General features: G+C 44.8%; 12 protein-coding genes and 1 pseudogene across 27 annotated transcripts; 9 read left to right on the forward strand and 4 right to left on the reverse strand.

Annotated features, from left to right (window-relative positions):
* Positions 1–1,361: 1,361 nt before the first annotated feature.
* Positions 1,362–9,357, forward strand: Pgam1 (phosphoglycerate mutase 1). Its single transcript, XM_046450367.2, has 4 exons — positions 1,362–1,602; positions 6,492–6,766; positions 7,298–7,478; positions 8,280–9,357. The coding sequence occupies exons 1-4, from the start codon at positions 1,464–1,466 to the stop codon at positions 8,447–8,449; spliced, it is 765 nt and encodes a 254-aa protein (XP_046306323.1). The 5' UTR covers positions 1,362–1,463; the 3' UTR covers positions 8,450–9,357.
* A 2,840-nt stretch (positions 9,358–12,197) lies between these two features.
* Positions 12,198–18,996, reverse strand: Exosc1 (exosome component 1). Of its 2 annotated transcripts, XM_046450469.1 has the most exons (8): positions 18,905–18,996; positions 18,682–18,797; positions 16,731–16,805; positions 15,300–15,388; positions 14,612–14,645; positions 14,051–14,101; positions 13,835–13,919; positions 12,198–12,617 (listed from the first exon to the last, which is right to left on the reverse strand). In XM_046450469.1, the coding sequence occupies exons 1-8, from the start codon at positions 18,981–18,983 to the stop codon at positions 12,511–12,513; spliced, it is 636 nt and encodes a 211-aa protein (XP_046306425.1). In that variant the 5' UTR covers positions 18,984–18,996; the 3' UTR covers positions 12,198–12,510. The 2 variants fall into 2 exon arrangements, with proteins under 2 accessions (XP_046306425.1, XP_046306426.1); XM_046450470.1 differs by lacking the exons at positions 16,731–16,805; positions 18,682–18,797; positions 18,905–18,996 and having other exon boundaries at positions 14,605–14,645; positions 15,300–15,345.
* LOC124096619 (U6atac minor spliceosomal RNA) lies at positions 17,555–17,662 on the forward strand (annotated as a pseudogene).
* Positions 18,997–19,084: 88 nt separating the features above from the next.
* On the forward strand, positions 19,085–42,299 carry Zdhhc16 (zinc finger DHHC-type palmitoyltransferase 16). Of its 4 annotated transcripts, none has more exons than XM_046449961.2 (12): positions 19,085–19,326; positions 22,758–23,005; positions 23,184–23,378; positions 23,519–23,607; positions 23,999–24,027; positions 24,718–24,851; positions 24,990–25,037; positions 25,846–25,931; positions 26,043–26,138; positions 26,807–26,930; positions 27,141–27,211; positions 39,108–42,299. In XM_046449961.2, the coding sequence occupies exons 2-12, from the start codon at positions 22,763–22,765 to the stop codon at positions 39,145–39,147; spliced, it is 1,155 nt and encodes a 384-aa protein (XP_046305917.1). In that variant the 5' UTR covers positions 19,085–19,326; positions 22,758–22,762; the 3' UTR covers positions 39,148–42,299. The 4 variants fall into 4 exon arrangements, with proteins under 4 accessions (XP_046305917.1, XP_046305912.1, XP_046305918.1 ...); XM_046449956.2 differs by lacking the exon at positions 39,108–42,299 and adding an exon at positions 27,855–28,444 and having other exon boundaries at positions 19,086–19,326; XM_046449962.2 differs by lacking the exons at positions 26,043–26,138; positions 39,108–42,299 and adding an exon at positions 27,855–28,444 and having other exon boundaries at positions 19,088–19,326.
* Mms19 (MMS19 homolog, cytosolic iron-sulfur assembly component) lies at positions 28,674–57,220 on the reverse strand. 4 transcript variants are annotated; one of them, XM_046449953.2, is made up of 31 exons: positions 57,069–57,220; positions 46,960–47,008; positions 44,657–44,757; positions 43,756–43,841; positions 43,320–43,394; positions 42,838–42,907; positions 42,294–42,422; positions 42,142–42,203; positions 39,155–39,241; positions 38,680–38,754; positions 38,213–38,290; positions 37,512–37,650; positions 37,109–37,263; positions 36,760–36,838; positions 36,334–36,459; positions 36,056–36,137; positions 35,608–35,705; positions 35,351–35,500; positions 33,807–33,962; positions 32,942–33,041; positions 32,449–32,551; positions 32,230–32,298; positions 31,901–32,027; positions 31,012–31,112; positions 30,826–30,882; positions 30,491–30,677; positions 30,098–30,180; positions 29,812–29,976; positions 29,675–29,734; positions 29,158–29,258; positions 28,674–29,078 (listed from the first exon to the last, which is right to left on the reverse strand). In XM_046449953.2, exons 1-31 carry the CDS (start codon positions 57,178–57,180, stop codon positions 29,051–29,053), a joined length of 3,090 nt encoding a protein of 1,029 aa, XP_046305909.1. In that variant the 5' UTR covers positions 57,181–57,220; the 3' UTR covers positions 28,674–29,050. The 4 variants fall into 4 exon arrangements, with proteins under 4 accessions (XP_046305909.1, XP_046305908.1, XP_058437165.1 ...); XM_046449952.2 differs by having other exon boundaries at positions 35,608–35,708; XM_058581182.1 differs by lacking the exons at positions 42,142–42,203; positions 42,838–42,907; positions 43,320–43,394; ... (2 more) ...; positions 46,960–47,008; positions 57,069–57,220 and having other exon boundaries at positions 35,608–35,708; positions 42,294–42,412.
* A 474-nt stretch (positions 57,221–57,694) lies between these two features.
* On the forward strand, positions 57,695–111,216 carry Ubtd1 (ubiquitin domain containing 1). Its single transcript, XM_046449965.2, has 3 exons — positions 57,695–58,102; positions 108,618–108,845; positions 110,094–111,216. The coding sequence occupies exons 1-3, from the start codon at positions 58,033–58,035 to the stop codon at positions 110,477–110,479; spliced, it is 684 nt and encodes a 227-aa protein (XP_046305921.1). The 5' UTR covers positions 57,695–58,032; the 3' UTR covers positions 110,480–111,216.
* A 129-nt stretch (positions 111,217–111,345) lies between these two features.
* On the forward strand, positions 111,346–122,863 carry Ankrd2 (ankyrin repeat domain 2). The gene is made up of 9 exons (XM_046449964.2): positions 111,346–112,687; positions 117,162–117,263; positions 117,600–117,758; positions 117,853–117,960; positions 119,971–120,069; positions 120,415–120,513; positions 121,396–121,494; positions 121,690–121,788; positions 122,565–122,863. The coding sequence occupies exons 1-9, from the start codon at positions 112,532–112,534 to the stop codon at positions 122,709–122,711; spliced, it is 1,068 nt and encodes a 355-aa protein (XP_046305920.1). The 5' UTR covers positions 111,346–112,531; the 3' UTR covers positions 122,712–122,863.
* A 458-nt stretch (positions 122,864–123,321) lies between these two features.
* On the forward strand, positions 123,322–148,082 carry Hoga1 (4-hydroxy-2-oxoglutarate aldolase 1). Of its 2 annotated transcripts, none has more exons than XM_058581184.1 (7): positions 123,322–123,802; positions 135,188–135,316; positions 135,488–135,615; positions 136,010–136,144; positions 136,411–136,507; positions 138,304–138,437; positions 143,710–144,707. In XM_058581184.1, the coding sequence occupies exons 1-7, from the start codon at positions 123,586–123,588 to the stop codon at positions 143,722–143,724; spliced, it is 855 nt and encodes a 284-aa protein (XP_058437167.1). In that variant the 5' UTR covers positions 123,322–123,585; the 3' UTR covers positions 143,725–144,707. The 2 variants fall into 2 exon arrangements, with proteins under 2 accessions (XP_058437167.1, XP_046305922.1); XM_046449966.2 differs by lacking the exon at positions 143,710–144,707 and adding an exon at positions 147,050–148,082 and having other exon boundaries at positions 123,325–123,802.
* On the forward strand, positions 127,172–128,532 carry CUNH10orf62 (chromosome unknown C10orf62 homolog). The gene is made up of 2 exons (XM_046450143.1): positions 127,172–127,183; positions 127,358–128,532. The coding sequence occupies exons 1-2, from the start codon at positions 127,172–127,174 to the stop codon at positions 128,411–128,413; spliced, it is 1,068 nt and encodes a 355-aa protein (XP_046306099.1). The 3' UTR covers positions 128,414–128,532.
* A 1,545-nt stretch (positions 148,083–149,627) lies between the features above and the next one.
* Morn4 (MORN repeat containing 4) lies at positions 149,628–159,690 on the reverse strand. Of its 7 annotated transcripts, none has more exons than XM_058581187.1 (6): positions 159,267–159,690; positions 156,863–156,933; positions 153,569–153,615; positions 151,939–152,053; positions 151,431–151,540; positions 149,628–150,995 (listed from the first exon to the last, which is right to left on the reverse strand). In XM_058581187.1, exons 3-6 carry the CDS (start codon positions 153,582–153,584, stop codon positions 150,847–150,849), a joined length of 390 nt encoding a protein of 129 aa, XP_058437170.1. In that variant the 5' UTR covers positions 153,585–153,615; positions 156,863–156,933; positions 159,267–159,690; the 3' UTR covers positions 149,628–150,846. The 7 variants fall into 7 exon arrangements, with proteins under 7 accessions (XP_058437170.1, XP_046305924.1, XP_058437168.1 ...); XM_046449968.1 differs by having other exon boundaries at positions 153,518–153,615; XM_058581185.1 differs by having other exon boundaries at positions 152,648–153,615.
* Positions 159,691–165,794: 6,104 nt separating this feature from the next.
* Pi4k2a (phosphatidylinositol 4-kinase type 2 alpha) lies at positions 165,795–193,617 on the forward strand. Its single transcript, XM_046449733.2, has 9 exons — positions 165,795–166,297; positions 173,935–174,135; positions 179,129–179,260; positions 179,648–179,801; positions 185,542–185,603; positions 187,464–187,563; positions 188,127–188,260; positions 188,732–188,791; positions 191,222–193,617. Exons 1-9 carry the CDS (start codon positions 165,863–165,865, stop codon positions 191,381–191,383), a joined length of 1,440 nt encoding a protein of 479 aa, XP_046305689.1. The 5' UTR covers positions 165,795–165,862; the 3' UTR covers positions 191,384–193,617.
* A 1,022-nt stretch (positions 193,618–194,639) lies between these two features.
* Positions 194,640–202,496, reverse strand: Avpi1 (arginine vasopressin induced 1). Of its 2 annotated transcripts, none has more exons than XM_046449735.2 (3): positions 202,214–202,496; positions 195,816–196,112; positions 194,640–195,248 (listed from the first exon to the last, which is right to left on the reverse strand). In XM_046449735.2, the coding sequence occupies exons 2-3, from the start codon at positions 196,100–196,102 to the stop codon at positions 195,086–195,088; spliced, it is 450 nt and encodes a 149-aa protein (XP_046305691.1). In that variant the 5' UTR covers positions 196,103–196,112; positions 202,214–202,496; the 3' UTR covers positions 194,640–195,085. The 2 variants fall into 2 exon arrangements, with proteins under 2 accessions (XP_046305691.1, XP_046305692.1); XM_046449736.2 differs by having other exon boundaries at positions 194,640–195,245; positions 202,214–202,461.
* A 22,070-nt stretch (positions 202,497–224,566) lies between these two features.
* Positions 224,567–229,093, forward strand: Marveld1 (MARVEL domain containing 1). The gene is made up of 2 exons (XM_046449734.2): positions 224,567–226,734; positions 228,167–229,093. The coding sequence occupies exon 1, from the start codon at positions 224,731–224,733 to the stop codon at positions 225,250–225,252; it is 522 nt and encodes a 173-aa protein (XP_046305690.1). The 5' UTR covers positions 224,567–224,730; the 3' UTR covers positions 225,253–226,734; positions 228,167–229,093.
* Positions 229,094–240,307: the final 11,214 nt, after the last annotated feature.

A 240,307-nucleotide genomic window follows, 5' to 3' on the forward strand; every position in this document is an offset into this window, starting at 1 on the left:
GGGATGCTTTACCACTGAGTTATATCTCCGCATCCTCAGGGCCCCCTTTGTCTCTTATTTTTTGGTACTGGGGATTCAACCCAGTGGTGCTTTACCCCTGAGCTACAGCCCCAGTCCTTTTTATTTTGAATGTCTCGCTGAGTTGCTTAGGACCTTGCTGAGATGCTTAGGGCCTTGCTGAGTTGCTGAGGCTGGCTTTGAACCTGCAATCCTTTTACCTCAGCCTGCAGAATTGCTGGAATTATACCACCTTCCCTGGCTAAAAACTCTTCTAGCTCTCCTGTCAAAATACAGCAAGCAGCACAGATGTGGGTCTTCTTTGACCTCTGTTTGTGTTGAAGGGCAGGAATTCGACTCATTCTCACTGCTTGGCACATGTTTAGTGTTCATTAAAGTGGCCAGATTGAAATAAACCAGGAGGAAGGGATGCGCGCAGGAGAAGGCGGCCCAAACAGGCAGATATTTTAAATTACTGATTGGGGCAAAAATGGGCCCTGGCAGTGACCAGAATCCACCAATTTCCAGAATGTATGAAGGGGCCTAGCGTTTGCTTCATGATTGTAGGGGGAAACATCAACAAGAAGCTGTGGACAAAGATCGGAGCAGGGTTATGGAATCAGCAGAGTCAGGGTCCTCATCTGTAAAGTAAGTAAAAAGACCAGTATCCTACTGACGTGAAACAGCAACAACTTTCTTTTTCTTCTTTCGTGGTACTGGGGATTGAACACAGAACTTTCCACAAGCTAGGTTAGCACTCTACTACTGAGCTACATCCCGTTTTTTTAATTCAATTTTGAGAGAGTCTCGTTAAGTTTCCCAAACTGGTCTTGCCCAAGTAGCTGGGATTACAGGTATGTGCCACCACGCCTGGCGCGACTACCACCGTATGCTGAGCACTTCTAGGCAGAATCGATTCAGGTACCAGGTAAGAACCACAATGTCCACTTTTCAGCCCAGGCTGAGACAGGTTTTGCGACCTATCGGTGATTCAAAGTACATAAGATGGATGAATGAAGACTCGAACGCAGTTGTGAATCAAACTGTGTACAGATGGAACAAAAACTTGGGATTACCTAGCGGTTCAAAGGATAGGGGCTCACGAAGGACCACATCAAGAGCACCGCCCAACCCTAGCACCAGGCAGCGTGCAAGCCTAAGGCCCCGCCGCCCTTCGTGCTTACGTGCGCTCCGTGACCGCCGCCGCGGACGCGAGGCCGGCGATGGGGAGCGCATGCGCTCTTGTGTTCCGGAGCGCGCCCCCCCCTAAACTGGCTGCAACTGCGGCATAGAACGCATGCGTACACCTGGCGGGCGGAGGGCGTTCCCGAGAAAGAGGAAAGATTTAGTAGAGAAAGCGCGCGGGAATCGGGCGTGGGTTGCGAGCGCGCAGGCGCGGCCGGGGGCCGGGCTGACTCCGGAATCTCTGCAAGCTCTAGTTGGCGCCGCATCCTTACCTCGCCGCCATGGCTGCCTACAAGCTGGTGCTGATTCGGCACGGTGAGAGCGCCTGGAACCTAGAGAATCGCTTCAGCGGCTGGTACGACGCCGACCTGAGCCCGGCGGGCCACGAGGAGGCGAAGCGCGGCGGGCAGGCTCTGCGAGGTACCGAGCGGGCTTGGTCGTGGGGGGCGGTGTGAAAGGGTCAGGCGCCCGGCCTTGGAGGCACCCCTAGTGCGAGCCCCGGAACAGGGCCGATAGCTTGCGCAGCCTCTTTCCAGCAGTTTAATTTGCAGCTGGGGAAGCGGACACAGCGTGGGGGACTTGCCCAAGGTCACCCAGTGGAGTGTGAGGGGCCGTGCTGGGAGGAGGACGCGTGGCTGGTTGCTTCGCAGCCCATTGCGCAGTTGGGGACATCGCCTAGATGCAATTTCTCCCCTTTTAGCCTGAGAATTTGCACTTCAGGGGTGGCTTTCCTGGAGATGGGGCCGCCTGCGGTCGGTAGGCCATTGTAGGGTTCTCCCAGGGCGTGGGGCTCATGGAAAGTGCCTGGTGCCTTCCAATGGCTGGCCTTTTTAAGGAACTGCTGCAGATGGTAGCGAAGCGGCAGGCCACTAGCAGGCTCTTACCTGCAGTACCCGGAGTGAGACTCGCTACGGGTGCCTAACCTGTTTCAAGACACCGAGAAATCCGCGTGCTTGGGGACTGCTTTGCAGTTAAGTAACCTGCCACAAATACTGAATCCAAAACGCATCCAATTGCAACCGAGTGAGTGAATGAAGGATTTGAGTTGATAGTTTCTAAAATGGCTCCATAAAAATCCCTTCCTTCCTATCCCTCCTTGTCCCCCTTTTATAGATGGGAAAAGTGAGGATTGGAAAGGTGATTTGTTCAAGGTCGTATCTGCTTATTAGTCCAAGATCCTTGCCCCATTTCTGGGTGGAGTAACAGGTAGGTGTGAGGAACTGGCCGGCTATTGGCCAAGGACAAAGGCCTAGAAAAGTGGAAGTGGCCCAGAAAATGCTTGCCTATTCTGGCTTGACCCATCTCCGTGATTTTGGAATTCTAATAAGGAATCCCTTTATTGAAGTGCTTTCACTCATGACTAAGGCAGATCCTGCCCTGGTCCCCTCTAATCTCTGGACAAAACTGGTATATGAAAGGGTTATATGCATGGTTGATGTGGTGCTGATATTTGACCCCAAGTTGCCCTCTCTAGCTTCTTGACCTCCATTGTACATCCTTTTGAAAGGGACAAAGCTTTGGAAGTCTGAGAAATGTAATCCTGTTGGGAGGGCAGATATGAATGCTCTGGGATGGCCTGTTTTAACCTTGGCATCTAGGAGAGGCCCTAAAGGAAAAGTACTAGTAAAGGAGGCCATTTTCTTTGGTTCTCTGGCAGGAAGAACTGTGTAGTTCTGTGGTGTTTTGCTGATGCTTAGCCCAGGACAAAGTCCTTTAAGACCATCAAATGGTTAAACTTGTAATATCTGTAAAATAACAAACCCAATTTCAGTCTTCTTTCTTTCATGGTACTGGGGATTGAACCCATGGATACTCTCCTGAGCTTCACGCACACCCAGCTGTTATTTTTTATTTTATTTAAAATTTTTTCTTTGAGACAGGATCTCACTGGTTTGTCCAGGCCAGACTTGAACTCCTGATCCTCCTGCCTCAGTCCCCCTGGGACTGGAATTGCAGTTGTGCCATCATGCCCAGCCCCATTTCAGTTTTAAAATACTGTTAGTATTAAATTTCAGAAAAATCAGATAAAAATTTTTAATGTGTTGTATGCATTACAAATAATTACATTTTAGAATAAGACCAAAAGCAAAAACTGATTATCATTATGAATAATCTAGTAATATAAAATATCTTAAATACATATATTAAATTCCTTTGTGCTTCAGTTAATAGTAGGAGAAAATGGAGATAGCTAGAGATGGTGGTTAAGAGTTGGTTAAGAGTTGGTTTCAGCAGGAATCTAGTGAGAACTGTTTCCCCATGCCACGTTAAGGTAGAGAAAGGGAGAGGTATCCTGGGGAGAATGGAGTCCACACTACACCATCCACCCTATCCCTGGTTGTACTCTGATTTAATGGGCAAGCCAAAGGAAAAGGCTTTATGCTTCTGATCCTTTAGCATTCTCTTTAAAGAGTCCTAACGGGAAGCACTTTTCTCCTCAGGGACTATTCATGTATCCAAAGTGAGATAGATACTCCACTGCAAGTGGAAATAATTGCAATTAAACAGCCTGTAGCTTTTCATCATGGGAGCTGAGGTTTGCACTATAGGTATTCACTTCCTACTGACTCAGCCTTTGTTGGGAGTCATTCTTCCCCTTTAGGTTAGGGAGGAGGTGGCTAAGTAGGTGACAGTAGCCAAGTCTCCTCAGCCTGGTCCTGAGGATCAATGAAGATATCTGTGGTCTTTTCTCTTGGTGATGGTGATGGTGGGTTTCCTGATGGTTCATCTTTCCATTCCCTATTGGCTCTCTTTTTATGGGCTGGGGGGTACGGGAGATTGAACTCTGGGGGCACTCAACTACTGAGCCACATCCCCAGCCCTATTTTGTATTTTATTTAAAGACAGGTCTCACTGAATTGCTTAGTTTCTCACTTTTGCTGAGGCTGGCTTTGAACCCGCGTGCCTCCCGAGCCTCTGGGCTTACAGGCCTGTGTCATGGTGCCCATCTGTGCTAATATTTGAAGAGGACCTTGTAATGTTGTGGAGAACAAGAATGTTTTCCTGATTCCCAAAAGGAAAAAGTTGTCTCCTCATTCAGGTGGGAGGGAAAATCATTTGATGAAACAAGACTGATTCATTGTAACTTATTGGCTGGGCCAACATAACTCTTAATTACAACCTGACATACAATAACTAACATGTATGGAGAAATGAGTGATTAATTTATAAAGGAATCAGATAGCTGGGTGCCACTGGTACTATATGACTACTGTAATCCCAGCTATTCAGGAGGCTGAGGCAGAGGAGCCTAGTCTGGGCAATTTAGTGAGATCCTGTCTCAAAAACGGCTGAGGATGGGGCTGGGGATGTGGCTCAAGTGGTAGCGCGCTTGCCTGGCATGTGCGCGGTGCTGGGTTCGATCCTTAGCACCACGTAAAAATAAAAAAAAGATTTTGTGTCCACCGAAAACTTTTATATATATATATATAGAATGGTTTCTGCTAATTTTGGGAGAAGACTTAGAGAATAGGTTAGCACTTTTTACTATGGTAAAAAGGAGTGATGGATTAAGGACTTCCACACTTTTCCTGATTCCCAAAAGGAAAAGGTGGTTAAGTAGGTGACAATAGCCAAGTCTGGTCAGCCTTGTCCTGAGGATACAATTTCATGCAACAAACGGAAGTTTTATTTAGCATTTGCTGTGTTCTGATTTTGGGGATTTTAAAATCCCATTTTTCCAAAACTAGAGGTCTAATAAGTATCAGAAATGATATTTCAAACTAATACAAACACCAGCATCCTTAGGAGTTAGGAAAATGGAGACAGCTACAGATAGATGGTGGTTAAGAGTTGGGTTTGGGGGCTGGGAATGTGGCTCAGTGGTAGAGTGCTTGCCTGGCATGCATGAGGCCCTGGGTTCAGTTCCAGCACAGAAAAGAGTTGGGGTTGGGTTCAGAATCCCCTAAGCCTAGGTTTGTTTTTATTTGCAGGGGGTGGTGGTGGTGGTTGTGTAATAAGGGATTGGACCCAGAGGACTTTACCACTACATCCCCAGCCCTTTTTTTTTTTTTAATATTTATTTTTTAGTTATAGTTGGACACAATACCTTTATTTTATTTATTTTTATGTGGTGTTGAGGATCAAACCCAGTGCTTCACACATCCTAGGCTAGCACTCTACCACTGCGCTACAACCCCAGCCCCTTTTAGTTTTTGTTTTGAGACAGGTCTCATTAAGTTGTTTCAGGCCTCACTAAGTTGCTGAGGTTGGCCTCGAACTTGAGGCCTCTCAAGTCACTAGGATTACAGACATGCGCCACCGAGCCCAGCCTGCAGCCTAGGTTTTATTTGTCCACATAATGGCTGTAATCTTGGATAATTTGCTTATCTCTTCACATCTGTTTCCCTCATCTGGTAAAATGGATTGTAAGGATTGTAACCTCATAGGATTGTTATGAAGACTAAGTAAAACATAGTGCCATACCAATGGTAAGCCCTCTGGAAATGTAAGCTGTTACTATTTAGGAAGAGATTCTAAGTTGGGTGGTTTTGTTTTTGTTTTTTTTTTGTGTTTTTTTTTTTTTTTTTTGGTACCAGGGATTGAACCCAGAGGTCCTTAACCACCAAGCCACATTCCAGTCCTTTCTGTTTTTTGAGATAGGGTCTCACTAAGTTGCTTAGTGCCTTGCTAAGTTGCTGAGGCTGGCTTTGAATTTGTGATCCTCCTGCCTCAGCCTCCTGAGCAGCTGGGATTACGTTATGCATCCCTGTGCCTGGTAGAAATAAATTCTTAAAATGTGTTTACACATGGGCTAAGGATATAGCTCGGTTGCAGGCCCTGGGTTCAATCCCCAGCACACCCCACTCTCCCCAAGTGTTTAAACACTATTTTGGAAATTAGCATACAAGCACATGCCTCAGGTTAACTTGTCAGTACATTAGGCCTTAGGGTAGATGCATTACTAGGGATCTACTAGGAGATATATACATAAGTCAACAAATTTTGTTGGCGCATGCCTGTGATCCCAGTAGCTTGGGAAGCTGAGGCAGGAGGATCACGGTTTATCCTCAGCAACTCAGCAAGGGCCTAAGAAACTCAGTGAAAACCTGTCTCTAAATAAAATACAAAATAGGGCTTGGGATGTAACTCGGTAGTTAAGTGCCCCGGATTTAGTCCTTGGTACCAAAAAACAAACAAATTTTGTTTTCTCAAAGACATGATATCGCATTTACTATGGAAATATACAAAATAAAATATTTGCCAAATAATTTTAACTCGGATACCTGTATAAGAGATTTATGTGTTAAAAAAAATTATGGTTCAGAGTGAACTTGGTTAACTTAGCACTTGGAACTTCTAATTTCCAGATGCTGGCTATGAATTTGACATCTGCTTCACCTCAGTACAGAAAAGAGCAATCCGAACCCTCTGGACAGTGCTGGATGCCATTGACCAGATGTGGCTGCCAGTGGTGAGGACTTGGCGCCTCAATGAACGGCACTATGGGGGTCTGACTGGCCTCAATAAAGCAGAAACTGCTGCCAAGCATGGCGAGGCCCAGGTAAAGATATGGAGGCGCTCCTATGATGTCCCACCGCCTCCAATGGAGCCTGATCACCCCTTCTACAGCAATATCAGTAAGGTATGGGCAAACCTGTTTGATCACTTCACCTAGAACCAGAGGTTAGAATCGGCCTCGTTATCGTTATTATTTTTAAATTTTTATTAGTAGCTTCCTGGTCCCATTGAGCTTATAATTTATGATAAAATAGTTAATGGAGTCTTTCCTCTACCAATGAATGACTGCTGGTTACAATATGAATTTAGTATTTATTTCAGAATTTTTATCTCCATATTTGTACCTCTACTATCATTTTATAAAACCCATTCTTAAGCTTCCTAAATCAATTACAAGTTAAAATGAACTAGGAAAAATCTTATTGCATAACTTTTCTAAGTTATATTTCTTTTGTATTGAGTAGTGGGGGAGGGAATGGCAGGATAATGATCCTTTTTCCTAAGCTGGCAGCTATGTGCTGAACCTTGGTGAGAGAACTTCATCCATCCCTTAACTCCTTAGAAGATGAGGAATGGCAGAATTATTATACATTCAGAAAGCCATTTATTGAATGCTACTGGTAATAATTGGTAAACAAGTTTTGTTGTTGTATAGGATCGTAGGTATGCAGACCTTACTGAAGATCAGCTGCCTTCCTGTGAGAGTCTGAAGGACACCATTGCCAGAGCTCTGCCCTTCTGGAATGAAGAAATAGTCCCCCAGATAAAGGAGGGGAAACGGGTTCTGATTGCTGCCCATGGCAACAGCCTTAGGGGCATTGTCAAGCATCTGGAGGGTATGTGCATTTTTTAGATGGGCCCTCAGGGATGGATAAAGCAGAACTTCCCGAATTAGGGACATAATTTAGTATAGAGGAGACCCTTGGGAAAGGGCCAACATACTGATAGTCTTAGACAATTTACGTTGACTTATAGTGGTATAAGTTAATATAAGACACTTATCCGTTTCTCAAAATTTGTTTGCAGAGCAGTAGCAGCTGAACTCCTGACAACTTGTTATACATGCAGAACCTCAGGTCCTATTCTAGACCTGGTTCAGAAAAATATTTATGATAGTTTGAGATGCCCATCTCTAGACGAGGATGTAAACTATTGATAAAATGTTCTTCAGTTTCAGCCTGGCTCAATTTCACATATAAATCTCCATCTTACATTGTTTAGCTTCTGAGGATCTAGAAGCCCAGAGTGCCAAATTTTCACAGAAGGATGGACTATATAGGATGTTTGGGATGTGGATAGTCATGCTTCACTGTAGGTTTAGATCTTACTAGGTAGGGATATATCTGCAGTATGCACCTTTCTGTAGTTTGTTGGTAGCCCACCCCAGAATCTTGTGTACATTCTCACACTTTTTTCCTTGCTTTTCAGTTTAGTGGCTTGAGAAATTAGTCCTAGAGGCCACTCCTTATGGAGTCAATCTACTATTATAAATATCTAATTACTATTACAAAGATCAGATTAATCAATTAATCATTAATTCCTACCAAAGTCTTTTCTCACCTGGGGGATGAAGAGTAAACCTAGAGGGGTGATGTGGATTCACACCTTGTGTGGCTGATCAGGATGGCTCTTTTCAGGTCTCTCTGAAGAGGCCATCATGGAGCTGAATCTGCCAACTGGTATTCCCATTGTCTACGAATTGGACAAGAACTTGAAGCCCATCAAGCCCATGCAGTTCCTGGGGGATGAAGAGACCGTTCGTAAAGCGATGGAAGCCGTGGCTGCACAGGGCAAGGCAAAGAAATAAAGGCAAGATCGCAGACCACTGTACCAAGGAAGACCCTGCCCATCCATTCCTTTGCACCTCTCTCCTGCATCACCATACTGACCACATCTGTGGGCATCTAAAGTTGTAGCTGCAGATGGGGACCAGTAGCTCCCACTTTAATTTTAGCATTTTGTCTCCTGCACCCACTCCCTTTGTAGATTGTAATCAGAATAGAAACTCTGGGGCACAGGTTCTCAATCTAAGCCCAGGGAAGGCTCCTCATATCCGGAAGAGTTGAGGTTGTAGTTGTTGGTTTTTTTCTTGAGAAGGGTAGGGAGGAATTGTGCCAAGGCATGACCAATGAGAAGAAGCCAGAGAGCCTGTTTGTGTTTCTAAGAGCCAGTTCTGTACTCTTCTGTATTCAGGTCACTGGGAAGATGGGTAGCAGGGGGCTCTAGTCATTCCAGTGGAATACAAAAGTAACCTGCATGGTGATTTAAGAAAGACAACTCCCTGACCCCAGAGGAGCTGGCTCCAGAATGTTGGGATCAACCCTAACTTTTGTTACATTTACTTTCACTAAAGAAAAAGTATATATATAAATAAATACTAAAAAAAAAAAAACCTTCTGGGTTTTTTCTAGTGGTGGTTAGTCCCACATGTGGTCACCAGAAACTAAGGCATTCCTCACACCAATATGGGATAAGCTCCTTGGCCTATAAGGTGCAGGAGTGTATCTTGCTATGTATCTTAGAGAATCTCTCCTCTGCCTTGTTTTGTGGCAGTGAAATGCCTCTTGATCATGTCCAAGCGTGTCTTTTACTGTGTCTGATTTCTGAGTCTTGTTCCAGTTGCTTGGCCCTGCCACAAAGGCCCAGTACTTATTTAGCATAACTGTAATAAAATCTTTTTTCCAGATCAGTATAATAAAGGAGTGATGTGCAATATTTTCCTGTGTGATGTTATACCTCTTTTCTGAGGGATCTTAGCATCCAGCAAAGCTTTGTATGATTAGGAGTTTTAGAACAATCATTACATGCTAATAGTATTTGAGTTTCTAGAAGTCTCCAGACCCTACACTAATAAGTCATGACTAAACCTGCCTTATGACAAGAAAATAATGGAACACCTTTAACAGCTACAAGATAGTGCTTCTCATTTTGAACACATAAGAATCCCTTGTGGAACTTAAAAACACCTGGTCTTGTTATCACTCAATGGTCCCTTCCTAACACTGGGCACAGCTGCTCAGTTGACTATGAGAATACCTGCAAAATTTTTATTGAATACTTGTTATGTGTAAAGTACTAGGTCCTGGGGATTCAGATAAAAAAGAATAATGTCCTAAAAGGAGCTCATCTACTATGAGGCACATAGCTTTGTACAATATTATATGCTTACAGCTGAGAAAATTAACTTGTTTTGTATTAGATCAGGGAATTCTATTAACTAGTTGATCCAAATGCTCTTTGGAAACAGTGACACATAAACAAAAAAATTGGCACCAGTTGGCCTCCACTTCTACACCCTACAAAATTATATCATGAAAATATTTGCTACTCTTGTGAAATCTATATACTATAGCTAGAAATTGAGATGTGGGAAATAATTATAGAGGGGTACAGTTTACTCAGAGTGCAAACAAACTTTGTTCATTTGCAGTTATCTTTAGTACTGACAGGAAAGACAAATATATCCTGATTTTAAATAAAGCATTAGATGGTAGCCCAGGTTAGGCTACACTGTTTGGGTAAAGAAAAATGGCCATCTAGGGAGGTTATAGCTTAGTTGGTGGAGTGCTTACCTTGAATGGATAAGACCTTGGGTTCAATCCCTAGTGCCCCCCCCCCCCCCCAAAGGCCATCTAATCACTACCTTATTCTGTGTGGTTTTTTTTTTTTTGGTTGGAAGGTTGTATTTCATTGTATTGCTCAGGCTAGGCTCAAATTTATGATCCTCCCACCTCTGCCTCCTGAATAGCTTTGTGTGTGTGTATACACACACACACATACACAAACACACAGATATATACATATATGTGTGTGTGTGTGTGTGTGTATATATATATATATTTGGTGCCAGGGATGAACTTGGGGGCACTCAACAACTGAGCCACATCCCAAGCCCTTTTTTGTATTTTATTTAGAGACAGGGTCTCACTGAGTTGCTTAGCACCTTGCTTTTTGCTGAGGCTGGCTCTGAACTCATGATCCTCCTGCCTCAACCTCCTGAGCTGCTGGAATCACAGGTGTGCACACCATTGCACCTGGCTTGTGCATATTCTTAGACCCAGCATTCTACTTCCAGGAATCAGTAGTGCATGGGCATGCACAAGTATAAATGTTACACAAGTTTTCTTCTTTTTTTTTTTTAATAGTAGACAACGAATTTTTTTTACAAAAAAAAAAAAAAATTTTTTTTTGTGGTGCTGAGGATTGAACCCAGAGCCTCATACATGCCAGGTAAGCACTACCACTGAGCAACAACCCCAGTTCCTACAAGTTTTCTTTGTAGCACTGTCTGTAATACACTGAAGTTGAAGTATTTATTAACAAACAATCTACAAAGTGTAGGCCTGGTACTTAGTACTTGATAGAAGGCAATTGGATATGTATAATAAAAATGATGTATAATAATACTATTAGCAGGTACTGAACACTTCTATGTGTTTCTTCCTCAGTAATCCTATGAGACACTACTACTCAGATGAGAAAACAGATAAAAACGACTTGCTTAATATCAATGTCAACATGCTGGTGTTTATTTTTGTTCTGGTGCTAGAATTGGAACCCAGGGCCTTGCACATGCTAGGGAAGTAGATCAGTAGTAGAGTGTGTGCTTGGCATACACAAAAGCCTGGGCTCCATCCCCACCACTGCCCAAAATAACAAAATCAGCCAAGCAAACAAGAAAACTGCATGTGGACCTACAGTTACCTCAAGAAATTTTTCTTTAATTTTTTTTATTTGTAGGTGAACACAATATTTTATTCATTTATTTTTTTTTAATGTGCTGATGATTGAACCCAGTGCCTCCAACATGCTAGCCAAGCACTCTTCCACTGAGCCACAACCCCAGCCTCCCGCCAACAAAATTGTCAATAAAACCAAAAAAACTCCCTAATCTGTTGAAGATTAGTAACTAGAGGGCATAAAGTTAGGTGGGCTGTCTCCAAAGCTCACCCTCCATCACTGTCAGCACACACTGGAGTCATGGGCTTTTGAGCAACATCTCCAAGAAGAACCATCTCATGTTCATCTTTCCTTCCAATGTCCTCTGCAGCCTCTTCATGCTTAACTTATCTCTCTCCCTCATCTTCAAACTAATGCCATCATTTCTGCTTCTACACTTTGCTAGGGCTTCTCTCTGCCTAGAGAACTTCATATACCAAGCTCTTTAATTCCTTTTGATCTCATGTCACACAAATCCTTCCCTGGCTACCTTGCATGATAATGCTTTGTCCTTCTTTTTAAGCAACAAACATTTTCTGGAATACCCACTGTATAAGTATGTTTACCAAACTACTCACATGCTACCTGATCACTACATACATTCTATAATGTACCTAACTGAGAGGTGTATAAAGTGCTTGACCCAGTGTTAGGCACCTAGAAAGCAGAAGCATATAAAACGACACAAAAAATACAAGAGATCAACAATCAGGCTTTTGTCTAGAGCAAGCAAGCAGTTGACACGTCAGTTAATGGGTGCTGAGGCAAACAAACCCCTAATCTAATAACTGAAACTGTTTAGATACCTTCACCTGTTTAGATACCTTCACAACAGAAACCATAAAATCTTTTTAATAAAAATGTTTTCTTTGTCACAGCAAAAAATATATACTTAAAAGGCCTATCAGGTTATCTCCAAAGTTACAGTTTGTTGATATCCCCCAAAGAGAAGCTTTATCCTCAAGAATCCAATTTACTAAAAGGTTCACAAAAATAATGTTCCACCTATATAAATTACTGGCAGATTTTTGTAGAGGTGGTCACTGGCTGACCCCAAGTATCTGAATAAAGACCATGGCATCTTGAAGTTATTTTCATCACATACTCTTAGAAATAGCTTACCCCCTCCATGGGGTAAAATGTAGCATCTTAGGTCTGCAAAAATTCAGGCTGAACTCTAGCCACTTTCCGGAATTCTTTAGTGTGGGTCTTAGGACACTGCATCTCACACCAACTGATGGGAACCATCTGGACACCTAGAGGGGAAAAAGCCAGTGTTAGAGCTGGGACCCCAGATATTTTCCTGAGATACCTCTTTTGTTTGAGAATGAAATGTTAGGCTTGGCATTTACTTGCCAAGTATGTGCCGAGTACTTGCCCAGTATGTGCAAGAGCCTGGGTTCATACCCAGCACTAGGATATGGGTGGGTTATCAGTGGTTACCTAGGGAACCATACCTCTTACAGAAGAAAAAACTTTGTTCCACTGACTTACAAAGTTAATTTCCTATTTGCTTAGATTTAGGCATATCATTCTTTTTTTTTCTTTTTGCAGGGGATGAGGCACTGGGGATTGAACTCAGGATGCTTAACCACTGAGCCACATCCCCAGCCCTTTTTTGTATTTTATTTAGAGACAGGGCTTCACCAAGTTGCTTAGGGCTTTGCTAAGTTGCTGAGGCTGGCCCTGAACTTGAGATCCTCCTGCCTCAGCCTCCCAAGATGCTGGGATTACAGGCATGCACCACAACACCTGGCTGGGAGTATCATTCTTGCAAGTACCTCACACTAAGCACTAACTGATTATGCCATTGGAACTCCAACTTAGGAAACTTAGGAAGAATCATTTTAATCTCAGTAGTAAGCACAGTCCTGTGTTAAGGATGGGACATGTTTCTCACTGCAAATAACTTAAGAGTATATTTACTAAAATGGCTATAATATCACTATATATATATTTAAATCCTGGGGATCAGACCCAGGGCCTTGTACATTGTAAGTAATAGCTCTACCACTGAGCTGTACCCCCAGCCCTAGGTGATATAATCTATGGGACCACCATAGTATATATTGTCCACTGTTGACCAAAATGTCATTTTGCATCACATGATGGTATCTACACCCATATTGCTTCTAAGATAATGAAAAAACAAGGAAAATGCTGGGAATGGTGGCCCATGCCTGTAATTCCAGAGGCTTGGGAGGCTGAGACAGGAGGATCTCAAGTTCAAAGCCAGCCTCAGCAATGGTGAGGTGCTAGGCCACTCAGTGAGACCCTGTCTCTAAAAAAAAAAAAAAAAAAAAATACAAAATAGGGCTGGGAATGTGATTCAGTGGCTGAGTGCCCTTGGGTTCAATCCCTGGTACCAAAAACAAAAACAAACCAACCAAGGAAAATCAGAAAAAACAATGGATTAATCCCAAACCACAGCTCCCAGGGTAGTGTAAGGATATGGAAACATGGATCAATTCACCTGATTCACTGTGGGCCACCACCACTCCCAGCTCATTTTCGGCAGTGGTCAGCAAGTAGTTGGACTGTGCATCACCTAAAGAGATCTAGTCACATAATACTGGTGAAGGAAAATGAGGAGTTAGTTTTAAGTCTTTGCCCTAGAGTCACTTTAATTGTTCCTCTATTTTCATTTCTTCTTTTGACAAAAGACATGTCAACTGGAAATAAAGGATACCACTTTGGCCAAAACAATGTCACCTGGGCGGAAACTCTTATAAATTTCAACCTGTAAAGAAAGAATAGGAATGTTATGTGAAAGGTCTAGATCAGGTTTACCTGAAATTTCATCCTTCTGGTAGAGCTAGTTTACTTTCTAATTCCAGAATGTAGAAGTCATCAGCACTTGTCGGTCAATTCCTTTCATTGCTCCTATAGCATCATAATATGAATGGAAGAATTTGAATTCAATAACATGACCAGGACTCTGACTTAAACAAAAAGCACTATAGTTGGCTCTGAAAGGGCCCAAAATAAGTCTGAGGGAAGAGCAATGAATAAATAACCAACTTTAAATGCAAAGAATAAATTAGACATGCTGATATCAATTGAAGGAATAAAACTCTTAAAGTAGTGGAAAAGGATAGCAAGATAGATTTCACACATCATAGCACAGAATATATTAAACTTCCATGAACTTCATATTCCTCTGACTTAGAAATTCATTGGAATAATAATTAAAAAAAAAAATCAAGTTCCCTAAAGCCATGGGGGGAAAAAACCCAAACCAACCAACAACCTTGTCTTTTTCAGTTGCTCGGACATCTTCCTTTCTATAAAAAAAGAATTGACAGAAAGATTAATTGTAAGAATTGTCTGTGGGGACCCAGCTGCCACCCACAGACATGGGGTAGAAGGTAGCCTTAGCCCACATGGAGAGGACAAAACATTTTCCCATTCTTGGACCACAGAGAAGGTCAATACTGATACCTCTGGCTTGGGAAAAGCAGATCAGATTCAGCAGGAAGGTAAAGGAACTCTGCTGTCTCAGGAGAACTTAAAACTGTCCTAGACCATATTAAATCCTGATGGTGGAAAGATCCTCACAAGTTACATTATCTGGTTTGCAAGAATTTTTTATCCTTTCTGAAAAAACATCCACAAGAGAACAATCCTATTATTTCACCCACAGTCTTAAAACTTTTGGGTTTAATCTATACTAAATTCAAGGAAAAAAAAGGTGCTTTCTAAAATGCTTTTGTTTTGTTTGGTCTGAATCATCCTGATACTCCTAATCTTTAGCTTCACACATTTTTTTTGGCTATAATTTAAAACCCTCTCTTATTAATATTTTCCTCATAGAATATTTCTTTTGGGGGGTACTATTGGCACAAAGAAAAGAAAAATGAGTAGGAACTGTAATTGTTCCTAAATATTCTAATTTTATTCCAGGTACTGGGGCATGTGAAGACAAGGGTACCTCTTACCTGATAGTTCCTCGAAAGGAGTTCTTAAGTGGTGTGGACCCCACATATAGGATGTGCACTTTGGCAAAGCGTGAATTGATGCTAGAGACCTGTGCAATAGAACAAGGATCAGCATCAGAGGATTAGCAGATATCACTTCAAGGACATAGCAATAAATTAATAATTACCAGGATTTTAGTACAAGCAACCTTACTAAGTAGAATTTAAAATAAGTTAACTCCTATTTATCACTACCTAAGTGACATCTGTGTAATAAGAGCCACAAAGGCCATATGATAGGGTTACTCAGAAATCAAGTGAGATAATAGGGTGCAGATTTTAAAAGTCCACAAGTCTAATTTAAAACAGCGCATAGAAGCAAATCTAGACCTTTAACAGATCTTATAAGAGGCTTATACAGTGAATAGAATTTAAATCTATGTTTTATCTGCTGCCTAATAATTGCCTCTGTAGTTATTTTCAGAGTAACACATATACTTTCTTCTGGAATAATTTATAGAGAAACCAAAAGCTACAAGAGAACTTGGCAGAGGGTGGGGACGGGTAGAGGTAACTTATGTGTTACAGTTACAGATTAGTACATTAATCAGTACCTTCTCTCAAAAACCCTAAAAGTCAAGGCTGGGATTGTGGCTCAGTGGTAGAGTGCTTGCCTAGCATGAGTGTGGCCCTGGGTTTGATCCTTAGCACCACAAATAAACAAGTAAAAATGAAGGTCCATCAACAACTAAAGAAAATCCCTAAAGGTCTTCAAACAGGAATGCTACAGAAGAGTCTTTTGATTCTGTGCAGACAAAGTCTTGGTTTCACGTTTTAAAAACAGATCTCATTATCACCTGTTGGTATGCCTCACTTCTCAGACAGAGATAGAAACTACATGCTCAGAAACCAGCTCAGTGAAGGAACTATGGATGCCTGAATTTGGCTGCCTTGATCAATATCCTAGAATTTCTAGTCCAGTAGTATAGTCTAGTCAAACTTTCTGTGATGATAAAAATGTCATGTGCTGACCCATAAGGCACAAGTGACTGCTGGGCTTGATTTCACTGCTTGAAATGTGGCCAGTGAGATTGAGAAAGTGAATTTTTTGGGGGGAGAGGTACCGGGGATTAAACTCAGGGGCACTAGGTCCCTGAGCCACATCCCCAGCCCTATTTTTGTATTTTATTCAAAGACAGGGTCTCAGTTGCTAAGTGCCTCGCTTTTATAGAGGCTGCCTTTGAACTTGCGATTCTCCTGTCTCAGCCTCCCAAGCCACTGGGATTACGGGTGTGCCTCACCGTGCCCGGCTTGACAAAGTGAATTTTTAACACTTGTTAATTTCAATAGCCACAAGTGGCTAGTGGTTACCATACTGAAAATGCAGTTCTAGAATTATTCTGAGTTCGGTATTGGATGGGTATCCTAAGCAGTAGGTTAGGACCAACTTACCTTACAGGTTACAATAGTTCCCACATCTGGAAGTAATTGGGACTCTGTTTCTCTCATCACAGACACCACAGGAAGCTACAGAGAGAACAATAAAGGTATTTGTGGTTTATAACAGAAAAATACCTTGGAATTTATAAACATTCCAGATGAGTTCTAATAAATTTTATAAAATTCTCTTGGAATTTCCTGGTATACAACCCTATTGCCTGTAATCATGCATAATTTGACTCATTGTCATAACAAGTGTTATAATAATGCCTCTGTTTCTTTTAATTATTAATTGCATAGCACAGAATTTCCAAATAAATGTTATATGACAGCCATACTGTTTTCTTATATTTTATATAATTATGTCTAGAGTTTTCTCTTTAAGCATGATATTGGCTATTGGTGTAAAACATATTTTCAGCTTCATCTTTTATCAATCTCTCCCCTGACCACTATACTAAGACTCTCTAAACCTCTTTTAATTTTCCCAACTTACAAACTGCTTCTCACTTCAGTAGAATCTCTGTTTAACCTGTTCTTTCAGCTAGAACTACATTTTCTTCACCCACTCAACTCTAATTTAATCCTCTAATCCTTTAGGTGATTCAACTTAAATGTCCCATTCACTGACCAAGAGTAGGTTCTCTGGTTACATGTTCTCATGGTGCTGTACAATATTCTTTCAAAGCAATTATCACAATTGTTAATGAGACACTCATTTGAACATTTATTTGTTTGAATTGCGTCTGGGCCCTCCACAGAAAAAACTAAGTGTATCTGGCTTATTACTACATCTTCAGAGGTTAGCACTATGACTAACACATGAAAATGCTTGAGTGTTGTATGAAAGGAGAGGTTAGCCCTCTCCTTGACAAAAATGAAAGAGGCCCTCAGGCCTGACAACACGCATAGAGTCTACTTCCAGCATCTAACCATTGTTTTTTAGCAGCATAATTCACAATAGCCAAATTATGGCATATATACACAATGAAGTTTATTCAGCCATAAACTGAATAAAATTATAGAGAAGAATAAAATTATGTCCTTTGAAGGAATATGGATGAAACTTGAGTACATTATGCTAACAGAAATAAGCCAAAGTTAGAAGAAGGGCCATATGTTTTCTCTCATAAGGGGGTAATGGTGGCTGGGCTCAGTGGTTCACACCTGTAATCCCAGTGACTTGGGAGACTGAGGCAGGAGGACCTCAAGCTCAAAGTTAGCCTGAGCGACTTAGTGAGACCCTGTCTCAAAATAAAAAAGGGCTGGGAATGTGGCTCAGGGGTTAAGTGTCCCTGGGTTCAATTCCTGGTGCCAAAAAACCAAAACAAAACAAAAAACAAACAAACACCACCCCCCCTACACACAAAAACCCGAGTGCTGAAATGCTCAGGGGAAGGAATAGTTTGTTGTAAATTTTTAACAAAACAAGCCCCTACAAACCCTTTCCTCAACCAGTGAGTCTAGGGGGTTTCTTTGAGAAAATGACACTAGAGAGGCTTTTGAAAGATGTAAGAAATACACAAGCTAAGGAGAAGAGGAGTGTGTTCCCGAAAAATGGCAGGTATACAAAATTTCTGTGGCAGTAAGGCGCTTAGCGTGTTAGCGATAATGAAATAAGCCAGTAAGACTAGATTGCAGTGAGTGAGGACGAAATAGTGGGGGTATAAGGAGGAAAAGTAGGCGACATTCTGATGGGGGATTCAGCTCACTGCTGGGCTGGGCTACTCTCAGTTTGCATCTGTCCTCGCTCCAGCCTCGTCCCAGAGTGTCGGCAGCCCAACGAGGCGAGATAAACCAAACTGGTAAGTGCACAGCAGTGGCCATCACAGACGGCAAACCCCGAGAGGCTGAATCGTTTTACTGGTGAGGCACCAAAGACGCGTCCGCGGCGCCGGTGTCTAAAAATCAGAACTCAAAGGCAGCCTAAGAGAGACAGGAAAAGGGAAGCCGCCTCCTTTACCGCGCCGTTCTCGCTGCTCTTCGTCAGGCAGCCCGCAAGCGAAGAAAAGATGTAGCCGTGCCGGGTATAGGTGCCGCTGCCAGGGCTGCCCTCCTCCAAATTGCACAGACGTTCGCCTGCAGAAAAAACGCTGCATCAGCCTTGGGCTCCCAGAAGCAGGAAGCAGTTCAGGATTCCTGACTTTGTCACTATCCATGGCTCTGTACGGGCAGCCCTCACTTACCAGGGATGCAATATCTCACGGGTGGCGCCATGACTGCCACTGTCGTAAAGCCCGGATGTAAACGGAGCCGATTCCTCATTGGTCACACACCGGCGCAGTTCCGCAGTAAGATATGCGCCAATTGGTGCACTTTGACACGTGATCAGCGGGGGCTATGTCTCCGGGGTAAACTCCATTTCCCAGGTTGCTCCGGGAAAAAATCGGAGGTGGAACTTCGAGGTTTCAGGGCACGCGCTTGCGCTCATGGTTGAGGATGGGCTGGCGGCGGGTCCCGGTCCGCTTACTGGCGCTGTGGGTGACGGGCAATGGTGGGTCGGATTGAACCTGGCCTGGCCCGGGCACCGAGCTGGAGCGGGGGGTGGTGAGCGGCCGCAGAGGCTGCGGTGTTTAATTTGGCTGATTGAGGAGTCGGCAGGGTGCAGGTAAGGAGAAGTCGCGGCCCTTGCTCCCCATCCTTGTCCATTTTTCTAGGGTCGGGCCCTGTCCCAGGGCCTTGATGTGAGTCCAGGTTCCTGCTCACTGCGCGCCCCGCCCTGCAGGGCCGTGTCCTCCTCTGGCAGAGCGTACCCTCGGGGCTTCTGTGAGGCGCAAAGCCGGAAGGAGGTCCGCCAGCCCTACTTGCCCATTTCACAGGTTTGGAAACTCAGATCCAGGGACAGGGTTTGACTTGTTCAAAGGCTCAAACATAATTCGAGGTAGAGCCCAAGCCGGAACCAAAGTTTTTTGGCCATCTGTCCGTTGCAGTTTGACATCACTGCCCTTTTTGAGACACAGAACATTTTCCTGGGTTTTGTAACTGCAGCTTTCAGTCCTGCATTGGATCCTCCAGTTGTGAGGGCCCCTTCTTAAGTGCATGCATTACTTCTTTTTTTTTAAAGCTGGCAACCCAGAAGGGATGTCTGCATATGAATGAAATACTGCGCTTTACTGAAGTCTGACATCTCTTACTTGAGATTGTAAACAACTTGAGAGCAGCATCTTAGTCTAGATGAAATTTGCGACGACGCTGATCTATTTTGTCTAAATTATGGCTGTTCTGGAATCTGTACCTCCTTATCCCCCCCCCCCCTTTTTTTTTTTTTTTTTTTTGCCAATCGGTTTTTCCCTAGGGAAACAGATGGTGATTTAGAGCTCAGGGATGAGGGGAGTGTTGTGGCCTGCAGTCTCTAATCTGGTGGCAGATGGCCACCATGGCCTGTGGGTACTACTGAGGAATGGGACTAGTCAGAGTTTATCTTGGTATGAGAGTAGAAATGTGCTTTTCTATTTCCTTCCCTGTTCACTCTGAGCTCACAGCCCCCCATCCCAACACATTTTTTTGTTTGCTCTTCAATTTCCTGAAATGAAACCTGTTTCATTGTGGCCCATGGATAACATCTTTTCCCTGGCATTCCCATGCCTCCCGTGTCTCAGTAGCTAAAAGTGAGAGGAAGGGCCTGGGTTCATATTTTGATCAACCAAATTTTACTTGTGTTTCTTCATCTGCAAGCTTTCTGTTCACTTGTTTGGGTTGACTTCTTGTTAGACTTGTTTTCTAAAATGTCTTTTAGCTCTTTTTCATGCTGTGATTCTAATTACGGTTTCTATTTTCTTTATTTTACTTTCTCTCTTCTTTATTAATCAGGAAGAATGTTAGCAGCAGGCACTTTATTTAGTGTTATCACATTTCAGGAATGACCTTGCTGATGTTTGTAGAACAGATAGATATCTGACCAGGCTTTCCACTTCTGCAACCCTCCAGGTCATTAATTTAACAACTATTTGAGTATTTTCATGAACCAGGTATTGTGCTAAGTACTTTATAAACTTTTCATTTATACTTTACCAAATATATGTGTGTACACACACACACACAGACTCGTATATTTATAAAGGGTTAGAGCTAGAAGGGATCTTACCATTTAATCTTACCTCCTCATTGAATGAGAACACAATGTTATTAAATTCCAGCAGGGATCAATGATTTGCCTAAGGTCACAGAACTACTTAGGGGCAGAATTGAACCCTAAGTAGTTACGTTTGGGAAGATGAGAGTTGCTAAATCTAGTCTTTGGGGTAGACATTTCATGTACAGCTCAGGAATTCAGGAAGTGGTTGAGAAGAATCTGAAAAGTAGAGAATCTAAGAAGGATAATTTTTATTTTTTTAGACTACTAGTGGTGGCTTTGAGGTAGAATATGATTCCTATTGATTACCTATGAGGAATGTATCTGATAGGTATGCCGTTGTTACAGAAAGTATTTTAGCAACTAGGAAATTCTCCATTATCTGTAGCAAGGGAGAATACAGTGGTGTGGACAGTCTAAAAGTCACCTAGATTTGTTGTGGGGCAGTTGTCCTGTTCTACTCTTACATTTAATTTTGGCTGTCTACTGTTTTGAAAATTCATGCTTTAGCCAAATCATGGTTCCAAACAATAGGCATCCAAATCTGAGCTTACTGGTTTTCCTCTTTTCTACACTTCCTTTTAATTTTCTTATCTTCCTAGGAGGTGATGGGAATGGCCAGTTTCTTTATCCTGGTGCATCGGGTAGGTCCTCCTAAATTGTCTTTCTCTCCTTTTGTAGGCCTTGTCTGCTGGGTTTCTTTTCTCTGTAAGGCTTACATGGCATGTAGGAGGAGGTAATTATTTTTTCTTTGAAAGATCTTCTGTGGGGATGAGCCAGAGTGCAAAGAGAATACATTGCTCTAGTTACTGAATTGAAACCATCCCCATAGCACAGCAGCCTCCTCCAGTTTCTGCTGGGTTTTGAGCTGCCTGTTAAATAAGTCAGTGGAGTTGTTAAGGACAAAGCGGCCCTTCCTGGCTGCTCTAGGGGAAAATCAGATAATTTCCTTTCTGGTAAAAGAGTTAATCTGCAGAATTGAGACTGTCATGGAAAAAGTCTGGTAGAGCATCTGTGTCCTGGTCATTGCCTGGGCAGTGAGCTCCTATGCTGTGGATGAGGTGGAGAGTGCCAAGGGATGGAGGCTCTTGCACAGCTGGGAAAGTTGGTTGGGAAGCTTGGGGCCAAGGGCAGCAGCTGCAGAGAAGGTCCTTTTGTGTCTTACTAGTGCATCAGGGAAGACTTGTCACTGAGAGGGCAGGCCCTGAGGTTTTCATGAGCCACCAGCATGGAGATCCCTCCCACAGCTGTGTCTCCAGCCTTGGTTCTGTTGCTCTGAATACCTGAAGTTGTTCTGGCTGCTGTACCCTTGGGGTAGGGCTGGGAGTGGAATTGGAGACAAAGCATCTTATGTCATTTGAGGGTTGGCTGTCTTGACAGGAGACAGTAATCTCATGCTACCAGGTTGAGTCTCCTGGCCTGGAACATCAGCCTAGAGGGAGTAGGAAAAAGTATCTTTTACCAAGACAGCACCAAGGCAAATCTATGTGTAGGATTCATATGCTATACCCTTGGTGGTCAGGGCAGGCAGGAGGCCCTGGGAAACTTCTGCCACAGTGGTCTTGCCAAGATGTACTGGGCAGCTTTGTTCATGTGGGCCATGCTTCTTTCAATGGTTTCTACACAGATAGCTCCAAAGACTCCTTTGTGATGCCACCTTTCTCTCCCTTACTCTAATACCATGACCCCTTTAGTTTAAGTGGATTTGCTGTGCACCCCTGTGGCATAATATAAATACAATTTATGCAGGTTCAGAACCTCCAGTCCCTCTTTCTGGTTAGGACATGAGCACTGGACATTCCATAGAAAAATGAAGTTCCATTCGTATTCCTCACAGCTGGTGACTGGCCTAGCTGGGTCTTAGTTTTAGGTGTTTGCCCTCTGAGCTGGTGCTCAGGGCCTTCCCAATGGTTGGGGAGGGAGGGATAGGACTCACACTGGATCCTTACAATGGTATTCTCTCCTAGGAGCGATGAGGGGTCAGCGGAGCCTGCTGCTGGGCCCAGCCCGCCTCTGTCTGCGCCTGCTTCTGCTCCTGGGTTACAGGCGCCGCTGCCCACCTCTGCTCCGGGGCCTGGTACAGCGCTGGCGCTATGGCAAGGTCTGCCTGCGCTCCTTGCTCTATAACTCCTTTGGGGGTGGTGATACTGCTGTCGATGCTGCCTTTGAGCCTGTCTACTGGCTGGTGGACAACGTGATCCGCTGGTTTGGGGTGGTAAGTGATGCCTAAGAGCAGGAAAATGAATGTTTTGGGGGGAGCAGAGAGACGTGTCTCTCACTGATAGACCTGCATTAGGTTCTGGAGGCCAGCCCTCTATCCCTAGAGAAATTCCTGAGTCTCCTCTGGGTATAGCGTTCTTACTGTGTCTACCTGACCTCACTGGTGTTGGCAGGTGTTCGTGGTGCTGGTGATAGTGCTGACGGGCTCCATCGTGGCCATCGCCTACTTGTGTGTCCTGCCTCTCATCCTTCAAACCTACTCGGTGCCACGACTCTGCTGGCATTTCTTCTACAGTCACTGGAATCTGATTCTCATCGTTTTCCATTACTACCAGGCCATCACCACTCCACCTGGGTACCCACCCCAGGTGGGTTCCGCTGGGGGGAGGGGAGGTAGGGGCAGAGTTGCAGCTATCTGAGCCAGTCTCAGGAGTGGGAGAATGTCATGGAATATTTTGAGGCATAGAAATGGTGCTGCCATAGTGGTCATGATGCTCTTTCTTCACAGGGCAGGAATGACATTGCCACAGTCTCCATCTGTAAGAAGTGTATTTATCCCAAACCTGCCCGAACACACCACTGCAGCATCTGCAATAGGTTGGTCTTGGCTTTGTTCTTTATGAACCCCAGAAGTGACTCTCTTGCTGTGGCCCTAGGGCAAAACCTGACTTAAGAGTTTGCTAAGACATGTATCAAGTATCCATCTCGTCCCAGGCAACATTCTCTTATTTCCTGAAACATAGTCCTCAGGATGGTTCTGAGTTAGGCATTATTACTACTTGTGGAAACTGAGACTCAAGAGAGGATTACTTTGTCCAGTATCACATAGCCAATAAGTTATAGAGCTGGGTTTGAAGCAAAGCCTGGCTGTCTTCAAAGTCTGTGCCCTCTCCACCTCAGCAGGATGCTGGCCCTTGTAGGAAAGGATTGGTACTGACATCTCAAGAACCATGGCCACCTAAACAGAGCCTGTGTCCCTCCCTCACAGGTGTGTGCTGAAGATGGACCATCACTGCCGTATCCTTTTGCTTTCTTCTGCCTGAGACTGACTTCTTTAGTTCCAGAGCACTATACAGGGTTAATGGCCACATGCCTAAGACTTCACTGTGCAGAGAACACTGGGCTCATGAGAAGTTAGTAGAAAAGACATTGTGGGGGTTGATCATCTCTTGCGGGGCACAGGAGGCTCATAGGCTCTCTGGGATGGATTCTCTGGGTGCAAGGAATCTTTTTTTTTCTTTTTTTTTGGTGGTGCTGGGGATTGAACCCAGGGCCTTGTGCATGGGAGGCAAGCACTTTTGCCAATTGAGCTATATCCCCAGCCTGAGCCAGGGATCTTTCAACAGGTTTCTTTTGTAGGCTGTTATGCTAATAGCTGTTGGGTGGAAAGTGATGCCAGGGCTTCGCTGGCTGTCCCCTGGGGGTACCAAATAGAATCATGGGTCCCCCTGTGTTGTCCCATACAGATGTCCAGTTAACCCTAGTGAGGTTAAAGTATTGGCAGATTCATTTTCATGATTCTGTGGGGGTACTTGAGTGCTCTGAAAAGCTTATGAGACTTTGACCTGAACCTTAGGAAATAATCCCATATTTTCTTGCCTTTGGAAAATAATTCTTGCTTGGTTGATGCTCTTTAACCAAGTATGAACCAGAGGCCTGGACACCACTGAAATTGTTTGATCTTGTCCTTAATCATCCCCTCACCAGCCTGGCTAAATAACTGTGTGGGCCACTATAACCATCGGTACTTCTTCTCTTTCTGCTTTTTCATGACTCTGGGCTGTGTCTACTGCAGCTATGGAAGTTGGGACCTTTTCCGGGAGGCTTATGCTGCCATTGAGGTGAGCCTACGGTTAGGAGCAGGGTGACTCAATGGTGCAGTGTTTCAGGGTGTGAGCCTGTCCCTAAGGAATGGGACTGGTAGCACCCCCACCCCAGGGCCTTAAGAGTATAACCAGCACTGTTTTCCATCCCCTTAGAAAATGAAACAGCTCGACAAGAACAAACTGCAGGCGGTTGCCAACCAGGTGGGCTGTCCCCACCCCACTGCCTCCTGCTGCTCAGGCCAGGAACATAGAGCTGCTCAGACAGCTGGGCCTGCTACTTTAGTTGTAGGGGCTTGTTGAGCCTCAGTAGGCTGAATCAGGGATGTTTAGGGAGGCTGCAGTAGGTGGACTAAGTGGCTTGGGGCAAGCTGGAAGTGTCTGGGATGTGACAATTTTTGACTATCCCATCATCATATTTGGGCTGAGCCTGGACTCTGTCTTGGTGATGGCCTGAGCAGCAAGGAGCCTGTGTTAGTCTGTGTAATGGGGTTCCAGGGGACAGACATCAAGCTGGTCCATCTGCATCTGGGTAATCCCCACTCTGCCTCTTAGAACTCCTTATTCTGAGCACATCCTGGGCTTATATGCTGTACCTCTGCTGCCCTTCTCAGTTCTTAATGATTTTTTCCTCTGCAATTAGTGAATGCCGGTTATGGGTCTGGTCTCCTTTCTTGGGGATACAGCCACATAAAGGAGTTATGGCTGTGGAATGGAGTGGCTTCCCCTGGAGCCCCATTCATGTTGTCAACCTAAAGGCCCAGGGTCAGCTCTCCTCCTGTGCTTTTCCATCTTGTCCAGACCTGCCCTGCCCAGTGTTTGTCCATGTGTTGGTGCCACCAGGTTTGGTCCACTCCTTTGCCTGCTGTCCTGACTCCTGTGTAGCTTTAGTCTCCATTTTTTCTGCCTGGGTTTGGAATACTTCCTGCATATAGGTGCTGGGGGCTTTGGTGGCAGTTGATAGAGACCAACTGAGCAAAAGGAGCCAGGCTTTGCTTTTTTCTTTTTCTAGACTTATCACCAGACCCCACCACCCACCTTCTCCTTTCGGGAAAGGATAACTCACAAGAGCCTTGTCTACCTCTGGTTCCTGTGCAGGTATTTAACTCAGTTTTGATAGTTTTAAGGGTAGGGCAGCTTTAGAAAAACCTTTTTTAAGTGCCCAAATGCAGGCAGGAACCCATCCTGAATGACCTGCCTCTGTTCTAGTCTAATTGAGGTTGGCAGAGTCAGCACTTTTCTTCAGCATTTTGGGGCAGGGAACACTCAGGACATGAGCACTGCTGTTTACCAAGCACTAAGGATGTAAGCATGCTTGTTATTTATTATGTGCCAAGGTAAGTTAAACTTATTTATTCCTGGTAGTAACTATCTAAAGGGTAGGTGACTGCATTTTATAGATTTATAGAATGAAGTGATGTGTTCCTTGATACATGGCTAGGAGTGCTACAGCTGGAATGCAAATTTCATGTCACCCTTATCTTATCCCCCAGTGTTTTTGCTACTCTTCACTGTCTCCCAAGCATGAGTTTTTAGGAAATATAGAATGTTCTCTCAATAGACTTATTTCTCCCCCTTCCTTTCCACATGACTTATTTTCATCCTACACTGACACATTTTTTAATTTTATTTTTAGGTATTAGGGATGGAATCTGGGGCCTCACAAATGCTACAGAGGTGCTCCAATGAGCTACATCCCCAGCCCTTTTAAAATTTTACTTTGAGACAGGGTCTCACTAAATAGCCTAGGCTGACCTTGAACATCAATGTGATACCCCTTCCTCAGCCTCCTCCTGAGTAGATGGGAGCCTGATGTTCTTTATAGATATGGTGAAAGTACAAGTTAATCTAGGAAGTATGCCAGGAGATAAGAAAAATGAGGCAGAGAGGTTGCTAACTAATCATTGTGTAGCTCAGCTTCAGACCTACATCCAATGGCCCTAATTTCTACCAATCTTTGTCTATTTTCTTAGTTCTGTGGCACTTGCCCTGGGTGCCCTAACCATATGGCATGCTGTTCTCATCAGCCGGGGTGAGACTAGCATCGAAAGGCACATCAACAAGAAGGAAAGACGTCGACTACAGGCGAAGGGCAGAGTGAGTGGGGTTGAGGGCTTGGGTGGGCAGGTAGGTAACTGAACCTGTATCCTGGAAGCAGAGGACATGGTCAGGGACAACTCTGTAACTATAACATAATGCCAGAACTTGCTTACCTGGGCTTCAATTTAGCCAAAATTGTCTCCAAAATGAGAAGGGGATTATAAAGAAGAGGTCTGTAGAAATGTTTTTTCTTTTCCTTGGCTCTAGGTATTTAGGAATCCTTACAACTATGGCTGTCTGGACAACTGGAAGGTATTCCTGGGTGTGGACACAGGAAGGTAAAGTAAGAGACCAGTGATGAGAAAGATGGCCTCTACCTGGGAATACTTAGAATGTGGATAGTGCCACTGAAGGATTTTAATTGGATTTCATTTTCATGAGTTTAAATAGCCACATGTCCCTGTCTTTGCAGTTCTAAACTGTAGGAGTAAAGAACATTGCTTTCATTTAAGACAGAGGGGCTTGGGGCTCAAACCACGGCTTAAGGAGCAGATCAGGTTTAAGATGACTACACTAGAATACTGAAAAAGGTAGTATGTAGTAGTTGCCAATCACTTTTCATTTGTAGGCAGTGTTTTGGAGTCCTGAGGCAATAAACAAAGCTAGCTCTCTGAGCCGTAGAGACAAGGGGAAGTCATTCTTCAAACTGAATTACTGAGGCAATAAACAACCAGTCACATTGTCAGTTCTTTCCTTCCTCCCTTTCTCATCTTTATTATACTCCTGCCTAACACTGTGCTTGCAGAGGCCCCTTAGAATAGCTCAAAACCTCAAAAGGCCTTCAAGGGCCCAGAAGACAGATCAAATGGACAGTATTAGGACTCTTATTACCTTTGTGCTTGATGTATGCTTGCTGTAAAATAAATAGAAAGGACACCAGGAACTTTTGGAACTCAGAAACATTTCTGTCTTCTCTTGTAGGCACTGGCTTACCCGTGTGCTGTTACCTTCTAGTCACTTGCCCCATGGGAATGGAATGAGCTGGGACCCCCCTCCCTGGGTGACTGTTCACTCAGCCTCTGTGATGGCGGTGTGAGCTGGGTTGTGCCAGCCACACTTGAGTATTTGTTCTGCTGCCTACACTGTCTCAAGGGCCTCCAAGGGCAGCTTTCCTTGGAACCCTTCATCAAAAGGAGCCAGTGGGCCTGCCTTAAGGTACTATGCAGGAACAACTGAAGGACCAGCCTGGCCAGGGCAGAAGCAAGACACAATGTGGAGAAATCCTAGGACTAAAATCCCTTTACTCAGGCAAATAAATTCTAGCCCCAGCCTAGGGGTCAGGCAGCTAGCTACCTTGTCCGGTGCTGATCTGATATTCTCCATGTCACAGCACTGGGGCTGGCCATCACCTCTCCCACTTGTTGTTTGGGGAAACACCTGAAGGGTACATCTGGGATCCTAACTTCTTAATGGGGCAAAGACAACAGGCCTGCTGCCCAGGTCAGAGTCACTGCCACTTCTCACATGCTAATGAAGGGAACAAAAATAAAGGTGTTTGATTTGTAAAAGTATACGGGTTTTTAACTCTTTGCCTAGTTCTAGGGCAGGGAAGGGTGGGAGAAGTCAGGGTCAGGGCCTAGTGAGTAGATATTCTGCTCACACCTTCATTGCCCTTACTTGGAGGGGTTGGATGCCCTGCAGAATTCTTGACTAACCCTTAAACATCACTGTGCCACCTCTGGCTATGTGCTACTGAGGCATATGTGGGGTGAGGGGGACTAGCTCTGATAGTTAGCACCATTACCAAAAGAAACCTTTATTCTCCAGCAGGTACACACGTGTTCACTATCATCCACTATCCCTGGTCTTCAGGGTCACAGTCATCTGCACTCACCCCTCAGCAGCATAGCTCCCATTTCCTGACATGAGATACAACAGAAGGGCCCCACAACCCAAGATCTTCCTTCAAAAACAAGTAGACTTGCTCTGTTAATTCACGAATCCTTTAGAAATTAGGATTCTGTTTTTTCTTGTATAGCCATGCAGCAGAGGCCCAGCGCTTGTGCTGTGTCTGTGGGAAAGGCGGGCAGAGGCTAGTATTCTTGCCTTGGGCAAGATGGCTTGAGTTAGTAATTCCAGGTTAGATTGTCAGAAGAGTCTAGGCCAGAAATAAGGGCTCAGCTGCCAGGGCTCCCCAGCAGAAACCTGTAAGCATAAAGAAAATCGGCAGCATCAGCAGTAAGGCTCGTTTTGGTCCCATCTCTCCCCATGACCTAGAACTCACCACTCTCCCCTGGCTGACACAGCTTCCTTTCGCACTAGTCTCTTCTTATCATCCAGGGGTTTGGCCAATGCCCGGATCACCTGTGGTTTATATGGTAGCAGCTGTGGAGTCAGAGGAGATAATCTTAGCCAAGGTCAAACTTAGCAACCAGAAGAGCTGCTTCTCTGGCTTTGTAGAACTAATATTCAAAAAGAGCAGAATATATCCTATCCGTTTTTAATGGGAGAGATTGAACCAAGGGCCTCACATGTGCTAAGCACATATAATATATCCTACTCTTTTTTAGTGATTCTAGAGGATGCCAAGTGGCAGGATGGCCATTCTATTTATTGGGTGGTCAGTATTTTTTAGAATCATTCTGGCCCCAAGGGAAAAAAAATCTGTGCTTATCTGTACCTTGTAGTTCATATCTTAACCACACAGCAGGGTGGCTAATCTCACTTGATAAAGGCAAAGAGGTACTTCCCTGGTTCTTGAAAGAGGTTCCCAGGCCAGGGAGGACAACAGAGGTACTCACCACAGGAGTGGGCAGGTGAGTGAGAGCATGCATACACTGCAGTGCAGCGATCCGGACAGCCTGGAACACAATCATACAGAGATGAGGGAGACCTGAGGAGAGATGAAGTACCACAGAGGTGCTAGGGCTCAACGCACCATGGAAGGGCTGGAACTGAGGTTCAGAAACTTGGTGACCAGGGTTTCAACATGAAGACTCATGACTTGGGGTGCTTCCAGTAGAAGAGGCTGAAGGCAGCTGAGGGTAGACAGCTGGACCACAGAGTCGGGGCATGATAGGGCCTCCAACAGCAAGGAAAGAAGCTAAGAGGCAACAGAAAAAGAGGGGTGACCACATTGTGATGATCTTTGTTCTCCCCTTTCTGGCCCAGGCTATGGGAGAAAAGCTTTGTCTCTTGCTTAGAGGCTGATTATAGAAACTTACTGTGGGCAGCTCTGGCAAAAGCACAGGCTTGGGCAATCTGTTGAGTACATGGGACAGACCCTTCAGGTAGTTTGGCTTCACATCTGTAAAAAAAAAATGGAGAAGCTTGGGGAGAAACAGGCTTAGACAGTCATTCAAGAACTCAACTCCAATCTCTGAGAAGGCTGGAATTTCAGCATACAAAAGGAGAAGGAAAACAAAGCAACTCAAGCTCAGAATAAGCAAGATATACCGATTAAAGGAAAAAGTGGGGCAAGAATCGGGAAGTTTAGTTTTCTGGGTATAGAACATAGCACAACTCTAAAGAAGCGCTTGGGTCATAAATTATTTTAGACTGTTCCCAAGTGAAACAGAGGTCTATATATCTGGGGGCCTGCCTTTCAGATTTCTTACCTTGAGGAGCAGTGTGGAAGCCTTGGACCAAAGCAGGCACATTATCTGTGAAGAAACGTTGACGGAACATGATCCGCACATCAGCGTGGCCGGCTCGAGTCAGCACATCAGTACAGTCAGACATGAGCAGAGAAAAGCCATCAGCTGCTGCTGGGCCTAGTTCTGGGTCACTCAGGAGGCCCATAAGCTAGAGAAAAGAGAATCTCTGAGGTACATCAGGGATGAAGAACCTTAAATGCCAAGGAGGAGGATGGAAGTGGTTTCCAGGAGCAACAGGGTAAGAGGGTTCCTATTTAAGTCTGAGTTCTCCTGTGTCCCAGAAAGGAAGGACTTACCTGGGCAGTAAGGCAGGAACTGAGAGGATGGTATCTGAGTACTAGGGCCTTTGTTACCTGTAATATGAGAGACGAAGTCAAACCCCAGAACCTGGAGGTAGCTGCTTATGGCTCAGGGTCATCAGGGACATTTTATTTAACCAAATAACTGCCTGTGTCCAGCCAGAATTGATTCCACCTCCTTACCCAGAGCAGCAGTGTGAAGGCCTGACTGCGTGAAGGCTTGGAGCCCAGGCCATTTTCCACTGTGTCCACAGCCAGCTGGAGGAATTCATCGAGCTGCTGCCCTAAAAAGGAAGCAGGACATGCTGATGCAATGGCAGCATTTTTTCCTTTAATGATGAGAACGTAAGTCATTTAAGTGCAGAATACCCAAGAAACCGTATCAATATCATTTCATCTGGAGAAAAAATAAGACACTAGCATGAGAGCCTGGTATAGTCCACTCAACACAGGGATGCTGGCATTGGAGGAGAAGGTTGTCAACTCCCAATAAAGCTTCTCTGTTGAGTGCCACTGTAGAACCCTGTAACGCTTTGTCTAGTTTCTCCTCTAGAGTCTTGTCCCAAGATCTGGTGACAGTGTTTGAGCAGGGGCAGCCCTGTTATGTTACTAATAAGCTCTTTTTTTTTTTTTTTTTTTGAGGTACTGAGTATTAAACCCAGAGGTGCTTTACTATGGAGCCTACACCCCCCAGCCCTTTATTTTGAGACAGGATCTTACTAAGTTTCCCTGACTGGCCTCGAACCTGAGATCCTGTCTCAGGCTTCGGAGAAGTGCCACCACACGCAGCTAGCAAGGTCTTCCTCTTTTTTTTTTTTTTTGGTATTGGGTATTCAACTCAGGGGTGCTTAATCACTGAGTTACATCCCTGGCTCTTTTAATTTTGTATGTTGAGGCAGGGTCTCACTGAGTTGCTTAGCCCCTTGCTAAATTTCTGAGGCTGGCTTTGAACTTATGATCTTCCTGCTTCATTCTCCCGAACTGCTGGGATTACAGGTGTGTGACACTGCACTTGGCAGCAAGCCCCCTTTTTAAAGGTTTGAGGAGGCTCCCAACCCAGACTCACTAATACCTGCAGGATGTTTGTTGAGGAGTCCTGCAAAACACTTGGCAGCAGCAGTGGAGGAGAAGGGGCAGCCATGGCAGCAGCTCAGCTCCAAAAGCTCCCGCATGAGTTGGTTCAGCTGAGGGATTTCCACCTACAGAAAACCTGGCTATGTAACGGACCCAGAAAACACTTGAACTCCAAAAGATACCTAGTAAGAAGTGCCAGCAGGGATTGGCAGAAGGATAGATGAGAACTAAATTCTTTAGTGGGGGAAGTAAAAAATCAGCTTGGCCTGGCAAATTTCAGCCCAGGTCACCCCAAGATCCAACTCCCCAAATGTTGTACTAACTTACATTTCGTGGCAGGGAGCAGACGAAGGCCATCAGCAGTGCAATCAGCCGTCTCTGCCCTGAGGAGCCATCCTATAAGGGAAAAAAAAGCTGTTTCAGGCCTGTCCTGCCAGCAATAGGCTTGTCTGCTCCTATACCCACCCTAGATCAGCCCTGCAAGAAGAAGTTTGAAGGATACAAATCCCAAGATTCTCCCTCATCTGATCCATCAGACTCTTTTACCTGGAATGGCTGGAATCTGCTTGGGAAGCTGTTTTCAGGCAGAAAGGAGGTGTTGCCATCCAAGAAGAGGGGCACAATGCGGGTGACACTCTGGGCAGCTAATCTGGGGGGCAGAGAACAGGTGTTATCAAGGGACTAGGATTCTAAACAGCCCTTCCCTCCACAGCAGTGCCTTTCCAACAGGGGTTCTCATTAGGATCACTGAGCCAATGGTGCAGGCTAGGATCATTATGTATTTGACAAATATTAATTTGGCACATATTATATGCTTGGAAACATTCCCTTTGAGACTGCTGTGATAGAGCAGTGAGCGAAACAGACCAAATCTCTACTCTATTATAGCTTAAACTCTAGTAAGGAACTCAATGTATAGTTTTAAAAATGTTCTACAGGTGATTTTGCAACTAAGAATACTGCCTATGGCTTGCCCACCCCTATAGTCCATGGTGTTAAAAACCCCTTCTTTAGCTTTATCAGCAAAACTTATACTCACTCAGGGCTCAGGTGGGTGGTGGCAGTGCCAATGACAGACACCATGGCGGCCAAGACTTCTTCTTCCAACAGCACTTTTCTTAGAACTGAGGGCTCCTTCTCTGCAAAAACACCAAAACATATACATAGAATCAAAAGGCCTTGACTGGTTCAGAAATCCAAAATGATTAATTCCTGTCCTTGTCACAATGAGCTTGACTCAAGCCACAAAGCAGCAGTTCTCAATCTGTCCTCTAGTACTGTGGCCTTGAGAATCAGCAAGGCACCAGAAACAGATGGAGCTCTTGGGAGCACTGTGCCTAGTCCTTAGGCACAATGGGAAAGAGGATGTTAATATGAACATTCTTAATATTAGACCTAGAAATGCTGGTCTTTTAAAAAATTTTAAAACAACCTGAATTTATTTTTATAGGTCCTTATATATACCAGCTATCATACACTGAACACTAGTTGTGCAACTGGGCATCACACATTATCTTCCTTAATCCTTAACAACTACCATGTGATATAGATATTACTATCCCCATAGAATCAATTAAAAGGAAATAAGGTACACATTTTTTTTTGAGGTGCTAGGAACTGAACCTAGGGTTTCACAAATGCTAGGCAAATGCTCTAATGATGAGCTATATCTCCAGCCTGGTATGCATCCTTTCGTACACTACTAAATCTAGTGGATCCTGGTTTCTGCCATTGATCATGTTTAGCACCCTTTCCTCTGAAGTAAAATCTCACTTGGACAAAAGATTCAAAGTAAACCCGATGGAACAAAATGCAGTATCATTAATACTCAGTGGGTGGCAGTGCTGTCCAACAATAGTGGAAGGCAGAATTCTGACAGGATGAGGAGAGGTGGAGAAAATTACCTGGCATGGAAGCCTGCACACTCAGGGCAAGCAGGCAAGGTACAGCGGTTTCATGGAAATACCAGCAGCTCTCGGGGTCCTGCTGGCATTTTTCTGCCACCTGCTGGAGACTCTGGCAGATAGCAATGACTTCAGTGGATCCTGCAACCACATTCCCTGGTGGGGAGAAAGTCAGTGTTGTCTAAGGTTTTCTGAAAAGCACATTAGGTATTTCTGATACAGCAGATAAAATAGCAGTCAAAGACAATGTTTAGAAGAAAGTGTCTTATTTAAGAGCCCAGTTATTAGCTTTTTTCTCTATTCTGACTTTAAAGGTGAGACCTGCTCTGTGCCAAATCTGCAGCAGAAGTATTCACTTACTCTCTTCCCTTTGTTTTTATAATAATTCTAGAAGTATCACTTCCTCCACTTTACAGAGGTGGATATGGAGCCTCAATGAAATTATCAGTGTTTTTTCCAGGGTCACAGGAAGTACAGAGTCAGGAATCAGACCCAGGCCACAGTGTGAGTCTACTGTTCTTGTCTCTACCTAAAAGCTGTTGAATCCACCCACAAGGGCTGGACAGTCCAAAGCAGAGAACTGATTAGTCAGGACTCAGGGTGACAGTGAATAGATTCCTATTAGCAACAGCTATGATTACTTTGGCCATGAGAGTACCTGAGTTACCTGGAGATTCAGCTCAAAAGCAGATTCTCATCAGTTAGGGCTGAAACTACATTTTTAGTGAGTTCCTAGATGACACCCAGGCTGCTGGTTGACCATATTGAGCACCATGCACTTGAAAATCACTTGATAACTCTTTACAGTTGCTATTTTACAAGTCAGATACTGATTCAATTGTAGTAAGGTACCTGTAATTTTTTTTTTTTTTTTTAAAGTTCACCACATCCAGAGAAAGACAAATACTGTGTTTTTTTGTTTTTATTTATTTTTTCTTAAGTTGTAGATGGACACATTTATTTTTTATGTGGTGCTGAGGGTCAAATCCAGTGCCTCACACATGCTAGGTCTGCACTCTACTACTGAACTACAACTGCAGTCCCTAAATACTGTTTTGAATAGTGGTTACCAGAGAGTGGGAAAGGTATGGGGGTGGGGAATGAAGAGGTGATAGTTAATGAGTACAGGGAGTGCTGCTGGATAGGAGAAATAACTTCTAATGTTCAACAGTACAGTCGGGTAACTATGGCTGATAATGATTAATTGGAAAAAAAATTTTTCAGTGCTATGGATCAAACCCAGGGTACCTCACTTAGTTGAATATTTCAAAATAGCAAATAGTGAGGATTTTGAATGTTCTCAATGCAAAGAAATGATAAATGTGAGGTGACAGACCCTCCAATCAGTCTCATCTGATCATTACATAGTATATACACAGATTTAAATATCATACAATTACAATATATCAATTTTTTAAAAGAAGTTTACCATGTCACTCGCAGTACAACTACAATTAGAACCACTGCCTGAGAGGTGTCGACTTCAAACCCTGGCTGCAGGTCCCCATTTCATCCAGTTCCTGGTGATTATTCCTGGTACCTACCTTTGTTCACCTGCCAGAGATGCTGCAGCAGCAAAGGCAGCGTCTCCTTGACAATGCTGGGATGTGTTGAAACAGCTGACAAAGCTTGCAGACAGCGCAAATGCTGGGAACATTTGGTGGGCTCATCCCCTCTAGCCAAATCTGACTCGCCTGAAAGCAACCCAGGAGACAAAGTTTTACTGTGTGATGGTAGCAAGCATGAAGGCCCCCAAAGCCTTGCTCTGAAGGGCTGGTCACAAAAGATTAGCCATACCTACCTCTGTGCAGCTCCTCAGCAAGCTTGGGTATCAGGTGACTGCTAAAGGCCACAGGGTAGAGTGCAGCCAGGGCTCCTGATGCTTCCAGTGCTGCCAACCTACTGGGGCCAGAGCAGATAAGTATTAGCTGAGTCTTGGCCTACTGTTCTCTCACCAAGGCCTGCCAACAAGCAGATCTAGGAATGTGGGCTCCCAAGGCCACCTTGCTAAAGAGCAGGACTCAAATACCTACACCACTGAGTTGGACAGGGCTTCTTAATGCCCAAGGAAAAAGAGAGAGCAGTCCCACATCTCTCCAACCGGTTAGCATCCAGAGCCAAACACAGAGCCCACCTTCCCTAAGGAGAGACAAGGGTCAGAAGCACAGAGCCCTGGTCCTTGCTGCATCTGTTGCTGCCGTACAGAGGCAGGGAACAGTGTGCTCTACCTCACTGCTTTAGATTCTTACCAACTTTGGGAATCCTCCTCCAGGAAGCTCAGTCTGTACAGGTGACCCACCACCAGCTCCAAGTCCCCAGAAGATAGGAGACCTGTGGTTAGAAGGGAACATGAGTCTCACCTTTCTTCCCCTGCAGCCACTACAACCCTTCCAAAAATCCTATTGGAAATCCCAAATCAACTAGTGTTGCAGGGAGAACAGGGAATGAAAACTGTTCTTCATTTAAGATAGAAAATCACCAGGAGGGGGGCCATACACATATCTTCTCTCTTTTCCCTATGATGTACCTGGCTGGGCACCCAAGACTGTGAGTGTACGGATGCCAACAAGTTGAAGCTGAATGCTGGGGTCTGTTAAGGCCATGAATACCAGTGAGCAAAGCTGGTCCTTGAAGCCACTCAGAGGCCTTTCATCTAGGGAGAGACAGAGGCCAGGTTAGAAGGAAACCCTAATTCCATATCACTGACTCGGCACTATGTACTCATACTCTGAAAAGACAACTCAGAACAGATTTTAAGGGCTTAATCTATTAGGCATCCAGGAATGCACTGGAAAGATAAATAGGTCTCATCCATTCAGTGTTCTCTTGTGCTACAGCCTTAGAACAGGACTGCTATTCTAGACTGTCTCTGTATAGCAATCTGCCCTGCTATCCTTTATAGGCTGCAGATTTCATCAGCCCTCAAGATACCTCAACTGGAAGGTGACCTCACCTTTGTCCTCATAGCTCCATTTCTGCTGCAGCTTCAAGAAACCCAGGATCATTTCAAGGATTGTCCGTCGCTGGTTGCTCTGCAATGTATTAAAGAGTACTAGAGTCAAAAAATATTTTAAAGGATTTCAATCCTGCTACTCTGGAAAAAGGGGAAATTATCCTTTTATGTAAGACTTAAGTCAGTGAAGAGTGAATAAGGGAATGAACAGCAGCTAATGGGAGCAAAACCCCAGATCCCTCTGGGCCTAAGCTAATGTTTTGGTGTCTCTCTCTCTCAGAGTCTCTGAGAAAGGGATCTTGGCATGTTGGTCCAATCATCTCCCTCCCGCAAGACTGTACCCCCTTACCTGACTGTGCTTGTGGAACTGATCCAACAGTAGAGGCAGCACGCTGCTGGTGATGTGGTCACAGGCCCGAGCAGACGCACCTGCGGCTGCCTGCAACAGCTTGGCACTAGGCCACACCAGTTTCATATCTGGTTCACACAGATGGTGCCTGCAGTCTAGAGAGGCAGCAATCACAGACCTGGGGAGTAGGCCAAATGTTGCCTCCTGCCCCTAAAGTCCATGGAGGTTGGAAAGTGAGACCTAGAACAGTTTGCTAGCAGTTACCAAACTGTCTTTAATTCAAATTAGGGCTGCAGCCCCAAATCACTGAACATTGGGGGATGCACATGAAGGGTCATTGGCCCTTGAGAAATGTCATCTCTATTATGCTCACTCCCCTTTCTGGCTGTCATGGTCTCATTACCCTGTAGAATGTTGCTAAGGAAGGAGTCGAGGAGGTCCTCAGCATCAGCCCTCAGCACAGAGCAAGACAAACACGTCGTCAGGGAGAGGAGGGCTGCCAGGCCCTCTGTCTCCACCCGCTCACTTGCTGTCTGGAACACCTGTCAGGGAGGGATCCCATGGCTACTGAGGTGAGCCTGCACCAGATGAGACCCCACCCATCCCCTGTATATTTCTTTGGGGGCAGAGTATTGAGAACTTTAAGGGCACAGCAATGGAAATGGAACACTTCAATGGTGTCTTCATTGATTATCCTCACCAATTCCTTAGTCCCAATAGGATTATTACGCATACTTTTTAAGAAACAGAATGCCAATTCTGTGTAGTGGCTATGGGGATCCACCATCTAAAGTCTCTTTCTTTCCCTCACTATTCAGTATGATATCCACCCCACAACCCATACTCTTTGACATTAGAGGACAGGAAGTGGACATAGTGAAAAGGTGATCATGTGCCCTCAGCATGCAACTGGCTCATGCATAGGAATTCTCTCCCTTGTTACTCAACTAGACTAGAGACTAGACCTTGCTTGCCTGCTGAGTAACCAGGACTAGTACCCTGATCCTGGGGACAATAGGAAAAGAAGACAGTGGGGATTATTTCCCTTCATGCCCGACAGCTGGAATTAATAATAGTGAATTTAGCTAAATAAGTAGCACTCACCTCTCTACGGATAGAAGCCCAAAGGCTGGGGAGGAAGTCCTTCAGTTCTTTCTGTCCATATACAGCACAGCAAGCATTCTACCAAGGAAATAGCAGGCATCAGCTACCTACACATTCAGATGTCCTGAGATACAGGCACCTTGGCACAATGGCACATAAACGAGTCTAGTCCCCAGCAGAATGTTGTAATAGTCCTACCCAGGACCCAGAAAAAGAGGAGCTCAACCTGACTTATGAAAAAGAAGCATAAAGAGGAAGCCCTGGTGAGATTTTCCTTACCACTCAATTACTACAGGACAAGACAATATGTATCTGAGGGCTTTAAGTGATCACATAGGCCCAAATCCTGTGTATACAACTTTTGAGGCCTATGAACTGTTCTCTGGTTGTCCAAGAATCTCTTTATCTTTTAGTACCCCTATTTGGTCTAAAGGGAGCTGGATCCTGTAAGGAGAAAAGTCACTCACCAGAGTCTGCAGAGAATCCAGCTTGGCACTCAGAATTTCAGAATCCACCTTCTCAATCAGCAGGGGGAGTAGGAACTGTAGGAGAGAACTTAAAGCTGAAATAGGTAGTGTCTCAAGTTCAACTATGTCCTTACTGCCACCAGTCTCAAGGGACATCAAGGAGCTATACTCAAGTTAGGAGTAATGATTGTAAGCTAACCTTCCTGCTAAGCAGGCCATACTCCCAGTTACCTGAAAAATGGGCAAGTTGGCAGAGCTGGAGGATTTCAAAAAAGAGCACCATCTAGAGATGGAATTACTATTCTAAGGGATGAGATGGTTAAGTTTTTTATATTGAAAGTCTGAAGATACTTGCCATACAAGACATCTGCAGGATGCCATACCCTAAAATCTTTCTTTTTCTCCATGTTTCACTATTCTTTCTTCAGACTTCTTTTGGCAGACACTATGTACCCAAATCCTGGCTAAGACCTACCTCTGCAAATCGTGGTGTAGAAGCCAGCACAGCTCGAAGACTGAGGATGAGATCTTCTCTTTGGATACCATGGGGATCATTAGGTGGCTGGAAAGGAGAAAGGCCATGAGTTTGTATAATTTTTCAGACCACCTTTGGACACAAAGGCTTGAATCTGGCAAACCTACACAACAGGTGATGTGGTCACAGGTCTAGTCTAGCAGAATAAGAATATATGAGGCCTCAGCAAGAAAATATGCTTGCTCTTATGTGTTCCTTGGAGTTTTTTGTCTTTTAGGCATTTATTTTTGATCTGGTCACACATTTTCTATCTGATCTATCATTTTACCACTCATAGATAAGCACCCATAGCTTTCTGGGAATTGGTTTCTTCTCTGCACCTATATTAATATTATAATGTGTTAGTACACACTGGTTCTCTATAAATAAATGTGATTGCTAGCCAAGGATGGTGGCACATGCCTTTAATCTCAGCTATCTGGGAGGCTGAGGCAGGAGGATTCCAAGTTTGAGGCTGGCCTGGGCACCTTAGTGAGATTCTACCTCAAAATTTAAAAAAAGGGGCTGGACAAGCCAAGGAATACCAAGGACTGACTATATCACCAGTTGCTGGGGGAGAGGCAAGGAAGGATTCTTCCCGCAGGTGCCAACACCTTGATTTTGGTCATCTGGCCTCTAGAACTGTGAGAGTGTAAGTTTCCATTATTTAAACTTAAAAGGTGGGTGGGGGCTGGGAATATAGCTCAGTGGTAGGACACTTGCCTAGCTGAGGCCCTGGGTTTTATCCACAGTACTGGGAAAAAAAAGAAACAGAACAAAAAAATGTGACTGCTCTATATATACAGTCTATAATCTATTTCCTCTGTTAATATATTAATAAGAACATTTAAAATGGTATTATTCTTACATAACATGTTTTAGTGGTAGATACTATTTCATTGTGTGGTTCAGACACAGTTTATATAAATAACAATCATTTGACAGACATTTCTGTTTCTTCACCCATATAAAAACTTGTAACTCTGACAACATAAGCATATATAGTTTCTGTGTCAAGATGGCAGATCTGAAAACACTGAATCAGATTTTCATTTCTCCTTTGAAAACTACACAAAAAATACAATAAAAGGGATCTTCTTTTTTTGAGGACCTAAGGCTAAAAGTTGCAGATAACAAGGGAAAAGCCATCAGCAATAAAATTTTAGAAGCTGAAAAGCAAATAGATATGAAGAAAATGACTTAACAGACATAAGACAACAGAATCCCAGGTAGACTCTGGGCAAGCTAAATCACTACCCATACATACACTGCACAGTCCTCGAAAGGCTTTGGGACTGCAGTTCCAGGAACCTCTGGAGTTGGGAGTGGGGCTAGAGAAGCAGCCTGACTTTCTAGACTGACTTCTAGCTCCTCATTAAAGGTAGCAGAATCTGAGGTTTAATTTTCTGGAACAGGGGTCTTAAATCTTAGAGCTGCAGGTATAGTGGTGAGCCTCAGTGCTGCACCAAGAGATGGGGGTCTAAGTGATAGGTACTGAGTGCTGGTATTCTCAGCTCCCTCTGCTTGTCATCAGACCTATCCTGATAGGCAGACCTAAGGTCTTTTTTGAGAAGTACTGGACTAGCCCAAGAAAAATAATATTTGTGGAGTTCTTCAACTTTCCAGTAAGCCATTCTATGATGAAGCTCACACTTAATAAGTACACTTATAACCCTCACTTAGAAACATGTAAAAACTCCCAAGAACTTGCCTCCAGAATAAAATGAAAAAAAGGACTAGGGATGTAGTTCAGTGGTAGAGCACTTGCTTAGCATATGCTAGGCCCACTATCAGGGGAATTAAAAAAAAAAAAAAAACAAAAAACAACCTGGTAGCCAAAGCAGGATCTTTCAAGATTTCAAAGGCATAAAGTTGTTCTGAGGTAGAAAGGTCACTGATTATGGAAGATATGAAAATAATTTCAGGGCAGAAGTGATCCCAAGAAACAATGCCAAATGAAATAAGTTGGTAATTCCCTATAGCAAAAATGGCTGCAGCACTTCAATTATTTTTATTTTTTATGGCACTGGGGATTTAACCCAGGAGTGCTCTACCACTGAGCTACACCCCCAGCCTTGTTTATTTTTTTGGGGGGTGTCGGAGGACAGGGTCTTGCCAAGACTGGCCTCATACTCATTATCCTCCTGTCTTGGCCTCCCACCAAGTCACTGGGATTATATGTGCAGTGCAGCACAGCATTGAGCCTGGTTGACTGTGCACTCTGAAGGCAATGACAATCAATACTCAAATGTTGCTTGCTGTGCTGCAATAGAACTCTTCATTTCTCACATAGTACTAATGTTTGTAGTACACATACCCACGCATGCCTACACAGTAATTAGATCCTGTGTATTTTGAAGTAAAAAAGAAATCAAATGCAAAGTGGGAGGAAGGCCTGAGAGGGTCACAACAAATATCTCCTATACATACTGTGCTTGATTGTTCCTTTTTTGTTCTGCCAATTTGTTGTTATCTCCTGAGATGCCCTTTCCAATTCCAGAATCATATCCCATGCATTCCTTAGAAACAAACTGAAATCCTATCTTATCTATGAGGTCAGTACCTGCCTACTTGAGCTCACACTGAATTCTGTCTTCTCAGAAAACTATAGTATCACTCATTTTGGTACCTAATCTCATATTGTTACTTAAATGTTTCAGCTTTCAAGGGCATGGACTATGTTTCACAATCCTGTACCCCTCAGCACCAAGTATATTGTCAAGGAACTTAAGGAGTACCCTCAAATACTTGCTGATCTGAATTCTTCCTTAAATGTCAAATGCTTCTCCATTTCCCAGTGAATTAAAATGTAAATTAATGAGGATTTCTAAACATAAATCCAGGAAATGTCTGTTTTGTTCACATGTGTCCTCTGTGCCTAGAACAGTGCCTGTACATAGCAGGTACTCAACAAAATATTTAAATGAATAAACAAAGGTGCTTCTTACAGGAGTAAAATCAATAGGGAAATAACAGGATGTGACTTCAAATAACTCCTCCACAAAGGGTCCTGTGACAACAGAGAAAGAATGAGGTTGAATTATCAGTTTCATTCACCCAAGAAGCCCGAATCAGCTAATTCATGGCCACTAAGACATACCCAGGCTATAGTCCCTGGAGATGAGATCATGGACAATGCGGAATGCTACCAGAAGATTACGAGGATCCTTTTCCCCATCCATCACCTGGATGAAGCCAAATGTGAAGTCAGCTCCTAGGCCTTTTAGCTCTGGGAAGGAGAGAACAAGGTCACTACTGTCCCATGGGATAGAAAGTTCAGACTTTCTCCTAGGAGGCCTGTGTTCTCCTTCTGTTATCACTTGCTCCTCTCTCAGAACAGACCGTTATTGTCTTCCTATCTCAAGACAAAGTACTCAATAAAGGGATGAATACAAAAACACACACACACACACACACACAATTAAAAAATATATATATATATATATATATATGTATAATTTTAGGATAAAAATGTAAAAAACTTTATATATTGCAGAAGGGGAGAATGGACCCCCACTCACTCTTCATCATTCTGAGTACTGGCTCTTATCTATATAACCCCCAGGCTAAAATGCATCCTACTAACGGGAAAAAAAAGTAGTGTGTGCTCACTTTCAGATTTTCTAGTGAGTCCAGCCTCTTACCTTCTTCCCGAGTTCGCATGAAATTGGTGATGATACTGTAGACTGTATGTCGGTCTACCTGGAGCAGGGACTTGAGGGTAGGGGAGAAAGGAAATCAAAAAAGAGGCTAAAATATACCTCAGCTGATACAACTACTTCCTATTTTATAATCTCTAAATGGATAACTCTTTATACCAGCATAAGATCAACCTAAGAGGAACTGTAGAGAAAGGGTATGGCTACTGACCAGCATGGCAGTGATGTCAAAGCCCAAGCCTGTCTTTCTTTATGCCTTACTTTCTTTAGGCTAAGAGGACATAGGTCAGACGTAATGGCATGCATCCCTCCCTCTCCTTATCTAATAAGAAAGTATACCAATATAAATATGGTCATAAGACATGAAAGAATTTAGAATTTAGAAAGCAATATGTTTTGCCATCTCATTCTAGTTACATCAAGGGGTAGGGGATGAGAAGAATACCACTGTGACAGTTATTACTCACCTGTACATGTACTTCCTGGAAGATGGCTTTAAGCACAGACACAGCCAGCCCTGGGGGCAGGGCCACACATAGGCTCTGGGGAGAGAAGGGAAGATATGTGAACACTGATGGAATTAGAATATACTTTCCAAGACACAACCTAAAAGAGGCCTAGTTAGCTCTGGTGGGAATCAGAACACCCTGGTTTAGGAGGAAACACTAACAGGAACTTTCTACATCTAGCTGGTAGCTCTCTTCCGATTCAGCTGAATTCCAGTCCCCCAAAGGTTACTTTTACTCTTTGGAGTAGAAACATAAGTAGGGCTGGCTAACACTAATCTAGTCCCACATTTGGGTCTCTGTCCTTTTAGCACATAAAGCCTTACCCTCAAAGAGCAAGGAAAGAACTGGACAGGGCTCCCGTGAATACAGATAGGTAATGAAAAGGAGAACTCACAAGTGCCCTCAAACCCTGCAGGACAGATGGGATCACAAGATGATGGTCCTTCAGCCGGTTCTCATAGAACAGGATCAGGTGTACCACTGCACAAACCAGATTCAGCCATTAGTTCATGCAGGCGTAAGGGAGGCCCACCAGTTTTGCTCCTTCCCTCAGTCTCTAAGGCTGTCCCAGTCTGGGTTTCACTACAAAATATTTTCTTTCACCCTGAGATATATCCATGCCTTCCCACAACTGGGAAGAAAAGGGTGAAAGAAAATATTATCTATTCTCACATAGATCCACAGTGAAATCCACTCTCAGTTCCAGAACTGCCTCTCTACAGAATTGGGGTCTGCAGATTTTCTTCTTTCTTCCAGTGCTGGGGACTGAATCCAGGGCCTCACATGTTCCACCACTGAATTATACCCCATGTCCCTAAAAGTTGTTGTGTTCTTATTTTTTTGATGCTGGGGATGAAACCCAGGGGCTGCAAACTTTTCTTCTTAAAGGGCCAGGTAGTATTATAGGCTTATAGGACATGGCATCTATTGCTATTATTCAAATCTACCACTGTAACCTAAAAACAGTGTAGATAATAGGTAAATAAATGGTTGTGGCTGTGTTCTGACAAAATTTACTTTTCTTCTCCAGCTAAGATACAGTACTGGAAACATTACTTTGTCCATTTTATAGACTGGGGAAGATACAGTGAAAAAATTATCTAAAGCTATAGTTGAAACCCATGGGTCTCATGGCTCAGCTTTTACCATCTCAACCACACATACCAGTGAGGAATGAAGACCCTGAATTAGTAGTTTATAGATATGTTACACTCTCCCTCCTATAAAGTTAATTTGAACATGGGATGCCTTGGTTCAGCAATCTGGGAAGATATTCCTACTAGTGATGCCAGTACCTTCCTTTTCCAGGAGCAAGGAGTAACACTGGAGTAGCACCTGTGACAAAAGTTGGATCCCTCGTGCCCGAGTTCGGGGTTCTGGACTCTCTAGAGAGGACCTGGAAGAAAATGGGATAGAGACAGTCTATTATTAACCTGTTCAAACCTTTGAAGTAATAAACACTCTACAATTGGTCACACTCAGCCTCTGGACATAGAAGCGTAAAAGAGTAAAAACATTCTAGAAAGGTGCTCAGTTAAGAACTGAAGCCTGAAGAACTGATCCCCAGATGGATCTGGCATTATTAGAGGCACATGTGACACCACAGCCAACAGAAGTTACTGTTTCCAGGCACTCCCATCTTGACACCTAATAAGAATTGTGCTTATTCTCTTCTTCCCAGTAATATGACTGTGACATTGATACTCCTGAAACAGAACTTAGCAGCTACCCACAAGACTTGAGAGATAACTGGCAGCTGCAGCTTCTAGCAAAACAGGAGAAAAGGTATATTTTTATAAATTACTGCTAAGGAAAAAATGCTGAGAACCACTACACCATACCAAAGTCCTAGGTGAAAACAACTCACACAAAAAAACCCCAACACAAAATCCCCAAACCTTATCACTGAAAGGTTACAAAGATGGCCAGAATAAAGGTTTTAACTATGTAAAACTACTGATATGGGAGAAGCCGCCCTGAAGCAACAAGGTGATTTACCTTCAAAATAGCTCTACAGAGATTACAAATAAACATACTAGACACAAAACAAGCAGGAAATAAATTCTTGGTAAGGAGCAAGTGACAATAGTTACAGTAAACCTCAAGGATAAAGGCATATAATAAGGAGTAATGGAGCAAAAATAAGATCCCTTCTGACAGGATCTGTAGGATAGGAACTTATAGGAAAACTTCTCAGGAAGTAGAAAATTATGCACTCCCAGCGCTTATAAATGAACCAAGGCACACAAATACTCATAGCATCGTTATGCAGAATATCCAAAAACTGAAAACCCAGATACCCATCAACTTAACCTATACAATGGAGTATTATTCATCAAGCCAAGAAATGTATACTGCTACATAATATCTAACATGGATGAACCTTGAAAATATGCTTTGTGGAAGAAGTCAGCCACTAAGGTCACATATTATATAATTCCATGTGAAAATTAAATTTCTAAAATAGGCATATTCCTAGAGATTGCAAGGGCTGAGAAGAAGGAGGAAGAAGTAATGAATGCTAATGAGCATAAGTTTCTTTTTGGAGTAATGAAGATGCCCTAAAATCTGCATAAATCAATGAATATATTAAAAGCCATGGGATAGACACTTCAAAATGGAGAATTATGCTGGATGTGGTGGTGCATGCCAGCAATCCCAGCAACTCACAAAGCTGAGGCAGGAGGATCACAGTTGGAGGCCAACCTCAGCAATTTAGCAAGACAAAAAGTGAAAAAGGCTGGGAATGTAGTTTAATGGTTTAGATTAAACCATCCCTGGGTTTAATCCCCAATAACAAAACAATAACAATAACAAAAGGTGAATTTTATATGTGAATTATATTACAATAAAACTAATATTTAACAAAAATGAACCAAGGCCACAAGAATGTATATCAAAAGTTATACAGAAATGATGTGTTATGTGGGAGAAATGCTGAATAGGTGATTTAGGTTTTTAAATTTCCCTCATTTTCTAGTTTTCCCTCTTGCTTCAGAAGACATGCTGGCTGTGACAGTTAACAACCCTTGCTAATAAAGCTAATCAATTTAAATGGTCCCCCAATTATAGAATATGAAGAAGGCAGGCATTAGACTATAAACAAATTATTTTCTAGGGAGGATGGAACCCCAGATTTTAAAAACACTGCTTTTAGCTGTTTCCCTAAGCCTTTTCCCTCAGTGGTGATCTGGTGTGAGGTCTGCCTCCTGGCCACTTTCTAGACACAGTCCACAGCTTGTCTGCTTCAGGTCCAGGTCATCTAGATCCTATAGAGGCTGGGTGAGCCTAAAGAAATACAAAAGGTATTCTTGCTCTAATTAAACAACAGTGGATGGCCTTCAACCAACCACCAGGCCCAACTTGTGGAGCTGTGTACCTACAAGTTGTGTGCTTCCTAACACTACCTTAAGCTTTAGTCAGACATGGTATCTTTTCAGAACAATTCAAAGATGTAAGCTTAGTCTGAAATACTGATAGAAAGGGGTTTTTGGATATGGAGGAAATTCGGGCTCCAGGAAAGCAGCAATGCATAAAAATAATTTTCTCAGAGTTCATAGGCAGGGCTAGAAGAGCATTCTAGAACAAAGACTCTTACCCAAGGGCTTCCACCACTTGTAACACTGTGTAGCTGCCAGATTTCACATCTAGAGGAAACAAAGAAATTATGAAAAAACAAAAATAAAACCCCTATTACAGGGTTCCATCGCTCTAAATACCAGTGCTTCCTGCCTACCCTAGGTGTGATACCATGGGGCCCACTGCACTTGCCAAGAACCCCTTCCTAGATAAGAAGTGTTACAGTAACACTTCAGATATGCAGCTTTCAGTATAAAAACTAAAGAGAAAGTAAATCATTTGGAAATTATTTATAATAAACCCAAGAGAAATAAAAAATAATTTGTTAAGATAGCTGGGTACAAAGTTAGTATTATGAAATTAAAAACCATCCCATATTTATATAAGAGACTGTAGACATAGTAGGGGGAAATCCTATTTGTATATGTGTGTGTGTGTGTGTGTGTGTGTGTGTGTGTGTGAGAGAGAGAGAGAGAGAGAGAATAAATGAACACATACCTATTTATAAACTTAGAAAAAAAAATCTGGGAATATATACAAAGGAAATGAAATCTACATCTGAAGAGATGTTTGCACTCCCAAGTTCACTGAAGCATTATTCATAATAGCCAAGATTTGAAACAACACCGAAGCAGCTCTATACACACTAATAATGGAACATCTAAAAGCAGAATAATAGCTGGGCAAGGTGGTGCACATTTGAAATTCCAGTTACTCAGAAGGCTGAGGCAGGAGGATCACAAGTTCCAGGCAAACTGGACAACTTAGTGAGAAATAAAAATAAGAAGGGCTGGGGATGTAGCTCAGTCAGTGGCAGAGCTCTTGATTAGCACGTACAAAGCCCTGGGTTGGATCCCCACTACTGCGAAATAAATACATGAATGCAGCACGGGGTAAAAAATAGTGCATAGAATATGTACAGATCATTGTTTTGAGAGGGAGAGGGGATGTTCTCATTTACATTTATTTACATGTCTGAAAGACATAGCAGGAAAGAATAATATTATCTCAGAAAGACAATGAATAGCCAGGGATTGAGAAGTAGACTTTTGTTTTGTTTTTTAAATTTGGTACTGGGGATTAAACCCAGAGGTGCTTTACTGCTAAGCAACATGCCCAGTCTTTTCTACTTTTTGAGATAGAATCTTGCAAAGTTGCTGAGGGTGGCCTCAAACTTGTGACCCTCCCACCTCAGCCTCCTAAATTGCTGGGATTACAGGTGGGTACCATTGTACTCAGCAACAGCAGTAGACTTTTCACTGAAACATTTTATTTTGGAATAATTTTAGATTTATAGAAAAGTTGCTATATAACCCTTACCCAATTTCCCCTAATGTTAAAATCTTATATGCTACATTTCTCAAACCATATACATTTGTTAAAATTAAGAGACTGCCCGGTATGACAGCACATGCCTGTAGTCCCAGAGGGGTTAAGGCAGGAAGATAACAAGTTCAAGGCTAGCCTCAATGGCACAGTGCAGCTCCAAGCAACTTGTGCGACCCTGTCCCAAAATAAAGAGAGCTAGGGACATAGCTCAGTGATAAAATGCCCCTGGACTAAATCCCCAGGACCAGAAAGACAAAAACCTAAGAGATTAGTACTGGCACACACATGCCTTTAACTAAACTCCAGGCTTTATTCAAATTTCACCAGATTTTCCTACTAATGCCATTTTTCCAGTGAAGGATACTACATTGCCATTAGCCATCCTGAGTCCCTACTGCCTTCTACTCTGTGAAATTTTCTTACCTTTCCTCGTTTTTCATGACCTTAATAGTTTAAAAGAAGTACTTTATAGAAGAATGTCCCTCAACCTGGATTTGTTTGATGCTTTCCTCATGTCTAAACTGGGATTTTCAAGAATTTCAAAGAGATGAAGTACTCTTTTCTTCAGGTCACATCAAGGGTACAAGTTACCCACATGGATTCTCTACCACTGGTGAGGCTTTGATCACTCAGTCAAGGTACAACCACCAGGTCTCTGTACTATGTAGCTATTATTTTCCTTCCTGATACTCTTTTCTTTACAAGAGAGTCTTTAAGTCTAGCCCCACTCAAGGACGACAGAAAGAATAAGCTCCTGGAGAGAGGAGTATCTACCTGTATTATTTTAAATTCTTCTAAAAAAAATTCAGGCCAGGTGCGGTGACACATACCTGTAATCCTAGCAATTTGGGAGGCTGAGGCAGGAGGATCTCAAGTTCAAAGCCAGCCTCAGCAAATTAGTGAGACTCTGTCTCAAAATAAAATATAAAAAGGACTGAGGATATGGCTCAGTGGATTCAATTGCAAGTACCAAAATAACATAAAATGTAAAAAGAATTCAGCTATTTATTATATCAGTATAGATTCACATAGACTTTTATATTTTGGGTAACAATTCAATAAATACAATCCAATTTATTAATGCCCAATAAATAAAAAGGTTACTTATATTGTAGCTCAAGTTGTTCCATATTTGGCCATTGAACTTAAGGTTGGCTCCTGTGTTCCTTTGATAGGCCCCCCTCCCTTTTTAAGAAATTTCTTGAGCACTTTTTTTTTTTACTTTCTAGCCCTACAAAATAGTACAGGTTCATCTTGTAATTTCCCTGCTCTACCCCAGAATCAGCCTTTTCTTCAAGAAGCCCTGTTTGTTGTTTTGAAAATGGCATTTAGAAACCAAGATCTGAGCACGGATGTGCTCATTGTTATTAAGATGACACTATTTCTAAGCCCGCTGAGCACAGAAAGCTGGGAAATACATGTATGCATCCTAACCTACATTACACAATTTTTTTATCACTATTTCTCTATGTGTGCATATATATTAAGCTAATCTGAAGATCATATTAAAGTCTCCAACTCTAATCCAGGACTATCGGTTTCATCCTAGCCTTCCCCCTTTGCTTACTTATAATTTCTTTCTCTGACAGTGAGAAAGCTGATTCCCATTATCTATTGTTTACAATTTGTTCATTCCTGGTATAGGCCATAAATTATATTTAGAATTATCAATCAAACACAGTAGTTTATATACAATTTTGATCTTGGTGTTAAAAAATAAAATAAAATACTGTTTTCCAAAGTCACCTAGGTCAGCTCTTTTTCCCTGCCCTCTTCAGATGAGGGTATGTTATACACTAGTTACACTCTGCATTCCATCTTGGAGGGACACTTCTTGCTGTATTGCGCTTTGGCACTTTTTCAGTGTTGCACCAGGTAAATATATTACTTAACAATTTTAGCGGTACAAAAGTAACAGGAAGACTTAACAGAAGCTTTTTAGTTTACAATTTCAAGGGAGAAACAAAGAGCAAAAGGTTATTTTCATAAGGGTTTGATTAACAGAGTAACAAAGAGGAGTTCTAGCTAATGATGGTATGGTAGATATGCAGGGAATTACTTTCAGGAACCTGTTCTGGGTTCCTAACTCACCTACTTCTAAATGCAGGACCTTAGCTAGTTACCTCTTACTAACAAGGGAAAAAGTAGGGGTGGGGGAGGCTTGAGAACAAACTCCTAAGCTTCCAATTCTCCTTAAGTCTCTGGCCTCAGGGTAACAGCTGTGAGCTGAGCTTGACAGAGGCTTACTCTGGCACTAAAGTAAGGAGAAGTCCAACCAGACTGAGGAAAGGAGAGCTCTAGTTAGGATTCACAGCTCGTGACTGGCACCAATGTAGACATCAGGCACTCTTAGCCCTGCTTGTGCCAGGATGTGGAAGGCCCAGCTGCTGCCCTAGCTCCTGAGAAAGAGCCAAGGGAAAAAATGAGCAGGCTGTAGGGTTGGGGGAAGGGGCAGGAGTCAGACTCATAGGACAAACCAACCAAGGAATTGATGGTTGAGTTCCATGTCTGATTCCTTAAGTGTAATACTTTCATGAAGAGAAATACCTGTCTTGGTTGAACCATAAAAGAGTACTCTATCTCAGGCACGGTAGCACACACCTGTCATCCCAGTGGTTTAGGAGGCCAAGGTAGGAGGATAGCAAGTTCAAATCCAGCCTCAACTTAGCGAGGCCCTAAGCAACTCAGTGCAATCTTGTCTCTAAATAAATTACAAAAAGGGGCTGGGATGTGGCTCAGTGGTTAGCAACCCTGGGTTCAATCCCCATTACCAAAAAAAAAAAAAAAAAAAAACACTAAAATAATAATAATATTTCTATCAGCAAAGAAAGTTTCATTATGCCCCTAAAGTCAACTCCCACTCAAATTTTCTGATTAAAAATAACTTCTTCAGCATTCAGCATACATCAGTGTGAAACCTTATTGTTACAAAGAAACATTCACTTGCACATGATTCCTTGCATCCCAATACTTGAGTGAACTCTCCTGGTGGAGCCTTTTAGTCTTCAAAACTTTCATAAGGATCCCATCTTGAATTATGCAGTACATTTAAAAAGGGGAGGAGTATAACAGTACACAATTAGGAAAAAATAATAAGGCGATAGCACAGTAGAAAGATTAAGGAAAATGGGAAATAAGCTGGCAAAAAACTAGAATTGGTATTTTGGGGATATTTTCACAGAGGAGACTAAATTAAACATCTATTTCAGTTCACCTCAGAAATGTCTTTCATATATGAAACCTTCTTTTCATCTCTATAACCAGACTATATAGTGAATAGTGACTGTTGTCCAAAAGCCTTCTACTTTTTGGTGTTGATGAGAATGTTACCGAATTTTTAGATTATGGAACACTGTGAATATTAAAAACAAACAAAAAAACAACTGAATTGTTCATTTAAAATTGCTGAAGTGCAACTGGGCATAGTGGTGCACACCTATAAAGCGACTCTGGAGGCTGAGGGAGGAGCATCACAAGTTCAAGACCAGCCTCAGCAACTTAGCAAGGCTCTAAGCAACTCTGTAAGATCCTATCTCAAAATAAAAAATAAAACGGGCTGGGGATGTGGCTCAGTGGTTAAGTGCCCCTGGGTGACACCAAAAAAAGATATAAATACAGCAGAGAATAAAGTGTGGTGGCACATGTCTATAATCCCAGATACCTGAGAGAGTAGAACTGAGGTTATCCTGGGCAACTCAGTGAGACCCTGTTTCAAAATGAAAAAAACCAAAATCAAAAAACCAAAAAAACAACAAGGTTGGGGATGTAGCTCAGTAGTAAAGTGCCCCTAGGTTCAATTCCCAGTACCAGAGAAAAAAAGAAAAGAAATATATCAGGGAGTTTTGTGGAGGTTTTTTGTTGGTTTTGGTACTGGGGATTGAACCCAAAGGCGCGTTACCACTGAGCCACATCCCCAGCCCTTTTTAAATTTTGAGACAGGGTGTGGCTAATTTACAATCCTTTCTCTGCCACTAAGTTGCTGGTGTGTGACACCATGCCCAATGACAGGGAGCTTTTAAGAAGCCCACAGTTTGGTGGGGCAGAGTGACATTAAAATAATCAATGCTGGGTAAGGTGACACATGCCTATAATCCTAGAGACTCCAGAAGGTGAGGCAGGAGGATCTCAAGTTCAAGGTCAGGCTTGGTAATTTAGGGAGATCCTGTCTCAAAATAAAAAGGGAAGGAAGAGAGCAGGAGTAGAGACAGGAAAGGGGAAGGAGAGGTACTGGGGTTCTGAATTAGAACAAGATATATTTCATGCTTGCATGATTATGTCAAAATGAATTCTACTGTCATGTATAACTAAAATGAACCAATAAAAAATTAAATGAAAGGGGTGGGGAGGCCTGGGGTTGTAGCTCAGTGGTGGAGCACTTGCCTCGAATGAGTGAGGCCTTAGGTTCAATCCTCAGTACCACATAAAAATAAATAAATAAAGATATTGTGTCCATCTACAACTAAAAAAATTTTTTTAAAAAGTATGGGGCGGGGGAGGTGGGGATGTATCTCAGGTCAGTGGTAAAAGGCCCCTGGGATCAATCTCTAGTAACACAAAACGAACAAAACACATCAATCACAGCCTAACTATTTCAGTGTCACCATAGTGATAGAAACAGATACTGGGTTTAAAAAAAAAAAAAAAAAAGTAATATTCCTGGGTTTACAAAGATTACTAACTTTAAGTGATTAATTCTTTTACCACTATAAGTACTCCCACATGAAAATAACCTAAATACCTGGGAATACTATTAATTATACACGGGACTTCTGGGATGAAAGAAGCTAATAAAGAGTTAATTTTCCTAAGGGTAGACTCCCTGGTATTATGGGGAAAAAAAAAATAAAAGTTCTTTTCCTTTTCTAGGCAGGCCTAAGTTTTCCCTATATGTTCAAGATTTATTCTTCACAGATGGACTTACTAGCACTTCCTAGCTCCCTACTCTCTTCAGCAGGGAACTGATTCATGTGGGACACAGAGGATTCCTCAAAGGAGTATTTATGAGGTCATTGACCTAGAAGGCACAATCGGATCTCTGTCTGATGGAGTTATAGTCTCTTGAGAATCTGTAGTGGCAGCCCAAGGCAGTGCGGGTAGGTCTGGGGTGATGTAGGAGGACTGATATGAGCCAGAGAGAGAAAAATCTCTCAGGACTAGGTTCCAATCAGGTTCTCAAATGCCCTTTCTGCTGCTGATGCACAGACATTTCTCCAAACTATGTACTATTTTTTAAAAATATTCTTTTTAGTTGTAGATGGACACAATACCTTTATTTATTTATTTTTACATGGTGCTGGGGATCGAACCTAGTGCTTCACATGTGCTAGGCAAGCACTCCACCATTGAGCTACAATCCCAGCCCCTGTTCTATTATTCTTTACTCATTTTTTTCATTTCATGAATAGTGGTCTCCCCTAGCAACTACAAATGTGAGAAAACAATATAATGAAGATTGAAACAAAGGAAAATCCAAATAACTTGAAATGAAAAAAATTATATTCACCACCTGCAAATTCAACATGTCCAAAAATCATACTCTCCCAAATCAGCTCCTTTTCCAACCTCCTCTTTTGGACAAAATACTTCCTCTTTTTTCATACTCAGGCTTAAAACTTTGGGAACACTCTGGGCCCTTTCTTTTAAGCCTCATAACTGGTTTGACCTCAAATTTCAGATTCTTCCTTCAACATCTCTCACTCCATTCACATAGGCAGTTTTTTTCTCCCAGTACTGGGAACTGAACCCAGATTCTCATGCAAGCCTGGCAAGCACTCTATCACTGACATCTCCAGCCCTTTCTAACTTTGTTCTGAGACAGGGTCTTGCACTAAATTTCCCAGGCTGGCCTCAAACTTGTGATCTGCCTCCCAAGTAGCTGTGATTACAGGCATGTACCACCACACATGGCTACATAAAGCAATTTTTATTGTTTATATACTTATATTAGTTCTAGGAGATACTGGTGGTAGAGAAGGGTATTATTTGGAGATGTACACAGACACAGCTACTAAACAACTCTCCTAATAAGTAGATGAGTGGTTGAGAAAAAAGTATTATAAAGATTTGGAAGTGTGAGATGTCTGGGGGGTGGCCACTCAAATCTAGACTTTGACTCCAACATCTAACTTGGATCAGTAGTAGTGGAGGGAAATGGGAATGATAGCACTCAGAGGATAAGGTGGATGCTGGGAACTAAAGGTCCAAGAAAGCAATGGTGAAAATGAAGGTTTACTTCAAGTGGTGGCAGCTTCTGAACACCTTCAGGAGAGGTCCTAACTCTTGGGCTTCCAGGTCATTTCCCTTCCATTGTTTGCTCCTTCTTTATAGCTGACACCTACTTTCACCAGAAACTTCCCTAGGGGCAAAACAAATTTGATGGAATCTGCATTTGTGATCACTGAGTGGAAGTTCCTTCTGCATTTATAATTTGTTGGAGGCTGCTGCCACAAATGGCTGAACAGGAAGCTGGCTGGTCCCTTTAGCACTAACAGAGATTGACATAGGCTGGAGGATCAGAAAGCAAAAACTGTCAACCTTCCACAACCCTAACTATGGTTGTGAGCTAAGATGGAGAATTCTAACTTAATCCTTTCCAAATTTGCTTTCATTTTATGGCTCTGCTTGCTTAAGGATCTACAATGATTCTATTACCTACAATAGTCTATTCAAATCCTTTGCCCTAGAAGCCAAGGTTATACATAATCCAACCCCATCAAACCTTTTCAATTTCATCAATCACTACTTTTCTATAACAACCTTCTTTTTTTTAGAGGGCTAAATTACAAAATGTCTACTATTACAGAGAGAGACAGATGAGCCAAGTTAAAGTAGGAAACATTTTAGGCCATTTTTTAAGGCATAAATAAAATTATGTTACAAAAATATTTTTAAGAACTTAGCTGTCAGCTGGGCATGGTGGTGCACACCTGTAATCTCAGCAGCTCAGGAGGCTGAGGCAGGAGGATTGCAAATTCAAAGCCTTTCTCAGCAACTTAGCGAGGCCCTAAGTGACTCAGCGAGATCCTGTCTCAAAATAAAATATAAAAAAGGGCTGGAAATATGGCTTAGTGGTTAAGCACCTCTGGGTTCAATCCCAGGTACAAAAAAAAAAAAATACTGAGCTCTCTTTTCAAAGTGTTCTGAATCAAAAAATTATTGTTTTCAGAATGTATAAATTTGAAAGAAAAGTTACAGATAACAACAATAATGTTCTTTTTGTGTGTGTGTGTGGTGCTGAGGATTGAACCCAGGGCCTTGTGCATGTGAGGCAGGACTCTACCAACTGAGCTATATCCCCAGCCCAACAATAATGTTCTTTATCTTGGTAGTGGATGAGATTGTTTTAGCTACAAACAGTGAATATATAATTTGAATATGTAGTTCATTGGATATAAACATTATACCAAAATAAACTGTAAACAAATCCTAGTCAATGATATGCCAAAATAGGAGACAAGCATACTGATACACACAATTTAAATGAATGGATAGGTATGTGATAAAACAAATTACAGAAAAATGTTAATGGTAGGATCTAGGTGGTGATGAGGTGTTTTTTATAAAATTCTTCAGACTTTGCTGAATGTTAGAAAATTTTCATAATAAAACATTGGAAAAATGACACTGACAACACACTGTACATATTAATTGTAAGCCCTGATAACACACTATACTTTCTAAAGTTGTAATATGATAAGCTTAGTGGCAGCACCAGGCATTTGTCCACTGATGCTTCCAAAGCAACCTGCACAAACCTCTTAGAGCATGGTTGTCTCTTCAACCACATTATGTTCTTGGTGGTCACAGATCTAATCTCATTTGCTTTATGCCATATTTGGAGACTAATATGTGTTCAATAATAGTGAAATGACTTGAATGAAAATTAATATTGCAAAGTATCAGTGTTATGTTCCTAGCAGATTCATTTCTCACCCTAAAAGTTAATCTGTTCAATTTGCAAGAGAAACATATCCTTTACTTTTTCCCAAGCATGCAAAACCTCCCAAAATAAATACTTTTTAAAACCTTATCTGTACTCATTTTGTATGCTATTAAACTTGAATGTGAAGGCCTAACATTCGATAATGTTTTAGGTTTGCCCCCCCCCCCTTAAAAGAGCTAAGTCAGAATTCCAAAGTGGCCTGGAATTTGTTTTGTTCAAATTTTAGAGTGTTAAAACTAAGAGATTCCTCAAAACTGGTCAAAAGTAGAAAACTGGAGATCTGGGAAGAAAATGACACAAAAAAGTAGTGAAACAAATTAATTGAGAACTCTTAAGGCACGGAATAAAGCCTTATCTTCAATTCCCCGGAGACTGGCTCCTCTTCTCCTCCTCCCTCGGATTACAGCCAGTCAGAGAGGGGCCACTGGCCACTCCCAGGATGCCTCGCGAAAGGAGCGGATGCCTCTTAACATCCATCTCCCCACGTCAACATCACACAGCACCGTCTCGTGGCGTGAGCACCTGGTTCCGACCTGGAGGAGTTCGAGTCCCAACTCCCCCTCCTACCTGGTCGGTAGCCCTGCGCAAGTCTCCTTCCCTCGCTGGGCCTGTTTCCTTACTTGTGAAATGTAATGATTCTCTATCACTGACTACAGGGCGATGAGGAATGTAAAGGCGCTCTAAGATGCAACTAACTCTACTTGTTATGGCTTTCAAGCTCGCGATGCTCACCAAGTAGCCCAAGACCAATCTCTCAAAGTCACCTCTGTCCCTCACTCCCTTCCCGCCCCGCGCTGGTGCTGAGGCCGCTCCCTCTAGTCGGCCATGTGGAAGCCACGCGGCGCTGCCAGCCGTACCTGCAGCCACCTGGTCAGCGGGGCCCTCCTGCTGACCCATGACGAAGTCTTGCACGAGGCCCCACAGGGCGCCCGTAGGCGCCGCCGCCTCCAGAGCGGCGGCGGCAGCCATGACGCGTACCCGAGACGGTGGGTGGGGAAGTAGGAGGTGGTAAAAGAGAGACCTTTCGCGCACGCGCCTTCTGAGCCAATTGCTGGGCGAAGGCCGAGGGGGCGGGGCGCTCTCTGGATCACGTGCCTGCCGGCTCCGGTCCAGGCAGTTCCAGGGAGGGACGGGACTGCCCCTCCTCGAGGGGCGGGGCCTGAGGTCGGGGCGGTGGCGCGGAGAGGGGAGGAGCCTGCTGGGCACGCAGCCGGGGGCCATTGAGGGCGAATAATTCCCTGCCGGACTCCCCGGGAGACCGGCGGAGGGGCGGGTACCTGGCTGGGTGGGGCCGGGGGGCGGTGCGCACTCTGGGGGAAGCCAATGAGAAAATCAGGCCCGGCCCGAGGGGCGGTGCCGTCAGTCACATGCGCACCTGGGGCGAGTGGCGGCGGCGGCGCGGGCACCGCCAGCCGGCGGAAGAGAGCTGGGCCGGGCTGGGGCGGGGTTAGGCAGGTGAGTGACAGGCTCTGGGGGGCCGGCCCCAGCTGGGATCCCCGAGCGAACCCTGAGTAGCTGCGGCGGTGCCCGCCCCCTCTCCGCCCCTCCAGCGGGGCTGGTCTCTGGCCGGGCACCGTCGCGGGCCCCCCTGGCCCGGCCACCTGGGACTGTGCTGAGAGTCGGCCACCTCCCTCTCTCCCCTGGCCCGCAAAGTTTGTGGCGAAGCCGGCGCCGGGCAGAGCGCGCCCGGGGGGAGATCCGGGAGCGCCCGATGCCGAGCGGCAGGAGCCGTTGACCCCGGACTCCGCCGTCCGGGGCAGGAACGCGGAGCAGTCGGCCAGCCGCCGCCTCCGGTGCATGGGGACTGGCTGAGGAGCCAGCATGGGCAACTGCGTGGGGAGACAGCGCCGTGAGAGGCCGGCCGCCCCAGGACACCCCCGCAAACGAGCAGGTAACGCTGGGAAAGTGAACAGGGCCACGACTCCCCGCCAGTTGTCCCCCTCCTGGCCGGAGCCCTGGGGTTCCCGAGCGACCTCCCGCGGCGCCTGGGCTTCCTCGATGTCTCTCGAAGGCGGACGGGACCCCCCTCCTCTGGGCGGGGTGACCAGGGGAGCCGAGTTGGGGCAACTGCAAGTTCTGACCCGGCTGCGAGACCAACTCGCTCCAACTGGGAAGCTCCTGGTGGGGGCGGGGGCAGGGGCAGGGGCAGGAAATGTTTGCAGACCGCAGTGGGGCCACGGAGGGAGGGGGCCAGGATGAGGACACCGCTGGCCTGGCAGCCCGGGCCGGGGTCGGACGCCGGCCCGTCGGGGCGCGGCGCGGGCAGCCAGGCGGCCCCAGAACTCTGAGCGAGCGAGACGAAAGAACAGTCGCTCCTTGCAAAGACTGTGTCATTATCGGGCTGCAGATCGTGTCTGCCGGAATCCGACTTGCAAAAGCAGCTCAGGACTCTGGGAAGGAAATCTTTATTTTTCCCCGCAGGGCTTTTTAGAGCCTCCTGGCCGTCTGGGAGTCTAAGAGAGCTGGGGTGCGTAGTGAGAGTCACCCTCAGGTTTGTTGGGATCCTTCCCAGCACTAGGAGTGGGATCTGCTCGCTGGTGATCCGAGAGGCCTGGGCAGCGCTGTCTTACTTTCTTGGTACAACCTTCCTATCCTGGCGCTTCACCCCGGGAAGAGGTCTGGCAGTCGTTTGAGTCTTGTAGTCACTTCCTTTTCTGAAGGTGTTGCAAGGACCCTTCTGAGAATGATAAAATAGACTTTAGAGCTCAAAGGAGCCTTTGAAACTTGTCTAGATTTCTGGTAGATTTAATCCCCCCTGTGTAAGTGTCCATATTCAGAGAGGTTGAGTAACTTCCAAAGTCACACAGCTGGTTAGTAGTGCAGCTGGGCTAGAACCCCATCTTCTCTTCCACCTGATTGCCACATACCCTTTTGTGTAAGAGAAGCTACAGCCACAGTTGTTAATGAAGTGGAAACTCTAGTTGGAGTTTCCTGTCTACTTCTCCACCAAAGATGTGTTGCTTGGATTGCGGAAACTGGAAAAAAGAATGGGGGAGACCTGGGGGAAGCAGTGAAGGATGTCTGTGTGGTGGACAGGATGACTTGTGCAGGAAGAAACGTGTTTTCATAGGAAGAATGGGGTAAAACTGAACATTAAAATCTTGTCTGAGGGCAACCCTGGCCATTCTTCTGACTGAGGAAAGTTGATTTTCCACCCAAAGGCTTCCTTTTCATTCATTCATTCATCAACTTTTTTTTTATAAGCTCAGTCCTTGATTTTATAGCATGTTTTCACTGTTGACAACCCTCTTCCACTGAAAGTCTCCCCCACTTCTTTTCTTGGCATTAGACTGTCTTGATTTTCCTTTTTGATCACTCTAACCCACTACCCACTTTCCTATCCCTCTACCCATCTAGGGTTGGAACATCTATGGTTCAATTTGACATTCTGTTTTTTCTCATTACACTCCCTCCCTGAGAAATCTTCTTCAATCCCACACTTTGACCATTGGGAAGATCCCTACATCTCTATCTTCAACTGAAACCCCAGACCCACATATCCAGCACCCACTGGACACCGTGATATAGATAGAATTAAGATTTAGCACCTCTAAAACAAAGCTGTGCATCTCCCCTAAACTACCTTCCCTTTACTCTTCTGTTCTTAAGTTGCCTGACTTTGTTCTTTGAAGAACTCTCTCTGGTGAGTCTGTGCTTCCTTGTCCTCTGCTTCCCATTCAGTTGGTCTCTGGGGCCTGCTGATTCTTCCTTCAGACATGCCTCTTCCCAAATGACTTATGCCCTTGTCATCTCAAGTCCACCTCTTCTGCCAGTTTGGAGTGAGTTCCCCACCAAGGGCAAGTTCGCCTTCAGTCATTCATCAAATACCTGCACACAGTGTCCTCTCAGGAGGCGTTTGTTAAATCAACATGTTTTAAACCCTGTAGTTTCAATATTCAAAACATTTTTGCACCTTCTCAATCCTACAAGCTCTTTCAAGGCTGTTCAAATGTGGCCTAGTCCTTGTAAGACTTATTTCTTTATCTTCTCATGAGCCACCAGTGTTTGCTCATCCATTTCCCCTTCTTATTGAGACCTTTTTTTCCTTCAAGGTCCACCTCAAATCCCATGTCCTTCTTGATTGCCCCACTTGACAACCTCCCCCACCCGCCCCTAGCAGAAGTGATTGTTTCTTCAGAGAACTCCTGCAGACACATTACCTATGCCACTTACTTGATAATTATCTACTCCATATTATTAGTCATTTCTTTGATGTTCACAGTCTTGTATCAGCAACCACATTACAAGCCTGAAGACCTGGGTTCTCTCTTTTCTTTGTGTATTTGTCTCTGTCTCTCACTCATATGACCATGCATACACACACTCGGCACATAGCACACAGAGACCTGTACAGAGGAAGCACTCAATATTTGTTGACTTTAGAAAGCTAACCGAACTTCACCTTGCCACCTGAATTCTTTATGTAAACATTTTACTGAAGTATATACCTGCATTTTTTTTTTTGCCTGCTAGTGAATTCGTTATTTTAATTCCATGGGTCCTGCTATGAATAGCGTTATTCATAAAGTCCAAAGCTCAGGGGAACTCTGTAGGATCACAGATTTGGTACAAGGGAAGAATCCTTCTTAACTTCACAGCATGCATCTAGCATTCCTTTAACATCTGCAGCTTACCCTTTGACAAGGATATAGTTTCATGTTGTAAGGCTAATGTATAGGGCTGGAGGTGTTGCTCAGTGGTAGAGCACTTGCCTAACACGTGTGAAGCCCTCCATTCAATTTCCAGCGCTGTAAAAAAGAAAGGAAAAAAAAGCTAGGTGTGTGGTGGTGCATACTTGTAATCCCAGCAACTGTGAGGCTGAGGCAGGAGAATTGCAAGTTTGAGGCCAGCCTCAGCAACTTAGTGAGACCTTCTCTCAAAAAATAAAAAGGGGGACTGGGATTGTGGCTTAGTGGCAGAGCACTGGCCTCGCACATGTGAGGCACTGGGTTCAATCCTCAACACCACATAAAAATGATACAAAAAATAAAGGTATTAAAAAATAAATGAATAATGGGGCTGGGATTGTGGCTCAGTGGTGGAGCACTCGCCTAGCACATGCACAGCCCTGGGTTCGATCCTCAGCACCACATAAAAATAAATACATAAAATAAAGGTATTATGTCCAACTACAACTAAAACGATATTTAAAAAAATAAATACAAATAAAAATAAAAAAGGGCTGGGAATGTAGCTAGTGGAAAAGTGCCCCTGGGTTCAAGCCCTGACCAAAAAAAAAAAAAAGAAGAAGAAGAAGAAGAAGAAGAAGAAAAAGAAAAAGACTAATGCCCGAAACTAACTCCCCAGCTCCCACTGTAACCCTCGCCTTTTCTTTGTCACTCCTATACTGGGAAAAAATCCTCAGCAGAGAGCTAGAACCTGAATTCTAGTCCTGGTTCTTTGTTCAGTGATCCTGGGCAAGTCGCCCAGCCTCTCTGGGCCACACTTCCAATATCTCAGGCAGGGAATTAAACAAGGTCATTAGAGCAGTTTTATCATTTTCATAAAGGTGACTGTTCAAAACTGGAGTAATTGAGGTGAAATATATTGCCTTATAATGCCACCTTTTGTCCTTAGTTCTATCTTCTCAGTTACATGACAGGTGAATCCCTGCCATTAGTCAGGAATTCTTGCATTGGATAAAAGGTTCTCTCATCTCATCAAGTTTTGGATTGTTGCCATTTATTATTTATTTCTCTTGCTTCTCTGAATGTATCCCCAGTAGGCGTAGGTTCTTCTCCAGGTGCTGGGTGTGCTTGCATGCTTCTGTGAATACTTGAGGATCTGGAGGGGCGCTTGCCAGCCTATACATCTACCCCAAGTAGATCAATATTTCTACCTGTGACCTGGGTGGAGCAGCCCATCCCCCAGCCACTGTCAGAAGAAATACAGGTAGTAGAACAGGCAAGTCTCTTGCCTAGCTCCACCCTTTGAGAATGTGGCAGGGCTGAAACCCAAATATCTGACTCTGTGATGTGCCAGGCGTATCCATTTACGTTCTGGAATCTCAAGCTCTGGGTGTACAGGCCCAGGGCCCTGTTTGGGGCTGGTTGTGCTTGGGAGGGAGTCTGCTTCTTTTGTGGGCAGTGTGGCTATTCTTAAAAGTGTAATTGGGCAACTTCTCCATTTTCTCAATAAATAATTAGTGAGTGCCCTGTACCTTGCTGACTGTAAACAGATTTGGTCGTTGGCCACAGGGAGCTTACAGTCTTGTGGGGACAGACAGTAAACATACAGACAAATTACACATGATCATCTATGTGAATCTTGTAGGATTATACATACGGTTACATATTATATATGCTGGAGATGCTCAAGTTTATAATCTTACCATCCTCTCCAACTCTCCAGCCTTATAGATTTGCTGTCTACTCAACAAATCTGATATCCACAAGGTCTCTCAGTTTTATGTGTCCAAGCCAGAATGAATCTTGCTTCTACCCCTGTTCCTCCTTTCATTGTTCCTATCTCCGAAGGTTGAATTCCTTATTCTAGTTGCCCAGTCCCTTAAACTCTGGAGTCATCGCTGACCTCTCCCTTTCTCTCAAATCCCACATCCATTTAATCGATGTCTGTTGGTGTTGCCTTTAGTGTATCCTGCACCTGACTCTCTGTCTCCACCACTTTCACCCTAAGTTGGCCTCTTCACTGACCTTCCTACTTCCTCCCTTGTCTCCTGACAGACAATTTCCATCACAGCAGCCACAGTGATGCTGTAAACTCTTAAGTCAGATTTTGTTACTCCTTTGCTCATCCCTTCCTGTGACTCCGGATCTCGTTCAAAGTCTTTGTACTGGCTTGGAAGTCACAATATGAGTTTTGCCCATATTCTTTTCTGGAGCATCTCTTACTCTTCATCCCCTTGTTCAACCCCCAAGTGCCTGAATGGGTCCCTCTCTCTCCTCAGCCCAGTGTCGGCTTCCCTTCCAGGAAGCTTTTTCACCTTTCTCTGTAGTTCATATCATCATCTGACCCTGGCTGCCTCCCCTTATTCCCTGTGATCAGAGATTTAATCTTTTGGACCAAGAGCCTGACATATAGTTGGTGCCTAATAAGTATTTTGTGGATCAAACCTTGTTGGTGAGATGCATAGAAGAGCAAAGGTGGGCATACATGATTGATCTCCTGGCTTAGGAGTTCAGCCAGCCCTCCTGTGTTAGGGCAGCTGTGCTAGTGAAGGGACCTTAACTGCAACTTCAGAGTGGTGTTCTTTCCCTGAAGTGGCATCTTTCTACCCCCAGGTGCAGATGAGGTCCCCAGTACCTGAGGTATGGTTCCCTGGGGCTTGGGAATGAACATCTTGCTGGAAGATCCTGGGGCTGAGGCTAGAAGCTAGAGAGCTTAGAGTGAAGGCCTCTTACGAGGATCCCACTCAGGCAGTGACACATTCTTGTCATTTCACATGTGTGTCTGTGTAACAGTGGGCCCCCTCTCTCAGGTACATGTGGTGTTTGTAGTCCATAACTGGCAGGGTAGGAGTGGGTTGGTCTAATAGAATGTGAGGAAGGAAGTTGAGTGATATGGATCCCAGCCTCTCTGCCCATCAATTTGCTGGAGAATTTTTAGAATCATAGAATTTTAGAATCATAGCTGAAAAGGACCTAAAGATTTCTATAACCTCTTTTTTCTTATTCAGCTATTAAAAAGAGAACAAAGATATATCTGCTCCCTGCCTAGTTCACAGAAATATGGTGCAACCTGTATAAAAACGCTATGGGCTGCTTTAAGTCTTGATTGTGCTGAGGTCAAGACATTGTAAGAAGTGGTCAAGGTCAAGTATGTTTAAAAGGGAGGGGGAGTCTATTTTCTTCTTCACCACTTTCTTTTTTTTTTTGTACTGGAGATTGAACCCAGGGGTGTACTTAACTGAGTCACATCCCCAACCCTTTTTTAAAAATCTTTTGAGATAGGGTCTCACTAAGTTGTTTAAGGCCTAAGTTGCCGAGGCTGTCTTTAAACTTGTAATGCTCCTGCCTCATCCTCTGAGCCACTGGAATTACAGGTGTGCTCCATTGCGCCCAGCCTTCGCCACTTTCTTGAGTGGTCATCTTGGGCAGGTTTCATGCTTAATTGATCCTCTAAAAAATAGTATTTCCAGTTTACTTCATCCAGATAATATGAGGATCAAATAAGCTAACACTAATTGTAAATACTTTCATAGTCTATGGTCTGCTTGAGTGTGAAGTCTCAACCCTGAGTTGCATCTGGTAAAAAATGAGACTTTGGCTCTCTGGGCCTTTCTAGTTGTTTGTGTGGCTTTGGCCAAGCCTCTTGATCTCTTTGAATCTCAGTTTCCCTATTTGTACAATTGGGTGGCTCTCCTTCCTCACCTCTCAAAGACATGGTAAGAATCAAGTGAGACCCTGGATGATAAGAGACTTTGTGAACTTAGGAAGTTTCTATTCAAAGCTATAGGATATTTACATACAAGTATGTTTTTTTTTCTGACCATATTATTGAAGCTTGCTGTTTGTTTTAAAGAGCAAAACCATAAAATGTTTATTTAAAAAATTATTTTTTTGGATGAGAATTTTTCTAAAATGATTGATATGTTTCTGAGCCAAATATACTCAACAAAAACAACCTCCTCTTTGCCACTTGGGTCATTGAGTTCACACTTGAGTGGACCAAGCATCTACTTAGGGGTAAGGGGGACCACAAAAGGTCTTTCTCTCAAAAGTTTTTAGCTCATAAAGAAGAGAGTGGGGGTGGGGAGTGAACTGGTGATGTGCACAAGGAAATTACTGGGGGCAAGCCCATTTCGGAGGGACCCATGCAGCAACATTGGGGTATGTGTGTTTTGCAAGGGCTTTTAATTCTCTTTCAGGCTTTTCCTGCCTGGTTACTGGGCTTATAATAGTGTGAGTGAGGATTGAGCTTCTGAGACTAGGGCCAAGGACCTGAAACTAAATGGCTTCCGGCTACTGAACTTTTGGGGTTCTTGTTCCACCTATACTCCTTGCTCTCTTCTTCCTGGAAGTCAGTGGTTGCTCTTTGGATTTTTTTTCTTTCTGATATATATATATATATATACATAAAATAAAATTTACTTTTAACCATTTAAAGTGTGCGTGTTTACAGCATAAGTGTATTCACCACAGTCTGCAGAACTTTTTCATTTTCCCCAACTGAAACTCTGTACCCATTACATAGCAATTCCCCATTTCTCCCTTCCCAAGCCACTAGCAACTGATAGTCTGCTTTATTTCTCTATGGATTGAACTATTCTGGAAAATTCATATGAGCGAAATCATACAAAATTTGTAATCACTTAACATGTCTTCAGTATGTTGTCATACATATTGTAGCACATATCAGAATGTCCTTAAAAAAAAAAAAAGTGACTGCCGGATGTGGTGGTGCACACCTATAATCCCTGTGACTCGGGAGGCTGAGGCAGGAGGATTGCAAGTTCAAAGCCAGCCTCAACAACTTACCGAGGCCCTAAGCAATTCAGAAAGACCCTGTCTCTTAAAAAATACAAAAAAGGCCTAGGGATGTGGCTCTGTGATTAAGCACCCCTGGGTTTAATCTCTGGCACCCAAAACAAAAACAAAAAACCTAATAATCCATTGTGTGTATATACCACATTTGTTTATCCACTCATCACTCAGAGGACATTTGGGTTGCTTTCACCTTTTGGCTATTGTGAATAATGCTGCTAATGAACTTGGGTATACAAATAACTGTTTAGTCCCTGCTTTAAATTCTGGGTGTATATACCCAGATATGATGTTGCTGGATCAATGGTAATTCTGCTTGTAATTTTTTGAGTAGCTAGTATACTGTTTTCCTTAATGGCTGTTCCAGTTTATATTCCCACCAACAGCGTACAAGGGTTTCAATTTCTCCACATCCTCATCAGTGCTTGCTGTTTTCTGTTGCTTTTTGTTTTTGTCTGTTTTATCTTTTCTTTCTTTTTGAGATAGGATGTCACTAAGTTGCTGAGGCCAGCCTTGAACTTGTGATCCTCCTGCCTCAGCCTCCCTCCATGAGGAGGGAGACTGAGCTCGTTATGTGTATCCACACCTCTCATTATCCTCAGCTCCTCAACTTCTCTCCCTGGAGCCCCTTCGTTACAATGTCAGAGTGTTGTTATCAGGGACCTAGGCAGAATGATTCCTTGCTGGTTCCTGTTTCCTTTGGGAGCCTGGTTCCAGGACCTGAGGGTGAGTGAGCCCAAGCCCAGGCAGACCATGAACCAGTAAGCAGCCTGGATCACCTGCGGGCTTGTTGTTTTGAGGGCTTCAAGAGATGCAGTTAGCAGCAGCTCACCTTTGCAGTATGTACCACATGCCCGGAGCATCAGGTACAGGATCCAGGTTAATCCTCACAACCACCTGCAGGGATGCTATTATCACCTTTTTACAGGCAAAGAAACCAAGCCTCAAAAAAGCAACTGCTGTTGCCTATGGCCACATAGCTTGTAGACAGCAGTGCCCAAGCTTTTGGCCACTAAAGTTTGTCCTCAGAATGGGGAGATGAGAACTAACTCTCTTATTGTTAATGTTTTTTCAATGAGAGTTTATTGTTGAGCACCTTCAGACACCTTGCTAGGCCTGTTCTCAAGCATCATGTCTTTGAGTCTGCCCAGTTTACCCATGGGAACAGTTCTCCCTGTTTTACATTTGGGAAAGTCAAGTGGTTGTTGGTGGTCACTGTGCTGAGAAGAGATGGCCTGAACCCAGCCTGAGGACTTTGACTGGAATTCCTGTGCCACAGCTCATTGCCTTATGCTGCGAGCCCTGCCCACCCATGAAAAGTGCCCCCAGAGGTCAGCTGTGAAGTCTGCAAAACTCCAAGGACTGTAGCCACCTCTCCCTCTTGTTGCTGTCCTCTCCTATTCTGATGTCCTGCCCCCCAGATCATGACCTCTATAGGTAGAAGCCCTAGGAGTTCATCATCTTGATTCAAAGTGCTTGGCACATAGTAGGTGCTTTGTAAATATGCCTTGACTATTTGAGGGCTGAGTGTGCTGGAGGCAATAAAATTCCAGCCAAGACTGTGTTCCTAAAGAGAAACACCAGTAGAATGCAAATACTGTTTTTTCCTCCTCCTTCTCCTGGAGCAAACCTCCACTTTCCAACTCCCAGATGCCAGGGACTAGAAGAAAGGAGTGCCCACGCTCTGCAGACTTTGAATTAATCCCCAATTCCCCAGGGAAAAGAGGCAGGGGAAAGTCACAGTTAGCAAAATGCTTGTAGAATCAGGTGTCACTCTTTGTAATTAGTAAGAGGAACGATCCATTGCTTTGCTCAGCATTTCGTAGTTTTCAAAGTGCTTTCTCAAGTATTATTTATCATTCGATCCCCACAGCCATCTTGGTAGGCAGGGCAGGAATCACTTTTCCTCTTTTACAAATGAACATAGTGGGACTTGATAAGGATGTTAAACTATCAAGATTATTTATTAATAAATGGCAAAAGCCATAGGGAGGCAGTGGCTTCACCACAGTAAGAAAGCCTCAGGGCAGAGCCTCAGTTTCTGCATCTGTAAAATAGGACAAGAGTCCACCATTGACAGTAACCAAGGATAATGTGATGATAAGGGTGAAGGGATCTTGGTGCCTACACATAGTAGATGCTTAGCAAATGGTGGTGGAGGGTTGTTAATGAAGATAACCAAGGTAGAGATCCTGGTTCTTCTGATGGCTTATATTCTATAGATTTTTGTTCAGCCTTAATGTTGGGAGGATCAGAGTTCTGTCTCTGGTACTCCAACCTAGGAAATCTGATTCTGGTCACAAATGGTAACAAATGCAGGGCATGTGTTAGCTTCCTTTGATTTGCAAAATCTGAGGCCTTTCAAAGAGGACATTTTTATTTAATATTTATTTTTTAGTTGTAGTTAGATACAATATCTTTATTTAATTTATTTTTATGTGGTGCTGAGGATCGAACCCAGGGCCTTGCACATGCTAGGCCAGTGCTCTACCACTGAGTCACAATCCCAGCCCTCAAAGAGGACATTTATAAGATAGTCTTGGTTTCTTTTTTATTTTCTGTGAATTCTTTTTTTTTTTTTTTTGGTGCTGAGAATTGAACCCAGGGGCGCTTTTCCACTGAGCTACATCCCCAGTCCTTTTTATTTTTATTTTGAGACTGGGACTTCCTAAATTGCTGAGGCTGGCTTTGGACTGCCTCAGCCTTCTGAGTTGTTGGGATTACAGTGTGTGCCATTGTGTCTGGCCTATAAAATACTTCCCTTAAAAATTTTTTTTTTTTGGCCATAGGTAATTATAACAATTATGGTAAGTATTTTATTCATTTATATTCTCTTATCCCAGTCCTTTCAACTCATTAACTATATAATCTTGGGCAAGTTGTTTGTAAATATTTTGGGCCTTAGTTTCCTCATCTGTAAAATGGAGATAACGCCAAAGGGTTGTCATGATGATTTGAGTTACCTATGTAGAGAACCGTGATTGAGACATGTTAAATGCGTAATAAAGGATCTGAGGTTGTAGCTTCAGTGGTAAGGCACTTGCCTAGTGTGTGTGAGGCACCGGGTTCGATCCTCAGCACCACATAAGAGTAAATAAAGGCATTGTGTCCATCTACAACTAAAAATATTTCTAAAATATGCATAATAAATGTTAGTTATTGTTTTTTGCTGTTGGCACTGCGTTTAGGCCAGCTGTCTTCACCCTTCCGGCCACCAGCTGATATTCATAGCCGACCGAGTTCATAGGCAAGGCCTAAGTTGCAGCATATGCCTGTAATCCCCGAGGCCAGAGCTACTTAGTGAGACTGTGTTTCAGAATAAAAACCAAACGGGATGGGGATGTAGAGGTTCAATCCCCAGTACAAAAAAAAACCAAAAAACCCTAAAACTTCCTCCCTGTGCACTGGATTATCTACCATTCTTATCATTTTGTTCATTTAGGAATGCAACTGGGAAATTGGGAAGCAAGTTGTAAGACATGATATTATTATAGAGATAACCTTGAATCTAGCTTCATTTTAAAAAATGTGAATCATTCACAAAAACTAGAGAACTTATTTGTAACAAATCACTCATAACACACCCTGCAACTCTTGATGCTGACTTCAGCAACAACCAATGGCCACTTTTCTAGGTTATCTCTGCACATTTTCAAATATTTCTCATCCAGTGGATCAAGGCTGGCGAGTGCCCTCAGTTTGCTGAGGCCTGTCTTCAGCTTGGCAGAAAATCTCCGAGTATGCTAGGACTTTCTTCCTAGAACTTTATGCACTTCTGTGAAACACATGGTCAATTACATAGGTAACTCAAATCATCATGATAACCCTCTGAACTTGGAGGAGCTAGTGATACACATCCATGTGACGGCCACTTTTCCACACTTGATGAGCAGCCTCCGCACCGAGGTTCAAGTCCTGTTGGTTTTCATTTATTTTGCGCTACCGTCAATTGAGCACCAGCTGTGGTGGTGGGCACTGTTAGGCACTTCTACACACTCATCTCATCCTGATAGTTGCTGAGCAGGTTTTTTTCTCAGTTTAGGAGAGAGGCTGGGTGACATTTCCTACTGTATGGAGGTGGGTCACACAGTGAGAAATGAATTTTGGTTTCTAGACCACTGTTTTTGATTCTCAGCCTTCCATGCCATTCCAACCTCACTCAATCTTAACAAAGGGCTCACTGGTCCCTAAACAGGTATAGCTGGTTTACTGACATCATTGCCACCCATGACTCGAGGTACTCTACTTTTGCCAGTTCTTGCACTAAACATTCTGAACATGCCAGAAAGTGCACTTGTGACAACCTTCATGGGTCTGTCCTTCTTGCTACCTCCCCAAATCCCACCCAGTGTCTGAAAAACAGACCACATGTCTCCTATATGGAACTGGCTCAGAGAGGTCAAGCCACTTATCAGTGCAGATATATTCAGAGGTGGTATTGGTGACTAGTCTGTGTGCCTTAATATTTCATCCTGCCTCATTCCTGCATTTGTATGTGCACACATTATACATGTATGCTGCACCATGCATGATGACTTATGGTCTACCTGGGAGAGGAAGCAAATATGGGATATTATGTATAATATATGGGATGTTACATATAACATTGATTTTTTTGTGTGTGTAATTTAGCAAAAGTGCTCTATTCCCCTAAAATAGACTGTGATGTGGCACAAGTGTTTCTTTTCCCAAGCTCTCCCAGCAACTCCAGGAATGGTCATCACCAAGGGCAGTACCGTTTATTAGTCACCCGCCATGTGCGGAGGAAGCACTCAGCTAGGTATCTTCAGTTTTCACTGGGCTTTGCAAGGTGGACATAATTACCTACACGCTAATAAAAGCCTAGTTACCACCATTTTACAGATGAGGAAGCTGAGGTTTAGAGAAGTTCAGACTCCTGAAAGTGGAAGTGTTGCTGTTCTGACAGGATTCTGACATTTGTGTCCTTTGCCTAAAGTGGGAGCACAGGGCAGGGCTGTTTCTCTCCTTCAGCAGCTCGCTGTGTGATAGACTGAATAATACTGGAACTCTGTGATTTGTTTTGCCAAACCCATTTCCACTCCCAGCTCCTCCAGGCAGATCATAACACACAGTGCCAAGGGGCCAGGAGAGCCTAGGGCGTGATTCCCAGGGGAGCCCACAGCACTTTTACAGAGTGTTTATGCCCCAGGCTGACTCCTCTGTTTGCTCCCCGCCTTCTCTCCTCTGTACTCTGTGCCAGTTCTGCACACCTCAGAACTCACCCAGGTCTAGCTCCATGTGCGATTGTTGTGGCCTAGTCCAGGCCTGGCTGTGAGGAAATAGGAGGCCTAATTTGGCTAGAAACTTATCACTGTTATGGTTTTTCACAAGGTCCAGATGACTCTTTTTTTTTAGAAATCCCTACATTTATAGGCTCTCTATATTTTTGGGCTCTCTCTCTAGGGACAGAATGGGGTAGTCTTTGGGGTCAGTAGGCAGAAGGAAGGCTATATTTACTGGGGAATCCTTGTAATCTGCAGCTAGCCCCTCCTGTTTGAAACTGAGCCTCTCTGTCCTGCTTGCCATTTGTCCCATGGAAGATGCAAGGCCTAGATTGCTGGCCCATCACTGACCATCAGATTCTTTTCCTGAAGCCCTGGGCAGGGACACTCAGCTTCTGTTGTTGATAATACCATTTCCTGGGCATTCATCTGCTGGAGCCATGGCCCAGAGGCAGTGTCCAAGGAGAGGCTTCAGCCTCAGGGCCTTGTTTTGCCTGTGTCTGCCCGTATCCCATGCTAGTTTGGGTATGAATGGATGGGAACCCTTGTTGTGGGGTAGATCTGGGCCTCAGTTTTAGAGGTGAAATTATTCATTTTCAAAACTGAAGTTGGGCTGGGTTCTATGGCATATATCTGTAATCCCTGTGACTCAGGAGGCTGAGGCAGGAGAATGGCAAGTTCAAAACCAGCCTCAGTAAATAAGTAAGTCCCTAAGCAACTTAGCGAGACACTGTCTCAAAATAAATTTAAAAAACAATGCTGGGGATGTGGTTCAGTAGGTTAAGTGCCCCTGGGTTCAATCACCAGTACCAAAAAAAAAAAAAAAAAAAAAAACCCAACAACCGAAGTTGGCAGGCATATTCAAAATTCATTCTTACCTTTTGCGGGAAGGGAATTGGTATTACTGGGTAATTCAGTAGGAAGAACTTGGGGACTGGCTCAGAGAGGTCAAGCCACTGATCAGTGCAGATGCATTCAGAGGTAGTATTGGTGACTAGTCTGTGTGCCTTAATATTTCATCCTGCCTCATTCCTGAAATTGTTTGTGAACACATTATACATGTTTGTTGCACCATGCATGATGACTTATGGTATACCTGGGAGAGGAAGCATAACCAAAGATGTGATACCATTTTAAACAAGACAATCTGGGGCTGGGGATATAGCTCAGTTGATAGAGTGCTTGCCTTGCATGCACATTGTCCAGGGTTCAATCCCTAGCATCACAAAAAAAAACCCAAAAAACAAAAAAACAAGACAATATGTAGACAAGTGCTATATCATGCAACATAGACAGGTTGAGACAAAGGCATTGTGTAGATACTTCAGATAGAGTTAAGATGGGAGAAGTTCCTGTGGACTCAATATTTAGAGGTGGGCCTCTGACCAGGTATGGAGCATGCTTATAATCCCAGATACTTGGAAGGCTGAGACAGGAGGATCACAAGTTCTAGGCCAGCCTGGGCAATTTAGTGGGACCCTGTCTCAAAATAAAAATTTATTAAAAATGCCTGGGGATATAGCTCAGGGGTAGACCACCCCTATATTAAATTCCCAATACCCCCACCCCCCAAAAAAGTAAGACCTCTGTGGATGGTGGTCTCCAAGTTGTTCCTTGAGGCTGGGGTAGGGTTGCGATAGAGTAGGTATTAGGGGTAAGTGGGCACAGTTTGTAGGAGGATTGGCGATTTTGAGTAAGGGGTGCAGGTTGGAGAGAAGCAAGCAGTATGATTTTCTTTATTGTAAAACTAATGCATGTGTGTTTACGTGAAAAATGTGAACAATACAAGAAGGCCCAAAGAAGAAAGTCCTTGTACACCACCCAGAGTTTCCAGTCTCATTTGATGTTTATTCTTCCAGCTTTTCTTTTAGGTAATAGGATCAAATCAATTGAGTAATCAAGATTATGGAAGTTCTTGCATAGTAAATGGGGACATTTGGGTAAATGGGAGCCCCTGTTGGTTCTTGTGCAAGGGGTGCAGATGAACGAAATGGTTTAGGAAGAGGCATCTGACATCCATCTAATGAGTGGGCAGCATTAGAGCCTGTTATGCCGCAGTGGTTTCACTCCCCAAACTTGGAATTTGTTTCATTATCCACCACATGGAGAATGCCAGATTGACCCTTCCTTATGTTGCACAGGGGTCAAAGGCAAGAATTTCTCCAGAAATGTCTCAAAAGCTTGCTGACTACCCATCACCTGAAGTCCTCCCCCTCCTGCAGACTCATCTTTCCAATTTACCCCCCACTTACTTTAGCAGTTCTCTTTCTCTGGAGTTGGGGACACAGAGCCAGTTTTGCCACACCACAAACCTTTCTGCTGCATGAGGTCATTTCAGGGGAGAAACTATATATAGCGAAGGACTAGCATCAGGACAGCTCTACATTGTTCAAGCGGTTTAGCATCGCCCTTCCGCTGATGCCAGCGGGGTCACCTCAGAATGAGCACCGCTCCAATGGGGGTGTGGTAGGGGCAGTGAGCAACCCCGGGGGAAGTCCTTTATGTCCTCTCTGTGTAATACTTTGGGTCTCTGGCTTCTCATTTGAATGATGAAGGAGTTGATTTGGAACAGGATTCTGTACAGTTTTTTCAACTACTGGAACACTTGCAGAACACAAGGCAGTGTGATAGGTACAATCAATGGACATGTCACTGGTTAAAGCCTGGGGAAATGCGTCCCCAGGGGGTTCCTCTTAGGTCTTGGGGTCCTTTGAAAACCAATAGGCAAGACAACTTTCTTGAGGTTTCTTCTAGCCTTAGGATTCTGAGGCTGGCCTTCTTGTATGGTCTCTGGCATAATCTGCCAGATTCCTAGCTTTGTGACTTAGAGACTGTGATGGTCATCCTGAGTAAACTAGACTTGTGGCAGTGGGCATAAATCTCAGGGCAGAATTGTTTGTAGTAGAACAGCCAGGGGATGGCACAGAGCTTGCAGATTCAGTTCGGCTTGCTGGCCTGTACTTGAAGGGCTGTTATTTCTGGCCTGCTCCTTTTAGTGCTGGTGTGCCCCAAAGAAGAGATGAAAATGAGGATATAATGCATTTTAGGCAAGGAAAGCACATTTAATTTGAGTTGCCTGGGGCTGAATTACACACTTTATGTAGAGAGTATTTGTAGAGCACAATGGTGCCTTTGGCAGAAATAGGAAAGCCAGGTTCTGGGGCCAGTTTTCCTTCATTCAGCAAGTGTTGGTGGAGCGCCTGCTTTGTATTCCTGGAGAAACGTGAGAGGGAGATCTCAGCTGTGTTAGGACCCCCTGATCGCAAGTAATAGAAACCAACTGAATCTTGCTTAAGCAAAAAGGACCCCACAAGTTGGATTGCTGCCTTGGAAAACCTTGCTAGACCCCCTGCTTCCATCATTCAGCTTTCTTCTATGGCTTCCCTCTTTTTTTCTACAGTTTGGCTTCCCTGTTTGTCCTTGGCCAGCGTGTCCCAGGTGTTCCTGCACAGTTCCAACCACACTTGGACAGACTAAGGCCTCACAGTCCAAAGTCTATATTCCCACCGGAGAGGGTCTGCTGGGGTCAGGTCTTCATCCTTAGTGTGCTCAACTCCCACCCAGGGGATACGGTCACACAAGACAAAACAGGTCTGATAAGGAGCCTCTCCAAGCACTGTGCAGATTGGGGGTAGCTCATGAAAAGGAGAACTTTGACCTGGTCAGACAGTCCTAGAGCTTTGTGCTCCTGCCAGCCTCAATGAGGAGCTCTGGTCCCTGGGAGAGAAACGGGTGTGTGTGGAACATGTGATAGCCACACAAGAAGATTTTGAAAGAAGTACTCTAGGCAGAGCTTAGTTGCTGTCTAAGACAGGTTTCCTTCAGTTTGGGTTGTTGGAAGAAAGGGACTGTGCTCCCTGAGCCTAATGTCGAGTGTTCTACACAAGAAGCAAGAGCCTGGCTCAGGGAAGGACTATGGGTAGCAGGTGAGGCAGCCAACCCCCTGGGAGCTGGGACTAGAAGGCAGTCTGGGACAGGAGTGGAGGTGACTCTCTCTGGAGCCATGTGGCCTCTCTGCTTTTGTGCGAGCACCTGCTTTTGGCTTCCCTCTCCCCAGCCCCAGACTTCTTTTACTCACTGGCTTATTTCACAGATGAGCATACCAGTGCCAGGGTCCTGGCAGCCTGTGGATTGGCTTCTCCCCCCGCGGGACCACCTTGGTACAGGCAGCTAGCAGGGACTGGATTGCATTGAAAGTGAGGTTGCCCCTTCAGGGCCTAGTGTGGGGCAGGTATTAAGAAACACGCCTCCTCCTTGTCTCTGGTCTGGTTGCTGCAGACACTGGAGAATGGAGCATTGAAGGAGATGGGACAGAGGAGAGCCCCCTCTAGCCTGAACAAAGGTGCAGGGAGGGCCTGACAGTAAGTACTTTGGGGAGGGAGCAGGGAAAGGTACAGCCTGAAGGGCAGCTTTTTTTTTTTTTTTTGTAAAGAGGGGGGGGAGGGGGGGAGAGAGGGGGGGAGGGAGAGAATTTTTAATATTTATTTTTTACATCTTCATTTGTATGTGGTGCTGAGGATCGAACCCGGTCCGCATGCATGCCAGGCGAGCACGCTACCGCTTGAGCCACATCCCCAGCCCCTGAAGGGGCAGCTTGACTGCCAGGCTGAGGAACAGGGGTGAGGGAGAGCCACTGGGAACCTGTGGACAGGGGCATGTAAGGGACCTGGAAGAGCACTTCTAGATTCATAGGACACAAAGGATGACCAGGGAAGGGGGAGGGCAGAATGAAAAATGGAGGCCAACTAGGAGGCCTGGTGCTCCAGGCAGAGGGGCAAGGGTTGGGAGTGGAAGTGCAAGGTAGATGGAAGCCCCCTTGAGGAAGTTCACAGGATTGGATTACAGGTTGGCTGAAGCAGAGTACAGACCAGAGAAATGAGAGGCAGTGGGTAGGGGCATGGGCTGAGACAACTGGGACTTTGGGAGGGGAAGAAATTACTCCTTCTAAGGAGCAGTAGGGTGTTGGAAATCTTGTGGTTGCCGTTTTAGGTTGGGAAGAAGCGTCTTCAGAGCTGAAAGGGAGGCCCTGGGGTAAAGGGTGAGAGTGCTTGAGAATGGGTCTCAGACCCACCAGCTCTGCATCTTAGGAACTATGACCCCAGCCAAGTCACTCCAGCTTCCTCTTCAAAATGGGAACAATATCTGCCCAGTCCCTTCAGAGTTGTGGGGAATGTCAAAGATTATATATGTGACAATACTTTGTGCATAGGAAGTCACACAGATACAGGAAGTCTTGTTACCATGGCCTTATGTGTGATGACCCTGAGTGGTGACCTTCTGAACCTGGGCTGTGACATGATGCCATCTCTATTAGAGCTTCCCCATACTCCTGGGCAGATGGATCACCACTGGGTATTACCTGGGGATAATGTGGAGACTTGCACCTGTCTAGAACTTGAGTCTGGGGGCATCTGAGTGATCAATTACATCTAGGATTTCTTAACTCCAGGTGACTTCTAAGATTCTCCTGATAGCTGCTGTGTGTATATAGTGACCAGGGGCAGGACTAAGGCACGAAGGAGAGGCTATGCTTGTCATCTAAGAAAAAAAGAGCTGGGAAAGGGCCTGAGTATGGGGAAGCTTAACCTCTGATGTTCCAGTGTGGCCCCTTGATGGTAAGGGCCACTCTGGGACGATTATCCCCCTCACCCCAGTTGGCCTCCATGGCCTGTTCCCCACAGAGAAAACCAGAGTGCTCTTGTTTTATTTCCAAGATACCAGAAAAAGGGAAAATGATGAAACCTGTATCCAGTTTTGCCACCAACCTAAGGGAAAGGACCCAGATGGGGAAAGAGGTAATGCGGTGACTGGAATATTGACTAAATTTGGGGGCCTACTGAGTCTGGGGAGATGGAAGAGGCTTGAATGGAGCACCCAAGGTCAAGCAGAGGAGAAGTTGTAGCCTTCCTTCCCCTGCATCCTGACCTTTCCATGTCGGGAGGCCTTGTCCTTTCTCCCCAGCTGCTCTCCCTGAAGATGGGGCACAGTTTTCCTCTGCTGCCTGCATCCTGCTCTTCCTGAATGTGCCCACTGGCCTGTGCTTCCTTCTGGCTCACCTGGAGCTTGCTTTCTCCAGGAAGGCCTTCCTGTGACCCAGGCTGACTTTAGTGTATATGTCTTTCTCCACCTGCATCCCCTTTGGCTATTTCAGTCCATTTTTCCCAGAGAGCCTCTGTAGGAGTTGCCTTCTCTCTCCCACCCCAGGCCGGACTTTGTATTCTGCCAGCTCGCTCCCTAGCTCGGCCCCTGAGAGTATTGCTTTCCCTAAAACACAGCAGCTGTGCATCTCCCTGGCCTGCCCAGCTGTTCTTGTCCTTGGCCACAGAGTTCATCACTTGTGACAATAAATACGAAATGAGGAGGAGAAGGTTGCCAGGTGCCTCTGGACTGCCCTACCAGCTGCCTAAATTCCTACAGGGGAAGAGTCATAATAGTAGACATAATAAAACTAACACTTAAAAAATATTTTGCATAGTCACATTATTTCCAGACACTGTGCTAAACATACGTGTATTGTCTCATTTTATCATACTAACCCAACGAAGTACACTATATACATATCCTCTCACAGTAGAGGGAAACTGGGGCTAAGAGAAGTTATGTAATTTGGCCTACATCATCAATAAGTGGAACTAGACTAGAGCCTATAACCTGACTCCCATGGCCGTTCTAGCATGGCCATTTACTAGCCTCCTACTGAGGGAGGAGAGTGGTCAGAGGAATAGGGATCTCCAAAGTCCTCTTAGACCTCAAGTTCTCCCAGGTTCCTATTGCAAATAGTCATTAACTCAGATAGGAAACTTTGCCATGTCATTCTCAGAGATGTGCTTTGTTGGCTCTTTTTTATACCCCAAGCAATAGAGAGAACTTTTGGATAGTAGGAGTTAGAATATTTCTCTTATTGTGGATTCCCCCACCTGCGTCCCATTATAATTAGGGAAAATGTCTTCCTGAGTCCTTAAAAACTTTGAAGCTGGGTGTGGTGGTGCACACCTGTATTCCCAGCTAGGAGGCTGAGGTAGATGCATCATAAGTTTGAAGCAAGCCTGGGCAACTTAACAAGATGTTTTTCAAAATAAGATTAAAAAAGGGCTGGGAGTGTAATTCAGTAGGTCAGTGCCTGTCTAGCATGTGTGATGCCCTGGTTCCATCCCCAGAATTGCAGGAAAATAAAAACTTCATTTGCATTATCCTTACACAGGGACTTCTGAAGGAGGAATAGCAGACGAACCCCTTAGCTTTCCTCTGTGATATACCCACTTAGATCAGAGTGCCATCTTATTCTGAGTGTACTTGAAATGCTCCCAAGGTGGCCTGTGCCACACATTCTATACTCACTGGGACATTTCTAATGTTGGTGGTAAATTCTTTTTGTCTGATATTATCTATGAGTAGTGACGGTCATGGGGGGTAGGAATGAATTCAATCTCTGGAGACTGGGGCATATGTGATGTTTGAAAAGCATTCAATATTTTAGGTTTGGAAGAATACAGTGTTTTTAAAATGGAAACTATTGAAAAGTAGAGTTTGACAAAATCTTGCTGATATACAATAATTCTCTAGCGGGGCATGGCACAGTTTTAGGTAGGGGCATGTGTGAGAGCTTTGACACAGCATCTCCCAGCAAGAGACTGTATGTGTCATGTGGTTCTATCTCTTATGGCCCTGTAGGGGTTTACTGGAGGTCTCTGGGGATGGTGCTCACCATGTGGATCATGTTAAAAGGTCCAGAGGCTTGGGCAGATGGAGTAAACTCTGGTTTGCTAACTGGGACCAGAGTCCTCTATAAAGGGAATCTTTGTTCTTTAGTGGCTAAGAGCAAAAGTTTGAATATAAGACTAAGGTAGAGTTTAGATCCAAGGTCTACTACTTTGTGTTTGTATCCTTTAACCTCTTGATGCCTCGGTTCCTTCTCCTGGTACCCACCTCGTAGCGCAGCTGTGGAGATTAAGCGGAATGTGCACACTGCCCGGTGCCCCGATGGTGCTCAGTCAGCAACAGTGAAAGCTATCCTTACCCATCCTGCCTGCCTTGTCTCAATTGGATCACACCCTCTTGGGCTTTGGGTGACTGACCCAGTGGCCTTGCCACTCTCTTCCTGCTGTATGCCCAGAGCAAGCCATTAGTCCTTGATAGTTTGGCTAATCTGAAGCGTATACAGATGCTTTTCAGTTCATGATAGGATCATGTCCTGATAAACCCACCATAAACTGAAAATAACAAATCAAAATGCATTTAATATACCTAATTACCAAATATCATAGCTTAGCTTAGCCTACCTTAAGCATGCTCAGTGCACTCAACCTACAGTTGGGCACAATCATCTTAACACAAAGTGTATTTGATAACCAAGTATTGACTAACCCATGTAATTTATTAAATATTTTATTGAAAGTGAACAACAGCATGGCTGAATAGGTATGCCTTTGCACATCATTAAGCTAAAAAATAGCTAAGTGGAACCATCCTGAGTCAGGGATGGTCGTACCTCCAGAAAGCTCAGAGGTGCACTGAATAGCCACAGATCAGACCTTGATGTGCAGTCGAAGAAAGTAGATAGGGCTCTTTCCTCTGGAATCTACAAAATAATGGGGGAACAGATTATATTCAACCAGCCAAAATAAAAGGCATGCCACAAAACAAGGAATAGTGTTTGGGGAGAGAATTATGAGGTTGGAAAAGTGAATTATTTTGAGTGAAGGGTCAGGAAGACTTCCTTGAAAAAGAGACAATTAAACTGACTCCCAAAGGCTGAAACTGAGGTAGCATGTTTATCTCATGTCTCACCCCAGGTGAAGGCCACCAGATGCAGCCAATGCCTTCCATTACAAAAAGATGTCTCTTCAGGGCAGAGGCAGGCCTGTGAGGAGAGAACGTGGGCTGGCCCTGGTCCTGCCTCTTGTGTACTGGCACAACCCAAGGGAGTGCTGGGCATGGAACTGCATGAGGGAAGGCCCTTGGACAGCAGAACTTGATGCCTTCCAAATAGGGAAAGAAGCCACTGGAAGAAGCAAGTGGCTACCTCAGTTTTGCCCTCCTGGTGAGGAGGTATTTTCAGCTAGAAAGGAGAAGGAGGCTGTCTCCAGAGCACTAGACAGAACGAGTATCTGGAGTTTGGCTCCCACGGGGCTATAGCTGGTGACTGTCTGCTCTGACCTTCTAACCACAGCAGATGTAAGGACCATGAGGAGAGGAGGGGAGGTGCTAAGAGTTCTGCGGTGGAAGCTGGGCTGGAGTCTGAGGCCCAGGGCCTGCCAGCTCTGCTCACGAGCATACTTTGGGCTGAGCTCTGTGCTAATCTTGTCATTTAATCTGGGATATTATGGACTATTTTACTGTTTTTTTTTTTTTCCTCACCTGAGACACAACCTTTCACCCACAGGCAGGGATAATGGACTTAAAAGTAAATGAGGATTGTTAAGGGCAGACTGCAGGTTGAATGGCCTCCCTCCACAGGGTGGGGAGCAGGGCCTGAGTGAGGAAGTGCCTTCTTTTTTTGTTTTGCTTTGTTTTTTCTCTGTACTTCGGATTGAGCCCAGGGGTGTTCTATCACCGAATCAGATCCCCAACCCTTTTTATTTTTTCTTTTGAAACAGATTTTCTTACTAAATTGTCCAGGCTGGCCTGTAATCTGCCTGCCTCAGCCTCCTGAATTGCTGGGACTACGGGTGTGTGCCACTGCACCCGCCCATAGGAAGTGGCATTTGAGTTCAATTCTAGGTGTTTGGATACACGTGACCATTGATTTATGGAGTAACCTAAACCCTAAGCTGATGGAGGAAGGGATCCTGTCGTGTTCAACAGTGAGTCTGAAGGACTTAGCCTGACATCTGACTCATTATACTCAGGTCAAAATGGAGATGAAATAGGCCCCTCTAGCACCTTACCAGGAGAATCGAGTGCATGTTAACTCGGGTTTTTTGTTCTTCTCAAGATCTGCCATTGTGCTCCAGCTGCCTAGTCTAGTGAATGTTGGGGAACTTGAAATCATGTCATAAGGAACTGGAACTGCTTAGCAAAAACAAAAACAAAAAAACAAACATATAGGGAGATCAGGAAGGCTGTCTTACCCGACATAGTGAGCCAGAGTTACACACGAAATGTCACTAATCCTCACAGGAGTCCACAAGGAAGACACTGTCTTCTCTACTTAATAAGAGGCTTGATGAAATGATCCGCTCAGGATCAGGTACCTGGGATTTGAATGGGTTCCTCCAACTCAGTAGCCTGCAGTTGGTGAGTGATCTGAACCCTTACACAGTGTTTGCTGCCTGGAAGTTTGTGATGCGATTTCATAGATAGAGCAGGTGCTCATAAGTAGAAGTTCCAGGAAGCTAGTTTTTTTTGTTTCTCATAAGAGATAAAAGAGAGCAGTCTGAAATTGGAATGAACTGCCTCTGAGAATCCAGCCTCCAGGGGAGGTCAGGGTCAGCTCACCGGGGATCCTTGCATCAGCTGCAGCAGGTACTTGTAGGGCCTCCTAGGATCTCTCCAGCTCCAGCAGGATCTAGTTCTGCAAAAGTTAGGCCTGGTAGAGCCTCGCTTTTTTCTTTTCCCTTCCCTTCCCTCCCATTCTCGGAACTTGAACCCAGGGTCTTGCACATGGTGGGCAACCACTATACTACTGAACTGCAACCTCTTCCCTTTTTATTTTTAGACAGAATCTCAGTTGCCCAGGCTAGTCTTGAACTTGCAGCCCTCTACTTCAGCCTCCTGAGTAGCTGAGATTACTGATGCGTGCTACCACATCTGGTGGTAGAGGCAATAAAGGCTTCTTCTGAATTGAGCTGGCAGGGCCACCCTCTGCCAGGCAAAAGCAACAGTCTCTAGACTTCTCAGGGCAGCCCATGCTGGATGTCTGTGTTCTAGTTCCCTGTTTTCTCTGTAGACCCAAGTATAGGCTTTGATCCAGGTTTCCACCAACAGGAGTTAGGTGTCATCTCTTTTGAAATGGGTTATGTAATCACCTGGCCAGGTCTCTAGCTAGCCCTGAGGCTGGCTGTAAGTTGGGCCTTAGGATCAATGCACAACTATTCTATGTTACTGTTGCCAACCAGCTGGTCTTGGGTTTCTTGGGACTACAGATGTTGGCATCATTGGATTCATTGTCTTTTGACTTATTTGTTTTGTTTGAGATAGGGTCTCATTATGTTGCCCAGGCTGGCTTTGAACTTGTAATCCTTCTGTCTCAGCCTCCTGAGTAGCTGGGATCATAGGTATGTGCCACCACACCTGCTGGCTTTTGAATTTTTTTATTTTCCTTGCCCATGTGGTTGGCTTTGTGATGCAGAGGGGTACGGCATGGTTCCAGAGACCCTGCCACAATATCAAGCAAGTTTTTATTAGTGGTGGCCTCTCTGAACCTCAGAGACTAGAGGAGCAAGTCTGGCAATTATTGGAATTGAGCCCTGAAAGACTCAGGTGAGCTTGCCTCTTCAAGTGTGCTAGCAATTAGGAAGTTCTTCCTTGCTTCAGTCTGGCCTTTGCAGTATGTGTTATGGCCTGCCTCATTGTCCCAGGCCATGCCCTGTGACAGCAGTTCCTGTGAACTTGCATGAGCCTAGGTGCCTTCTTTGTATTTCCCACCTGCTAGTTCGGCACAAGCAGGTCTGTATCCTTTGATGACGTTTTCCTGTTACTGTTCCTGAGATTCAAGTCAGGGTGAGCATTGGTGCCTTGTCTTACAGCACGATGGAGGTCAAAGAGAGGGTGTGTGACTTGCCTAGGTTATCCTAAATTTGTGGCCAGACCAGAAACAGTTCTGGGTATGCATGATCTTGTCTTTCAACTGCCCAGACACATTCTGTCTGCTGCCTGACCTCCAGCATGTATTATGGACAAGATTCTGAGAGCTCTTTCCAAATGGCAAGGCCAAAGCTTGTAGCCTCTTTCCTCTTCAGAATGTACCTGGCTGGAATGTGAGGGTAGGGATGTACAATGGGAGTCATATGGTGCATCACAGCTCACAGGAAGGATCTGGAGGGGCCAGATGTAATGAGTTAGTGCCTCAGAGGATGGCCAGAGCTGCAAAGCCTGGGCTACCCTGCTGAATCCCTCCTCCGTCTTCCTCCCATAGAGGCCTTTCACCTCTGTGTTCCCTTTCTTGTGTGCTTCTCTCCTTATCTGGTGAGGCATCCTTGAGCTAGTCTGCCTCCTGGCTGCCTTAACTTCTTCTCTCCTGCCCTCATGCAGACCCCCAGATCTTGAGATTTAGCCGCCTTTACATTGTATTTCTATATAGTGTCTTCTTCAGGCCCTCCCTGCAGCTGATGACTAATTTGGAGCATCCCCTTTATACCTGGGAGCTTTACCATCAGAACCTCAGACAGTGGCTCTGGATGCCAGCCTTTGCCAGCCTCCCAGACACTTCATTGTCTTTTGCAGGAGATGACATCTTACTCTACAGGAATGTTTTACAGACAGTGCCTTAACCCTGAAAGACAGGTCCAGTGGTAGGAATTTCATAGATTGGGGCAGGACAATGAGGAAATCATTTGTGAGCAATGGAGGGCCATTAATATTTGTGGAGAACCTTCCATACACTAGGCACATACTGTGTTTTCTTCTACGCCCTGGGAAGTAACATCATCTCTACTTTACAGATGAAGAACTAAAGCTTGCTTAGGATCCCAGGGTCAGTTAATAGGTAGGGCTAGAGTGTGAAGCCTGTTCCACTTCCCTGGTCTGTGCTGCCTCTCCATAAGGCCTGTCTTCACAGTTTTCCTCACAGGTACTTAGCCCAGCACCAGATCTAAACCTAAAGTGATGGTTATAGGAGGTGGGTGAGAGCTGTCATGCAGATGGTCAGGTACCTGGGACTGAGAGGGCAGTGGCTGTCCTCAGTTTTTGTGCTTCTGGTGAAGCATGACTTGGTAGAGTTGAGAGTATGGTGGTGCTGGGCACAGCAGACCCAGAATTTTCTCCTATGGTAGAGGAAGACGCAGCCCCCTGGGTCCTTGTAGTGAGGCTACGTCTCCTCTCCTACCCAGAGAGCTCCTGCCTCACTTTCCTTATAGTTCCCTTCTTTTTTTTTTTTAAGAGAGAGAGAGAGAGAATTTTTTAATATTTATTTTTTAGTTTTCGGTGGACAGAACATGTTTATTTTATTTTTATGTGGTGCTGAGGATCAAACCCAGTGCCCCGCGCATGCCAGGCCAGCGCGCTACCGCTTGAGCTGCATCCCCAGCCCTAGAGTTCCCTTCTTTATCAGGAGCCAGCGGATGAGTGTGAGGAAGCCCATGAAGTGGAGCTAGAATAAGTGTGTGCTTTTTCTTTGTATCCTTAGCCCCTTGTACTAATCAGCTCTCCATTACCATGACAAAATACCTGAGATAATCAACTTAAAAGGAAGAAAGATTTATCTTGGCTCATAGTTTCAGAGGTTTCACTCCATGGGTCCTACGGCAGTCTAGTATGTCATGTTAAGAGCCCCTGAAAGAGGAGGCCTGTTCACCTCATGGCAGCCAGGAAGCAAAGAAAGGGAGAGACAGGAAGGGCTGGGGTCCCAATATACCCTTCAAGGGTGTACCACCCCATGACCTAACTTCATCCAAGTAGGCCCCACCCTTTAAATGTTCCACTATCTTCCAAAATGCCACAAGCTGGGGAACAGGCCTTTAACACATATCCAAACTATAGCAGATCCAAACTATAGCACTCTCTTGCCAGTAGATTTGGGCTTTTTAAACCTCTCATGGACTCAGGTGCTGCCTTTCCCAGCCCTGTCCTTATACACCTCCTTCATCTCACCTTCTCTCTCTCTAGTGGTTTTTTTTTTTTTTAATCTTTATTTATTTATTTATATGTGGTACTGAGGATCGAACCCAGAGCCTCGCATGTGCTAGGTGAGCACTCTACCGCTGAGCCCCAGCCCCAGCCCCTTCTCTCTAGATGGACATATACCTTTATTTTATTTGTTTATTTCTTTATGTGGTACTGAGGATCAAACCCAGTGCCTCACACATACTAGGCAAGCACTCTACCACTGAGCCACCACCCCTGCCCTCACCTCCTCTCGTGACTCTTCTAAACCTTACTGGATTTACTAGGAACTTGGACTCACCGTTCCTCTCACTAGGCAATAAGAAATGTTCTTGAGGGCTGGGGATGTGGCTCAAGCAGTAGCGCTCTTGCCTGGCATGCGTGTGGCCCGGGTTCGATCCTCAGCACCACATACAAAAAAAACCAAAGATGTTGTGTCTGCCGAAAACTAAAAAATAAATATTAAAAAAATCTCTCTCTCTCTCTCTCTCTCTCTCTCTCTCTCTTTAAAAAAAAAAAAAAAGAAATGTTCTTGAGAATGTTGGTGGCTTCGGTCTCCTTGCTGCTTGGCGCCCACCCTGTGAAGGTGAGCGCATTCATTAGTGTAAAGCTCCACTGTGTCTCAGGGGCCCAAGGATACAGTGGCTTAGGGAAGCTTCTTTTCCTGTCTCATGTAATGGATCTGATGTCTTTGACATGCACAGACAGGGGAGGGGCAGCTTGGCCGCTTGTGGCCACACCAGGATCCAGTTCCCTTGGAGAGGTACTGCTCCATTGTGGAATTGTTGCCTGTGTGGTTAATCTGAGTTACCACCGTGTCTGGGGTCCAGCCAGCAGAAGAGAGGGCAGGGGGTGGAGAAGGAATGCCCACTGTCCTTAAGCCCAGGTCCACCATGGCACCAGTCCCTTCAGCTTACATTCCCGTGACAACAGTGCAGTCACATAGCTACCCTGGCTGCTTGGAAGTTTGGGAACACAGTCTCTACAGGCCACAATGTGCTCAAGACAAAGGGAAGGATTTGGATAGACATTTAACAGTCCTATTACAAAAGATGGAGAGAGTTTTCACTTGCCTGTGCTGAGAGGAGAATGTGTCCTTGTCAGTAATGTGCCTGCTGTGTCTTTGACAACTTACATACATGCCCTCCCCACTTGGTGAACATCTGTGTGCCAGAATCTGTGCTACACAAACTTGGTGAACCAGAGGCTGTCGGGCAATTTCTGAATTTCAGCAACTCTTCAGTGTAGTCTGGAGAGGGCATGTGTGGAAACCCACAGTCTGCCGATGCCAAAATAGAAGTTCTCTCTTGGCACACACTAGGCACTGCAGATACAGAGCTAAAGGACCACCCATGGACTTGATGTGCCCTCAGTCCCAAGGACTGTGGAGGAGAGGGCTGACAGCAGGTCTGGCTTGGAAGCTCAGGAGGGCTTCATAGAGGAGGTAATATGAGCTGGGCATAGAGGCCTTCAGTGCCAACAGGTGGAGGAGGGGTCTTCAGGAGGGAGAATCAACATCAGAGGTGTGGAAACTTGGGAGTCCATGAGGGTTGGCGGCTGTGGTGTGGTCTGAGTGTGGTGGAAGGGAGTGAGAGCGGAACATGCACCAGATGTCCACATGGCTCAGTCCCTGCTCCACTCTGGCTTTTGCACCTGTCTACTTGATAGAGGCCTTCCCTAATCATGCTTTCCAAAATTGTGTCCCCTCTCGTGGCTCCATTTTCTGCTTTATTTTTAGTATAACACATATGGATACCTGAAACACGCTGTGTGCATGATGATTCTTCTAGAATGTGAACTGCATGAGAACAAGGACTTTGTTTTGTTGTGCAGATAGTAGGTTCTCAAGTAATTGTTGAAAAAATGAATGCATGAACAGTGGGAATGTGCACTGAAGATTATATTTTGGGGAACATGATTTCCATGTCAAGGAGTTCTGCCTAGACAGTGGTGACCCCTGGAAGATTTTTGAGCGGGGAGTGACAACGTTGTTAACCAGGTTCCTGGCAGCAGCAAGGAAGATGGGACGAAGCAGGAGAGTGCCCCTTTCCAGATCCTAGTCCGTCTCTAGAGCCACAGCCCCTCAGCCCGGGGTGCTGTTGCTGCAGTCTGGAGACCTGCTCCTGGGCACAGTAGTTTTGTTTTTGTTTTTTTAATATTTCCTAGTTGTCAATGTACCTTTATTTTATTTATTTATATGTGGTGCTGAGAATCGAACCCAGTGCCTCACTCATGCTAGGCTCTACCACTGAGCCACAACCCCAGCCCCAGTAGTTTTGTTTGGAACATGTAAAGGAGCTTGTCTTTGAGGTGTATGTGAGCTGACCTCTCTCTTTCTTGTTTGGAGCCTAAGATAGTCTAACAGGCAGTTAGACCCTTCCACTGCTGGTGGAAGTGGGAATTGGTCGTCTTTCTGGAAAGCAGTTTGGCAAAGGCATTGGGAACCTTAAAATAGCCCCCACTCTTTGACCTAGAAGTTCCACAAGGAGGACCTCATCATAGGGAATCAAGCCGAAGTGTGGGCAAAGCTTTATGTATGAAGACTTTCATTCCTGTGTAAAAAATTGAAAACAATCTAATGTGTGACTGAAGTGCCTCTCAATTCTGTCCCCTCATCTCCCTTGTTATCAAAACTCCACTTGCCACATTATAAGCCTTCAGCAAAACCCAAGTCTAGGCCATTATGTTCACCCCTCTGCTATGGCAGCAGCCTCCTAACTGGTCTTCCTGCTTGCAATCCAGACCCCTAAAATACTCGTCCTCATGAGTTTAGAGTGAGCTGTCACAATGCATGCCTTTCTCTGCTTCACCTCCTCAGAGGTTCTCCCATCTCTTGAGGGCAATGTCCAACCATATCGCTGGCCTAATGGACCTCCCTGCCCCACCACAGCTTCCTCTTGGGCTTCATTTCTGACCTCCTCCTGCCTGGTATGATCCATGCTAGCAGCCCTGGTGGCTGCTCCCCAGACCCTGCTTCCTCAGAGCTCAGAATGAGCCCGTGCTGTTTCTGCCACCGTGAGATCCCCGTGCCCTTTGCCTGGCTAACTCATCTGTTGGGAGTCAGAGCAGACTTCAGGACCTGCCACTTGCCACTCACTGAGTAAGACTCCACTCCTGTGTTCCCATGATTACTGTATGTAGTTGTACCTCAGTTATTTCTGGGGTACTGCCTCCAGGATCCCCTCACCACCAAGATCTGCTAATGCTCAAGTCCCTTGTAGAGATTATACTACGTATTTTAGGGAATAACCCCAAGAAGAGTCTGCATATCTAGTACAGATGCAATTTTTCTTTCTTTCTTTTTTTTATGGAGGGTGGTGATGCTGAGGATTGAACCCAGGGCCTGTGCATGCTAGGAAAGTGCTCTACCAACTGAGCTATATCCCCAGCCCCTCAGATGCAATTAAAAAAAAAAAATTTCAATCTGTGGTTGCTTGAATCTGTGGGTGCAGCACATCACTCTCCCTGCTCTTGGACATCAGATTCTAGCTATCTCTTTATATGCCTGTCTTCCTTATTAACTCTAACCTTAAGAGCCTATCTTCTTGACTTCCTATCCCTGCTCCCTGGCATGAGGCCTAGTACATAGTAGAAACTCAATACATGTTTTTGAATGAATGAATGAATAATGATATAAGCTTTTGGTTATGAAGAAGTACTTCCTATATAGCATGTAGCACATTATAAATGTTCAATAAATATTTATTAGATGATTCTTTGTTAAATAAAGATTCCAAGCCAGGTGCAGTGGCACCCCAGGAGGCTGAAATGGGAGAATCACAAGTTCAAGGGCAACGTGGGCAACTTAGCTAAAGTCTTAAAATAAAAAAAAGGGGGGGGGGCTGGGATGTAGCTCTGTAGTAGAGCATCCTTGGGTTCAATCCCTAGTACTGTGGGGGAAGAAGAATTTTTTTGAAGTGTTTTATTTATTCTGGATGAATTTCTTTTATTTGCAGAGTCAGTATTTAGGGTAAAACCCTGGCATTTGTGTGGAGCGGTGCAGGTGAATCTGACCAGCAGCATGTGGTTGAGAATCAGTGGGCCAGCAGCTGGCATCAGATTAAAATGAAAGCAGGAGTGAGAACATCACAATGGTAGAAGTGTCAGTTGTACATACCATATGATCCCAGGAATATGAATGTGAATTGAGAAGAACAGAAAAGAAAATACCTTATTGTGTTCTTGCTGGTTATTTTTAGGTGATAGGGTATAGAAGACTTACGGTTTTGTTTTTTTCTTTTTAGGTTTCTATTATATGATGTCTCTCCATTGGCATATGTTATCTTTTCAATAATAGAAAACATAAGAAAGTTGGCAAGGAAAGGGCTCCCGATTGTGCTTGGCATTGCCAGGTCATGGGGTCTGGCCCTTGGCTTCAGCCTTCAGACCACTCCTTGGCCTGATTCTGGGCGTTGGATCTGACTTTGCTGCTGGAGAAAGTGCCTAGTGACTCTGGAAACTGATAACAGTTCCTAGGCCCTGGGCAGGCTGCCTTGTAGTTTTCGGGTCTCCAGGGAGGGAGAAACATGAAGCCTGTGACAGAACTTTGTGTGGTGAGGTTTTAAGATTCCGCCCTTGCATGGTGGTCTCCAGATGGGTTCCAAAATGGAGAAACTGGCCCAGGATATGAAGAGGATAGGACTGTGGACTTGGAGACCAAGGCAGCAGGAAGACTCAGTTAGCAGGACATTGTGACACTGGAGGACGTATAGTTGGACAACCTGATGGGCAGCTTCAGGCAGAAGAGACAGCCCAGTGGGATACTGAGGGTTTGAAAAGTGAGACAGTGAGGTGGGAACTGACCTGATGGGGGAAAGCAGCCAGCCAGAGGAAGCCCCTGAAAGAAGGTGCGCTGGGTCTGCTGTCACTTGGCTGTGGAGTAGCCAGGCAGCAGGGGCCATCTGTCCACAGGGATGTCCTGGCTTGTTTGTCGTTTAATGCCATCTTCCTCCAGAGCCTTTTCCACATCTTTCCCCCTAATATAGTCCCTCCTTCACAGCCCTGTTGGTCTTTGTTCATGACTCTGTGGCCTTCACTTTCTGATTTTCTGTTCCTGTTTCTGGGTGTGTCTTGGGTTCTCCCAAAGACAGAATGTAGCCTTGTGCGCCTTTATGGTCCACACAGGCCTGTGTAGTGCCTGGCCCATGGTCAGGGACCAGGAAGGGAGGAATGCTTTGTATCCACTTTCCCAGCTGGAAAGGTCAAGGCCCACTGCTTGCACAGAGAGGGCTGTGCCTTTCTGGCCTTCTGGCTGGCTCCTGCCTGGTGCTTCCCCAGGTCACCAGGGCAACGAGATGCTCACTTGCAAGTAAATAGCATCCTGGGCAGGTCTGCCAGCCTCAGCAGTTCTTGACCTCCAGCTGAGCTGAAACTGAAAGGATGCCTTTTTCACCAGCTGGGAGCTGCACCCCTGTGCTCTCCCTGTCCCTTTGCTAGCTGTGCTGAAAACAGATACCGCCTGTTGCCTGGGTGTGCCGCCTCCTCCTCAGCCCACTGCCAGAGTGTGTCTGGCATCTATGGCAAGGTGGAAGTTTGGGGCAAAACAGGTGGTCTCCTGCTCACACACAACTGCCAGCTGCCACCTTCTGCAGAGCTCTTCCTCCTGGGGCATTGCATTCCCTCGGGTTTGCCACTGCAGGAGGTGGTCTTTCTCCCAATCCCGGGGGCCCAGGGCAGTGTGACCGAGGAGGCTGCTGTGGGGCTGGTGGAGCACTCCCCACAGAATGAGGCTTGACCTGTCTGCCCTGCCCCTTTGCAACTCCACCCCCTCCCCAAGTCTGACTCAGCTCTTACTTGACACAGATCTTAAGCCCTCGTCAAACTGGTTGCAGGAATGGCAGGTGATATGGGCCACAGCCCAGCTGCCCTAGGCTGGCCAAACCCTGCAGCCTGCCACTCTGGGAAACATTGCAGGCTGGGCCAGCTGTGACTTTCCTGGCCACTTAGCTGTCTTCCTTCCCAAGACAGTGGCCTAAGGATGGCTCCACTAGAAGATCAGACCTGCCTTTTCGAGGTCCTCTCTGGTATCCCTTACTTGGTCTCACCCTGTCTTTTCCCTAGCCGAGTCCTACTCTTCTAGCTCATTTTGTTTTATTGAATTGGGATCTCACTGTGTTGCCCAGGGCTGTCTCAAACTCCTGGGCTCATGTGGCCCTCCCAGCTCAGCCTCCCTAGTAGCTAAAACTACATTCTTGTGCCTCCATGCCTGACTTCCTTACAGCTTATCTGAGGTAAAATGCACACATAGTGGCTTAAATAGGAGCTTTATTTGATCCAAAATAGCTAGAAACAGTCTTTTCTTTAGAGGTATCTTGTGGGTAGAAGGCATCCGAAGTCCTAGCAGAGCTGTCTCAGCCTTGTCATGACAAGGATCTTCTGTCACCTTTCCCTGTAAGTCTCAAGGTTTTCTACCAAACCACATTTAAACAAACGCTTGAGGCAAACACACATGCATGCTAGGGGCCTATCACCTCTTCCCTTGGTGGGAAGATTGGTGTGTGCATTTGTCCAGATTTTTTTCCATGTAGGTGCCAGGCCTCTCTTTGCAAACTTAGGCTGGTTTGGAGCTGCCAGTTTTCTAGGGAGGCACACATCCTCCAAGGGTCTGACTCCTAAGGGTTACCCTGGCCCTGATCTCTGCCCTTCATAAAAATGGTATCAAATCAGTCCTCTTTGCCCACCTCACTGCCACATTGCTCCCAGTTAATGTCTAAACCCTTGGTGGCCTTTCTCCCCGTCCACTCCCTTGAGCCCACAATGCCCTTTCCTTGGAAGAGGAGGACTCATGTGGACAGTGGGGACATGTCTTCTGCATGTGAGAGACTGCAGGCCTTTGGGCTTTTCTGCCTATTGTTTCTTCCCCTGGCCATGTCTCTTAGTTCCTGTGCTGCTGCTCCATCTCCTGGCCTTGAAACACTGAGAGACAGAGACATTCAGGTTGACCTAAACATCTTTTCTGGACTGGCATCCTGTCAGCGCAGCATCGGGACTAGTGTCTCTAGTTTCCATATGTTGGTCCAAAGTTTTAATTGACATATGTCTTAGCATTTCTATTGTTAAGAAATTAATGTTTCGTCTAAACATAGTTGGAGAGAACTTACTTCGTGACCTGGGGGGGAATTAATGAAAGATCTTTGTCATGACAAGGTTGGGAATTCCCCTTTATCCTCCACCTCTTCCCCCATCCCTATGGTGGAACAGTGGGTTAGGACTGGAGCCAGTCAGCCAGGGCACAAAGACTAGAAGACAGGGTGATCCTGCAGGTGCCAACACTGTGGACGCGTGTTCAGATATTTTTGGAGTCCTGGTTTATCAACAGAGAGTAAGGACCACTGTTCAGTAGGAGGCTCATTCATGAGTGGGATCAGGACCTTGTGGGATGTGGATCCACTCATTGTACCCTGTCCTGTCCTGCTGGCTGCACTTGCTGTCCTAGCCTCGCTGCAGGCCTTGGCTGCTCCTGTACCTGCCATCTGAAACATCTTCGCAAGGCCAAGCTCACCAGGTCATGCTTCCTCTAAGAAGTCCTGCCAGAGAAGCCCTTCTCTCCTTTTCTTGCCCACAGCCTTCCAGGCCTCCTTTATGCCACTCTCTGCTTGTCTTGTGGTGCAGTCATTCATGTGTTCCTCCACTCATCCATTTATTCAACAGTATGGAGGACCCACTCTGTCAGGGGCCAGGGCAACTGTGAAGGAGAGACCAGGGCTCTGCCTTGAGGGGCTGATGTTCCAGCTGGCCAGTGGGGGAGTTGGGCAGCAAAGTGAGTTCACAGTGGCCGAGTTAGGAGAATGGCCAAGGTGGGGAGCAGGGAGCCCCCTAGAGTCAGGTCATCAGTCAAAGCCTAAGAAAACTAACTTACTTACTTACTCACTTCCTTCCTTCCTTCCTGTATTTATTATTTTTACAATTTTGGGGATTAAAACCAGGGGTGCTCTACCACTGACCTATACCCCTGACTCTTTTTGTTCTGAGACTGGGTCTTGCTAAGTTCCCAAGATGGCCTTGAACTTGCAATCTACCTGCCCCAGCCTCCAGAGTTTCTGGGATTACAGGCGTGCATCACCCACCACCACCTGCCCAGGAGGAGACACTCTTTAAACCTTAGACATTCTTAAACTAATTAAGTTTCTTGGGCCCTTGAGGGCCTGGCATGATCACCACCCCGGTGGGTGTTTAGGAATCATGTGTTGAAATCAATCTGGGCCATGAACCTTTTGTCTGGGCCTGGCACCCTGGCAGCCAATAATCATCACCCTCTCCCACCTTTGTTCTTTCTGGCCCACCTTCAGCTGTCATTTGACCATGAAGAATTGGGTTACCTTGGGCGTGGGGTGGCAGGGTCTTGTGAACTTGTGTGGTCCAGTAGGGAGCTGCCAGGCAAAGCCCATCAGCACAGGGGTGGGATAGCCACAGATCCAGGGCCGACAACCTGCAGATAGCCTGAGGCTCTGCCTGGAACTGGTCCTTTTCATTGGATCCATCTGCAGGGGTGCATTCCCTCACCCCTCACCATTATTATCTCAGGGAAACTGAGGCCCAGAGTTTACAGGCTGCCTCTTCCTCTAGCATCAGCAGAGGCCAAAGTAGGGCAGGTTACTGTGTGTGTGCAGAGGGTGAGGTGGGGAATCTGAAAATGAAAGGTTGAGGGCGAAGCTTGCTCTCCTTGGAGCCCTCAGCAGCCAGCAAGATCCTCTCTCCAGAGTCTTTGTCACATGGGGTCAGAGCTGGAGGCCTCAGAGATGATCTAGTCCAGCTCCTTCCCAACCCTTTGGCAGCTGCTTAAACTGAGGAGGGTGGGCCAGAGCCCATGCTAGCATACTTGCTACATGCTCCCCCCCACCACATGCCTGTTTGCCTGCTTGTTTTAGTTGTTTGTTTTGTTTTAATTTTTAATTTATATACTTATTTTTTTAGACCCTTGCATGTTTACATTTTTAATTTGTTCTTTTTAGTTATACATGACAGTAGAATGTATTTTATATATCCTTGTATGTTCTTTAAAATGTGCCACAGAGTAGCACATTCCAAGTATTTCCCAAAATATTCAAATATTTTGCAAATAGTGAGCATGAACATAATGTATTTCAAAACCAAAAAGGGTAGCCATGCATCATCTGTGTGATTCAGCCTTGGCCCAGACAATGAGATGAGCTGGTCTGGTCAGGGATTCATGCTCATCTGGGCATCCACCATGCCTCGCCCTGGTAGATAAGCAGTGAACGTTTTATAAATGACTGAGTGATCCAAGCAGTTTCTACTTTAACAGTTCCCCGGGGTCTAGGAGAGTCTCTCTCCTTGTGTCTTGCAGCATTTCTTTCTTTTCATAGAACATGAGGCCTGTGTGTATGTGTACATGCGCATCTTTGCACATGTGGTTTGTCTGTGGTTTGGGCAGAGGCTAGAGGGTTTGGAGGACCAAGTTCTTGCCTTATCTGCCTTATGCTCTCAGGAGCAACTCATGGGCTTTCCACCGAGTGGATTTGAGTTGAGTCTTAAAGCTAAAAGCGTCCCTGGGAACTGTGGTAGAGAGAGGGCGTCCACATGAAGGGCCCCAGAAGACCTGCTCCAGGCCAGGCCCTGCCAGGGAGTGCTCCTGCTGTCCTGGCCTGAGGTGTTCCAGTTTGGACAGAGCCGAGTTGGGTACTGCCCAGGCCAGGGCTGGCTGACAGCATGAGTAGTTCTTTCTTTTTTTTTTTTTTTTATATTTTTATTTTTTTGTTCTCGGCGGACACAGCATCTTTGTTTGTATGTGGTGCTGAGGATCGAACCCGGGCCGCACGCATGCCAGACCAGCACGCTACTGCTTGAGCCACATCCCCAGCCCCTGAGTAGTTCTTTCTGAGAGGACCAGGGTAGACGGTGCCAAGTAAGAGCCGAGGCTCACATCTCAGGGGTGGGCATGTATGTGAAACCCCCACCCCAAAACAGCTCTGCTTCACCTGTCTCAGGTAACAGGCTTCTCTGAAATCCCTTCATGCCTTTCTTTGGGGTATGGGGGAAGAGTTTTGTGTATAAAAAATTTTGGAGGCTGGTTGTTAAACTCAGACCTGGCCTCACCTACCCACTCCCTCAGGCCTTGCTGTGGGGAGAGGCGAGGAAGGCCCAGCCCGAATGGAGGGATGTGGAGAACCTCTCCTTTCAGCTTCCTAGCCAGAGGGAGGCGAGGGTTGTGCCAAGGGGAGGCCTGGGGCCCTGCCTCTCTGTGCTCCCCCTGCAGGCGCCAGAGCCCGCTCCTGGAGGCTGCACAACCACTCTTTGCTCCCTACCTTCCAGATCCACCTCCTCAGCTGGTGCCAAAATAAATAGCTCAAAATGCCTGAGCAGCCCCTGAGGCCCTTCTACAACCACCCCCAGGGGCCAGGGCACAGCTAGAGCCTCAGGCTATTTCCACCCCCCTCCTGATGGGCTGATACCTCCCATCTGGAACCTTCTCCAGGAAAGGGGAGGGGCATGGCACCATCAGGGTTGGAGCCTCTGCCTCTCCTCCAGCGGTCTGGATCCTTTTATCCTCCTGCAGAGGGGGTGGGGGAGGCTCTGTTCATTTGAGTCCTTGTGTTTTCACAAATTGTTTTTTATTTTTCTACTATACAGTTCACAGGAACTTCAAATAACTCAGCTAGGCTGTACACAATAGACTCAGTAGTAACGCTTGTGGATGCAAGTGAAGTTAGTCAGAAGAGGTTCATTCATTGATTCCTGTTAGAAATGACTCCTGAGCCTCTGCTAGACCAGTACCCATACGCTGAGCGCTTAATACCTGCCAGGCCTCTGGCATCCAGGAGAGGCAGGATCTATTCAGATCAGAGCCAGCCTGCCACCTAGCTGTGTGACCTTTGGATTAAGTGATTTAATACATATAAAGTGCTTCAAAGAGTGCTTGGCATATGGAAAACACTTACTAAATGTTAGCCATTATTGTTAAAAAGTCGTGATTATTACATAGTTCTCATTAATCCCCTAAAGTAGTTACTATTAGTATCCCCATTTTCCAGATGAGGAAACAGATTCTCAGAGGTTAAATAACAAGCCCAAGTCATGCAAATAAATGGCAGATTCGGGGTTCTCTTCCAGCTCTGGAATCCGAGGCTCTGGCAGCCTGGGTATACTGCTTATCTGCTCTGGTGAGGATATTTCTGGAAACACCAAGTGCATTAGAGCTGAGCTGGTCTGGGTAGACCAGCAGGACTGGGCAATAGTGTCCAGCTAGCCTTCCCTTCTGGACCAGAGGCAGAGCTGGTTCTGTGCCTGTCAGCTTTGTAGGGGAAGGGTCACCAGGGATTCTTACCATCCTGCAGAGTTGGCAAGCAAGGCAGAGATAGTTGTAGGCTGGAAGTGAGAGGATCTGAAACCACTGGCTGGATTACTGGGGTTCCAAAACTTCAGTCCTCATTTATAAAATGGAAATATTAATTCTTGCCACACAAGGTCGTTGTAAATTAAATGAAATATGTTTAAAAAAAAAAAACTTTTGCTAGATACAATGGTGCATGCCTATAATCCCAGTGGTTTGGGAGGCTGAGGCAGGAGGATCTCAAGTTCAAAGCCAACCTCATCAACTTAGGAAGGCCCTAAATAACTTAGTGAGACCTTGTTTCAAAAAAAAAAAATATTAAAAAAAAAAAAAAAACAGCTAGGGGCTTGGGTTGTAGCTCTGTGATAGAGCACTTGCCTAACACATATGAAGCACCACATATAAATAAATAAACCAATAAAATAAAGGCCCATCAACAACAACAACAAAACAACAACAAAAAACAGCTGGGGTTGTGGCTTAGTGGTTAAGAGTCTCTGGGTTCAATCCCTGGTACCCCCCCCAAAAAAAAAATTAAGTGGTACTAGAGATGGAACCTAGAACCTTGAACTTACTAGGCAAGCATTCTACCACTGAGCTACACCCCCATTCTTAAAGACTATAATCCTAAAACATAGAACTAGTGACAATATCTATTTTCTGTGCTCCTCCTTTGTGTTCCACACAGTACTGATTACACACAGTATCCTGCTTCATCCTCACAACTATCCTTCCATGTGGATATTATTGCTCCATTTTATGGTCATGGAAACTGAGGTCCAAATATTTAGTTGCCCCAGTGAGGGTAGCACTGAGAAGTAGTCCCAGGTCCTCTCTGATTCTAGAGCCACCTCTCCATGTTACAACGCCTCTCAGTTTTTCTCCCCACCCATCCCTACCCATTACCAGTGAGTTGCTGAACCAGCCTTGGAGGATATGACCATTAGAGGGCCAAGTTGATTGAGGTACCCTTTCCAGGCCTGCAGCTGTGGTGTCAGGATGCATCCTTTAGAAGCTTCCCTAGATGGAGTTGGGCTCTATGGTCTGTGATCCTGGTTGTGAGACCCTGGTGGGCTCTGCTTCCCACCAGTCTGGCGAGGGAGTTACCGGCCTCTGAGTCACAGCAGCAATGATGAGTCAGGTTTTTCCCTTCTTCGTGCCCAGAGCAGCTGGGGAGGGGGTGGGGGTTCTTAGGAAATAGATGGCCCTCCCTCTGCTCTCCCACTCATTCCCCTTGCCTCAGGAGCCACTCATTCTCTGTCCAGAGGGCCGTGGCTTGGCCCTGGAGGAAGAGTCCTTTGTGTCCCCACAGAAGAATGTGTTTGGGTGCTGGCCACACTGGACAAGAGAGATCAGGCCTCAGGCTGCTCAGTCAGAGGTGGGAAGAGTGAAAAGGCAGGCCTTGTTAGTAAGGAGAATGACAAGGCCGGGCTCAGGCTGACTCCCCAGCCCAGGCACTGGGCCTTGGGGCTTGGCTTGCCTTCTCCTTTCTGCTAAGACAGGACTCTGCTCTGGGCAGTGTATCTGGGTTTCCCCAAGCAGAGGGTGCCCTGAGCCCCAATCCTATTCTTGCCATTTGACCAGCCTGGCTGTCCAGATGGTCAGCCTGAGGCAGGCATGGGGTTCTCCTTGAGCAGCCCCCTGCCAGGCCCTCTCAGAGACCTAATTAAACACAATCAAAGCAGCCAACCCGGCTGGCAGCCTAGTTCCAGATCAGTGCCTCTCAGCCCTGGCCATCTAATAGAACCACCCCTGGAGAGATTTTAAAACTCTCTGATGCTCAGGCCAGACTCCAGAGCAATTAAGTCAATCCCTGGGGGTGGGCACCTGGCCACCATGTTTTTGATACAGGACACTGTGATGCCTCTCAAGAGTCTGCCCACCAGGAACTGACAGTCAAGTTGCAATGTCAGCACTCACAGGAGGCTGCATGCAGCCCAGGGCTGATATGGGGGTTTCAGGCCTGCATCCTGCAGAGTGGGGTCTGGCCCATATAGTGCTGGGGCCGGAGACCAGGAGGGTGCAGGCCTGCCAGGGCTGGTGAGTCATGGCTGTAGAGGAGGAAGGGGAGGCATGAGTCAGGCACAGCTGCCTGCGCGGCCTGAGCCTGGCTCTGGAGCACAAATGTGCTCAGGCAAGGAATTCTCTGTCAATCCACAAAGAAATGTCTGGGTCCTGAACTGTGCCACGTGAAGCCAGTGATGATCCTTGAAAAGACGGGCTCCAAGCCCCGCACAGTGGCATATGCCTGCAATCCCACATACTCAAGAGGCTGAGGTAGGAAGAGTGTAATTTCTAGACCAGCTTGGGCAACTTGGTGAGAACCTGCCTCAAAATAAAAAATGAAAAGGACTAAAGGGTAGAGAGTACTCCTGGGTTCTTTCCCCAGTACCACAAAAATAGATAGCTAGATAGATAATAGGACGGGGGATCTACCTCAGTGGTAGGGCCCTTGCTAGCATTTATGAGACCTTTGATTCAATCCCCACCACCACAAAAAGAAAAAAAAAGATGGCACTCCAGATGTCAAGAATGGCATGTGTCTGTGTGTGCACTCTGCACTGCTCACAAAAACCCAGGGGCATTTTTGCATCTCTGTAAGGTGGATGGAAGACTGGCATTTGCATTTGGCAGATGTGCTTGGAAGATCATACAGCCTCAAGTTGGCCCCACTGCGGACACAGACCTGAAAGATGGTAACTTAGAACCCATTGCTGGAGGACATACTAAATGAATGACAGTGCTTGAGACAATTTGCAGCCCCAACCAAGGGAAATTTTATAGGGTCCTTTTCTACCTCCAGCCCCAGTCAGCTCTGAGCAATTTGCTGTTATGTTGCTGAGGGGCTGGGAGGGGGATTCAGGAGCCTGGGGGCTGTGAATAGACCTCACCCAGGCTCTTAGGGCCTCTCAACTAATCTAACTACTCTAAGCAGCCCAGGAAATGGGTCCTGGGCTTTTCTTCGTTGGGAAGTATTGTGACTAGTCATGGTGTGTTCAGATATTCCATTTCTTCACAATTAAGTCTTAGTAAGTTGGATATTTCTAGGAATTTATCAGTTTCAGCATCTCATGCAAGAAGTTGAAGACTTGGGAGAAGCAGTAGGAGGAAGTGGGAACGGATGTTCAGCATGAAGAACAGCAAAGCATCAGGTGGCCCATTGAAGGGGCGAGACTGTTATTCCAGAGAATCGAGCCCACAGACCTCAGGTCAAGACAATAACATTGATAATAATGACAGCAGCAACTACAGTGACAGTGATAAGTGCCTCCTCTTAGCTAGAATGGTGCTCTTCTGTGAACCTATCTTCAGATTTCTGAAACAAGAGCCTGCCATGTGTTGTGCTAAGGAGACCTCACCTGGGGTATTAGGTTAGTTGATTTATTATGTATAATCTTCTTGATTAGATTAGTGTATGTGCATTTACTCGAGTGTATATATTTTTGATACTTTCAACCCTCCTAAGATGTGGGGCTTTGATCACTCCCTACCTTCCAGAAGAGACTAGGAAGCCAACACATTTGCCCAAGGTCACTTAGCTAATTAAATGAAGGATGGAACGGTGTTCAAACCCAGGACCATCTGACTCCCAAACTTTAGTCAGTTCCCAGCCCATGATGGTTGACTCCCACTTTTCAACTTCACAGTGGTACAGGAGTAACCCACAGCCATCCTGTTTTTCACTTTCTGTACTCAATAAATTACATGAGATATTTAACACTTTATCGTAAAATAGGTTTGGTTTTGGATGCCTTTGCTGAGCTATAGGCTAATGTAAGTGTTATGAGCAGGTTTAAAGTAGGTGCTGTGATTTGGGTGTGATATGTCTGCCAAACTCATACTGCATCTTGGCCCCAGCATAACAGTGTTGAGAGGTGGTAGGGCCTTTAAGAGGTACTTGGGGTCATGGGATCTGCCTCCATTAATGAGTTAATGTGTTTCTTATGGGAGTTTGGCCCTGTTCCTCTCTTTGCATGTGCCTACTTGTTCTTCCCCTCTTGAGCTTTTCTGCTATTTGTACAGCATGAAAGGTCAAGTAGATGCCAGAACCATAAGCCAAAAAAAACCTTTTTTTCTATAAATTACCTAGTCTTGGATATTCTGTTATAGCAACAGAAATGGACTAAGATAGTAGGCTCAGCTGAACTATCTTGTTTGATAGGTGTGTTAAGTGCATTCTTGACTTACAATATTTTCAACCTCAGTAGGTATCAGGACAAAACCTCTTGTAGTCAAGGAGCCTCTGTGCCCTCAGATTCTAGGTATTATCTCTGTTCTAGGCCTTCCATGTAGCTCAGTGGGAAGATAACTGTAATTGCTATTTGTTTTTTAACCATCAGATTCATCCAGCAATGGAATAAGCTTCCTTATGACATACTGAGCTCCCCAGATGGAGACTCACCACCAGCCAGGAGTGTTGTGTAGGGTAAGAGGTTGGTCTTCTTCACCAAGCTGCAAACCAACCGTGCTGAATTGGGGTCTTGTGTTTCTTTAAGTGCTGAATTGTGGGTCTGTTTCTTCAAGCCTGTGGTAGACCTAGGCACACGGACTTGTGCAGTGTTCTGGGAGGGCCCCATTCTTGGATTCCCTTCCTTTCTGGGGGCACTGGAATGCTAGAGCAGACCTGTGACTGCTCCCCACTGACTCCTGCTGCGTGTTGTGGCTGCTGCTTTTCCTGTGGTCATCTCTGTGTGTCCAGGCCCTGACAATTTCATTTTCTAGTTAAAAATCAGCTTCCCCTCCCCATACACATACACACACGCCTGGGAAACAGCTGTGGGACCTGGGAAAGTCACATCACCTCTGAGCCTTGGTATTCTCCTGTGTAAAATGAAGCAACTAGGCCAGTGACTTGGTCGCTTCCAGCTTGGGGATCCTGCCCTACCCTGAAGGTCATGCCTTGGTGGAGTGGCACATAGGAGAGAAGTGCTTGTAGCAGTCAACATCAAGTGGAATGGAATCCTGGGCATCACGTTTGGCCCGTGGGCTTCTGGCTACCAACCCAGTGAGCACCAGGCCCTCTGACAGCAGGGAGTCAGGGCTGCCTGTGGGCTGTGGACAGCACAGTGGCAGAGGACCCATGCCTCTCACCCCTGAAATCCCAAAGGAGCTGGCCACAGGAGACCTTTCTAGCAACCCCAGGAGTTCCTGTTTTATTTATTAGCCACCATCCTCCCTCTTCTGCCTCAGGAAAAGTGCTGACCCTGTGCTATGCAGGGAAGCAACATCCATCAAACCTGCTCGTTGTCCCTGTTAAGCAGCCTTAGCTAACCCCAGAATTCTCCAGCACTGCGCGGTGCAGACGAAAAGTTCAGGACAGCAGAGGTTTTCAAACTCACAGCAACTTCATGGGGGAAAAAAAAGATGATACCCTTTAGTTGCATCATGGTAATAAGCAGTGTTGACTTGATTGTTAGTGACATAGTGGCTGCCATATTTTAAGCACTGGGCAGAGTGCTGTCACTTAGTCCTTGCAGTGGCCACAAGGTGGCGGGGGGGGGGGTCAAGCCTTTCTGCAGATGGAAACACTGAGGCTTAAGTTGGGAGGTCATTCACCCACATTCTTGCAGATAGATGGTCAATACCCAGAGAGAAGCCCCACTGTCCTCCTCTGCAGCCCCTGTGTGAGATAGCAGAGGCTGTGGTGTCCTTTACTGAGTGATCCATAGTCTCAGTTGCCAAAAAGCATGCGTGGTCAGTTTCCCTCTAGAACTGCTCACACTGGCCTATTCATGTTCCAGTCAGGACCCTGGTTGCACTTGGGGACAAGCACATCAGTACAAAATGAAGATGGGAATGCATTCACCATAAGAAAAGAACAGCTATAATTAAAAAAATGATGTAAAACAAAGAAATTTGGTAATTTCCCAAACTCTCCCTGTTTCACTCTACCTGTGAGTTTTCTCTCCATGCCAACCCAGAGAAGGGGCTGTTGGTGGGGTGGCAGGTGGATCCCTAAGGATGCAGGGCTTCTGTTTGTAGTAGAGCTTAGGTCAGTTTCGCTCAGGAATGGGCTGGGGTGTGGTCCAAGAGTGCCCAGTCCTGGGGTGACCCGCTGTCCCCTGCCTGGCTTTCCAGGGACCCTGAGGGAGGCACAGGACAGAGAGCAGATATAGGCCTGCCCTCCCCAGCATGCCCAGGTTCTGTGCTGGGTGAATGCTCATGTTGTGAGCCGCGTGGAGCAAGCGGCCCTGTCCCTGTGCTCCTGTGTGCCCCCTTGTCTCTCCTGTGGCCGGCCATGCCTCCCCACAGGTCCGTTTCTCTTGGCTGTGCCTCGGCTCCTTGGCCGCAGAGGTTCCAGCCCTCCCTGGGCTCATTCTGGCACCTGCCCTTCATCCCCCACACTGTACCCCTCAGTGCCGGACTCTGACCCCCTCTGTCTGGCTCCTTTCTCCTTCTTCCCTCTCTTCCTGTTTAGTGAGGGTTCTTCACAAAACAGAGTCTGCTGCTCCTCATTTGCAGGGTTTTCTTCCCGGCAGCTCCTCCTCTTTCCCTAAACTGTCTGCTCACTTCATTCGCTCCTCCTGAGGCGTGCCAGACGCCAGCCTGCCCCTGGGACCTGTAAGATGAACTGGAGGTGGTCCCAGCCTTGGGCCGATGAACAAGATCATGGCAGAGGAACAGATGCCCTGGGCCTGGCGCCTTCCTGGAGTCAAGAACAGGGCTCCCAGAGGATGGGGAGCACTCTGCCATAGTCCTCCAGCCCTGCCCAGGACCTTTGGGGCCCAGTGTGCCCCTGGAGGGTTTGCAGTTTAGGAAGTCTGGCCTGTCACTTAGCAACGGGCTCTACCCTTCTCCCTCCCTAAGCCCTGGAGTTGGGGCCCCAGGGGATGAATGGGAAGGCAAGGCCTACAGGCCCCAAAGAGGCTCCACCTGAGCAGAGCTGTACCAGCCCTTTCCCTTCCAAGGGTAGACAGGCTCAAGGGTCATCCCCGGCTAAGTCTGACTATAAATACTGCTCTTCCTGAAGGGATTACCTGGGCTTGTTTCCCTGCCTTCTGTGGCTGTGCTGATCCTTCTAGGGCCTGCTGTTCTTTCTGACTTCTTATCCCTTCTGCAGGTGGGTACTGGCAGGCCACCTGCATTCCAGCTGTGACTGCTGGGGTGGGCAGGAGGAGGGTGGAAAGATTTGATTCTGCATCTGATTGAAGGACCCCTCAAGCCCAGGGGTCAGGGAGGCTCCGACTCCTGCCTTCTTCCTGGAGCTTCATCCCTCACATCAGCAGAACAAGCCAAGACTTGTCCATAATTGGTACTTCTGAGAAGGACACTGTTGGCCCCATCCCTGAAACAAGGGCCTAGGAACAAGCTTGGTAACCCAGTGTGGAAATAGCCGGGGGATTGCCACAGGTATAAATAGGCCTGTCTCCTGGCTTGGGTGTACTGTCTTGGGAAATCTCTCCTCCCTTTGGCAGGTCTCAGGCATAGTGTCCCATCCCAGGGGCTCAGTTATGTCAGTCCCAGAAGCCACAGGAAGGATCTCTTGGGTTCTGAGATCAAGAAGTGCAGGAGCCTCCTGTGGACCTCTCCTCGCCCTTCCATGCTGCCCCCTGGCCTCTCCTGTCATTCCTGCACTGTTCCCCACCCTGCTCCCTGTGCGTCTGTCAGTTCCACTCTCAGCTCACCAGATGCTGCAGAGGAGAGGCACCACCCAGCAAGCTTCAAGCCACCAGCTGTCTTTCCTGTGTCTGAGAAAATCCCCCTGCTGTACACTCTGGAATTAAGCAACGTGTCAGACGTTGAGAGTGCACACACTCAGACGCACGCCAGCTCCAGGCAGGTGGGAAAGGCCCTTCAGTGTTCTCCCCCGCTCCCCTCCCAGTGCCCTCCCTTAGGGTGGGATCACCAGAGACCATTCATTATGGAGGCCAAGCCACAGCATCCACCATCATTATCCTCCTCCAACCCAGACGTGGTGCCCTTTGCGCTCTCCCCTTCTCTCCCCAGATCTCCTCCTGGCAGCAGCTTTGGAGACCTTGTGTTGAGCTGATTTATATTACAGTGAGCTCGAACACGCTATCTCCACTTCTGTCCTGCTGTGTTTACAAATAGATTCTTAAAACAGAATCAAGTTCACACCCCAGCCCAGCCCCTAGTGCTCTGATTCGGGCATCTGACCTTGGCCCTGTGAATCTACCTTTTCTTTCCCTCTCTTTTGGTGCCGGGAATGGAACCCAGGGTCTCGCACATTCTGAGCACATACTCTACTACTGAACTGTATCCCCGGCTCCCCAAACTGCCTTTTTAACCGGAACCCTGGGAGATTCTAATGCAGGAGGTGTGGAGCCTTTCTGCCTCTGGATGCAGACACACATTGTCTGCCCAGTCACGGATATCTTCTGCTGTTGCTGCCTACCATAGTCACAGAAGCCCATGATTTTTGTGAGTGTTTTGCCCCACCGCCTCCCCATGCAGTTGAAAGCCTTGACTAGCATGAACTTTTATTTACTTATTTTTTGAAAGCTCTTTTGTGAGCTTCATTAAGATTAGGGACCATTTCTGTTACTCTGTCTTTGAGTGAAGCTTATCTAGAACAGGTGGAATCCTAAGCAGAAGCCACTGGATACTTCTGCTGCTGACTCCAGCAGAACCTGCCCTGGCCCTAGACAAAGCTGCCCCGAGCTGCCAAGGAAGCTTCAGGCTTCTTGCTCCACCACCTCAGCCCCACTCTCTTTCCACTTTATTGTGTTTGTTCCTCAGAACCCCACGTACATCTTTCCTTACAAACGACTTTCGTTGTATTATTCTGTTAATAACACAAGAAGTTCTCATTGTAGAAAACTTGGAAAATATAAACCAAAAAAAAGTCACTGGTAATTGCCAATCAGATATAACTACTGTTAATATTTTGATTGTGAATTTCTCTTGTCTTTTTAAATATGTATATAATTATGCATACTTTTTATTGGTTTGTTGTTGTAATTTTAGGTGGGGGTCTTGCCCTGTCTCCCAGTCCAGCACCACCATGCCCCACTCATCATGCATACTTTTTTAGAAGCAAAAACTGAAACACAGAGCACCTATTATTCTGGAGTGTTTTCTCGCTATGTTATGAACATTCCCCATGTTACTCCACATCCTTCCTCACTATCACAAAATGGCTGCCACTGATCCTTTGTACAGATGCAGATTTTATTTCACCTTTTTTTCCTGATGCTGTGTCTAGCTCTCCCTGCTAAAAATCTTTATAAATCCTCACCATACACACTTCTTGTGATTATTTTCTTAGAATAAATTCTTAGAAACAAAATAGTTGAGCCAAAGGTATTATTCCAAATGCCCTTCATAAGGCTTTGTACCAGTTTGTGCAGCATATGAGTTCACATCCTTTCCACTGCCAATTTTTTTTGACTCAACTAACTATAAAATACCCTTTTGTTATAAGTATTTGAAATTAAAATGTCATCATCCATTTACTTAGAGGGAAAGCTTCTTTTTCCGTTTTCATCTGAGTCTCTGCCTAAGATTGTATGCACCAGTATTTGAGCTTGGACATTAGGGCATGTCTCCTGTGTATGCTTAACTTTGTGCCCGGAGAACTCAGTGTTAAGATATTTTTTCTGCTGCATTTGACTTACTGATGCAGGGGGCCAACACTGGCCCAGAGGTGCTTTGGCTGCCCTCTGGTGGCACAGAAGTGCAAAGACGCTGAGATGGAGCTGGTTGGGTTCCTGCTGTTTTCCTGCATAAAACCCTGCCTGACCCCCTGCCCACCACCATCACCCCATTCTAATACCTTCCACTCCAAGTGCCCTGTGTGTGGGGTGAGGCGTTTCTACACCCTTGTGACCTGGGTCACTGCAGATGCAGTTAATACTTAGGCTCGCTTGCAGTGTCCACCCATGGGTGAGAAGTGCATAAATGACAGTTTGGAAAACTAGCTTCTCTCTGGGTAAAGGGGAGGTGATCCTGAAAGCTGCTTCAAGAATAATTCAAGAGGTGACAACTTTGAAAGGGCCACCATGAGACTGTTTATTTTAAAGATAAATCCTTTGGTTTGAGAGAAAGAGATGCGTGTCCAGCTAGAGCTCAGTGTTCTTCAGTTTACAGTCGAGCTATTTCAGAGTCAGGAACAGAGCTAAAAGGTGGACATTTTAAAATGCCCCAGCTGTATGCAGTGGTGCATGCCTGTAATCCCAGAGATTGGGAAGCTAAAGCAGGAGGATCACAACTAGCCTTGGAAATTTAGCAAAACACTGTCTCAAAATAAAAAAGGGTGGGGATGTAGCTCAGTGGTAAAGTACCCCTGGATACAATCCCTGCTACCAAAAAATTTTTTAGATAAAATAAATTAATTAAAATGTCCCAAGCCTGTCTTTTTCTAGGAAGTTTCTTTTCTTCTTTGATACTGGGAATTGAACGCAGGGGCTCATCACCATTAAGCTACTTCTCTAGCCCTTATTAATTTTTTTTTAAATTTTGAGACAGGGCCTCGCTAAATTGCAGAGGCTGGCCTCAACCTTATGATCCTTGTGCTTCAGCGTTCTGAATCACTGGGATTACAAGTGTGCATCTCCAAGCCCTACTCTCAGGAATTCTTTATGATCTCCTAGCCTTAATCCATGTGTTTAAGGCTCTCATTTCTTAAACTCAGTATTTTGTAATCTGTCTGATAAATTCTAGTCTGAGGTCTTCGTTGTCTGATTTTCTATCTGCTGACTCACACTGTTCCCTTGCATATGATGTTTTTGTTTGCTTTTTAACTATGCCCTTATTATTATTTTTCCTTGAAACTTTATTTTGGGAATTTTTTGAGGCCTGGTTTGAAGTTGGTTTCCTCTAAAGAGGATTTGCTTTCCTTCTTCCAACCCCCAGAACACTTTAAATTGAATGTTTGGCTACAGAGTTTTCTGCCCACATAGGTAGCTGTGAATTTAGATGGCAAACCACAGGATTTAGTCAGACCTGAGGTGGAATCCTCTCTGTCACTCTTCACTTTGAGAGCTCAGGCAAGTCATTTAATCTCTTTCATCTTCTGTATCATCTGTGAAGCAGCAACAATGATACCCACCTCCTAAGGCTATGCAAGGGTGAAATGGGAGAGTGAATACAAATGAAGAGCTTACATGGGGTGCTTGCCCACAGTTGGTAGCCAGTGAATGCTGTCCTCTTTCACTGAGTAACCCCCTTCTGCCCCAGCCAGTGGGAGCAGCCTGAAGGCAGCCCCAGCTTTAGTGAGTGTTGCCACCTGGCTCGTGTTGTCACTCTGCCTTTAGCTTTGAGATGTCTGAGCCTCCAGACACCTTTGAGGATCCAGGGCTATCTTGGAGGTCACTTGGAGCTGGGTAACAAGAAAATTGACATTTGACAGAAATGTTTTCTTCTTCAGATGCTGTAGAAATTGGTTGGTTGGTTATGATTTAAAAAAAAATGTCTTGGGCTAGTTTGAGGCTGTAGCTCACTAGTGGGGCATTTTGCCTAGCATGTGTGGGGTCCTGGGTCCTGGGTTCCAGCCCCAGGCCCATAGGGGTGGGGACCATTGTAACTATCTGTATGGCAGCAAGTTAGTAACAAGACATTCAAACTGCTTATAATTTTTAATCATGTGGAAGTTGGCAGTAATATAAATATGAGATGAAAAGAAAGTTGTATATTAACACAAAAATGTCTTAAGTTCTTTCTGGAACAAGGGATAAAAAGAAATGTAATAATACAAACTCAACTATATTGAGAAAAATGGGGAAAGGGTAGCTGGAAGGAATGTGTAGGTGTCAGCAGTCATTACTTCTAAACGGTGGAATTCTGAGTAATTTTCCCCTCGGTTGTCTGAGGCTGGGTTTTGGAGTTAAAGTCTTGCATTAAGTCAGAACTTATGTGTCCTTAGACAAATGACAAACCCTCTGAGTCTTAGTTTCCCAATCTATTGGGTTGTTGCGAAGGTCAAATGAATAAAGAGGACTGGGGCTGCAGCTCTGTGGTAGGATGCTGGCCTGGTGTGTGCGAGGCCCTGGGTCCAGCCTCCAGTGCTGCAAAAAAGAGAACAAGTCCAAAGTGCCCAGCCTGTGATCTGGCACGTGTCAGTTCTATAAATGGTGGCTGTTACTATTTTTACACATCTACATTCTTTCCACATTTCTTTTATGCTGAACATATGTTACTTCATACTCAAAGAAAGAGTAAAATTAAAACTTCAATGACAAGCAAAGGTGTGCAGAAAGTCCCCAGCTTAGATTTTTTATTTTTACTTCCTGAGACTGCAAAAATGTTACACATTCAGTAGAACCCACAACTTGAATTTTGAATTTTTAGCTTTTCCCTGGCCAGCAACGCTCCATGCTGGGCAGTGGCAGCGCCCACTGGGCCACATGACCACAAAGGGAAACAACCGACATTCCGCAGTGTGTGGCTAAGCTGTGATGTTCAGGAAGTTGGGTGAACAGATGCACTTTTGACTTCAGATATTTTCAACTATCCATACATAACCTCATTGTAAGTTGAGGAGCATCTGCAAATACTTTGCTGACAAACTTATCTTATATCCCTAAGTTGGGTTTCCAGACTCCTCCCTGCTATTGAGGAGGGGCCCAGAGACCTAAATACTAAGGAGCCAGTGCTGTGGGGTGTTAGGCAGATCAGGGCCTGGCCTCAAGTGGTGAGGGGCTAGTGAGAAGGTGAATTGTAACCCAGGTGGCTTTAGAGATGCTGAGCCTGTCCCTGTGCCCTGTCTAGGACGCAATGAGCCCCTGAAGAAGGAACGGCTCAAATGGAAGAGCGACTACCCCATGACCGATGGGCAGCTTCGGAGCAAACGGGATGAATTCTGGGACACGGCACCTGCCTTTGAGGGCCGCAAGGAGATCTGGGATGCCCTCAAGGCTGCTGCCTATGCTGCCGAGGCCAATGACCACGAGCTGGCTCAGGCCATCTTGGATGGAGCCAGTATCACTTTGCCTCATGGTGAGCTGAGCCGGTGCGGGGGGCAGGGCCGGGGGGGGGGTGGTCATCCACCACAGAGATTAGTGGTGGAGGACAGCTAGTGATCAGCCACATCAGAAGTTTCTATCCAAGCTGGTGGAGGCAGGGAGGTGTGTGGGTGGGGGGAGCAGCTATTCACTTGTTCAATTGAGCCACCCCTCAGAGCATGAATCAGGAAGGTGGGGACACAAAGAAACAAAAGACAGAGGTCCCTGCTTGACTACTGAGAGGACACAAAGACACCAGCAAACCTGAAAGCTGAACACTTGCTCAGGGTGCTTTGGGATCCTAGAACATCTGAAGCACCAATCTTCTGTTGGGTTTTATGTGCCAGACATTGAGCTAGAAGCTTCTACTGCATGGTCTCATTTAAGTTCACATCAGGCTCATGGGCTATGCAAAGTAGAGAGTCACAGACCCAGGTCTTAACTTGACTGTATCCTAGCTGTGTGACCTTGAACAAGCCACTTCTTATATTAGAACCAGAGGACTTTGCAAGTGTTAAGGTACACAACTGTTAGGATTCAGCAAGGTGCATATAATGTCCGTTATACAGTCCCAGCATCAAGGTCGTGCCTGCGACTCAGTGAATACACTTCCAGCTGCACTGTCTTGCACCCGGCATCCAGCACCTTGTGCTCAGCAGTTGTTGGGTGAACAAATGAAAAATTAAACGATGTGCTGGGGCTGATGAGCCAGCACCTGGTGGAGCCAGGATACCAGCCCAGGTCTTCCTAGCTCCAGCCCTGTGCTCCTCTGGTCATAAGGCTGTCCCAGAAAAACCTTTCTGTGGGGACTGTGGGGCAGCCATGGTGGCTGGATTAATCTGCTTAGATTGCTATTACAAAGTTCCACAGACTGGGTGCCTTCAAAAACAGAAATCTGTTTCTTACAGTTCTGGAAGCTGGAAATCCAAGATGAGGGTGACGACTGATTTAGTTTTTGGTGAGGGTTCTCTTCTTATTTTGCAGATGGCCAGCTTCTTGCTGTGTCTTCACATGCTGGGAAGAGAGAAGGGGAGAGAGCTCTCTGGCATCTCATAAGGATAGTAATCCTATGGATTAGGCCTCACCTTTATGACTGATTTAACCCTGATTGTTTTCATAGAAGTCTCATCTCCAGAAAGTTACACTGGAGTGTTAGGGCTTTAACATTAATTTTCAGGAACTCAAGCATTCAGTGCATGACAACATCCCCAGGTGAACACTGACCACCCTGTGTTTCCCACAGGCACCCTCTGTGAATGCTACGACGAGCTGGGCAATCGTTACCAGCTGCCCATCTACTGCCTGTCACCACCCGTGAACCTGCTGCTGGAGCACACTGAGGAGGAGAGTCTGGAGCCCCCCGAGCCTGTCCCCAGTGTGCGCCGTGAGTTCCCACTGAAGGTGCGCCTCTCCACGGGCAAGGACGTGAGGCTCAGCGCCAGCCTGCCTGACACAGTGGGGCAGCTCAAGAGGCAGCTGCACACCCAGGAAGGCATCGAACCATCCTGGCAGCGGTGGTTCTTCTCTGGAAAGCTGCTCACAGACCGCACACGGCTCCAGGAAACAAAGATCCAGAAAGATTTTGTCATCCAGGTCATCATCAACCAGCCCCCACCACCCCAGGACTGATGGGCCTGTGGACTCCTGGGAAGAGAGGCCATGGAGGGCCTCTGCAGGGCTGAGCAGCTGGCCTGGAGCACGAGGCCCCCCCACCCTGCTGCTGCCTTCAAGTGCTGTTGTTTTCTTTAAGGGCATCTCCCCGCTCTATGGCTCTGGGTGAGCCGTGAAGGGACCCAGCCTCCCAGGGGCACTGTGGGCCACCAGTGCCCAGCACCCAGGGAACAATGCTGCCACACACAGGCCTTGCCAACCTTGTCAGAGAAAAGGTGACTGGGGCCCTCCACCCTGCATCTCTCCTGAAGCAGGTTGGAGCCACAGGGGCCAGCCTGGAGGCCCTGAGGCCCAGATCTGTCATCCGGTGCTGCACTGTGCTCACTCTGGTTTTCTGCTCAGGGTCGGGAAGCAGCTGCTGTCTCCCTCCTCCGCTCCCACCCTGACTTTGCCCTGGGCACAGTGCCAGTCCCCTTGGGAGGAGGGAACCACCAGTGAGTCCCAGGGCTTGGGGAGCCTGAGGCAGGCGGGCCTCTGCCTCTCCCTGCCTCCAGCACAATTGGCAGAGATGAGGCAGGGGGCTGGATGGTTGGGCTTTGTGGCAGGGGTCTGCACGGGGCCATTTCCTGGCTGTAACTCAAGTGGTGGTGGGTCTGCAGCCTGGTCATGGCCTCCTCAGCAGGTCCTCATGTACAGACATATGTGCATATTTATCAATAAAGCCTTTGGCTCCTCCTCTTTTGCCTGGCATTCAACTTTGAGTTCTGTGGATCCTGCTTCTGTGGGAACAGGTGGGCATGGCCTCCGCGGCTGTCCAGGCACAGCAGAGCACACAGACCAGAGCTGCTATCTTCTGGGCCCTAATTTCAGTTCCTCTTGTATTCTTGGAGATCTTAACCTCCGAACCCACGTGGCTTTTCTCTAAGGTGGAGGTGACTCTGCCTGCAGTTGCTATGAGGGTTAAGTGGAAGAGCCAATGTGACAGTGCCTTGACAGTGAAGCAACACCTAGGAAGGTGGCATTAGTTGCTGCTGGTCTGCCCCTCCTGTAGGAGTGGGTTGGCTCTAGGCTCTGGTCCCGCAGGCCAGGCCCTCATGATCAAGGTGTGTGTGGAAGTCCAGCCAATGCTGCCCGAGTGGGTGTCAAAGCAGGATTTCTGACAAATTTAGATGATGAGCATATGTCAGGGTTTAGTGAACCAGAGAGAAAAGGGAACCATTTCCTTGTGTGTCAGGATGACCCAGGGCTCGTCCCACAAGTTCCAGTGAGGAACCGGGTGAGTGCAGGTCTGCTTTCTCTCCAGCTGGGAGTATTCTTTGTTCTCAGTGAGCATGGCTGGCCCCTGGTCAAGGTAGCCCCGCATTGTCTGGTGCTCCTTGTCAGCTGGCTTTGGCACTGCACTCTGGCTTCCCAAGATCCTTGTCTTGAAACAACCCTGTAATTCCTGCAGAGGTCCCTGAGGGAGGCAGATGGATAAGATCTCTCTGTGACTAATGGACATGGTCCCATGCAGTGATGCTTCGCTAGGGGGTGCTGTGGGGCCCCAGAGAGGCTGAGCCCCAGGAGCCGTGATCAGAGGGAGGTGGCCGACTGCCCTGACTCCCTCTGCTGTCCTGGTACCCCAGGCTAGACAAGGCAGTCTGGAGTCTACCTCTCCCCACGGCTGGCAGGACCTGTTCACAGGTATTCCTGGGGGCACGGGCCTGTCATGGGTACCCCTGTTTGGTTTTCAGGCCCCACACTGGCACTAGTTGGGCAGGGTTTCTAAGCATCCAGCAGGTGGCACTGCCATCCAGCCAGAGGAAGCAGCCAGCAGGTGCTTTGTGTAACCCATTTGCCTGGCTGGGACCCGAGCTTTTAGGCAGCCTGAACAGGCTCCTCCCTGCTCCCCTACCCTTGAGGCACTGTGCCCTGGGCTCTAGTATGCCAGTAGTTGGGGGCAGGGCTACTTTGCTCCCTGTCCTGGCTTCCCCTGCTCCCTGGGGCTGCCTGAGGTGAAGGTGACAGGTGGGGGAGGCAGGTGAAGAATTGGGCCAGTGAGCTCATGACAAAGGCACCCAGAGCTCTCTGATGAGCTCTCTGGCCTATATAGCCCCCAGTGCCTTCTGCCTGCAGAGGGAGGCAGTTATGGACGGCACCATGGAGGGCCCACTGGAGAGCTCCGAGGCGGTGCAGAAGGCCACAGCACTCATCGAGCAGCGGCTGGCACAGGAGGAGGAGAGTGAGGTGGGAACAGGGGCGTGGAGGCCTGACAGAGTGTGGGGACATCCATCTCTTTTGTCATGAGAAGGAAGAGCCTGGCCGTTGTACTGTGGTGGTGGGATGGGTGACAAGTATCCCCAAGAGCCCTGCTAGGCGCATTCCTGGCAGAGAGGGTTGCTGGTGATGAGAGACTGAGGCTTCAGTCTCCAAAACAGAGTAGTGGTCCATGGGAGCCAAGACAAGCTTCCCAAGACCCTTTCCACCCAACTGGGTTTCAGGAGACCAGCCAGGCTGTACAGGGCAAACAGTGGGCACTGCCTGGGAACTTCAGGATTTGTGGCCCTGAGAACCCCCCGCTGCTTCTGGGAGGCTGGGAAGGAGCAACTTCCTGAAGTTGGGTCATTACAGGGGAATAAAGACTGGGACTGTGCCTCAGCATAGTGGTGCCTGCCTGTAATCCCAGCTATCCAGGAGGCTGAGGCAGGAGGATAGAATGTTCAAGGCCAGCCTGGGTGACATAATGAGATCCTGCCTCAAATAAAAAGGACTGAGGATGTAGCTGCAGTAGAGTGCTTACCTAGCATGCACAATGCCCTGGTTTCAATTCCCAGTACCCCCCCCCCAACACACATATAAATGGTACCAAGCGATGAAGGGATGCTGGGAAAGGAAGCATTGATTTCCCCAGTACTGCAGCCACATGTGGGGAGTCCTTGGTGGCACAATTGCATTTCCTCTAGGATAAGGAAGAGGGCAGGAGTGCAGTCTTGTCATACTCTAAATCATTTATTTATTTGTTTATTTTTGATACTGAGGATTAAACCCAGGGATGCTTTACCACTGAGCTGAGGTGTATCTCCAGCCCTTTTTATTTTATTTGAGACACAGTCTCACCACGATGCCTGGGTTGGCCTTGAATTTATGATTCTCCTGTCTCAGCCTTCCAAGTCAATGGGATTACAGGTTTGTGCACCATCCCCAGTTTGTCTAAATTTTATTTAAACTAACACTTGGCCTAGTGTCTGCTCTGCCAAGAGTCCAATGCTGAGAGGAATGGAAGGACCAATAAAGCCCAGACCCTACCTTCTTTTCACCAACTCTGCATTCATTTCAGCCAATATTTCTCAGTTTCATAGTCAAGTAGAAATGGTTAAATGGAGATATGGATCAGTAGTGAAGAAGCACAAAGGGTGGGTGGGTCATTCCATCTGGAGGCCTTCAAGGACTACTCTGTGGGATGGATGATATTAGAGTTGGACCTTCAAGAGTGGTAAGTGGAGATCAGAACTGGGGAGAATATTCTAGGCCAAGGAAATGACAGCACCTAAAGTATCCATAAGAGAAAGTGTAACTAATAAGAAAGTCTGATAGGAGGGGCTAAGGCCAGAAAGGGAGACAGAGGACAAATCAGAGAAAGCCATTATTCTGTGGGCAATGGGAAGCCACTAAGTGTTGTTGAGTAGAGAGTGGTACCTTCTGACCTATTTTAGTAAGGAAGCTCTGATGGCCCTGAGAAGGACTTGTAGGATGGAGAAAGGCTAGTTCTAACAGGAATGGAAAGAGGGAGATAGCTGGGTATCATGGCATATGCCTGTAACCCAGCCACCTAGGAGGCTGAGGCAGGAGGATTGTAAATCTGAGACCTTCAACAACTTAGTGAGGATCCTATCTCAAAAGAAAAAAAAAAAAAAAAGAAAAGGAAAGGAAAGTAAAAGAAAAATACTAAGGATGTAGCTCAGTGGTAAAGTACCCCTGGATGCAATCCCCAACACACCCTCCCCCTCAGGAGGAGATAATAGATCAGTTCAGAGGAACACACCATTCACAAAAGGAAGTGTGGCTGAATGAGAAGTAAGAAAAAGTAAAAGGATCAGAACTCAAGGGAAGAGGGGCATCCCTGGATCTCCAGGAATCCAACTTCTCATTCCCCTAAGGGCGTGTGCACATGGCTGGTCAGTGCCAGGGAGGGGAGTCATGCTGCTGTGTCACTTCTGGAGTGCTGCCACTGGACACAGGAATCTTCAGTAAGGGGACACAGAGCAGTACTCTTCCATTCATTCATCTAACAAATATAGCTGCAGGGCTATCAGGACACCTGGTGCCCTCAGAGCCAACATCCCCATCCAGTGCCCACTCTTGCCAGGCACTTAGAGACATTCTTTCATTTAATATGAATAATCATCTGTGAGGTAAGATGGGAGCACCTATTTCACAGCCCACAAGGCTGAACCTGAACTGAGGGGCTATGAATAAGACGTGGGTGGCATTAGAGTCCATATTTGTTCCCAGCAGGCCCCAGCTCAGCAGGGTTTTCACAGAGAGCCTCTGGCTAGCCCATGCCCCCTTCCAATGGTGTGAGGAGGTCTCAGGAGCTGCTGGATCTCTCTTGTGGGAGCTTTCTGGGCCAGGTCATCACTGAGGACTTAGGGATGGGCAGAGATGCTGAGCCCGCCTCCCGTTTCCATTCACTCATTCCTTTGTTCATTCACCATAAATTCTTTGAGCACCTACAATGTGTTAGGCCTGTCACAGGTGCTGGGGACACTAAGCCCGCCCTCTGGATGCTCCTTGGGGAGCCCAGCCAGAGTCCCACATGCAGCAGTAGCTGCAGTCCCAAGTCATCTCTTATCCCTGGAAGAAGATGCAGTGTTTCAAGTGAGGCCAGCACTTGGGAGACCCCAAGCCATGTAAGCCCGACAAGAAAGAGAGAAGGCAGTAGTTGACAGATCCTTCAAAATGGAGACCTGGGGAACTGGGGATGGGGATGAAGCTCAATGGTAAAGCACTTGCCTGGTCTACATGAAGCCCTGGGTTTAGTTCAAATAGGAGACCTAGAAAATAAGCCCTCCAATCCATCTTGGAAGAGGCCTACTCTGGGACTCAGTGAGAAATGAGAAATGCAGCTGGGCACCATGAAGGTACCAGTCCCCTCAGCTGCCCTCCAGCCTCTCAGCACCCTCCAACCTGGGCAGAGGTTTCTGGGCTGGCATCTACACAATACATGGGCATGGGGGCTCCAGGCATGGGGTGCCAGCACTTCACAAAGAGTAAAGAAGAAGTCTTGAAAAACAGAGTTACAAATGGAGAGAAGATCTGGAAGGGAGATGAACCATTATTACAGTGAGAATACAGTGGCTGCTCAGGATCCACCTCAGCCTGAAAGCTGAGAAGCTGCTCCCATCCCTTAGTTTCCCTGAGAGCAATAGTTTCCAAGCTTTTGGGGGGAAAGTCAATGTCTAATATAACTGCCAACTTTTTATATTGTCAAGAAGTCTACTTAAAAATAATGTAAAATAGCAGTTGGGAACAGTGGTGCATGCCTATAATTGCAGCTACTAAGGAGGCTGAGGCAAAGGATCACAAGTTCGAAGCCAGTTTGGGCAACTTAGAGGGACCCTGTCTCAAAAATACAAAATTTAAAAGGACCAGAAATGAATTTTAGTGGTAGAGCATTCAGCTAGCATACATGAGGTCCTGGGTTTGCTCCCCAGCACTGAAAAAAAAAAAAGAATTTAAAAACTACCATTTCAGATCACAATTTTCTCATCAATATGATTTTTTTTTTTGGGGGGGGGGGGACTGAAGATTGAACTCAAGGGTGCTTTGATACTGATTTACTTTCCTGTCCTTTTTTTTAGAGGCAGGATCTCACTAAGTTGCTGACGTTTGTCTCAAATTTTTGATTGTCCTGCTTCAGACTCCTAAGTCACTGAGATTACATATGTTCACCTCCATGCCCCACTCAATGTGATTTTGTGGCGGGGGGCGGGTGCTGAGGACTGAACTCAGGGCCTTGTGCATGCAAGGCAAGCACTCTACCAACTAAGCCATATCCCCAGCCCTCAATGTGAATTTTTAATGCCAAAATTTTTAAAAAAGTGAATGCATTTAGAACTTCTGAATCCCCGGCTTCTGCTTATGTGGATTAGATCAATCACATTTGCAAAATATTTGGGGGAAAAGATTGTATCTGCACTGAACATGCACAGATTTTTTCCTGTCATTGTTTCCTAAACAATAAAGTGTAACAACTGTTTATATAGCATTTATACTGCATTGGGTATTGTAAACAATCTGGAAATTATTTAAAGTATACTGGAGAATGTGTGGAGATTATATGCAAATATTATGCCTTTTTATACAAGGGGCCTGAGCATCTGCAGATTTTGGTATTGCAATGAGCCATAGAACTAATCCCCTGTGGATATCAAGAGACATCTACATATTTAACTTCATAAAAACTCACTGCAGGGGCCTTCAGTCTTGTTTGGGAAGCAGGTGTTTGAGCCAGGGGTTGGGATTGAGCCTGAGATGAGGAATTGTGGGACGAGCCCCCTTCTGGGTACTTCTCTAGGAGCCTTGTTCTTGCCTGGGTTCTGAGGTCACACGGGAGTCATTGTTAGTGTGACCTTGGGGTGGTTGGGGGAGTGGATACCGGCTCCCCCAAACCTCCCCCTTGCCTCGAGGTCCTGGAGAAGGTACTCTCTTGACTCACCAGAAACTGCGGGGAGCCGCCCAGGGGAAGCTGCCCATGGACATGCTGGTGCTAGAGGACGAGAAGCACCTCGGTGCCCAGAATCTGGCTTTGCAAAAGGTTAAGGTAAGTGTGGGAGACCCCAACATCTGCGCTCAGCCACGCATGTATGGCCAGCGTTCCTTCTCTCCTCCTGCTGTCCCTGGACCAGCAGCTCAGAGCTCCTGAAAGCACGTGAGCAATGCAGACATTCGGCCCCGCTAGACCTGACTAATCAGACTCCCCTTCCCTGCCTTCCCCGCATCTTTGCCATCTTGTCCTGGAAAGAGAATTGGACTTGGTTCCTTCTCTCTAGAAGGTCTCCCTACACACGCCACCCCCATCTCCAGTTTAGCTCACGGGACCTCAACCCCCGCCCCGCCTCTAAACTCCAGTGTGGGTTGATGGGTCATCAAAACTCAGGGCCAAGAGCGCGTGCGTAAGACATCCCTGGACCTGCGGCGGGAGATCATCGATGTGGGCGGGATCCAGAACCTCATCGAGCTGCGGAAAAAACGCAAGCAGAAGAAGCGGGAAGCCTTGGCTGCAGCCCACGAGCCGCCTCCAGAGCCAGAGGAGATCGTAAGGGTTCTGAGGAGGCCATCTCTGGGCAGGGGAAAGCCGGGAGGCCCGGATCACATGGATCACCCTCCATGACCGGACTCTCACCCTGCAGACCGGCCCCGTGGATAAGGAGACATTCCTGAAAGCTGCAGTGGAGGGGAAAATGAAGGTCATTGAGAAGTTCCTTGCAGATGGGGGTTCAGCTGACACCTGCGATGAGGTGAAGTCTCCTCCCCTGCACCTGCACCTGCACCTGCACCTGCCTAGCTCTCCCTGCCCAGACCCTGGTTCAGCCCATTTGTGGGCCTGTTTGAGAACAGCCATGGGCGTTTTGGGGGTGGGTTAAGGAGTGCCCAGAATAGGATGTTCTCTTCCTCACCCAAGAATTTACCTAAATCCTTGTTAGATCTTTCCCCAACTATGAACCACCTGCAGAGTAACTTATGCCACGAATTTCTCTAGGGAAGGTGGAGGAATGGCATCAAATAAAAATAGCTCAGAAGAAGGAGATATGGGGGTAAATCCCATGTCTGCCACTCCCTAGCTTTGAGATCTGTGGCTGGTCGCTTCCACCTCTCCAGGCCTCCGCCTCCTCTGCTGAAATTTGGCCTACTTGTGTCACATATTATGATCAAATGAAATATTTGCACCTCCATAAGTATTAATTGAATTAATGAAAAAACTATAAAGCCCATACTAAGATATGGCATTTTTGTTTCTTATGGTATAATCTCATGCTGCCTTTTAAAAATTATGTTTTGCATGTGTGATACTGTGGATCGAACCCAAGGCCTGGTGCATGCTAGGCAGGTGCTCTACCAACGAGCCATGTCCCCAGCCCCTATTTGCATTATTTTATTGGGTTAAAATATAACATGAAATATGCCATTTTAACGTCTAACTTCAGTGACATTAATTACACTTAAAAAGCTGTGCAAACATCACCAACATCTCTTTGTATTTCTACAGTACTGAAGGTTGAACCCAGGGGCACTTTACCAGCCAGCTATATCTCTAGTTCTTTTTCATTAAGTTAAATTAATGAATTAATTTGTGGTGTGGGAATTGAACCTAGGGACACTCTACTACTGAGCTACACTCCCAGTCTTTTTTTTTTTTCTTTTAATTTTTAAATTTTGAGACAAGAGTCTCACTAAATTGTCTCAAACTGAAAATTTTTCTGCCTCAGCCTCCCAAGTCTCTGGGACTAGAGTCATGCACCACCCTGCTTGGTCCCACCTCTTTTAAAATTGTATTTTGAGACCAAGTGTCCCTAAATTGCCCAGGCTGGCCTCAAATTTATAATCCTCCTGCTCCAGCTTTCCAAGCAGCTGGGATTACAGGCAGGTGCCACTGCACCCGCCTCACCACCATCTATTTTAAAAATGTTTCCATCACCCATCATGCTTATTTTTGTTTTCCTTGAAGCTGCCTCTTTATACTTCATAAGGGTCCCCTTATTCTCATATACTGGGACTAAGCATTAATGGTCACCTACCTTTGTTCTGCATTACTGTAGATTTTAACATGTATTTTCTGTTCTTTAGCCTCCAGGGTTTATCCGTTTTGTCTGTTCAAGCACCTCCTATCTACTAGGTGTTGAAATACAAAAAAAGAAAAAAGACAAGGGTTGAGAGTGGTGGGAGAGTGCCCAGAACTGGATCTTAGCATATGGAAAGTCATGCATGGCCCAGTGTTTCAAAGTCCAAAGAGGAAAGTGGCTGCACAGGAGGGAGGAAGTCCTTTCCTTCCCTGAATTGTAACCGGGGCAACCTACCCTCCGACACTATGCTCGGCACTTTTGGGAAATGGAGTCCAGTGAGACTCCATCTACCCTCCAATGCTCAAGGTCAAGGGTCAGCTGAGCCTAGAGGCAACTCTGCCTAGAGGTTCAAAGGAAATAATGGCACATGAGCCATATTTTGAAGGAGTAGAGGATTTTCATCAGGGAAAGTGAGGGTAAAACAGACATTCCCAGCAGAGGGACTGGCCCCTGCAAAGGTATGGGATATGCTGGGGCCAGCGAGAAGGTCAATCTCCAAGGGTGAGAAGGGCAGGGGCTCTAAGGCTGATCTGGAAAGGAGCTACAAAACACGGGGGTGGGGGGAGAAGGGGACTCAGCATAGGGGGTCAGAATTGAGTTGCAGCAGAGCCTAGGCCTCAGTCTGGGTGGGAGATGGACTCAGACCTGGGGCCAGAGGCCAAGGCCTCACAGCCTCTCTGGGGACAGTTCCGTCGGACAGCACTGCACAGAGCTTCCCTGGAGGGCCACATGGAGATACTAGAGAAGCTTCTGGAAAGTGGGGCCACCGTGGACTTCCAGGACCGGGTGAGTGAGAGGGCGGGTATTGGGGGGTGGGGGAGGCAAGAGCTGGTCCTATACCAATAGACCTCCTCTCCCTGACAATGGAACCCAAGCTGGGACACAATAGCGGGGCTCAGGGGCCAGGTGCCACCTCTAGTAGGTTGTATGGCATTGGGCGAGTCCCATCTCCTTCCTAACTGGCTTGGACTAGATCGGCCCTAAGGGCTCTTCTGTTCCACTGCCCACAGTGTCTCTGCCCACTCTCTGTACCTTTCCCCAGATGTCCCTCCACTTTCTTTGCTGGGGTTCTTTCTCCCAGGACATTTCTTCCCTGCAGCTCTACAATTAAGCCCCATCCTCCCCATCTAGCTGGACTGCACAGCCATGCATTGGGCCTGCCGCGGAGGCCACTTGGAAGTGGTGAAACTTCTGCAAAGCCGAGGAGCAGACACCAATGTGCGGGATAAGGTACGGCAGCAGTGCTCGGGTGCAATAGATGCTGGGGTGACTGCAGGGAAGAGGGCAGGGGGCAAAGGGCAGGTGGCAGAAAAGTAGTGAACTTGTCTAGTTTCTAGGGTGGCCTCAGAGCAGTTGCCCCTTGAGGGACCACATCTAGGGATGGAGACCAAAGAGTAGAGAAGAAGGGAGTACAGGAGACTTGGGATTTGTTATCCCATGCCATCCTTCATCACTCTTCTATTTGTTTATCCATCCATCCATCCGTTTATTCGTCTCTTCGTTTATTTGTTAATCTACCCTCCTTCCATTCATTTGTCTCTTCACTGGTAACTGGAACAAGTAACTGGATCTCTGAGCCTCTCTTCTTCATCTGTAAAATGTCTTGCAGGGTTCTTGTGTAGATTAGGTGGGCAAATATATGTTGAATTATTTATTCAACATACAGCTAATGCTTTGTAAGTTTCTGCCATGCCCACCACACAATCATCCCCCAACAAGTGGCATCTTTATAAGTATTTGAAGAAGAGTGGGCTGAGGACAGACTCAGCAGTACAGTGCTTGTCTAGCGTGTTCAAGGCCCTGGCTTGAATCCCCAGTACTGCAAAATAATAATAAATAAATAAAAAAAATAAGAGTGGAGGAGTGAATGGTTGCCCACAGCTCAGCGAGAGGAGAATCAGAGACCGTTTTTAGAGGAGGTGGCACGTAAGGCTTTAGAGTTGGACTATTGGATAGGATGGTGGGAAACTATTTCATTCGCTGCCCTTTCAGGGTTCAGGCCTTGGCACTAGGACATGGGGGAGGGTTCAAGCTAGAATCAGTATAGCCGTCAACCCCTGGACATCACAGTCCAGGCCCCTCAGCCAGCACGTCCTGCTTCCTCCCATGCAGCTGCTGAGCACTCCCTTGCACGTGGCGGTCCGCACGGGGCACGTGGAGATTGTGGAACATTTCCTATCCCTGGGCTTGGATATCAATGCCAGAGACAGAGTGAGTGCTGGCCTCCCGCTGGCTTGGCCCCACCATGGCTATGTGGGCAGCTCATGCACTCCCCCAAGCGAGTGGCCCTCGGGAACCCTCCAGACTGTGGCTCCTGAGTAGGGTCTCCAGCCCACCTTCTGTCACCCTGCTCCCCATCTCCTGCCCCCCCCCCAAGGGTCATGCTAAGTGCTACACCATTTCTAGGAAGGGGACAGTGCCCTACATGATGCTGTGAGGCTCAACCGCTACAAAATCATCAAACTGCTGATCCTGCATGGAGCTGATATGATGTGCAAGAACCTGGTAAGTTCCTTCCTTCCCTGAGTCAGTGATTGGGCTGAGCACCTGCACAGTGGAGGGTCTGTTGGGACCCTGGGGCAGTCCCAGCCTAGGGATACAGATCGTTGGTTCTGGTCATTGGTACAGAACCTGAAGATGTCCTTTTCAGAATGCCGTTCCAACTACCACTTTCTCCTCTCTGTGTGGCAGAATCTAGAGGACAAGAGAAACAGTAAAAAGACTTCCCAAAGGTCCCCAGTAGTCCACAGGACATTCTCACATGCAGGCCCCAGGAGGACCCAGGTCACAGAGGAGAGAGCTGAAAGGAACTTAAGCATTTGCTTGGCCCCTCCATTCCTAGCACACTGTGCTGGTTTCTGGTGGTCCTTGAGTTTAATGAGGGTGGATGAAGATCCAAGAGTTTGGACTTTGACCCTCAGAAATGGGGCCCAGAACAATCAAATATAGAGGGGCATAGGAGGGTCCCTTTGATACAGGGAAGACTAAGAGGTTATAAGAAGGAAGATATGGAGAAGGTATGGATGTTTCTCAACCTCAGTACTATTGACATTTGGGGCTGGGTAATTTGTTGTGGGGGGACTATCCTAGGCATCGAAGGAGTTTAAGCAGTGTCCCTGGCTCTGCCCACTAGATTCCAGAAGTCCCCACTCTCCCAGTTGTGACCACTGAAATGTCTTCACTGTGTCCAGTGGCCCCAGTTGAGAACCACTGATGTAGCTGAGGACACCTTTTTGGTAGACTTCTGAACCGTGAACAGATCTCCTTGTGGTTCCCCCCAGGCAGGAAAGACCCCCACGGACCTGGTGCAGTTATGGCAGGCAGATACCCGGCACGCCCTGGAACACCTGGACCCTGGCTCAGAGCAGAACGGACTAGAGGGGCCTGGGAGTGGGCGCCAGACTCCCCAGCCTGTGCCAGCCCAATAAATGCCTGCCACAGCCCAGCCAGGCACCTGGCTCCTCTCATGTGCAGCCAGATGGTCACAGAATGGCCCCAAGAGCTAACTGAGGACCCAGCCACCTCCTGCATAATCCGGGAGCACTCATGAACGATTACAATAAAAAAGTTCATTTTGCTATTTGTGATGTTTGTTTCCATTTGTGTTCAAAATATTGAGGAATGAAGACTGGGAGAAAGATGGGTTTGGGGATTAGGAGAATTGAAAGCCTTCCTACTGTGGATTCTCCATGCTTCTATCCTGTCACCATGTTTTTCTGCCTCTTCCCAAATCCCTGGGAGTCAGGCTTGGCCCATGCACAGGTCAGCTCTTTGATATGCTCATCCTGGCCCCTTCCTGGTAACTTCTGTCCTGTGGAGCTATGTATAGCCAGCACAGGCCTGACACAAGGCCTCCTTGGCAGGAGGAGCCTGGCAGGGGAGTGAGGTGGCTTGTTACCGGAAGCTTCTCACTTGGTGTGTGGCACCTCCCTCCCGCAGGGCAGGGCCTGGCCAGCTCAGCCAATCAGCTCCACTAGCCTCGAAACTGCCTGGAAACTGGCAGTGCTCCCGGCTTCAGGGCTGGGAATTATGGAGGAGGATGGGCTAGAGCCGGACTTTAGTGGGACCCAGGGCAGCAGAGGTGCACTGTGACATTTCTCCAGCTGCTCCCCAGCAGAGATAAAAGGCTCTCTGAAACCTGAGGGTATTGCCCTTTACCCTAGGGCAAGACCCTCAGACTGTCCACAAGGCAGGAGAGGCCACAAATTTTTAACTAGACCCATTAATCATTAATAGCAGGTAGAAAGGAGTCTAAACTCAGCCTTGTTCAGGGCCATAGAACAGCTGGGCCCCAGGCCTCCTATGGAGATGCTGGGCCCCCGGGTCTGGGCCTCTGTGAAACAGGGGCTGAGCAGGGGCCTGTCCAGGAATGTGAAGGGCTGGGCCTCAGGGGATGGGAGGAAGGTGGACATTGCAGGCATCTATCCCCCTGTGACGACCCCCTTCACTGCCACCGCAGAGGTGGACTATGAGAAACTGGAGGAGAACCTGTACAAAATGGGCACCATCCCCTTCCGAGGTAAGCAGGCCTGTCCACTGTGGGGGTGGGGAGCCAGAGACCAGGGGTGTAGACGGATTCTGAACCTCGCCTGCCTCTGTACAGAGGCACTGAAAAGGACAGAAGTTCCTTGGTAGCTCCCAGGGCTCTTGTGGGGATTACACTGGATGACAGGTGTGAACGTCCTTGTCAACCGGGCCCCATGTGCTGATGTAAGGAAGATCATGTGGCAGCCCAGCGGGGGGGCGGGGGGGGCATCTCCTTCTCCTCAAAGCCTGTTTGCACATTCTCTTCTGGGCAAAGCCTCCCTTGGCAAGAGTTAGTGCTCGCTGTGCTATTTCCTCTGACTCATCTCCCCTTTTACATTGGTCTCCTCTTCTCTGAGATCAAGGATCAGATCATATTTATGACATTCAACATGCCACACAGCTACACTGCAATAAGTGGAAGTAGAACAAAATAGCAAAACCTGGCTGTCCTGCCCGGCTGCCCATCCATCACCCAGGGCAATCCCTGGACAGTACTCTCAGTAGCACTGTGTCATACATGGGAAGCTGGGGCTCAGAGACGTGGTCACTGCCCAAGATCACTCAGCTGATATAGCTGGGCTGGGATTTGAATTGTCTCTAACTGCATGGCCCATGCTCCATTTCTTTCTACTCACCCCATCACCCCTTCTAAGTCACTAGACCAGACTTTCTCAACAAATGGCATCTGGTGGGCACCAGCTTTGGGAATGGTGTGGCACCAGCCAGGCATAACTGCACATCCCTAGAATGCCCACAACTAGGGAGCCTGAGGCAGGAGGATCACAAGTTCAAGGCCTGCTGGGCCACTTAGTGAGACCCTGTCTCAAAAAATAAAAAGGGGGACTGGGGTTGTGGCTCAGTGGTAGAGCGCTTGCCTAGCATGTGTGAGGCACTGAATTCGAATCTCATCACCACATATAAACAAATAAATAAATAAATGTCCATCAACAACTAAAAAAAATATTAAAAAATAAAAAGGGCTGGGGATGTAGCTCAGTTGTAGAGCACCCTTGGGTTTAATCCCCAGTACGAGAAGAAAAGGAGTACAGGGTAACAGTTAAGACCAAGGACTCTGGTTTCCAATCACAGCTTTGCCATTGACTTACTATGGGATAATCTCTCTAAATCTTTGTTTCTGCATCTGATACAGGTGAGTGATAATACACATATCATGGCATGGTTGGGAGAAAAATCTGAGAGAATACAAGTAAAAGCATGTTGTAAACTGTAGGGTGCTAGACATGAGAATGTATTGATTTCTATGATGATGATTATTAAAATAGCAGTGTAATTGGCAAAGTTGCTTTGTGACAGTGTCCAGTGGCCCAACTGAGACTCCATTCATTGCTAAGGGCAGAGTTGATGTGACCCTTCCCCAGGGGACAACAAGTGCTTTGTGGATGCCCACATTAAGCAGGGATACCAACTCTAGGTAAATATATGCTGGGGCTTGTTCACAGAGAACTGCAAGTTGGGCTGTGTCTGATTCCCTTGAAGCAAAGCAGGAAGTTCCTCAGCCTCTAACAGATGACTGTGCTTCGGCTTCAAGGTTCAAGGCTGGGAGGGTGAATTTTACATCTGGTGTCTGCCTGCCACCCAGAGAACCCACAGACTATGAGAACCCTCCAGCTCTCCTCTGGACCCTCCCTTCCATTGACCCACCCATTCTCAGCAGGAATGGGTGCCCTGGCTTCAGTGAATATGGCATACAGGCTTCTGCTCCTGTTGGATGCCCCTCAGCCCCTTTCCAGGGAGACAGAGCCTGAGGGAGAGGGAGTCTGGAGGTAGAAGCCCTGGGAGGGACTCATGCTCTGGCCATTATAGAGACTTGAGAACTCACTTAATTTTTCTAGTCCAGTTTCCTCATTTTAGAACAGGGAGCTGAGCCTTCAGGTTCTTGGTCACAGGTTTCAACATATTCTTCTACCATGGAGCACTGGAACAGGGAACACAAAGCTGAAGTGTCTTGTCACTGCTCCCAGGACAAGACCATGTAAGCCCTAAAGTCAGTTTCCCTTGCCCTGTTCTGGAATAGACTTTGCAGTTCAATATTCAGGGGCAGAAGAGGCAGCCATCATGTGTCACACTGTAAGGCGTCTCCAACAAAGCCCTCTAAAGAGAATATGGGAGGAGCTGGGGCTATGGCTCAGGGGCTGAGCACTTGCCAAGCAAGTGTGAGGCACTGGGTTTGACCCTTAGCACCACATAAAAATAAGTAAATGAAGGTATTGTGTTCATCTACAATTTAAAAAAAAAAGATTTAAAAAGAAAGAGAGAGAAGGTGGGAACCTGTCCTGGATGTGTCATGAACATTAGTTAGAGATTCTTCTGGAAGGTCCTATTGGAAACTATGTAGCTCTTTTTTTTTTTTTTTTTAGCATTGCTAATTTGTACTGAAAATATGAATACAGAGTTTTCTTTTGAAATAAATGTTATAACCAGAGACTGGAGGGAGGGGTTGTTCAGAAGAGCCATTTGACCCTGAATTCACAGTAAACAACTTTGAAGGTGGACTTTGAATTGTTGTTTCCAAATAAAGTTAGTGAACAACCACAGAGCCACTCTAGCAAAACCGGGGAAATGATGTTCCGTATAAAACTTTAAGATTGTATCTTATTCCCTCCATATGTAGAGTGGAGCATGGTTTCTTGTGAAAGATAAAATATTTTTTATATATATCAAGACCATTACTCCCCGTTAAAGAAAATAGTTTGTTTAAAATGTCACAACTTTTACAAGCCCATTTTGGCATTTCTTCATTTTATAAATGTGCTAGATGCCTTTGGGTGGGGCATAGAATGTGGCCCAGTCCTGTTTCTACCGTGACAAGCCATGGGAATTATTCAGGATTGTGCAGGCAATTATGGAAAAGGCATCCCACCACCCATAATGGCCCCAAGAATCTGGGACCCAATGAAGTCTCTTCTCTGCTCTGCCTTCTCAGTCCACTGCTTGTCTCCCCCCAATTGTGACCTCATGTTATTCCAGAATGAGCCCCTTCCTGGGCCCTTTTCCGTCTGGACTCTGCCACTAGTGGGGATGGAGCTGCAAGCAGGAATGGAATGTGCTGAGCTGGCAGCAGAGATGAGCCCTGCATAGAGGTAGACACCAGCCTTGGTGGGCCAAAAATGAATGCCAGCCTAGCCAAGGGGTTCTTTCTACCATGGCCAGTCTGTCCGAGCAACCTCTGCCCTCTGGGGGCCAACAGCTGGGGAGGGAGAGAAACCAAAGATTGAAAGATAAGAACTGGTAGCTAGCAGAATGGGTTACATTGGAGAAGTTGCCCTTCCACTGACGTTGAGGACAGATGCCTGGACAGGAGAAAGGACCCAGGCCTTAAACAATGCCTACCAGGCTAGACATGAGGGATGTGGTAACCTCCCCCCACCCCACCCCCAGCTGCCTTCCTCACAATGGGGTTTATTGCTGAGGTGGCAGGAGGCATCCTAGGGAGGGTGCAGCAGGGCCTGCCTGCCAGACGCCCGTGGGGAGCCTGCTCTTTCAAGCATGAGCCATACCACCTGGGCTCCCGCACTGTTTCTCTTAGCTCAGCAGTGCTCTTAGCTCTGCTGCTGGGAGTAGGGTCCTGGAGACCTTCTTGGAGTTCATCCAGCAACCATCATGCAAGGTGGTGCTGGGAACTATCCTCTTGCTTGGAGGCGGAGGCCTTATTCTGTGGACTCAGAGAAAAAGGAGAAGGAAGACATCCACTCAGTCTCCACGAAATGAATCACCAGAATGCCGCAAAGCGAATGACAACTGGATCAAATCTCATTTTAGCCGCCTTTCTGACGAGAAGCTGGTCTCCACCAAATGTGTCGGTGTCAACAACAATGCCTCCCAATGCTTTGGGAGTGGGAGTGGAGAGGACAACACCACTATTCGCATGGAGACTATTACCACCAAGCAAGGAGAGGAGGGCACAGCTATGCACAGGGAGTCCTTCACCAGCAAGCAGAAGATGTGTGGGCCTTCAGTGATCAAAGAGACCCTCAAAGAATCTGGAAAATCCTCATCCACAGATGAGGCCATATGGGCTGCCGTGGTTGCTTGTACCAAGGAGATTGATACGAAGGGGCAGCGCCTGGCTAACTCTATGCTGCAGCGAGCCACAGCTTACCAGCACTCAGGCCACTTGGAGGCCAAGGATGTCACCCCAGAGGAACTGAAGGCCCTCGAGGAAGTGGAGATTAAGCTGAAAGTGAATTTCCTCGCCCAGAGGGAAGACACCATCGCTGGTGCCAACCACCCACACACTTTCCGTGGCCACAGTCACCATGGCCACCAGGGTCGTCCTGGCCACAAAAGCCAACATGGTCATCTAGTTTACCCGAGCCACCAGGGTCATCTGGGCCACCCAAGCCATCAAGGTCTTCCAGGTCACCCAAGCCACCAGAACCATCCAGTCCTCTCAAGTCACCAAGGTCTTCTGGGTCACCCAAGCCACCAGAGCCATTCAGTTCACGCAAGCCAGCAGAACCATTCATGTCACTCAAGCCAGCAGAGCCATTCAGGGCACCTAAGCCAGCAGAACCATTCAGGTCACCCAAGCCACCAGAGCCATAGTGTGCCCAGTCGCAGCCACCAAAACTGTGACTCTTGAAGGCACCTAACCATGTACCCCTTCCCCCAGCAGGGCTGGCCCACATACACAGGCCTGTTTTCCCTCCTTTTGGGAATCCTCTGGGCCCAGGGTGAGATGCTGCTGCCAAATCCCTTCTTCCTCAGGCCCCCGACAGAGATCATGAGTGGAATCTGCAAAAGAGGATGGCCTCTGATGGAGGAAGAGCTGGCAGAAGGCAAAGCACGACAGACCCTGAGGTCCCTGAAGACCCACCGAGAGAAGACCGAGGAGGCAGATCCCAGGAGCAGCCAAGAGCCCCACACGATGCCAAATGCCTGGAACTGAGCCAATAAAGCCTTGTATACCCTCACTCTGAGTCCAGGGGCTCTGTGGCTGCCTGAGGTCTGGGCAGGGACGGAGGGAGAGGGCACCTTCTCCAGCAATCCTGCAATGTGTGACCTGGCCTGGGGCCTCTTCACTAGGTCTGATTTGAGACTCCATTAGCAGCCTCCCCACTTTGGGGGGATAAGATACCTTCAGGGGCCTCAAACCCATCAGCCTGCTGCTGCCAGGGAAGGAGGAAACAGCCAGGTATTGGGGGAGAGGGGATGAAGAATGGGCTTTCAGAGGAGTGTGCGCCAGCCAGGTGGGACTTACTCTAGGCTCTTGGGGCTATCTCAAGTCTGGAGAATCCACACTGCTGCCCTCTCTCCCTGCCCCATCTGTTTCCGGGTGCCCATAGGGATCCGTGTTAGAACTTCCCCACGACCTGTAGTCCACAGTCACTGAGCTGTTATAACAGTCTCATGTCCCCGCTGCTGGGGCTGGGGCTGGCTACTGCTGTTGTTACCAGTATGACTACTGCTCTAGCAGCCTCCTATTTTTTTTTTTTTTAATATATGTCTTGCCCTGGGTTAAGTGTCAGGTCACAGCTCCATGAGGAAGGTATTAGGTTATTTTCATTTTACAAAGAAGGCATCTGAAATTCAGAGACATAACTTGCCTGAGATGACGTGTAAGACATGTTGCTGGATTTAGATCCCAGCTTTTCCTGAGACTCCAGCCCATCGAGTCCCTTAATCCCTGCCCACGTTGCTTCGCAGTGCTCTTCCCATCAACCAACAAGATTGTGCCTCTCATGCTTATTCCTGACCTCTTTGGCACATGTCCTGACAGTTCCTCTGCCCACCTGAAAGCCTGGGACTCTTTCTGCTTCCTCTTCCTGGGGTGAATTCTCCCACCCACAACCAGGCAGTGGAAGGGAAGGCAACCACCTCCCCAGAGGATCTTGAGAGGAGTCAACTACAAGGCACTCACTCCATACAGCTCTGACATAGAATTTCTTACCATTTGGATCTATTATGGATTTACCAGGGATTCCCAGTCTGTGGGCCTCATCCTTCAGGGGCCCAGAATTACTGCAAAGGATGGATAAATCCACAAATACCCTAAATGTTGTCAACTGATTTTATACAGCACAGTTGAGGCTATTTGAATTTTTCTTTTAATATTTATTTTTTAGTTTTCGGCGGACACAACATCTTTGTTTGTATGCGGTGCTGAGGATCGAACCCGGGCCGCACGCATGCCAGGCGAGCGCGCTACCTCTTGAGCCACGTCCCCAGCCCTATTTGAATTTTTGTTGAACACTACTAATAAGTGACAATATACATTTTAGTTGATATATTTAAAATATTTCATGAGAAAAATTTTAGTTGGAAAAAATGAGGTCAGTCACACTGGCAAATGTTAGAGGCTGCTACATAAACAAAAGGCAACAGAGTGATGAGGTTTGACATCTCAAAGTGATTATTAAAATGCATTCACACAGCTGAGCACAGAGATGCACACCTGTAATCCCAACAACTCAGGAGGCTGAGGAAGGAGGATCACAAATTCAAGGTCAAACACAACAATTTAGTGGGGTCCTCAGCAACTGTCTCAAAAAAGGGGGATGCTGGGGGTGTAGCTCAGTGGTAAAGCACTCTGAGTTCAATCCTCAGTATGAAATAAAATGCACACACAGAAATGGGGGCACCATGGCTCATTCCTGTAATCCCAGTGATTTGGGAGGCTGAGACAGGAAGATCCCAATTTTAAGGATCTTACTAAGAACCTGTCTCAAAAAAAAAAAAATCTTAATGATGGAGCACCCCTGTATACAATTCCCAGTCCCAGGAAAAAAAAATGCATACATGGATTGGTGAAATATCAAATCCCTTATTAAAAACTACTTATGGGCTGGGGTTGTAGCTCAGTGGTACAGTGCTTGCCTTGCATGCATGAGGCCCTATGTTCAATCCTCAGCACCACATAAAAAAATAAATAAAAATAAAGATTGTGTTCATCTACAACTAAAAAAATATTTTTTAAAAGTTTATTATATGAAATTTCAGATTAAGATTTTGGAATCTTAACTTTAAAAAAAAGCTTCAAAATGGCAAAATTAAAAGTCATCAGCTAAAGATGGTACGCCCACAATAATTGCCTGGTTCTGGTTCTTGTTCCCTAGGTGGGTGATGTTATTGGTAGAGGCTGAGTGAGGAATGCTAAGAAATTCCCCATAATATTTTGCAACTCTTCTGTAGATCTAAAAACAGTTCAGACAATTTGAGGACATGTCAAAAAAGTTTTGTTATAGTTGTGTTACAAAGAAAACATCCTCTAGGCACCAATGAATACACACTCATGGTGGGGACAGTCTTACTAGAAAAGAGACAATCAGACCACTCTAAGATACAAAGAGCAGTTGACAGTCACCAGACTCTGGCCTCAGTCAGTTGGGAGGGTGGCTGGTTTCCTAGATTAAAGCTAAATTCCACCAAAGTTCATTGGGAAATTGCTTAAGCATTTTATCAAGAATGATGTTTCGTACCTGAGAGAGGTTATGAATCATGCAATAAAGTTTTGCCCCAGGCTAGGTCTGGAACAATTTTTTTTTTTTTACACACAAATTATCAATACACCTCCTCGACAAGGCACTGTGCTGCTGTCATGGAGGAGACCAGAATGAGTGGGGCAATGTCCTTGACCTTGATGAATCCAGACAAACCAAGGGCTAGGCAAGAGCAAAATGCTGTGGAGCATAGAGCGGAGGGGAGGGAGCAAAGGCTCGGTGGCTCTGCAGCACTTGAGAGGCTTTCACTGGGGACCATGCAGAAGGGAAGGGCGTGAGCAAATGGGCAGGGGCAGGGGAGTGGCAGTGCACTGGGAACCCTTGACCGGTGTGTTTGGGCTTTTTGCAGTGCGGAGCTGGAACCCAAGGCCTGCATGAAGGCCAGCACAGCACCAATGAGCCCTGTTGGTTCTGGAGATTGAACCCAGGGGTGCTTTACTACTAGGGTACATTCCCAGTCCTTTTTGTCTTTAGAGTCAGGGTCTCACTAAATTGCCAAGGCTGACCTCAAACTTGTGATCCTCCTGCCATAAGCCTCCCTAGTCACTGGAATTACAAGCATGTGCCACTACCTCTGGCTACTAAAAGTCAATTTTGATGTAAGGGGGGGGGAGCATTAAGATATAGGCAAAGAGCAGGGGAAGAAGCCCCAGAGAAGTGACTATGAAATTTAGAGCCAGGGAGGACTTTGGAGACCATCTGGTCTAAGTTCTCATTTTATAGGAGAGACCAGATTGAGCAATTTTGCCTAGTCCTGCATGTAGGGGTAGGATGGGGCACTGAAGGGTTCTGAGGAGCTCTGCACACAGGTGTAAGCAACAGGGAAGTATGGGGCACAGCTAGTGGAGGTGCAGAGGAGAGTGGTCAAGTTGGAGGGGTCCCAGGGAGACTTCCTGGAGGAGGAAGATGTTGAACCTAGAGGGCTTAACAGTGCCCGGGGGTACTCCTTATGTGAGAAAGATTGTGATTCCCTTTTGGCCACAATAAATTACCATGCTGCTTGTGTGTTCCCAGCTTCAACACCCAGTGCCCTTCTCAGACCACCCTAGCTCTCCAGAGCAGCCAGCATTATCATGGGAGCGGGGAGGGGGGGAGTAGCTTCCAAACTGAGAGGGGCTCACCTTATAGATGATGGAAGTGGGGAGTTAAAGGAACCTTTAACTCTTCCCTTCAGCACCAGCCACCTCCTATCCCCTGATTCCATATGAATGTCAGCTAACACTAATGGAGCAAGTTCTATTCTAAGTACTTTACAAATAGCATCTTATTCCATCAAAATGACTCTCTGAGAAAAGAACTAACATTATCCCCATTTTTCAGTCCAGAAAACTGAGGTTTGGTTGAGTCATTTTCTGCAAATCTCATAGCTGTGAGTGGGCCACACTGAGAATTAGTCCAAGTTTCTCTGACTTCAGAGCCTACACCCCTGACCACTCTACTGTGCTGCCTCCCAGCTTCTCTGTCACCCACTTTCCTCATCCCTGATCCGTGGGGATGCTGGCCTTTTCCTGTCTGGCCCCTCTCTACCAGGCACACCAGGCCTGCTGTCGACATCCAGCCAGGAGGATGGGGGAGTCACCTGTTTACGGATTTCAAAGTGTTTTCTGATATATTTTCCTGTCTGAGCCTCTCAAACAGCCCGATAAGTTAGAATTGAAATGAGTTGTCATTTCATAGAAAAGGAAATAGAGGTGCCTAATACTGGCTTGCTAAACAGATCCCTTCCACTGAACCACACTGTCAAGGGTTCCTGGGATTCAGGTCTGGTTGAGATGCTCCCTTCCAGAGACAGGAGAGAACCGTGAGCAACTGGCCTGCTACTGTTTCCTGGGGTGCCAGACCCCACTGTCCTGCATTGAAGCCATGTCCACAGGGGGCCCAGGGGCCTTTGGTGCTGATCACTAGATGAAAGCGTGACTTGGAAGTGACTGTGGCTAGAGCATAGACCATAGCACAAGCCTGCTCTAGCCCAGGGTGACAGATGGCTTTGGCATTCCTATAAGGGAAGTGGTAAGAGCTTGATCTCTTGATCCTTAGTCAAGGGTACTGGTCCTATCATAGCCAGATCGGAGCCCACATCCAGGGCCAGCAGATTTTGCACAGGGGTCCAACCCACAGGGACAGTACCGGGCCTTATGTAGCAAGATTCAAGGAGGCTCTTCTCTTTGGCTTCCAGCAGAACACAAAGCAATGAGTCCTCAGGAGACGATTCAACAGAAGCTAAAAGCTATTTGCCTCGAAATGTTCCTTGCGACCCTACCAAGGCAAAGACTCTAAATAAAATTAAAAAGCTCACTTTCGAGTGAGAGCTGTTCTGCCAACCCACGCAATAGAGTCTAATAGTGTAGTGAACAGCACGAAACAAGTTTTGTGGTACAAGTTGAGTCTACATCACACTGTGTCCCCTTAAGGATGACTCACAGGAACAATTTCTCTTGGTCTCAGTGCCAGGAAACTCTGTGTTTCTCCAGAGCAGCTGCTTTTATGTTTTGGGTTCTACATATCTGTTAGCTGACCATGTTTCCCTTTTAGCTTTGACTGTCGGGAAGCTCCATCTCACATTTATGGCTCATCTCTCACAAATGTATGGCAGGGATTTTGGATGTCAGTGCTGGTCTCAGCTTTCTTTTCATTCTTCCAATTTTCATTCTATTTATTAATAATCCTATTGGATCATGTGCTGTGTTTGTAACTACCTGAGTGGGTTTTTTTTTTTTTTTGAAATGGAATAGAGTGGAGGAGAAATAAAGGAGGAAAAGAAAAGTTACATGGGAAAACTTGAGAGGAAATAATTCTACTACTATCCCTTTCCAGTTTAGCTGAAGAGCATCAATTTAGCTGGTCTCTTATAGAAATATAATGTTGACACCTTACACCTATACCTGGTGCATATTAGAAATCTTCGGATAATTGGTTGATAAGACAGGAAAATGCAAATGAAATATCGTAAAACAATGAGATATCACTTTTCAGCCCCCAAGTTGGCCAAAATCAGTCTGACCATACCAAGAGTTGCCATGGATGAACACTTGCGGGGACAGCTCCTGAGGCTGCTGGGGTGTCCCTGATGAACCCAGGAGTGGGAAGACTCTTTTTGTCAGTCACTGTTGACCCAGGCCTCAACAAAAGAATGAAAAACAAACTGTGGTCTGCCCATACAAGTGAACCCTCTACAGCAATTAAAATGGATGAATCACAGCCATGGGTGGTGCTGTGGACAAAGCTCAAAACATAATGTCCAATGAAAGCAGCACAAGGTCATATAAGCTTTGTTCTATTTCTACATTGTTTAAATTGCAAAAACCATATTATTGCCAGGTGTGGTGACTCACACCTGTAATCCCAGTGGCATGGGAGGCTGAGGCAGGAGGATCTAGAGTTCAAAGCCAGCCTCAGCAAAAGTTCAAAGCCAGCCTCAGCTAAGCAACTCAGTGAAACCCTGTCTCTAAATAAATACAAAATAGGACTGGGGATGTGGCTCAGTGGTCATGTGCCCCCGAGTTCAACCCTGGTACCTCCCCCCCAAAAAAAACCAAAATACCATATTATCTTGTTCTTGGGTCCATATGTATGCTGCCAGTATATAAAGGTATGAATGAGGACAATAAACACCTGAGTTGGGACAGAGAGACAAGGAAGAGGAACGGGATCATGAGAGAGTTGCTGTGGGTGCTGGATACATGGGTGTAGCCTCTATTACTGACTATTCTCTAAAACTTTTCACTAAAACAAAGAAAACTGATGGGAATGGGAATGCACCTGATGAACGTCCTGCCGGTGTCAGGACAAGGACCAGAAGCAAAGGTGTGAAGAGCTATGGTGTTGGGGAGGTAGAGCCTGCTAGTGTTGAACACGTGTCCTGATGGTTCTAAGAGGTCAGGAAGGCATCAGTCACTGTGATGGGGCCTCTGTTGCAGGCTTTGTGGTCCAGGGCTCCACCGGCGAGTTCCCCTTCCTGACCAGCAGAGAGCGCCTGGAGGTGGTGAGCCGCGTGCGCCAGGTCATACCCAAGGACAAGCTCCTGCTAGCGGGCTCCGGCTGCGAGTGTGAGGCCAGAATACCCTGGGCCCCCCCGGGTGGCTGGGCTGTGGGGTTCAGGCTCCTTGGCTCTGGGGTCAGTTTCTGTCTTCTTGTTCTGCCTCTTCTGGGCCATACCGAGGCCCCCTTTGCTTGGCCCAGCGTGTTGACCCAGGCCTTCTTCCTCCTCCCTCCTGCAGCCACTCAAGCCACAGTGGAGATGACTGTCAGCATGGCGCAGGTCGGGGCAGATGCTGCTATGGTGGTGACTCCTTGCTACTTCCGTGGCCGCATGAACAGCGCTGCCCTCATTCACCACTACACCAAGGTGGGCACCAGTGAGAGGCTTGAGACCAAAAGGAGGCTGGCTGAGGCAGAGGCTCCTCTTCATGTGAATGGCAACTATGGGACATGGGTGGAATGCCACCATGTTCAAGTTGTGTGACACTGGGTGACTAGCTAACCACTCTCTGTCATTATTTCCTCCTCTCTGAAATGGGAGGAATAATGACATCTACCTCGTGGGTTGTTGAGGATGGAGACAGATCGTTGCTGTCATTGCTGCTTACAATTGGGGCTTGCAGCACAGGTGGCTTAGTGTTAAGGGGTAGTCCTGTCCAGGTAGCCATGCAGTTACCCCTGCCAGGACCTGTGCAGGAAAAACTCCAATTCCAAGGGCCTGGGCTGGCTGCCCTCTCCCCGTTTTTCTCTGTACCCCTCAGGTTGCTGACCTCTCTCCAATCCCTGTGGTGCTGTACAGTGTCCCAGCCAACACAGGGCTGGACCTGCCTGTGGATGCAGTGGTCAAGCTTTCCCAGCACCCGAATATTGTGGGCATGAAGGACAGTGGTGGTGATGTGAGTGGCAACGGTTCCTCGGCTGGGCACCCTCCTTTTTGTCTGGACCCTGGCATATCAGCCACCACCTTCAGGGAAGCTCTGAGATCTGTGTTATTCCTGGGCTCCTGTTAGGCTTCTCTGTTGCATGTGCTTTCTGGGGCATTGTCTGTACTCAAAGGCATCTCTCTGAGAACTGAACTGTCATTCTGCAACATCTGCCCAGCTCATCTAGGTGGGAGGTTGAGGTCCTGGGCTCAGCTCTCACACCAGGTTTGCTATTGCAGGTGACCAGGATTGGGCTGATCGTTCACAAGACCAGCAAGCAGGATTTCCAGGTGTTGGCCGGATCGGCGGGCTTCCTGATGGCCAGCTATGCCTTGGGTAGGCCACCCGCTGCTCTAAACTGTCATGGGTGACCAAGATACTCAAGCAGGAAAACTGGGAGTGCCCAGACTGGGTGGTTTGTCAGAAACTTGGCCACCCTGCTTGCTTGTTTGAACCTGAATGCTTGAGAGTGACTTTGTTGGGTGGAGGGGGCGGCTATGTGCAATCCCTGGCCCGCAGTTTGTACAAAGTCCCCATGCTTAGATGACAACTTTAGCTCCTTTAATCTCATCTTGCAAATAATTCTATGAAGGCAGAGATCTTGAGGCTTCCCCTCTAGGACAGAAGTCCACTTTACTCCCTGCTTAATCCCAGGCCAGAGTGAACTGTCAGACCTGCAGGGTTGGGCCAGGGATCTTCAGCTGCTTGAGCAGATTCTTTTTTTTTTTTTTTTTTTGTATAGGGATTGAACTCAGAGGCACTGGACCACTGAGCCTCATCCCCAGCCCTATTTCTGTATTTTATTTAGAGACAGGGTCTCGCTGAGTTGCTTGGTGTCTTGCCATTGCTGAGGCTGGCTTTGATCCTCATGGTTCAGCCTCCCAAACCGCTGGGATTGCAGGCATGTGCCACTGTGCCTGGCTGCCTGAGCAGATTCTGTCCCAATCAAGGATCCTAGGGATGTCACTTAGATAAACTACTCTTGTCTGTTTTGGATCAAAGTTCTTTGGTTCAAGTGGGGCCTCGACCACGAAAGGAAGGGGGTACGATGGCAGCATCTTTTCCCTTCAGCAAAAGGCCCATGAATTCAGCTTTGAGCAACTTTTCCAGTACTGCAAGGGGCAACACTGGGTCCTATTCCCTCTGATCTCTGCAGACTTTGGCTTGCTGTCTAGGTCCTGGCACATCCCCCATCTGCAGAGCAGGGGAAGAAGAGGGAACCCACTTCCTCCTCCTTCCTGAGAGTGGGGTGAATGGGAAAGAGCACAAGCTCTGGAGGTGGGGTTATCTGAGCTAAAATCTCAACTCTGCCATTTACACATCAACAAAGGGAAAGGCACTCAACCTCTCTGGGCATGAGTTTCTACTCTATAAAGTAAAAGGAAATGAAAGCATCCCCCCTTCCATCGGCTAGAATGCCTGGTACATAGTAGGTATTCTATAAATGGCAGCTGTATTAACTCATTCCAAATTGTAGAACTCTTTCCTTTTGAGGGCACTGTGCTTAGTGTCATCTCTAACTAGACTCAGAATCATGCTCAGAGGCTTGCAGATGTGGCAGAGCTTTTGGGGATCATAGCCAACCCATTTTCCTTGCTTAGATAAGAACAGAGGATAAGAGAGATTCTGTGACTTGTCCAAGATCATGCAGCCGGCGGGAGGAAATATGTGGTCTCCTAACCCTGTGCCCAGAGGTCTTTCCACTCCTCCACCCCATCTTACACCGTCCCAGTTTGAATTTACTGGGGGAAGAAGATTTCAGAAGAGCACCAGTGCCCAACCACTCGAGTCCTCCCAGGCCTGGTGAATCAGGGGCCGTTGGAGGAATTCTGGAGGTGTCATCCGGCCAGGGTGACCTGGCTCTGGGAGATGATAGCTGGATGCAAGGGAGAAACTGTCCTGAGCTAGTCCTTGCTCCTCAGACAGCTGAGCAGCTCTTGGCCTGCAGGCTTCCATTTTGAATATGCAGGCAGCTTTTCTCTCTGGAAATGTGTACTCTGCACTCGCAGAACATGCCTTTGACGAGGCCAACAGGAGCACAGAAATCTAGATCCTATGTCCCCTGAATGAAGAGGTTGGGATTCTCTGTGGGAAGTGGCTGTGGCTGATGTTCTTTATCTTGCTCTGGGCAGGAGCTGTGGGGGGCGTGTGTGCACTGGCCAATGTCCTGGGGGCCCAGGTGTGCCAGCTGGAGCGACTCTGCCTCACAGGACAGTGGGAAGCTGCCCAGAAGCTGCAGCACCGTCTCATTGAACCCAACGCTGCGGTGAGCTCTCCTAGCCAGGGGCAGCAGGGGAGGGGCTCTGTATTCTCATCGAAGAGGGAGCCCAGGCTAGCATTCCCTCCACCCCTGCCCCATCCCTGCCCTTTCAGAAAGACTTTTTATTTAGAAAGTGTGGGAACTCCTTGTGCCTCCCCAGAAAATCTTGGCTGCAGACAAAGTTGAGCCCTGTTGCTTATGTATGCATTAGAATTCCTCTGGAGGCTTAAACAAAAGTCCTAATTCCTTGAATATGAATTAAAACAAGTGTCCTGTGTATTACAACTCAAGCAATCCTGGGACCATACTAAGAGATACACTGCCTTAGAGAGTGGTCCATGAGTCTTTAGGTCAGCTTTTCAGGGACCAGATCTTAAAAATCTGAATGATTAGGAGTAGAAAAGGAGAAATTGGAAGGCTGATGATGTTCAGAACCCTGATTTCCCAGGAGAGTTCTGTCTTCAATAATCTATTCTGCAATCAGACTGTGTGCCCCAATTCTGTGTTGGGTGAGACAAGGAGAAGAATGTAAGATGGACTGATTGTCAAGATCAAAGCCATTTTGAAGTCTGAGGCAAACAGAAAAGTGTGTGCCTCTCTATATATGCTTTTATATATATTTTAAATTAAACTTTTAATCTTGAGACAATACAGTTTTAAGAAATAATATAGAACGATCCAACTTTCCCCCAATGGTAACATCTTACAAATCTATAGAATAATTTTACGATATTGGATAGGATATACTATATTTGAAGTTGATACATTCAACTTCAAGTTGATACCATCACCACAAGGATCTCTCTTGTTACCCTCTTACAACCACGCCTACTCAGCCCCGCTCCCACTCCTTCCTTAACTCCTGGTGACTCAAATAATGTTCACCATTTTTATAATTTTGTCAGTTCTGGAATATACTATTTGGTAGTATTCAAGACTATACTATATGGAAACATAGTATATAACTTTGGGGGATTGACTTTTTTCACTCAGCATTATTTCTTGGGAGATTCACCCAGGTTGTTGCCTATATCAATAGTAATTCTGAGTAGTATTTTATGGTATGTCTGTAACTCAGCCTGTCCATTCACCCTTTGAAGGGGGGTTGATCTGTTTCCAATCTTTGGCTATTAAAAACTGCCATGAGAGCTGGTCACAGTGGTACATACTTGTAATCCTAGCTACTCTGGAGATTGAAGGAAGAGGGCCAAGATTTTGAGGTCAGCTGGGTGTGGTGGTGCATGCCTGTAATCCCAACAGTTTGGGAGGCTGAGGCAGGAGGATCACAAGTTCAAAGCCAGCCTCAGCAATTTAGAGAGGCCCTAAACAACTTAGTGCAATCCTGTCTCAAAATAAAAAATAAAAAGGGCTGGGGATGTAGCTCAGTGGTTAAGTACCCCTGGGTTCAATCCCCAATATCCGTCTCCCCGCCCCCCCAAAAAAGATTCTGAGGCCAACAAGGGCATCATAGTGAGGCCTTGTCTCAAATGAACGAACAAACAAACAAAAACTGCCATGAACATTTGTGTACAGGTTTTTGTGTGACCGTAAATTTTTATTTTTTTCTGGGATAAACACAAAGCAGTGCAACTAATGGGCCATAGATGATGGTTGCATGTTTAGTTTTTTAAGAAACGGCCAAACTGTTTTCCAGAGTGGCTATATCCTTTTACATTTGCCCTCTTGTGAAGGTCTGTGTGATCCAGAGTCTCTGCATCCTCACCAGCATTTGGTATTATGGCCGTTTTTAATTTTAGTTGTTCTGATAGGGGTGTAGTAACATCTTATGGTCTAAATTTGCACTTGCCTGGTAGCTAATGACATGAAACATCTTTTCATGTATTTATATCATAACCTCTTCACTCAAATACTTTTTCCCCCTCTCTGGTGATACTGAGGTTTGAATCCAGGGTCTTACACAGGTAAGCAAGCACTGTACCGCTGAGCTGCACCTCCAGCCATTTTTATTTTATTTTGAGACAGGGTCTTGCTAAGTTGTCCAAGCTGGCCTCAAACTTTTAAATTCCTGCCTCAGCTTCTGGAGTCCTTGGGATGATGTGCCTCCCTTTGCCTGTTTTCTAATTGGATTGTTTGGGCTTTTCACTGTTGAGTTTTGAAAGTTCCTTGTATCTTTTAGATACTAGTCCTTTGTTGGAGATGTGATTTGTAAACATTTTTTTCCCCAGTCTGTAGCTTGTCTTTTCATTCTCCTTATAGTATTTTTTTTTTGCCAAGCAAAAGTTTTAGATTTATCAATGCTGTCTTTTATGAATCATGCTTTTGTTGTCAAATCTAAGAATTCTTTGCTTTGAACTAGAATGTGAAGATTTTTCTCCTACCATTTTTCCTAAAAGTTTTATGGTTTTACGTTTTCAAGTTTATGACCCATTTTGAGTTCATTTTTGTTTAAAATGTGAGTCTTGGGTCAAATTTCCTTTCCTTTCCTTTTCTTTTTTGGCCTATGGATATCTACTTGCTCCCCACCATTTGTTGGAAAAGCTGTCTTTCCTCCATTGAATTGAATTGCTTTTGCACCTTTGTGGAAAATCAATGGGGCATATTTGTATGGGTCTATTTCTGGGCTCTTTATTCTTTCCATTGATCTATGGGTCTATCCCTCCACAATACCACTCAGACTTGATTGTTGTAGCCACACAAGTCTTAAAATAAATCTTATAATAGACTAATGCCTCCCACTTTGTCTCTCCCCCACAAAATTGTTTTAGCTAGTCTAATTCCTTTGTCTTTCCATATAAATGGAATTTTGTCTATATCTACAAAAAAATCTCGTTGAGATTTTGATAGCAATTGTGTTCAACCTGAATAACACAGTCTAGGGATGATTGACACCTTCACTATATCATCTTCTAATCCCTGAGCACAGTGTGTGGCTCTATTTATTCAGATCTTCTTTGATTTATTTCTTCAGTATTTTATAGTTTTCAGAAAAAAAGTCCTGTGCATATTTTGAGAAATGTATACTTAAGTAGTTCATATTTTTGAGTGATCAAAAATGTATTTTATTTTTAATTTTTGATTTGCTTTGATACTAGGGATTGAACACCGGGGTACTTCCCTACTGAGCTACATCCCTAGCCCTTTTTATTTTTTATGTTGAGACAGGGTCTCTGTTGCTTAAAATCTAAATTGCTGAGGCTGGCCTTGAATTTGCAATCTTCCTGCCTCATCCTCCCAATTTGCTGGGATTACAGGTGTATGCTATTGTGCCCAGCTAAAATGGAATTGTACTTTTAATTTCACTATCCAAGTGGTCAATGCTAGCATTTAGAAATATAATTTTTGCAATTCTATCTTATGTCCTGTGAATTTGCTGAACTCCTAGTTCTAGGAGATTTTGCTTTATAGATTTCTTGGGATTTCCTACATAGACACTCAGATCATTTACAAACAAGGATGGTTAGTGACTTCCCTTCCATTCTGTATGCCTTGTATTTCTTTTCTTGCCTTATTGCATTGACCTGGACTTCCTGCAGAATGGGGACTGAATGGTGAGAGCAGACATTCTTTTCTTGTTCCTGATCTTAAGGGAAAGAAAACATTCAGTCTTTCACCATTAAGTTAAATGTCAACTCTAGGGATTTTTAAAAATTATTTTTTTTCAGCTTTTTATCAAGTTGAGGAAGCTCCCCTGTATTATAAGTTTTCTAACACTTTTATAAAATCATGGATGGGTGTTAAATTTTGTCAAATGATTTTCTGCACTGATTGACACGATCATGTGACTGCTTCTTCTTTAGCTTGTTAACATGGTGGATTATATAAAGTAATTTTCAAACGTTTGGCACAGATTTGCTTCCTTGGAACACACCTCACTTAGTCATGGTGTTTAATTCTTTTGATACATTATTGAATTTCACTTTCTAATATTTTGTTAAGGATTTTTGTGTCCGTATTCATGAGGAATATTGGTCGTTGGTCTGCAATTTCCTTTTTCATTTTTTTGTTTAGCCTTAGTCTGGTTTTGGTATCAGAGTAATAATAGTTTGCTAAAATGAACTGGGAAGTGTTCTCCCTTCTCTGTTTTCTGAAAGAGGCTGTATAGAATTGGCATTAAATACTCTGTAGTTTGTAGAATTCTCTAGTTGAAACCATGGGGACTTATGGAATTCTTCTTTAGGAGTTAAAAAAATTATACCTCTTTGGTTGGGGATGTAGCTCAGTTGGGCACTAGGCTTCTACATGTTCAATCTAGCTGGAAGGGTGAAGAGTCTCTTCTGCCCTCACATGGCCTCTGCGGACATCACCTGTGTGTCTGGTGGGTGAGGGGAAGGGGTGGGAGAGGGGAAGCACTGGATGGCCTGCTTATGGTGGCAGTGGTCAAAGTCCTGACTCTCCTCCACTAGACCTCCTTGACACCATCCACCTGGGAGTGATATCGGACTGGAAGTTCAGGCTTTGCTGGCCTGGTTGGGGTGGGGCCACAATATACTCTGCAATGTTTGGCTAGAATAGAGGGTAGTAGTTTCTTGCAAGTTTTCCATTTTGCTGGACGGCCCCTTTCCTGGTCTTTTGGCTGGAGACAGTTGGCTTTTGTTGGGACTTCTGTTGTCCATGTCCATTGGCATTTCATGGTTGCTGCCTTCAGTTCCAAGCGTGGGCCCGCAAACTCACCACTATGCTCTGCCTGGGGCTTGGGGTCCCTGGTTGGTCTTCCTTCTCTCAACCCTTCAGAGTCTCATGTGTGTTTTTATATAATATCCAGAGTTTTTAGTTGTACTTATCAAAATAATAGGGACAAGTACATTTACTTCATCTTCCAGGAACTGGAAATTCTTTTTTTTCCTAAAAAGGGGTTCCCTCTGGCCACCAGAACATTAAAGTATTTGAAAAAATATATTGCAAAGTGGGTATATAAAAACTCACAGCATTATTTTAGGTTTAATTATTTTATATATACCAAAACACAATTTATTATAATTTTACTTTCCTGGTTTATTAAAAGAAAACTCACTAAAACTTCCCCCCATCTACTTCTATGGGGGGGCATTAAAAAATACACAAAAAAACATGTACATAGGGGTACACATGTTTACTTTTCTCTCATGTTAAAATAGGTAGGGCTCTATTTGAGTTTGTATTGAAACTTTTCATGATAGATTTTGTTTTGCATTAATTTTTTTTCCCCTATTACTGGGGATTGAACCCATGGATGCTTTACCACTAAGTCACATCCACATCCCTTTTTATTTTTTCTTTTGAGAAAGGATCCTGATGAGTTGCAGACTTCTTCTTCTTCTTTTTATTTTTATGGTACCAGTGTTACCGCTGTTGACCGGTGACGAGTCCTTGCTTCCCCAATGTTGAAGAATAACACCAGAGAGCACGCCGAGGCAAGGTCAGAGTAGAAATTAGAAGTTTATTAAAGGACAGCAGAAAAGACTTCTCCCGGAGGAAGAAGGGGACCCAAGAGGTGGAATCCAGTTGGCGGGCAAATGTGTTTCCCTTTTTATAGGTTTGGTGATGGAATGTAGGTTGGAAGGCCCGAGGGGTGGGACACAGGTGGGCCAAAAAGTAATCTGGTCAGGAAGGACTTCTGAGTCAGCACCTTTTTGCTGGGGGCTGTTCATTAACGTTTCTTTGAGGTGGACTTTGGCCTAGGGCCTTTTGGGACTTCATTAACATTCCATGAGTTGTCCTGTGTTTTCCCGAGTCATTCTCCGCACGGCCTCCATTTTAGATTTCACTCGATATTAGACCCGATTTACCTAACTACACTGACTACCTAATTTTAAATCTGGCTTCACCAGGAATTGAACTCAGGGGTACTCAACCACTGAGCCACATCCCCAGTCCATTTTTGCATTTTATTTAGAGACAGGGTCTCACTGAGTTGCTTAGTGCCTCACTTTTGCTGAAGCTGGCTTTGAACTCATGCCTCAGCCTCCCGAGAGCTGCTGGGATTACAGGCATGTGCCACTGTGCCTGGTGGAGGCCTCAAACTTGAGATCCTCCTGCCTCAGTCTTTTGAATCACTGGCATTACTGGTGTGCAATACTGCTCCTGGCTTGATTATGATGTTTTAAAAAAATATTGTGTTGGGCCAGGCATGGAGATGCACACCTGTAATCCCAGTGTCTCCTGAGGCTGAGGTGGGGTGATGGCAAGTTCAAGTCCAGCCTCAACAACTTAGTGAGACTGTGACTCAAAAAAAGAAAAAAGAGTTGGGATGTGGCTCAGTAGCAAAGTGCTTCTGGGTTCAATCCCCAGTGCCAGGAAAAATAAATTGTGTAGTGTGTAATGGAGCACATTTCTAGCATGTTCAAGGTCCTGGGTTTGAGGATTTGATCTCCAGTGCCACCACCAAAAAAAAAAAAAAAAAAAAAATTAGATCACAATTTCTTAATCTTGATTATTGAGTTTTGTGTTTTATTTATTTAAATTTTTTTCTGCTTTTCCTTAAGTTTTGCATGGAAGGCACACAGTAGTCCTAGGCTGTGTGTTACAGGCACTCTTCAATGGTGCTTTGTTTGGTAAAATGGAGAGCAGGTTCCAGACCTTCCTCAGCTTGTATCCTTACCTCAAAAGGGCAGATTAACTCAGCTTTAGAGAAAGGACGCCTGGGGAGGAAAGCATGAGTCTTCCTGTATAGGAAGCTCCCTGGGATCAGCCATTCTAAAACCACAGAAATGAGTGCCTTTCAGCTAAGCCCATGGGGCACAGGCTGCCCTGAACATAATGGACACTCCACTGGGGTGGGGCCTCAGCTTTTCCCATTCCCATCTGTGAAAGAGAAGGTTCCAGAACCTGCATCCCCTAGAACAGAAAAAGGAGGTGATGCTTCCTGGGACTCTGGGGACTGATCTAATATTAGTGGTGATTTTCTCATCTGGTCCTTGTGACATCTCTATGGGTAGGTGTAGTTATCAACTTGTTTTACAGACAAGCAGCTCGGGTTCCCCCTTGGGAAGATAGGAGGTCCAGCTGCCAACCCAACTCTCTGCATGCAGTCCACTTACCCCATCTTGCTTCATCCTCATGCTGTGTGCTCTCCTGTGCCAGCTCTGGGCACACACTCAGGAATGCCTGGAACACCTTGCCACTGCCTGGGCTGTAGGCTCAGACACCCCAAGAGCAGCCTGATGTCACTCTATTGCCCTGCCCTGATCGAATGCAATGTTCTTCCTCTACCTCCCCACCCCCAGCCCTCCTCCTGCCCATGGCTATATTTAGGACTTTCTGTGGTCTTTAGCACCAAAACAGCTGGCTCTTTTCTGGGCCTGAAGAGGGTATGCCAGCATTCCAGAAAAACATGGTAGAAACAGAATTTTTCCTAGGTACCACTTAGTTTCATCTCTTCCCCTAGTTTTTTATTTTTTTTTCCCCCAATTAGAGAAGTTTTGGGTAAAAGACCAGATTATTAGAACATCATGGGTGGGACTAGGCCTTGTGGGAGAGTGACTTTCTACCCATCCCAAGAAAAAGCCTGGCCTTGCTAAAGCCTACTGGCCTCTAGTGGTGAATAGTTACTTCTACCCCCAAACAACCTCACTATTCTTACCCTTCATAAAGCCCATACTTCTAAGGTTTTGCCTTCCCTCCAAATAAAAGCTATTTCTTCCTTCCATCCTTCTTTCCTCCCTTCTTATACTATGGATCGAACCCAGGGCCACAATACCACTAGTCACACACTCATACTCAGCTCCTTTAATTTTTATTTTATTATTTTATTTTATTAGGAGTTGAAACCAGGGGCACTTTACTACTGAGCTACATCCCCAGCCCTATTTACAACATTTTTTTTTTGAGACCAGGTCTCACTAAGTTTCTTAGGACCTAAATAATTTGCTGAGGTTGACCTTGAACTTGTTATTCTCCTGCCTCAGCCTCCTGTCTTGCTGGGATTTCAGGCATGCGCCCTTGCACCCGGCCTCATCTAACACTTTTGATCATATGAAGTAACATGTTTCTATATCAAAAGCAAAGAAACTTGATGCTTCATTTATTCTGTAAAATGTCATGCATCATTTTAAATTAGGACAAAAGCGTTAGGTCCTCTACTATAACAGATAAGCCTTTAGAGATCATGTTGTCTAGCCCCTTCATTTTTTGGACAAGAGAATTTGCTCAGATAAGAAAATAACATAGAGTTTTACAACAAAACTTCTTTGAACAATAATGGATTGTTTTTCCTATGAAAGCTCCTGAGGAGCTATGGGTGGGTGGGGACCCTGATGCCAGGGGGTAAGGGTCTTGCCTGAAGTTTCCTCCTAATTCCCAGGCCTGATGTGACTGGATCAGGCTCTGGGAACTGGGATGCAGACTGGTGATGCACTAGTGAAGTCTTTACTGCCTTCTCCCATCCCAGCTTAAGGGCTAGATGCTACTCTCCTTCATGTTGGGATGGATTTTTTTCTCCTAAAATCAAAAGAGGCATTTTCCTTGCTCAATCCAAGGTTTTTGCACTTTTCCATTATAGACCTGCTTTCTGGCCTCTAAATCTGGATTCCCAATCTACTCTGGGTGCCACACATTTGGTAGTTTCTTTACAGGGGGAGGAGAGTGGGAACCCCAACTGTCTGAAAGTGACAGGTCTCTGGGTACTGGGTAGGTGTGTGCATGGCGTTCCACAGTCTCGACTAACAGACCCTGCTTCTCAGGTGACCCGGCGCTTTGGAATCCCAGGGCTGAAGAAAACCATGGACTGGTTTGGATACTATGGAGGACCCTGTCGCGCCCCCTTGCAGGAGCTGAGCCCTGCGGAGGAGGAGGCTCTGCGCCTGGATTTCAGCAGCAATGGCTGGCTCTAAGGGCAAGCAGAGTACGCTGAGGCCTGCGTCATCTCAGTCTCCTGCCTGGTCCCATAGCCTTAAGAGGAGCAGCAAGCATCAGGGGGGAGAGGCTCCTCTTCCACTTTCTCCTCCAGGTGGCTTGTACTAGGCATCTCCATGCAATCTCCTTTTCTCAGAGTCTGTGACTCTCACATTCATAGATGCTGAGTCTCTAGAGACTTTCAGACTAGGAAGGAGCAGTCTTGATCTTTTTTCTGTGGATGCTTTCCTCTGTCCTAAGTCTCGTAAACTAGGAAGCCCATGGAAAGGGCAGGGGGGCAACTGGACAGTATGGACAACTGCTTAAATTGGAGCCTAGGAACCTGAGTCTAGCACAATATGGCTGGAAGTCAGGGCTATGCCTAAGCACCCGAGTTCTGATTCCTTCCAGAGGAAGTACCAGGTTAGAAAACCTGAACAGGAAGGTGTTGCAGGTCTTTGAAAGGCTCCCAAGCTGCATTCTAGCCACAAAGCCCTTTCCTAAATCTATTTTCATTCATTTCATATTCTTGTCTCTAGCTTTGATTTCCATCACTGAGTGCCCAGTGGCTTGTCAGATTGGTAAACAGTGACACCTGGTGGACAAACAGAGGTCTGCGTTCATTCTAGAAAACTATTCTGACCAGCCCAGTTCTGAAACACTAGGGAGAGGGACTTGGCCTGAGACAGGGCTATCCTCTTGTCTATAGGCATCATACTTTTTTCAGGGGGTGGGGGCAGTACCACCGGGGACTAAACCCAGGGCAAGTGTGCTACCACTGAGCTCCATTCCCATCCCTAACACCATACTTTTATTATTAAAAATAATCACTTTGTTACTATAATAATAAAGTTTAACAAATAAAACCAATGTGGCTATGTACTAGGTTTCCTGGTCAGATGTCAAGAACCTTCCTGGAGGAACTCGAGTCCTTAACTGTCTGCCTTTCACAATACTGAGCAAAGAGCCATTAGATCTGTGGTGGCCTAGGAACTCTTCATGATTTCAAATGGGAGACTATAAGAGTTGAAAGAGTGCAAGTAAAATATTTAGAAACACCAAAATCATAGAGGGTGCTTTCTTCAAAATGTTTAACGCTTTTCAGTGGTTATATATGGAAAACCAAGTACTTTTAAAAAATTACTGATAATGACCTTCAACTAAACTGGCCATCTGATGTCATTCAAGCTTGAGGCTTTGGCTGCTGGGTTTCTCACAGGCATCTTCTAGAGGAGCTGGGCTCAGAGAATCGGGTTTAGGGTTGAGGGTTGAGGGAAAAATGTGAGGGCTAGGGAGGAAGGCTGGTGGATGGGACCTCTATTGCTTCAATATGCCTGCGTTTAAGTGCCCAGTCCTTACTGCTCCTAGTGTCCATGGGAACTTGTGGAAGCCACCTACCTTCCCTGAGCATCTGTAATACAGGATAATAATCATACCTTCCTCCCAAGACTGAGTAACAGCAGGTATGTAAAGGGGTAACATTGTCATGTTCCCGGTGACTTAAACACTCAGGGGTCACTCCAGGGGACCTGGGCTGCACCAAATAACCACACAAGAGATAGAAATACCTTTTTCTTTGAGGGTGCTGTGACGACTCCTCTGACCTTAGGGGTCTGCAGAAAGAGAGAAAGCTGACCCCTTTTATTGAGGAGAAGCCATTCAAATGAGGCAAGGGGTCAGTTTCAAGGGGCTGAGTCTAGCTTCATGATGTCTGCTGTCAGCAGGTTGACTGACACCTAGTAGGCCTCACCCAAGGGCAGAGTAAGAGAGGGGACACACAAAGGGTGTTTCCATGGAACATTCTATCCCGAACAGGGCAAGGGGTAATATCACAAAGGAACAGGTGAGCGTAGCTCAATCCCTGGGGATGTAGGAAGTTACGCCCATGCATGAAGACACATTGCATTAAGATTGGGGCTACTGTCTTCAGTTACTTAAGCAACCAGATCATGGGGTGACCAACACTGATCAGGAGGAGAAGCAAACGCTGGTCACATGCTATGTTGGCCTCCCACATAACATGGTGGGGGAAGTTCTGTCGCTCTAGTGTTGCAGAAACAGGGAAACCCAGGTATGAGGAGATATGACTAAAGTCAACCAGCAGGTCTGGCTATAATGATCTCAGGCCTTGCACACTATGATGTTCAGGGTGAGGGGAGGCCTATAGAAAGGGAGCTGGAATCAGAAAGACCGTGATAGAATTCCACCCAGCTCTACTTATCCATTCACCACTCTGGGCAACTTAATCTTGTCTGATTAAAAAAAAAAAAAAGTTCATACATTCTACTCTGCAGACATTCTGAGAATTAGGTGATGTTTTATATAGTACAGCTGTCAGTTCCAAGCCCCACACTGATTTAACTTTTATAAAGAACAAATGTGTTGGTATTCATGAGGATTCAGGGCAAGAAAGTCATAGAAACAAAGTATAGGCAGATCTGGTGATTTGTTTATTTCTATGAACACTTGATTCTACAATACAGTTCACAGAATAAATAGAGGCACACGGTTATAATTTCCACCATAGTCTGCTGTTGAGGGAGATTCGGTGTGAGGATGGGAGCTGGGGGTATGTCTGGGTCCTGTGGTAACTGGAGGCCTCATGATGAACTGTATAGGGATTCCACCTTCCAAAATCTGACCAAGGCCTGAAGATCAAGGCTCTTGGTGGGAGAGTTATAGCAAGTCAAATGCGAGGAACAGCCAATGCTTTTAGTTCACCACAGTCCCAGGGTGGGTGTGAGTCTACCTACACCCAGGGGTGTAGGTGAGTCTGATCTACCACCTACAGGGAAAGAACTGTGTCGATGCAGGCCTTCCCCAGCACTTAGTCCACTCCCCAGGAAGGCCTTGAGGCTGGATATGTCTGCCCCTTGACCTGGAGTGAGTAATGAATACAACTTATGAGGTTACTATTACATCAGTTTCTTTCTTGACTATGCCACAAAGGAATTCTCTCTGATAGACTCTAAGAACGGAGAGACACAAATGGAGATTGGATTATATGCCCTAACTCAGGTAAGGAACATGACTTGTAAAGTCAAGAAAGAAGAAAACAACACTCTTACCAGATCCTTCACAGGGGAAATAAGCAGACACAAAGACTAGTCTGATCAGACAAAGTTGGAGCCTGGAGTCAGGATTCAAACTGCACTGAATGAGGGGCTCATGTACAGAGAAGTTCTGGCCCGACTTTCACAGGGTCACTGTACTGTCTATCTTGTACCTCATTTTGCCAGGGCAGCACACAGCATTGGCCCTATGGGGGCTAGGGTCATGTGCCCCAAACATAGGCAGAATGAGGACATTCTGAATCACTTGGCAGTAAATGGAGTGAAGGCCGCAGCCACTCTGTACTGGGTAACCCCAGGTCTCAGGAACAGGAAATGTCGACAAGTAAGAAAACACAGCTCCTGTCTTCAGCAAATAAGCATCAAGAAAAGACAGAACTGCTAACCACTGAGGGGTCTTTGGGCCAAAATCCTTAGCACTTTCTGTGATCAAATTGCTGATTGGCAGGTGATGGGGCACATCACAGGCTTCGGCTCCGTGGTCATCCTCATCTCATCTGAAATCTGGTTCATTCTGTTCATCTCAGGTGGTCATGGGCTTTACTGACACTATTCCAGCTGTGCCCACTGCCTCATCAAGCAGTGAGATTTCTGGCGGACTTGGAGGCACTCTGGGCCCGCTGAACTACCGCAGAACACTTCTCCCTCCGCAGCAGCTTATTGTTCTCAAATAGACCTTCGTTGCGGGGTATTCCATGAGAACCATCAGGGAAAGTCAGCAGGCCTTTGAGGGCAGAGAAAATATGACAGTAACATTAACGTTGCAGAGCTCAGCTTTTGTGTAGAGGCTATAGAAGTAAAAAACTCAGCTGGGTACCATGGCTAAGGCAGGAGGATCACAAGTTTGAGACCAGCCTCAGAAACGTAGTGAGGCCCTAAGCAACTCAGTAAGACCGTGCCTCAAAATAAAAAAATGAAAGGAGATAGGGGCGTAACTCAATGATTAAGTGCTCCTGGGTTCAATCCCCAATACCAAAAACAAAACAAAACTCCCAGCTCTACTCAGGCATGCTCCATTGGTGAGTTTGACAGATATCATTAGGATCATTAAGGCATGATCACTATTGATTGCTGGACATCCACAGAAGAATTAAAACTAAACAGCCTAAACCTACATTAGGCTGGCCTACGTTACCCAACCTACCGGGATGCAACTTACCAAAACCATCTACTCTACCATTTTTAAATTCCCCCTCAAAGGTCATGTTGTCATGCCGAATGAAGACTCCGACGCCATTAAACTTGCCCTGGGCAAACTCCCCCTCATACCTGCAGAAACACCAAGAGGTTAGCCTTTCATGGGCAAGTTAGATGTCCAGGTTAACTGAGTCAAGCAGCTGCAGGTATGTATTAGTTAAAAGTGCCATGGAGCCAAGTCCAGTGTGGTGGTGCATGACTGTAAATCCCAGCTACTTGGGAAGCTGGGGCAGGAGGATTCAAAGGCTCAATCTCAGGAAAAGAACTTAAATGAATGGAGCAGGGGTGGAAGGTCACTCACCTCCCTGATATTTCAAATTTCAAATCTATTTAAAAAGTAACCAATAAAAGAACTGCCCACTCCTGGTCTGTTTTCTAGAGTGCCTGGGACAAATTCAAGGTTGATCAGATTCACTAATATCCCATTTTTATATCAGAGTCTCCCTTGTTTAAAGCTGAGAAATACTCACCTTGAACCATCTGAAAAGGTCAGTACCCCAAAGCCATTAAAGAGCCCATTCTCAAAATGACCCAGATAGGTCCCACCATCTGCAAACAGCAGTTGACCAAAACCATGCCTGCGGCCTGAACAAAAAGGGTACAGGTTAGAATGGGGCAACTTCAGGCTCCCTTCTCACTTGCCTAGCATCCCATACATTTCATGACCCTATTCACAAAAGAGAGAAAAAAAATGGTGGCATTAGCAGGGCAGAGTCTGACACCAGAAAAACCTGGAACCTCCCATCTTAAGTCTCAACCATCAGATTTGGAGCACATCTCTCTAAGTATGAATAAGAGAGCTCTTAAAATAATAGTAGCCAACATTCATAGCCAGCCACTCTTCTAAGCACTTAGTATTTATGATCTTATTTAATCCTGTGGTAACCTTATGAGGTAGATACAGTACTATTATTATTCCCATTGAATAGATGGGGAAATGGAGGCAAGGAGAAGCTAAGTAACTTACTCTAGATGCCAGAGCTGGAAGTTTATAGCAAGAATGCAAATGCAGCAGACAGCCTGACTTGCAGCCCTCTGTTGACCTTAGCTATACTGCCTCTCAGAGAAAAAAATAAAAGCACCCTTTAGCATTGTGAAGCTATGGAATAAACTTAACAGCCTGACTGGCAGCACTGGCTTAGCTCTGTTACATCAATAGGGCTGTGCCCACTCACTAACCTGACCAGAAAACCTGGGCAAGATGCTGGGAAGCAGTCATGCTGTTCAGACAGTGCAAGGGCGTTCTTTCGGTGGGTAGAGACCACCCAGCAGAGCCTCAGCAAGTCTCTCCTCTAAAAGGCTGTATTAAAGGGGACAGCAAGTGTTGGGGGAGGGGAGAAAAGACTTGGGACAGAAGGAGGCAAGGTCACAAAATGCACAATTCCTCATGGCTCAAGGGTATATCACCTGCTGCACTGGAGATCCAGTCTCCTCCAGGCAGTTCCTGGCTGACTAGGACTGGACACATGAGTCTTTAAATGGCCAGATTGTGTTTCCAAACCGAACATCATTAAACCACTTCCTGCCTGGTCTCAGGCTCTGAAGAGTTTTTCTATTCCTATGAATAGATACTTCCAAATGTAACGAGCTGTCTGTCACAGGAAATTCAAGGGAATGAATGTCATTTGGTCTTAAGTGTCTGCCCTAATTTCCAGATCTTCTTTAACTTTTTAAGGTTCACTGTAATCAAGACACTGCAACAAATTCTGTACTCAATTTACTGGCTTTTAAAGAATTCATTTTGTTCTTCTGGTTACATTATCATTTATTTAAGAAAATCTCAATCCTACTAAAGCATGAAAGGATATTATAACACTGCAAATCTAGAATTTTGGAAAGATTCAACTTATTTGTGCAGGTTAGATTAACAACAGCATTCTCTAATTCCTTTATTTAATCCTAAAATAGAACAAAGGAAAGGCACTGTGTGAAATTAAGCCCTGGAGTAAGAAATGAGGATCCATAAAATTGGCTCTCTATCCTGATGTATTTTCCTTCAGCTGAATGAAGTGTTTGTTCATCACTGGATCCCCTCAGGGTCCTTCTCACCCTCCTTCCACTCTCCACGATATTCCTCCCCACTGGAGTAGGTGAAAGAACCTTTTGTCAGGGTCATGGTGACAGCTTACAGAAGAAAAAGATGAAGTCTGTAGAAAATAAACAGAAAAGAGTCAGTGTCACGGGATGGCTGGAGGAATGGACAGCAAAGTCATTTCACAGATGTACTTTAAAGGCTACCAGACTGGTAAGTATATGTCACCTTGGGTACATTGAACAAAAACACCCTCCTTTTCAACCACCATCATCACCACCACCATGATCACCACCACCATCATTACCACCACCACCATCATTACCACTACCATCACTATCATCACCACCACCACCACCATCACCATCATCACCACCACCACCATTACCACCACCACAACCACCACCATCACCACCAGCACCACCATAACCACCACCATCACCACCACCACCACCACCATAACCACCATCACCACCACCCCCACCATCATCCTCACCACCATCACCACAACCACCATTACCACCACCCCCACCATCATCCCCACCACCATCACCACCACCACAACCACCACATCTGCCCATGCACTTCTTTTTCCCACTTAAGAGTTTTCTCTATTATCTATGATCTGGGATGGAAATGAAGGCTTAATCTACAAATTGTTACTCAACACCCACTACGTGCTGAGTTGATGTATACAATATAGTCTCTTCCCTCAGTGAGGTGATAATCTAGTAGATAAGACTAGCAATTAAACCACTGAATTATACCAGAGAAAATGTAATAGAGTGACAAGTTGGATACCAGAGATTAACAAAGAGGCATGGTCAGAATTTAAAATGAGCAGCAAAGAAAACTAAGAAATGAAAGCAGAAAGAGCAACGTACACATGGGATATCCAATGGGAAAATAAGAAGCCTGGTCTGATTCAGTTGAGAGCTTATTTAGGGAGTAATGGGTACACTCAGCCAAAAATCTTAAATCTAAAAAGACCTTGTAGACTTAGTCCAAACTCTCTCATTTTACAGATGGAGAAATAGAAACTCAGAGTGGTTAAAAAATGTGTTAGTGGCTAAGTGTGGTGGCGTATGCGTGTAATACCAGTAGCTTGGGAGGCTGAAGCAGGAGGACTGCGAGTTCAAAGCCAGCCTCAGCAACTAGTGAGGCCCTAAGCAACTCAGCAAAACCCTGTCTCTAGAGAAAATATTTTAAAAAGGCTAGAGATATGGCTCAGTGCTTAAGCATCCCTGGGTTCAATCTCTGGTACCAAAAAAAAAAAGTTTATTAGTGGTCAAGATGGGATTAGCACACAAGCCTCCCCTGACTATGGCCAGTCCTCCTTATCCTGTACTATGGCCTCTAATTTTAGGTCAGGTTAGCTCATGGAGATCTCTGAAAGCTAGGCAGAGTTTATAGCAACTAAGAGAGGGAAGTGGGAGTTTTGAGTGACAGCGGGGCTGAAGGGCATTGTGAACAGGGATGGTAACAATGAAAGCAAGACCAGGACAGCTGCCCTGCTGAGCTGAGCCCCAAACTCACAGAAATCACACTGACAAATAAGACTTGTTGTTTCAAGCCAGTGTATTTTAGGGTGGGTGTTATCACCCAGCAAAAGCCAACTGATACATCCAAGTATGAATGGGTGGTCCAGGGGGATACAGTGCAGTGGGAGCAGAAGAAATGCTACGACAAAATGCATCATGGAAAAAAACCACCATTGGATCAGGCTAGATGGTAAAAGAATGCTCTATTCAGGATATTCTATAAGAAGATATTCAAAATATCATTGACTGTAAACAGAGACAAATAGAATTATTTGAAATTCTATTTTAAATTACTGAATTATTTGAAATTATTTAAAAAATTCAAACCCTATTTAAAAAAATTTCCTAAGCCTTTCTACTCACCCCTTCATCTCTTCTAGATCTAAGCAATACAATGTTTTCTCAAATGACAATGATGCAGATTCTTAGGCCCAAACCTGGACCTATCGAATCAGATTCTATACAGGTGGAGCTAGGGAGTCTGCAGTTTTAACAAGCCATCACTGGATTCTCACTTGAAAGCTGTGGACTATTATTCTGCTAAATGGAAATAATGTGTAAAAAGCTCTCTGAGGTATAAATCACCATTGAAAGGTTCCCTGTGACTAATAATTAACCTAGAGTCTGAACTTCAGGCACCTGACTGAGTACCATCAGGACACATGTACCTTCTTTTCAGCACAGGGGCAAGACCTGGTGCACACAACTAGATGTGATTCTCTAAAGTCTCTGCTCAGTATCAAAATGCCACCAACATAATTCAAAGAACATTTTGAAACAGAACAATTTTGCAAGTTGGACTAATGAGGTAAAAGCTAAGAAGAAGAAACAAAAACTATAATCACCACCCATCTGTTCTTCATCAATATCCTATGGGCTATTTTGGCTGTTTTTGATACAGATACCCAAAACCCAGAAAAGGTCTAATGTGAAAGCAGCCTGGTCTCACCACAGCAGGGTCAGGCACATCTTTGAGGTCCTGGCCCTGTCTCTAAGCTTTAGTTTCAGACACAAGGCCAGGTAAGTCCTGAGAATCCCTATGTTCTCAATCAAATATGGAGAAACATTCATTTCTAGCCCCACAATAAAGGCCAGCCTTGTGGAAGCTCTCCCACAGATGTTTGGGGTCACTTCTCTGGGACTTGTTCACTTCTTTAGTTATCGGTCAGCAACTACACATGCAACGTCCTTCACTTAGTAAAAGGCACTCCCAGGCAAGGGTCATTTTCTATTTGTACTAAAGCCCCTCCAAATCTCCAGGGGCTATTTTCTCAGAAAAGTGATGCTGGTACCTGCTGTGTCCTCTGTCCTATGAATGTCTCATAAAGTCAGCATCTAATTTCAGGCCCACAGACTCTTACCATCAGCTCAACATCAGAGTGTGCTTGAATAGAGGTCATCATGACTTCATTGCAAATGCAACATTAATGAGAGGAAGAGAATAAATTTTCCATCAGAACAGCTGAGGAAAATTCTGTCAAGTGCAGCTAGGCATTTTGATAGCTATAAGTCATCTTCGACTCTCTCAGATCTAATAAAGTCACAGCACTAATAGTCAACTTATGTACAGATCAGAAACAGTTCATCCTTTCAAAACATGTCCATTGTAATCTGAAGATATGTATCTTTTACAAAATTTATAACTAAGCCATCACTCTAGAACATAAACACAAAATCAAGGCTATAAGAATCTTTCCTTTAAATGTTTAGAAGTATTAATTAACATGGCTTCACTCCAAATTTGGGAAGAGGTATGGCAGTGGGGTTTGAGGAGCCATAATGACTACCTTGGGACTTAGAGGGAGCATCCGTTGTACTTACTTTTCCTAAAGGCTACACGAAACTTCCAGAGTGGTATCCCATCTTGTTCCAGAGAAACTAGTATAAGGTCCCTAAAAAAAGGGAAAGTTTCTCCAGTTTGAAGATTATCTATGGTCAATATCCTAGCCCTGCCTTTTAGTTGTAAACCTTTTGGTATGCTGTTAGCCCTTGGGACCTGTACCCTAAATATTTTAAGGAAACTGATGAAACTTGAAAGGTTACCTTATTACCAAATGTGGTAGACTGTATTTTCCAAAGATGTTTGTAATAATATCTCCTGTCTTATATGTTCAAATATAATCTGACCTGCCAATGATATATCAAAACGTGAAGTTTAATTCCTTTCCCTTGAATCTGAGCAGGACTGTGACTGCTTCAACCATAGAAAATGATGGAAGCTATGTGTGTTCTGTGGTTAGATCATAAAAGATGATGCAACTTCCATCTGCTCACTGGCGCACCCACAGTTGGAGACCTGAGCCACCACATAAGAAGTCCAACTACCTGGAGGTTCCCATGCAATGAGGAAGCAAGCCAGAGAGTTGTTGCTCCAGATGGCCATCCACATCTCTGAATCATGCTAGCTTGGGTACCAGGCATCAATAAAGGAGCCTTCAGATGATTTGAGCCTCCAGCCACTGAGTGCAAATCTAATCTGAGATATCATGGAGCAAAGAGAAGCCATCCCCACGGTACCAGTCCCAAATTCCTGACCTACAGAATCTGTGAACATCATGTTAAAAGATACTAAATTGGGGGATAACTTATTATACCTCAACAGTAACTTGGAACCCCATCTCTTAACCTCAACCTTACCATCATTCTTTCCTATTTGTTTTCAAAAGTACATATTACAAATTTCCATTATCTAGGGAGAAATAGCAAATTCCCTTTAGTAATTGTTTGTCAAATTCATGTCCATTCCTAAGACTACCATCAGAAGTACCAATTAAAGGGCAGATGGAATAGAATTCATGGATACTTTTGGCTGGAAATTGCTACATGTGGCAAATAATTCATATTATCACTGCAGAATATAGTGTCAGAATTTTAATTTACAACTTATGTAATTAGCCATGCTAATTAAGAGTCAGCTGCATAGCCATTGTGCAAAAAAAGAATTTCACCAGTAACCATGGTCACTGAGACAAATCTAGTTTAATATAGTCAGTGTTGATAATGACTGATAAGGGATGCAAAACGGCACTTGTATGTTATTTAAATAATCTTGTTAAAGAGAATAGATGGCCTAGGGGTGAAGATTCCTGCTTCTAAACAGGAATCCACCCACATTCATGGATCATGGATGATGAGTTGCAGGATCAGCTCAAACATTTACCTAAAAGGAAATTACTATTTTCTCTCTATAAACCAATATATTATTACTCTGCATACTAGAAATACATCCCTGCTATTTTATTTATTTATTTATTTGGTACTGGGGACTGAACCCAGGGGTACTTTGCCACTGAGTTACATCCCCAGCCCTTTTTCTTTCTTATTTTTGAGACAGGGTCTTGCTGGGTTGTTGAGGACCTTGCTAAGTTCCTGAGGTTGGCCTCTAACTTGCAATCCTCTCAAGTTACTGGGACTTATAGGCATGTGCCACCATGCCTGGTTCCTGCTATCTTTGTTTTCTTATGTCCCAGATATTTCAAAACACAACTCTGGGATAAGCCACCCTTCCCAGAGTATGACAGTCTTGCCAAAGTTCTTTCAGTTATAATAAAAGCATTTTGTAGTCTTTTAAAATCTTCATGATAAGAAAATGAAGGCTCTGGGCTCTGGCTGTGGCTCAGTGGTAGTGCACTTGCCTGGCATGTGTGAGGCACTGGGTTCGGTTCTCAGCACCACATATAAATAAATAAATAAAGGTCTGTCAATATTAAAAAAAAAAAAAAAAGAAAATGAAGGCTCTGATGAACAAATATTAAGCTTTTTAGGAAATTAGAACAGAAAGATGTTTTAAGTGCATTTAAATGACCTTGAATTTTTTTTTAAAATAATAAATCTAACCCCCTTTTCTCTTACTTGAAAAGTAAACAAATGTATTGTTAAGAAGGTGGGAAGAAAACAGTGGCACCAGAAAGACAACAAGGAAGACCTGGAAGCGATAGAGACTAGGGAGTAATGCTATCAGAACACTACTCTATTTAAAGGGAAAGGAGAACGCCTGGGCCGGGTCCTAATACGAGATACGCCTGTTGGTATCTAAACGGTCTAGACAAAGATGCCACCCTTCAAAGTAATCCAGGCTTCCCATTCCCCAAGCCTCGGTATGCAGGACTTATCTCCACCACCTTGGTGGAGGCGGGCCCAGAGTAAACAAAGCCCTAGATCTCCACAAGGCAACACCCATTCTCCCACCCCATTCTTGCATTCCAGCCCCGCGCCTTCCATCTACCTGGGTTTGCTCTCCAGCCCCGCAGGTTCTTCTGTTCACACAGTTCTGTCATTCCCTCCAGACGCAGCCCCTCATGCTCTGACCGCTAACCCGGGTGCTGCGCGCTCTCCCGAGACTTGACGAGTGGTCTAAACTCGAGCTGGGCTTGGTACCCACCCCAGGCAGCCGCCCTCGGGTCAGGGCATCAGGACGAAGCCGCGCTCCCCAGCCCGGGTCTTCCGCTTGGCTCCTCTGTCCCTACCTGGCTGACCATTCTCTCGCAGCCCCCTCTCACCCGTGCTGCCAGCCGACTGGGGCTAGGCCTTTCGGGACTACTGTCACGCCCCAACGCGGGGCTTCGGCGGCAGAGACCTTTACTCCGCCTGGCTCTCCCCCTTCCACTTTCCTCTCCACCACTTCCACCGCCTGTCCCACCGGAGGCCGCCATCCCTCACGCCCAATTCTTGCTGCCCATTGGCTGTTACTTAGGTAACCAGGAGCAACGCCACCTCCTATTGGTCCAGTTTGCCTCCGCGCCATCTTTGTGCGGGGCTGAGTGCACAGAGAGGCCGGGCGGAACCTCTGAAAGGGGTGGGTCTGAGCCTGCACCTAGGAGATGAAGGTTCCTGGTGTGGGCTACCCACAGACAGCGTGATGGGAATGTTAAGCCCAGAGAAAACCAAACTTGCGTCCGAAGCAACCGTGACCACTAACTTAAGAGGCTCGAATCCTCCTCCAATTCTTCAAATGTTTTAAGTAGAGAACCTAAATTCGGCTTTAAAGGTGCAGCTTTGTAATTTATAACGCTCTGCATAGGACAATTGCCCTTTAATAACTCTGTGTCAGACACTGTGATATAAAGACATTTTTGCATTAATGATAGGGACTTATGTTGTCATTACCCAAGTCCTTTGTGGTTAAAATGTAGTGCCAAAATTGGAGCAAATCTTCCTAAATTCTATGTGCAGCGATCAGTGTATCCATGTTTATTTACTGAATTATGTGAGTGCAGCATGACGCTAGGTTCTGTCAGGCTTGAAAAGCCAAGGTTGCTGTCACACGATTTACTGTTTTACTACAGGCATGAGAAAAATCTAAGGTTCAATTATTGGTGTTATTTAAAGAGCGGTTCTTGTCCCCTATGCCAATCCAATAACGAGGACACTGTTGTGAGAAAAAAGAAAAAGAAGGTTTTTTTTTTTTTAAATCACCAAAGATATATTATTTGGCCAAAATGAAATGAAGTTAGAAATTGGTAACAGAAAGAATTCAGGATATTCACAAATATGTGGAAATTAAATAATTCACTTTTTTTTTTTTGTACTGGTGATTGAACCCAGGGGTACTTAACTATATCCCCAGCCCTTTTTTGTATTTTATTTAGAGACAGGGTCTAACTGAGTTGCTTAGGGCCTCACTAATTTGCTGAGGGTGGCTCTGAACCTATAGTCCTTCTGCCTCAAATTCACTGGGATTACAGGTGTGTGCCACCACCCCAGGCTCAATTCACTCTTAAGTAACCAAAGGATCAAAGAAAAAAAATCAAGAAAAAGAAGTTTTATTGCTTTACTAGGAAAGGAGAAATACTGGAGACTCACGTCCTAGAGGCTGTGATTCTGCCCATCAGGGAAAACAGAAGGCTTTAAAAGAAGCTATTCAAAGGTACCCTGGCAGAGGGGTCCCAGGTGCATCCTGATGTGTGTTGAGATTCAGTTCGTTAATTTGGGAAATAGTCACTTCCTAGATCTTCCAATAACATCTCCTTCCTTTGGAGGTCAGATAACTCAAGGTAATCTTGTTCCTCACCTCCAGGTTAGAAAGGGGAAGGGAGAAGAAGAAAAGAAAAACACAGCCCTTTTAAAATAAGATGTAAGGGCTATAGTCAAAAGGTGAAATGGATCACTATTACATTAGGAGAAAGCAAGTTCATGAGAGTAAGCCCATTGTTTTTCTGGATTGGGATTTCTTCACCTGTAGACTAGAAAATGATAATAATGATAATAATAGTAGTAAAGGCTCTTCAGGATTTGTATGAGAATACTCTGTAAAATAAATGGTAGTTTAAAATTATTATTTTTTTTTAAGAGAGAGAGAGAGAATTTTTTAATATTTATTTTCGGCGGACACAACATCTTTGTTTGTATGTGGTGCTGAGGATCGAACCCAGGCCGCACGCATGCCAGGCGAGCACGCTACCGCTTGAGCCACATCCCCAGCCCTAAAATTATTTTTTAAAACTTGGATTCTTTGCTCAAATCCCATCTTTGCCACTTATTGTGTGTAATTTGGAATAAGTTATTAATGTCTGTAGCTTGTAAAATGAAATTGGACCAGTAAACCTATAAGATTAAATTCTATGCTAACACTCAATGGTACATATGCTAAAGTAATATTGACTATAGACATAATTGAAGTCACTAAGAGAATGGTGTTAAGGAAATAGATCTTACTAGAATGGAGAATGCATATTAGAAAATGTGAAGAAATAAGACTAAATAGATTGGGTGAGGCCAAATTTTGAAAGACCTGAAAATTAGGGAGGAGATAATGGTTTGCAAAATGAAGTTATTTGAACAGACAAATTGACAGAAAGTAGAAGAGAGATTGCTATGTGTTGCAGGGAGGAAAGGAGGAAGGAATATTGTATAATGGAAGCAGAATTTCTGTCGTTTTGTTAGGGTGTACAGGGGAGGAGATATTTGTTGTTAATGGGTGCAGATAATGAAAAAGTTCTGGGTATAGATTGTGGTCATGGCCACATAACATTATGAATATATTTAATGTCACTGAATTGAACATGGTGAATGCTTACGATGGTGATGGTAAGTAGTATATGTATTTTACAATAAAAATGTAGTTTCTTGGGGCTGGCGTTGTGGCTCAGCGGTAGAGCGCTCGCCTAGCACAGACGAGGCCCAAGGTTCCATCCCCAACACCACATACAAATAAATAAATAAAGATATTGTGTCCAACTACAACTAAAAATGAAATTTTTAAAAAAATGTAGTTTCTTGGCTAGAGGAGTGACATAATGAAACTAGTATTTTAAGAAAATTAATCTGGCAGTGATAGCCAGAGATAAGCAATAAGAGTGACTGGACAGAGACAAACTGAGGAGCAATTGTAATGTAACTAAGACATCCTAAAAGTCTCAAAACTAATGTGGCATCAGTGGAAATGGAAAGAAAGTGGGTAAATATGAGATATACCTTATAGGGATATTTAACAAGAAGAAATATACTGTAGTTTTAAAAACATGGAGCTAGGCCAGGTTTGTTGGCCCACCCCTGTAATCCCATGGATTTGGGAAGTTTAGGCAGCAAGATTACAAGTTCAAGGCCAGTCTCAGCAATTTAGTGAGGCCCTAAGCAACTGAGACCCTGTCTCAAAATAAAAATTAAAAAGGGCTGAGGAGGTGGCTCAGTGGTTAGCACCCCTGGTTTCAATCCCCAGTTAAAAAAACAAACAAACAAAGACAAAAACAAAACAAAACAAAAACCATAGAGCCCATCTGTCTGGATTTGAGTCCAGGCTCTGCCAGTTACCAGATGAGTGACCACAGGCAAATTATTTTACTCCCATGGACCTCAGTTTTCAACATTATAAGAGCTATAATGCTACTCACATGAGTTAATCCATGTAATGTACTATGCACTTAAAACAATGGCATACACTTGGCATTTGGTAAGTACTAGCTATTCGTGTGCTGACAATATGTTGACATTCATTTCAGTAAAAGGAAAATCAAGTTCTAAGAAATAGATGCAGAAATAAATTCTAAGGCAGTTTTCGCAGAGGGGGGAAAAATAAAAACCAAAAGAATTCTATGGAGAAGTTCAATTCTGGGACCTTTCCTTGACCATAATTTGAAGCTCATGGGCTGAAGGAGATGATTAATACTAAGAGATTATCTCTGTGGCTGTGGCCTCTGGGACACAAGAGGCAGGCATTACTTTGCCTGATGTCTAGACAGGAAAAAAATGCATGAGTTCTAATTGAAAGAGGCAGTTGCACTTTAAATGGACCTTTGCCTGGAAGGGTTTATTTGGCCAAAAAGTTTGACATTCCTGTATATACAACTAAATAACTGTTCTTTCATTTCAGTACTTCTGTTTAACTGGCAATAATTTGATTTGAGAACAATTATGAAATATTGGTGACCATGGAGCTGGTCATCTTTAGTGAAAATCCATACCCCTAGTCTGCTGGTTACTTTAAATAGAACAACAACAATATTAACAATAACCTCAGCAATCATGCTGGGTATGGTGGCACACACCTGTAATCCCAGATAGTTGGTAGGCAGAGGCAGGAGAATCACCAGGCTGTGCAGTTTAGCAAAACTGTCTCAAAATTCAAATAAAAAATTTTAAAGGGTTGGGGATGTAGCTCAGAGGTAAAGCACTTCTGTGAGGCCCTGAATTCAACCCCCAGTATCTCAAGAAAAATAGTAAAATAAAAAATGAAAATAACCCAGCAATGACAAAAGTCCAATATTTGTTGAGTGCTTTTTATGTATTAAGCACTATGCTAACTGCTTTACATATATCATAGATTTTATTTAATCAAATGAGATTTGAATGATTCTTCCCATTTTATAGATGAGGAGATTGAGACTTAGGGAAATAATTTATCTAAAATAATCATCATAGTGCCAGGATTCAAACTCAAATGTCTCTTGATTCCCAATTCCAGGCTTCTACTCATTACACACTATACTTTACAATGTAGTGTTAGTTGGGGCTTTAGCTAAGTGATAGGGTCCCTGTCTAGCATATGTGAGTTTTATACTCATTTGATACTCAGCTACACACAAACACACACACACACAAACACACACACACATACAGAGAGAGAGAGAGAGAGAGAGAGAGAGAGAGAGCAGTAGTATAAATTTTAACTGAGCTGGGTGCAGTGGTGTACAACTATAATCACAGCAATTTTGAAGGCAAAGGCAGGAGGATCACAAATTTGAGACCAGCCTCAGCAATTTAGCAAGAACTTGTCTCAAAATAAAAAATAAAAAGGATTTGGGATGTAGCTCAGTGGTAAAGTGCACTGGGTTCAGTCCCCAGTACCAAAAAAGAAAAAATGAAAAAATAAAAAGAAACAGAAATGTTAACTAAAACGGTATCCTATGGATTTAAAAATGTAATTATTCCAATCCTCTTCAGATGCCACTCATACTTACTCTTGAGTTACTTCAGGGTACCTGGGTCTGGAGTTGGTCTGCTTCACATCACTTTCTTTCTCAAGATCTGTTCCATAAAGCTCCCTGTGCCTCTCTGCTTGGCTCTCCAGGTCATTGATAACCCAATTTGATCCTGTTTCCCCTCAGTCAAGCAGATTGCTGTCTGTTCTTGCAAGTTCTAACTTCTTTCTTCCAGCAACTCCCTGTGCTTGGGGTACTATTCCCCGACACCCCCCCCCACCCCCCCCACACAGCTTTTACCTAGTGATTTAATTACATACTTCTTTAAAACTTAGCTTATAATACAGGCCCCACATACAGTCTTTGCTGACTCTCCAGCTTACCCCTCAGTTGGTGAACTGCTATTATGGAGTTTGCCGCTAGCATTTTTTGACCCCCCCCCCATACTTTCTCAGAGAGCTGATTGTCTTCAGCTTGAAGTCAGTAACTGTATCTTCCTTACCTTTTCCACTAATAAAAGTGTACCGAGCACCTTCTGTGTTTAAACACAGAGGTTTTACAGTGATGAATAAGTTATGGAATCTTCCTTCAGGAAACTTTTTAGTCCCATGGGAGACTACATCTTTCCTCAACAAATAAGCATTGGGTAATTGGGCCAACCACTATGTAAGATGCACGAAGATGGGGCTTTTTAAATTTTTATTTGTTCTAATTAGTTATACATGATAGCAGATTGCATTACGACTCATTGTACACAAGTGGAGCACAACTTTTCATTTCTCTGGTCGTACACGATGCAGAGTCATACCATTCGTGCAATCATACATGAACATAGGGTGATAATGTCCGTCTTATTCCACCATCCTTCCCACCTCCATACCCCCTCCCCACCCTTTGCCCAATCCACAGTTAGATGGGGATTTTTAAAAAGCTTTTCATTGAGGTTGTACGGCGGTGGAGGGTTCCTTTGATTGACTGCTATCTCTCCCGCACTTAGAACACAGTAGCTACTCAATTAATGATACAAAAATGAGATTTCTTCCATACTCACACCCACTTTATAGTAGGCACGCAATTAAAAAGTGACCAACACTAAAAGCTAATGTTTTGAAAGCGCCAAAGACTAGATAGCCAATTGGAAGCTAAGAGCGGGGCTGGAATGACAGTGGGCAGAGGGCGTGTCTGACCCGGAGTTGGCTCCTAGAGCATGCGCAGTCTTCACCGAAGGTGACGGGGAAAAATGCGGAGGCCCGGATTGCGTAGGAGCAGGTTCTGATTGGCTACTGTTCGTGCGCGAGGGGCCGTGCCTACTCGTCGCCAAGTAAACAGGACAGTCTAGAGGCGGGGCCTCGAAGGCACCGCGACCTGATTGGCCCGGCATGAGGTGGGGGGTGCCACGGATTGGTCCCGGCCGCGAGCTCAGCTGTGTGGAGCGCGCCGGGTCCCGGAGCCGGCGGCCAGAGGGATGGACGAGACGAGCCCACTAGTGTCCCCCAAGCGGGCCCAACCCCCGGAGTACACCTTCCCATCGGGCTCGGGAACTCACTTTCCGCAGGTACCAGGGGGCGCGGTCCGCGTGGCGGCGGCAGCCGGCTCGGGCCCCTCTCCGCCAGGCTCGCCGGGCCACGACCGGGAGCGGCAGCCACTGCTGGACCGGGCCCGGGGCGCGGCGGCCCAGGGCCAGACTCATACAGTGGCGGCGCAGGCCCAAGCTCTGGCTGCCCAGGCCGCGGTTGCGGCGCACGCCTCGCAGGCCCACCGAGAGCGGAACGAGTTCCCGGAGGACCCCGAGTTCGAGGCGGTGGTGCGGCAGGCCGAGGTGGCCATCGAGCGGGGCATCTGCCCTGAGCGCATCTACCAGGGCTCCAGCGGAAGCTACTTCGTCAAGGACCCTCAGGGGGTGAGAGCTGGGTTGGGGATCGCAGTCGCCGGGCGGGTGGAGCACTGAGGAGGTTCCGGGTTTTGCACCTTCTGGGAAAGAGAAAAAGAAAAGCTGCAAGAGAGAAACTTCACAGTGCCAGCCCTTAGCAGGATTTTGGGATGCCACTGAGGACTGGAGATAGGGAAGCTCTGCAGGATGAAGAAATAAATCAGAACCTATTTAGTGGAGGAGGCGTGAAAATGAAAAGAGGAAATTGACCAGATAACAGGCTGAGGGCTCAGTGTGTGGGGCAATTTGCCTCTAGACAGAGAAGCTTAAGCAGATGCTGTTTTGCAGTAGGTTCCTTAGCTTTATAAACTACTGAGACTACTGTTCGGCCATTGGTTTACAGATTTGTACAGATTTGGGGCTCTGGGCTTGTTCCTCTTTTTGCACCGAAGCAATGTGTTTCTGTTCTGAAGAACAGGTGAACCATCAGGGGCTCTGAGGATTCAGTCCCGGTCTTCTGTGTTGTGATGATATATATCTCCTGCCACAGTCCCTGGATTTTATTGACAGAAGTTTGTGATAGCGTGGGGGGACGCATCAGTTTCACCTGGCCTCGTTATTGTTCACTTCCGCTGGGAAAAGGTTCAAATCATTTCTGACAGTTCCTCAGTGTAGAACGTGGAGTTTTAGAAACATGGGACTCTCTGCTATCTTTTACTTTCATTCTCTCCCAGGCCTATCAGCAGTTTGCTTTTCAATTAAGGTGGAGTTTTGCTGACCTTTATTTTGTCCCCTGCATGCATTTACAGGGGGATGGGCATGGGATAGGGCATGGAGCAACCAGGGCAGCTGAGAAGTGACTTTTTATCCTTTTGAGAACTACAGAAGAATTTAAGGCATTTGACTTAGGTCAAGCCAGGGTTATTGAAGTCTTCAGATGTTCCATAATGGTTCATTGGGAAAATGTGTTATTATTATACTTCTTAAAATAGGTGGTGCCAAAATTTTCTCACATTTTCCCAGCATCTCTCCTGCGTGGACTCTTTAGATGCACAGTATATTTGGTTTTGTTGTTGTTGTATTTTTTTGGTACCAGGGATTGAACCCGGGGGTGCTTTACAAATTGTAAAACAGTACTTAAGTGCTTTACAAATTGCCCCACACCACTGAGCCACATCCCTAGTCTGTTTTTTTTTTAAATTTTTTATTTAGATACAGGGTCTTGCTGAGTTACTTAGGGTCTTGCTAAGTTGCTAAGGGTGGCTTTGAACTCATGATCCTTCAACTGCTGGGATTACAGGCTTGTGCCACCATGCCTGGCCAGTATACTGTTTTGATAGAGGAGTCGTGAGTGACCAGGATGAGCTATCATTTGTAGCTCTTGGTCAGGTCCATTGAATGATTCATTTATTCATGAAAGTCATCCCTGAATTATTAAGAACCAGAAGACAATTCTGCCATCAATTCTGTGTACATAACCTGGGTTACGAAAGGCTTTGAGAGTAATAGTTCTTTTCCAAGACCCTTAAATAAGGGAGCTTGAAAACTCAAATGGGAACCATAATTTCTAGAAACAAGAAAAGTTGAGTCCTGAGATCTAAAAGTCAGCAAAGTGCTTTGTCTTTTTAAAACAGAATGAGATTTTTTTTTAAACATTTATTTTTTAGTTGTAGTTGGACACAATACCTTTACTTTGTTTATTTATTTTTATGTGGTGCTAAGGATTGAACCCAGGGCCTCACACATGTTAGGCAAGTGCTCTACCGCTGAGCCACAACTCTAGCCCCCAGAATGAGATTTAATGTGTGAGTTGTTTTGGTTTTTTTGGGTGGGGCGACGGGGAGGTTAGCTTGTGGACTGAGAATGTGCTAAGATTATCTTTGATAGGTTCTGGATGAAAAAGATTTTTTTTTTTTCATGACACTTTACAATTCCCATGGCAGTATTTCAGGTCCCACTGGTAGGAGTAATAGGATCTCTCAGTTATCCCTGGAAGATAAAGTACTATCACTTCATACATACACAGAGAAAGGCACACCACAGGTAAGTTTCTTGGTGATGTTTAGGATATCGGTCGCTAAAATTTCCTGGCCACTATTCTTTATTAGAGGGGAACTCAAAACAAGATGCTCTGATCAAACTTTTAATGTAACCATCCTGCTCCCTCTGAGGAAAATGTGATTTAGAACAGAAGACTACTTCCTAAATGCTGTTTGGGGGGGGTTACACTGGCCCCTCACTGTAGTTAGTATTGTCATTTTGACCTTACTCCAAATGTATTTTATTTAACAAATACTTACATAGCACTTACTATATGCCAGGTTGTGTTTTACAAATAGTAGCTCATTTAATCCTTATAACCACCCTCCAAGATGAGTACTATAATTATCCCCACAGGTGACAACACTGAAGCACATAGTATAACTAATTTACCCAAGGTCTCACAGCAATCAAATCGTGGAGTTGGGCATATTGGCTCTGGAGGTCATGCTTCTAACCACAATGCTCTGCTGCCCCAGAGTTACTCATCTGAATTTCTGGTTTCTCTTTTTAGCCAATATATTGCTTAGTATTGAATTTGGCAGTGTGTGACAGACATTTTAAAATAATAATGATTTGAAAAAAAGGTTCATTTATCTCTTGTGTAAAGGACTTCTGTAGGCTGCATGGCATTTTACTTTATCACGGGTTCAGGTCCTTCTTCTATCCAGGATTCAGCCATCCTTAGTGTGTGGCTTCCACTTCATGTTCCAAGTGGCTGCTTGTGCTGCAGAGATCTTGTCTGTTTTTCAGCTATTTGGAAGAAGGAAAAGGAGAGAAAGAATGTCGCCACCCCTCAGGACCTTTCCTAGAGTTGCATCAGAGCCTTCTGCCTAAAAGAACTGTAGTCTTTATCTTGCCCAGCTAACCATCAGGAGTCCCATGACTAGGGAAGAACCTGGGAGCAGCAGTTTCTATAATGGCTACTTTTGAAACTTAGTCTGAAAAGATTCTTGAAGAATCTGATTCTAGTCCTAATTCCATTTCCCAACGTAGAATGGTTTCTGTCACAGAGTAAGTGGGGACCTGGAACTGTTAGAGAGAAAGTGCTAGATTAGGAGTCATGGTGGAGTGTGCTCTCATTACCCCTCCTCACTTACATCCTTGTGCTTCAGGTCTCATGTTCACTCAGGAACAAACATATTTTTTGAACATTCTCTAGTTTGTGTGGTCAGTCCTACCAGATGTTCATATTATCAGGAATCACAGAACAGCATGTGATTTACTAGTTTAAGAGGATTAAATGAGATATTACACATGAAAGGCCCTGGTGTAGTTCCTGGTTTTTAGATGAAGCTTAGAGTTTTTTGTTTTGTTCTGTTGTACTTATTGATCCCTGGATTGGCTTTCTTGGATACACAACATTGAAAAAGGCAAAAGTAGTATAATTTTGAGAAGATACTTTTATAACCATTGAGAATAGCAGTTCATTAGATCATAGTAAGTTTGGTATTTGCATCAATGCCAATTACAGTATCTATAAAGACACTGCCCACATGTTCTAGGAACTTGGCCTCCTATCATTGATTTTCAATATTTATTTATTTATTTATTTTTGTGGTGCTGGGGCATGAACCCAGTCTCCCGTGTGCTAAGCAAGCACTCTGCTACTGAGCTACATCCCTAGCCCAATTTTCAACCTTTAATAGACTTTATCCACCAACCGTTTGCCATGAAAGTGGCATCTTTTTCCATTTTTAGTTCTTTTTTTTTTTTTTTTTTTTTGCCTTAGTACTGGGGATTCAACCCAGGGCACTTAGCCACTGAGCTATATCCCCAGCACTTTTAAAAAAATATATATTTTATTTAGAGATAGAGTCTCATTGAGTTGCTTAGGGCCTCAGTAAATTGCTGAGGTTGACTTTGAACTTGTGATCCTCCTGCCTTAGCCTCCTGAGCCGCTGGGATTACAGGTGTGTGCCACTGTGCCTGCTTCCATTTTTCAAATATAAAACTTAAAATATTGAATATGCTTCTTCCAACCACATGTGTCCTCTAAGAAATTCTTGTTTCTTTTACTTCAAACACAGTAAAATTCTTTTACTAAAATGTTAAAAGTTGGGTTGGGGTTGTGGCTCAGTGGTAGAGTGCTCGCCTAGCATGTGTGGCGCACTGAGTTTGATCCTCAGCACCACATAAAAATAAATAAAATAAAAGTATTGTGTCTATCTACAACTAAAAAATATATTTTTAAAAAATGTTAAGAGATGGTCAAATTTGTGCATCCTATACAGATCTTGAGATTTTAAGCATCATCTACTATCAATACAAGCAGTTCTCCCAAGCCACAAGTTGTAATGGGTAAAGCAGTTTGGATCAGCAGTGTGGTGTGAAAATACACACAAGCTAAATCATTTTCACTACATTCTGTCTATTTGGACTCATCTTCTTTCAGGGTTTAATATGTTTGGAATAGCCCTTTCTTCCCTTCTGTAAGGGTTAATGTGTATGTGTCAGGTGTGGTGGTGCACATCTGTAATTCCAGCGGCTCTGGAGGCTAAGGCAGAAGGATTACAGGTTCAAATTTAGCCTCAGCAACCTAACAAGACCCTAAGCAACTTAGTGAGATCCTTAAAATAAAAAAAATTTTTAAAAAGGGTTGGGGATGTAACTCAATGATTAAGCACCTCTGGGTTCACTCCCTGGTACCAAAAATCAAACAAACAAACAAGAGTTAATGTGTGGGCTGGAGTTGTCGCTCAGTGGTAGAGCGCTTGCCTAGCACTTGTGAGGCACTGGGTTCGATCCTCAGCACAACATAAAAAGAAATAAATAAAATAAAGGTATTGTGTTCATCTACAACTAAAAACATGTTTTTAAAGAAGAGTTAATATGTATGTAAACAAGACTTCTCTACCTAAATAAGTCAAGGACAGCTTTTTCTCTCCAACCTCTAATGCAGAATGCAGTAGTACTTAAAGTGTGGCCCAGGGGCTCCTATGAATTCCTTTTTGGGGTCCAAGGCTAAAAATTATTTTCCTAATAATTATAAGACTTTATTTGCCTATTTCACTCTTATTTCCTTATGAGTGTAGAGTGGAATTTTCCAGAGATCACATGATGTGTGATATCGAAACAGATTGACTACTAAGGAAGATGTGAGAACCCAGTTGTCTTCTATTAAGCCAGACGTTAAAGAGATTTGAAAAATGTAAAACAATGCCAGTCTTCTTTCACCAAAGTATTTTTGAAAATGAAGGCTAGGAAAATACACCTTCATTTGTCATTAAAATATATCATGATTAATGTATAGTAGGTTTATGTTTATTATTAAGTGAATTAAACAGTTTTCTCAGTTTCAATTTTTAATACAACAGATAGACCTTGAACAAAAGCTTTTTGGGGTCCTTTATAATTTTTAAGAATTTAAGAGAATCTTAAGACCAAAACGTTTAAGAATCATCCATTTAATGTTTACGAAACTTTTAAAGAAACTGTTTCATTAAAGGTCACTTTTTTTTTAATTAAAGATCATTTCTCTTTATTTCACTATGCGATATGAGTGATGCACTTGAACTATCTTAAATTTTAGGTTCCTGGAGAAAAGGGTGGTGGCGGGCGACTATGACAATGACTGTTGCTGCTTTTCCTCCTCTCCATCTATCTTTTTTCTTGTTGTTTTTCTTTCCTTCCTTCCTTCCTTCCTTCCTTCCTTCCTTCCTTCCTTCCTTCCTCCTCCTCCTCCTCCTCCTCCTCCCTCTCCTCCCTCCTCCTCCTTCTCCTCCTCCTCTTCCTCCTTGTTCTTCTTCTTCTCATTCTTATTCTTTTTCTTCTTCTTGTTCTTCTTCTTCTTTTTTTTTCTTAAGGGAGATTGCCCAGGCTGGTCTAGAACTCCTGGGCTCAAGTGATTCTCCTATGTCAGCCTCTCTGGTGGCTGGGGCTGCAGGTGTGCATCACTAGACCCTGCTCAAGGGCCTTTCTTTCACAGCATAATACTCTCTTTCTGTTGAGCTATTCGGAACTCTCTGGGTCCCAGGTTCCAATAACTGATTGTAGAGCCTGACACCAGCCAGTGGGTGACCTCTTGCTTCCTTGTGCAGTTCTGTTGTTATCCTCATCTTCATGGACTACTATTACTTTAGCTATCTGTATTTCAACCTCTTCATTAAACAGGGACATTACTAAGTGGGTATTAAGGAAAGGTATTTTTAAAATATTGGCACTAAACTGAAAATTTCTCCTAGATGTAATAAAGGAATTGATAGTCTGTTAAAGGAGAGAGAGGATGGTGAGGAAAACTAGGCATTCATTTTCTTTCTCAACTGAATACTGGTGGGTAAGGAGGGTATTCTTGATTATTCAGTAACAGTCAATTATATGAAGTGAACATTAGCCTGAGTTGGCTGTGGAGTGTGGGGAGGAGGAGGGTCATATGATATGAAGATGAGTCACTTGGTTAGCATATTTGCTTTTCTTTCTTTGAATTACCAGTTTGGGGACTGGAGGGAATTAGATAAATGTAAAACAACCTCAGAGAGCTGACTGACCTGTGGAAGAAAATCTTCAGGAGGGAGAGCCAGAGTTTCTAGTTATCCCATATTTCCAATGACATTTGAAGAAGATGGATTTAATCTTTGTGGTCTCTTCTGTCCTGGTCCCTTGCCTATCAGAATTTACTTAAGAGAATTCTATTCTAACCCGGTAGCAGATTCTTTTCTCTTTGTCTCTTAGGCTCCTTTTTTGGGGATTGAACCCAGGTACACTCTATTGCCCAAGCTGATATTGAACTTGATCCTTTCATCTCAGCCTCCTGAGTCACTGGGATTACAGGCATGTGTCACCATGCCTGGCTCTTTGGTTGTTTTCTTTGTTTGTCATTTCTAACTTTTTATTTCAAGATTTTAATACCCAAGAGATGAGATAATAAGATTGACAGAGGAAATTAACCATTGATGAAGGAATTTTTAAGCCTCATTCCATAATACTTTATTTCCTGTTAATTGATAACTTTTTGAGTCTTTACATAATTGATAAAGAGAAATTGTGTTTATATACCTTGGAAGCTGGAGATTTATGGTGTTAAAGTTCTGGCATGCCATATAAAGGAAAGGTCCTATTGAATAAATGGGGGCAGGAATACATGCAAAAAAAAAAAAAAGATGACAAGTTATTTCCTCACTTTTGGAGGAGAAGATTACTTTGGAGCTCTTATTATATGCAGTGTGATGTTATATCCTTCTGGTATTGGTATAAGATTGCAGTCTATGGCTCAAGATGAGCCACTGAGTTGGCTTCTGAATCTTGCTTCTAGAAATGTACAAATCCATTCACCTTATTTCTTTGAAGCACAAAGTTAGAGATAAGTATGAGAGAAGAGTGAAGGAAAGGAGTGAAGTAGCAAGAAGAATGGGGAGACTTAACACCTTTGGCCACAGCTCTTTTGATCAGTGGGTCTCAGTTGCACATACAAACTGGTGTCTTACCAGCTAGGGAGTAGCCTCTGTCTGACTAAACAGGAATTGTCTTCTTGTGTGCACTCATTTCCTTCTGGATTTCTGCTGACTTGGTCTGACTTTTTTTTGGTGGTGTTAGGGATTGAACCTAGGACCTGGTGCATGCAAAGTGTACAATCTACTACTGAATTATAACCTATCCCCCCAACTCACCTTTTTCTTTTGTCTGTGTAGAGGATCATTGCTGTCTTCAAACCCAAGAATGAAGAGCCATATGGGCATCTTAATCCTAAGTGGACCAAGTGGCTGCAGAAGTTGTGCTGTCCCTGCTGCTTTGGCCGTGACTGCCTTGTCCTCAACCAGGGATATCTCTCAGAGGCAGGGGCCAGCCTGGTGGACCAAAAACTGGAACTCAACATTGTACCCCGTACAAAGGTCAGTGACCTTAGTGCTGGGCTAAAGTTTGTTTTTTTTTTTTTTTTTTTTTTATAATATTTATTATTTTTTAGCATTTGGCAGACACAACATCTTTGTTTGTATGTGGTGCTGAGGATCGAACCCGGGGCCCCACGCATGCCAGGCGAGCGCGCTACCACTTGAGCCACATCCCCAGCCCTGGGCTAAAGTTTTGCTGAGGCTTAAACCTTGTTAGTGGGACTTTGGGTCCAGTGGGGGCTGTTTCAATCTTGGAAAGTCCTTTTTTGGGAGAAGGTAACAGGATTAGGCTCACAAATTATTCATCTGATGAAAGTTGTTCTTGAAGGACATACATACAGATTTTTATATACAATTTCAGGAATTTCACAGATGTCTAATGCACATTTATGGGCTCTCTTGGTCTTTATATCCCAGGGAACCCCAAGCTGGTTAGAAACCTAGCTACTTTTAAAACTCAGGATTTCAATTTTTTTTATTTTTATTTTTTAAAGACAGGAGCTTGCTATGTTGCCCAGACTGGCTCTTCTGGGCTCCAGTAATCCTCCTGCCTCAGCTTCAAAAGAAGTTGAGACTGCAGGAGCATGCCACCATATCTGACTTTAGATATAATCTAGAATGGATGAGCTGTTTAAGAACCCCCGTACTTCATGAAACTCTCCAAGAGTTATGAGGGGAAGGAATATGTTGGTCAGCATTCAAGCAATTAAGGACACATCATCACCCACTGAGTATGTGGCACCTGAGGTTTAGTAACAAGTGGCACTCTGATCTTATGGCCTGAGGCTGCAGAGGGGGCTTCATAGTTCTGGGTCATAACCCTCTTTGAGAATCTGATGACAGCTGAAGGTCCTGTTCTTAGAAGAAAACACACATATTTGCAATTAGTATTTTGCGTATATTTTCAGGTGACTAGTTGAAATCCATCCATTGACCCCCTCTAGACCATGCCTTGAGATCAAAAACCTCTGCTTGAGGTTTTCTTCATAGGTTTAGATGGCAAAGAAATTGATCAGCAGATAGGAACTGCCCTGCAAACTCGGTTTTACATTTTTTGGTTTTTTTTTTCCCTTCAGTTCGGGGGATTGAAAACAAAGGTGCTTTACTGAGATACATCCCCAGTCCTTATTATTTTGAGACAAAAGCCTCCTTAAGTTGCCCAGCCTGGTGTTGAACTTGTGATCTTCCTGCCTCAGTCTCCTGAATAGCTGGGATTATAGGTGTGCACCATTGTTTTAGGATATTTTAAGAAGACAATGGGATTATTGTGAATGTTTTAACTATTTCTGCTTCTTTTCCACTGAACTCTAAACAATAGGCCAACTAGTTTGTGAATTTCTAGAAGTTAGAGATCACTTCTTGAGATATTCATTTCCCATTCTAAGCACCTAGCAAAGTACTATATAGTAAGTAAGTGTTCATTAAATATCTGAATCAGTGAATAAATATCTAATCAAGGAAACAATTCCAAAGATTTCCTCCAACTTTAGGCTGGAGAGAGTGAATGTTTGACCAGGCTTATGGTTCCCGTTTGATACCTAATTCACTGCCTGGATTTGTGCTCATTCCCTCCCTTTATATGTTGATTTTATTTTTCTGTGAAGATAGTTAAACAACACACTTTCAGCATCTTGTATGATAATTAACACTCCCAGATCTCTTGCCTAACCTGGAATCCTCCTACTAAGCCTCTCCTAGGCTCTAAAAACTTTTAAAATACTCCTTGCTCATCACTGTGTGATTTCCTTCCTGTTCTTGGCTCTATGCTTACCTGCTAACTGGTGTTTCTGGAGAGCAGTGCTTAAGAATCAGAAGGCTCGATTTGAAATCTGACTCAAAAGCTTTTTATTTGTGTGACCCTTGTGCAAGTCAATTAATTCCCTGAGGCTGTTTCCTTACTGTAAAAATAGGGATATAAATAGTTCCTTTTAGAGTGGCTATTAGGATTTCACAAAAAAACTTAAAGGTAGACTGCTTGCCTCACATGCATGAGGCCCTGGGTTTGATCCCCAGCACCACACACACAAAAAGATTATACAAGATAATCCACATAAAGCACATAGCCCAGTACATGACACAGGCTATACTCCGGTTAGCCTGTGTTATTTTTGTAAGCTATTCTAATCATTAATGTTGCCCACACAACCTTTTTCTTTCCCATGTCTGTTCTTCCTCTTTCCCTATTAACGATGCCTGAGGATTTTTTGCATCAGAAAGTTAGCAACAGCTAAAACTGTTGTCTTTCATGAGACTAAGATGGAACTTTGCAACTAAAGTTCAGCTGCTGAGAATAGTGAAAGGAATCATTCACTTTCTTACCTCCCCTGTTTGTGACCAGATTCTGTCCATCTGTCACTATGAAAATGGGGCTTACAATTGTTATGGAGCTCCAAATAGTAAGGTTCTAATTCTCACTCACTGGCTATTTCTGTTCTCTGTTCCTGTGAGATTTCAGGTTATGATAGTTTCATTAATCATAGGAGAAAAGCAGTTTGTTAGGAAGCATGATCAAAAATAAATGTGATAGGAGGCAAACGATGCTTTATGGCTTGAAAGGATCAGAGTTTTCATAGTGGAAACTGGCAAATTAGAAAGCACTTTTCACTAATTAGAACAAATAAAAATAAATGAATACCCCCTGCCCCCCAAAAAAGAAGCCCTTTCTTTCATTCATATGCCTGAGTTTCCTGATTTGTAAGGTAGGGAGTGCTTGCTATAGTACCTTGCACATTCATTTCAGGGAACCCTGATAAAACGGGATGAATGGAAGGAAGAAGGCTTGTATGGGAATAAATTATTTTGCTTTTAAGGTTCATGGGCAAATAAGGCATTATTTGTAATGAATTTTACAGCTTAGGACAAGAATTTTCTTATAAATTTGATTTAAGGTATTTATATGCTAACTCTTATATTTTAACTATATGCTAACTATTTATATTTTAACTATTTCTGCTTATTTTCCACTGAACTATGCTAAAACTAATTGCCTTCTCTAAAAGAATTTGTAACTCATTCATTCTTTCATTTGTTCAGTTAATACTTAATGAACATGCCAGGTACTGTGTTAGGTGCTGGGAATGCTAATATGAATAATATGAATAATGCTAATATGAATAAGGTGTTCTCTGTCTCCCAAAATGTCTAGGTCCCCCCCCCCCCCCCCCGTAATAAGGGATTGAACCTAGGAACACTTTACTAATGTTCTGTATCCCTATCACTTTTTATTTTTTATTTTGAGACAGTATTTTGCTGAGTTGCTAAGGATTTCACTAAGTTGCTGAGGCTGTCCTTGAACTTGCTAGCCTCCTGCCTCAGCCTCTCAAGTTGCTAGGGGTACAGGTGTAATCCTGTGCCTGACCCCAGCCCTTTAAAAAAATTATTTTGAGACAGTCTCACTAAGTTGCCAAGGCTAGGCTCAAACTTGGCAATCCTCCTGCTTCAGTCTCTCAAGTCACTGAAATTATAGGCATGTGCCAAACTCTCCCTGCTAAATCTCATTAATTTTAAGAGAGAAGTTAGATATGTGATTGGATAATCTTAAGACATGTGGTAATGGACATGCATATGGATTACAATGGTGTCACTGCATTTTGACAGCCAAGTGTGATGATATTGATGTCCCATCATAATTTATGTGTGTGTGTGGTTTTTTTTTTTTTTTTTTTTGGTGGGGGAGGTGGGTACTGGAGATTAAACCTAGGAGGAATCTTCCCAGCTTTTTAAAAATTTTATTTGAAGATGGGGGTTTTGCTAAATTGCTAAGGCTGGTCTTTTATTTATTTAGTTTTATGTGGTGCTGAGGATTAAACCCAGTGCCTCACATGTGCTACGTGAGTACTCTACCACTGAGTCACAACCCCAGCTGGTCTTGAACTTGTGATCCTCCTGCCTTAGTCTCCTGAGTCATTGGGGTTTCAGATGTTTGCCATAACATCTGGGCCCATTACAATTTTTTTTTGAATTGGCAATGCATGCATATAGTGCAAAAATCAGAAGACACAGAAGAGTCAAAAGAGAGAAGTAATTCAGCCTCCTCCCACTGCTGTCTCCTGGTGCTCAGTTTCCTTCCTCATACTATTCCAGATAAAATGTGTGCATAAATATAGAAGTACATTAAAAGTGAAAAACAATTTTTGTATTTTTAAATTTTTAAGAATTTTTAATGTTTATATAAGTACTGGGGATTGAACCTAGGGGCACTTTTACCACTGAGCTATATCCCTAGTCCTTTTTTTTTTTTAATTAAAAATTTTTTTTGAAACAGGATCTCACTAAGTTACCCAGGCTGGCTTTAAATTTGTAATCCTCCTGCCTGAGCCTCTGGAGTTGCTGAAATTATCAGCATGCACCACTGTACTCAGCTTTCATGTTTCTTTTTAAAATATGAATAATGGCACAAAGCACAACATTTAAAAGGAAACAAAAAGATACAGAGTAGAAATTGTAGTATGTTTGTATTTGGAAAGAAAGTAGACTTTGGGCCTCTTCTTCTAATGCTCGAGGTAACTATTAGTTAAGGGTAATTCACATTTGTTGCGTAACAATCCCTGAATCTCAGTGGTTTAATATATATAATAGGAATTAATTTTTGCTCATGTCTGTTAGGCAGCTCTCTCATATCCCCCCATGTCACTCATGTAGTGACAAGAGATATATTATCCTTCCATTGTGTGGTTGTACCATCTCAGAACCCTTCATTTCCAGCTACAGAGATGGGGAAATGTGAACTAAGGAGTGTGAGAGATTTTAGAGGCCAAGCCTGGAAGTGGTATGCCTACATCACTTTGTCAACATCCAGTTGGTCCAAACTAGCCATATTCCCTGTCCTAGTTGCTGGATGGGATAAAAAATGCATTTTACTTATTCATTTATTTATTTTTTGTGTGCCCTGGAAGAGAACCAGTATTGGTGAGCATCTTGCTATTCTCTCCCATGATGGTCTGGTTCCTTAAACTTGACTCTAACCTGGGTATCTCTTCTCTTTCCACTGTAGGTAGTATACCTGGCCAGTGAAACCTTCAACTATAGTGCCATTGACCGAGTGAAGTCCAGGGGCAAGCGACTTGCGCTGCAGAAAGTGCCAAAAGTTGGACAGCGGTTTAACCGCATTGGGCTACCACCAAAGGTATAGATTACACTTGTTTGGCATATCTAATGTAATGGTTTATGGTAGCACTCATTCAAGTGGGGAAGCAACATGCCCACCAACTTGAATATGGGCTTGTGAGTAGCCTGCCCTGAGGTTTCTGTCTTCTTTGTTTCTGTTGAGAAACCTAACTTCTCACTTTAATCTCTGGACCATTTATAAAAGGCTTCTTTTACAAAGTGAATGGATGATCTCTGTCACAAACCTTATCTCCTGTATTTTCAAGGAAATGAAGATATGAGGATCTTGGAAATTTCCCTGTCTCTGATGTGAACACCACAGGAGCTTAGTGGGTCCCTGCATACCCTTCGGGTCTTTGGGCTTGGGTTGCAGGGACATGATTTTGTTCCTTCCTCTTGGTTGCAGGTTGGTTCATTCCAGCTCTTTGTTGAAGGCTACAAAGATGCAGACTACTGGCTGCGGCGTTTTGAAGCAGAACCTCTCCCTGAGAACACTAACCGGCAACTACTGCTGCAGTTTGAGCGCTTAGTGGTGCTGGATTACATTATCCGCAACACTGGTGAGCAGCTGTGGGGAAGGCCTGGTGATGTACAGGGCTTGGGAGTCACAGTGCCTTGTCAGATGAACTTGACCCTATGTTAGAAGGGTCATATGCATTTAGAGAGGATCTAAGAGAATACTTTTCCAAATTAAGCTTTGTCCAGACAAAGCATGTAGTTTTTAGAAATGGTAAGGCCTGGAGCCATTTTATCCTTGCTTCTTTCCAGGTGCCAGACAGAAATACCTGGCTCTTCCAAAACGCTGAAGAGCACGCTTATCCTTTATCCCAATTCATTCTTAGAGCATCAGCTTATTACCACAGGATACTTTTGTCTTTCCTTTTCTTTTTGATCCTAGGGATTGAACCCAGGGGTACTTTACCACGGAGCCATATCCACAGTCCTTTTTATTTTTCATTTTGAGACAGGGTCTTGCTAAGTTGCTGAGGCTGGCCTCGGACTTGCGATCCTCCTGTCTCAGTCTTCTGAGTTGCTGGGTTACATGCATAGGCCACAATGCCTGGCTAATTTTGTCTTTTTCTGACTTTTTGAGATGGCTGCATAATCATCAGTGATTTAAAAAAAAATTCTGGTGCAATTTTAATTTTAGTTCATTTAACCTGACCAAATTTATGCTTTTTTGAACTATATTTTTTCTAGTATTTTGCGTTGTGGTAAGATACTATCTTAACCATTTTTACGTGTACAGTTCAACGACGTTAAGCACATTCATATTATTGTGCAGCTACCACCATCATCCATTTCTCAAACAAACTCTTTCTTGAGAATTCAAATTGTAAAATGAAACTCTGTACCCATGAAATAATAATTCTCCATTCTCCCTCCCCACAAGCCCCATTGATTTTGACTGTTCTAAATACTTCATAAAAGTGGAATCATATAATATTTGCCTTTTTTATGATTATTTCACTTGGTGTAATGTCCCCAGGGTTCATCCATGTTGCAGCATGTGTTGGAATGCCCTTCCTTTGAACAATGATTGTCCTTCTAGTGATTGAACAATGTTCCAGTTAATGTGAATAACACATTTTGCTTATCCATTTATCTATTAATGAGCACTTGGGTTGCTTCCACATTTTAGTTCTTGTGAATAACACTGCTAAGAACATGAATTAACATGTATCTCTTCAAATACCTGCTTGCATTCCTTTTGAGCGTATACCAGAAGTGGAATGGCTGAATCATATATGGTCATTCTATTAGTAATTTTTTGATGAACTACCATACTATTTTATATGGCGGCTATACCATTTTTCATTCTGACCAACAATGCACAAGAATTCCAATTTCTCTACATCTTGCCAACACTATTTTCTGTTTGTTTTTTTTTTTTCTTTTGGTGGGGAGGGATAGATGCTAAGAATTGAGCCCATGACCTCACACATACTAAACATGAATTCTACCACCAAGCCACACTTCAGCCCTACTGTTTTTTTTTTTTAATAGTAACCATTCATTGTACTTTCTTTGTTTGCTTTTGGTACTGGGAATTAAGCCCAGGGGCACTTTACCACTGACCTACATCCCTAGCCCTTTTTTATTTTTATTTTGAGACAGGGTCTCACTAAGTGGCTTTGGGTCTCACTAAATTGCTGAGGCTTGTCTTGAACTTGTGATCCTCCTGTCTCAGTCTCCTGAGCTGCTAAGATTACAGGTGGGCCCTACCTTGCCAAGCTTATTATAGTTTTGATTTTGCATTTCTCTGATGATTAGTGATATTTAACTTATTTTCATAGGCTTATTGGCTGGCCAGTTGTATATATCCTCCTTGGACAAATGTCTATTCAAGTCCTATGCTTATTTATTTATACACTTATTTTGTGGTATTAGAGGTGGAACCCAGGGCAAACAATCTACCAATGAGCTAAATCCCCATCCCACTTTGAATTGGTTTACTTATTTTATTACTGTTCAGTTTTTGAAGTTCCCTATATATTCTGGATGTTAATCCCTTATCAGATGTATGATTTGCTATTAACTTCTTCAACTCCATTGGTTTTTCACTCTGTTGATAGTATCTTTTGATACACAGATTTTTCTTTTTTTTCCTATTTCTTTCATATTTAAGAGTCATTGCCAAATCCAGTGTCATGAAGCTTTTGCTCTGTTTTTTTTTTCCTAAGAATTTTATATTTTTAGGCCTTAACATTTAGATCATGGATCCATTTTGAGTTAAGTACACGGTATTAAGGGTCCAATTTCATTCTTTTACATATGGGTATTGAGTTTTCTCAGCACTGTTTGTTGAAAAGACTGCCTTTTCTTCCATTAAATGCTCTTGACACCCTTGTCAGTATTATTTGGCTGTATACATATCAGGGTTCATTTCTGGGCTCTTTTTTGGGGGGTGGTGGTACTAGAGCTTGAACCCAGGAGCACTAAACCACTGAGCCACATCCTCTGCCCTTTTAGTGTTTTATTTAGAGACAGGGTCTCACTGAGTTGCTTAGTGCCTAAGTTTCTGAGATTAGCTTTTTAAAAAATGTTTTGTTAGTTGTAGATGGATACAATACCTTTATTTTATTTATTTATTTTTATGTAGTGCTGGAGATCAAACCCAGTGCCCCACACATGGTAGGCTAGTGCTCCACCACTGAGCCACAAACCTCTGGGATTACAGGCATGCACCACTGTACCCAGCTGAGTTCTTAATTCTGTACCATTGGTCTGTATGTCTTTCTTTATACCATTACCATACTATTTTGATTACTATAGTTTTATAGTAAGTTTTTAAGTTAGAAAGGGTGGGTCTTCTAGTTTTATCATTTTCCAGGATTGTTTTGATTATTTGGGGGTCCCTTGAGATTTCATAAATTTTAAGATGGGTTTTTTGTTTGTTTCTGCAAAAAACGTTTGAATTTTAGTGTTTCCTCTCTGATTTGGTTGCCTTTTCATTTCTTTTTCTTGCCTAATTCCGTTGTCTAAGACTTCCAGTACTGTATTAAATAGAAGTGGTAAAAGCAATTGCATCCTTATCTTTTTCTTGATCTTCGAGGAAAACCTTTCAGTCTTTTACCATAGAATATGGTGTTTGCTGTAGGTTGATTTATACATATTGAGGTAGTTCCCCATTCCTGGCTTGGTGAGTATTTTTGTTGTAAAGGGTGTTAGATTTTGTCAAATGCTTTTTCTATATTGAGTATGAGGATCATGTATTTTTTTTGTGACTGATTTTTATATATTCAACTCTCCTTGAATTACATGAATAAATTTTATTTGTGCATTGTCTGTAATCCTTTTAATATGCTGCTTAATTCAGCTTGCTAGTATTTTGTTGAAGATTTTTACATCAGTGTTCATGAAAGATATTGGTCTATAGTTTTCTTGTAGTGTCTCTTTCTGGCTTCATTTTGAGGGTAATGCTGGCCTCATGGAATGATTTGAAGTTCAAGAAGGATTGGTGTTACTTCTTTACTTCTCTGGTAAATTCTACAATATCATACCTGGGAATTTTTTGTTTGTTTGCTTTTGAAGATAGTCTTGCTACATTGCCCAGGCTGCTCTCCAATCCTGGTCTCAAGCAACACACTCACCTCAACCTCCCAAGTGCTAGGATGCAAATATACACCACTATGCCCAGTAGGAAATTTTTGTTTACTAAATCAATCTCCTTACAGGTGTAAGTCTATTGAGATTTTCTCTCTCTCTCTTTTTCTTCTTTCTTTTCTTTCTTTCTTTTAGATGGGGGTCTTGCTATGTTGCCCAGGCTGGCCTTGAATTTGAGATTCTCTAACAGGCTCCTGAGTAGCTGGGATTATGGACATGCACTACCCACACCCAGTTTGAGATTTTCTAGTTCTTTGTGGTTTAATCTTGGTAGGTTTCGTGTTTCTAGGAATTTACTTATTTTATCTAGGTTATCCAATTTGTTGGCATATGGTTGTTTATAGTGTTCTCATGTAATTTAAAAAAATTCTGTAGAATTGGTAGTAATATCTGTGCTTTTATTTCTGATTTTAGTAATTTGAGCCTTTAAATTTTTTTTTCTTGGTCCATTTAGCTACAGATTTGTCAGTTTTGTTGATATTTTTCAGAAACCAGTTATTAGTTTCAATATGTATCTCTAAAAGATAAAGTGATTCACTGGTAGAGTGCTTGCTTGGCACTGTGAGGCCCTGAGTTCGATTTCCCAGTATCACAAAACAAACAAAACTAAAAAAAAAGGAAAAAAAAGTATGCAAGCCCGGTGCAGTGGTGCATGTCTATAATCCTAGCGGCTCGGGAGGCTAAGGCAGAAGGATCACAAGTTCAAAGCCAGCCTCAGCAAAAGTGAGGCACTAAGCAACTCAGTGAGAGACCCTGTCTCTAAATAAAAATACAAAATAGGGCTGGAGATGTGGCTCAGTGGTCAAGTGCCTCTGAGTTCAATCCCCGGTACCAAAAAAAAAAAAAAAAAAGCATGCAAACTGTTCTACCTAAACAAAATTGGCAATATTTATCTAGATCTCCTAACTTATTTACCTATTTTATTGCTCTTATTTCTTCCTGCATGTCTAAACTTCTATTTAGGTTCATCTTGTCCTGGAGATTTTTTTTTCCCCCTGTACTAGGGATTAAACCCAGGGCCTTGGGCATGCTAGGCAAGTGCTCTCCCACTATCTTTGGTTTTCAAAAGTGTTACTAGGATAGCCTATGTGTAGTTTTCTTTGTATTTTTCCTACTAAGGATTCACAGGGCATCTTGAATCTGTAGTTTTATTTGTCAGTTTAGAAAAGTCTCAGATATTATCTCTTAAAATATTAACTTTTGCCCTAGTTTTCTCTTCTCTCGTAAGACTCAGTTACATGCTATTAGATAAAACTATGCATGCGTTGTTTAATTCCTGTGTGCTTTTTTCTGGTTATTTTCTTATTTACTGTCTCCAAGTCACCATCTCCCTCTTCAGCATGATTTACTGTTAAATTCATATACCATACTGAAATTTTATTTTTGGTAATTTTTAGTTTTTTACTTCTAGAATTTTTGATTCCTTTTTTTACATATTCTTGTTTTCTACTGAAACTCTTAATTTTGTTTTTTACCTTAAAACGTATTAAATATTTTACTTGAACATTTAAAAATCTATGTAAGATGTTTACATTAAAGCTATAGACAGCTTTAATTTTCTCATGTTTCTCTGTTTTTATTCATTTCATTTTGTCTGTTTGTCTATCTGGTTATTTTTGGTGATCAGATACTCTATCAGAAATTGTAGAAATATTCGCTGGCATAAATCCTGTGTGGACGAAGAAGTTTGCTTTTGGCAAGCAGCAAGCACACTAGCCACCAAGAATCACTTTAATTTCAGGTACTGAGAGGGTGCTGGCTTGCTTACATGGTATAGATAGTTCTTTAGGTCTCAACCCACAGTATGGATGATTTACCAGTGTGTCCCCTTCCCCTATCAGTGACTAGATTATAACTTTTGACTCACTAGCCATATAAGACTATTAGAACACTGTTCTACTTCTCAACCTTCTAGTCACATCTCTTCCCAAATTAGTAGGTTTGTAAGGGAAAAGAAGCCACAAATCCTGGGACCCTTCTTCTGGATTTTCTTTATCTCCTAGAACTTGATTTTTAAGTTCTTATAGTCTGGTTAAAACCAATGCCTTCCAGAGATTTTGAAATATTTTATCCATTTTCTGTAGTTGCTCTCAATAGCAGGGTTGGTCCAGGTGTTCAAAATACCTAGTCCACCTTAGTTAAATTAAAAAGTCACCCTGATTATTTCTGCTAACTTTTTATTTCTGTTTACAGATCGAGGCAATGACAACTGGCTGATTAAATATGACTATCCAATGGATAGTTCTGGCTCTCGGGTAAGAGGTTGGTCTATAGCTCAAAGAAGAGCATGAAAAGGAATATCTTTATAATACATAAACACACAGAATTGTCATATAAGTTTAGAAGAATTGGGGAAGAACAAGGCTTTAAAATAATAGGTTAATATTTGGTATAGTTTTTCTCAGTGTGTTTTTTTTTTAAATATTTTTTTTAGTTGTCAATGGACCTTTATTTTATTTATTGATTTGGGGTGCTGAGAATCGAACTCAGTGCCTCACACATGCTAGGCAACCATTCTGCCACTGAGTCCCACCCCCAGCCCTCTCAGTGTGTTTTAAGGATCATCCTACTAATTTTAATAGGAATAGCATGAGAAAAGGACCAAGTAAGTTTGGAACATAGTTGGAACATATTCTGTTCCTTTGAGTTTCACATTGCATAGTAGCATAGAAAAGGTCTGGGAAGTATTGTGTGAAACAAATCTGTTTAATTTTGTTTGGTCCTGTGATCACACCCTTTTCAAACCATGTAACATTTTTTCACAATTGACCATCATTCTACAGAACTAAGTTTAGAAACAGCTGCTTCTGTACCTTTCTTTCTCTCCTGTTCCTTTCATCCTCTGCTACTCTTCTCCATCACTATTTTGTCTACATGTCTTTTAAAAGTAGCAGGAAGTTTGGTTTTCTCTCTCTCTCTCTCTCTCTCACTCACTCACTATTGTTGGGGACTGAATGCATGAATTTCCACATGCCAGGCAAAGTGCTTTACTACTGAACTAACCTCCTGCCCTGGTTTTCCTTTTTTTTTCCTTTCTTTCTTTTTTTTTTTTTTCCTATTTGCAATACTGGGACTTGAGCCCAGGGGCTTACTACCATTGAGCTACATCTCCAGTCCTTTTTAACTAATTTTTAATTTTTTTTTTTATTTTGAGGCAGGATCTCATCTCAATAAGTTGTTGAAGCTAGCCTGTAACTTGTGATCCTCCTTTCTCTTCCTCCTGAGTAGCAGATGTGTACAATCACACCTGGCCCCAGTTTTTATTTCTCATGGTGGTTTTATTTCTTTCTCTCACTGGCTCCAAAAGTTTATGCCTGAATTATTAGAAGAGTTGTAGTTCAGTGGTAGAGCACCTTTCTAGCTTATATAAGGCTCTGAATTTGATCCCCAGCACTGCAAAATAAAACAAAACAAAACAAACTAAAATAGTACATTCCTCAGGCCGTTACCTCAGAAATTGATTCATCAGGTGTAGGGCAAAACTTGGGATTCCACACTTAAAAATTAAGGGATTTGATGCAGTGTCTAGGAACCACAGTCCCTATTCCTGTGATGGCAATGGTGAACCTAAAGTATTGAGCCACATAGTGAGTGTCCCTATCATGGGCTGTCACAGGTGGCCTGCCACTTTTTCCATTTAACTGTGGTCCTTTTCTTTTTTATGTATCATTGAATCAGAATAGACTTCTTTGTGTAAGAAAAGCCAACTGTCATCTTCTGTGGATCTGATTTTTCACTGGAAAATTTGGTCATCACCAGTGAAATGGCATTTGAGTCAAAGTCCACTAAAAAGGACTCTGGCCACCTGAAGTGGACTTTTCTTCTTTTCCATTTAGTGGATTCTTTAGGAGAATTGTCATATGATTATCTTTGTTTTGGTCGTTATCCTTTCCTATGATAAGAAGGGAACACAGAGAACTTGATCAAGCAGAGTCTGAGGTGCCATAAATGTACCAGGTTCAGGTAACAGTACAGAAACCAGCTCAGAGAATGGTTCCAAATAATTTGAAGAAGGATTGGTGTCTGAGTTGGGTGAGATGGGTTGCTTTGCTACTACCCTACAGGGTCTGAGGCAGATGGGCTTTCTCACTAACTAGTCTTTCCTTGCTCTGCAGGATACAGACTGGGTGGTGGTGAAGGAACCTGTTATCAAGGTGGCGGCCATAGACAATGGGCTGGCTTTCCCACTGAAGCATCCTGACTCTTGGAGGGCATGTAAGTCTTAAGAACACTGGTCTGGCTTTTCCCTTGCTCAGTCTCAGTTTGCTTACTGTACAGTGTAGATAATAATACCTCTATTATAGCACCATTCTAAGAATTAGTGAAATAATGCATCTCAGCCTTTAATACAATGGCAGCTGTTCCATAATATAAATTATTATTAATTTTTACTTATATTATTCTCACTGAAGGCATATGGGTGATTAAAAATTAGAAACAGACAAGTAGGGAGTCACTGTCCCCTTTGCAGAACTTGATTTATTTTCAGACCATCTTAATCTCTCAGGGTGGGTAGTTGCTTCTCTACTGTCTTTTATCATGTAAGGGCACAAAATGTCTGGGAAAGAGCTCCAGGATTAGGCAGATCTGGGTTTGAATCCTGGTTCCTCTACTTAGTGTCCATACAACCTTTATGGTTAATAGCATTTGTAAGTATTCTTTTTTGTTTTGTATCAGGGAAGAGGGGTTCTGTCTTTGAAAGTACCCTGATAGAAGACAGAAGATGAGCAGGGACTTTTCCAGTCACCAGCTTTGGTTTTGGCCTTTCCTCTTTTCAGATCCCTTTTACTGGGCCTGGTTGCCCCAGGCAAAAGTCCCATTCTCTCAGGAAATCAAAGATCTGATTCTTCCAAAGATATCAGACCCTAACTTTGTCAAAGACTTGGAGGAGGACCTATACGAACTCTTCAAGGTAAGTCCTGGGAACCTCAACCTGGTTACATAAAGAAGACATTCCTGATGGTTTATCTGATTGGTCCTGACAAAGCCAAGAGGGAATGGCTAATACCCTCTGACTTGAGTTAGCCAGCGAAAGCAAATTCCCACATACGGACAGCAGAACCTGGTTCGAATGGGTTTGAAAGAAATGTACAGTGATGGTAGATCACATTAGTGTGTATTGTGTACATCATGTGGCTCCAACATATCCACAGAGCTCTTGTTTCCAAATGGAACACTGGAGCCCAGAGTTTGAGATGGAAAACTAGATGTTTTCTTGTTCTCTGTTTCTCATCTGTAAAAGCAGGAGTTCACAGGGTGCTAGTTGACTTTACCAAGCCCAGTAACCCTTATGTGGACTCACTTTATTAGAAAGTTTCTAACTGGGAAAGAAAATAGGTTCCTATGAGGCATTCACACATTTCCTATCTCTTTCCCTTTACAGAAAGATCCTGGTTTTGATAGGGGCCAGTTCCATAAGCAGATTGCTGTCATGCGGGGACAGGTAAGCCTGCACCATCCTTCGGATTCTTATGTGCTTATGTGTTCATCTGAGCAAATGTGTAAAAACTTGTTTTATATACTTTTCAGTCTGTGCCATACATGTTTGTGACTATGTCCAAACACATGAGAGAAGAAAGGTAGTACTGTCCAATCTCCAACTTCTTCCATGGGATCCAGTGCTTGCTGAAGCACTCATTACAGGCATATGTCTGTGCCAGTTGCTGGATAAATTATTGGTAAATAAGCCAGTGCTCCCTGTCTTCAAGTTGCTCAAGACAGGCCATATACCTTGGTGGTTAAGAGCTGGTATGTGCAGTCAGATCACCTCACCACTTACAAGCTCTCGGATCTTGGGCAAGAGCCTTGTTTTCTTGTTTATAAAATAGGTTAGCAAGAATACTTTGCACAATTGGACAGAGGATTGCCGGAGATAATGCATATCAAGCAATAAGTAAAAATAACACTTGGCACATGGTAAGCACTCATGTTGACTGTAGTTATAACATTTTTGAGTTCAAATTGTATTATGCCTTGCCTTCCACTTTCACCTTCAAAGGGAGCCACAGAAACTCAGGGCATTATTAATCTTCCAGAAGCATAGTAAAAAATATGTTTGAACAATGATTTGAAAGCTCTGTAGGGCACTGGCATCATGCATATCACTTGAAGTCCTTAAAAGGACTTCTGGGATGGCCTAGGAGTTAAGGGCACAAACCAGTTAGACTGCTTGGGTTTGATGCCTTGCTGTGCCATTTACTACCTATGAGGCCAACCTGGGCACATTCCTTAATGTCTCCTTCACTTCATTTCTCCATTTGTGTCATGGAATTAATGAATAATTATTTCATTATGGTTATTATGAGATAAATTATTTGAAAAAGGTATAGTAGTACTTGGAGTACTCAATACATGATAGCTATTATAATTATGATTTTATATATAGAAAGTTAACTTCTCACATCTTTAAAGGATAGTATGGTTCTCCCAGATGTAATCATACATTTACTTCTTCCTACCATTTAGTTAAGGGCTTTTGCTGAGAGCACCTCTTGGGCTCATTGAGTCCATTTTCCCTGAAAATGAAATGGTTGAAGAACTGTTATTATTATAGTTGTCCGAAAACTGTAATGTGGTCTTCCTAGCTTTCCTAAGTAAAGTTAGGACCTAATTAGGCTGGCAGAATCAAAGTCACCTCCCTCAAAGTCACCTTAAAAATCATGATTTACTCTTGTCAGAGAATTCAATGTAAAAGAATAAGCTTGATATCATGCTTAGTCTTGCATACTCAGCCAATTCACCTTTCAAAATGATAGTCAAGGACTGGAAATGTAACCCAGTGGTAAATCGTATGATTAGCTTGCAAAAGACCCAGGGTTTTTTTTTTTTTTTTAAAGAGAATTTTTTAATATTTATTTTTCAGTTTTCGGCAGACACAACATCTTTGTTTGTATGTGGTGCTGAGGATCGAACCCGGGTCGCACGCATGCCAGGCAAGCGTGCTACCGCTTGAGCCACATCCCCAGCCCAAGACCCAGGGTTTGATCCCTAGTACCACATTAAAAAAAAAAAAAAAAAAGACAAGTTGAGTCTGGTTTAAGCAAGTTTCACATAACTAAGTACCTACTCCTTAACACTGTAAGGTTCTATAAGCATCTAGTTTCTCCCAACATGCAAGAAGTCATTCACACCTGTACTTGTCTGCTGTTCACATACCAAAGCAAAATGAACCTCTACCCCATAGAAATCTGAAATAGAACAGGGAAAAGAGGTCACAAACCTGTCTATTTAACTGAGTTCTCCCCACCTCTGAGTCATCATCACTATTTTTACTAAATGGAAGGGCAAAAAAATAGGGGAGGTATTTGTTTTCATTTTTTTTTTTTTTAATTGGGATGGATCTCACTATACTGCCCAGGCTTAAACTATTGGACTCAAGTAATCCTTCTGCCTCAGCTTCCTGAGTGCTGGGACTTTAGGCACGGGCCAGTGTGCCTGGCTTTTCATTTGTATTTTTAAAATAACTAGAGAGGTTACCATTTTCTGTTTGTTGTCCCTTTGTATTTCTATTTTTATAGTCTACTTGTATGATTTTCCATTGGTGTGTTTATTTTTTATTTTTATTATTTGGTATTGGGGATTGAACCCAATGGGAACTTTACCGTTGAGCTAGATCTCAAATCTTTTTATTTTTTATTTTGAAATAGGGTCTTGCTAAGTTGCTTAGGGCCTTGCTAAGTTGCTGAGACTGCCCTCAAACTTTCAATCCTCTTATCAGCCTCCCAAGTTGCTGGGATTATAGGTGTGAGCCAAGGCACCTGCTGGTGTGTTTATTTTTTATTGATTTATAGGAGTGCTCTGTCTGCTGGCCTGTCTGCAGAGGAAGATCTGGAATCCCAGGCCTCTCTCATCTGTCTCCTTTTTCCCACTACAGATCCTAAATCTGACCCAGGCCCTGAAAGACAACAAGAGTCCTCTGCACCTGGTGCAGATGCCACCTGTGATTGTTGAGACTGCCCGATCCCACCAGCGGTCTGCTAGCGAGTCCTACACACAGAGCTTTCAGAGTCGGAAGCCCTTCTTCTCATGGTGGTAGCCCTAGAGGCAGGCAGAGGAAATGCTGTGTGAGACACGGGCTGGGAGGATGCCTGGGAGCTGGGTACAAGGAAGCCAGAGAAGCCTGTGGAGAGCAGCCTTTACCAGTCCTCCCTCTCTGCTCAAAGTCACCTCCCTCAGGGCTTTCTCACCCACAGGGAGAAGCACAATCAAGGACCAGAGTGCTCTTGGGCCCTTCTGAGGGGAGGCTGGAGTTCCAGGCCAGAAGTCCAGGTGGCTAGAAGGAGCAGCTTCCTTCCAGCATCTCCTGTGGCAGGCTGGGAAAGTCCCTACCTCCCTGACACCCTGCTCCTTTGTAATTCCCTATTATATTCTGCATCAGAAAACAACAACAAAAACAAATTTAAATGCTTGTAGCAGAACCCAGATCCTCTCATGTCAGAAGCCTTTAATCCAGACCTAAATTTGCATAGACCCAGACATTCAGGTGCCTGGCAGTTGCTTACTCCAATGAACCAAGGCTGTGTTACAGGGCCACTGGGTGGCTCCTAGTTCTGGGACAGACAGAAGCCACAGCTTCCTTTTGGGTTTTTGCCAAATCTTTTCCTTCTCTTCCTATTGGCAGTAGGCTGGCTTCTTGTGGTGCGCAGGATTTTGCTCTGCAGCTCTCAGTGATTCTGCATATGATCTACAGAACCTCTCTGCTCTCTGCTCTGATGCAGCTTGCCTATCACTCAAGCAGAGGCATGAGGGGCTACTCGTAGAATTTCTGTTTTAATAGAAAGTTGATGCCCAGCACGTGATTGTGATCCATATGGCCTAGGTACACACTGGGAGCTGTAAGTGGCCTATGGGTGAATTTTCCCAGCCTTGCTTCCTGAATCCTTAGTGCCAGTCCTTCTCTAATTTGTTGTTTTAAATATTCCCCCCTAGCTTTTTTGACTTAGGAGTTCTGTTCAGGTTGTAGAATGGATCGCTCTGGGGTGGTCTCAGCTCATAAGAGGACAGGATATCATCAGGTCCTTGGACTTCTTTATGTGCTCCCACTTCTGCTTGTATTGGCAACCAGACTTGCATTCTGCCTCCTAATTGGCAGTTTCCCTTTTCTCCCTGGCTTATTATCCTGGATTTGTTTGTCCCTGGCTTCTTGAGAAAGGCAAGGCCCAAAGCAGAAAGGTCTTCAAACTGTCCCCCAGTGCCTGCCCAGCTCAGTGTGCATCTTCTTGCTTTTATGTGTCTTTTCCCCAGCTGCCCTGCTTGCCAGGTGTTCAAGCCCTTTCTACACCAAAGCAAAGAATGGCCTCAGGAGGGAGTAAAAAGGTGTCACCTGTGGTGAGGGGCAGCTGTGTTCATGTGCTATGGACACTTTGTGGTTCTAGCACCCTGCGATTGGTCAATCAGCCTTGGAAAGAAAGTATTTTGAAGGTTTGAAAAACAACCAAAGAAAGGGAGTGAGGACTATGGCTGTGTGCACTCTGCTTGAACAGCTCCTACCATCCAGGATGCAAAGCAAAGACATGCAGCCCTCCTGTCAGTTGGGCTAGGCCACTTCCCATCCCTTCCAGCCCCCCAGGAGCCAGCTTGTCCTGGGCTTCCACCAGCTGACAGGAAGCATCTCAGTGCTAGATATGCATGCCCTGAGGACAAAGGCACCACTCCCCTGCCTTCCCTGCCCTGACAATCCCATCTAGCCCACCTGGACTCTGGCCTTGGGAACCAGGTTTGAGAGAATACCTGCCTCCTGACCACAGGAGCCAGCAGGGACCCAGTGTGGGTAGCCCTCCACAGAAAAGACGTCTTCATGCAAACATGCTGGCAAGACTCCTTACCTAGGTGCCTGGGAGAGCCAGAGGCACCTGAAGAGGAACCTGGTACTTTACCAGCTACATCTGTACTGTCCTGCTTCAGACCAGCTCTGCAGTCAGGAGAAAATTGGGTCCAATGTAAAAGGGAGCCAGTCCAAGGTCTGGAAGGCAAGAGTGCAGGGCATCCTTTCCTGGCTGGTCTCCTCTCTCCCTTGAAGCCTGTACTCAGGCTGCCTTGAATGTGGACTTTGGGAGAGCTAGGGGCCCTGAGGGCCGGGGCAGGCTTCTGGTGGCACTCTCAGAACGGCCTGTCTCTCTGCCAGCCATAAGCCTGTCCCCCTAGTCAGGGAGTGGAGGCTGGGCTGTGAGAGTGCTGTTGCCCCCATTATCATTCTTCTAATGCACTGTAGAAATTGTATGTAATGTATTTAAATCAATGCAAATGTATGAATAACAAATCCAATTCTGACCTTTTTTGTCCAGTTCTCTTTGGGGGAAGGAAGACAAAGAAGGTAGAATGCAGTTTTAAGGACAAAGAAACCTATGTTTCCATGGAGTTGCAGAGACATGGCTGCTGGGGCTCTTTTCCCCTAATAGAGCTTCCTTACAGGTCTTTCACTTCCACAGTTCCAGTGCTTGGAAAACCAAAAGTATTTTCATGACTCATTTCAAAACCTTACTTGAGTCTATATTGATATGATGCTATTATTATTCATATGTATCTCTTAGTGTGAATATTTGTTGCAGAAATGTTATTCCCTTTTATGAGATTTTATGGTCCTTACTAGGGACCATATTTTCCCTATTTCCAAAAAAACAAAAACATTTTGTATGTCAAAATCATCTAGCTCCAGGGCTTTGGAATAAGAAGTGGATTATGCTTAAGTGAGAATGGCTTTTCTTCTTGGCCACCAGAGGGCAAGCCTGCCCTGTGTACATACCATTGCCCTATTCAGCCCTGACTCGGAGTGATGGATGATCTAGCTTGTGGGATAGGGAAGGGGAGGAAGAAACTAATGAATACATAGTATGCTTCTTCTGAAATGGAACCAGAATAGTAGGGAAAACCCTCACAAGTTTTCCAAGCCATTGGGAACAAAGGATAATGCTAACACTTATGAATGATTGGTCTAGCCATTATGGCACCTTGGGATGGTGGGCCCATAAGGGTGAAAAAGCCATCTAAAGAGCTGGTCTCACTGCTTTGGCTGAAGATTGAATCATGGGCCCAGTGCCCATTGTATTAGGCTGATCATAGCAGCCTTCCTGTTCTTCCCTATGGATCAGGACTGCCTGCCAAAACCGTCTTGTCCCTCTCGGGTCCCATGGCCTTGGAAGAACAAGGCTGTGTCATAGGAGCTCCAGGGAATGGGGTAAGAAGGCAGTAGAGGCCAACCCTGATGCCTCCTTCCTGGGGAACTTCTGTCCCTCCCCCTCTGGCTCCAGAGTCTCCATTTCAGGATTCTCCCCTTCTATAACAGACTCACACAGTTCTTGATGCAAGTGTTTTTATTTGCCACTTAAACCATGGTTTCCTCATGCTGGCCTGACAGCACCAGGGATGTAGGACAGGCTGCTGGACTATGGGTGACAGTAGTAGCCAGCTGATTAGGGCAGACATGGTGAGGTGCTGCATCTGAGTGCCTGTTTGATTTCCAGGAGAATATCATGCAGGCCAGGTTATAGTGTTAGATCAAGAAGGGCTGAGGCAGGAACAGTCTATGTCTTCTCACTGTGGTAAGAATGGGTATCACATGGTGTAGAGCCCAGGGGAAACCTCCAGTCCTGTTCTGAGTTGAGCAGGCCAGTGCCAGTGGCCTCTTCCTTTCATTTATCTGTGCAGGGCTGCCTACCTCAGGTCTTCCATCTTCACCTCCCAGGCCTTTGGTAAAGTTCCCATGATTCCTGGGGAAGGTCTTGCCATTCCCAGCCTGGGATCAGTGTCTGATCTGGTGAAGGTAGCCTGTGGGGTTTGGTTTCCTCCAGTTCCGGCGGATCCTGGCACTTGTCCTCCTGGAGTTCCAATGCTGCTCACTGGAGGCTGTCTCAGGGGCACTGCTCTGTGCATTGGCCAGTGGAGAGCAGGGCTCTGGGATTCTGCTGGGAGCAAAGGTATGATAAGCCAAGGAGGACAAGATGGGGGCTTCAGGAGATGTTCGTCACAATGGACTACAAAACACTGTTTAGAGCGAAATGAGACCGGAGTTCTTGTGACCTAGGCAATGAGGTGGATGACTAGAGAAATTGGGGAGATGCTATCTCAAGGTGAAGTTTCTACAACTTGTAACCCATGATGTCCTGCAGTATATCCCCAGAACATTCTCTACTCCCACAGCTAAGGTCTTAACCAGTCTTACTTTTGAATGTTACCTATTTTACTATAGGTAAAAAGAATTATGAACTGTAATAATACTCCCTCCCACCTGGCCAAGAATCAAGGCAAAGCAAGGAGGTGCTAATTGGACCCAGGCACCTTCAGGAGTTGACAGCAGTAACAGAAGTGGTTAGTGCCTGTCAGGTGGTGGCACTGTGTAGACATTAAAACCACTTAACAGGACTCATGGTAAAGTGAAGCCAAGCAACTGGTTCTAGGTCATGCAGCCAGAACATAGTGAGGCTGGCATCATTAGCACCCTTTCCCTCAGCCCTCCAGTCCCAAGTACCCACCTGAGCCGGCTGCAGTGGTGCAATGAGTGAGCCAGGGGTTTCTGCCTTGGGGGTCTCTTCCTGCGCAGCCTCCTTAGAGCCTCCACCACTCGGTGGTCCCCTGCACACTCCCAGATGATTTGGGCCCGCTCCTCGGCCAGCTGGTCCCCACTGCGCTGAAACAGGCCCTGGATCTGCAGCAGGTCAGCATCCTGGAAGATGTTGGCTGAGGCCTGCTTACGACCCCGGGCCTCAATGGGGGCTTGCCAAGGGAGCGGCTCACTCACCACAGAGGCTGGGGTGCCCATTGTGGGCACTCTGAGGATGGAAATCATAGAAACATCAGTGCTGAAGAGGCTATTTCCAAGCTGGGGGCCTGATTAATGCCAGGGCTTCCAGTATTTCTGCTCTCCAGGATTCAAACAAGTAAGTCTTGCTATAAAAATCAAGCTTAATTTCCCAGGGCACCTTGGAGAAATGGTGTTAAGGCTGACAGCCAAACTTATTTAAGTGCTATATGACAAATACGATTATCATCTCATTTACTAGTGAGATAAGAATTACTTTTCATCCCCTTTAATGAAGTGTGTCTCAGGTTAGATGACTTGCTGTCAAGGCCATGGGTAAGCACAGAGCCAGGAGCACTTGAAGAGTACTCTCAATCCAGGGAAACACCAGGATGCCCAGTAACAGCTCAAATTTGTTGAGCACTTACCATTGTAACAGGCCGTGCTATAGAAGCTTTATTCCTATAACATTAATTAAGTATAATAAACACAGCAGCCCTCATTTCATCGAGGGGGAAATCTGAGGAACAGAGAAGTTATGGCACCCGTGGTTGTGCAACTGGAACTAGATTTAGACATCTCTGATATGAAGGCCCAGGTTATCACTCAGAGATAAAGAGGATGTGGAGCCTACCCTGACTGGAAACACACTTTACTACTTGCAGGCTGGCCCTCCAAGTTTCAGCTGCTAGTACCAGTACTAACTTCGTAGGGATGATACAGAGACACAGCATTTAGAACAGTGCTCAGCGTTCTACCACAGGTTGACTATTCTTTATTTGAAATGCTTGAGATTTTGAGTTTTTCAAATTTTGAAATAATTACAGCTAAATAATGAAGTATCTTAGGAACAGAACCCAAGTCTAAACACACAATTCATTTGTTTCATGTCTTACACATAAAGACTGAAGGTAATTTTATACAATATTTTAAATAATTTTGTGCATGTAATGGTTCCATGGTATGAAAGTTTTTACTGTGGTATCATGTCAACACTCAAAATCTTTTGGATTTGGGGGCATTCAGACTTTCACATTGGGGTGTTCAACCTGGATTCTGCTTTTCAAATTTTACAAATTGAAAATAAACATTCCACATCCTATTTTCAAGACCTGGGGCATGAACCAAGTCCATATAATTTAACAAAAAGTATGTAACAGACCAATCAGATCTAACCATAGTACAAAGCACTCAGGGTGGGGGAAGATGGGAACAGAAGAGAAGGCTGGAAAGGTCAGAATATACTGTTAAGGACAGAGATTGACTTAAAGAGTTCAACACAAGTCAGGCTTTGTGTCAATGTCTCCCATCCAGGAAATGAAAATATCTTCCTAGATTCTGGATATTTGACTTTGAATAATAATGAGGACATAAGAAGCTCCCCACCTTATCCTGTCTCCAGTACAGCCTGGAAAGGCTATGGGATTGGAAAACAGCTTGGAGACAGGAAAGATCAAGAACTTTGGCATGACATAGGACTGGGTTTGAATCCCAGCCCTGCCACCTTCCTAGGTCTGTGACCTTAGGCAAGTTATTCAGTCTCTGAGCCTGTCCCTTAAATGTAAATACCCACTTCTCAGGATTGTAATAAGAATTAAATGAATCTAGTAATCAATAAGAGCTAAATAAGTGGAAATTTCCTCTTTTTTGGCCTCCCTAATCTTTGTACCTGGGAGAGAGTTGTGATATGGATCCTCCATTTCCTCTAAGCCATGTGCCCAGAGCCATGGGCTAAGGACAGGTCTAGGTTCCCCTCCCAGCCCAGACTTAACAGGGTAGGGAAGACCAAGTCCTGGTCTTCCCCAGGGCCTGAGTGGCCCTCCTTCACAGCTGCCCACAGAAGAGGCTGTCAACCAGCAGCCAGCCGCAAAGGAGGAAAGTAAAGTAAAAATATATTCAAGTAAAGTTATTTACATACTCAATGTAAAAGAGGCACACAGTACAGAATCAAATAAAAGCAATTCTAGTTTCCTACCCTCGACCCACTTGCAGAAGCAACCCTCATCCTAACCAGCCTTTTGTTCTCTTTTTCTGGAGAGTTTGAGTCATCTCTCCACCCCATTCAAACTCCCAGAATCATTACACCCTCCCTCCCCTGGCCTTCCCTCCACCTCACCTCAATAACCACCCTCATGACTCCAGTCATTTCCACACTCGCCTAGTCCCAGTTTCTGTCTTAAGAACCCCACTCTCTTTTTGAAAAGATTTAATAACTAAAATAAACCCACAAAAAGACATCCAGATAAATTAATTTCATAGAAATTATGTTTTTCCTAGAAAATGGAAACTGTAAAATCCTTAGGCACTATTATGGAAATCCAGTTAATATGTGTGAGAATTAAGTCCCCAGAGCTGATGGTATTGAACACACTATGACAAGAAGACCAGAGTGACCAAGGAATACTTTCAGGTGACAGGAAAGCTAACAATGGGGTGTATGTTCTGTATCAAGCAATGTGTACGTATCATTTAATCATCAACACAATCCTAGGAATTAGGCTAGACACTTATTTTCATCCCACTGAGCAGAGGAGCAAAAGGAAACAGAATTGTGAAGCAGTGGTTGAGCCAAGGCCTGAAGCTGTTCTGTGACTGCAACTCCTGATGTTAACCACAGCTGCCATATAGCCAAGCAGCTCAGAGCAATTTCTCCATGTTTCCATGAGAAGCACTTCACCATTCCTATAGAATTCACAAAGGGGAAGCCCTGCCAATAGGAAGGGAAGAACAATGAATTATCCCACAGGGTGGAGTCATAAAATTCAGCCTATTCACTGGTGTCAAGGCTGTTTACTGGATGAATCCCCCAAGTGCCCCCAACCTTCAACCACAGCAGATGGCACTTTAAAGGAAATCCCCTGCTTCCACCAATGAAATGTAGAACTGCAACCCAGATCAGCACACAAAGCACTGGCTCAGGAGTAAGAAGCCTGGGCTTCAGCCCTGGGTCTGTCTCACACCAGCTGAGGGACCTCAGGGGAATCAAGTCAGCTCTGAGGGCCTGCCCTGGTATTGAGAGTCAATGCTCCATGACAAGGCTAGGTCTATATGGAAGCAGGATGACCCCGCTTGTCTGCCAGGGCCTAGGAGCAGAGGGTGTGGACAGGTCTGGCTAGTTAGGTGCTAGGAAATCCCCAACTAGTAGCTCCCCTTCTCCCTCCTCAATCTCCTCTGGAGGCCAGATATTGTCTTTGCTACAGCGGATTATGGGGTCAAGGTCTGGTGGAAGTCAGAACACACTGCTCTAGAGCACCCTAATGACCAAGCCTAGGATGGACTACTAGGCTGGTCTGGGTGGTAGAAGAGGTGATGTCCTTCCTCTGACTCAGTCACACCCCCACCCCCACGCCCACCCTGGGAAAGAAGGCAACAGGATCAAGTAGCTGCAGCTGTTTGGGGGAGGAAATGGCTGGCCTCCAGCCAGCTGAGTTACAAACCTACCAAGGAGAAACCATCTGGAGCCCGGTGTGGTGGCACATGTCTGTGATCCCAGCGGCTCCAGAGGCTGAGACAGGAGGATCGAGTTCAAAGCCAGCCTCAGCAATGACAAGAAGCTAAGCAACTCAGTGAGACCCTATCTCTAAATAAAACTCAAAATAGGGCTGGGAATGTGGCTCAGTGGTCGGGTGCCCCTGAGTTCAATCCCTAGTACCAAAACAAAACAAAACAAAAAAGAAAGAAAGAAGAAACCATCTGGGAGAGTCAGAGCCTCTATCTTCAATACTCTCCATGAAACTTGGGAAGGGCTTGGCACCTCCAGATTTTGAAGCACCCTACTTTTGGCTCTGCCTCCCACCCAGGGATTCATACAGCAGAATGAGGCTGAGAATAAAAATAGGGGTATTCCAGGTAGGACTAGATGGTAAACTTTGGGAAAACTGATGAAGTAGTGAATCAGAACACTTTTATTATCAGAAGAATGTTTCCTATCTCATTCACTGTGTTCAATAGTTACTTTCCCCCCAATTTCCTGGACAAGACCTTAATCTAGGAAGGTCAGTGTATACTTGAACAATGGTACTTTTTTAAAACTGGAAAATGAAACCATAGGGCTATTAAAAGACTACAAATAGATCTCTCATTTCAGAACAGACGTAAGATAATTGTGGGGGTCTGTGCACAAATGAGTAAAGACTAATTGCAAAACACTTCAATTTGACACAAACTGGGTTAAAAATGAACCCCCAAAGTAAGTATCAAAATGTTGAAAATCACAAAGTACTACTTGTTCTGAATCAGGCAATAAGAACTATAGAGCTCTAACAAAAATATATTTCACAAGTGACTCACCCAGCAATGAATTTGCAATATATAAATATGGTGCACAATTGAGCATTATTTGTTAACATATGAAGTTAGTTCCAACAGTTTTCCAGGTGAATATTTCTCTGGAGTCTCGGGGAGCTCACATGACCAAGAGAGGCAGAGCACACTTGGGTAAACTGGGCAACTCCTGGTTCCTACTCAGTTTGTCTCTTTTGAATAACAACCCTGGTGATAGCAATAATCTCTGTAATCAGAGGCCAAAGGCCTCTTAGAAAAATAACTGGAGGCTCTGGCCCAATGCCAGAATCAACACTTATGGCCCTTGCCTAGTACCCTGCACAGGTATGCCACTGGACAGCAGCCAAAATCTGCTCTGGGAAGCTGAGTCAAATGGCTGTGTGGGGGCTGGGGATGTGGCTCAAGTGGTAGCGCGCTGGCCTGGCATGCATGCGGCGGGGGTTGGATCCTCAACACCACATACAAACAAAGATGTTGTGTCCGCTGATAACTAAAAAATAAATATTAAAAAAAATTCTCTCTCTCTCTCTCTTTAAAAAAAAAAAAAGAATATTCTTTCTTTCTTTAAAAAAAAAACACAAATGGCTGTGTGGGCTCCAGACCCCACTGGGTCTCCAAATCTATTCCCCAGGAGATAGATGAAGAAACTGGCTCTTTCCTCAGACCAATTCTCAGACATGACCTGGAAATAAACTACTAGGTCTAGGAATAACTTTAAGAGTTCAGGAACTCTGAATTCTTGCTGTGCCATGGATAACTGGATAACCTTGTATAAATCTCACTTTTCTCCTGCTTCAGTTTGCTCATCATCAAAATGGTGAGAAATAGAATCCTTAATGGGAAAAGGGAGATGAAGTATTTGAGAGCTTTCATTCTAGTACCTGCCATACAACAGGCATTCCATTCTGCATGTTGGTTGAATGAATGATGTAAGGGGAAGATTACAAACTGACCGCATTATAGAATCATGGTTATCTTCATCATCACCAACAACAAACTCCTAGAGAGGCCTCCACTCTTAGGAGAAGAGGATGAAGGGAGACAAATTCTTCTGTGTATTTTTAAGTCATACTTTTTGATTAAATTCATAGAGGCAGTTTCGTTTCAAGTGTAGAACAGAGCACTTTCAGAGGGACTTTCTAACCCTCACCTGAGGTTGCATTATCACTGTCCTCCACTGTGGAGACATTATTGTCAAACCCATCTTGCAGGTGAGAAAATCGAGCTCATAAAGATTAAGTAACTTGCCCAAATTCACAGAGCTGGTTGGGATATGCACCCAGGTGGTCTGACCCACACTCTCAACCGTTGTTATTCTTGTTACTACCAGACGGCCGAGAAGGTCTTCAGGGAAAGAAGGACCCAGAAAATTCTGAAATCTCTCAGAGCCTACTGTCTGCTTCTGCGGATTTTGCAAATCGCGGCAATCCAAAATCAGGACTACCAAGTAAAGCTCTACCGCCCCATGGGGAGTTCGAGCGGTTACTCAGTACGCTGAAGGGCAGCTCCGACGGATCTCAAATCGAGGTGGGGCAAACTAAGCTGCACCCACCCCAACCATTCCACGGCCTTTCGAAAGAGCGGGTGCAGCTCTAGATTTCCTGCCGAGGAAGTGCTTGCAAGGACCAGGCGACGTTCACAGGCAGGACAGAACCTGGGAGAGAGTATTCTGGCTGAGATCACTCAGCGATATCCCCAGCATGGGTCGGTCCTCGAGGCTAAAGAGTGACTACTCCGCAAAACGACAGGGCCCTAAGTGCGTTTGGGGTGCGTGTCCCAGCGGTTCCCAGTCTCCGTCCACCCGCCCGTTCCCACCGCGGAGCCAAGTCGTACCGCCAACCTACGTACCTGGTTGCCTGAAGCGGGCCGCACGCAGCCAGGAGCTGGCCCGGGCCACCTCGGTCACAGTCAGGTTCCCCAGAGAAAGCGCTCCAGAGCCCCGGAACAGCCAATCCACGGCCCCAGCCTTGCTGTGAGCTCCGGGGCTAGTCTTCCAAAATCGAACGCGGAGACTCCACTGGCCAATCAACGGTGGCAGGGTGCAAGGGGCATGGCCGGCTCTGCCCCCTTTCCTTCTCGGGTCTTGAGAATCGAGTGCGGAGATTCCTTGAGTCCAATCAGCGGCAGAGCAGCAGCGAGGGGGTGTGTCCGCGCGGGCCCTCGGCTCCTCCCCGGCCGCCCGCGCGCCTTGCCTGGAGGCGCCCCCTTCATTGACGTCAGTCCCCTGGGCCAGCGCGGTTTTGCTGGCGCGAGAGCCGGGCGGGGCCGCATTCCTGCCCCGGGGTGCGGCAGCGGCTGGCCCAGCAGGGTACACGTGACGGATGCCCCTTTTCTTGGGCCGAGGCCAATGCGCGCGGCGCCCAGTTCCTGGATGCGTGTAGCCCCTGCAGAACCTTTATACTCGGCAGCTCCTAAAACCTCCCGCCTCCCAGCCCACCTTCTGGCTCCAGCTTTGAGGTAGAGGAGGTGCAGTCCCTGCAGCAGTCAGAATGGTCTTCAAAGCAAGAACGTCAAGTGGGGCTTGAATGTTGGGTCAACCCTGAGACTTTGGGCCAGTTACCCAATCGAGACAGTACTTAAAAGTTTGTATTCGTTCGACTTCGTTCATTAGCGACAGATCCTGTCAGGGTTCCCTGACAGGAAGTAACAACTATATAGCCTTGGGGTGTTTACAGCCTAGTAGGGGAGGCAAACACCTAAAGCATTTAACTGTGATTACGATTATGCTGTGAGGGGCATAACAGAGGTACCTAAGTTTCCTCTGGGAAGTCCTGGAAGGCAGAAGATGTAACTTTCAAGGGAGATAGGAAGGAGTTGAAATTGTTAGAATGACAAGGAATGGGTCTGGGGAGAGAGTTTAAGGAAGAGTCAAGGGCACGTGCTAGGGCCAAGACATACCTTTGCTGGGGAGAAATGAAAAGAGGCCCGAGTATGAAACAAGGCCTGGGGTAGTGCCAGCAAGGCGATTCCCTTCCCTATGGGAAGCAGATGGCAGAGGCAGGCAGTGAAGAAGTTTGCGTCTGATCCTCAGGTCAGGGAATAGCATGATGCATATGTACTATGTGCAAGTAATGCACTTTACAAATATTAACTCATTTTATCCTGGTGACAAATTTGTGTTTTTAGAAGGCGAAGCTTCGAACTTGGAGAGGGCAGGAGTGGGTGCAGAGTATCCATTAGGCTATTGATAAATTGTTGTTTTCTTCCTTGGATGATGAGGGGTTGTTTGTGTACTTGTCCAGAAATGGTCAGGAAGGATGGCTGTGTATAGGCAGTGAGGTCTCCCTGACTTCTTTTTCACAACAAAGCTGACCTCATAAATTTAATCTCTTCTGTAAAAGTTCCAAGCGGGGAGATTACAAGGCACCACACTGAAATTAGTGGGTTCCATTTTGAAAGGTAAGGGAGTGTTTTGAAGCTGTTCTTCCTCATCCCATGGTCTACAGTTCTTCATTCCATCCCTTTGCATAAAAGCAGTAACACCAAATGTTATGCTCTAGCTAAAAAGATGCTTTTCCTTAAGCCCTGGGGAAATGATGAAAATAACAAAGAAATCATTAATGTTATCTCTAATGGAAAGTATTGCTGCAAAACCTCCCGCCAACTGCCTGCCTAAAGATGGACTGTGCATGCTCTTAAACCAAAAACCAAGCATCTGAGCCAGGGACTCATCTAGCCCACTCTAGGCAATAGGAGAGCCAAACTATTGGCTAGATACTACTCAGCATAGCAGTGCTTGGAAAATCTAGGAACCCTACGAGCTATGAGCCAGATGAACATACCTAGGGAGGAATCAGGAACTTGTGGTTTCTGGGTCAGATGTGACTAAGGCTGGGTGGATAATATCTGGTGTCTCCAAACATTTTGCAGCCATGTGACTGTGCTTACCACACAATGGAACCATTTCCATTGTTATAGCTTTATGATTCAATATTTCTGTTCAGAACGTGGGGCTACTTCCATGGTAGAGTGGGTCACAGGAGACCTGATCAGGAGTGGCATCATCTAGCACCCATAGGAGAGTGCTGAAGACAAAAACCACCAATGAATAGGACCCTATTTTTAGAAGGTTGACTCTGGGGAATATTACCTGGTGTCATTCAGGCCAAGATCTGGTTTTACCTAGGACCCAGATTAAGTCGAGTAAGGAATTCTCTGCCACAAAATGTAAGAGGGCACCAAAAAATTCATAATAAGATATATAACATCTCAATGCAGTATTTTTAAAACTCAAAATTAATGCAAAATATCCATGATGAACAAAATATTGAAATTTAAAATAAAGACAGGCTATTGTTTGTTTTATATCTCTGCACTATTTTGTAATGGGAATAGTCATTTCCTATCAGCCCACAGGTCCCAGGCAGACTGCCATCGCAGTGGCTTTATGAGGACTGACAATAGCACATGAACAGATTGGGCAACATGGGGCTTTAAATGAAGTCATGTTTTTTGATTGCAGTGTTTTTATCCACTTTTTTTTTCCATTTGGTTCAAAACATGGAAGGGTATTTGGATAAGCACATATTTTTCCTTTTGTCTCAGGTTCCAAAATGGTTCAACTCAGAACTGTTTTTAACCTTAAGGAAATTAAAATCCAAAACACAGGTTCTGTCTGTTCAAGTGACTTAAACTTTCTGCCTTTCAACTTCTCATCTTTAAAATGAGAATAATCATGCTTACAGACATAGCTCAGTGGTAGAGTATATGGTTGGCATGCACAAGGCCCTGGATTCAATACCCAGCACTGCAAAAAAAAATATATAAATAAAATGGGAATAGTCCTATCTACCTCTCAGTGTTACTGTGAGGACAAAGTAAGATATTAAATAAAGGCTGAGTGCTTCAACCAACAATGGATAGAAAATATTAGAAAAAAAATTGTTTCAGACAATTTAGGGAAAAAAATGTATGGACTTTTTTCTTGTCATTATTCCCTAAAAAGTATAGTATAACATAATTTACAGAGTATTAGCTATTTTAAGTAGTCTAGAGATGATTTAAACTATACAGGAGGCTGGGTTTGGTGATCCATGCCTGTAATCCCTGTGACTCGGGAAGTTAAGGCTGAAAGATACCAAGTTTGAGGTTAGCCTTAGCAACTAAGCAAGGCCCTAAGCAACTTAGCAAGACTGTCTCAAAATATAAAATAATCTCTAATACCAAAAAATAAATAAATGAATAAATAAAAATAAAGGATGCATGCAGGTTCTATGTCAATACTATGTGTGTTATTCAGCTTTTTGTCACTGTGACTAAAACACATAACAAGAACAACATAGAAAAGAAAAAGTTCATTTTGGCTCATGGTTTCAGAAATTCAGTCTATGATTGGCCAATTCCATTGCTGTGGGCCCAAGGCGAGGCAGAATATCCTGGTAGTAGGGCATGGTGAAGAAAAGCTGCTCACCTCATGGTGGCCAGGAAGCAGAGATAGATAGAGGCACCAGGGACAAATTATAAACTCCAAAGGCATGCCCCAGTCACCCACCTCCTCCATTCATGCCCCACTTGGTTACAGTTACTACCCAGTAATCCATTCATATTATTAACCCATCAAATGGAATAATTCACTGATTAGGCTATAGCTCATAATCTAACATTTCAGTTTTAGCTCGTTCATTAATACAGGAGCTTTGGGGGGGATAATACCTCATATCCCAATTATAATGCTATACAATTTCATACAAGGGACTTGACCATCCACAGATTTTGATATCTGAGTGTGGGGCTTCCTAGAACCCATCCCCCTGTGGATGCTGGGGGACGGCTGTACCTTCTATACGAAGTCAGTACTGGATTCTTTCCCTTTCCCTATCCTCCAGGAGCTGTTCACACAGCTGGACAGGTCTGGTCCCCCAGTGACTGAGACTGATTCACATGGGTTTCTTCTCCCCTACCCATTCTCTCTTCACCCCCTCTCTTTTATTGTACTGGGAATTGAACTCAGGGGCCCTTAACCACTGGGCCATACCCAGTTGTATTTTATTTAGACACAGGGTCTCAGTTGCTAAGTGCCTCACTAAGTTGCTGAGGCTGGCTTTGAACTCGAGATTCTCCCACCTCAGCCTCCAGAGCCACTGGGATTATAGGTGTGCATCACCATGCCCAACTTTGCATGGGTTTTTTGCCATATGTCCTGTTCTAGAGAGAGCAGGGAGAACTTTCACACTCAACTGACAAGCAGATGGTGAGTTGACTTTGATTTTCCTTGATAAATGATTCTAGACATTCTAAGCTTATATATATATATATATATATATATATATATATATATATATATATACACACACATACATATATGTATATATATATATATATATATATATTTGTAGTGGGACATAATACTTTTATTCTATTTATTTATTTTTATGTGGTGCTAAGAATCGAACTCAGTGCCTCACACATGCTAGGTGAGTGCTCTACCACTGAGCCACAACCCCAGCCCCTCTAAGCTCTTTTTAAAAACACCCTTCTGTTTATGATATTACACAAGGCAACTTTGATGACAGTCCTTTTGTCTGAAAGTACAATCTGGACAAGCCAAAAAATAACAAAGCCCTACAAGCAAATGGTACATTATATATATGTCATTCAGTTGAGCATGGTTGCACACACCTATAATCCCAGCTACATGAGAGGCTTAGGAAGGAGAACCTCAAATTTGAGGCCAGCCTGGGGAACTTAGTGAGACCCAGTCTCAAAATAAAAAATAAAAGAGGTGGGCTGGGGTTATGGCTCAGTGGTAGAGCACTCACCTAGCAAATGCAAGGCCCTGAGTTCGATCCTCAGCACCACATAAAAATAAATAAACAAAGGTATTGTGTCCAACTATAACTAAAAAAATAAAATATTAAAAAAAGTAAATAAAAAAAATAAAAGAGCTGGGGCTGTAGCTCAGGGGTAGATCACTCCTGGGTTCAATCCCCAGTACCCAAAACACCATTCATATAGATTAGAATGAAAGGTGATATTGTATTAATATGCTTGGGCTGCTATAACAAAATGCCAAAGACCAAGCAGCCCGGATGAGAGAAATTTATTTTCTCACAGTTCTGGAGGCTGGAAAATCCAAGATCAAGATGCCAGGGAAAGTGGGTCAGGTGGCACATGCATGTAATCCCAGCACCCCTAGAGGCTGAGGCAGGAGGATTGCAAGTTTAAGGCTGGTATCAGCAATTTAATGAGACCCCCCCCCCCAGCAATTTAGAAAGACCCTGTCTCAAAATTAAAAAAAAAAAATTAAAAGGGCTGGGGATGTAGCTCAGTGTCAGAACACTTGCCTAATATGAACAGGGTCTGGGTTCAATCCCCAGGACTGCCAAAAAGAAAAGAAAAGGGCAGCCAATTCCATTTCTGGTAAGGGCTCTTACCAGAAGGCTTATAGACTGCCTTTTTTTTTCTTTAAGAGAGAGAGAGAGAATTTTTTAATATTTATTTTTTAGTTTTCAGCAGACACAACATCTTTGTTTGTATGTGGTGCTGAGGATCGAACCCGGGCCACACGCATGCCAGGCGAGCGCGCTACCGCTTGAGCCACATCCCCAGCCCCTAGACAGCCTTCTTCTCATGTGGAGGGGACAGTGGCAAGAGGAGGCTGAACTCACCCTCCTGATAACTGGATAACCAAGTCTCTCCAGTGACATGGACAGGATAGCATCTGTGAAGGCAGAGCCCTCATGGCCTAACCACCTCATTAGACTTCATCTCTTAACATTGTTGCCTTGGTGATGAAGTTCCCAGCATGTGAAGTTTGGGGAGAACATTCAAACCATAACAATTTATGAAGTATCAAAACAACACCATGTTGTAGACCTTAAATATTAACATAAGTTTTATTAGTTTAGGCTTTAATAAATCTGGGGAAAATAAATGAATAATAAGCAAATTGCCACCTAGAAGTTAGAGAACATATATATTGTTAGGATACCTTTGACTGTAAGACACAGAAGTCCCAGAATCCTCAGTCAAGAGCCTGGTAGGAAACAGTTCCTAATTCATTTCTCTCCCTCCCATTTCTTGTGGGTGGTTTTTCTTGGTCAGATCCAATTGAAAGCCAGAGAGGAGGGAAACCCCCTGATGTTGAACCGGATCACCCTCCAGGGCAAGAACAGAGTGGAAAACGTGGAGAATGGATCAAGAGGTAAGTAGAAGGTATTATACCAACTGAACTGGCTTAGTCAAGCAAGAGCTTGTTTTCTCACAAGAGGTCCAGAGGCAGGGGGATTCTCAGCACGCTGGTAATATTTCTCCTAATGGCCCCACCCTGGTTGTAGCAGTTTTATAAACAAAATTCATCCAGTGCTGTATGTCTTTCCATACATCAGGGTTTTTACATTTTACCTATTTATTTATAGACAGGGTCTCACTGTGTTGCTCAGGCTGACCTTGAACTCATGATCCTCCAGCCTTAGTTTCCCAAGTTGCTGAGATTACAGATATGCTACCAAGCCTGGGTACCTTTTTTTTTTAAAGAGTATTTTTTTAGAGCACAATAAAATTAAGCAAAAAGTATAGTGAGTTCCCATAATATACCCATTGTTATGGTTTGAATGTATGGTGTCCCCCCAAAGCTCATGTGTGAGACAATGCAAGAATGATTAGATTATGAGAGCTGTAACCTAACCTACACAGTGGATTGATCCACTTGAGTGGATTTCCTGAGTAGTAACTGTAGGCCAGCCAGGTATGGCTGGAGGAAGTAGCTAGTGGAGATGTGCCTTTGGAATTTATATTTTGTCTCTGGTGAGCACAGCGCTCTCTCTCTCTCTCTCTCTCCCCCTCTCTCTCTCTCTCTCTCTCTCTCTCTCTCTCTCTCTCTCTCTCTCTCTCTCCTTCTTGGATGTCATGAACTGAGCAGCTTTCTTCCGCCATGCCCTTCTGCCATGATGGTCTGTCTCACTTAGGTCCCAGAGCTAGGGAGTTGGCTGATCATGGACTGAACCTCTGTCTGCCATGATGGTCTGTCTCACTTAGGTCCCAGAGCTAGGGAGTTGGCTGATCATGGACTGAACCTCTGAAATTGAGCCAAAATAAGCTTTACCTCCTCTGAGTTGTTCTTGTTGGGTATATTGATCATGGTGACAAAGGTGACTAAAACAGAAATTGAAACCAAGAAATGGGGTCATTGCTGTGACTAATTTGATCAAATGGTTTGGAAATATTTGGAACTGGTTTGTGGGAGGAGTTTGGAAAAATTTGGAAATGCAGGCTGGAGAAGTCTTAGAATGTTGTAAGCTGAGCTTAGTGGCCGATTCTGGTAGGAGGTCAGAAGACCAGAATGCTGATAGGAGAGCAGAGAGAGTATAATGGGCTCATGAGGTTTGAGAGGGGAAGGAGAACTCGACTGTAAATTGGACTAGAGGCCATTTGTGATACATTCTGGCAAAGAAGTTGTCTTACTTTTTACTCATGTCCTGAGACTTTTGGAGTTTGGATTTAAAGGTGATGGACTAATTAATTTGATAAAATTTCAAGGCAGCACAGCATTCAGGCAGTAGTATGGATATTGCTGGTAGTTTTTAGCCAAGTTTACTGTGATCATTAGAAGCAGAAAGCAGAACCAAAAGATTTGAAAAACTTGCAATCTGTCTAGAAAAGTACATGTAAATCTGGGTCAAGGAAGCTGTGATTGTTGAAAAGATTATAGCTAATACAGAAATTTAAGTATTTTACACAGAAACATTAAGGAAAACTGGCTTGAGGGTATCTCAGAAATTGGCAAAGTAAAAATTCCTTTGAGAAGAGACCATGGGGGCACCTGCTTGCCCAGGGGGTCCAGGAAGTTTGTTCACTATTTTCAGCCACCCAAGCACTCAGAGGCCCCTGCAGCCATGGTCCCAGGAAACCTGGCTACTGATTGCAATGGTAGCAGAGCTTGGTGTCATTCACGTAGTACTAGTTCTGCAGGAATGCAGGATGCTGGAGTTAGGGAGTCATGGAGGCTTCAAGATTTCAAAGGAAGGTCTGGGAGACCAGGCAAAGTGTGGCAGGATCAGAATCCCTACATGCAACCCCTGAGAGGGAGATAGATGAAGATGTGAGAGGAAAGCCAAAGCTGCATGGAGAACCCTGAGTTTAAGAGAGGTCATGTTGGCTTCAACTAGGAAGGTCATAGGGGCAGAGCTAAATGAGCCCTTTGAGAGAACATTATGATCATGTTCAGGACTTTTTGCCCTGCTGGATTTTGGTCTTGCTTTGGTCCAATCCCTTCTAGCTATGCTCCTGTTGCTCCCTTTTGGAATAGAAATGTTTACTTTGTGCCATCATATATCGCATATATGTAAGTAGTTTTTGTTTGTTTGTTTGTTTTGGTTTTGGTACCAGGAATCTAACCCAGGGGCACTCAACCACTGAGCCACATCCCCAACCCTTTTTGGTATTTTATTTAGAGACAGCGTCTCACTGAGTTGCTTAGCGCCTCTATTTTGCTGAGGCTGGTTTTGAACTCATGATCCTCCTGTGTCAGCCTCCCAAGCTGCTGGGATTACAGGCACATACCACCATGCCTGGCACTGTAACTTGTTTTTGATTTTTCTTTTCTTTTCTTTTTTGTACCAGGGATTGAACTCAGGGGCACTCAGCCACTGAGCCACCTCCCCAGCCTTGTTTTATATTTTATTTAGAGACAGGGTCTCACTAAGTTGCTTAGTGTCTTGCCATTGCTGAGGCTGGCTTTGAACTCGTGATCCTCCTGCCTCAGCCTCCGGAGCTGCTGGGATTACAGGTGTGTGCTACTGTGCCCAGCTTGCTTTTGATCTTTATAGAGCTCATAGCTAAAAGTATGCCTTGAGTCTCAGATGAGATTTTGGACTTGGACTTTTGGGAATGCTGGAACTGTTAAGATTATGGGGACCTTGAAAATGGACTAAATGTATTTTGTACTGAGGCAGGCATGAGATTTTGGGGACCAGGGACAGAATGTTATGATTTGGGTATGTAGTGTTCCCCCAAAACTTTATACGTGAGACTGCAAAAATGTTCAGTGATGAAATAATCAGATTATGAGAGCTGTAACCTAATCAGTGGATTAATCTGCTTGAATGGATTTACTGAATGGCAACTATAGGCCAGCCAGGTCTAGCTAGAGGAAGTAGGTACTGGCGCCATGCCTTTGGGATTTGTATTTTGTCTCTGGTGAGCAGAGCTCTCTTTCTCTCTCTGTCTCTGTCTCTCTTTGATTCCTGGGATGGTATTAACTGAGCAGCTTTCTTCACCATGCCATTTTGCCATGATATTCTGCCTCATCTCTGGCCCAGAGCTTTGAGGTTGACCAACTTTGTGCTGAACCTCTGAAACTGTAAGGGGGATAAAAAGGGGCTAGGATCTCAGTGTCCCATCAAAGGCATGCCCCCAGTGACCTAAATTTCTTTCATTAGGCCCTACCTCCTAAAGGTTCCACCACCTCCTTAGTAGCATCATAGGCTGGGGACCAAGCCATTAGCATATGGGCCTTTTGGAAGGCATTTCAAATCCAAACTATAGCATGTACATTTGTTGCCATCAATGAATCTACATTGGCACATCATTATTAACCAAATTCCTTAGTTTATAGAGTTTGCTCTTGGTGTTGTACAATCTATGAGTTTTGACAAATGTCTAGAGATATGTATCTACCATTATAGTTTTTAAATTTTAAATATTAAATTTTTTTTTAGTTGTAGATGGACACATACCTTTATTTATTTATTTATTTTTATGTGGTACTGAGGATAGAACCCAGTGCCTCACACATGCTAGGCAAGCACTCCATGACTGAGCCACAACCCCAGCCCTCTACCATTATAGTTTTATACAGAATTATTTCACTGCTCTAAAATCCTCTGATGTGCTTATTCATCTCCTTCCCTCCTAACCCCTGGCATCCCATGAATTATTTTACTTTCGCTATAGCTTTGCCTTATTATGGTTTGCATCTGAAACTCTCCCCAAAGCTCACCTGTTGGAGGATGCGGATCCCAGCGCAGAGAGATGTGGATCTCAGAGGGGTCCTTTGGGAGGTTGTTGGATTATGAGGGTTCTGACTTCATCAACACATCAATCTGTTGGTGGATTCATAACTTTATGGATTATTGGGGGGGGTAGAAACTTTAGGAGGTAGAGCATGTTTTGAGGAAGTTGGTCACTGGGGCTGTCATGAGATGAGCAGCTTTGCTCCACCATGCACTGCACACCGTGATAATCTGCCTCACCACAGGCCCAGAGATAATGGATCCAAGTTATCGTAGACTGAAACCATGAGCCAAAATAAGTATTTTCTCCTCTGAGTTGACTTTACTAGATATTTTGTCACACAATGAAAAGCTGGCTAATAGCATATGCTTTTTCCAGAGTGTCATTTGGAATCATACAAAACAGCCTTTTCAGTTGGCTATGTTTTCACTAAGTAATATGCATTTAGAATTCTTCCATGTCTTGTTGTGATTTGATAGCTAATTTCCTTTTAGCACTGAATAATATTGTATGAGTATTACCAATTTATTTACCCATTTATCCAGCCAAGGTCAATCAAGGACAAGTTTTAGTATGAAAAAAACAAAAAGTTGCTCTAAATATCATTTGTCAGGAGTTTTTGTGGCCATAAGTTTTCCACTCTTTTGGGTAACTATATGATGGAGCACAGTTATTGAATCATTGTATAGTAACAGTATGTTTATTTTATAAGAAAAATGCAAAACTGTCTTCTGAAGTGACTGTACAACTTTGCTTCCCTACCAGCAATGAATTAGAGTTCCTGTTGCTCTGTATCCTTGCAATTTGGTGTTGTGAATGTTTTGGATTTTTCCCATCCTAATGAGTGAACAGTGGTATCACATCATTGCTTTAATTTGTAATTCTCTGATGACATTAAATATTGAGCATCTTTTTATATGCTTTATTTGCTATATGTGTATCTTTGGTTTATTATTGGGTTTTTTATTTACTTATTGTTGAGTTTCTTTTTCTTTTTTTCTGTACCAGGGATTGGACCCAGGGCACTTAACCACTGAGCAACGTCCCCATCCCTTTTTACTTTTTTATTTTGAGGGCCTTGTTAAGTTGCTGAGGCTAGCTTTGAACTTGTGATCCTCCTGCTTCAACTTCTGGAGCTGCTGGGATTACAGGCACCACCATGCCTGGTAAGAGTTCTTTATATATTTTGGATAACAGTGTTTTATTTTTTGCAAATCTTATCTCCCAGTCTGTGATTTGTATTCTCATTCTATTAAAACTGTCCATGAATCAGTTTTAAGCAATAAGGACATTCTTTCCCCAAGGCTGCCCATTAAATTTATCTTCACATTTCATTGGCTGAAATGAGATCAGGGGAGTCAAAGTGCCATGATTATCTGAACCAATCATGATTCTTCTTTTCTGAGCACATTGTATCTTATACCTGAACAAACCTGGTTCTAATTGAAGGACAGTGTGGCTTGTAGGTAAGCAATCCCTACTTGCCATAAACACTAAGTATCTTTGGATCTGCTGGATCATTAGGCTTCAGTTGAACAATGGCTTATACTGCAGTCTGAACTTATTGCAGAGTCTTGTCTTAATTTGGAACTGATTAAAAACTTGGCAGAGCATGAGATGTAGGTCTCTTTCACCATTGAAGGCCTGTCTGAATATGGTTCAAGTTAATTGAATGCTCCAGAACTTCACTAAAGCATCCAGTCCCTCAACGTTTTTTGGTGGTGCTGGAGATTGAACCCAGGGCCTTGTGCATGTGAGGCAAGTACTCTATCAACTGAGCTGTATCCCCAGCCCACAGTCTCTCAATTTCTGTAGGGCTTATCTCCTACTCTCCAGATCATGTAAGTTTTACTAAGGCATCTAAAGTACTTGTTATTTCCTGATTATCAGACCAACTTAGCCTAATACTGTCAACGTAATAGACCAGTATGATGTTTTATGGAATGTCAAGATGGTAAAGATCTATATATGAAAGAAGGCAGAAGAATTGATGGCATTAACAGTCAGCCTCTTTCTCTATCCTCCCAAGGTCTTGTTCAATGAGCCTGTGAACAAAGTGACTTATCATGGCAGACATGGAGGCGACACATGGGTTTAACTATTTGGAATTTTCCTCACTAAAACTGACCACTACTCTTGCCCACATCCTGTGCAGGTGATGGAATTTGGGTTTCCTCTCTGTGGAGTGAGCTGGCTACAAAATAAAGCTAAGAAAAGAAGGTGGTGAAAAAACCACACTAACACAGAAAGTAATTTCAGAAAGTGGGGGTGGGACGGCTCTTTGACCTTAGGGGTCTCACTGAGTTGTTTAGCCCCTTGCCATTGCTGATCGTCCTGCCTCAGCCTCCCAAACCACTGGGATTACGGGCGTGTGCCACTGTGTGCCCAATCCAATACTTATGTTCTTAAATGAGTAAAAATAAATATTATGTAGAGAACCTGCTTGCAAATGTTAAGTAACTTCTCATTGTTTTCTTTTTTTTTTCTTCTTTTTCATTTTCTTTTTTTATTATTATTTTTTTTCATTCACAATCCTTCCATACTGGGAAGAGAGAGTGAGAGCCCAAGTTGTGTTTATTTATATGGGGGAAATATCAAAGGTTTTCTACATAATGTTCTTTTGCCAAATAAGGTAGGAGGTGGTCTGTCCAGGCCCAATGGGTTACTCCCAATTTTGGAGCTACAAGAGCAATCTCCCTAGCCTAGCAAAGACTGAGGTCATGGGCATTGCATAATCCATTAAGTGGGAGGAGCCACAAAATAACTTGGAATGCCAAGCCTTGGCTCAAGGTTGAGTGAAGATGCTAAATAGCTCAGGGTTGGCTTCCCACACACTACTGAGTGGCAGATTGAGTACACCTAATCTGCCAAAAGCAGAGATCCACACAAGGTTCTATTTGGCATTATTCACCAAGGAGACCAGCAAGCCATCTGTGGTAAATTTATTTCATTGCACCTCTTTTCCATGAGGCACAGATCTATCCTTCTTGTGGTAGGCATATGTTCTGAAATTGGACTTGCTTTTCTTGCTGGTGATACTTCTGCTAGGACCACCATCCATGGGCTCACACAGTGTTTAGCCAGCTTCACGGGGTTGCTAATAGCATTACTTCTGATCAAAGAACTCATTTCACAGCAATGGGCTCACAGTCATGCAATTAATATCCATCACCCAAAAGTAGCCAAACTAACTGAAAGGTGGAATGGCTTACTGAAGACTCAGTTGCAGTGCTGTTTGAGAGACAAGACCCTGAAAGGATGAGGTCCTTTCTTATAGACGCAGTATATGCTGGACACAGTGGCACAGACCTGTCATCCCAGTGATTCCGGAGGCTGAAACAAGTGAATTGCAAGTTCAAGGCCAGCCTGTGCAACTTAATAAGATCATCTCAAAATAAATAAATGTGTGTGTGTGTGTGTGTGTGTAGTTCAGTGGTAGAACACCCCTGAACTCAATCCCCAGTACTGCCCCAAAAAAAGGGAGTATATACTTTGTGTCATTATTTGGTACTATTCCCCCAGTGGATCTGAAAATCAAGGGTAGAAGTAGAAGTGACTATACTTCTTTTGTTTGTTTGTTTGTTTTTATTTGCTTGCTACTGGGGATTGAACCCAGGGTCTCACCTACACTAGACAAGCATTGAGCTACACCCCTAGCCCCCCCTCTTTTTTTCTATCTTGAGCAGGTTTTTTATTTTATCTTTTTCCACCACTTACCCTGGCCCTTAGATCAATATACCTATAATTCCATGCTTTGCTTTTCAGTTACATATTGAAATGAAAAAATAAATCAAACTAATGGGACAGACTACTGCTTTGTTTCCAAAAGACACTCTTCCTAAAAGTTACTGGCCTAACGTACAATACTACTACCTCTGTTTGTTTAGTAAGAACCCTGGCAGCATGCTACTATACTTGTAAGATATTCAAGTGCTTTTCTTGCCTTTCATTTCAGAATACTTTTCTAATGTGAAGTTCTGAATTTTTATTTTCTGGCATGTGTGTGTCATTAGTGAAACTGGGAAAGCAAAATACAAAGCCTAAGATGAGAGTTCAAGTTGGGTCCAGAAACATTGGGAGTCCCATTGACATTGCCAGTAAAATCATCAAATGTTCTAGTTCTGTGGCCATCTGTTTAGTAAAGCTTTTTGCATGAACCTTCTATAAATTTTATCTGTTCAAAGGGAACTGATAGTCTCTAAGCCTATAGTGCAAATTAAAAGTTCAGGAATGCAGCAACTGACATTTCTAAAATACAAAACAGATAAAATTCATAGAAGGTTCATGCAAAAAGCTTTACTGAACAGATGGCCACCCCCAGCCCTTTTAAAATTTTTATTTTGCCAGGCACAGTGGTATATGCCTGTAATCCTAGAGGCTTGAGAGGCTGAGGGAAGAGGATTACAAGTTCAAAGCCAGCCTCAGCAATTTAGCGAAGCCCTGAATAACTTAGCAAGAACTTGTCTCAAAATAAAAAATTTTTAAAAAGTGCTGGGGATGTGTCTCAGCAGTTAAGCACTGCTGGGTTAAATTCCTGGTACTAAAATAAATTAATAATAATAATAATAAATAAAGAAAATTTTATTTTTAGACAGGGTCTTGCTAAGTTGCCCAAACTGACCTCAATCTTATACTCGTCCTGCTTCCACCTCCAGAGTGGCTGGCATTATAGGTATATACCACCATAACCACTTCTGCTTTCTATTATACCCAATAACATACTAGCAAAACTTTTTATAACTGCCCAAATAATCTTGAGTCCTGAAGGTTTTGTTAGGTAGGAGTTTAGGATGTCAAGATGGTGGAAGGTACAGAAAAAGGTACCAGATGGAAGTTGAGTCATCATGTCCCTGTTTACTGGTAAGTTCCATTACCATAACAACTCCCACCACTGAGGCTTATAGCTTAAGACAACTCCTGCCACAGGTTTGGTATTTTAAGGAGGTACCATAAAGTGGCCAATGGAATAAATGATGCAGGGTCTTCAATCTGGTCTGTACAAGGAGGGGAACACCTCACACATAGCTCAACGTATAAGACAAGAATCCCCCCGACATTCTCTCCCTCCCCCATCCCCCACTCCCTCCCTCTCTTCCTTTCTGTCCCTGTCTTCTCTCCTCTGCTTTATAGAGTATTTTCTCCTTCAATAAATCGATGCTTTGTCTGTCACTTCTGTGTGCCACTTTTGCAGTGCCACAGGGTTGCTGTCTACGAAGGTGCAAACTTCTTGCTTGAACACTTTTCTCATATTCCACTCTGTTTTTACACAGTAAATCATGTAGGCCTCTGCTTGAGTGGGGTCTTGCATATTTGGTTCATTTATAAGTTCCTGTATTGGGGCTGGGGATGTGGCTCAAGCGGTAGCGCGCTCGCCTGGCATGCGTGCGGCCCGGGTTCGATCCTCAGCACCACATACAAACAAAGATGTTGTGTCCGCCAAATACTAAAAAATAAATATTAAAAAAATTCTCTCTCTCTCTACCTCTATCTCTCTCACTCTCTCTTTAAAAAAAAAAAAAAAAAAAAAAAGTTCCTGTATTCCTAATACGATCTACTTGATCGTGATGGCTGGCCTCCAGTCCTTGTCCTCTTCCAGGATGGACAGACACACCGTACCAGAAGGACACACATTCAGGTGAAATCGTGGTGGCTCAAATTTACATTTCGGTGGTGAGGATGGATGATCATCTTTGAAGAGCATCCACAGCTTGAACAAGCCTCCTTCCCACGAGTCCCCTTCTTTCCTGGGATGGCACATTCCCAATTCATCAGGTTCATCGTGCTGTCTAGGTTCTTACTTGGGACAACCACAAGCAAAAGGGATGGTCCCTCCTCCAAGCTTTTCTCTCCTGGGCGAGTCTGCTGAGGGTGATCCCCAACATGTTCAAAGTCCCTGGGCAGCCACATCCTGGTGCGTCCCATCAGTGGCTTCTTGGTGTGACCTGGACCATGGTGGCCTCAGGGTAGTGAGACTTCTTCCATGATAGTTCAGAGCTAACATGTTTTTGTTTTTTTATTTTGAGACAGGGTCTTGCTAAATTGCAAACAAGGCAACTGCCTTGCCTTTTTGACATAGGTTGGAAGTCCTCAGTGTTGCTCCTGCTGTCCCACTGGTTAAAACTGAGTCATAAGCCCACCCAGATTCACTGGAAGGGTACAAAGACCTAACATCTTGATGTGAGGAGAGCCAAAGAATTTTAAAACCACTACTGTGTAGAGCTAGGATTCAGGCCTACTTGCTTCAGGATCGTTGTAAGGTATAGTAATGTGTAAGTTAGCTCAAGTACAAAAGTAGCCAGAGAGGATAGGTAAAGCTACCCTGTGCTCACAGAAATGAAGTCCAGCTCAGTGACCTACAGTAAATCAAGGGTAACTGACTGTCGTCCAACTCTTTGTCTGTGTTTGTGCATGTGTGTATGTGTGTGTGTAGTACTGAGGATCAAACCCAGGGGTGCTGTACCACTGAGTTACATTCCTAGCCCTTTGTGTGTGTGTGTGTGTGTGTGTGTGTGTTTCTTTCCTGTTCTGGGGATTGAACACAGGGCAGTCAACCACTGAGCCACATCCCCAGCCCTATTTTGCATTTTATTTAGAGACAGGGTCTCACTGAATTGCTTAGCGCCTCACCATTGCTGAGACTGGCTTTCAACTCACGATCCTCCTATCTTAGCCTCCCGATCCGCTGGGATTACAGGCATGTGCCACTCTGTATTTTTTTGAGACTAAGTCACAGAGGCTGACATCAAACTTGCAATCCTCCTGCCTCAGAGTCCCTGGGATTACAGGCAGGCATCATCACATCTGGTGTCAGTTTGACCAAGCCACAGGTGCCCAGGTATTTGGCCTAACATTATCCTTGGTGCTGTGATTTGAATATGATCATTCTCCTTCGAAGCTAATGTTGGAATCACCCCTGGGCACCATGATGTGGTGTTGAGAGATGTCCTCTGCTTGGTGATCTGGTCGCTAAGTGGGTTTTCTGCCTGTCCCTTGGAGTGAGCTCTCATCCAAAATATGAGATTAGTTCCTGGGAGAGCGGGTTGTTATAAAGCAAGGGTGTCCCCTTGTTGCACCTCTTTCACATGCATCTGCTCCACTTCTGTTTTTCTTCCATGAATTGAAGCAGGAAAAGGCCTTCACCAGATGTAGTCACTCAATCTTGGACGTCCCAGCCTCCAGAACTGTGAACCAAAATAAATCTCCTTCCTTTATAAATTACCCATTCTCAAGAGTTCTGTTATAGCAACAAAAAAAATGGACTAAGATGGCAGATGTTGTTGATGGCTACCAATTCATATGTTCATATGAATTGGTAGCCTGAATTAAGCAGATGGCCCTCCCCAGTGTGGGTGGGTCTCAGGCAATCTGCTGAAGTCCTGATAGATCAAAAGGGATGCTCTGCCTATGAGCAGGGGGGACTTCTCCTGCCTGACTGCCTTCAGGCTGGGATGAGGGGTTTTTCCCATCTTCACACTCAAAGGAACTTTGGTGGTTCCTGGGTCTAGAGACAGCCAACCTTTGGACAGTACCTATATACTATTGGCTCTCCTGGGGCTCCAGCTTGCCCACTGCAGATCTTGGGGCTTGTCAGTCTCCATAATTGTGTGAGCTGATTTCTTATGATCTCTGTCTTTTCCTCCTTCTCCCCTTCCCTCTCCCTTCATCCTCTGGCTCGGTTTCTCTAGAGAACACTGATGAATACATCGTTCTTTTCACACTAGCTTCCTCTGTTCAGAACTTCTACTCCCCACAGATTTGCCTTATGCACTGGCTTTGGCTGCTTTAGCAAAACTAGTTCCTCTGGGGAATTAAATTCCAGGAAAAAGTTTCCAGGAAAAGGTTTAGCTAAATTCCAGGAAAAGGTTTCCAAAGGCCCAGCTTTGGTGGGAAGTGGAGTGGGGGACGTGGCAGCTGGGCCTTAGAGTATAAATCTGCCCATCTAGAACTGCTTCTCCAACAGGGGCCAAGCAGTACAGGGAAGGAGAAGACTACCATGAGGAGGTGAGCCTGGGAAAGCGGTGCAGTTCCACTGAAGATTCCTGCTGCCTCTTTTGGTCCCTGAATGCCATGCTCTTGGCTACTTGGGCCAAGGTTCTCTTGAGTCTCTAGTGGCTTCTGTGACCCTTGATCTATTTGAATCATGGCAACAATGTTCCACTCTATCTGTCTAGATTAAGGGGAGATTTCTTGGCAGCAGAAAAAAAAAATCAATGTTGGGGAAAAGTTCCATATCACATCTTTTTTTTTTTTTTTCCTTACTACTGGGCATGGAACCCAAGGGTGCTTTACCATTGAACTAATCCCCAGCCATTTTAAATTTTTATTTGAGATAGGGTCTCACTAAATTGCCCAGATTGACCTCAAACTTGCAAACCTCCTGCCTCAGCTCTCAAATCACTGGGATTACAGGTGTGCCTCAATACCTGTCCAGGGAATGTTTATCTGATAATTTAGTTTTAAGAGTCAAGGCAGGATTCTGCAGGTGCCGGTACCCATCTGCTTTATTGGTACATATTTTGCCTCTACTGTTAGCTGATTTGTGGCAAGTACCAGCCTGGGGCCTGACACATAATAAGTATTAAACAAATGTGTGTCGAATCCATAAATGCAATACTTTTTACAGCAACCCAGAGACTAAAGACCGAACAGAATGTCACTCTGATTAGCAAGTGCTAATCGTCAGATCTCAGGGTGGGCAACACGCTCCTCCTTACTGTCAATTGCTTGCCTTCCTTTCTGGCCATATTAGAATCATTGCACCAGGGCTTTAGAGATAATAAACTAAAAAATACTACATCTTGTCCCTTGAGCAGTCTGGGCTCTGCTTTTGCTTGCAAGGTTTCCTCTGCCTAGAACACCTGTCAGGGTCTGCGATTTCACCCCACTGACAAATAAGCTGGTCTGGTGCTATTTCATAGACATGAGACTCCTGACTCAGAGGCAAAACAACACGAGCATCATAATTATGTCTTTTCCCATTGTCCTCAGCCTTCACAAGGCAACATAGAGAGGCCCAGATGGACATCACACATGCATTGGGACTTGACTGAGAAGTACTGAATTTGGGGAACCCCCATGGCTTCCAACATCACCATTCCTGATGTAAGCAAGCCTGCTCTTTGGGGGGAAGACATTCCCTCATCTCTCAAGGTTGCAAACACAACCCTAAGGGAATGATTGAGCAGAGATCATGGCCTTGCATTCTTGGCATCCCCAGAACTAACAGAGGGAACTCAATACCCATGGGGATTGCCACTTTCAACAATGCTATCTCCCACAAGTACTTGCCCACAACCTGTCTTACCTCCAATGACCTTATACTTGAAGAGTCCCCAGGCCTCCCCTTATAGTTCTCTCTCATTCCCTTTTGTATTTTCCTTATAATCCTCATCTATGTCATTTTTGTGTCCACAACAGTCCCTCTGCTTCCAGCAAAGTACCAACACTTGCCGGCAGGCATAGTCAGTCCTCTTTGTTCCTGCATTCCTCATCCAAGGGTCTGCATCTAGCAGGTGCTTAGACCAGATTTGTTAAGCTGGATGGAATCAAGATCCTTCTGCATAGTTATGCTTTTCCAGAGAGTCTGCTCCACTGCCTCTTGGAATGTTTTCAGGATTAGAAAGGCTAAAAATATCACCCTAAAGCCACTGCAGGGTTCTTCCTTGTAAGGAGCCGGATTTGACTCCTGAGGCTGAAAGTTTATGCCCACCAGGTGGCGCCCTGACTCGCACAGCTCCAGATGCCTTTTTTAGAAAGGTATTCCCTCTTCCCTCCTTTTTGGCCCCCTGTTCCTTTAGGTCATTTTGCTCAGAAAAATCAAGCACCCAGATTCAGTTGCTAGTTGCCCATCTGAGCCTCAGACTAGGTCAGGATGGGCGTCCAGAGAGCACTGAGAATGTCCTTCTTGTGGATGTTAAGGCATGCTGAGGGAGAAACCCTAAAATTGAGTTGGAAGACCTAGTTCCAACCCTGCCACTTACAAGTCACGTTCCTTTGGGCAAATCACTAAACATTCTCTGGGTCTCTGTGAGAATAGCTGAGAAAACAGTGTGGGAAGTATGTAAAAGTACTTGGAATGTGGACATGGAATCAGCTCTACCTAAGCTCCTGCTTCAACTGTAATCCCCAACTCTGAACTTCTTCAGCCCCCTAAGTCCTGCTTTCCCCATCAGCAATTGAGAGCTAATAACAACCATTTTATAGGGTTTGTGTAAGGATCAAATTGAACCATGAAAGTAAAGTGCTTTTCATGGTACCGAGCATATGCAGTAAATATTCAATTGATAAAAAAATCACACATATATTCTGTATCCTCAGCTCCTTAAACAGGGCCCAGCACTGAATAAGTGTTTAACATCTACTAGTTGAGGCAAAAAATGAAACAGATAAGGAAAGGCACAAAGAGGTTAAGCAGCCCCCCCCTCCAGGTTCCTGCACTTGAGAATAATGAAGCAATGATACATAGCCAAGTAGTCTGACGCCGGGGTCTGTACCCTGAGCCACATCACCATGCTGGCTTACATAGATATGGATGTTAAATGTCACCATTTGTTCATTTAAGATACGCATGCAGAGCTTTCTCACATTCCTACATGAGTAGGCTGAGTCGGTAATGACAGGCATTAGCCCCCTGAGAAGCGATTTTTTTTTCCCCCTAGAAAGGATCCAGGCTGCTGGAAGAGGGAACTGCTCAGCCAGGCCAGAGGGCATTGGGTTCATCTCAGGACCAGGATATAAAGGACTAGTTCTGCAGTGTAGGATCAGCTGGACGTTTGATGTAGGCATGGTTCCCAGGGTAAGAGGGGCCTTCTCAGTTTCACTGCTGTTCCTGCAGTCATTCAGCCATCGACTCCACATGTATTTACTGGAGTCTCTCCTCTGTGCCAGGACCAGGCAGAGATGAATAAGACATGATAACCAATGCTTATGATGTAGCAGACTCAATACTACGGTGGAGGGATGGTCCAAAAGGAGGTAGAAGAGCAAGTAATCAATAGCCTGGGAGATTAAACCCAAAGCTGGCAGCATTTAACATGGGCATTGAAGGATAAGTAGTTTTCCAAGTGAGCTCTGGGAATGAAGAGCATTCTAAGTTTGTTTGGGGAATAAGAGGACTGGTGGGGTCAACATTCTAGGTGGGAGCATGGGTATGGGAAGGAAGAGAAAAATCAGGAAGTTGGAAGTTGACTGGGGACAGATTGTGAAATGTGCCATAGAGAAGAGATACAACTCTATCCTGTGGTTAGTGTGGAAAGCAGTGTAATGAACAAGGTCTGTTTTAGAAAGTTGCTTAATAGCCCAAAGGTTGGTCTGAAGGGGGAGAAGAGAGACCAGCAGTAATTACCAATGTCCTGGTGTGAACCCCTCCTGGTTTCGTTTTGCTATCAGTAAACAGAGAAATAGTTGTTTATATCTCTTGGAGTGTTTCCAGGTTTAAATGAAAACTCAGGTAAAACATTAGCATAGCAGTAACAATAATGCACAGCCTCATAGGGCCCTGTTACAGGCAGTTTGGAGGAGTAGTTACACACAAGGCCTGTGTTGTCTCTTGGACCTGAGTATATGTCTGGGTAATGCTGGGTGGTATATTTTGATTCCAGGCAAGGTGAGAAGATGGCCAAGGAGCAGTTGGATGAAAGGGAGCAGGGTTACATGCTTTGTGCTTTGCCGGTGGTGTGTAGTGGTGCATCTGGAGGAAGATGGTTCCCTTCTGTGAACTCTATGGAGAAACAGCCCGAGCCCAGCTTTGGACAGTGGGCAGGAGTAGGATACGTTCAGGTAAGAACGACCATCAGTTGAGGACCAACACGGCTCTTCGGCGCCTACGCAGGGCCAGGAGGCCTCAGTGGGGTCTATGACAGGAGAAAGGGTGAAAGTGGCCTAGCCAGAGGCTGGGAGAATTCTTGTTGAACAGCCTTCCCCTTGGAGGCTGGGCCGGAGCCTAGAGGCAGAACGGGTAGGGGCGGCCCCAGATGTGGCGAACTTGGCCCAGTAGCGCAGGAGGGCAGGGCGGAAGGGCCGAGAGGAGCTAGGGGGTGCCGGGCGCTCCGCCCTGTCCCGGGGATGCAAGAATCTGAGCCGGGAGACTGGCGCGGAGGGGAAAGGGGGGCGCCAGGGTGGAGAGCCAGACAGAAAGAGAAATGGCAGGAAGCCGGGAGGAGCGAGTGGGGGTGGAGACCATCGAGGGGAAGGGAAAAGGGCGGGTAGGAGGTGGAGAGAGGGAGAGAGAAAGGAGGGCTGGAGGGAGAAGACCGGGGAGGAAGGGTGGGGTAAAGAGGAGAAGCAGAGAGGACTAGGAGGGGAGACAGACGCGGCGGGCGCAGCGGCCACCTCGGCTGGGCCAGCCCCGCGAGCAAGGCGCCGCCATTCCGCTGCTTGGAGCGCCGCCGCAGCCGCCGCCGCGCCCTGGGGCCATGCTCCCGCCGCCCCCGCGCCAGCCGCCGCCCCAGGCGCGCGCTGCCCGCGGAGCGGTGAGCCTGCAGCGGCCTTTTTTGCGCGGCCCGCTAGGCGTGCTGCGGCTGCTGCAGCTGCTGGCCGGCGCCGCCTTCTGGATCACCATCGCCACCAGCAAGTACCAGGGCCCGGTGCACTTCGCGCTCTTCGTGTCGGTGCTCTTCTGGCTGCTGACCCTAGCCCTCTACTTCCTCACGCTCCTAGGCAAGCACGAGGTGGTGCCGGTGCTAGGCTCGCGCTGGCTGGTGGTCAACGTGGCTCACGATCTGCTGGCGGCCGCACTCTACGGCGCCGCGACCGGCATCATGATCGACCAGACGCAGCGCCACAGCTACTGCAACCTCAAAGATTACCCACTGCCCTGCGCATACCACGCCTTCCTGGCAGCCGCCGTCTGCGGCGGCCTCTGCCTGGGCCTCTACCTGCTCTCGGCGCTCTACGGCTGCTGCCGTCGCTACCAGGGCAAGCAGGAGGTGGTGTGAGGCTGCCAGCGCTCTCCGCGGCCGGGATTGGCGCGGGGGACCCTCCGGGGTCTTTCCCGCCGTCACCGTCGCCGCCCAGCGCGGATGCACCCTGGCAACCTCCTTTGCCCTGCATTTCCACCGCCGCCCGCGCCCCGGACCCCAGACATGCAGTTCCAATTCGAGAGCAGCGCCGCAGCCCAGAGTCCGGAAAGCAGTGCCAGACTCACCCTCGGACTCCAGGGACCAGCGCTGCGACGCCAGGAGCGGATGCACACCCTCAAATGGGCCGCCCCGAGGCGAAACTTAGATGTTCCTCGTCCCCTTCCCTTCGGAGAGCAAGACGTGGACAGGCGCCGCGTAGATCCGGGGGAGGCTCCTAAATTGGAACCACTCTTTGGGCTGCACCACTGCCCCCTCCCTCCCGCCCAGTGGTCAGAAGAGCAGCCCCTTCCCAGGCCCTTCTTTCAGCCTTGGGTTTGTAAAAGGCTTGCTGGCAGCGCGGGTGGAGCTGGGGACAGGCCTCAGCTGGTCCTGAGACGAGTTTGGTTTTCGTTTGGGATTGTGCGGGAATCTGCCCCAGCCCCTCCCTGCCCATCCCTCTGTGCTTCTTGTCCTGGGGCCAGTCTGAAGAGGAAGGGATGGATAGGAAAGGCCAGTGGACTGTACCCTTACACCTCTGAAGCTTCTCCCGGCTCTGCCTTCTCCTCCTTTGTGCTCCGGATTCAAACAGGCCAGGCCCCAAGCACACTAACCTCCTTGGCCTCGCAGTGACACAATTCTCTTGAGGCTTCTGCTCAGCCCACCGCTCAATGTTTGCATTATGGATCCCACCAGACCATCGGGAATGTTAGAGTGAGGCCTACCCCTGCTTTTTACAGGTTGGGACCCAGAGCCAGCTCTTAGGAACAGCCAATTTAATATTAGAATCTGGTCTCCCCACAGGCGGCCCAGCTGAAACAGTAGGTGTCCCGGGAAGCCTGGTTCAGGAGCTACCTCTTAAAGACGGTTTTGAGGTCAAATGGGTTTGTTAGAGGTGTTCTCTCCCCTTGTTGGAGTTTTACAATGTTTATTAACTTGTAGCAAGGACTCTGAGAAGTCCCCTAGCACAAGAAGCCCCAGTACAGAAATTTAGTTCACTGTGTTAACTACTTCTGGGCTTGGGCCAGCATTGTCACCTTAAGGTTCCAGGCAGTCCTGTGCTGACCCATTTATTCCCATGGAAGATTTAGGAAGCCCCCTCCAGAGAATTTTGTTGGCAGGAGGATGCCCAGGGCAGTGAGGAAGGAGTAAGCTGCCTCTGGCCAGCCAGAAACATGGGCACTGGTAAACTTGAACATTCCTTTACATTGTTGGAAAAATGAAGCCAAGGCTCTCCAGATGGTTTCCCAGTCAAAAGGACCGTCACCTGTAAGATCCTGGCATTAACTCAGCAGCTGACAGGGTGGGCCCTGCTCACTGAAGAGAAGAAGTATCTCTGGAGCAGGGCAAACAGCTGGACAGGTAAGGTAGTTCTTGGTTTTCTGGAAGGGGTCATAGGGCTTTAAATAAAAAGCATAGAACTTTCTCCTTTTCCAAATGTTAAAGGGTTTTTATTCAGAGCAAGTTGGAGGAGCTACAGTGATAACCACAATGTCCATAGAGTTGGGTAAATTCGAACTTTTTACTAAATTCTTCAAAGGTCTGCTCTTTGAAAAAGTTCAACCTCCCCTGGATCAGAAACCAGAATAGGGTAGGCCATGGACTGGGAATGGAACCCAGGGCCTCAGGCATGCCAGACAAGCATTCCACCGGTGAGCTACATCACCTTCCCCAGTGAGCTGTTCTTAAAACTTAGGCATAGAGGTATCTTTGCTGTGGTTAGGAAGGTAGTGGTTCAGATGGGGGTGTAGAGCAAGTATGTAAGTTTTACATATCACCTAATATAGCCCTACTGTGTGGCTGGCACTGCTTGGGGTATTTTACATGTATTCATGTATTCTTTTAGTAATTCTATTGAAGTGGGTGCTAATAGTCTTCTCACTTTTTTTTTTTTTTTTTTTTTGCATTAGGGATTGAACCCCAGGATGCTTAACCACTGAGCCACATCCCTAGCCCTTTTTATTTTTTATTTTGGGTCAGGGTCTTGCTAAATTGCTTAGGGCTTTGCTAAGTTGCTGAGGCTGGCCTCGAATTTATGATCCTTCTGCCTCAGCCTCCTGAGTGGCTGGGATTATAGGCTGTGCACTATGCCCAGCCCTTCTCATTTTTGTATGAGGAACACGAGCCCCAGAGAGGTTAAATAAGGTGTCCAAGATCTCCGCCATGATCAGTGATGGAGCATACATTGGAACCCTGGCACTCTGGCCTCTTTAGCCATGCTATATACTATACTAAGTAGCACCACTACATACTAAGTTTGATACTGTCAGTGTGGTTGTTTATTTACTTACCGGTAGTGGGAGTTGAAACCAGGGCCTTGCGCATGCTTAGCATTTCTTCATTTTTTTCTGGGGTTGGGGATGTGGCTCAGTGGTAGACCATGGATGGGCTTAGCATGAATGAGGCCCCTAGGTTCAATCTCCAGCATCAAAAAACTCCTTTTTTTCCTAAGTTGTGGTAAAATATTCATTACACGAAATTTACCATTTGAACCAATTTTAAGTGTACAGTTTAGTGGGTGGCATTTTGTACATTCACATTATTGTACAGCCATCCCCAGGACTTTTTTCATCTTGCAAAACTGAAAATCTTCATACCCATTACAATTGTGGTTATTTTGTTGTTGTTTTTCTCTCTGGGAAATCCCAGAACACTGAGCCCTATGGGTCTGGAGTATTTAATATTTTAGTGGGTTGAGTCTCATGGAAGGGTAACTGTTCCAGAGCCTGGAGTGGGTGCTGCTAGGTTGTCTGGAATGCCTCGGAAGCCCAGTGACTTTCTTCTTTTGCTGCAGGTTTCCATGTTGCTGAGGCTGGTGGAGATTGCCAGAGCCGGTCAGGCTGACCTCTCCTAAGCCTGCTGCCGTGGTTGGCAGGGCCATGCTGGCCCTGACTGGCAGATGGATTCAGAGTCTTCACTACGGAAGGGCCAGGTGGGAGAGGGAATGGCCTCTGCCCAGCAGTTGCTTTCCCACCATCCAAGAGCCGGGATGGTGAAGATTTATTTGTGCCTTAACCCAAGGTAATTCCTGATTCTCCTTGTGCCATGATTTGGGCACAAGATTCCAGGCACTTGGAACTGAGCTCTGTACCCTGTACAGAGTGGGTTTTAGTTCCACCTTCAATTCTTTTTGCTTTGGCATTTTTTTAAGATCACCATCTAAGCTGAATGCTAAGCTCAGGTCCAGCTCCCTCAGGATCTCCTTCTCGGGGCCCCCAGCCCTGGTGCCCTGCCTGTCGCCAAGTGTCCTCACTCAGGAGCAGACATCTTGGCCTTCATGGTGCCTTGTCCACCCAGATGTGCCTATAACATTCCAGATGTGGCATGTGCCTTTCCACTTGGCTTCTAGTGGCTCTGTGGTCCCTGCGAGATGTGAGAAGGATCTACAGGACTACTGCCACATCTACCCTCCCATCTCCACGGCCTTAGTTTTGGCCACCTGTTTTGCCTAGAATTTTGGATACTGAAGGTAGTAGCATAGGCCTCTCTCTTTGATTCTAAGACTCCAGAACCAGCCCAAGACCTTCCTGGCAGCTCACAGCCCAAAAGTCTGGGGCACTTGTGGACTGGAGAGATGATTTTCACAGTGTTCTACAAAGGCTAAGAGAGAGAGTGGGTTTGGGAGGAGTGAAGGTGGTAAGAGAGGGGACCTGTGTGCCTCATTCAGTGGTTTAGCGGTGGTTACCAATATGCTTTTCTTAATAAAGTTTGTTTTGTCTGATCTTGGCATCTGTGTCTTCTATCTTGGTAATCTGCAGTAACCCTTGGTATCTGGTCCTCCAAGCCTCCCTCCAGGTCCTCATGCCACATTGCCCTTCGGCTGCCTCCTCTCTGCCTCCCTGCCTCCCCCTTTCCTCTGGGAAGGAAGGGAAACCTAGTTCACAGATTTTCCATGCAGTTCAGAACAGGGCACAGGGGTTGCCTGAGGGCAGGAACCAGAGGGAAGAAAACTGTGTTCGTTTCTGGCTGAGGCTGGAGGGAATTCCAAAGGCTCCTGGCTCAGCTCTCAGTGTATCTGTTTGCAAGCTCCATTGCCTGTCATGCTAGACTCAGAATAAATGTTCTAGTCTAACCCCATCATCTTGGTGGGGTGGGGGGACAAAGTTCAGGGTGTGGTAGCAACTCCTCACAGCTGATCTGGAGTACAGCTGGAGTCTCCTGGAGCACAAGCTCTGGTTTTTGTCCTGTAGACCACTGTGCCTAACATGTGCTTGATTCTCCAGAAAATTTTCTGCTCAGTTTTCAGCCAGTTGTTGACTGCTAACCAAGATGCCCTGGGAAGGGCGCAAAGGCAGAGGTAAGAGGCTTCCTGACCTGCTCCTCCTTATTCCCTGAGCTTGTGGTCTGCAGCCTGGAAATAGGATCCTATTGGCAGATCTCAAAACTTGCTGGGAATAGCTCCAAGTTCACAATGGAGCAGCTGACAGATCCGCTGCTGTGTGTGCTCCACACCCACTCTTCCAAAGAACCCTCTTCAACATGAATGTGTGTGTGCCTCATTCAGTAGTTTAGCGGACGTTATCTGGATGCAATGATGCATGTCTGTAATCGCAGGGACTTGGGAGGCTGAGGAAAGATAATCACAAGTTTGAGGTCAGCCTCAGTAACTCAGTGAGACCCTGCCTCAAAATAAAAAATAAAATGGGCTGGGGATGTGACTCGGCAGTAGAGTGTCCCTGGTTCAGTCCCCAGTGCCACATATTAAAAAAAAGTGGTACACTTTTATGTAAAACCTGATAAGTCCTCTGCTTGTCTTGACTTCGCTTGCCTGGGTATTTTATAATTGAAAAGTGCTTTTACCTGCATTGCCTTGTTTGACATTCCCAATAGTCTTAAGAGGTTGGTGTTGTTACTCAGCCCTCAACAGAGGAAATGGAGCTCTAGAGAAGGAAAAGAGTTTCTATCCAGAGTCACATCCTGGCTAGAAGCAGGACATGGCTGTAAGAGGTTCTCTTAAACCCCCGTAGTCCTTGGCAGGCTCTGAAATTTAGGTGAAATTTGGTTTTTCCTCCTGGACACCAAATGTTTAGGAATGGTATAATCTGATTTTTTTTGTTTGTTTGTTTATTTAATATTTATGTGTGGGAGGCACTTTGAAATAAGACACTGCTTCTCAGGGACATCATGAGCTCCTCTAAGTTCTAGAAATCCCAAAGCTTTCCTCATTTTTGTCTATTACTTTTCCTGTTTTATTTATTTTTTATTTGGGGAGGGGGTTGGGTGGGGATAGGGTAGCTGATGGTAAAGCAAATTAATAAACTAACATGTACTGGCTTAAAGGAAAGAACAGGCATATGAGAGGTCTGGTTAGCATGATTTATTTATATATTATTTTGTTACAATAGTTATTTGTAAAATAAAATAGTAATATACAGGATGTTCATTAAAATATAATAGCAATATATATCCATTAAATATGTAAACAGAAGTACACAAAGTAGAAAGAGAATTCATTCAACCATCCTAATGTCATGTCCTAGAGATAAAATCCTTAACCACTTCTCCTTTCTCCTCCTCTCCTCCTCCTCTTTCTCCTCTTCCTCTTTCTTTGAACTGGGGATTGAACACACAGGCACTTTTATCTCTGAGCTATATCCCCAGCCCTTTTTGTTTTCTATTTTGAGATAGGGTCTTGCTAAGTTGCTGAGCTGGCCTCAAACTTGTGATCCTCCTACCTTAACCTGGGATTATAGGCTTGTACCATCATGCCTGGCCTCCTTCCTCATTTTGTTTTTAAATAACTAACCAGGCATATAAGGATGCATATACACTTTCAAACTCTTCTACAATTTGTGGGGTTTTGTTTGTTTTTGTTTTGGTGGTACTAGGGATTGAACCCAGGGGCACTCTACAAATGAGCCACATCCCCAGCCATTTTTTATTGTGAGACAAGGTCCTGCTAAATTGCCCAGGCTGCAAGTTAAAATGTACCCAAACACTTCATTTAAAAGTAGTGTGAGTATTTGCAACATTGTATTTTGAGCCAAGGCAGGAAGGAAAGACCATAAAGAAAGTGATACCATTATAAATCTGAATTACAGCATCTCTTCTTTTCCCAGTTCACAACAAAATTAGATAGTCCCCCTCAGGTTTAATCAGTGCACTTTTCGGAGAGCAGCTTTCTAGTTCTCTGGAGATGGTTCCTCTGCCAGATGTGAGGAGGATCTGCAGACAGCCCCTGCACCCAGCCCCTCTTCCTCTCCAGGCCCTGTGCCATGTATATGACCACCTGAACTTTTGGATACTGAGCCCTTCACTTTTGGCAATCCTGACTATTTACTATGTGCTCTGTTCTCTCTCTCTCTCTCTCTCTCTCTCTCTCTCTCTCTCTCTCTCTCTCTCTCTCTCTCTCTCGTCTCTCTCTCTCCCAGGCAGTTGGCAGACTGGCTCAGATTCTTCCATGAGCTCAGCCTGTGATGGCAGAGGTGAGCCTGATCTCTTGTTAGTTGTCTGGTCTGAGGCAAATGACAAAATCTCTTTGCATCTTGGCCACTTAGCAAATGAGGGTACTATTCGTGACAGCCTCCTTCGGCTGTGGAAAGGGCACAGTGAGATGATGTCCGCAGAGCAGCGTGCCTGGTCACTCAGTGAGCAGAGTTCAGCTCTCAGCCGTGTACCAAAGGCCTTGGGAGGATTCCTGAGTAACTGATAAAAACTGCTGAGCCCAGTCTGCCCCGTAGCCATAGGTAATGATCAGAAATGTGAGTTCCCTTTGTCCCACTTCTCCAGGCTCTCTCCCCAACCTGGGGAACGACAGTCTCAACACCCATAAATGGAGGCCTCGTTCTCATCCGCGTCTGCTCTGCCTTCTTGTGTCCTACTTACTTCCCTGTTGTGTTGAAATGATTGTGCTGTACCTTTTACTCTCCAGAGTCTGTCGTCCCTCTCTACCCTGCTTTTCCTTCCCTTTGGTGTCCCCTACCTGTCTCTGGGCTCCAAGCACTGCCCTCTTCTGCCTTCCTTTCAGCCAGGAAAGAGGACTCTTTCCATTGAGTTTCTGGGGTTCCAGTGTATCTGGAGAGGTGAACTGGCCTCAGGTCAGCAGTGGAAATCTCACAAACCCCCCTCCTTGTGTGTTTGCAAGGTCTCCCATGATTGCATTCAAATCAAATTTAATCTAGGTAACAGAAGCATTTCCCGGGAACCGAGCTTCCCTAGCTGGTGAGTTTCTGGACATCTCACAACACGGCTTTCCTCACTTTTCTGGTAACCTTGGTTGTATTTACCAGCTTGTCCCGGTCTCCTCCCAGCCATCTCTAGGAATTAATAAACTTGGCTGGGTTTGCTTATTTCTAGGCTAAATGAATGAACTACCTCAGAGATCTCAACATAGAGTGTGTGGATTTGTCTTGACGTGACAGCATCCATCTTGAGTCATAATTGCATGACTGTCCCTGGGTAACTCGAGTGGGTTTCCTTACAAACAAGAGACAAAACCATTCCAGTCACATGTGGGGTTTTACAGTCAGACCTGATTGCAGGGATGCCCCTGACTCTTTGATATGATCTAAAGATACACCAGGTACATTCCAGCCAGGATGAAGTCACTTTTGTCCTAACCCATAAATATTCATCCTTTTCTGGTGCATATTGAGGGGATCAACTGGTCTGGCTGCCACCAGGGCTGCACTTCTGTCAGTACATCCCCCAGTAAATTGCACTCTATGCAATCCTGGGTTTGTCTGCTTCTCGTTATTTTTCTTTTACTTTTTTATTTTTTATTGATACTGGGGATTGAATCCAGGGTGCTTGACCACTGAGCCACATCCCCAGCACTTTTGATTTTTTTGAGACAGGTCTTGCTAAGATGCTTATGGCCTCACTAAGTTGTTGAGGCTGGCCTCGAAGTTGCGATCCTCCTGCCTTAACCTCCAGAGTTCCTGGGATTATAGGCATGCTCCACCATGCCTGATTGCTTCTCTTTCTTGGGTCTCATGTCACTTTGGGGCTGGCACCTATACACTAGGACTAAGATGTCCTGTAGTAGTGTGCCAGAAGACTAAAACGAAGAAGTATTTTTGTAGTGACAATGACAATGTAGTGACATAACAATGATGATAATTACATTATTGTTAATGATGACATTAATAGTAGTACAATTACACAACATCTCCATTCTTGTATTCAGAATTTGCAAATCTATTCATAAATGTAGTTTTTTGGTGCTAGCTTTTGAATCCAGGGCCTTGTACATGCTAGGCAAGCACTCTACCACTGAGCTACAGCCCCTTTATATTTTTTTATTTTGAGGCAGGGTCTCAAAACAGGGTCTTGCTAAGTTGCCTAGACTTGCCTTGAACATGTGATCCCTCTGCCTCAGTCTCCTGGGTATTTGGGATCACAGGCATGCGCCCTGGTGCCTGTCTCCAAGTTTACAAAATTCTTTTTTTTTTTAATATTTATTTTTTAGTTTTCAGCGGATACAACATCTTTGTTTGTAAGTGGTGATGAGGATCGAACCCGGGCCGCACGCATGCCAGGCGAGCGCACTATCACTTGAGCCACATCCCGAGCCCAACAAAATTCTTTATATTCATTATTTCTTCTCATTCTCTTCTCAACAGACCAGCAATGTAATAACAACTCCCTTTTATAGGTGAGGCTCAGAGAGGTGAAGTAGCTGCATGGATATTTCTTTTTAAAAAAATATAGATTTGTTAGGTATACATATACATTAAACCACACATATTTAAAATGTACAGGCAGTGAGCTTTGATATAGGTAAACACTGGGGAAACTATCACCACACTCCAGTCGTGGACATAACCAAAATGTGTAAAAGTTTCCCTGTGCCTTTTGTACTTCCCCTTCCCATCACCTCCCTCCCTGCCCCAGGCAGCTACTGACCTGCCTTCTAGGACTCTGCATCTTTAGACTTTTATATAAATGGAATGTGTGGCATATACTCTTTTTTTTGAGGGAGATGATATCTAGTTTCTTTTACTTAGCTTAATTACATTGAAATTCATTTATGATATTGTTGTAACAACAATTTTATCATTGAGTAGATTCACTATATAGATGTACTATAGTTTGTTTATTGGTGGACATAAATTTTGTTTCAAATTTTTGGTTACTGTGAACATAGCTGCCATGAACATACATGTACAAGTGTTTGTGTAGATTTGCTTTAAATTGTCTTGGATGGAAACCTAGCAGTGGAATGGTTCAGTCATGTGATAGGTTTATTATTTTAAAACTGGCTATGTTTCAGGTGAAATTGGATGTGTGTGTGTATGTGTGTGTGTGTGTGTGTGTGTGTGTTCGTTCTTGCTCATCCTTTGTATTAGGGAGGGTAATTCTGAACTCAGGAGAAATTAAGAAATTTCTCATCTTGTTCTATGCTCTGAAACAGTTTAACTCTACCATTTAAAAAAATATTTTAGATGGTGATGGACCTTTGTTTTATTCATTTATTTATATGCAGTGCTGAGAATTGAACCCAGTGCCTCACACTTGCTAGACAAGTGCTCTGCCACTGAGCCCCAGCCCCTGCCCCTTAACTCTATCATTTTATTTATGGGTTTGATAAAATTTGTCTACAAAATAATCTTGGCTTGATGTGTTTTAGAAAATCTTTAATTTCTTTTTCTTTTTAATTCTTGCAATTTCTTTCATGGTGATTGGTTTATTCAGGTTTTTGGTGGGTCACCTACTGCTCTTCCATTGGTGCTAAATTTATTCAGGTTGTTCATCTCATCAGAATGCACAATTTTTGAGAAAAGAATTTGAAGCTTATTATATTCCCAAGAAAGGCACATAATATGTAGTCATTTGGTAAAATGAATGAATATTAATGTCTAGCTGCTACAACAAATACACCTTAAGTTTTCAATAGCCTATTTATTATTCATATACAAATCTATCTGTTACTCACATAATTGTTCACTGTGTGTGTTCCTGCTGGTCGGAGACTTTCCACTACAAGATGATTCAGAGACTCAGGCTTATTCCACCTTGTGGCTTTACTGTTCCTTCTGCATTGAGCTGCTAAGTGGAGAAAGAGAGGCAAAAGTACCTTTCTGACTTGAAATGTCTTGGTCTGCAAAGGACACTCAACATTCCCACTCACTTCTTTGGAAGTCGCATGGCCTGACCTACGCAGAGGGCTAGGGAATGTAATCCCTGGCTGGCCAGCCGTGGCCCGGCAACAACTCTGTACCACTGGTGTGTGTATGGGATGGGGAGGACAGGCTTTTTGGAGGACAGTTAACTGTTCCTTTCATGTAAGGGCCAAGGCTTTATTGCTGAGATTTTCATTGCCTCTCACTGTGAGACTTTTTTCTTCTTTTTTTGTGTGTGCCAGTGTTTGATGAATGGTTGTTTTCATGGCTGCCAAGAGCTGGGGAGTAAGAGTGTAACTGCAGACATTCATTTCCTTGCTGTGTTTGTCCAACAACTCCCTGTCTCGCAGCTGGAGAACTCGTTACTCATGAGTCCCTCTTTCCCAGGTACAAGAACATAAAGACGTATTTATTGAACACTGTTCTAGGGCGATGGCAGCAAACTATTGATCAAAAAATAAATGCTGGTCAGATATTAAGCTTAGATATTAGAGAAATCTAAATAGGAAAGAAAATCTGAAGACATACATCAAACTTTTTTCATTCATTTAAAACTTAATATATAATTCACACAACACAAATTGTCACATAACAATTCTCATTTTATTGTGTATATTCACAAGGTTGTGTGACCATCACCACTATCCAATTCCAGAACAGCTTCACCATTCCCCTAAGAAATCCTGTATCCATTGTCACTCTTGTTTCCTTCCTTTTCCAAGCTCCAGCAGCCACTAATCTACTTGATCTCTGTGGACTGGCTTATTTGGGATGTTTCATATAAGAGTGATTGTAGAGTAAACGGCCTTGAAGCCAGGCGCAGTGTCCCAGCAACTTGGGAGGCTGAGTTGAGAGGATTGAAAGTTCAAGGCCAGCCTCAGCAACTTAGCAAGACCCTGTCTCAAAATAAAAAAAATTTAAAAGGCTGGGCATGGGGCTGAGGCTGTAACTCAGTGGTAAAGTGCTTGCCTCGAATGTATGAGGCCCTGGATTCAATCCTCAACACTACATAAAAATAAATAAAGAGGGGCTGGGGTTGTGGCTCAGCGGTTGAGCACTCACGTAGTGTGTTCGAGGCCCAGGGTTCGATCCTCAGCACCACATACAAAGATGTTGCGTCCGCCGAAAACTAAAAAATAAATATTAAAAAATTCTCTCTCTCTCTCTCTCTTAAAAAAATAAATAAAAACAAAGGTATTGTGTCCAACTACAACTAAAAAGAAAAATAAATATTAAAAAAAAGTTTAAAAAATATAAAGATACTGTGTGTTCATCTACAACTAAATAAATATTAAAAAAAAAAAAGGCTGGGGATGTAGCTCAATGATAAAACACCCTGGGTTCAATCCCTCAATCCCTAGTATCAAAAAAAAAAAAAAAAAGAAGAAGAAGAAAAAGAAAAAAGAATATGTAGCTTTTTATATTTGATTTCTTTCACTTAGCATAATGTTTTTTAGCATGAATTAGTACTATATTCCTTTGAAATGGATAGACTACATTTTTTTGTCCATTATTCATTAATTAAAAAGTTTTAAATAGTAGCAAAATATACAATATAGTCTACCATCTTAACTATTTTTCAAGTGTGTAGTTCAGTGGTATTAAGTACTTTGATGTTGTTGAGAAACTATGATCATCATCCATCTCCAGAACTCTTCTCATCTTGCAAAACTGGAATTCTGAACCCATTAAATAATACTTCTTCATTCCCTCTCCATTTAGACCCTGGTAACCATCATGCATGCTACTTTCTGTTGTGGTGAATTTGACTACTCTTGGTACCTCATATGAACAGAATCATACAGTATCTGTCTTTTTGTGACTGGTTTATTTCATTTGGCACAATGTTCTCTAAGTTCATTTATGTTGTAGCATGTGTCAGGATTTCTTTACAAGGCTGAAAAATGTTCCTTTGTATGCATATACTACAGTTTGCTTATTTGTTCATCTGTCTATGGCCACTTGAGTTGTTTCCACTCTCTTTTTCTTTTATTTTTTTCTTGTATTCAAGATCACCCAAAGGTGCTTTACCACTGACTATATCCTTAACCCTCTTTATTTTGAGAAAGGTTCTTACTAATTTTCCCAGACTGGCCTTGAACTTGCATCCTCCTGTCTCAGACTCCTGAGTCACCGGGATTGCAGGCGTGCCTCACCACACCCAGACCCATTTTTAACTAGTGTGAAAAATGCTGCTATAAATATGGGTGCATAAACATCTCTTTGAAATCCTGTTTTTGATCCTTTTAGGTGTATATTCAGAGGTGGAACTACTAAGTCATATGGTAATATTATTTTTAATTTTTTTGAGGAAAATGCTATACTATTTTTTTCCACAGCAATTGTACCATTTTACATTCCCACCAACAGTGTACAGTTTCCAATTTCTCCATGTCCTCACCCATACTTATTCTTTTCTATTTTATTCATTTATTTAATAAAAATTTTTTTAGTCACTGATGGACCTTTATTTTATTCATTTATTTATATGTAGTGCTGAGGATTAAACCCAGTGCCTCACACATGCTAGGCAAGCACTCAACCACTAAGCCACAATCCCAGCCCCAGTATTTATTCATTTTATTAGAGGGGGTGCTGGGGATCAAACTCAGGGTTTTGTGCATGTGAGGCAAGCACTCTACCAACTGAGCTATATTCCCAGCCCTGCATTCATTTTTAAACAATTATTGAGTACCTACTGTGCCAGGGCTCTATAGTTGGTAGAAGCTGGAGCTGCCAAGATGTTTGTTCTTGGTCTCCCTGCAGGAACTCAGGGGACAGTGTGGGGAATGAAAGATGATAGGTGTCTACTGGAGAAGGAACAGACGTCTATGTAGATGCAGAGAAGGAAGTGAAGAATCACTTGGGGAGGGCTTCACAAAGGAACAGACATTCAACATGGATGTGAAAGGTGAGTAGGAGTTGGTCAGGCAGAGGTGGAAAGGTACCCAAGCTGAGCCAGCAGCACCTGTAGCCAGCCGTCAGGATGGCCCCAGCTGGTCTCACCTCTGGCATTTATGCACTGTATGATCCTCGTGCATATTTAATAGGACTGATCTGCAAAACCGATAGACTGTGAAGTGATGCTGTGTGACTTGAGAATACATCATACAAGACTTTGGGTTTCTTGCCTTGCTCCCTGCGGATTTCTGGGGGAATCAAGCACATGTCATGAGGACACTCAAAAAGCCATCTAGAGAGACCCAAATGAAGAGGGACTGGAAACTTCTTCCAGCTTGACAGTATGAGTCTGCCAGCATCAATTGTTAGTCATGTGACCAATACTCCCAAGGATCAATGCTCAGCCTCATCAAGCCTGACAATGAGCGCTGCCCTAGCCAACATCTGACAGGAATCTCAGGAAAGTCCCTGAGCCCAAACTGCCCACCAACCTGCTCTCAATTTCTTAATCCAAACCACCCCAAACAGGAGGAGTCTGGGGGGTGTTAGCTCAGTGTTTGAGTGCTTGCCTAGCATAAAATAATGTACGTCTATTGTTGGACAGTTTAGAAATATCTTGTTACACAGTTATAACTAATAAAGCTAGAAGCGTGAAAATAGCTGGCATGTTGTGGAAATGGTGAGAAATTCATGGAGGCTGACTTGAAGGATCATAGGCAGAAATCTGAAGTTGAAGGAAGTCTCTGAAATCTCAAGTTTCCCAGAAATAGGGGGCGAGGGAGCCATCTGGTGGCTGGAGGCACGCCTAGACAGTCCCCTCTCTGCTTGTTCTACTGGGCATTTCCACCTAGTATTCCTTCAAGGGACTTAGTTTACTAATGGTGGAATTTCAGGTAGTTAGGACGTTGAAGTAAACAATTTTCTTCTTTCAGTGGGGTATGGTGGCACCACGCGCCTGTCATCCCGGCGACTCCAGAGGTTGAGTCAGGAAGATTGAAAGTTCAAGGTCAGCCTTGGCGATTTAGGGAGAACTTGTCCCTAAATTACATTAAATTATTATTATTTTTTAAATAAAAAGGAGTAGGGATGTAGTTTGGTGATAGAACCCTTGCCTTGCATGTGTGAAGCCTTGGATTCAATCCCCAGGACCTTCTGCATATGAGTGCTAGTGCGTGCATGCACACACACACACGCACATGCCAGCATGATATTTTTCCAAGAAGGGAGCTCAAACACTGTCTGGAAAGCTTTCCCCATCCTTTTTCTTAGACTAAAGACTAAAGCTTATTTTTGCATAGATTTTTTATTGTGCTCACTGCTTCATTCTGTGGCTAAGTCAAGACAGTGTCTCTTAATGAACTAAGAGTCCACTGAGGGTGGAATTTGAGCCTTGTTTAGGTTTGTCAGTTTCATAGTCATCATTTTAAGAGATGGGCACTGTTCGAGGTTTTAGATCCAAGGAAATGTGGATTCTTCTCTCCAGGAGGTCAACATCCAGAGTGGGGGGGAAGACAAGCTGTCTAGCTAGACTACAGGGAAGAAGTGGACAGGCATGCACACATTCAGGGAACATTCCTTGGGGACCTACCTACTTTGCCAGAAGCTGGACACATAAAAGTTCTTTCAGGACTCTCAGTCTAGTGAGACTGGCCAAGTAAACAAAGGCCACTCATCTGCCAAGTGCTGGGCAGGGCCAGTACGTGAAACCAAATCTGAAGGGCACCTAACTCAGTTGTGGCTGCTGATGGGGGAGGGGTCAGGTAAGTTTTCCTGAAGGGGCGAAACCTGAGCTGGGTTATGGAGGAGGAGTAACAGTAGGCCAAATAAAGAATGTGGGGAAGGCCTCCTTGAACGTGCAGGAAGAATGGTCAGGAGGATTGCAAGTTTGAGCCCAGCCTCAGTTAGCATCTCAAAATAAAATATAAAAAAGGCTGGGGATGTGGCTCAGTGGTAGAACGCCCCTGGGTTCA

This window comes from Marmota monax, unplaced genomic scaffold, assembly GCF_021218885.2.
Source record: "Marmota monax isolate L192 unplaced genomic scaffold, Marmota_monax_Labrador192_F-V1.1 WCK01_AAM20220418_F8-fsc00004, whole genome shotgun sequence".
Classification (NCBI taxonomy): Eukaryota; Metazoa; Chordata; class Mammalia; order Rodentia; family Sciuridae; genus Marmota; species Marmota monax.

Coding starts and splice junctions, on each gene's coding strand:
- Pgam1 (XM_046450367.2), top strand. CDS start 1,464: ATGGCTGCCTACAAGCTGGTGCTGATTCGGCACGGTGAGAGCGCCTGG. Junction 1,603..6,491: donor CGGCGGGCAGGCTCTGCGAG/GTACCGAGCGGG, acceptor TCTAATTTCCAG/ATGCTGGCTATGAATTTGAC. Junction 6,767..7,297: donor TCTACAGCAATATCAGTAAG/GTATGGGCAAAC, acceptor GTTGTTGTATAG/GATCGTAGGTATGCAGACCT.
- Exosc1 (XM_046450469.1), bottom strand. CDS start 18,983: ATGAGGAATCGGCTCCGTTTACATCCGGGCTTTACGACAGTGGCAGTC. Junction 18,798..18,904: donor CGTGAGATATTGCATCCCTG/GTAAGTGAGGGC, acceptor TTTTTTCTGCAG/GCGAACGTCTGTGCAATTTG. Junction 13,920..14,050: donor ACATTGTTTTGGCCAAAGTG/GTATCCTTTATT, acceptor TTATGTGACTAG/ATCTCTTTAGGTGATGCACA.
- Zdhhc16 (XM_046449956.2), top strand. CDS start 22,763: ATGAGGGGTCAGCGGAGCCTGCTGCTGGGCCCAGCCCGCCTCTGTCTG. Junction 24,852..24,989: donor AGGCTTATGCTGCCATTGAG/GTGAGCCTACGG, acceptor CCATCCCCTTAG/AAAATGAAACAGCTCGACAA. Junction 26,931..27,140: donor GACTACAGGCGAAGGGCAGA/GTGAGTGGGGTT, acceptor CCTTGGCTCTAG/GTATTTAGGAATCCTTACAA.
- Mms19 (XM_046449952.2), bottom strand. CDS start 57,180: ATGGCTGCCGCCGCCGCTCTGGAGGCGGCGGCGCCTACGGGCGCCCTG. Junction 30,678..30,825: donor GTTCCTGCCTTACTGCCCAG/GTAAGTCCTTCC, acceptor TCTTTTCTCTAG/CTTATGGGCCTCCTGAGTGA. Junction 29,259..29,674: donor CTCACCTGCCCACTCCTGTG/GTGAGTACCTCT, acceptor CTGACTCCACAG/CTGCTACCATATAAACCACA.
- Ubtd1 (XM_046449965.2), top strand. CDS start 58,033: ATGGGCAACTGCGTGGGGAGACAGCGCCGTGAGAGGCCGGCCGCCCCA. Junction 58,103..108,617: donor ACACCCCCGCAAACGAGCAG/GTAACGCTGGGA, acceptor TGCCCTGTCTAG/GACGCAATGAGCCCCTGAAG. Junction 108,846..110,093: donor CAGTATCACTTTGCCTCATG/GTGAGCTGAGCC, acceptor TGTTTCCCACAG/GCACCCTCTGTGAATGCTAC.
- Ankrd2 (XM_046449964.2), top strand. CDS start 112,532: ATGAGCTCTCTGGCCTATATAGCCCCCAGTGCCTTCTGCCTGCAGAGG. Junction 117,961..119,970: donor CAGCTGACACCTGCGATGAG/GTGAAGTCTCCT, acceptor CTCTGGGGACAG/TTCCGTCGGACAGCACTGCA. Junction 120,070..120,414: donor CCGTGGACTTCCAGGACCGG/GTGAGTGAGAGG, acceptor CTCCCCATCTAG/CTGGACTGCACAGCCATGCA.
- Hoga1 (XM_046449966.2), top strand. CDS start 123,586: ATGGAGATGCTGGGCCCCCGGGTCTGGGCCTCTGTGAAACAGGGGCTG. Junction 135,616..136,009: donor TCATTCACCACTACACCAAG/GTGGGCACCAGT, acceptor TGTACCCCTCAG/GTTGCTGACCTCTCTCCAAT. Junction 136,145..136,410: donor TGAAGGACAGTGGTGGTGAT/GTGAGTGGCAAC, acceptor TTGCTATTGCAG/GTGACCAGGATTGGGCTGAT.
- Morn4 (XM_046449967.1), bottom strand. CDS start 153,584: ATGACCCTGACAAAAGGTTCTTTCACCTACTCCAGTGGGGAGGAATAT. Junction 152,054..153,517: donor TCGTGGAGAGTGGAAGGAGG/GTGAGAAGGACC, acceptor CTTTTTGTTCAG/GCCGCAGGCATGGTTTTGGT. Junction 151,541..151,938: donor ACCTTTTCAGATGGTTCAAG/GTGAGTATTTCT, acceptor GTGTTTCTGCAG/GTATGAGGGGGAGTTTGCCC.
- Pi4k2a (XM_046449733.2), top strand. CDS start 165,863: ATGGACGAGACGAGCCCACTAGTGTCCCCCAAGCGGGCCCAACCCCCG. Junction 174,136..179,128: donor ACATTGTACCCCGTACAAAG/GTCAGTGACCTT, acceptor TTTCCACTGTAG/GTAGTATACCTGGCCAGTGA. Junction 185,604..187,463: donor TGGATAGTTCTGGCTCTCGG/GTAAGAGGTTGG, acceptor CTTGCTCTGCAG/GATACAGACTGGGTGGTGGT.
- Avpi1 (XM_046449735.2), bottom strand. CDS start 196,102: ATGGGCACCCCAGCCTCTGTGGTGAGTGAGCCGCTCCCTTGGCAAGCC. Junction 195,249..195,815: donor CACCACTGCAGCCGGCTCAG/GTGGGTACTTGG, acceptor CTTTGCTCCCAG/CAGAATCCCAGAGCCCTGCT.
- Marveld1 (XM_046449734.2), top strand. CDS start 224,731: ATGCTCCCGCCGCCCCCGCGCCAGCCGCCGCCCCAGGCGCGCGCTGCC.